The 243,793-nt window shown below is 23.8% G+C and overlaps 34 protein-coding genes and 1 long non-coding RNA gene across 39 annotated transcripts; 15 read left to right on the top strand and 20 right to left on the bottom strand.

Moving 5' to 3' along the window:
• Positions 1 to 361: 361 nt before the first annotated feature.
• Positions 362 to 6,515, bottom strand: LOC128966366 (uncharacterized). The gene is made up of 11 exons (XM_054313215.1): positions 6,289 to 6,515; positions 6,137 to 6,207; positions 5,964 to 6,068; positions 5,201 to 5,884; positions 3,919 to 3,988; positions 3,771 to 3,841; positions 3,597 to 3,701; positions 3,384 to 3,501; positions 1,241 to 1,311; positions 1,061 to 1,165; positions 362 to 1,006 (listed from the first exon to the last, which is right to left on the bottom strand). The coding sequence occupies exons 1-11, from the start codon at positions 6,347 to 6,349 to the stop codon at positions 362 to 364; spliced, it is 2,106 nt and encodes a 701-aa protein (XP_054169190.1). The 5' UTR covers positions 6,350 to 6,515.
• Positions 6,516 to 7,209: 694 nt separating this feature from the next.
• On the bottom strand, positions 7,210 to 7,925 carry LOC128952258 (uncharacterized). The gene has a single exon (XM_054297616.1). The coding sequence runs from the start codon at positions 7,778 to 7,780 to the stop codon at positions 7,421 to 7,423; it is 360 nt and encodes a 119-aa protein (XP_054153591.1). The 5' UTR covers positions 7,781 to 7,925; the 3' UTR covers positions 7,210 to 7,420.
• A 1,634-nt stretch (positions 7,926 to 9,559) lies between these two features.
• Positions 9,560 to 11,433, top strand: LOC128952236 (zinc finger protein 567-like). Of its 3 annotated transcripts, none has more exons than XM_054297593.1 (6): positions 9,560 to 10,191; positions 10,267 to 10,473; positions 10,535 to 10,780; positions 10,885 to 11,028; positions 11,114 to 11,225; positions 11,303 to 11,433. In XM_054297593.1, the coding sequence occupies exons 1-6, from the start codon at positions 9,651 to 9,653 to the stop codon at positions 11,421 to 11,423; spliced, it is 1,371 nt and encodes a 456-aa protein (XP_054153568.1). In that variant the 5' UTR covers positions 9,560 to 9,650; the 3' UTR covers positions 11,424 to 11,433. The 3 variants fall into 3 exon arrangements, with proteins under 3 accessions (XP_054153568.1, XP_054153567.1, XP_054153569.1); XM_054297592.1 differs by having other exon boundaries at positions 10,864 to 11,028; XM_054297594.1 differs by having other exon boundaries at positions 10,864 to 11,063; positions 11,303 to 11,343.
• A 627-nt stretch (positions 11,434 to 12,060) lies between these two features.
• Positions 12,061 to 13,723, bottom strand: LOC128966365 (thyroid hormone receptor beta-A-like). Its single transcript, XM_054313213.1, has 8 exons — positions 13,669 to 13,723; positions 13,541 to 13,611; positions 13,365 to 13,469; positions 13,108 to 13,297; positions 12,674 to 13,065; positions 12,463 to 12,603; positions 12,343 to 12,404; positions 12,061 to 12,277 (listed from the first exon to the last, which is right to left on the bottom strand). Exons 1-8 carry the CDS (start codon positions 13,721 to 13,723, stop codon positions 12,061 to 12,063), a joined length of 1,233 nt encoding a protein of 410 aa, XP_054169188.1.
• A 3,671-nt stretch (positions 13,724 to 17,394) lies between these two features.
• On the bottom strand, positions 17,395 to 20,251 carry LOC128952170 (nuclear hormone receptor HR96-like). Its single transcript, XM_054297516.1, has 8 exons — positions 20,163 to 20,251; positions 19,545 to 19,780; positions 19,416 to 19,486; positions 18,804 to 18,908; positions 18,067 to 18,723; positions 17,856 to 17,990; positions 17,674 to 17,735; positions 17,395 to 17,610 (listed from the first exon to the last, which is right to left on the bottom strand). Exons 2-8 carry the CDS (start codon positions 19,597 to 19,599, stop codon positions 17,415 to 17,417), a joined length of 1,281 nt encoding a protein of 426 aa, XP_054153491.1. The 5' UTR covers positions 19,600 to 19,780; positions 20,163 to 20,251; the 3' UTR covers positions 17,395 to 17,414.
• A 749-nt stretch (positions 20,252 to 21,000) lies between these two features.
• LOC128966364 (nuclear hormone receptor HR96-like) lies at positions 21,001 to 22,902 on the bottom strand. Its single transcript, XM_054313212.1, has 7 exons — positions 22,826 to 22,902; positions 22,495 to 22,565; positions 22,322 to 22,426; positions 21,667 to 22,266; positions 21,459 to 21,590; positions 21,285 to 21,346; positions 21,001 to 21,205 (listed from the first exon to the last, which is right to left on the bottom strand). Exons 1-7 carry the CDS (start codon positions 22,896 to 22,898, stop codon positions 21,001 to 21,003), a joined length of 1,248 nt encoding a protein of 415 aa, XP_054169187.1. The 5' UTR covers positions 22,899 to 22,902.
• A 701-nt stretch (positions 22,903 to 23,603) lies between these two features.
• Positions 23,604 to 25,250, bottom strand: LOC128966363 (nuclear hormone receptor HR96-like). Its single transcript, XM_054313211.1, has 7 exons — positions 25,214 to 25,250; positions 25,078 to 25,148; positions 24,898 to 25,002; positions 24,232 to 24,837; positions 24,029 to 24,160; positions 23,882 to 23,943; positions 23,604 to 23,805 (listed from the first exon to the last, which is right to left on the bottom strand). The coding sequence occupies exons 3-7, from the start codon at positions 24,910 to 24,912 to the stop codon at positions 23,604 to 23,606; spliced, it is 1,017 nt and encodes a 338-aa protein (XP_054169186.1). The 5' UTR covers positions 24,913 to 25,002; positions 25,078 to 25,148; positions 25,214 to 25,250.
• Positions 25,251 to 25,681: 431 nt separating this feature from the next.
• Positions 25,682 to 27,099, bottom strand: LOC128966362 (nuclear hormone receptor HR96-like). Its single transcript, XM_054313210.1, has 5 exons — positions 26,664 to 27,099; positions 26,445 to 26,576; positions 26,320 to 26,381; positions 25,956 to 26,142; positions 25,682 to 25,690 (listed from the first exon to the last, which is right to left on the bottom strand). The coding sequence occupies exons 1-5, from the start codon at positions 27,000 to 27,002 to the stop codon at positions 25,682 to 25,684; spliced, it is 729 nt and encodes a 242-aa protein (XP_054169185.1). The 5' UTR covers positions 27,003 to 27,099.
• A 96-nt stretch (positions 27,100 to 27,195) lies between these two features.
• On the bottom strand, positions 27,196 to 31,190 carry LOC128952579 (bile acid receptor-like). The gene is made up of 9 exons (XM_054297995.1): positions 31,052 to 31,190; positions 30,903 to 30,973; positions 30,727 to 30,831; positions 29,915 to 30,502; positions 29,720 to 29,851; positions 29,579 to 29,640; positions 27,555 to 27,625; positions 27,360 to 27,467; positions 27,196 to 27,263 (listed from the first exon to the last, which is right to left on the bottom strand). The coding sequence occupies exons 1-7, from the start codon at positions 31,095 to 31,097 to the stop codon at positions 27,589 to 27,591; spliced, it is 1,041 nt and encodes a 346-aa protein (XP_054153970.1). The 5' UTR covers positions 31,098 to 31,190; the 3' UTR covers positions 27,196 to 27,263; positions 27,360 to 27,467; positions 27,555 to 27,588.
• Positions 31,191 to 37,057: 5,867 nt separating this feature from the next.
• On the bottom strand, positions 37,058 to 38,725 carry LOC128966361 (sodium/hydrogen exchanger 9B2-like). The gene has a single exon (XM_054313209.1). It carries the CDS (start codon positions 38,483 to 38,485, stop codon positions 37,058 to 37,060), a length of 1,428 nt encoding a protein of 475 aa, XP_054169184.1. The 5' UTR covers positions 38,486 to 38,725.
• LOC128966360 (ankyrin repeat domain-containing protein 16-like) lies at positions 38,673 to 39,692 on the top strand. The gene has a single exon (XM_054313208.1). The coding sequence runs from the start codon at positions 38,673 to 38,675 to the stop codon at positions 39,690 to 39,692; it is 1,020 nt and encodes a 339-aa protein (XP_054169183.1).
• Positions 39,693 to 42,286: 2,594 nt separating this feature from the next.
• On the top strand, positions 42,287 to 44,229 carry LOC128952578 (nuclear hormone receptor HR96-like). Its single transcript, XM_054297994.1, has 7 exons — positions 42,287 to 42,366; positions 42,527 to 42,597; positions 42,667 to 42,771; positions 42,837 to 43,511; positions 43,582 to 43,710; positions 43,782 to 43,843; positions 43,917 to 44,229. Exons 1-7 carry the CDS (start codon positions 42,309 to 42,311, stop codon positions 44,140 to 44,142), a joined length of 1,326 nt encoding a protein of 441 aa, XP_054153969.1. The 5' UTR covers positions 42,287 to 42,308; the 3' UTR covers positions 44,143 to 44,229.
• Positions 44,230 to 45,702: 1,473 nt separating this feature from the next.
• Positions 45,703 to 47,536, top strand: LOC128966359 (vitamin D3 receptor-like). The gene is made up of 6 exons (XM_054313207.1): positions 45,703 to 45,715; positions 45,824 to 45,894; positions 46,228 to 46,866; positions 46,947 to 47,084; positions 47,153 to 47,214; positions 47,296 to 47,536. Exons 1-6 carry the CDS (start codon positions 45,703 to 45,705, stop codon positions 47,534 to 47,536), a joined length of 1,164 nt encoding a protein of 387 aa, XP_054169182.1.
• Positions 47,537 to 48,425: 889 nt separating this feature from the next.
• LOC128966358 (nuclear hormone receptor HR96-like) lies at positions 48,426 to 50,246 on the top strand. Its single transcript, XM_054313205.1, has 7 exons — positions 48,426 to 48,498; positions 48,549 to 48,619; positions 48,772 to 48,876; positions 48,962 to 49,444; positions 49,596 to 49,727; positions 49,797 to 49,858; positions 50,042 to 50,246. Exons 1-7 carry the CDS (start codon positions 48,444 to 48,446, stop codon positions 50,244 to 50,246), a joined length of 1,113 nt encoding a protein of 370 aa, XP_054169180.1. The 5' UTR covers positions 48,426 to 48,443.
• Positions 50,247 to 50,547: 301 nt separating this feature from the next.
• Positions 50,548 to 51,507, top strand: LOC128952580 (39S ribosomal protein L9, mitochondrial-like). 2 transcript variants are annotated; one of them, XM_054297997.1, is made up of 2 exons: positions 50,568 to 50,586; positions 50,675 to 51,507. In XM_054297997.1, the coding sequence occupies exon 2, from the start codon at positions 50,723 to 50,725 to the stop codon at positions 51,494 to 51,496; it is 774 nt and encodes a 257-aa protein (XP_054153972.1). In that variant the 5' UTR covers positions 50,568 to 50,586; positions 50,675 to 50,722; the 3' UTR covers positions 51,497 to 51,507. The 2 variants fall into 2 exon arrangements, with proteins under 2 accessions (XP_054153971.1, XP_054153972.1); XM_054297996.1 differs by having other exon boundaries at positions 50,548 to 51,507.
• A 2,104-nt stretch (positions 51,508 to 53,611) lies between these two features.
• LOC128966357 (alpha/beta hydrolase domain-containing protein 17C-like) lies at positions 53,612 to 54,573 on the bottom strand. Its single transcript, XM_054313204.1, has one exon. The coding sequence runs from the start codon at positions 54,518 to 54,520 to the stop codon at positions 53,612 to 53,614; it is 909 nt and encodes a 302-aa protein (XP_054169179.1). The 5' UTR covers positions 54,521 to 54,573.
• An 86-nt stretch (positions 54,574 to 54,659) lies between these two features.
• Positions 54,660 to 55,743, top strand: LOC128966356 (uncharacterized). Its single transcript, XM_054313203.1, has 2 exons — positions 54,660 to 55,400; positions 55,466 to 55,743. Exons 1-2 carry the CDS (start codon positions 54,740 to 54,742, stop codon positions 55,741 to 55,743), a joined length of 939 nt encoding a protein of 312 aa, XP_054169178.1. The 5' UTR covers positions 54,660 to 54,739.
• Positions 55,744 to 56,786: 1,043 nt separating this feature from the next.
• On the bottom strand, positions 56,787 to 59,157 carry LOC128966354 (vitamin D3 receptor-like). Its single transcript, XM_054313202.1, has 8 exons — positions 58,969 to 59,157; positions 58,624 to 58,694; positions 58,418 to 58,522; positions 58,269 to 58,360; positions 57,563 to 58,217; positions 57,335 to 57,466; positions 57,178 to 57,239; positions 56,787 to 57,083 (listed from the first exon to the last, which is right to left on the bottom strand). The coding sequence occupies exons 1-8, from the start codon at positions 59,021 to 59,023 to the stop codon at positions 56,834 to 56,836; spliced, it is 1,422 nt and encodes a 473-aa protein (XP_054169177.1). The 5' UTR covers positions 59,024 to 59,157; the 3' UTR covers positions 56,787 to 56,833.
• An 865-nt stretch (positions 59,158 to 60,022) lies between these two features.
• On the bottom strand, positions 60,023 to 60,689 carry LOC128952582 (uncharacterized). The gene is made up of 3 exons (XR_008484443.1): positions 60,606 to 60,689; positions 60,460 to 60,521; positions 60,023 to 60,193 (listed from the first exon to the last, which is right to left on the bottom strand). It is a non-coding gene; the product is annotated as an uncharacterized LOC128952582 (long non-coding RNA).
• Positions 60,690 to 63,574: 2,885 nt separating this feature from the next.
• LOC128952581 (uncharacterized) lies at positions 63,575 to 64,652 on the top strand. 2 transcript variants are annotated; one of them, XR_008484442.1, is made up of 2 exons: positions 63,575 to 64,439; positions 64,536 to 64,652. XR_008484442.1 is itself a non-coding variant. In XM_054297998.1 (2 exons), the coding sequence occupies exons 1-2, from the start codon at positions 64,006 to 64,008 to the stop codon at positions 64,597 to 64,599; spliced, it is 498 nt and encodes a 165-aa protein (XP_054153973.1). In that variant the 5' UTR covers positions 63,978 to 64,005; the 3' UTR covers positions 64,600 to 64,652. The 2 variants fall into 2 exon arrangements, 1 of the variants encoding a protein (XP_054153973.1); XM_054297998.1 differs by having other exon boundaries at positions 63,978 to 64,439.
• Positions 64,653 to 68,346: 3,694 nt separating this feature from the next.
• Positions 68,347 to 69,279, top strand: LOC128966353 (nuclear hormone receptor HR96-like). The gene is made up of 4 exons (XM_054313201.1): positions 68,347 to 68,389; positions 68,463 to 68,533; positions 68,589 to 68,693; positions 68,884 to 69,279. The coding sequence occupies exons 1-4, from the start codon at positions 68,347 to 68,349 to the stop codon at positions 69,277 to 69,279; spliced, it is 615 nt and encodes a 204-aa protein (XP_054169176.1).
• A 3,652-nt stretch (positions 69,280 to 72,931) lies between these two features.
• Positions 72,932 to 74,304, bottom strand: LOC128966352 (nuclear hormone receptor HR96-like). Its single transcript, XM_054313200.1, has 5 exons — positions 74,296 to 74,304; positions 73,554 to 74,207; positions 73,342 to 73,476; positions 73,216 to 73,277; positions 72,932 to 73,151 (listed from the first exon to the last, which is right to left on the bottom strand). Exons 1-5 carry the CDS (start codon positions 74,302 to 74,304, stop codon positions 72,932 to 72,934), a joined length of 1,080 nt encoding a protein of 359 aa, XP_054169175.1.
• A 4,284-nt stretch (positions 74,305 to 78,588) lies between these two features.
• LOC128966351 (uncharacterized) lies at positions 78,589 to 85,361 on the bottom strand. Its single transcript, XM_054313199.1, has 7 exons — positions 85,266 to 85,361; positions 85,003 to 85,193; positions 84,531 to 84,933; positions 84,320 to 84,454; positions 84,188 to 84,249; positions 83,919 to 84,117; positions 78,589 to 78,966 (listed from the first exon to the last, which is right to left on the bottom strand). The coding sequence occupies exons 1-7, from the start codon at positions 85,272 to 85,274 to the stop codon at positions 78,589 to 78,591; spliced, it is 1,377 nt and encodes a 458-aa protein (XP_054169174.1). The 5' UTR covers positions 85,275 to 85,361.
• Positions 85,362 to 86,958: 1,597 nt separating this feature from the next.
• LOC128966350 (nuclear hormone receptor HR96-like) lies at positions 86,959 to 88,987 on the bottom strand. Its single transcript, XM_054313198.1, has 7 exons — positions 88,906 to 88,987; positions 88,778 to 88,848; positions 88,608 to 88,712; positions 87,940 to 88,536; positions 87,359 to 87,490; positions 87,233 to 87,294; positions 86,959 to 87,172 (listed from the first exon to the last, which is right to left on the bottom strand). Exons 1-7 carry the CDS (start codon positions 88,961 to 88,963, stop codon positions 86,959 to 86,961), a joined length of 1,239 nt encoding a protein of 412 aa, XP_054169173.1. The 5' UTR covers positions 88,964 to 88,987.
• Positions 88,988 to 89,822: 835 nt separating this feature from the next.
• Positions 89,823 to 91,646, bottom strand: LOC128966349 (ecdysone receptor-like). Its single transcript, XM_054313197.1, has 8 exons — positions 91,588 to 91,646; positions 91,458 to 91,518; positions 91,296 to 91,366; positions 91,119 to 91,226; positions 90,453 to 91,037; positions 90,255 to 90,386; positions 90,122 to 90,183; positions 89,823 to 90,054 (listed from the first exon to the last, which is right to left on the bottom strand). The coding sequence occupies exons 1-8, from the start codon at positions 91,588 to 91,590 to the stop codon at positions 89,823 to 89,825; spliced, it is 1,254 nt and encodes a 417-aa protein (XP_054169172.1). The 5' UTR covers positions 91,591 to 91,646.
• Positions 91,647 to 93,391: 1,745 nt separating this feature from the next.
• On the top strand, positions 93,392 to 95,072 carry LOC128966348 (vitamin D3 receptor-like). Its single transcript, XM_054313196.1, has 7 exons — positions 93,392 to 93,443; positions 93,505 to 93,575; positions 93,698 to 93,805; positions 93,869 to 93,994; positions 94,121 to 94,687; positions 94,824 to 94,980; positions 95,050 to 95,072. The coding sequence occupies exons 1-7, from the start codon at positions 93,392 to 93,394 to the stop codon at positions 95,070 to 95,072; spliced, it is 1,104 nt and encodes a 367-aa protein (XP_054169171.1).
• A 474-nt stretch (positions 95,073 to 95,546) lies between these two features.
• On the bottom strand, positions 95,547 to 96,176 carry LOC128952507 (mite group 2 allergen-like Ixo r 2). Its single transcript, XM_054297913.1, has 4 exons — positions 96,086 to 96,176; positions 95,924 to 96,028; positions 95,701 to 95,864; positions 95,547 to 95,638 (listed from the first exon to the last, which is right to left on the bottom strand). The coding sequence occupies exons 1-4, from the start codon at positions 96,174 to 96,176 to the stop codon at positions 95,552 to 95,554; spliced, it is 447 nt and encodes a 148-aa protein (XP_054153888.1). The 3' UTR covers positions 95,547 to 95,551.
• Positions 96,177 to 97,797: 1,621 nt separating this feature from the next.
• On the bottom strand, positions 97,798 to 101,922 carry LOC128966347 (nuclear hormone receptor HR96-like). The gene is made up of 8 exons (XM_054313194.1): positions 101,871 to 101,922; positions 101,725 to 101,795; positions 101,546 to 101,650; positions 100,727 to 101,422; positions 100,539 to 100,670; positions 100,412 to 100,473; positions 100,145 to 100,342; positions 97,798 to 97,918 (listed from the first exon to the last, which is right to left on the bottom strand). The coding sequence occupies exons 1-8, from the start codon at positions 101,920 to 101,922 to the stop codon at positions 97,798 to 97,800; spliced, it is 1,437 nt and encodes a 478-aa protein (XP_054169169.1).
• A 4,640-nt stretch (positions 101,923 to 106,562) lies between these two features.
• On the top strand, positions 106,563 to 108,615 carry LOC128966346 (nuclear hormone receptor HR96-like). The gene is made up of 8 exons (XM_054313193.1): positions 106,563 to 106,660; positions 106,744 to 106,814; positions 107,108 to 107,212; positions 107,305 to 107,558; positions 107,604 to 107,844; positions 107,932 to 108,063; positions 108,136 to 108,197; positions 108,396 to 108,615. Exons 1-8 carry the CDS (start codon positions 106,606 to 106,608, stop codon positions 108,613 to 108,615), a joined length of 1,140 nt encoding a protein of 379 aa, XP_054169168.1. The 5' UTR covers positions 106,563 to 106,605.
• Positions 108,616 to 109,776: 1,161 nt separating this feature from the next.
• LOC128966345 (nuclear hormone receptor HR96-like) lies at positions 109,777 to 111,577 on the top strand. The gene is made up of 5 exons (XM_054313192.1): positions 109,777 to 109,828; positions 110,482 to 110,978; positions 111,044 to 111,175; positions 111,230 to 111,291; positions 111,364 to 111,577. The coding sequence occupies exons 1-5, from the start codon at positions 109,777 to 109,779 to the stop codon at positions 111,575 to 111,577; spliced, it is 957 nt and encodes a 318-aa protein (XP_054169167.1).
• Positions 111,578 to 116,912: 5,335 nt separating this feature from the next.
• Positions 116,913 to 126,210, top strand: LOC128952781 (E3 ubiquitin-protein ligase HECTD1-like). The gene is made up of 17 exons (XM_054298224.1): positions 116,913 to 117,326; positions 117,390 to 118,177; positions 118,253 to 120,781; positions 120,844 to 121,044; positions 121,115 to 121,378; positions 121,545 to 121,811; positions 121,875 to 122,129; positions 122,184 to 122,543; positions 122,610 to 122,687; positions 122,774 to 123,300; positions 123,370 to 123,660; positions 123,748 to 124,720; positions 124,779 to 124,972; positions 125,041 to 125,368; positions 125,433 to 125,583; positions 125,641 to 125,796; positions 125,864 to 126,210. Exons 1-17 carry the CDS (start codon positions 117,184 to 117,186, stop codon positions 125,988 to 125,990), a joined length of 7,632 nt encoding a protein of 2,543 aa, XP_054154199.1. The 5' UTR covers positions 116,913 to 117,183; the 3' UTR covers positions 125,991 to 126,210.
• Positions 126,211 to 127,208: 998 nt separating this feature from the next.
• On the bottom strand, positions 127,209 to 147,072 carry LOC128966343 (uncharacterized). The gene is made up of 19 exons (XM_054313191.1): positions 146,414 to 147,072; positions 145,100 to 145,209; positions 142,325 to 142,540; positions 141,427 to 141,652; positions 140,422 to 140,792; positions 138,994 to 139,236; positions 137,859 to 138,376; positions 137,199 to 137,340; positions 136,601 to 137,140; positions 135,015 to 135,266; positions 133,520 to 133,645; positions 130,629 to 130,829; positions 129,871 to 130,435; positions 129,556 to 129,763; positions 128,973 to 129,499; positions 128,586 to 128,910; positions 127,797 to 128,488; positions 127,617 to 127,724; positions 127,209 to 127,285 (listed from the first exon to the last, which is right to left on the bottom strand). The coding sequence occupies exons 1-19, from the start codon at positions 147,070 to 147,072 to the stop codon at positions 127,234 to 127,236; spliced, it is 6,081 nt and encodes a 2,026-aa protein (XP_054169166.1). The 3' UTR covers positions 127,209 to 127,233.
• Positions 147,073 to 152,465: 5,393 nt separating this feature from the next.
• Positions 152,466 to 154,465, top strand: LOC128951986 (rac GTPase-activating protein 1-like). The gene is made up of 4 exons (XM_054297304.1): positions 152,466 to 152,782; positions 152,836 to 153,849; positions 153,938 to 154,237; positions 154,307 to 154,465. Exons 1-4 carry the CDS (start codon positions 152,671 to 152,673, stop codon positions 154,429 to 154,431), a joined length of 1,551 nt encoding a protein of 516 aa, XP_054153279.1. The 5' UTR covers positions 152,466 to 152,670; the 3' UTR covers positions 154,432 to 154,465.
• A 366-nt stretch (positions 154,466 to 154,831) lies between these two features.
• Positions 154,832 to 156,836, bottom strand: LOC128951898 (protein Lilipod-like). Its single transcript, XM_054297196.1, has 2 exons — positions 156,455 to 156,836; positions 154,832 to 156,392 (listed from the first exon to the last, which is right to left on the bottom strand). Exons 1-2 carry the CDS (start codon positions 156,614 to 156,616, stop codon positions 154,869 to 154,871), a joined length of 1,686 nt encoding a protein of 561 aa, XP_054153171.1. The 5' UTR covers positions 156,617 to 156,836; the 3' UTR covers positions 154,832 to 154,868.
• A 34,264-nt stretch (positions 156,837 to 191,100) lies between these two features.
• LOC128966237 (transcription factor Sox-11-B-like) lies at positions 191,101 to 192,804 on the top strand. The gene has a single exon (XM_054313082.1). The coding sequence runs from the start codon at positions 191,425 to 191,427 to the stop codon at positions 192,655 to 192,657; it is 1,233 nt and encodes a 410-aa protein (XP_054169057.1). The 5' UTR covers positions 191,101 to 191,424; the 3' UTR covers positions 192,658 to 192,804.
• The last annotated feature ends 50,989 nt before the right edge of the window (positions 192,805 to 243,793 follow it).

The raw sequence follows: 243,793 nt of genomic DNA, 5'->3' as shown, positions 1-243,793 counted from the left end.
AAGTKGTTTCAGACTTTAAAGTCTCGTTTATACAGTATTTTATAATACATTACAGAATTGAAATATCTGTAAAAGTTTAATGTATCTAATTTTGTATTTAATTATTTAAATTTAGTTTTTTAATATTCATTAAATAAAAATAACTATTATACCAGCATAATTATAGTAGTATCTTGTTGCCATTGTAATGAAAATTTGTCATATATTTGATTAAAGAGTCCACAATAATCAATAGATTGCAATTGCATTACATTTTGATTTAAAACTATCGTATTGTCACTATTCTGTATAAATAAATAAATTTTTATTTAAACTTTTATATATAAATATTTTATGATAATAATATAGTATTACAATTCACTTATTTTTCAATATTATTACATACCATATATAAGCGAATTTGTTGATTAACTCTATCATAATTTTTAAGAGATAATAGAAACGATATGTTATGACATCCATATAATGCAAGTTTTGACTGATCATCAAAATGCAAATTTTGTAAACTGTTTAATGATTTAATAAAACAATAGATATGTGTCATAAATGACTCCATATAAACTGCAGCCTTTTGTATCATTTGTAATTTATTATCAAATTTAATAAACTGTCCCTCCTCATTTATCTTATATGTTATTAATTGTGAGGCTTTCAATAATTCTGATATACGAAACATTTCTAATTTATTCCAGTCTTCGGCACAACAAATAGGTCTACAAATGGAAATCTCTTTTATTTGTTTCAATCGATATCTTAATTCTTCAAATGTCACATATATTTCAATTTCCATAATTTGTTTCTTCAGTTCAATTTCATTGATGTTGTTTGTGGTGTCAGTTATTTGTGTTAWTAAATCACTTTCATTCTTAGATATATCAGAAATATTAGACAAACAATTATCTGATGACAAATCCGATTGTTTGTCCATTAAATGTAAGCGTTTTTGTCGATTTAATTCAATTAATTTTTGTCTCTTTTGATTTGCTTCAGTACTCCGTATTAATTCCTATATTATAATAATTGTTAAATATTTAAATATTAAAAATATTATTTCTATTACTTTAATCATTCCCATTGTATAACATTTTTTTAGTCGACATAATTTACAAGAAGTTCTTGTATTGAAATTAATTTTGCATTTGCCATCTGATGGACAAATCAATTGCTGTGATATTAATTTTTACAATTAGTTTACTTTATGTATACATCCTTTTTATTAATATATAATAAATTTGTTTACCTCTTGTTTTGGTGCATATCGTCTAAAAAATGCTTTACACGATTCACAACTAATTACATTAAAATTTTTACCTATTTTAAAATTAAAATTAAATATACAATAAATTTAAGATTTATCATTTTTAAAAACTTACGTTTGGCTATATCACCACAAATTACACACTTATCGTTAATTGTATTCATTATTATATAATAAAATTACTAAAATATTATTTTGAAGATACAATATATAAATTGAATTTGTAAGTTTATTATATACTGTTAATACATTGATTTATTTAATTTTTTATTTAAACTAAGCAAATAATTTTCTATATAATAATAAATTTTGTATAAAATATGTTCTATAAAAATTTTAGTTAATAAATAAATATTTATAAAAGTTTTAATTATTGTTTATAATATATTATCAAAATATATAAATATTACATAATGTAAATAAAAATAAGTAAAACAAAACACTATACTTTAAAGTACTTTAGTATAAATTAAGTAAACGTTAATTCAATGCAGGTGTCCATAGAAATAATGATAATTAATGTTAAAGTGAGTTCACTGACGTCATAGATTTAGTTAACAGTCTTATTATTATTATTATAGTCAATATAACGTCAATATTAATATATTAATTTATTTACTATATATCATATTTTATTTTAGCTAATTAAATATAATTTATAACTGCTTTAAATTTTAATTTTTTAGAGCAGTTTATCTTCATATTTAAATAATAATGTGTTTTCCATGTATTCCACTATAAGTTTATAATATAACAAATGCTAAAAAAATATATTGGACGCTGAATATAATGTATAAATTCAAGGTTTATAATATTTTAAATTAARCCTTGAACATTATAATTGATAATTTTATATTTGATTAGTTTGTAAACCGTTGAGGCCATTTTATTTATGGATAATTTGTTATAAAAAATTAAATAATAATATAAAACATAATATATATATATATATATAGAATATAATTATTTAAAATTTATAAAATTACTGAATATTATATAATTCTTTAACAAGAGGTCCCATAAAATGTTTATATATTAAGTATTCTTTGATTCCGTCAGTCATATGGATGTCTGCAATGATTTGATGAGTATTTATTGCATTCATAAGTCTTTGAAGATTTCTTTGAGATTCAAATTCTGATTTATATTTCATTTGCAAATATCGTTGTAATAAAAATATATAAATTTGTTGTTGAAATCTAATTATAAAATATTAATGTATTATAATTATATTAACCTAAATTTCTATGATTTTTTACTTAATATTATGTTTATGTATAAGATTGGGTTGATTTGGGTTAAACATTATTATAGTTGATAACTAAAAATAAAGTAAAATTAAAAATTAATTTTTTATACTTTTTTAATGATTGAAATGTATACCAAATCGATAACATTTTGATCATTTTCACAATMCGATTGTAATAAATTTAAATATTTTTTAGACATTGATATCAGATCATGAGTTTTCAATTGAAATACATTTATATCAATGCTAAGAGTTGTATTGTTATTCTAAAATAAGATAAAATATAAATAAAATTATTATTTATATATAATTATTTAAAATTAATATTATAATACAAATTTACAAAATAAAATTGAATTCTTTGTGATTGTTCATCAAAATGCATGAAATATCTAAAAAGCCACAAATGAATACAAGCCTTCTTCATGAGTGTCATCTGATCTTCAAAACAAATATTTGTAAAACTTTTTAAACGTTTAGAAAACTTAATAAATGATTTAATTTGATTTTCCATTATTGGATACTTAATAAAAGCAAACATATGATCCCTATCATTGACTTCTATAATATTATTACTTAATTCATGTCTCAAATGCTGAGTTGCCATTAAAAGTTCACAGATATATGACTTTTCAAATTGATTTAGACCCTTATAATCTGTTATCATCACAGGTATTGTTGTTTTATTGCATAAAACATCAATTTGTTTATCATTTAAATTTTCAATTTGYTTAATTTGATTTTGCAATTTACTAATACTCAGATTATTACTATCTTTAAACAACTCAAAAGAAATATTAGTTTTATATTTTGTTTCAATTGAATTATTCTTTGTTTCTGTTGTTTTAACAGAATATTCTGTTTTATTTTGCATACAAATGTCGACCGAATCTATGTATGTATTGTTTATTTGTTGTCGTTTTTGACGTTTATTTCTATTATTTTCAATTAATTGTTTTCGCTTTTCATTTTCTTCATCACTTTTAATAAACTCCTAAAACAAATAATAATTTGTTATTAATATAATAAAAAATATATAGAATATATATAGCAATATATATAAATTTATATTATTTTAAAATTACTTACTTTTCTCATACCAACTGTAAAACACTTGTTAAGTCTACACATTTTACACGACTTTCGCGTTTCAATATTTATTATACATTTTCCATTTGATAGACATTTTAATGTCTAATAATAGACAATATTATATAATTATTATTTATTTGTTTAAAAAATTATGTCTATTTAATTGATTACTTGTTCAATGAGAGCATTACGTCTAAAAAATGCTTTACACGGTTCACAAACAATCACTGAAAAGTTGCGGCCTTTATATAAACAAATAAATTCAATTAAATAATAATAATTAAGAGTTAAAATTATATAATTTTTATTAAATTCTCACCAACTGAATAATCTCCACAAACTTTACATAATTTACTGACATTTTTAACACTCATTATAATAAAAACTAATTTTTTAATAAATTTGAATTACTAATAATTTCGGATAAATATTAAAATATTTATTATTTTTATTTATGATATGAATTGTTGTGTAATTTATGTGTATAGATGTAATGGTTTGAAGTAATTATAGCTTTTAAATATAAGGACAAATCATTTTTGTTATCATTAAATAAATAACATTGAAATATAAAGATAATGTCCTTCAAATCCTATACCAATATTCAATATTTAAAATTATTGAATTTCATCAAAATTTTACTTTACAATTAGTTTTATTCATTTTTATAATAATTATTGATAAATTTACTTTTATGTGTTATTAAATTATTTCCTCAAAAGTTCATTTGAGTTCGTGTATATACTGTATACACTAAACTAAACAAATTAAATAATTAAAAATATCAGTTTAAAAATATCATATATGATATGATATTAATATAATTGATTTGTCTAACATTAGATGTACAGTACTTACTGTTCAATCAAAAATATAAAATAAACTTTAGATTAGCATAAATAATGTAAATAATTTTATTTTATTAAAAGTTATTTACGGTATCTTAAGTAAAATTTAAATAAATAGTATTAATATTATAAATTTTATTTTAATATTATGTATTATTAATTATGAGTAAAATAAATTTATGATATTATAAAAATACAAATGTCTAAAAAAACTAAATAAAAATATTGTAATAATAATAAACTTTGTGATTAAATCTCGAAAATTTCCCGATAAAGAGGTGCCATATATTGAATATAAGGCATAAACTCTTTGACTCCTTCCTGACGATGCAATTCACTCAAAATCACCATTTCTTGGATTAAATGCATATATTTAGACATTTCTGTCTGTGATTCCAAATCAGAGTGACATTTGTGTTGAAGATATCGCTGTAATAAATATATATATAGTTGTTGTTGTAATCTAAATATTTAAATCAATTTTTAATATTAATTATAAAAAATATCTGTTTGTGTACTCACTTAACCAAATGGTTATGTTTAAGATGAGGTCGTTTTGGATTAAATAAAATAATTGCCGACATCTGAAATATAGTATTCATATAATATGAAAACAAAATAATTTAATATTATTAATAAAATTCATACCAAATCATAGATAATTTTATCTTTTTTCATTTCAGGTTTAAAAAGTTTAAAAAGAAAATTTTCATATAATAGTTTAAAATTGACATTTCCAATGTAATTGAAAACATCCAGGTCTATTTCTAAATGATTATCTTTGTCGTAATAATAAAACATTTTTTTGTGTTGGCTGTCATAGAAAGTCATAAATCTTAAGAGAAATACTTCAAACAATGCCATCTTCATGAGTGCCAATTGATCTTCTTCGCAAAAATCCTTAAAAGCATTTAATTTCTTAGAAAACGTGACAACACTCGACATATTCTTAGCCATGGATGGCGTCCCGATTGCCATCAGTTGTTGTTTATTAGTAATATTTATTTTATTGTAACCGATAACAAATCCAAAGACATTGGAGGCATCAAACAATTCCGTCATATGATTGCTCTCTAACTGATTGAAACCATTATAATCTAAAAGTGTTTTAAAAATGGGAACTATAGCTCCATATTTGGATGACTTCTCAATAGACTTTGTAAAACACAAGTCGGCGTCAATTGATTTGTTTAAATAATCTTTAGTTTCATCAGAAAGTAAATAGCTTTCAATTTTGTCAATTTCCATATTAATGTCTTCATCATTGAGTCCCAATTGTTCAGTAATTGATTTCAAAATATCAGTATTATTGTCTTTATTATTATACAATATAATATCATCGATGTCATCAATTTTAACTAAATTTTGTGTTTTTTGCTTATTTTCTAAAATCAATTGTTTTCTCGATATAATCTCTTCTCGAGTCTGGACTAACTCCTGTTACAGAAAAGTAAACATAATTTTCTTTAAATATATTAATTTATAAAATTAAATTCAAAATAATAGAAAAAATTACTTTTTTCATTCCCATAGCAAAACATTTGTTTAAACGACAAAATTTACAGTTATGTCTTGTCTTATAACTGATCACACAATTTGTCATTGATTTGCATTCAAATGTCTATTAAACAAAAAGTTATTTTAAACAAAAACAAAAAATATTTAATAACTAAATAGTGTATTAAATACCCGATTATTACTGATTGTTCGCCTGAAGAATGCCCGACACGAGTCACAAGTGATTGCATTGAAATTATAGCCTAAAATCAAATCAAAATTATTTTTTATAACATTTTTATTTTAATCAAAATAATTAATAATAATTTAAGTTTTAAACAAACCTCGAGATCGATCCCCACATATAACACAAATTTTGTCAAATTTTCTACCGCTTTCACTCATTTTATTATAAGTACCGGTATATTAACAAAATAACTGAATATATCCTATATATGATATAAACAAAACATTAACAAAAATTTGTTTAAATTTAATAAACATTAAATAATTAATGTATAAATATATATGATAAATAAAGTGCAATAATATTGAGTGTAATCCTCCATTTGACACTCAATTGGCTTATTATCAAAAAACATATAATTATAATGTTGTGATGAAATTATTTATTATTATTACTTTATTTTAATAGTTGTTTAACTAGTTTTTCACATTTCTGTCATTTATGTTTGAAATTTATGTCTATAAAAATGTTAAATAAAAGATTATAACACAATAATTCTTGAAAATATATAATTATTTGATAAATAATTTTAAGAAAATATAAATCTCATAAAAATTATGATTTATTATTAAATTTTAATATATAATTTTAATAAKTATTATTAATTACATATATTATTGTATTATACAGCAGTAGACTTAATAGACAAAAATGATAAATTTTAACACTATGACTTTCTAATTGATCATGTATAGTTTATGTTTTATTCCTCTATTTAAATAAGTTAAGTTTAGTCAATTATAAATAATTTTCAACTATTTTAAAAAATAAATAAATTTAAATATATACTATTTTAAAATTATTATTAGGGGTCGTATACTAATAAATAATAGTACGAGTTGACTGACATTAAAGACGCTGTTATTCTTTATAAACGATGTCCACAATCGGTGCCACCGTTTTGGGCACTCGGCTATCGACACAATGATGTCTCATCACATCCACAATACTTTCAACGAATTCATCTCTTTATAACTCAATTAAAATAATTATAATATAATTATTAACACAATTTACATACTTTTCATTTATATTTCTTTATTCAATAGTTTGTTAATTAAATTAAAATTTAGAAAAAAGTTTTACAAAAGTATTCATTTATAACAATAGTATATATTCTATGGATTTAAACATTTATTGTGAAAAAAGTAGAAAAATTACAAATGATTTTCAATAAGTATTGAGAAAATATTAAACAAAACGATAGCAAAGACTAGATTAGTGGTCAATCACTTGTCATCACTGTCTTTGTCTTTGTCATCATCACTGTCTTCATCACATTTATATGGTTCCACTTTTTTGTTGCCGACTTCCTTCCAGTTCATCGACAGTGACGTACCATTACTTTCAACCATACTCTTCATCATTGCCCGTCGGGTGTCATCGTCTGAATTGCGGTAAAGTTGACGGAACAGTGCATTCGGGTCCTGATCTTCCACTTTGTCCTCTTCTTCATCTAACTCTTTGGCCAATTTGTCCCAATAATCGGCACTTTTGGGTACTTTTTTCTTCACTTGTGTTGTTGTTTTAGTTTGTTGTTTATTGTCGTCATCGGTGGTCATCACATCTTTGTCTGTATTTGTGTCCATTGTTTTTGTTGTGTAATCAATGAGTAAATCAATTATCAAATACTTTCAAATCGATTGTTATTTAAGACAACACTTTAAAGTCAAACATAATTTGATAATAATTATAATGTTATAAATAAATTGGATATTATTGTTGTTCATAGCATTACAGGGAATATCAAATTCAAATGAACTTTAATTAGAAATTATATTATAATTAAATCTAATTTTACAATACATTGTGTATTATTGATAGCACTTTAGTAATTATATTTCAATTATAAGCTATGAGTAAACCATTGCATCCCAACTAAGTCATCAATTTTTTTTAATAATCACTTTTCATAGTTTTAAAACAACTTATATTAAATTATATTTGTATATAAATTTACATAAAAATTGTTTCTATACTAAAATATAATATATGGTAATATATAAACTTCACAAACTGTTCAAAAGTTTAGTTTTATTTACTATTAATAATATTGTATAAAATATAAGAAAAATAAAGTTAATGACACAAACATACAAATATAATTGACTACTTTAATGATTAAATTTTAGTTTTACTTAATATTACATTTAAAGTATTATTTAATGTATAGATTTATGTTATGTCCAGTAATTAACAATTAATAAATACATAGAAGATTGAAGACTAACGCCATCGAAGAAATTGTTAGGTTTTTGCCCACACTTTGAAAATTTGGATTAGTTTTAGTCAAACTTTGATAACAGTTTTTGTTAGACTTTAGATCAATGAATCACTTGAAATGTCTTAAGATTGCCACTAAACCCAAGTTTAACAATAATATATTTATTGATTTAATCAAAGACTGGTCACAATTGTCTAAAATTAATGTCTCATTTTGTGAGTACCTGACAATCAAATCGATGTCGTATCTGATTTTGGCCCAAAAATATCCGAATCACTTATTTCGCTGTAAATTCAATGAAATATAATACTAAAACTAAATTTTAAAATTTTTTCTATCAATCACTAAATAAGTTTACAAAACAATTTGTTTTTTATTTATAAAGATATCTCTTTTAAAACAATATTTTCTAACTTCTTTATACTATTCAATATATTATGCATTTTATAATTTTTATTAATTGTTTTTATTATATAATATTATTAATAATAATTAATAAAATCAATAATTTTGATAATTATTATCGATAGAGTACAGTTAAGTTACATATTGTAAACTAATTTTTGTGTCAATTAATTAGTCATGTGATGTTAAATAATTTTTATAAATTTTAAACTTCCCGACCGTCACAATATATATAATTTAATTATTGATAATTTTAAGATTATGTTTGCGGAGCAGATCCACACTTTCCTAAAAACATCTATTGATAATTATAATGTCACCAAAAAAATATGATGACAATTGATCCCAGGGACCGGTGTTTTTCTGAGGGGTYAAAGTTTGATATTTTTTGTATACCTACTATTATAATGAAAATTTATTTTATTTAATAACTATAAAATTATTGGTCCGATTGATCTAAAATTTAATATATATATATATATATATATACAGTAGATGTAAAATTATATTATATATTAAAATATATGAATTAAAATATTAATTTCCAAAATTTGCTAAAGAAAAGTTTCTCATAAATGTCAATCATTTATGTAATAAAAGTAATTAGATTTTAATTTTTTATATAATATAATAATTGTTTTATTGTCTGAATTGAGTCAATTGATTGTAAATATTATAAAATAAATATAATTTTTAAACAAAATGTTGAGACAACCCCTCATTCAGTTTAGACTTATTTGTTTTGATGTTTACATTGAATATGAGTTTAGATTTGTTTTGACTTTTAATAACATTTAGCATTGAATTTGATTACAAGAGACATACAAGACATGGATGTAATGGATGTGACCATCGATGCCAACGATATCTTTGAACAAATTGTTAACCAAAATAAATGTTTACAAAACCAAATCAAATTGTGTAAACAATTGAATGAATTTTTAGTAAATTGTGTTAAATGTTGTCTTATTTGTCAACAAAATCAAGACATCAATCAAAGGTTAGATCAATACGAGAGTCAAATGAAGTTATTGAAGACTAATGAGTCGGATCTAATGAGTGATGTCAATGATCTCTATGGAAATAATGTTGATATTAAAAATTGTGATTATAATGATTGTAATAATAATAATTATGTAAAGAAAAGTCACAAAAGACACAAATTGAAGGAAAAGTCATTAAAGAGACCAAAGAAGAAGTCCGTGAAAATGATTACCAAAAGTAAATCCAGTGATCTATCGGACGAAGAAAGTGATGACAATAAGGATATCGCAAATGATCCACAAATAGATGATAATAATAATGATTATGACTTTATGAGAGACCAATTATTTAATGATTCAAATAAATTGCAACGAAAAGTGATGAGAGGTTTGTCACTGATATACAATTAACTGGTRTTTTCATTATTTGTTACTTTTACTGATATTATTAATATTTTTGCAGATAAATTGCGAACAATAGACAATCAATATAAATGTGATTCATGTAATTATTTTCATCACGATTTCTATGTAATTGAGGGCCACATGAATGAGATTCACCTAAAGATTAAGCCATACAAGTGTCACATTTGCCATAAAAAGTTTTCAAGAATGGCTTATCTTTCTCATCACAGAACAAATTATCATCATTTGGTATCTCAAAGATCATGTAATATATTGATTGCCATTTAATATACAAATCAATAATTATTATAAATATTATTTATTAGTGCATTCATTTAAGTGTCAATATTGTGGTTTAACTAAGAAACGAAAGTTTGAATTAAGAAAACACATTGAAACGGATCACTTGAAGATCAGACAGATTTGTCATATTTGTGAGAAAACATTTAAAAATAAATATGCATTGAATGCACACTTGAAGTTACAACATATCAGTTCTCAAGACTTGGTTTACTATCCATGCGATTGGAAGGACTGTCTGTTTAAAAGTAAAACTAAAGCAAACTTAAAAAGTGAGTGTTTTTGTCTAATTTGTTATTCATTAATAAATTTAATAATATTTACCGTAATTTATATTTAATTTATTAATAATAAGGACATCAAATGATGCATTTAGATATTAGACAATTTGAGTGTCAATGGCCCGGTTGTGATCATAAAAGCAGAGATAAATCAAATCTATCCGATCATATGAGAACACACGGCGATCAACGAGACTATCGGTGCGAATGGCCGGGCTGTGAGTTTGCCTGCAAAACAAGTATAATAATAGCATTTTTTTATCGTTTATATACCGTAAGTCATAAATTATTTATTACTATTAAATTTAAATTGAATTATTATAGGACAAAGCTTTTGGGGCCATAAAGTATCGGCTCATTTGGAGAAACCATTTAATCATAGTTGTCATTGGCCTGAATGTAGCAAAAAATTTAGCACAAAAAACCGTTTAAATCGGTAATTATATTATATTTTTGTTATTTAATTCAATTAATTTAATCATTTTGTAATCATTTTAAAAAATTAAATGACAGACATTTAGCTACACATACGAGTCAGCCCAACATTCCGTGTCCATTGTGTAGTAAATTATTTCGTGCAAAGAGATATTTAACGGCTCATTTAAATAATTGTCATAATGGATATAGACTATAATTTTTAATTTAAATTTATTTATTTATCAAAAAATTATTAAAAATATATTATAATTGATCCCGATAAATATATATTACCTTAAATACATTTATTGATATCGTATTTAAATTGCTTATTTATACTGTAGTATAACGCAATAAAATAATATACCAATAATTGTTTATATTTTATATGTATGTTATAAATAAATAATAAAATTATTTTTAGTTGTTATAATAGATGTGTTAAACATTTTATAGATTAGTTGCACTTTTGTAGAATTGTCTTATTGTTCCGTCTTGTATGTGATATATACTTTAAATAACAGATACCTTAAATTAATTACTAAATAATTTACTAAACATATAATAAATATATACATATAGTGTACTACAGTATACTTAAGTAACAACTAAGCAATTTTAATTTATTATTTTATAATATGGTATTTGAAAACAACATTTAAGAATAAGAGAACAATTTATGTTTTGAAAAATTTTAATTAATTAAAATGAATTTATACAATATCGATTTTATTAATACAGTAGTTTCATAGCATCTAAAATGTTTGACTTAAAACAAGTTAATTAGTTGACTGATTCACACACAGTATTAGTAATTTAGATAAAAATAGTTTCAATTGAAAATATTTTACAATTTATTTCAAATTATAGATCTCTTTAGTCATCGGTCTTATGTAGTCTTCATATAAACTATAATCTTCTATAAATAATTTTACCTGAATTTCACCCAATGATTGTAATTCAGATACAATATTCATTAATAGTGAAAATTGTTTGTTTGAATTGTCGTTTGATTTATTTATAATTTGTAAATATCGTTGTAATAAATATATATAAAGTTGTTGTTCGAGTCTAATAATATAAAAATAATATAAATTGAATCTTTCATCTATTTGTATGCAATTGTTTATACGTACTTAACATTCAATTTATGACACAAGTTTGGACGGTTAGGATTAAACAAGACTATCGCTGATAACTAAAATAACATATAAATTAACAAAATTAACTAATTATATCTATTGATATAATATTACCAAATTGATGACAATTGTATCCAATTTGAACATGGCAACTTTATTATATTTGTTAGCAAATAATTTAAACAAAGTGGCATAATTTGATTTTGGTATATGAAATACTGTGTCCACATCAATGTTTAGCGTATGATTTTTGTCCTAAATTTATAATAGAAATTGATAATGGTAAATTTTGTACATTTTATAATAATAATTTATCCAAACTTACAAAATAATAGCCAACTCTACCATTATTACTGTCAAAATATCGCAAATATCTGATAATAAACAATTCAACGCAAGCCCTCTTGACTAATACTAACTGATCTTCACTACAAATATGTTTGAATCTTTGCAATTGTTTAGAAAACTTTACGATTTCTATCATTTTGTTTTCATAAATATCATTACAAGTAGTCATTAGTAGATATCTTGAGTTCATATCAATCAAGAATTTGCCGGAATTGCAAACAATTACTTCTGTTGCCTTCATTAGCTCTGATATATGTATGTCTTCTAATTGATTGAAATTAATTGAGTACTGTATCGGTCTTTGCAGACAAATTGATGACATATTTTGTGATTTTAGTGAAGTCGTCGACTCATTATAATACACATTATCTATAATTTCTATATCATTATAACTTGTATTTGATATTAAACTGTTGGACGAACTTATATTATCTATTATATTATTATCAAATAAATCCGATTGAAAGTCATTATCTGTTATTTTAGTATCTGTGCTAAAAATTGACAAAATATTTGATATTTCATTGTTTTTAATTTTTTGTTGATTTTGTTTAACCAATTGTTTTCTACTTTCTTTTTCTTCATGAGTTTGAAGTAATTCCTGATATAAACATAAAAATGCAATAAAATAATTAGTATTTAACAAAATATGACTAATAATGAAATACTTGTTTCATTCCCATTGCCAGACATTTGTTAAAACGGCATAATTTGCAAATAATTCTAGTTTTTAAAGTTATTTCACATTTTCCATTACATTTGCATTTATAGCTCTAATATTAAATATAAAAATAAATTTATTTAATTTTAATTATTGTTATTTCATGTATAATATAAATATTACCTGATTTTTAATTACCGATCGTCTAAAGAAAGTGCGACACGACTCACAAGATATGACATTAAAATTTTTACCTTTTGTTTAACAAATTAATTAATTAATTATTAACACAAAATTAATTTAATAAATACCTCGAGATTTATCACCACAAACAACACAAACTTTGTCAACAAATTTAGTTTTCATTTTGAAGTAAATTAAATTTTAAATATTATATCCACTCCTTATTATATCTTAAGTTGAATCTTGAGTTTATCATAAATCAATGATAAGATAATTTATGTTTATATTGTATGCCATAATGTATTATACATTTTAATACAGTATGTGAATAAATACAGTACATTATGTAGCATAATATTAATATAATAATATATTGTATGACATTGAAAATTTGGTAAATTGAGTTTTTTAATATAAATTCATTGTCAATAATTGAAAAATATTTACTCGTAATTAAGTGTAAGTGAGTTCGTGTCCCTCAAACGGTATCATTTATGTGCTTTTCATCAACTTTTAGATTTTTCAAATATGACAATATTTTTATTTTATAAAAGAAATAAATAAAAATAATTATTTGATACAAATTATTTACAGGTAAATAAAATAATATATATTTTTATGTATACTCTTCGTATAATTAATTTTTTAAAATACTAAATATTAAAATTTTTTATCCAATTATTTCCTTAAAAAGTGGTCCAAAATATGTCAGGTATTCCTCGATTCCGTTTTGTATTTCAATTTGACTTATAATTTGTAAATCAGTGAATGTATTCATAAGGTTTGACATTTTAGGCAACCACTGACTGCCATATGAACTCATTAAATACCTTTCCATTAAATAGATATACATTTTCCGGTGAAATCTGTTTACAATAAATAAGATTTTTATAGAAAAGAATTTAAGAAATAAATGATAAAAATTACAAAATTGTATCCTTATGTATGAGTTGTGGTCTCATTGGATCAAACAATATTATAGCTGTCATCTATTATACAGTATTTCAATTTTATAAAGATATATAAAATATTAATAAATATATCATAAATTATTAATACAATACCAAATCGAGAAGGATTTGATCGAAACCCCATTCGGGTATAAATTTATTGAAATACTTTTTATAAACCCCATGAAGATTACGTTTTTCTTGTTTTAATATATCCAATGGTATTAGAAATGAATTACAATTGTCGTCCTAAATAATAAACATAAAATTATATTTAATATAATTATTTTTATATAAAAAACATACAATAATTTGATTCCATATTTCATTTTGGTAATCGTATAATGAATTACCCCTGGTCACTAAAATTTCCATATAACCAAACTTGACCATGGCTATTTTATCATTCATACAAATATCAGTAGATATTGTCATATCATTTGTATATTTAATGATTTCTAAAATATCTAATTCTAAACGATTTCCCCATAACTGGTAATAATCGCAAACATTATTGACTATAACTATGGGTTGTGTCGCCGGATATCTAAACACTTGTGACGACCGATACAAGTCTTCCAGACATTTATATTCAATATCATTGATCTCTTTATAAGTATTTATTGATTTCATTGGATTAATGACATCCAAAAAATATCCAAACAATAGTTTGTCTTCAAAATTCACAGTTTTATCGTTTTTAACGCAACGCATCTTTTGTGATAGAAATAAGCTAAATGTCGACACATTATTATAACTTTTTTATTGTTATCAAAAATTTGTAAAAATGAATTTTCATTATATTTAATACTATCGATGCTTTCTTTATCACTAATCAAACTTTTGTTTAAATTATCCGATGAATAAAATACCAATTTATTATATCTATAAAGTTATAATAAATATATTTTAAAATGTATTTATAAGTACACTACAGTGTTATAGATTTATTTTTAACGAATTACTAAAATTATGTGTTTCGTAAAATCATTTTTTGAAAATCTTGTTGTGTCTTATTGTTAATTAATTAAAACTACTTTTAATACATAATAATATTTAATAAAAAAAAACTTTAAATCATAATAATGTAATAAGACTTTCCAAAAACATTATTATAACATATTATGCCATAATATATGTTTAAAAACAATTTATAATCAATAAAAACGTGAACAAAGAATAAAATTTTAAATAAAATAGATTTAAAACATAAATAACTAAATAATCTGTAATAACCTTTTGGTATGAATTTTATTCCCATTTTTTCGTTCAGCTTTTGTTGGCTCTTCATTTTGAATGAACTCCTATTGAAATGAATTATACAAATAGTAAAAATCAAATTATTTAAAATTTATAAAAATCTATTTAAAAATATTAATACTATTTTCATTCCCATCGCAAAACACTTTGTTAGTCGACATTTTCGGCAAAAGGATCGCGTGTTTTGATTGATGTCACACTTGTTATCGAAAAAACAAATATATTTCTAAAATAAATATTAATAAACTTTTTTTCTGAATATAATAAATGTATAATAATTTAAAATACCGTATAATTAGATGAATGTCTTCGGAAAAATACTTTACACGATTCACAAGTTATTGTACCGAAATTGCGACCTAAATATTATATAACTCATAAAAAATATATTAATGTTTTAAAAATAATTTCAATTATCATATGCCTACTCACCCACTGCTTTATCATAACATATATTACACATTTGCCTTAATTTATTTTTATTCATATTTTGTTGTTAAATATGTTATTTAATAAATTGCATTCATTTCTATTTAGTTTAATAATTTTGCAATTATTTAAAGTACAATACTTTTATGATTATAAAAAACTGTGATAATTTATAAAAACATAAATTGATTAAATTAAATTTATAGATTTGTGAACATATTTATTAACGTTATAATAAATTAAATTTATTAATAAATTGTATGATATATATGCATGTTAAATGCATGTCAATAAATATCCTGTTCAATTAATAATAAATCTATAATTTTTAATTATTATACTGTATAGAGTATAATGTTCAATTTAAATGGTATCATATGTCAATTTTATATCACATAAATAAATTGATTATAAAATTAAAATAATCAATTATAAAAAGCATTGGTATTATATTATATTATACAGGTATATTTCTCTATTTATGATCACAAAAAATGTTATAAATCAAATGTACTGAAATCAATGTTATGGTTCGTTATAAACGTATTGTAAAATATATTTAAATATAAATACTTTAGATTAAAAACAAGCACTTTTATACATTAATACTTAAATGTAATTTAATTTATGATAACTAAACAATGATCTAATAAGAAACAGTTGTCTCAAGTATTTTGAATTATATGATATCATTTTTATTATATTTTACTAAATTTTGTAATTATATAAAAAAACATTTAATATGAAAATGTTTAACACTTAGAGATGGGCAAATAGAAAGTTTCTAGAAACTTTTTCAGGAATAAATTTCTATAGAAATTTAACTTTATTGTTATACTATGGAATCCCCAAATCTATAGCTATTGGATACCTATATAAATAATTATAATTATTTAATAATAATCAGTTTTATAAAAAATTTTATTCATCAATTTATTATATCATAGTTTAATATAATTAAATAAATAAATTTTTACTTTAATTCATAATTAAAATACTAATAATAATATTTAATTATTACTTGTAATAACAATGATAAAGATAACAAATATCGAGAGAACAAAATTAACCATGGGGATACCATAAATAGAAACTTTCTAGAAATTTCTCTATTATTTTATAAATTTCTTTTTTTTGCCAACACTATTAACACTTGGCTAATGCTTTTGTAAATATTTGTAAAATATACAAAATAATTATAAAATATTAATTAATAGTTTCATTCAATAAAATGTTTATCCAATAATTTCCCTAAAAAGTGGTCCAAAATATGTTAAGTATTCCTCGATTCCATTTTGTATTTCAATTTGACTGACAATTTTTAAATCAGTTAATGTATTCATAAAGTTTGCCATTTTTGTGATCCACTGATTGCCATAAGTGGCCATCAAATAGCGCTCCATTAGATAAATATATAGTTTCTGCTGAAATCTATTTACATTAAAATAAATATTACAACAAATGACTAATTAAGAGACAAAGATTTATAATTACATAATTGTATCCTTATGTATGAGATGTGGTCTCTTTGGACTAAATAATACAATTGCTGTCATCTGTTACATAATTAAAATACAAAATACAAGTGAATATATATTTATTGTAATATAAGTTAAAAATTAACATAATTTGGTGTCAAATATATATATATATATAAATTAATCAAAAAATAATACCAAATCGAGAAGCATTTGATCAAAACCCCATTCGGGTAGAAATTTTTTGAAATATTGTTTATAAACGCCATGAAGATTGCGTTTTTCTCGTTTTAGTAGATCCAGTGGTATTAAAAATGAATTACAATTGTCGTCCTAAACAATAAAAATAAATTTTTACTTAATGTCACTATTTTTATATAAAAAATACAAATTATAATATAAAACATACAATAATTTGATTCCATATTTCATTTTTGTAATCATATAATGAATTGCCCCTGGTCACTATAATCTCCATTGATCCATATTTAATTAATGATATTTTATCATTTAAACAAATATCACTGAAAATAGTCATATTTTTAGTGTATTTAATGATATCTTGAGTGTCGAGTTCAAGACGATTACCCCATAACTTGTAATACTCGCAAATATTATTCACTTTAATGATGGGTTGTGTCGCCGGATATCTAAACACTTGTGACGCCCGATGCAAATCGTCGAGACGTTTGCATTCAATATCATTGAGCTCTCCATAAGTATTGATTGGATTTAATGGACTGATTATATCAATTCTGTGACCTAATAATAGTTTGTGTCCCAAATCCAATGGTTTATCGCATTTAATACTATGAATTTTTTGTGATATATTTACAAATGCGTTATATGTAGACAACTGATTCATAACTTTTTGATTGCAATCAAATATCTTTGAAAAAGAGTCGTCACTATCACAACCACTACTACCAGTGCTTTCATCTTCACTAACGACACTACAGTTTGATTCATCCGATGAATTAGTTATTAGTTTTTTGTTTTTTAGTCTTCGATTTCTTTCAATAAGAAGTCGACGCGATTTCTTTTGCTCTTCATTTTGAATGAACTCCTGTTTTATTGTTTTTTTATATAAAATATATAATTAATATTTAAAAATGAAATGTTAGACATAATACTAAAATATTTTACAATTTTCATTCCCAATGAAAAACATTTAGTTAGTCGACATTTTCGGCAAAATGATCGCGTATTTTGATTAATGTCACACTTGTTGTCAAAAAGACAAATATAGTTCTAAAATATAATATAAATTTATTTAAAATCTAACAAAATATTTATTATATTTAGGGTTAGATCAGATTCCCTCCCTCGTCTTATTTTCCATAAGTTCCTTATATTCCCTGTTCCCTGGGAATTCCCTGGGAAGACATTTCCTTGTGGTACCACCTATCGTACCATAACTCACATTACATAATGTTTAATTAAAAACACGTTTGTATAGTAAATGACTACAAAATGTATTTAATATTTTTACTAAATGTTTAATAATATTTGAATCATATTTAGATTGTTATTACTAACATACTGGTCCCAATTGAAACACATAGTCATTGAGATTAGGTACTTTATAATGTATGACAAATTATATTTTCCCTTTCTAACGATCAAGGAAGGGAATATAATATATTTTCCATATTTTCCGGGAAAATTGGAGGGATTTTATTTGGGAACTTCCCTCCCTGGGAATCTCAATCTAACCCTAATTATATTATACTATTAATTAAAGGTATTTTAATATACCTTATAATTAAGTGAATGTCTTCGGAAAAATACTTTACACGATTCACAAGTAATTGAACCAAAATTTCGACCTAAAAAATATTCAAACAATTAGTTTAATTCAATCAGTTATCGTAACAGTTGTCTCACCGACTGCTTTATCTCCACATATATTGCAAGTCGTCTTTAGTTTAGATTTAACCATATTTTAAGTTAGTTTCAAATTACACACAATTTGTCAATTAATAAATTAATAAAATTCATGTAATTCTTAAATATTAGTTAATTACTTAATTATATTATACAAAATACAAATACAAGTCATACACTCGTTGTCAAACAAAAACTCCTTTCCAACCATTCCTCAAAATTGTAGATTCATATGACTATATTAACAAATTTCAATTAAATTAAATAGATATCTATTTTATATTCTTTAAAAATAATAAAAATGAGCATGCTTAAACATTAAATGGGGTGTAGTTATTATATATTAAAGTGTGATTAAATATTATAATAATTGTTTTACTGGTAAACTGCAATTAACTGTGTAATTGTATGATATGAACTATAGTATGTCACGTAGTTATTAATTTTTATCTCAATGTAATATCAAATATAAACTATTTTTTTATAAAAATAAAAAACAGTATTATTGTTTATTTATAAATATAAAAATATATATAGTATTTRTATACTGTATAAATAGTACTGTAATATTAAAATTCTTATAATCAAAAAATTTTAATTATAGTTTAAATAACTTACCGCCAAAATTTTAATTAAATACAATATTTAAAAATTAAAATTTAATTTTAGATAATTGTTGTCAAATGATGTCAACCATATTGTGATAAAATTTTGAATACTTTGACAATATTATCAGTTATTTTAATATACTGTACTCTGTCTAATAGAGAGTGCTCTTAACAAACTAAATATCAGATAAACTACTGAATAAACTATGAAATTTCATTATTTATAGTTTATAACTTATACATCTAAATAAATTTCGATATTCAAATTTTTWAAAAATTAAAAGGACACAAAATAAAAATTATTTATAAAAATTTAAAAACTTTTACCCTAAATATTTAAAATAAACGTTTGTATAAATCTCATTTCTAATTAACTTAATATGTACTTCTTTTTATTATCACAATATATTTTTTAATTCACATTATTTGTTATAAATTATTGATAAAATAAATATTATATTAATTTTAAAAATATATTATGTATATAAGTTTATATTTTAGTAACTAACAATATTCTTCTACATTATATTATTTGTATTTAAATTTATTAATAAATACTTATTAGCATTTTAAAAAAGTAATTTAATGCTTTAAAGTTTTTTAATTTTAAAGTACTGTATTATTTATAGGATTAAAGGATTTTTGGTGATAATGATAAATGSATTTATTAGTATTATTATTTACAATGACATTTGACAATTATAGATTATTTTTAAAAAATTTTATGACTTTAGACTATCTTATGATATATTTAATAAATAAATTATTGCTAAAGAAATAGATATAATTATTTTATAAATCTTTATAAAATGAATATATAATTCATTATAAATGTTACTTTTATTGCATTACTTTCCAAGAATTTCTCTAAAAATTGGTCCAAAGTATTGAAGATATCCTTCGACACCATTTTCTATCTCTATTTGACTGACAATACGTAAGTCAATCAATGCATTCATAAAAGCGGCCATTTTTGGTCTCCATTGATGATCCACTCGGTATCGGCTCATTAAATACCTTTCCAATAGATATATATACATATATTGTTGTCTCCTATAGTATTATTGATTATATTTAATATATTACAAATTAACAATCAATTAATAAATAATTGTATTTTTTAATCCCTCACTCAATGATATCCCTATTTATGAGATGTGGTCTCTTGGGATTGAAGAGCACTATTGCTGTTAACTTTTAATTAAGTAAATTATAATAATTAAAAATGATTATAAATATTATTAAGTAATATTGATTTGCATTGATATATATATATTTAAAATAGCTATTAATTAACTAAAATTACCAAATCTAATATAATAAGATCTTGGTCCCATTCAGGAATGATCTTGTTCAAATAACATTTATAAAAATAATAAATGTCTCTCTTTTCCGGTTTCAACATTTCCATTGGAAATACAAATGAATAGTTATCGTCCTAAATGTTAAATCAAATAATTAATTACTATTAATATAAAATAGTAGCAAAATATAGACAATATGTATATACAAACCATAACTATATTCCAATGTTCGGCTTTTTTATCGTAAAAGAAGTTATATCTGAGAACAATGATTTCCATCGCACCGTATTTGATGAGTGCTATCTCATCATTGGTACAAACATTCAAATGTTTTCCTATATTTTTTGTAAATGAAACGATATCTTTAGTATCCATTTCTATACGATTTCCCCAAAGTGTATAAAACTGTAGCATATTTTTGACTTTGAAATAAGTTTGAGATTTTGGATATCGAAAAATATTAGACGACGAACACAGTTCTGCCAAACGCTTACATTCTGTATCATTCAATTCATTGCAAGTATTGATTGGTCTAATGATTGGTATCAATGAAGTATTTGGTGGACTAAATGGTGCTAAAGAGTGGTTGACATACAAGTATTTGTAACACTTGTCGACACCGATCACCGATTCTGTCACTTGTTTGTTGTGTTCAAATATTTTCAAATAAAAATCATTTTGAAAAATACTGTCATCGCTTGTAATACTATTTATCGAAATATTTGAATTTGTTGTTAGATTTTTAATCAATCGATTGCGTTCAGTGTTTAGTCTTCTCAATGCATTTTGTCTATCATTATGTATTAATTCCTAAAATATTTTAATAAAATTAAAAGATAATAATTTAACAAATGATTTTTAATACTTTTTTCATTCCCATAGCAAAACATTTAGATAATCTGCATTTTTTGCAACATTTTCTTAGGTTTACATCAATTTTACAAATGCCATCGTATTTACAGAAAAATTTCTATAATTATAATTTATGTAAAAATATTTGAAAAATATTATAAAAAATAATTATTGAAATTAAAATACTTTTTCTTTATGTGAATGTCTCCTAAAAAATGCTTTACATGACTCACAAGTTATGGCACCAAAATTTCTTCCTTTATTTATTAATATTAATAAATATATTTTAAATTTTAAAATTAATATAAAATAATTACATAAAAATCTATTATATAAATAAATTTTAATTAGAATTGGAATAAATATCAAAAGTTAGTATTAATTATAAAAGAAAGTAACCAAAAATAATTTATATAATTTATAACTTTTAATTTATAAATTAATAAAATTTATATATTTATAAATTTATATAATAAAATAAATATTACTTATTTGATTGAAACATATAATACCATACCTACGCCAATATCACCACATATTTGACAAAATTTACCGACACATGACTCTCGCATTTTATTATTATTTTGCATTAAAATTAACTTTTAATTAACTTTATTATAGTTTAAATATTTTTCATAATTAATATAATTTGATGTAATTTGTATTTATTAAACAAATTAATAATGATATTTGAGATAAATAATATGTAACAAAATGTCTTTAATGTTTATAAGCATTTAAATGGAAACCTTGTTTTATCTAAACCAACCATTGGTTTGGGAATTATCTGAAAATTGTTAGTATATTACAAATAACAATACAGTTATCTCTTTTTAAATAATAACGTGTAAATAGAAATCATGTAAAAATACAGAATACAGTACAGTATATGACATAATTTAATGTCTTAAATGTCATTAATAAAAACTAAAATATTTTTGTAAACATTTTTAAAACTATAGAATTAGAAAACAATGTTTTATTATAACATACAAAGGTATACTTTATTTTTAAAAATATATAAAACAATAACTATATTTTTTATTATTCAAAGTAAGTAAATGTATTTATTTCAATTACACTTTTTAAAAAAATCATTGTTAAAAATTTATTACGATGAAATAATGGTACTTATTAAAATTACATAGTAAAATATTTTTATTATTGTTTAGTTTAAATATAGAATAAATTGTTAATTATTWTAATATTTGTTAATAGCTTGAAATATAAAAACAAAATAATTATAATTTTAGAAATATGCACAAAAACTATAGAATAACTATTAAATAATTATATTAAGAGAGACTCTCTCTAAAAATTGGTCCAAAATATTTAAGATATCCTTCGATACCATTTTGTATTTCAATTTGACTGACAATTTTCAGGTCAATCAAAGCATTCATAAGATTTGTCATTTTGGATCTCCACTGCCACTCCCAATGATATTTTGTTTGTAAATAACGTTGCATTAAATAGATATACCACTCACGTTGATCACTAAATTTGATTTTACAATATGATTACTAATCATATTTGTTTTATTATTTTAATTTTTATTACAATAATATCTTACTTTATAATATTTTTATCAACGATATAAAATCGTTTAGGATTGAGTAATACTATTGCTGTTAGCTATTAGACAGTTATAGAATGCATACAATATATTACATTTAAAAATTAAAAGCAAATTATATATATATATTTTTAAAAAAGTTACCAGGTCTAATATTGTATTATCTTGATTCCATTCGGGCATAATTTTGTTTAAATATTGTTTATACATACCATAGAGATTACGCTTTTCATCTTTTAATAGATCCATTGGCAATACAAATGAATAATTATTATCCTTTTTAATTAGAAAATACAAATAATAATCATTTTGTAGATTTGTTTTAATAAATATAATTTAATAAATACCATATAAACAGTCCACTTTTTAAAATTATGATCAAAAAAGAAATTAGCTCTCAATACAATAATTTCCATACAACCAAATTTGACCAGGGCTATCTCATCATTATGACAAATATCTATAGTTTTTGTAATATCTTTAGTAAACGATACAATATCTCTCATATCATACTCTATACGATTGCCCCACAAACGATAAAACTCAGTGATGTTTCCAACTGTYTTATAGTGTTGTGTTTTCGGGTATCGAAATACCGAACCCGATAAACATAAATCTTYTAAATGTTTGTTTTCGACATCATTTAAGTRGTGATAGTTGTTGATGGGTCGCACAGGTGTTGCAGATAATAGTTGTTTTATATTGTATTTAGAAAAGTATTGGTCATTATTATTRTCGCTATCATTGATTGTATCAATAATTATTTTGTTGACTTTCAATAGATTTTCAAGTACTTTATTATTGTTGTTGAAAATATTTAAAATGCAAACTGTATTTAATTTATTAAAGTTTGTCTCAAATTCACTATTGATTTCTAACTGTTGTTTATTTTTTTTGTTTTCTTCAATTCTCTGTTTTCTTAACTCTTTTTGAATCTCATTTTGTATAAATTCCTGAATTATTTAATAATATTTTAATTAGTTATAAATTAAAATATATAGTATTTTTATTACTTTTTTCATTCCCATTGATATACATTTATTTAGTCGACATTTTTTACATCTCTTTCTAGATTTAATATCAATGTTGCATTTATTGTAATTATTACATATAAAACTCTATAATAATAATAATTTATATATATATATTAAATATTTATAAATTTGGTTGAATATATAAACAGTATGTTATACCTTATTTTTTAATGAATTTCGCCTAAAAAATGCTTTACATGATTCACAAGTAATGGCACCAAAATTTCGTCCTATAGATTACACAATCAAATTGTAATTTTATTATTATAATCATTTAATAACATATTTTGCTCACCAACTCCTTTATCCCCACATATCTCGCAGTTTTTGTTCAACTTTTTAGATTTCATATTATTGTAATATACAGTAATTTACTGTATTATATGAAACTTTTGTCATTTACAGTATATGTTTATTTTATTAATCAAATTATTAATAATATATTTACATTAATATATGATAATAATATTAAACTGATAAAATTAAAACAGTTTTAAAATTTAATAAAATTAGTGGTTTAAAGACAGTTTTTAACGATAAATAATATTATAAATTAATGTATCAACAAATTGTTGTTATAGTTATAATCATTTTTTTATATTACAGTATGTTATCATGTGATCAATTGAATAATATCTTATATTTTGTTTTTGTTTAATCACTATAAATTAAATGGTTATTATTTTTAAAATTATTTATAGGTAATTGTTTATCTTTTATTAGTTTTATAATATTAATTTATAGTATTAATTTAGTAATAAATTTAATAATACTAAAAATTATAGMAAATTATGTTGATTTTGAATATGAAATAAAAAAATTATTGAAAAGTAATAATAAAAATATAATGAATGCCAACTATATTGATAAACCTATAAAATAAATTAGTATACAATCTGTAAATATTAATTGAAAACATTTAATATTTAACACATAATATTGATAACGATACTCAAGTTTTATCTAAAATTAATATTATTTAATGAGTGAAATTAGTTTTATTAAACTATTGAAACATTTGAAGTAATATTAAATACAATTTCCTTAAGAATTGGTCCAAAATATTGGAGATAATTTTCGGCACCGTTTGTCTTCTCGATTTCACTTATTATATGCAAATCTATTAATGAATTCATTAGTTTTGATAGCTTTTCATGTGATTGYGATCGACACTTATATAGCAAATATCGTTGCAATAAATAAATGTAAAATTGTTGTTCATTTCTATAAATAATTAAAATCATATATTATATAGTTATTTATATATTTTAAATAATTATAAATGGAAWATATGATGAAATACTTTTTAYCAATAAGTAGTAGTAGATATATTTGTATTTTTTATAGTTTTATTAATATTTAAATAGATTTATATATATATATATTGATATATACTCTTACCCGACTTTATTTTTATTGATAAGATGCGGACGATTTGGATTAAATAATACAATAGCTGTCATCTAAAATAAAATATTACTTAAAAAAGTTTTTAAATTACATGCAACAAAAATGACAAAACTGACCAGGTTCATTATGATATTATCTCTATTACATTCAGGAATCAGTTTATCAAAATAATTCTTGTAATACAAATATAAGTTACGCTTTTCCGACTTTAATAAACTCATCGGAAATATAAACGAATAGTTGTTATCCTAATTAAAAATAATAATACAAATAACCCCTGTTTATAGATACTCTACTATATATTATGTTAATATAAAAATGTATAATAAAAATACCATATATGCAGTAAAGGTATCATTTTGACGATCATAATAAAAGTTAGCAAAAAGTACGATAAGTTCCATACATCCATATTTAACTAAAGCTATTTCATCGTCCAAATGAAGGTTTGAATATTGTGTCATATCTTTTGTATATTTGACGATATCCTGAGTGTTAAACTCTAGCCATTGACCCCATAATCGGTAAAACTCCCGAATGTCTCCAATTTTAAGAAAGTTTCGGGTCTTTGGATAACGAAATATATTTGTAAAGACCGATATATCCGACAGTCGTTTACACTCTATTTCTGTCAATTCTTTAGGTGTAGTAATGGGTCTCTCAGGAGAAGACATTAATAATTTAAATAAATGTCTTTTAGTGTCATCTTTATTATCATTTGTTGGTTTTATTGGTATAAACTGATTGAATGTCAATATATTTTTATAGACATTCATGTTTTGTTCAAAAATATGTGAATAATCACATTTGTTATTTTTATCTGAATTCTTGTATTTATTATTTTTGTGATGTTTTCTAATCTCAATCTTATTTATTATGTTTGAATCAATCTTTTGTTTTTTCATTGCTTTTTGCTTAGCATTTAATATGAATTCCTAAATATAAGAGAATTACATTATAACTATATTACTAAATAAAATATGTGTTACAATTAAGAGTCAATTGTATTATATATTTTATAAATAACATACAGTTTTCATTCCCATTGAAAAACATTTGTTTAGACGACATTTTTTACATAATTTCCTGGAGTATACGTTTATTTGACAACTGTTACCATAAATGCAAATCGAATTTTGCTTTAAATAATAATATAATTTTTAAAAAATAAATTTATACAAATAAAATCTATTATGATTTATAAAAACATGAAATATTAGATTTACTTTTTTGTTGGATGAGTTACGCCGAAAAAATGCTTTACACGAACCACAGGTTAGGACACCAAAATTGCGGCCTATAATCAGTTAAAAAATTTGAAACATTTTTTACAAAAATGATAATTTAAAATAATGGCACTATATTTGCAATAAATACATAATAAATATTATATAATATATTATCACAATTTGTTTACCAATTCCATAATCACCGCATATTTCACAAATCTTTTTCATGATTTTCATAAATTTTAGTGAATTGTAAATTATGAATAAAAATATATATAATATATGGYAATAGTTAACAATTTTTGATTTTGTAATACTATGTTAAGTAAATAAATAAAATGAGAGAAATTTTACATTTAGTACATTTGTCTGTATTAGACTATACTGTAATATACTGTATTAATACAATACAATCAGTTTGTTTCCGAGCAATTTAATTCAATCATGTGATTGATATGATAAGCACGTGAAGTACATTACATATAATGTTATAATTAGTGTTTTTAATTGAACTTATTTTTCCCGGAATTTTAGACAATTTATAGCAAAACTTGACCTGAAATCTCGAAAATTAAATTTTCAAAAAATTGTTTTTAAAAATGCAATTATAGTCTAAATCTCATCCAATATTTCCCTTTTCCAAAATTTTTGGAGTTTTTTTCATTTTATTTCATTACAGAACCTCTCCCTAGAATCGAAAACAACACTTAAAGCTGATTATAATGTATAGTATAGTATAAATTCAATTGAATTTTATATTTTCAATAATTTTTATTAGTTAAATGCTTAAATAAGGTATTAAGTAAATGTTACAAATATTTTTAACAATTTTAGTAATTATATTTTTCTAATATATGTAAGACATGTGGGAAAATTTAAATCTAAACAATAAATAGTTATGTTTTAGTTAAAAAACATTTTTTCAAAATATCTATTTTGTTTATAAGATATCCATTATATTTCCACCACATGTCCACTATATAGACAACTGCATTTAATTAATGTTTTATATTTTATTCTCTATCAATGCCTATTTGACTTTTAAAAAACAAACTTTTAAAGTCATAAAACTAATATTTTCCGGGTAGAGATTTATACCAAATTTGATTTCAGAGTACTATAACTATAAACAAATAATAATTAATGGGTACAAACTTTGTACTACCAAACCCTAATAAGTTACAGACCTCCAAACTTGTCCCCAATTTTGCATCAATACTTAGTCCCCCAATGGAGTACTAATGACAACAATGAATCTGACCTCTGATTGGTAACTATCGGAGCCATAAACCTCAACAGTATAAAAGCAACTGTTAATGAGATCCCTATATGGGATACAGGATTTATTTTAAGAGATCCACTCATTTATATATTGTTTTATACATTCAATAATTATTTAACTATTACTATATATTAATCAATGTATTTAATTCAATTGTTATAATAATTTAATAAATCACAATCATGTTAATCTAATAACTTGTGTCTCAATTCATTCACCACCATAACACTACCATCAACATCATCATCGACATCAACTAAGACTAGTGGATCAACTACACGACTGCAAATCAAAATATTACAATATTATATAATAATAATAACTATAGAACTGCTAATCTTATATATATATAATATAATAATGATTTTATTATAATTAAAATAAATGTTTGTAATTTTTTCTAAAAAATGACATTTACTAATTTTAAATTACTGTTTATACTGTATATAAATTTATATTTCAATCATTATTATAAACAATTTCTTTAAAAATTGGTCCAAAATATTTATAATATAATTCAAATCCATTTCTAATTTCGATTTCTCTAATAATTTGTAAATCATTTAATGTATTCATTAGTTTTGACAGTTTTGTTTGGACATCACATTGATTACGATATCTTAATAATAGATATCTTTGTAATAAATATAAATATAACTGTTGTTCAAATCTGTAAAAAATAATTTTTTTTCTAAATTACTATTACTAATAATAATTTTTAATTTTATAATTGACTTACTTTATAGTTTCTTTGTGTTTAAGATTAGGTCGATAGGGATTAAATAATGCAATTACTGTTAGCTAAGCAATAAAAAAATCAAATAATTAAGTCAATCAAAATACTATAATTATAAAAACAGTTCAAAATATTATATAATACCAAATCTAAAACAATAAAATCTTTTTGCAGTTCAGGAATAATGTTATCGAAATAACTTTTGTAAACTCCATACATATTTCGTGGTTCGTTCATTAATATATCCAATTTAATGCAAATAGTTTTATTACTTCCCTATAGTTAATAAAAAGTTTAATATTTTGATAAATAATTGAACAAAATAATTAAAATACTAACTAAAGTTGCTTTCCAACAATTAGTAGACTTATTAAACATCATTGAGTATCTGAGTAGCAATGCCTCCAAAAATCCAAACTTAATTAATGTCATTTTATCGTCATTACAAATAGCGTTAAATGCATTCAAGGAATTACAAAATTTTGAAAATCTTTTAATATCTATATCCAAATATATCGCTTCCTCATAGAGTTGAATAATATTTTTGATCTCAATTATGTTACATGTATTTAATATCATATATTTAAATATTTGTGAGGCATTAAACAATTGAGACAAACAGTTAGATTCATAGACATTAAAGCTGTTAAAGTCGTTAATGACTGGAAATACGGGATTTAAAGAAGACTGTAAAACTTGTTGCCATATATTATACATATCATCGATATTATTATTGTTGACCACATACTCAATGTCATCGATTTGATCCAATATATTGTCATTACATGTATTAGTGTTAGTCATATGTTTTATCACAACACCATTTTCATCATTGATTTCATTTGTAAACCGTTTGCGACAATTTCGACGTTTTCTCTTTTGATTCATATATATAATTGCCTTTTGTTTGCTGTCTTTTATTAATTCCTAATAATAATAATAATAATAGTTTGTATAATAATAGTAACTATAATTTATTAAAATTTTTATAAATTTAATTTACTTTAGAAATTTACATGAAAAAACAACATTTTTATAAAATAGTCTATTTTATTAGTAATATACAAATTATATAAATAAAAACATAAAAACATAAATTATTTTAAATTATTTAAAAAATATTTTTTTTTAATAAAATGTTTAATACTTACAGATTTCATGCCTTTTTCAATACATTTGCTTAAACGACATCTTTTGCACGAATTTCTTGTGATGACATTAATAATGCATTTGTCATTTCTTTTACATTTATATGTCTATCAAAACATAAAATTAAGTATTTTTTAAATTTAGTAATTAAATAAAATTAATATAATTAAAAATTTACTTTATTTTTTAAAACATTTCTCCTGAAAAATACTTTACATGACTCGCATGTAATGACACTAAAATTTCGACCTAAAATCAATATTTAGTTTTTATTAATTAATTAATTAATTTAAATACTTAATGTTATTCATTTAGATAATTACATACCAACTCCATTGTCATTACATATTTCACATACTAATGATGAACGCATTGTTAATAGTTTTTGAGTTATATTTGATTAATTCTAATACAATATTATTGTTGGTTTAAATCAATATATTGTATAAATAAATTTATTGATAATATTTATTAATAATATCACATGATTTCTATTAAATGTACTTAACTTAGTTCAAAATAATATGTGATAATTATATACAATAATTTATTTTCATACTATACATTATTATAAAATTATAAACTTAACATTGGACAAGGTTATAAAAAATATAATTTATTTTAAAGGAAATTAATAATTTAAAATAATATATATGATGCACATTTAAATAAAAAGTTTAATTAATTGATAGTTATTTTAATTTTATAATGTTATAAATAATTTACTAAATCTGACTTACTTTACGCTATTACTTATATACATATATTAATACGATATAAGTTGATAAATATTCCTAATGTTAATAATACAAACTTTATATATAAATTTATATAATATTTAGAAAATTTCTTAACATTTACTACAATATATTTTGTAATTTTATGACATAAAATATTTTTAAAGATCAATAATTTAATCGTATCACAAACTACAGTATAGATAATATTAATATATTTATTACAAATTATACTGATACTGTTATTTTTATATAATATTATCATTAATTAGTTTGCAGTTTATAATTAAATATTATATAATATGATAAGTTTCGTAATCGAGTAAACATTTAAATAAAAACATTTTAAAAATATTATTATTGTTTATTTATAATTATGTTTGTTATTTAATAATAATTATATGTATATTATATTTTACTTAATTTTAAAAACTAGATTTTAAGCACATATTTTACGTGTAGACATAATTTCCATAATCAAAGGTCCAAAATATTGAATATATTTTTCTAAACAGTTAAGCATTTCATGATCGCTAAGATTTTGTAGATCTGTCACTAATTTCATTATTTTTGCCACTTTTTCGTATGAATTCTGTCGATACTTAAGTAATAAATATCTTTGCAATAAATATATGTATATTTGTTGTTCAGTTCTATTATTTATATTAAAAACAAATATTTTATTAAAATTTTTGTATTTTATTTGTATATATTTGTTTGAATTACTTGACAACATCAGGATGTAAAAGATTTGAAGCATTTGGATTAAGTAACGATATTACTGTCATCTGAAATAATTTATAAAAAATTAGTGTTGTGTTTATATTACTATGTAATTAAAAAACAACCAAATCAAATATGACATTATCAGGCAATAGTTCAGCAAAATCGTGTATAAATTGCATATATCTTCTATAAATATCACGTTTTTCATATCTTAATAAACTCATATTAAATCCAATCGTATTTTCAGAATCCTATTTTATTTAATGAAAATTATTAATTAAAATTAATAAATAATTAATTATTGATATTTATAAAATATATACTAAAATATTGGCAAAAAAACTATAGTTAGTTATAATGACTTACGACAGGAATGTTCCAAAAATTATTTTGAAAATCATATAAAACTATATATCGGATTACAATAGTATTATTCCATCCATTTTTTATGAGTTCAATTTGGTCGTTAAGACACAAATTTTTAAATGAATTCAAACTCTTGGAGGCGTCGATCAAATAACTGATATCCTTTTCCATCTGTTTGAATGTCATCCGATACATCTCACAGGTGTCCAGTATTTTATATATATTGTTTGTTTTATTAAATTTAAATTTATTAATAGCTCCAAACAGTTCTGATAATCGATTCATTTCTAGGTCACTAAAATTGCTGTAATCTATTATTTGTCTAAACAATGGTATTATTGGTATATATTTGTAAATAATATTATTTGATTTAATAAAATCGGGTTTTTTTTCTTTATTGTAAATTTCAAGTTCGAGTAATTGATTTATAATTTTTTCATCATTAGATTGAATTGAATTTTCTAAAATGATATCAATCTCTTGAGTATCAGTTCTGTTCTCATGAGATAAATGTTTGGTAATATCTATAACATTGTCATCCTTTTTCGACAATTGTTTTTTATTATGAGTTTGTATTAATTCACATTTCATGCCTTTTGCCAAACATTTGTCTAAACGACACTTTTTGCACTTATTTCTTGTTTTAAGATTAATATAACACGTGTTATTGAAGCGACAATGAAAATACGTGCTCTATATATATGATAATTAACAAACAATTGATCAAACGATAGTTTATTTTATAAAATTGTAATTATGTTTACTTTAATATTCAGTGCATTCCTTCTAAAAAACACTTTACATGAATGACAAGTAATGGCACCAAAATTTCGACCTAAAAATAGATTAATTTAATGTTTTATTAGTAAATTAGTTTATAAATAAATAAAATAAAATAATCTGTTTATTACCCACTGCTGTATCCAAACAAATATCACATAATTGTTGTTTATTCTTGTAATTCATTTTACATTAATATAGCTATATATTAATATAATTAATATTATACACGGAATTTCACTTAAAATTTAATGTAATTTTAATACATAATATTATTAATAATAATATTATTAAAGTCAATATAATTATAAATACTGTATATTATAAATAAAAATATTTTATTAAATAATAATGATAATTAACTATGTTGTTAATTGATAAGATAAAACATTATAATTAAAAGTAATTGAATGCCATTTTGTTAAAAATTACACAATAGTTAGTATTGCAAGATTGCAGAAAATTCTTTAATAAAATATATTAAATAAATAAATATTTATAAAATGAAATGTTTAAAAATTATTATCACTAATGTATTTGACCATGATAATGTTCGTATTAAGCAACATAATAAATATTATAATATTATAAACCGTTTGATATTTATACAGTTAGTATATAACATACAGTACTCTTGATATATTTGTTTTGATAAAATTTGACATAATTTCCTTATATAGTTCCAAATGTTTAATAAATAAAATAAAAAATATAGTTTACTAATCATAGATTATACAATAGAGATACAGTATTTAATCATTAATGCTTAATATCAAAGAAACGGTGATTAGTAATGCAGATAACTTAGTCATCTCTATCTCATTGATTAACTGTAAGTCTAATATTGTGTTCATTAATGGCGACAATCTTTACTATGATTGTGATCTGTATTTTGATAATAAGTATCTATGAAACAAATAAATGTTCATTTGTTGCATAACAATAAAAATATTAAAACTAATGCAATATATTTATTAGTTTATATAATAGTAATAAAATGTAATTAAATGGAAATATCTTAATATCAGACTCTTGACTCATGATTTTTTTGAATATCTAGTAAACCATATTTAGAATATAAAAATGACAAATGGCAAAGTTATAGACAATTTTATACTGAATATATTTATAATTGAACATTTTTTATTTAATTTTATGATTGACCAGATAATTGCACCTTTTTTAAGGTAATCATTAAAATTTTTATAACAATTTTCATTCCCATTGAAAAACATTCGACACTTTCGACATATATCTATAATACAGTTACTATTTGTTTAACATTTGTATATATTGTCATTAAATATAAAATTTGGGTTTTAGTCAGATATCTGTAGCTTATTGGTTGCAAAAGTATGAGAATTGTGATATTATTATTATAATATGAAAATAATATTTAATAAATAACATAAATGAAATTTAATTAACACAAAATAATAATTAAAATAATTAATATTATTTCAATCAATCAATACCTTATTATTTAATACGTTTCGTTTAAAAAATATTTTACACGACTTGCAAGTTATAGCACCATAATTTTGACCTGGCTAATTCATAGTTTGTATAATATCTCATTTAAATGCGATTAAACATTATTTTTTAAATGATATACACTGTATATAATATATATACTATATACCATTTGTTTGCTCTCCACAAATATCACAATTTAAATCTATTTTTTTGTGACATTTATAATAACAGAACTCAAATTAATAATTTATTATTTGTAATAATTAATAAACAAAATTAAATAATTATTTGTAAAATAATAAGTTATAATAATATTAAAATCACATTTTGTTTGTTATAGATTAATTCTGTTTGGTGTGTTTGTTTGGTATTAAATAATAATAAAGTATATCTCAACTAATTAATAAATTATATTACAATTAATTGCATAATAGGTAGCATAATATTGTTTATCAAATATTTACATTAATTATATTTTAATTTGTACTTTAATTTGTATATTATATAATCTGATAACAACTTGTCATAGCAATTTTAAATCATTAATGAAATTAATTAAAAAATTATTGTAGTTATTAATGCAATAAATTATACAATAAAATATACAATAAAATATAATGTAAAAATTATAACATTTCTTTCTTATGAATTTAATTATAGTATAAATCTTTAATACAAAAGTATAAAAATAATTTCTATAATATTGATATTTTATATTAAATATATCAATAATAAAAATGAGGAATTATTATTATTGTATAAAAATTTTAATAGAGATTTATCACTAAATAATAAACAGATCTAATATTTAGTTATGAAATCTTTTTTAATACAACCGATTGTTTGGATTTAGAAATAGATCTCTTAATTCCGGTCTCTTTAAGTGATACCGACTTCAATGGTCTGTCTTTTACTGATATCGACAAAGTCTTTGACTTCAATTTAGATGAATCTTTCGTTGATTTCATATTATTTTGATTGTCAGTTACCATCAATTCGTCGCTTTCTTCGTTTTCTTTAACTGTCTTCACTTTGCTCTTTGTTTTTATATTTTTTTCTGTATTTATTTGTTTGACATTATTATTGTTATTCTGTTTTATTCCATATTTAGATATATTTCCCGATTTTTTCGCGGCGACTGTGTCTTCGGCAAACTCTTCGCCAAATGAACTGTCAGACATTGACATACTTTTTCTAATATTGAAATAAAAGCAAACAATTGCCACAACTATGATCACTAATATCAATACCAAAATAATCCAAAAGATTAGCCAAAAGTATGATTTTGGCGGACAATTCACACGAAAAAAATTGATCACTGTTTGGTTGGTTGTGTTATTGACGACATACTGTTTATCTCCATATGTCGACAGTTGATATCCGCTACCATTTATAGTAAAGTTATTATAATAATAATTATTATCTATTGATATCGAGACGGTTGCCAATGGATTATCAAAGTTGTCAATTGAGTTGATGTCAACTTCTGTGACATTGATTTGTTGTACATCTGATGAAGGAGTAGTGCTAATAGACTGTTCACTTAAGTCACATTTGAATTGACTGAATTGGTGTCGTTTGAAGACAAAATCATAACCGGATTTGTATTGACCGATCCATGAGTTGGACTCATTGCCGTCATTTCGACAAAATGTTATCTCACTATTATTACTGGAGATCCGATCAAAAATAGGTTTTTGACAAAACAATTCAACTTTAAGACCGATAATCGGGTTTATGGTCACCGCCACTAACATCACCAGAAGTTCATATATCCATTGTTTCATTGATAATAACTATTCAAACAAGTGTTTAGATACTATTTTGTGGTTAGATTTCATAAAAGATAACCGATATTTAAATTGTTATGCAATAGTATGTGCAAGTGATCGGTGTTTTTACTTTAAGTCATTGATTACATTGTTGTTCCTCACGATCTAACTTAACCTAAACACTGATTCAAACTAAAACTATATACAAATAAGTGTATAACAAGACAACAATATAAGAGTAATAAATACCAATTGATTTACTAATTTAATATATACTAACCTTAATTAATAATTAAATACTTTTTAAATAGATTTTTAATATTAAATCAAAATGATGTATTTTATATGATATAACTTAATATTATTATTATTCAATTTTTAAATATTTGATACACAGTATAAATAATCTATATGTTAATAATATATAGATTTAAATATTAACATCAAATATATTACATTTACTTAAAATTTATGAATTAATTTTTATTAGTCTGTGTTTTCTCAGATTTTTGTGACTTATTTGTGGTCAGCAATAGAGGACCAGTCAGTGATATGAGTAGAGAAGATAGTGGAGCCGTCACTATAATGGCCAATACGGCCAAATCGAGTACTTTTTCAGCATATTTTCGGTCATTAATATAGTTGTCATCGCTGTTAATGAAGTCCAGAGCCATAGGTCCGAGTGATGCTTGAACTGTGGCTTTTGATAACCACGTGAAAGATATAAACAATTTCTCTTTGAAATTAAGATTTGCACCAAAAATGATTGCAATTACTGTGACTGATCTGACAAATAGAGCAATTATAAGACATATTAATCCATAAAATGTATTGTTAAAGTTGATGTTAGATATCTTGATTGACGTACCAATCAATGCAAATAATAATGTCCTAAATATAGACCAAATAATATCCATTTGTTTTACGAGAGTTTCATTGATCTGAGAATCTCTCCAATTGATGGCCGCTGTAAATGCAATGACAACACAAGCCAATGGACCCGCACTTGAAATGTCTAATGATTTGGACACAAACTTTGAAGTTATGGCGGACATCAATAATAATACAAATCTTTGAATCTTAGCAATCAGTTGCCATGTATTGGATGGTATGAACCAAAGTATTAAACCAAATAATATTCCCGAAAATAAACCGATAATTATTTCCAGAGGTGTTGTCAACAAAATCAAAACTAATGGCATTTCGCTGTTAAATATGATTCGTAAGGACATCATTACACCAGAAATGGTCACAATATTATCGACACAACTGGAGGCCATCAACATTGAAGAGATACTTTTGCTTTCACCGAAACCTTTGTTTTTAAGCGGCAAAACATTGGACACAATGATCGCCGGAGATGAGGCCGATAAAAGAAATCCTAAAAGTAATGACCACTTGAAGGGTAAATCAAGAAGAAAACATGAAATGATTGATACAATTATGGTTTCGACAATACAGGGAATCAGTGATAATCGTAAGCAAACATCATATAGTTTGAAGATATTGTTTGGACTCAATTCAAGTCCAACTCTTAATAAAATGACGACCAGAGATATATCCCGCAAAATAGTCGCCAATTGTTTGTTTAAATTAAGAGTAAAAATGTTGGCCAATAGACATCCCGTAACCAAAATGCCGACGACGGGTGGCAAACAAAATAGTATCATCAGTTCGGACGCAATGTGACAACAGATGTAAACCACTAACAGATGAAACAGATGGCCATCGGGTGGACAGGCATTCGGCCCTTCAATACTCCAAAGTGTAGCCCAAATGAACGCAACAATTAATGCCTGAGACAACAGTTGTGTTATATTATCACTACTGAAGAACTGATTGACATTTTCTTTGGTAAAGTTCTTCAGAAAACTGTGTGAAACACTTGACATCTCTTTTGACATTTCACTCAAAATACTGTTTAATTCATTTGAATTGTCGCGCAATTTATCACATGTTTGTCACGTGTTTTGTGTCCAATAATAAAGTAAATAAACAGTGATTTAAAACAAAACTTTTGATAAAAGTTTTTAAGACATTCAATGCTTACCATTGTATGAGATCACCGATTGATTCACTAAGAGATCAATCATGAAATTGGTGTCTAAAACAGTGAAAACTCATTTACTTAAAGTCATAATTTCCGACAATTTGTCTGAATTCAAATCATTGTCGCAGTCGTTGTCATCACTTAATAATATCATAAGTGATAAGTCAGGCGACAATAGTCTTCATTTGTGTTCAATATTTAACTCAATTAATATTATGGGTTATCTTTTATGTGATGATTGTGTCCATCAAATAGATGTCAATCTCAAGAATAGAGAAGAAAAAAGTGCACTTCATTTGAGCTCACAATACAAACACCTGAAGTGTGTTGAGATGTTACTGAAGAACAGACAGACAATCGTTGATGTACTCAATAGATCCGATTGGACACCAATGATGTTGGCCTTAACTAAAGTCAATAACTTAGATGTGGTTAAGTTGTTGGTTGCAAACGGTTCTAATGTTAATCTTGAAAACAAAGACGGCTGGACCTGCTTTCATATCGCCGTTAGAAGCGGTGATTTACCACAAATACAATACCTATTATCCTGTGATAGCAGTGTTTGGCGAACCCGAAGCAAAACCAAGAGAACACCACTGCATACGGCTGTTCTCAATGGATACCATTCTTTGGTTGAATTTTTGTTAGACAACTGTAACTTTGATGGCGACGAAAGTGATTCTTGTGGTTTCACACCTTTTATGGAAGCACTCAGATGTGATAATTTAGATATTTGTCGACATTTGCAACAAAAACGAAATATCAATCCTTTCTTAACAGACATTTTAGGTAGAAATGGTCTACACTTGAGTTGTGAATGTAATGCCTTGAATGCAATCAGATATTTAATTACTGAATTGAATTTTGATGTCAATTGTGTTACAATTAATACAAATTTAACTCCACTTCATATGGCTGTCAAAGAGGGACACATTGAGACTATTGAACTCCTCAAAGAGTTTGGCGCTGATCTTCAAATCAAAGACAACAAACAGAGAAAACCTTTGGATTTAGCAATTGATCTTAAAAGAGATAATTGTCTTAAATTATTACAGTTATAAATAATATTTATGTTTTGCTGATAATATAATCAATTATTTATAGTTTTGTTATTGTTTATTAGTAGAACTGATGGACTTTAAGAATTAGATCTTTTATCATATGATACATGGATTGGGTTTAGTTTTCAAACAGTAATAGACAGTAGTTTTGGTTTTCTTACTAAATGTTGATCTTATACTATAATTAGTGAAATTAATAAAATAGTGATTTCTATTGTATTATAAGTCGTTGAATATTAAGTTTAATTTGTTTAAAATTTTCAATCACTTATATTCTTAAAGTGTAAATTATATACAATCTTACTGTACATTAAAACTCGTATACTTTTAAAATAGCAAAACGAGAATTGTTATGACTATCACTCAATCTTAACTTATATATAAATTATATAAATATAATAAAATTTGTTTAACAAATAAAATTATTAAATAACATATTATTGATATATAACATGTCATTTAAAATTCATAACTTATATAATATTAAGTAATTTCGGTTATTTTAGGTTCAGGTCTTAATAATTTGGTTTCGGATCGATTCGGTTCCTAAAAAATCGCTTCATTTGCGGTCTCTATTTTCATACATTACTTTTAAATAGTTATTTATTACTATATTAATGCAGTATTAAAATAAATCAAACATCAATAGAGTAGATTAATTCCAGTATATATTTATTTATCAATTAAAAAATCATGGATTCAATAAAATGTTAAAATTAACTAATTTAGGTCTAGAATTATATTATATGCTTTTAGTTTTATGAATTGTAATATAAATTATAAAAATTATAAATGCCACTTATGTATAATTATTTATTAGTATAAATATATTATAAATATTAATAAAAAGAAGTAAATTTTAAGTTTATAGTCTATTTATTATCACTATTACGGTAATTGTATTAATTTAATACTACTTAAAAATGAATACATTTATACTTAATAATATTACTATTTTTATAGAATACAATATTATATTTAATTAGTCAAATAAATATCAAGATTCTTATATTTGGTTAGTTATTAACGTTTCAATAAAATAGCCATATTTATATTAGTTTTATGATTTTTATTTATTTTAATGAATATTAAATTTTCAAAATGACATTTAATAAAATAATTATACCAAAAAAATACAAGTGAATTACCTTGGTATTGTTATTTGATTATCTGTTTTAATAACGTGAGTGAAGGTTATAAAGTTCTACAAATTAAATGATAATTAGAAACTTAATTATAGAGATATATAATATGAATTGTATATAATATTAGACAATTAATATACTAATACAGAATTTGAATATAATAAACAAATTGTATTAAGTATTTTATTTAAGTATAAAGTGATTAGTTTATAAAAAAAATGTAGATCATACTAAAATAAATATACATTATTATAACACTTAAATATATTGTATTTTAATTAAAATATTACAACAGATTTTAGAGATTATTAACTTTTTAAATATTTGTTTTGATTTTTTCTTTAATTAGTTTGCATATATACAGTATTTCTATGCGCTATAATACTGTACATAAAAATGTTGTATTTATGTTGTCTATTGTATAACAACATAAGTAAACTCCTATAAATACATATCCAGTAGTATATTCTAGAATAACCTTGGTTATAAATATTTTATATATTAACGTGTAGTACACATTGTATAACATAAGAGCTATTAAAAAATACTATAGTAGCGAATGACAACATACAATACAGTATATAATTAACATTATATATGTTAACTCATAAAATCAAATACAAGTTGTATTAAATTTATTATAACAAACCAGTATTAATATAGAGTCCCATTAGACTCTTATACTAGGAATTCACGTCAAACTAGTTTTTATATAACCTTTGGCTACGATTTTGCTCAGTTAGCTTCAGGTAATCACACTGTAGTACAGTATTAGCCATATTATTACTAAACAAACCATACAATTCAGTTTCATCTAAAAATATAGTAATTGCATCAGTATATTGAAAGTGTATGTATTTATAATTGACTTGTAATGTACAACATGTAAATCAATAATTGTGCCCATGTCATTTTATTACTAATATTAATCAATATTATTGTTGTTAAGATATTTGTTTGTCTTCACAAATAGTATAAATAATAATATGCATATTTTTAATTAATTTTTCATTAATAATATCAACTAGTAAAATTTGTTATTTGTTATAAAACTGTACTGTACTATACAATACTGTACTGGGATATATTACTTTTTAGTGAAAGTAATGTACATATGTATATAAAATATGATATACCAAAATATATAAACTATTATTAAGTAAATATTATATTATCATATTTTTAATATTATTTGGCAACACATCCTTGAAATAATTGAAAAGTGATTTTTATTGAATTTAAATTTAATAATAATTTGTTGTTTTCTAAATATCTTGTTTTCATTGAAGATATTCTTTGATAATTAACATTAACGTGTAGTTTAATGACAATTTAATGAACAATAATTTGTTAAAAATTATATATTATTTATACAATTGTTGTATCAATAATTTCACATTAATAATGCACATTTAATTTGACTTTTTGTGTAGTATTTTTTAATTGAAATAATTTAATAATAATTATTAAAATGACAGACAAAGAGTCAACGGGTAAAATATGTGGCGTTTGTGGCGATAAAGCTATAGGTATTAATGAATAATTATTAAATTAATATTATTGATAAAATTGAATTTAAATTGATTTAACAAAATATTCACTAAATGTCAATAACCGTATATAAATTAAGACAATTTTATTTCATTAAACATAAAATTTTTAATAATGGATTAAATTTTCATTTTATAGCCAAAAATTTTGGTGCCGTTTCCTGTGAATCGTGTAAAGCTTTTTTCAGACGCAATGCACACAAACTAAATGTGAGGAAATAAAATTAAATACATTTTAATATAAATATTTAAATAAATAACTAATTTTCGCAAAAATAGGTATATAAATGTTATTTTGATGAGAAATGTAAGTTAGATAGCGTTACCCGAAAATTTTGTCGTCGCTGTCGACTTAAAAAGTGTTTTGACATCGGTATGAAACAGGTATGTCATACTATGACTGACAAAATGTTAGATATATTTATAACATTTTTTAAAATGATTATTAGGAGTGGATATTGAATGATGAAGAAAAGCAAATCCGCCGCAAGAAAATTGAAGACAAACGCAAAAAACGCAAAAATTCAGTACAAAGTTCTTCGTCGGACTCAAAGAATAGTGACTCGAATGCATCAAATTCTCCGCCGGATTTGTTGGCAAATCTTGAGATGAATACTACACTTGATTTGTATGACAATCAGGATATTAGTGACGATGAGATTATTACAAACATTGTAGACATTGAGAGTTATATTTTCAACGGAGAGAAAGTTGAAGACGACGACAACGACGATGACATCTCTCCCGATGTCTACCAAAAGGCAGTGGAATTAGAGTTTGCAGTCCTTCCTATTGCGCGGACAGTCGGGGATAATAGTGGACAGTTCAACGAATTGGAGTACAATAGGCTTACTGAGCTGTTTAGTGCATTAAATATTATGCAAATAAAGATACCAGAAAATGGTGTACCTTTGAGTAATATGGAGGAAATGTGTCAATTAATGGCTGTTAAAGTGGATACAGAAATCCGTAATTTGGTGACAGTATCTAAAGGTTTGAGTGCTTTCAACAATATGTGTGAAAACGATCAAATCTCACTCCTTAAGTATGGATCACTTGAGATATTCTGTATGCGATCAGTACTTACTTATGATTACAGTAACGACTCGTGGACTTTGGTTATGGTTTGTATTATTGTTATTATTTCATTAATTTTTATAATAATTATATACAAAATATATTTTTAATCGATAGGAGGATAATCAGTCAATTATATTAAATTTTCGTACTCTACCTGAAGCCGAAAGTGTATTTATCTCACATAAAAACTATTTGAGAAAATTAGGCAAAGAATGGGATTCGGATCCATATATTCTTGATTTGGTATATTTATCAATATTTAAAAAATATATTTATTATAATTATAATATTTTAACAATTTTATTATTTTTTAGTTAACCGCTATAGTATTGTTTAATCCAGACCGACCTAATCTCATACATAAGGATATGGTTAAGTAAGTAGAGTTTATATATTTAATTAATTTAATGTTTACAATAATTAAATGCTTTTAATTATAATGATTTTAGATTACAACAACAGTTATACATGTATTTACTTCAGCGATACCTCCTATTAAAGACTAAATCAGAGTGTCATTCAAAGGAAAAGTTTTTGCGTCTATTGAATACATTACACGATTTGAGTCAATTTATTAAAGTAAAAAACTCTACCTGTGCTCATAGTGCTAAAAGTGGAAGTACTGGACCACCATTTGGACCATTGCTTCGGGAGATATTAGATATTCAAGAATAGTTTGCTTTTTAATAACACTTTAATAATGAAATCGCAATATATTTATTTACACAAAATTTCATTATAAATTGCAAATTATATTATTATTATTATATTTATATAAATTTTATTTTAGAAACACTTTAAATCATTTCATTATTACCATATAATAACAAAAATATTTTTAAAAATAAATTTACCTCATAATTCAATTATTATATTCATTAATTAATTAAAATATTCACAATTATAATATCATATACTTATATTTTAAAATTATGTAAAATTTATTTGTTCAAATAAACTGTACACCAATATTTAACGATTATCTTATTTACTTTTAGTGTAATTATTTAGGCTTTTAAGTGAGTTATTATTAATATTATTTGTTTTCCAAGAATTATATTTATTTTAATTATGCAATGAGAAAATATAAATGTTATATTGAAAAAATATTTTTAATCGGAGTTATAATAATTATATTTTTAGATAATCATTACCAGTAATACATAATTAATTATTTTTGAACCTTTAATGAATAATTTTTTAGAATCGTAATGATTAATACTTATTTGATAAAATAAAATTAAAACACTAAATTACAAATGATTGCTATAAAAATTAAAACCATCTGTATATTACGGAAATATTTTATATCTACCGGTAATGTAAAGTTTTTAAATTTTATTTATAATATTATACCTGAGATGACAATCATATTAATTATAAAAATACTATATTTTACATTAGATTTTATGACAATTTCCCGCAATTGGTAATCATTTAGATAATTCACATAACGTTTTTTTTGTTGATTTATTATCATGTTATTCATAACTTATAAAATGATATATTAAATATATTTGTAATAGAGATTTATGTATTATAGAAATTGTCAAATACTTGTAATATATTGTATAATGTAAAACAGCAATTTTATTTTTATGTCTAATATACTGTACATTGTACTACTGTATAATACATTTTCTATTTATTATTTATTAGCACAAGTGTTTAAACTTATCAATGACAAAATATTAAAATAAAAATTACTTATAAATTTGTTTTTATGAAAACAATGAGACATTAGATAATAAGATTATTTTTATTATTAAAAATATACCTGTATTTGTGCCCAAAGTATATACAATACAATATACAATAATTACAAATATATAGTATATTTTCGTTAATATTTAAGCTTTCATTTATAGACAAAATGAATGCTAGATATTTAAAAAATAAAATAAATTATTTTTATTGATATTAGTTATAAATTTATTATTCAATAAGATAAGTTTTTTAGTAATTTAAATAATTATTTAGAGAAAAAGTAAAATTGTATAAATGTTAAAGATTTCTATAAAATAAAATAATGATTTGGGATAAACATATCTTATCAATAAATAAAAATACTTAATGATTAAAGCACTCAATACAAAAATTAGTTATATATTATATTTTATTTAGCTCTCAATTAATTTTGTTGACTATATAATGTGTGTTTAATAAGTTAATAATTAAAAATAGAAAAATGTCAACAATTTGTGAAATATTACCAAAATATATATATTGCGAAATATGTGGCGACAAAGTAGTTGGTAATAATTATTTAATTATAAATTTAATGATTATGAAAAATAGATTTTTAATCCAATTGTCCCAATTGTCCCAATTGTCCCAATTGTCCCAATTGTCCTAGGTCGAAATTTTGGTGCCTTTACTTGTGAATCGTGTAAAGTATTTTTCAGGAGAAATGCCTTCAATAAAAAAGTATATCATTTAAAAGACAATTTTAATTATTTATATAAATACTATAGATATTCAATATAAACTAAATATTTATAATCTAATATGTAATGACTTTATATGAAAATTTTGTATTATTAACTAATTTTAATTTAATTTTAGAGTAATTACAATTAATTTCTTAATATATTTTTTTAGAAATATATTTGTCTAACAAGTGGTAAATGCAAAGTAGATATCAAAACGCGAAATGAGTGCAAAAAATGTCGATTAAGGAAATGTTTTGTTGTTGGGATGCAAACTGTAAGACTAATTAATAATTTATTAAATATATTTAATATTAAATTTTTTTAAAAGGATTTAATAAAAAGTAAAGCAATTAAAGAGAAAATTGTTAAAAATAGTTATAAAGTATTGAGAAATGTTGTTAATCGTAGTCCTGAATCCGATAACTCCATTGACACAAATAATTCAATAGAAATAACATCAAGTATTTACCAAAATATTCAACAAATTATTTCTCCAAAATTCTATAGTAATAGTAATAAATATAATTTTTTGGAAACACTTAAACAAATTGAATCGACTATTGATTGCTATAATAAAAGGAAAGTATTTCGAAACAGAGTCCAGAAGGCAATTGAGTTGACTTTTAGTCCCATATTTCCAGAGTTAACTGATTTCAGTCGATTCAATGATTTGGAAACCAATCGTTTGAGTGATTTGTTTAAGGCGTCCAGTATTTTCAAGTGCACTGAATTTATAACCAAAAATGTTAGACTTTTAGACAGTTTGATTGATTTACACTTTGAATTTTCACGTAAATTAAACAGAGGGGTTCACAAGTTAATCATTTTTATTAAAATGTTTAACTCATTTACCAATATTTGCTCAGAGGATCAGTTGGCACTCGTCAAGTATAGTTGTCTTGAAATTATTATATTGAGATATTGTATTTACTTTAACACTGAAACTGAATACTGGACAGGTTATGTGGTTTGTATTCAAATTATTATTATTATCAAAATTTTAAGTTTTTTATTTACTCATTAGTTTTATTAACTATTTTAATGTAGAATTGCGAAAATCCTTCTGTCATATCATTTAGTTTGGATTTAATGCGACCACAAAAGTGCAGTATTTATATGATTTATAAAAGTTTTTACCATAAAATTGCTAATGAATGGGACAGAGATTACATATTATTGGATTTAGTAAGATGTGGTTTTTTATTGTTATACAAAAAATGATAATTTTTTTACTAATAATAATAATTTATTAGTTGACAGCAATTATTTTATTTAACCCGAACCGTCCGTATTTAAATCATCGTGAGGTTGTTCGGTCAGTTAGTTTTGATAATTGTATATTTGATTAATAAATATTAAATATTAATTTAATCCAATATATATATATATATAATAGAGCGGAACAACAAATGTATATTTATTTATTGCAACGATATTTGCTATTGAAATGTGGCTCCAAATATGAGACCGAAATCAAAATGACTAAACTTATGGATTCATTAATTGATTTACAAATACTCAGTGAAATTGAACGCTTAAATGCCAGTGAACTATACGGACAGCACTTGGAGCCCGTACTCAATGAAATACTATTTGATCACACTTTTGATATCACTGAACAACGGTTTTTATATTAATAATTAGTGTTATTATCTAATCATAATATATTTTAACAGTTAATTTTTAAGTCATAAGACTTTATTATTCAATTATTAATTATATTAACTATTATATCTTGCAATTAAGTAATAAATATACTTAACATGTAATACTTGAAATAATTTTACGAAATAATATATTTAATAATTAATTTGTTTATTTTTTTATTCAAAAACTATTTGTATAATTTATATTTTTAATAAATAATTAAATAATTTCAATAAATATTCTTATAAATATTTAATAACATACAGTATTAGTTAATAATTTTCAATTTAAATAAATTTTATTTTATTTTATTAAGTAATATTAAAAAAACAATTAAGTAATTTAAAAGAATATGACATTATTTATTTATAAACTTTTCAATAATACTTTTTAATAATTATAATTTATTGTTATTAATGATAATTTTTATCTATAATATAATTTCTAAACTCATCATAAACTATAAATTCGATAAATATTTAAAGTACATTCAATTTATAAAATTTTATTTATTTTTAAAATGATTTACCCGTAAGCCAATTATCTTTCTTAATACATTAATACATTAATTAATATTAGTTCATATTTTTATAGATTAAATAATATACTTATATAAATTATAAAATCCAAAATTGTTAGCATTCACATTAGATTCAACAATTAGGGAGCAATTTATCATAAAAATAAATAATTAACAATCAACAATTTTATAAATATTTATTCAATAATATTTATAAATCAGTTTTTATACAGTAAATATACAGTATTTTATCAGATAAATTTTTATTACCATTTCAATTATATAATTTTACTATTGTTTATTAGAATATATTTTATCAAATATCAGTGAATAGGAGTATAATTTATAAGTTGAAAATGATTTCATTATTTCACATAATGTCTCCGAAAAGACATCATTTATTATGCAATATTTGTGGAGACAAATCAATTGGTAAGAAATAAATAAAAAAATTAAATAATTTGTTTAAAGTTAATATTTAGGTCGAAGTTTTGGTGCCATTACTTGTGAGTCGTGTAAAGTATTCTTTAGAAGAAATGTCCTTAAATTTAAGGTATTTTTTATTAAAATTATAATTTAGTAATAACTTTTGCGTTTTTTATTTTTTAAAATATTATATTATTATTATTTATTTTAAATTATTTATTAATTAATTAATTTATTTATTATTAAATATTATATTTAAAAAATTTTAAATTTCAACAGGAATTTGAGTGCATTCATGGAGACTATTGTAATATTACTGTCAAATCGCGTAGAAAATGTAAAAAATGCCGATTTTATAAATGCATTCAAATGGGAATGAAAACTGTTTGTTACAAATTTAATTTTACTAATATTTTTTGAAAGATATTTAATTAATATTATAATATATATAAATTAATTTTTTATTTAGCAATTAGTACAATCAAAAAGTTCAGAAAATAATACAATTGATGATTATGAAAGTGTTTTATCAAATGAATCATTAGTTAATTATGATTTTAACCAAAGTTATGACAATAATAAAGTAATTTCAAGACATGAGTTCATGTTTGATCCGGTCTTCAAACAACTGACTGATTATCAGACATTCAATGAATTAGAGTCAATACGTTTAAGTGAATTACAAAATGCTTTGCAAGTCTTTACATATATGTCTCTCTATACACATAATAACATAGAAGTGACAAATATCTATAAATTATATGAATATTTTTGCCGCAAACTTGAAAAAGATACGCAAAATGTCGTATCTTTTGCTAACAATTTAGAGTCATTCAATAAAAACTGTTTTAACGATCGGTTGGCTTTAATTAAGTTTGGATTCCTTGAAATACTGATTCTTCGTTATGCTATACGATATAACACTGAAACAAATGTCTGGACAGGAAATTTGGTTTGTAATGTATTTTTTAAATATATTTTTTTATTTTTTTTAATTTCTAAATCTATAATAATTTATAGTTTCTAAACATATACTTCAGTATATAAATTCAATTGAAAATCATAAAAAACTACAATAAAAAATGAGTACTTATTTATTATAGGATAACGACGACTCATTTGTTCACAGTTTAGAAGTTTTGAAATATGAAGAGCGAAATATGTATAACATTTATAAAGATTATTATCACAAACTAATACCAGAATCACAATGCGATTCTCTGATTATGGATTTGGTTATTATTAATATAATTTATATATTATTTTTTAAATCTGTATTTTTAAAAATGTTTTATGTATTATAGTTATCAGCAATATTGTTATTAAATCCAAAACGTCCATATTTAATTCACCGAGATGTTATTAAGTAAGTGAAACTAAAATTTTCAATGTTTTAAATTAATATATTTATTGAATTATAAATATAGTATGATTATTGATTTCATAAATTTTAAATAATCTAAAAAATATAACGTAAATTATTTTAATAACTGTTAATACGTTACCTGTATATCAATACTTTATACATACTTTTCGTTTAATTGTTTAGATCAGAGCAACAATTATATATATATCTATTGCAACGCTATCTACTAAATAGGTATCCATCGGAAAGTGAATCCCAAATCAAACTCCAGAATTTGATGAATACATTGATAGACATTCAGGTGTTGAATGAGATAGAGAAGAGAAATGGTATCGAAAGATATCTTCAATATTTTGGTCCCATTTCTAAGGAAATGCTATTTAATTAACTAATTAAACCCAATATTATATTTTATTAAACACTATTTTGAACTTATTATTAATTATTATTAATGCTTAATTTAAAATTAATTATTGCTTATTAATTATTAATATTATATTTATTTATAAAATATTAAAAGTATATAAAAAGTATTAAATTAAAGTAATAATTATTATTTAAATTATAATTTTTATTGTAAAAAGACAATAATCCTAAAGTACAGTATTTTAAACGTTATTTATATTGAATTTTATAATATTTATTTAAATTTATTAATAATACTGTAATACATGTGTTTATACAGTAATAGAGTTAAACAGTGAATAAAACCAATGTTTTGATATATTGTATGAAAATATTATTAATTGATTTGATTATTGTTTTTTAAAATATTGTTTATTAACTATCGATTGCAACAAAATGCTAATCAAACAGATATTGTCATCACTTCGACCATTGAATACATGTCTAAACTATAGTCAGATGCGATCAGTAATGATATTGAAGCGAAAAGTACGACCACTTTATGGCCAGCGATTGAAGAACCCATACATAGTGGGGCCCCTCTTCAATGATATACTACATTATAAAGAGCCCCGAGAGGTGACTGACATGATATATGATGAGGTGGAGGACACAGATGACCAATCATTAGGCAAAATGAAAGTGATTCTTATGGATCACATCGAAGAACTGGGAGTTGCCGGCGATGTGGTTGAAGTGGACGCCTCTTACGCCAGGTTTCACTTACTGTCCGCAAGAAAAGCCGTATATTATTGCGATTATAATCTTAACAAATATAAGGATTTGATTGAATCGGGAGCTGAAGGAAGAGTTGGCCCGTCTTCAGCATTCGTGTTAACCACTGTTCGCCAATTGGCCAAAGAGTGTATATTAGTTGAAATGAATGATAAACACGAATGGCTGATCCAGAAGAGACACATTAGGATTGCGTTTAGGAAAACTGGTTATACTGTGCCCGAAGAGGCCATACAATTACCAGAAATACCTATCACTGGTCCGGACATAGAAGGAAAAGAGGGCAAAGATTTTGCGGTTCATATAGTAATCAATAATCAGGAAACAGTTGCCGTCAGATGTATGGTTCATCATTTGGGTCAAGAATTGGCCATCAATTGGATGCGAGCGCCGAGGTTTGTCTTATTGCCTGAACAACAGTCACAACTGTTGGCACAAATGCCTGTCCTTCCGATGCTTGAAGAAGACAAACAATTAGAAGAAGAATACATCTCTTAAATATTTATCACTTTTTGTTTAATAAAATATAAAATTTCATTATCTTTTGACTTTTATTAATATAAATATAGTTTTATTGAAATACAGTAAATTTGTTTTACATTAAAGAGTTATTTTATGATAGTATTGCTAATTATAGCTATAATTATAATTATTTGCTATATTATACATATTTTTATGCCATTTTTATTTTAGTTTACAATTTCTAACAATAATTACTTATATTATTTAAATGACAAAAATATATAATAAATAATACATTAATTTAGAATAAGTTTAGATTCTTGTGTTTTAATCAAATGTTCTGACATTAAATCAAATGCAATCAATTGTTTGTGTATTTCATATTAATTATGGTTTAAATCATATAATGACATCATTTTATTATTTATTATATCATAATTAAATTTAATGCCTTTATAAACAATTTCAACAATTAATTACTACATTAGTAGTAGTAGTAGTAGTAAAATGTAATTTATATTAAGTTAAACTAAAATCATTAAATAGTCAGTTAAACATATATTTTTATGCATTAGTATTGGACGAAAAATCATTTTAAATAATTTATTTGTAAATATATAGGTAATATACAAATAAATAAGTATACATAAAAGTTAATTTTATAATTTCCCATTAAGTTTTGAAAAGTTGATATAATTGTTAGTAATTCTAACCATTATTTTAATCAAATTTGAATTTTAATACATTTCGACAACTGTTAGTATTTAAAAATTTTAAAAATTCACATCATTCATTTTGTTTATTTATAAACACAATTAATTGATATTATTATTACATTTAATAAAATAAATAAATTTTGTTTACATTGTATGTTGTTTTTATAACAATCGTATCAATAATTTATAATTAATGGCAATTACTTGTAATACTTATTTGACAATTAAAATGAATTATTTTATATACAGTACAGTACTGTAGGTTCAATAGGTGGTAGTATAAGGAAATAGATTCCCTGGGAATTCCCAGAGAGTAAGGATAATAGGAATCTTTTGGAAGAAGAATTTAGTCGAACCCTAATTATAGTTATAGTATAGAAATTTTATTTAATAAACTCTGAAAAGAGATTATAAAAACATTTTAATCGTTTAGAATGCAATCGTTTACTCATAACTTATAATTCAAATACAATACACAGTGTATTACACACACACTGTATGCTAATCTGTGCTAAAATACTATCAATTGATTACAATATTTAATATTTTTATTAATAATTAAAGTTTATTTGTATTTTATTTCACATTTACTGTAATACTATTAACAACAATAATGTGTTATTTATTAAACAATATTAATATAGATTTACAGTACTGTATAACAATTGGGTATAATTTATATGAGTTTACGTTATTTATGGTTAATAAGTAAGTATTGATGTAATCATTGATTCAATAAGTGTTTCACAGTTTTAACGTTAAGATTGTAATCGAATTGCGTTTGATTTGAAAGTATTTGATAATTGATTTACTCATTGATTACACAACAAAAACAATGGACACAAATACAGACAAAGATGTGATGACCACCGATGACGACAATAAACAACAAACTAAAACAACAACACAAGTGAAGAAAAAAGTACCCAAAAGTGCCGATTATTGGGACAAATTGGCCAAAGAGTTAGATGAAGAAGAGGACAAAGTGGAAGATCAGGACCCGAATGCACTGTTCCGTCAACTTTACCGCAATTCAGACGATGACACCCGACGGGCAATGATGAAGAGTATGGTTGAAAGTAATGGTACGTCACTGTCGATGAACTGGAAGGAAGTCGGCAACAAAAAAGTGGAACCATATAAATGTGATGAAGACAGTGATGATGACAAAGACAAAGACAGTGATGACAAGTGATTGACCACTAATCTAGTCTTTGCTATCGTTTTGTTTAATATTTTCTCAATACTTATTGAAAATCATTTGTAATTTTTCTACTTTTTTCACAATAAATGTTTAAATCCATAGAATATATACTATTGTTATAAATGAATACTTTTGTAAAACTTTTTTCTAAATTTTAATTTAATTAACAAACTATTGAATAAAGAAATATAAATGAAAAGTATGTAAATTGTGATAATAATTATATTATAATTATTTTAATTGAGTTATAAAGAGATGAATTCGTTGAAAGTATTGTGGATGTGATGAGACATCATTGTGTCGATAGCCGAGTGCCCAAAACGGTGGCACCGATTGTGGACATCGTTTATAAAGAATAACAGCGTCTTTAATGTCAGTCAATTCATCATTAGTTCCATGGATTACAAGTACTTTGCATTTAATTTTATTAGCTTTTAAAAGATTGGGAAACGGATCGATAGTCCAAAACTGTTTGATCCATTTGGGACACAATGTTCGTAAACCAGACATTATGGACGACTCGAGGATTACGCCATAAAACACTAGCCGTGTGGACAAATCAATGGTCGGCACAGTGCCCACGGATGTGCCGTAGAGGACAATATTTTTTGGTGAAATTTTATAAAGATATATAAGCGCAGACAGGGCTGAGTCAATATCTGCGTACAAATTGTTTTCCGATGGCTTACCATCGCTCAGACCATAACCAGAGTAATCATAAGCCATAATATTACAGTTAAGTTGTCGACTGATAAGCCAAACATGACAACAGATAAATCCCAAATCACAAGCATTGCTATGACTGTAAAGTATAGTCTTGTTTGTTGTCGTTGGACTTCTCAAGAATATGCAAGAGATCCGATTACCTCTTCGACTGTCAACCATCAGGACATCAAACCGATACAATTGTTTTAAAAAAATACTTAAGTTTTTATTCAATATTTCTTGTGAATAAACAATTGCTTCTTCATTAAGCTCTAGAACTGACTTATTGTACTTCTTGTCGTAAACAAAGTCATATAATTTGGGTTTTGGCGGATAAAATGCTAAATTGGATACTAATCGAGGAATTACATGAATTGGTGGACAACACGACTGTTTAAATATAGTCATTAAATCTGGTATATCGTTGTAATCCATTCAACTCTTCATTAACTTTTTTTTGTCGTTTAATGTCAAACAATACTTCACGCGATACTAATTCTTCCGAAATACTAATTGAATTTAAAACCAATCGCGAGATTTACTTTTATTTATATATTTTTTTCCTTTAATTCTTTTCGTTGAAAAGCCTTTGAAAGTCTTCTAATTGATTCGTTTACTTTGTTTCAGCAATTTATTGATAAGTCGTTGAAAGTTATGACTACTTATACAACTTCAACAGATTTCAACACAAATACCACTGAAGTAGTGGTGGAAAATGAATCCAAAGATTTTGGACAAGAATTCTTATCGCAATCAGTTGCCGTCAATTCAATTGTCAATAATTTGACGCAATCTTTACCATCAAAGACTGGTTATTGCTGTGTTGAGCAACCAATTGCAACCATTGGACAGCCATTTATCACTTGTGATGGTGTTTTAACAATGGTTTTGAATAAAGACATTCGAGTGGACATCAATGCCAGTCATGCCATTTGTGTGACGACCCCGAACTCCAAAGTTGCGGTCAGTTATTCGGGACAAAACATTGGTGTTATCCATCCATTTGGTCGCGTATATCAAGAACTGATTCCTTTTAATAGTTGTCACATTGAGAGTGGCATACATTTGGCTAAAATAGGGAGCAGAGGAGTGACATTTACATCATTATATCGGTCGCTCATCTATTTGGTAGATACTTCTGGATGCAAGACAACAACCGAACGGTTCCGTAAATTAAACTATGACTTTACAAATGAAATCTTTAATATGAATGGACTCAATGGTGATTATGCCCGACATAAAGCTTTCTCAGACCTACTTCGTGGCGGTTATGAAATGTCAAAGGATGGGTCCGACCAGTTCTGGTTTTTAGCCGGTATTTAATTGTATAGTTGTTTTAAAATATGTATTGATTTTTAGTAATTTGTTATATTTCTTAAGGCCTTCGTATTCGTCAAAATTCAATATCTGGAGACCTAATGCTTACAAAATCTTACGGCAAGACTGTCATCCATATTAGTCCAGAAATGAATTCAATTAAAGTCAGTGCACCGAACCTGCGAATCGCGGCCACACCTAAAAGTGAGGCATACCTTCAAATAATCAAACCTCACTCTCGGGACGAACAACGTGTTAGTGCTGGTTATGACTACTTTCGGGTCAAATACGGCTCACAAAAAGCAGGTTTTGATGGCAGAGACCAATTGGTTCTCATCTGAATTTAATTTAATATTAATTTATTTTTGTTTTATTTTTACATATTTTTTAGTTATATTGAATTTGCATATAATTTATTGTAATATTTAAACTTAGATTTTCTTTCATTTATTTACATTATAGTATTATTTAAAGTTAAGTAAAGTTAAAGTTTTTTACAATTTAACATTACCTGTACAATATTATTTGTTTTATGTTAATACCAGTAAATAATTAATGTTTATTTAATGTTTTTATTTAGTTAATGTTATGGTACTTATTTTTTAGTTTATAAATATCTGATAATTGATACTGTTATTTGAATAACTTGTAATTTTTGAAATTTAAATAAATGAATTTAATATACAATTAAGTAAATCAAGAAAAATTATTATAATAATTGTTTTCAATTGAAAAATTACTTCATTTATATATCATTATAATATATTATATAAATTATTTTTTAATACTGTAATTTTAGTAAATAACTAATTAGCCAATATTCTGCTATATGAAAGTTATAATATAAATTCAAATGTATGGTATAATAAAACAATTTTATTTAATATTTATATATTATAGTAATTAAGAGAAATTTAACAAATAATAATCAAGTGAAGTACATAATCACTAGTTGTGCCATTAAATTGAAATAATTTCGTTTCGAAATAACGTTTTACTTTACACAATGAAAATAACAATATAATAAATATTGTCTTTAATAATACATAAATTTTCATTACTGTTTAATTAATTTACTAAATATTTATAAAAGAAAACTAGAATTTAATTACATTATATAATTTTCTTAGATATTATTAATTACCATAAGTTTTAATTGTTATTTACATTTAATCAATTTGAAATATTTATAGATTGACAATACATAAGTAATAAAAAAAATGTTTTACCGGTAATCTATTTTTAAATTTCAAATAGTTTAATCTAACCTTATAAATAAATTATCTTATTTAATGAGTAAGAGGTAATCCAAAATAATTAATTTTACATTAATTCAATTGAGCATTAATTACGATTATACTAACATAAGATTGAAAGTTTAGTGACATTTATATAATAAATAAGTGAAATATTGATTGAAAGTAATGTTTTTTATGATAAACGACGCAAATGTTTAATATTAATACCGCATAAGCTATTCAAGTCAAACACCTCCCGCGCCAGTGGGCCGTAATGACAGGGGTTATCACTGCACGATATCTCCATTTGTCTCTCTCCGAGATTATAAATGTCATCAATTGTTTTCATAAGTCGACAAAACTTGTAATCGGCGACGTCTTTGGAGTCATATTTCAATTGTAAATAACGATATAATAAATACATATATGTGTATTGTTCAAGTCTATAGTAGTTTAAAATATATTAATATCATTTTAATAATAAATAATTATATACTTAATGATAAATTTAATAAAATAAAATGCAAGTAGTATTACTTGACATATTCCGGATGCATCAAATTTTTACGGTTAGGATTGAAAAATATGATTACTGTCAGCTAATTATTTTTTAAAATTTTTTTTAAATAAAATAATTATTAGTTATTGTAAACATAATTTTAAGAAATAATATTTAGTTTAATTAAATAATTACCAAATCCAACAAAATAATGTCCGATTCACACTCGCAAAAGATTTTATTGAAATACATTTTATAAATATTATAAATATCTCGACGAATAAGTTTCAATTTATCCATCGCTACGATCACTGATTGCTCTCTATTCTAAACATTTGTTAAAAAATTTTAAACAATAATATTTATTTAAATAATATTATTATTAGTATTTTATAATTAAAACAATATTAAACATATAATTACCAAAACTATATTCCAAGTTTCTTCTGAATGTTTATAACAATCAATAATTCTTAAACAGATTATATCAACGCATCCATACTTTACGAGAGCTATCCTATCGTTGACACAGATATCGTGAAATGAACTTAAATTCATTGAAAAGTCGATAACATTTTGGATGTATTGTTCCCAGAATTGATCAATAATTGAATTCAATTGTTTATTAGTTGTTATTAGAGTCGATATTCTGGGACATGGCTTAGCAAACAGATTAGATATATAGCACAGTTCGTATAGTCGGTTCCCCTCATGAATTGTCAATACATTACTTGGAGATCTATCAATTGCTTTCATAGGAAGTGCACCACAATTATAATATTGTCGTAATTTTTCGATATTATTTTTATCGATTACATTAAACTTTTCATTTGAGATATTCATTTGTTCCAACATTTTGATTGCAATATTGTTTTGAATATTTTGAATCTTTACTGAATCGTGATATTCATCATACATATCACTACTGGACTCATCACTAGTTTTAATGCTGTTAGTGTCGACATCAGATGGTGATGCCATGTCATTGAATCCATCCATTATATGATACGAGTCATTACTGGAGCACTCATTAGTTAAGTGATTGATTTCATTTGACTTGATTTCAATATTTGATTTTCTATTATCATTAATATTGTATTTAATATTAGTTTTATCATCTTTACTATAATTTCCTTTCAATTGATAAATTTGTTTCTTTTTTCTGTTTTCTTCAACCAATTTATTTCTGTGTTTTCTTTGATCTTCATTTAGGATATTATTCTAATAATAAAACTCTTTATTAACTTAAATTATAATTTCAAATATACAAAATCATACTTTTTTCATACCAACCGCCAGACATTTAATTAAACGACATTTTCTACACGATTTTCTTGTCTTCAAATTGATCTCACAGTTGCCATTAGTTTTGCATTTGAAAACCTAATCAATAGATTTTAATTGATTATATATATATAATAAAGAAATAAATATAATTTATATATGTATTCAATATATATATAAATTAGTGAAAAATTAATGACTTTATTTTTGATGGCATTTCGTCTGAAGAATGGTTTGCATGATTTACAGGCCAGGGCTCCAAAATGTTTGCCTAAATTAGTATTTATGTCATTATTTATTAGATTATTATTCAAAAGAAAAATATATTAATATATAGTATTTTATTTTTTAAAAAATCAATAATCTATAAAAAATATTGTACTGTATTATATTAATTTAATATAATACAGTACATAGTGTTAAAATTTGTTGTTAAAATCGATTTATAAAAAAAATAATATTTGAATAAAATATATCTACTAATATCATATAATAATGTATGAAATTTTGTTAATATAAGTTATATGATACAACTTTTGACTTACCAATAGCCCGGTCGCCACATACAGCGCACAGTTTGCTTTCATTTTCGCCACCCATGCCTACTACCTATCCTCACAAAATTAATTGTTCATTGCATTTACACTATAGTTGTTTCTAGTGTATTATTAAACTGGATAATTTGAAAATTAATAATAATTAACATTTTATAATAATGCTAAAATTATATACTTTGTAACACTTTTAACCATTTTCTATTGGATAACCAATGAAAAATAATTTAAACAAATAATACAATGATAGACAATTAAAAATTTATATATTTATACTGTATTTAAAATTGTACAATATTTATAAAGAAGTAAACATGAATTTACTATCATATATAAAAATTTTATAATAAATTGCTTATTTAGTTGTGCATTCAATGATCAGTTTGTTATCAATGATAAAATAATGAGTCGTCAATATGTTTGCAATACATATACCGTACAGCATATGATAGTACAGTAATAATATGTATGTATGTGTGGTATTAGTGTTGACTTGTTTTTTTGAAGGACTTTTGTCTAATTACTTATAAAGTCAAACTCAGTATTGTGTTGTACATCACCTATACATTCACTACACATACCATTTAAATATACATTCAATTTAATTATAAATACAGCAATATTTTTAATAAACACTGTTACCTATGGATGTCATGGATGATTGGATCGATAATTTATAAATTTTTTTTAATAAAGTTTTATTACTGTTATTAGCATACATTTTATTTTATATATAGTGTATTTAGTATATACTATTTAGCGATCAAATCGCGCAATTGTCGCTATAAAAACTATTAAATCTCAATTAACTTATTAATGATTAAAATAACTAAACTAAAACTTCATTCATTTCAATTCATGTTAAATACTCTATTTTAAAACCTATTTATTTGCACAATTATTTTTTTATTACAAATAATTGGATGCATATATTATTTAATAAAAATATTTAAAATAGACAAAGTTTTAATTATATAACACTATTTATTGAAAATTAATTTTTGGTGTATTTTCGATATCGAAAATTTCCTTAACAAATGATCCGTAATAATTTGGATTAACATTAACGTTGTATTGAAGTTGTTTTTGTCCCAATTTATTAATGTCTCTCAGTGTCAATAAAAGTCGGCAAAACTTATCGTTGGCTTCACATTCAGATCCATATTTTATTTGAAGATAACGTTTAAGCAAATATAGGTATATGTTTTGCTGATATCTAAATTTATATATAAATTATTAAATAAAGGGATGACATATCATATTCATATTAGCCATTAGAGAGAGAGATTCAGTGTAAGGGTTTGATTGTAACGTTTAGCACTAAATATTATAGCATATACTGTATTTCAATCACATGTTTGGTGTGTATTGCTATAATATTTAGTGCTAAACGTAACAATCAAACACTTACAATGAATCTCTCTCTCTCTCTCTCTCTCTCTCTCTCTCTCTTGACTTTTGAATATATTATAATTTACTAACTTTATAACATCTCTATGTATTAATTGTTGTCGTTTTGGATTAAATAATGTTATTGCAGTCAACTATAAAAATAAAGTATTGTATTTAATGGAGTGAAAATAAAATAAAACATTAATAATTGTTATTATTATTAAAATAATAATTACCAAATCAAGAATAATGCGATCGGAATCCCATTCAATGCATACATTTTTATAATATATTTTGTATACAGTGTACAGAAATGTTTGCATATATTTAAGTTTTTCAAATTTAATCTTAAATGCTATTTGAGAGTTCTGTAACAAATCGGTATAAAAATTATTCAATTAAAATAATCAAAATAAATAATATAAATAAAAATAATAGCATATAGTATACCACATGGACACTCCAGTATTGATAGATTTGATTGAAAATACTAACTGATCGCAAACATATAATATCGACACATCCATACTTAATGAGTGCAATCCTATCGTTAGGACACATATCTTCAAATGAGCCTAAATTTTTGGTCATTGTTATCAAATCACGTATATTTTTGTCCCACAATTGTGCACTAAATATATCCATTTCATCAATGCTTTCAATCCGATGAGTATATCTTTTTGCCGGATATTTGTCTATAAATTTTGTTGCATTTATTAACTCCGATAATCGAGAGGACTCTAAGTCTGCAAAAATTGTATTCAATGGTCTGACTATTGATATTATAACAGATTGTTGATTACAAATAATGTCATTATTTATTTTATCTAATTTAAATAATTCTTGTTTATTATTTTGATTATTATATATATCTAACAAATTTGAATTATCTATTATATTTTGATCAACATTTTCATTAATGAATAAACTATTGCATTCATTATTACTATTTTTATAATCAAACGCTTTATCAAAATCGATAAATTTTTCAGTATTTGCTTTGAGATCAGCAAAAATCACATTATTATTATTATTGCAATAATTTATAAAATTATTATATTTTTCTTTCTTTTTATTTTCAATTAACAATTTTCTGACTATTTTTTTCTCTTCTGTCAAAATTGATTCCTAGTTTATGAAATTTTTTAATAATTTTAAATTAAAACTATTATTATTAATATACAAAATATTCTGATTTTGCAAACCTTTTTCATACCGACAGCAAAACATTTATTTAATCGACAATTTCGACATCTTTTACGAGTCTCTCGACTTATTTCACATTTATTATTATTTTTGCACTGAAACTCCTTTGAGTTAATTAAAAATAATAGATTTTTAAATATATATTTTTGTCTTTATATATCAGGGTTGCGATCTCGGGGTAGGGGTAAGGCCTGCTTACCTCCCCCAGAGACCAAGAATTTTGAGATTTTACCCTCACACTTTTTCGGAAATTTGAAAAATTGTCAGGTAGAACTATAAGAAACTGATACCTCAATTTTTTTATTAAAATTTATTAATATAATAATAATTAATATTTAACTTACTATTTTTATTTATTTAAGTTAAATTTAAATTAATTTATAAATTTAAGAAAATAATGGAATTTATTGGGAATATATTCCCATTTTACTGGGAATATCCTCCCATTTACATGTGAATTTTCTCATAACCATGTTGATTTTCAAATTTTGAAAAAATTATAGTTTAAAAATGCAATAAAACTCGACACCTAACCCATTACCCTCCCCTCTAGTCCAAAAAAAATCTTGAGCAACCCTGATATATACTGTATATGTGTGTATTATATCACATAATTTAATAAATATTACATAATTTTTGAGTCCATTCCTGCGGAAGAATGGTTTGCATGACTTACAGACCATCGCACCGAAGTGTCGACCTTTTGATAGTTAAATACATATTCTATAGTAATATCAGTTATTTTTTAATTATTTATTAAATAACTAACCGATCGCTTGATCGCCACAAACAGCGCACGACTTCATAGTAGTTATTGAATACTTAATAAAATATTAAAAACTTATAACACATGAAATAATTATAAATATGTTATATATATTGTATTTAATTATTACATTTGTTTTTTGTTAAAATTTTTATTTAAAACGTTATATTTATGTTAGAAATAAAATATACATTAAGCACATGTGATGATTAAGTCAATGATAAAGACATTAAATATGAAAATTATTATAATATTGTTGTGTATCAAAGGTTATATTGTTCCTACCATTTGTTGGCCGCACACTCACTGTCGAGGAAGTCATTGGTTCTCAACTAAACATAGCATTACATTTGTGACAACAGGAAAGGATTCATATCCTCGAGTCATAACAATATATATATATGTATTAAAGTATTGCCTAAATATGTATTTTGAGAATCAAATTATGTAAAATCTTTGTGGTTTTTATTAAATACTAAGAAACTATCATAAATTTTTGACTATTTAATCTGTATTTATGAGTATAAAAACTAATGGTTTATTTTATATACAGTATAAGATAAGATTATTTAATATTATGTAATACAATGTTTCAATTTGATTAAAAATTATTTATTTTTAGATATTTTTATATTTTAGAAAAATTTAGATTTTAAAGTTTGATTAACTTCTGAAATTTTTAAAAAGCAATATTTAAATACAATTTTAATATAAAAAAGAAGTTAAAGTAACAACAATTTTTTGACTAATTATTCAGATTAAGTTATAGCATTAAAATCAGGGTTAAGCAAGGGGTGTGGGTGGGGTGGGTGGGGGTGTTAACCAAAAACAATATCGAATTTCAATCCCTCGGATATTTGATTTTTTATTAAATTTTTTAGATTAAAATATGAAAATATGGTACTTTGACTCACTTTAATTATAACTAATAAATATTACTGTATTGATAATTATTGATAAAAATTTGTTATCTAATTTATTTCTATAAATTTCAAAAAATTATATGATATAATGTATAAGTTATATACTTTAGTTATACTTTATAGTAAATATTCAAATTATTATTATTTATTTTAGTTATTTAAGATTATCTTTGAATAATTGATTTAAAATATGATAAATATTTGAGATTTAAATGAAAACAATAATTAATTTGCATTTAAATCTAATTTTGTTAATAATTTTGTTAAATAATATAATAAATGTCGTAATTTGTGAACAAATAGTGTTATAGTGTTATAGTGTTTGCATTATTGACGCAATCATTGACTGAATCAGTGTTTGTGTTGATCTCAAGTCATGTCAATCATCGCCGAAACGGACGACTCATTGAGTGTAGTGTTAAGTGAAGAGCACTTATTGTCCACATTTGAGCCATTCTTGAGATCGTTGGACACATCGGTTGAGTCGGTGATCGCCGCACAACAATCACTGGCCGACCAATTGATTCAATTACAACAACTCATACAACATATTGAACGCAATCCAGATGTGAGTCAAGTCATTGAAGACAAGACAACTCGTATCAAGACTTTGAAGCGAAGACTAACTCTTATCCATAGCATTGTCCAGAATTCACAGCAACGCATCCGAAGACTTATCAAACAATTACCTAATAATTAAAACATTCCGTTATCTTAACAATTGATCCATTTGTGGTGATAATGAGTGCCACTAAACGCAAATCAGACTCAAATGTGATGATTGAAACTGACGAAGACGTGTATTATTTGATCGCTAAAGAGTGTATGGATTCACTTATCGATTCAATTGAAGGCCAATTCAATAACAATACCATTACTGATGTTAATTGTGAAACCACTTCAATCGATGCTAACAATGATGAAGAACTTTGTAGCGAAATTTGGGACGACTTAGACTTTGATACCAATTGTCTTAATAATTATCAAATGATATCAAACCACTCATTGCCATCTAATGTTAATAAGATGTGTTGCACTTCATTTGATGCCAATTATCAATTTAAACAACAATATGAGTTACTCTCAGACCAATTGACGACCAAAGCAACAGCTAAGCCGCCTATAGACGCGACACGAGTGGCCACTCAATTGCTATTGGATTTGGACGCTATTAAGTATGGTTTTTACATTTCATATTATTTAATGACAATAACATAATAATAATAAAAACTTATTTTTTATAAATTTGTAAATCTTTTACTATATAAAAGTGATGCCATTATTGGATTAAAACACCGATTGAGTGGACCCGTTGTCAATAAATTCAAACATTAAGTTTTGTTTTTCATTTGTTTTTTGTTAAATTGTTTATTCAAGTTATTTATTCATTTGTAAAGTAATTTTATTATTAAATACAATTTAAATTCAAATACTACTACTGTTTTGATAATTTATAATAATTCTGTATTAAAATAAAATAAAATTACAACTAATTATTATTATAAATGATGTTATTTAATTATGCCAAATAAATTAATCATATATTTCGTTTACTAAATTGAATTGAGTATATATGTAATATTAGCTTAAATTGCATAAACAGTAAACTTGTAAATCTATCTTAAAAGTTTTTTATATATAAAATTAAAAAAAAATTGATTTCCTTTTATTTATAGTAACATCTGTTTAATTGTAAATATAAACTATAGTTTCATTGATTGATCAAGGTAATGTACAATAATAATAATAATTATACATATACATAATGCTAGACAATTGATATATATTGCACTTAATTTTAAATATTTTTATAATCTAATATTTGTTTAAAAACATATTTAACCATGTTCACTAATCATCTTAACAGTTAATCGCCCATAATATATATTTTGTATATATATTGAATTTTAAAGAATTTTAATATAAAATTATTTTAAATATATAAGTAATCAATAAAACAATATATTTTTATAATAATTAATAATAGTTTATGAGCACTTAATAATTTTGTTGTATGTGAAAATATGCTTAAAAATGAATAGTTAATAAAATATATTTTATTTGAATATTAAATTAGATCAAAAAGATATTTTTATTTTCATTATTTTATTTGTGTTACAGATATAACTTATGGATAATAAAAAATGAGTGAAAAAATATGTTGTGTTTGTGGTGATCGAGCAGTTGGTGAGTAATAATTGACTGAATATAATATTTTTAATTAATTATCACAAAATATTTATAAGAATATATAAAATATAAAGTTAATTACATTACTTAACATTTATTATTTATTTATAAATATAATTATTGTTAAATTTAGGGTTTAATTTTAGTGCACTTACTTGTGAGTCCTGTCGATCTTTCTTTAGACGCAATGCTCACAGAGTTCAGGTACTGTATGTTGTTATATAAATATAATATATTTATTTAAATATATATATAGTATTTTAGTATTTAAGTTAAGTATATATATATCAGGGTTAAACAGGATTTTGGATCTTAGGGGGGATACAGGGTGGGTAAAATGAAAAATCTTTGAGGTATAGGGTGGGCTGTACATTTTTATTGCATTTTAAACGACAATTTTATCAAAATTTCAAAATCCAGTGTTTCAAGAAAAAATTGCCAAAATTATCGAAAATACCCATGTAAATTTTAATAGGAGGAAATTCCGAGTAAAATATGAAAATATTTCCAAATAATTCCTTAAATTTTCAAAATATTTTATTGAATCAATAAAACCTTAATTTTAATTAAATTTATAAAAATAAAAAATAATCATGTTAAAATAATTAATAATAATTAATTAATAATAAAATTTATATAAATTATATTTCAAGCAATTTCGTTGTTATTTCGGTAATAAATGCGATGTTAATTGTGTTTCGCGAAAATTTTGTAAAAAATGCAGAATTGATAAATGTTTTGCAGTTGGGATGAGAAAAGTCTGTATTTTTATTTAATTAATAAACCCAACTATCAGTATATATATATATTCGTTAAATTATATATTAGGAATCAATATCAGTGGGAAATAAACGTAAAAAAATTGAAGAGAGTATCGACTCGACAACCAATGATCTATCAAATGATAAAATTATTGATGTATTTAATGTTAAAACATCTACCAATTCATTACCGAACTGTACTGACCAAAGGTCAGTTGGTATACCGAGTCTAATACGAAATCTGATATTTGAGTTGAATGAGTTAGAATTTAACAGATTTAAACAATTGTTTGGTTCAACAAATATATTGAGAGAACCGGTAGTTACAGCTAATTCAGAGATTACAACATTGATGACCGCATTGGATGTATTGAAAACGAGATGTGACTTAAAGTGTCGGCGTATTGTTAAAATGTCCGCAAATATCAGTGAATTTACAGAATTGTGTGTAAACGACAAAATAGCACTTTTAAAGCCCGCCTGTCCTGAGATTATATGCTTAATATCAGTTATTAACTATAACTTTGAGGGTCAGTACTGGAACTGCTATCTTGTAAGTAATGTTTATTATAATTTACAAATATATCAGATGACCAATTTGTTAATAATAATAATAAAACTTATTTTTTCCTAATAACTAGGATGACCACAATGCAATTATTTTGCCAATTAGTATATTTAAGTTAGTTAAGGGAAACCTGTATGATGCGCACCGGGCTTTTCTGAAATCTCTGTGTGAGGCCTACCAATTGGATGTCAATATTCTTGATTTGGTATATGTTTTATATCTTTATTGTAAACTATTATTTCTATCTATTGTTTTAATATATATATATATATATATACTCATTATATTAGTTAACAGCTATAATACTCTTCAATCCAAACCAACCAAATTTGAAACATAGAGATATTGTTAGGTATAAAATGAGTTTGAATTAAATAAAATAATTATATTTTCAATAAAAAAATAATTTCTGTATTTAATAGATTTCAAGAGAAAACATACATTTATTTACTTTTACGTTACTTAGAAATCAAACACAACTCCAAATCAATAGCCGAAAGTCGATTCTTGAAACTAATGAATATTATACAGGAGTTGTATGCAGTAAACCGTATTCACGTCAATAAGTTTGTTGAGGCAGAACCTAAAGATGCCGGTCCTCTCATTGAAGAAATATATGATCTTAAACCTGGCTATAATTTGGACAATCATTTATCACTATTAAACAATAATGTTGACTAAATGGCAATAATTTTATTAATTATATATATTTGTGAATTTTATGTTATAAACTATACTGTATATGTTTGTTCTAATATTGTACAATAATAATACTTTATATAGAGAATGTTGAAATTATGTATAATTTTTATAAAAAATGAAAAATTGGCGCTTTTATTGACAAAAATTTCGAGGGGGTTTATTTTTTTATTTGTGGCCCACTTTATTTTCAATTTTCGAAAAATATCTGGAAGTAAAATAGAAAAATATTAGTCCCAAGAGGGGGTAAAATGTTATTATATTGTACTCTTTATCCCATTGCTTAGCCCTTTTTAATTTAAAGTACCGGTAATATTATTTTTATAATAAATAAGGAGTAGAATATTAATAAAATTAAATTTTAAATAAAATTATTACCGATAAAGTTTTTATAAATTTTCTTTTGAATTTTCTTATTAATAACTGTCATTACAAACAATTATCTTTTTAAATATTTTATGAAAAGATGCTTATCAAGGCTGTAAAATAATTATACTGTATTATTATTATTAACTCAAATAAACATTGTGTTAGATTTAAAAAAAAATCATTTGATGTTTTGTTATAAAATATATTATATTTGTATATTTTATTTAATATATTGATAGATACTATATATTAAATAAACTGTTATAAAAATAGGTTTTTTCTATATATATGAACTGTATTTACTCTTAAAAAAAGTTATTTTATTGTAAATTTATTAATGTGATATAAATTAATTTGATAATTTTGTTATTGTAATCAGAAATTATCAATACATCTGTTATTGAAATTAATGATAAAATTTAAACATTTGGATTTATGGTGCAACGCATTAGTGAATAAGTTATAATAAAATTATTTTATTAAACAATATTGAAAATGAATGATAAAAAATGTTGTGTTTGTGGTGATCGAGCCGTCGGTAATACTGTTGTTATATTAGTTTAGTTTATTATTTTAAGGAAATATAAAATAATTATTTTATAATATTTTAGGAAATAATTTTAATGCACTCACGTGTGAATCGTGTCGTTCATTCTTCAGAAGAAATGCATTTAGAGTTGAGGTATAAAATCATTGAATCATTTAAATCATTTGATATTAATTTTTATAAACATAAGGAGTTTCACTGTTTTTTCGACAATAACTGTTCAATCAATTGGTTGACCCGAAAATTCTGCAAAACATGTCGTTTAAAAAAATGCTTTGCTGTCGGTATGAAAAAGGTATAACATTTATATTATTAATAAAGTATATGATTATATGATTATCATAATTATTATTTATATATTTATTAAAAATAACAATAAAAATCTTAATTTTTTTAAGGAATTGATTTTTGTTGAAAAGAAAAGTAAAAAAAGAAAGCGTTTAAATAAAAGTCAATTAAGTGTCGATTTGGACAACAATTGTCAGAATATTGTTGACACAACTGTATCTAATGAACGCCAGAAAGTATCAGATATACCGACACTTATTAGAGAACTTATATTTAGTTTCAATGAATTAGAAATGAATCGTTTCAGAGAGTTATTTAGTTCTGCGGTTATGTTAAGGGATCCGGTATTGAAAACAATATCCGAGACCAACACATATATGGATTCGTTTACAGTCCTACAGAAAAGGGCTGCTCTTAAGTGTAACCGAATTATCAAAATGTCTACAAATATATCGGAGTTTACAAACCTGTGTGAAGAAGACAAGATTGCTTTGTTGAAGACGGGCTGTCCTGAAGTCATATGTTTGCTAACTGTTGTTAATTTTGACTTCAATGACAATTATTGGACGGTTCCAGTGGTTAATATAAACTAACATATAATACATAATTATAATAATCAAAATAATTCAATTATCTAAAAAATATTTTAATTAGGACGACTACAGTTCAACAAGGATACCATTAAGTGTACTAAAGTATGGAAAGGGAGGACTATATGAGGAACACCTAAAATTCATGAACTCAGTAAAAGAAGAATATAATTGTGATCTTAATTTAATTGATTTGGTATTTTGATTAAATAAGTATTTATAAATTAGTTTTTGTAATAATTTTATATTTGAACAGATGATTGCAATATTATTGTTTAATCCAAATGTAGAAAATTTGAAACACAAAAATTTAGTTAAGTTAGTACTAAATTAAATTATTTCATTTTAATGTTAAATAATATTTTATAATTTATAGACTCCAACAGCAAACTTATATGTTTTTACTTCAGCGATATTTAGAGCTAAAACACAACTCCAAGTGTGAGTCTGAAACCCGATTCGTGAGACTTATGAATAATATACAGCACTTGTATGCCGTAAATCGTATTCATTTGGCGAACTATAGCGGAGCTGAGCCTAAAATTAAAGGAGGAATAGTAGAAGAAATTTACGATTAAAAGTTTAAAATTAATGAATTAAATTACAGTATTTTATAACTAATACTGAAATTTTAAACATTTTAAACATATTTATGAAAAATATAATGTTTTTGTTAATATTAAATATTATTTTAAAAATTATATACAGTATATGTACTACTATTATATATATAACAGTAAATAGAATTTTGTTATAAGTTTTGCTTTAATATACAGTATTTTGGAAACTTTTAAAATTTTAGATATTTTGTTAATTATTGATATATTATTATACATAGGAATCTCCAATTCTATCTGTAGGTATTTGAGGGTTAGTATCTCAAAAATGGTATTACTAAATGTCATCAAATTAAACTAAAATATAGGCTCATAAAAAATTATTAAATTATTATTAATATTATAGTTTTAAAATTATATAAAAATATGTAAAAACTTAGAATATAAAAACAATTGTGTCCATCAGTTTAACAGTTAAGTGGACTCAATTGGTCAGCTATTGATCCAACTTGTGTTTAACTCATAGACACATAAGTTAGTGATTGTAATGCATTGTATTTAATGTAAAATATAATTTATTGTAACTTTTTTTTACATATTTTTTATAATTTCAAAACTATTAATCATAATTTTATGAAAATTTTATAGTAAATTTTTGGGGAGTTTACACTATATAATAAATAAATTTGATGACGTAAGAAGTAATAAAATTTTTGATATATTAACCTTCAAACACTACTTATAGTATTGAAAATTATTGTATATAACATATTGTTATTATAAGTATTTATTCTAAAAAAGCGCCAAGCAAGTTAATTATATTATTGGTTGTATTATACAATTAAATAAATACAAGTAAATTTAATTGATTAATTTGAAGGACAAATATAATAATAAAATAATAAATTTTGATAATCAAATGTATACTAATAAATTATTATTTGTTTGGCTTTAAAATAACAAATTAAAAAGTCCAATTTAGTAAATCAATCATTAAAGTAAATCAATTTAAAAATAAATTATACTGTTTTTGTACAAATATAATAAATAAAAGTATTTTTCAATAGAGGAACTACTTCTCATTATTTCAATTTAAATGAATTATGAAAACATTACTAAATTTTGTGAAATTTGTGGCGATTACTCATTTGGTATGTTATAAATAAAATTATTATTAAAATATTATTATTAATTTTTACTTATTATTATAATTAAAAATAGGTCGAAATTTTACAGTATTTACATGTGACTCGTGTAAAGCATTTTTTAGACGATATGCTGATTGCACCAAGGTAATTTTAATAAAATTAGAACATTATTTATTTATTAAAACAGTATTTAAATATTTTCTAATTTATAGTTTAATGATAAATCATTGTCTTGTCTTTCTGATGGCAAATGTGTAATAACTAAATTAACACGAAATACATGTAAAAAGTGTAGATTAACTAAATGTTTTAATATTGGTATGAAAAAGGTGTGAAAATTATACATTAGATTTTAATATATTGCTATTAAAGTTGTTTATTAATATTAATTTTGTTTTTAAAAATAGGAGCTAATTAAAAGTGATGGAGAAAATCAATGTAGACGTAAATTAATCAAAGAAAATAAACGCAAAGAAAAGTTATTAATAGAAAGTGTTTTTAATGAAAATGTTTGGAAAATAAATGAATCAATAAATCATAAAACCCAAACCAATTTAGTTAACAATATAAGCAAAAATAATGTTTTAGATGAGATACTCGATAAAGCTATTAAAAATGATAATCAATTTATTGCCGAAATTATTAATATTGATAAAATTTTCAAAAATGATGCAAACAAATCCTATTTAAATTTGAAAAACATTTGTAAATTTATTTCTAATAACGTAATTCCTATAAATAGAAATATTTGTGATTATGAAATACTTAAACAATTAGAAATCAATAGGATATCGGAGTTGTTTAAAGCATCGCATGTTTTTAATCATAATTATGGCACAAATGTTATTAAAACAAATGATAAACGAGAACTAATTTATTGGACATCTCGAAGAAGTGAAGAAGAATTTAAAGAAATTATTAATTTCATGAAACAAATCGACAATTTCTGCTATTTGTGTGATAACGATAAGTTAACATTAATAGCTGATGGCTGTATTGAAATTAATCTGATCCGGTATTGGTGTTGCTATTATGATGCCATTTATGATAACTTTAAATTATTTATCGTATGTATAATAAGTAATCTGTAATTTTGTCGATTACATCAAAAATGTGTTTGAAATTATAGGATAACGAAAATACATTGATAATTGATTTCAAAATTATGGATTATAAAAAAATTAATTACAATCAAATGGTTAGAGAATATTTGAAAACGTTTTTGCCAGCAATAGACAATGACACTGTTATTTTATATATAGTATGGCTTATTTTACTGGATTTTTATTGTTTTTAATAATTATAAGTGTTTTTATATGACTTAACTGTTTTAATCTTTAGCTTAAAGCTATATTGATATTTGAACCAAATCGACAAAATCTTAAACATAAAGATAATGTTAGGTATAATTTAATAATTTAGTTTATTTTCTGATAGAACCATGAATTTTAATTTTTATTAATATTTTAATTAATTGATAGACTCGAACAACAACTATATATCTATTTATTACAACGATATCTACTATTGAAATATCGGTCACAATATGAATGCGAGACAAGACTTCAGATACTAATGAATGGTTTGACTGAACTGCGAGTGTTGTCTCAGTTGCAGAAAACCTATGGAATGGAAGAATATAAAGATTTTTACCATTCGGTCGGTCCTCTCGTTAAAGAAATATATGGTAATAGTTATGCAATTAAATAATGTAATGTTTCATATCATTTCATATTTAAAAATTTAATCAATATTTAACTTCAATAACATCCATTATACAGATTTAATAAAGTTTTTATATTTAAATATTATTATTATGTATTATAATTAGTTTAATAAATTAACTACAGTATTATTTAATTTCTTTAAAATATAAATTATTATTTTTTAATAGTTATATTATATAGTATCTCCTAAATTATAACTATTAAATTTGCAATTAAAATAAAACTAGACATCAATACTGTATATTTCGTGAAGTATTTCTCCACAATCGGTCACTTCTTGATATGTGTGTTCATTGACGCACTGAATATGACTTAAATATAAATGATGTAAAGGTTTAAATGTATTGATTAGTCGCATGAATTTAGCGCCCGATTCGGTATCAGATCGATACCGAAGCAATAAATAGCGTCGAAGTAAATACAAGTAAATATAGTGATGAAACCTAACCATTGAATCAAATTTATATAATTTATAATCTTTTTAAAGTATAATAAATTAATTTATACTTAATTATTTTGCGATGTCGTAACATTGGACGCTTTGGATTAAATAACAAAATTGCTGTCAACTATGTATAGAAAGAGAAAAAAATTATTAATTTTATGAAATAATTTTGAAATATTAATAATTACTAAATCAAGTATAACTTTATCGGAATCCCATTCTATAATAAACTTTTGATAGAAACTAACGGCCGCTTTATATAAATATAATTTTTCCTTTTGAATAGCTTTGAAGTTTACAATAACTGATTGATTTGGATTTTCCTATGTTATAAATAAAGATATTAATATTAGAGTATAAATTATTAATTAATTAAAAAATACAATCATATATAACATACTGCCGGTACAATCATTTGTTGATTTTCATTATTATAGCCAAATATAGCTCTCAGACAAGCGATTTCAATACAACCATACTTTATGAGCACAATCTGGTCGTCCAAATCGATTGTATTGAATAATGACAAACACTTAGACATTGGAATCAATTTATTTAATATTTGTTGCAAAAATAGGCCAAAAGCACAGATACTCTCATTATAGGATTGTGTCTCATATATGACGGATCCATAATTATCATTAAGTGGTTTAATGGCACTTATTAGCTCAGTTAGTCTATTGCCTTCCATTTCATTAAAATTATTATTATAATCAGTGATGGGTCTATCAATATAATTGACCATGTTACATTTTCCATAATACTTTCCAAATAATTTACACAATTGGTGTTCACAAATGTCATTTATATCATTATAGAAACATATCTCTAAATCTCTAATTTGTTTCTCAATATCATTACTGTTGATTGTATTGTTACACAAAATATTATCCATGAGTTGATCCATTGTTGGCTCATTCATAGCATTTAATTGTATCGATTCATTTGAATTACTAATTGATTGTTGATTATTATCATAAAAATGTATACATTGTTTGTTTTTTKCAATTTTCATTCGCCGTATTTCAAGTTGCTTATCATTTAATATCAATTCCTATCAATTTATTTAATTGTGAGTTATTTTTATAGATTTAATGTTAATTAAATGAATAATTAATTGACTAAACAGACCCTTTTCATACCAACGACATAACATTTTTCAAGTCTGCACTTTTGACAAMATTTTCTCGTAATTTCAGTTATTTGACATTTGCCATTAAATAAACACTTAAATTGCTTTAAAAATTAATTATATACTTGAGATCAAAATTATTAGTTAACTATAAAATTTTTAAACCTTATTTCCTGATCCATATCTTCTAAAAAACGCTTTACACGAAACACATGTTAATACATTAAAATTATATCCTAAATATAAATATATAAATAAATATTATATTTAAAATATTTTAATAATTTAAGTATAAAAATTTTGACATACCGTGAGCTCGATCACTACAAACTACACAGATATTAGTTGACATTTTTAAATAATTTAATTTTGATTTATCATTATTTTTACTTAATTATTACTTAAAATTTATAATATATTTATATAATTAACTTAATGTTTGACATTTTCAGTTGTGTAATGGAGAGTACTTGACTGCACCCGTAGATCAACCAATAGACCAATGGGTAAGCGCTCCGTTACTATGGCTAGGTGTAGCTCACAAATATATTTGCTGACCACTCGACACAAACAAAATGTTAATAAAACTAAAATAACTCTTATATGTAACTCAAATAAAACACATATTTGAGGACAAGAGTTCACAATAAACACATAATAATAATAACTTTTACACCCATATTAGGGTAACAGTCAACTGACCACTGAGTCATCCATTTGACATACCAGTGCTAAACGGTATATAAAAAAAATTTATAACTAATATAATTATATAACCTTTCATATAACTATAACAAAAAAAACTGCAAATAAAATCTTCGGTAATGTTGGATCAACTGCCGTGAATCCATTTCCCCATTACACGAAACCACAGTTCACTTCCCCTCCACCACAGGGAGGTCGCCCACGACCTCTTGTCGCGAACTGTATCACCAAAAACATCACATTAGCAATAACTATATTGGCTTTAAAAATACCAATACATTGCACTAATGGATTCACTTATAAATATCCCAATACTGTATATAAAAACACTTAATTGCGAAAAATTTTAAGCAATTAAACTAATTATAAACTTTAAATTTTATAAACAAATAATAGAAAACAACGGCACAAAACACAAAAAAAAATAATTTTCACTTTTTTTCACCGGCGGTGGTTCACTGCCGATGATCTGTTCGTCACATCATCGTATCTGTCAATACTGTCGGTTGTTGCGGTTGTTGTCCTGACTTAGGAAACGAGATGATTGGTTGCGGCGTTGATTGATTGTAAGCAACCATCGGGTAATTCGGTAACTGTCTATTCATTTGTTGGTTACAATCTTTCGCGAAATGTCCAACAGCTTCACAATTTTAACATCTGTTCCACAAATCCTTCTGACTCTTCAGAAGAGGACAATTCGTCTTCAGATGATTACCACTACAGTTGTAACACTTAATGTCTTGTTTAGTGAACTTCATATGATCTACTGATGGAAATTGATTTCTGTTGTCACCTTTATGCTTAAATTGGCCGTAACTTTGAGTTGTATTTGGTCGCCAATTTATTGTCTTTTCACGTCTCTGTAATGCACTAATGCATTCCTCGACGGTATTCATGTTTTCGATAGCTAATACAAAGCTAATATCATTCATATTTTTCTTGATTATGCCAACCATTGACCCTTGAGATACATTACCAACAATTTTGCCCAAACTTTGAACTCTTTGCGCAAAACTTGATGGTCTTTCATCTGGTCGTCGATAAGCGTCTGTCAACGCTGTGATATCATTAGCTTCTCCTAAATCGTATCTCTTTCGGAAAGCTCTTTCAAAACTATCCCAATTGTTGATCCAAATATTGCCGTAAACATTGGCGTGAAACCAGTCAAAAGCTGATCCTTTAAAACATTCGGCAACACCTCTGAGCTTTGACTCTTCATCCAATCCACGACTATCTGTAATGTGTTATAATGTGCTAACCATTGTTGTGCTACCACATCATCTCCAGAAAACTTCGTAATATTCTTCATATCTAACTTAGTTTTCTTCAACGACTCGAAGACATTTGTATTTCTGTCGATTACTTCTGCAAATATGTTTGAATCTGATCTTGAATTCGACAACAGATCTGATGAATAATTGTTTGTCTGTCCTATATGTCTGTCACCAACTGTATGACGATTAGCACTACCGGATTCAAGGTTTGACATTTTGGCCTTCATTGATGTAACTTCATCGAAAATTGTCACCATTATATCCTTCAATGCTTTAACATGTGGATCAACTACCAGATCGTCATCAATCGTCCCCACACTAGGTGTCTGAGATCTGACTGAATCCTTATTAGGATTTAATCGTAGCTTAAGTTTCAAGTCTTCAATCTCTTTCAGTTTATCACTTCTCTCTTGAAGTAGCTGTTGTTGAAGTGATGTCTTTTGCTGTACTAATAACGTATTTTGTTGATCAAAAGAGGTCTTCAGTTTATCTGTGTTTTCCTCTAAATCCTTCAAATCACGAATTGCTGATTCTCTGTCTTTTAAGGCTTCAGTTAACTCTAACTGTTGTTTAGCTAGTTTTTCGGTCAATTCCTTTATTTTTTCGTCCATATTAAGAGATAGCTGATCTTTGATCTCTTTAATTGGTGTAAAAGTTATCTGATCCTTGTCTATGTGTTTGTTTAGATCAGGTGTAGAAACTGTAGCTTTAATAGTATTACGGTTTTTGTATCTTAATTCTCGGTCTGTGAATAATCTTTTAATACTTTCATTCTCTCTACTCATTGAACTTAATCAATGACTTGTTTTAAGGATAAAAATATTGTTTGAACTTTTCTACCACTTTGTAACAGCAGTGGGAACTTAGCAGGGGGTCGAAACGCAACCTCCACTAGTTATGTAACTGCAGTGGGGCTAAACACAGGGGGACCGAAACGCAACCTCCACCAGTTAATGTAACGGAGAGTGGATTTGACTGCACCCGTAGATCAACCAATAGACCAATGGGTAAGCGCTCCGTTACTATAGCTAGGTGTAGCTCACAAATATATTTGCTGGACACGATTAACACGGGGGTGATAAACAATACAACGGGGGGGGGTTATAAACACACGGGGGGTAAACAGTACAAACTAATAGTCAAATAACAAATACGTGTTCGTATTCACAACAATCCGAACGGAACCGGAAGCTACTGTTCGAACGGCAATAACTGTAACAAACGTCGAACAGAATCGAACCACAATTACCGTCAGAATATCGATATCACAAAATAACATAAACTCTAAGCCAATACTCGGCTTATAGACATATACTGTAGAGACTGAAAACTGACCTGATTTTTCAGGTCAGGTCAGGTCAGGTAAAAGTTAGGGCTAAGGTCAGGTCAGGTACGGGTCCGAACACCAAAATTTTTTGGTCAGGTCAGGTCAGGTCCGAAAATTTTTTATTCACTATTTAAATGACAATTATTACAAAATATCAAAATCAAACACAAAATTTATTAAATTATTATTTATGAAATATTTGTATAAATAAAACATAAAATATTACAAAATATCATATTTTGATCTAATAAATAATGGCATATTAACTTTATTAGTATCTAAGTTAGATCTACTATCAGTTATCGTTAATCCCGAGTAATTAATTTAATTTAAACAAATTTGTTGTGTGTATAGTATGAATAAAATTGTTTTCTGATAAAATTATTTTCGGACCTACATAGTCAGGTCAGGTCAGGTCAGGTAAATTTGTACCCTATGTTAGGTCAGGTCCGAGTCCGAGATTTTAGGTATCAGATCAGGTACGGGTCAGGTACGGGTCAGGTACGGGTCCGAAACTTTTCGCTCTCTAATATACTGTGTATACCAACAAAATATGTATAACTTATATAACTTTAAATACAAAACTTTATTAATATTTATTAATTAAACTTATAAATGAATTATAATTGAGATCATTAACTATATTATTAATTAACTAAACAGATAATTAAATCATTAAATCAATTTAAACAAAACATATAATAATTAAATGCCCTAAGAGTGGGACTTAAAAATTACACCCAAAACATGTGTTGTTTTTGAAGGCCGACTATAGATACGACTTTCCTCTCTCGAGTACAACACTAGACTGAACATAAAGTAAAACAAAAACTAAACACTAAAACAAATACAAAAATATAACATATTAAGGTTAACATATAATTCTCAATATTGAATATTAAAGTACAAAATAGTTTTAAACTTATAATCGAAAGTCAGTATTATAATAAATTGAATAAATAATTAAACTATTAAATGATTGAAATGTTTTAACATTTCATTCCCCTATATTTGACTTTTGTCGCCCCTGACAAAACCGGCGATCAATGACCTCTCGGGTGAATACCGCGGCCTCTGGCCACACCCTGAGTGCGGGTCTGATCCCGAAAAAAAACACGACAAACACATCAGCGGGTGGTTCGGTCCACAAGAACGGAAGTCCCAACTCTTGATCCTCGAGTTGACGGGAAAACTCTTCCTGAAGGGTGCGACCAAAACGACCACTTAGTTGATCCCAAATCTGATCGACTAACCGCTGGTTCCACTCCTGATTAACATTGTTTTCGGCCATTCTATCAAACACTTCGGGTATAAATTTGCTGACCACTCGACACAAACAAAATGTTAATAAAACTAAAATAACTCTTATATGTAACTCAAATAAAACACATATTTGAGGACAAGAGTTCACAATAAACACATAATAATAATAACTTTTACACCCATATTAGGGTAACAGTCAACTGACCACTGAGTCATCCATTTGACATACCAGTGCTAAACGGTATATAAAAAAAATTTATAACTAATATAATTATATAACCTTTCATATAACTATAATTGAGATCATTAATTATATTATTAATTAACTAAACAGATAATTAAATCATTAAATCAATTTAAACAAAACATATAATAATTAAATGCCCTAAGAGTGGGACTTAAAAATTACACCCAAAACGTGTTGTTTTTGAAGGCCGACTATAGATACGACTTTCCTCTCTCGAGTACAACACTAGACTGAACATAAAGTAAAACAAAAACTAAACACTAAAACAAATACAAAAATATAACATATTAAGGTTAACATATAATTCTCAATATTGAATATTAAAGTACAAAATAGTTTTAAACTTATAATCGAAAGTCAATATTATAATAAATTGAATAAATAATTAAACTATTAAATGATTGAAATGTTTTAACATTTCAGTTGTGATCATAGGCCGAGAGCATTTGAGAAAATCCAATCATAGAGTTGAAATTTTTATTTAAAAAATAAATATTGTTATGGTAACTTATCTTATTAACTTATCTCATAATGATAAAAATGCCACTTAAAAAATCTAACATGTAACATGTAAAAAATATACTAAATGTTTTTAAAAAATTGTGTTAAAAAAGTGCAACGTGGAACTATTAAATATAATAAAATTTAATTATATTAATAAGAATTTAAAAATAGTTTAAATAATAATGGACTTTAAAAATAAAAAAAATTACAAAAATAAGGTAATATATAATTTATATCTTTGTATAAAAATAAATAATTGTATTTAAAAAATAAAACCTATTAGATTAATTGTAAATATTTATTTTTTATATTTTTCATTCATTTATTAAATTATAGAAAAAATATGTTATTATTTCATCAATCTTTGTAATTGCGATTTTGGTTAATGTTAATTATACTACTTCTGGACAAAATACTGACAATGAAAATAATGAAAAATTTTGTAAAATTTTGATTAATGAAATAAATAGTAATACTGCCGATACAGGTATTTAAAATATAAGATATATAAAATAATAAAAATTATAATACAGTGTAATAGCATTGATTTGGATGAATGGGATAATGATTTCGATTACGAGATAAACAATTCGATGACTGAATTCGATAAATATATTGCTAGAATTATTTTAATAGTTTATATAAAAAATGTTATTAGCGGTAAAAAAAATAATTTTTAGTAATATTTAAATTTATTTCCCGTAAATCATTAATTTTTATACTTGTCTATTAAACAGATGTAACACAAAAAATATAATTTTAGATTTAATGTAAACTTTAACATTATGTAGTTTGTCATATATATCGAATTCAATATATCAGTCAACGAATTGTTTATCTCGTAATCGATTTCATCAAAATCAATACTATTAATTTAAAATATACAATGAATTTTATATTTAAATAGCAAAATATAAAAATATAAAAAGATACAACTACAGATCATAAAGATAATTATGTTTATTTTGAACCAAGTAACCTTTTTTAATATTTTATTATTAAATATTAAAAGCAATTTAATAAGGTTTTTTAGCATTTAAGTATTTTTTCCTTATTAAAATTACCTTTCTATTAATATTTTATTTAAATTCTAGACAATATATTAATATTATAATTATTAATTTTTATAATTTTTATAATTTTTATAATTTTTATAATTTTTATAATTTTTATAATTTTTATAATTTTTATAATTTTTATAATTTTTATAATTTTTATAATTTTTATAATTTTTATAATTTTTATAATTTTTATAATTTTTATAATTTTTATAATTTTTATAATTTTTATAATTATAATTATTATAATTATTATAATTATTATAATTATTATAATAATTATTATAATTATTATAATAATTATTATAATTATAAATATCATAAATATTGTTTATATATTTTTTTGTTTATTATTTAGCACTTTGTATACTAAATGTTAGTATTTTGAATAAAATTTTATTTTAAAGTTAGATCTCAACAATATTTTTTTTCAAAATAAAATGTCATAATCTGACTCTAACACATTTAGAACTAATATGAGCCGATGAGTCTCAAATGCTCTCGGCCTATGGTTGTGATATAACTTTTATAAGTTATAATAAAGTAAATCAAAAACTTTACTGTATAATAGATATATTAAAAATTAATAATATATATCTTGAGGCCTCAGATTTCTAAATATTTCTATAAATTAATCCTTTAAGTAAACAAAGATAAGGTCAGCAAAATAAATTCAAGCGATTAAAGTATAACATGTGATGATATTGTATACATGAAATGAAAAAATGCATACAAAATATGTATAAATAAAAGCACATTTTTGATATAAATAAATTGTTATTATAATTATTTATATTAATTTAGTTATATGTTTATAAATATATTAAAAGTTATTGTTAATAAAGTGAATTAAAATCATTATACAATAGTATTTATAACAAACAGTTATTATTTGAATAAATTAGTGTTAAAATTATTGACAACAGTGACTGTTGTAAAAATACTTTTGGATAACAACAACAACAACACCATTGAAAACAACAACAACACCATTGAAAACAACAACAACACCATTGGAAACAACAACAACACCATTGAAAACAACAACAACACCATTGGAAACAACAACAACACCATTGAAAACAACAACAACACCATTGGAAACAACAACAACACCATTGAAAACAACAACAACACAATTGGAAACAACAACAACACAATTGGAAACAACAACAACAACACCATTGAAAACAACAACAACAACAACACGATTGGAAACAACATTTAATTAAAAAGTATGGATAAATCAAATGATAATAAATTGATGGCAATTATTAATAAATATGTTGATGAAAACATCAACTTTTCGATAACTAATCGAAAATTAAAATGTGACAAATGTTGTTATTATTTTGATAATATCACTCATTTAACCGCAAAACAAACAATTGATAGACACATAAAAAGTGCTAARCATTCAAATACTGAAGAGAACGTAAAAAAAGAAAATCAACAGAAAATTTGAATAAAATACTCAGTGAAAACAACGATAAAACGCCAACTAATTCAACATTATTTTTGTTTCGACTAACATTTGCATTCATGGCCGCAGATATACCACTGGAAAAGCTAAATTGTAAGGAATTACGAGATTTTTTGTTTGAATACACTAAATATAATATTCCCAGTCCGAATGCAATGAGATATAATTATGCTGAAAATGTCTATAAAAAAATTTTTAGTACAATTAAAGCAACTATTATAGACAATAAAGTATCTGTATATTTTGATGAAACTATTGATCGATATAATAGATCTATTATGAATGTTCTGGTTAGTGTTATTAACGGTAATTACAATAAACCTATTTTAATTTCAATGCAATATATTAATGACAAAACATCAGTTGGCGTAATAAATGGTCTCAAATCTGCTCTTAACAAAATATGGCCAAATACAGATGTATTTGAGAATGTGTATTTATGCGTTACTGATCAAGGTAGTGCTATGATAAAAGCAATAAAAAATAATAAAGCTATGCTTCCAAATGCTAAGCATGTCACATGTTTGGCACATGCTTTGAGCAGAATTTGCGAAAAAGTTAGAGAAAATCATTTATTAGTTGATACATTTGTATCTAAAATGAATAAGTATTTTAAAAATTCGCCCAAAAGAATTGAATTATTCAAGTCTAAATGTAACCTCAATTTACCACCAAAAAGTGTTATTACTCGTTGGAATAGTTGGATTAATACTTGTGTTTATTATAATAAAAACTTTGACGTAATTTGTGATTTTATTCAATCATTAGAATTGATTAAGAAATCAAATAAAATAATTAAAGAATTGCAAGAATTTATTATTAATCCTGAATTGAGAATTCAATTACAAAGTGTTTCGTCATTTGAACACATTTGTCATAACATTACTTATTTAGAAAAACAAGAATTGACAATTAAACAACAAATTGACGTTATTAATGGATTGGAGTCAAGATTATCAGATGATTATTTAAAAAAACTTCAAACTTCTCTTAAGAATAATCCTAATATTAATTTTTTTAGAGAAAATATATTAAATAATGAATATAAATTTGTTTCTTTAACTAATGTAGATTGTGAGCGGTCTTTTTCTATATTAAAAAATATTCATAGAAATAACCGTACATTTCTTGATAACAATTTAGAAATGTTTTTACTTGTAAATTATAACAGTTTTTTATTTTAATAAATTTTTTTTAAATCCGACATAATTTATTTGCTATACTTATTTTTAAAAATATTAGAAATTTGTTTTAGAAATCTGAGGCCCCAATATATATCATATATACTTTGTATACATTTGTAATAACTACTGTATATATCATTAAAAATAATTATAAAAGATAATTCATAAAATTAAATATTAATTTCTACATTAATAATATTATAATTTATAACATTGTTTCAACAATTTAAATTACAACATATAAATAGTTTGTAATTTAAAATAGCATAAAAGTGATTAAACAATTAATATTTACAGACAATGGTATAATTTAAACATTTGATAATGAAATTGTGTAACTGTCCTTGGTTATTGTAGTCAAGACAACATAATATTGTTTGAAATTTAATGTCAGTTTATACGATAGAAAATATAAGAAAACAAATTCTACAATAATTTATTATTATCTTATAAAATGTAATTTTTTGATAATTTTTTTATTTTATTTTTAAATTATGTACATTATTAATATAATACTGTAAATGCATTTAAACATATTTATAATTCAACAAAATTGCAAAAATTATTTAATAATCAAATATTAAATACTTCATTAAGAAGTTGACCGCAATCGACCACTTCTTCACATTTGTGTTCATTAACGCAACGAATATAACTAAAAAACAAATGATGCAAATCTTTGAATGTATTCATTAGTTTCAAAAATTTTGAGTCACATTCACTATCCGATCGATATCTCAGAAGAAGATATCTTTTCAACAAATATATGTAAATTTGTTGATTAAATCTAAAATTTCAAAATTGTAAAAAAATATATAAATTTCATAATATTAGAAATACATTACAAATTGACTCACTTTATTGTATTCCTGTGCTGTAATTTTGGACGATTTGGGTTAAATAATAGAATAGCTGTTACCTAAAAATACATTTAATTATCTAATAATAAATTTGTATGTTTTTGTTTGCAAATTAATGATATATTTTACCAAATCAAGTATAAGTTCATCTGAATCCCATATCCTCACAATTTTTTCATAAAATTTAATAAATGCTTTATATAAATATTGTTTATTATCATTAATTGTGTCGATCTTTACTATAACTGATTCATCAGGATTTTCCTATTATAAATTTGATATAAATTTGATATAATATAAATGATATATATCATAAAACAAAAAAAAACAAGTGTCTTACATCGGGCAAAACAATTTGTTTGGTATCATCATTGTAGCCAATTATAGACCGCAAACATGAAATTTCAATTGATCCATATTTAATCAATGCAATTTGATCGTTCAAATTAATTGAATTAAACAATTGCAAGCATTTAGAAATTACTCCCAATTTGATGATTACTTGCTCCAAGTGCTCGGAATAAGCGCATAGACTTTCCCGATATGTGTTTGTTTGCGATACTATCGGTCCAAAAGGTTTCTTAAAAGTTTTCATAGCATTCAAAAGTTCAGTTATCCGATTGCCTTCCAGTTCATTGAAATTATTATTATAATCAGTTAGAGGTCTATCAATACACACTTTAATTGTACATTTGCCGTAATACTGTCCATATATATGACAGAGTTGATGCCCATCAATATCACTGTTATCATCATTATTATCACATATAGAGTCATCTATTTCTGTATTATCATTTGAAAAATTTTCTAACATTTTTAATATAAAGTCATCCATGTTATCCCTGTCCAGTTTGATCACCTCTTGCTCTGGTAAGTCATTATAAGACAAATCATTATAATTATTATTTACAGGAATAACATCTTCAGTATTGCTATTATTGCTAAGTTTTTCCAATCGTTTAATTTTTCTTAATTTCTTTTCCTTTTCAGTTAAAATTAATTCCTTATAAATAAATAAATAATTTTTTAATTATTATTTTTATATATAGATATTTATAAAGTATTGAATACATACAGATCTCATGCCTACTTCAAAGCACTTATCGAGTCTACATTTTTGGCAAAACTTTCTCGTAATTACAGTGACTTCACAATTGCCACCAAAATTACATTCAAAATTTATCTAAGATTAGACATTAAATATAAAATGACAGCATTTTTATAAATAATTTTTTAACAAACCTCTGATTTTAATGCATTTCTTCTAAAAAATGCTTTACAAGAAACACATGATATGACATTAAAATTAAAGCCTATTTTATAGACAAACATATAATTTATATTTTAAAACATCTCAAAAATTAGATCTAAAACTCTATTGTATTTTACCAATTGCTCGGTCACCACAAATTCGACACAATTTACCGGTATTTGACATTTTAATAACTAATACTTTCACTTTAAATATATATATATATATTTATAATAGTAATGTAATTTTTAACTTAAAAACACAATTTGTAAATAAATGACAATTTGTTATATTTATTTGCCATTACTATTACTATTTTATTGAGTACTATTATAGCGATTGCGTGTTATTAATATTAAGTGACCTTGATTAAGTTATATGCTATAATATAATTACAATTATTGTAATTTATAAAACTCCTTTACTTCCTACCCATTGCTTAACACTAATTAAAGTATTATTATTATTAAATTGACAAATATTTTGTTGAGAATTAAGTAACAATTCCTAAACTGTATTACCGGTAATTAGATTTAAAGTTTTTAAACTGTAAAATAAATTATTTGTATTAAATAATTATTAATATTAATAGCATCAATGCTTTCCCAAAGTTTTTAGTATTGTAAAATGTACATGGAACATTTTTATATAAACAATGCAGTTAGTAAAACTTTATTATTATTAGAAATATCCATGTATTTGGCAACCCTACTTATTTATTTTGTTTTAAAAATCAATTTTTAAATTTGAATCATTTATTAAAAAATAATGGTAAAAGTGCAAAAAACTGATACAAATACTAAATATTCTAAAATACAAATATTAAAATCAATATACAGTTATTTTAATTTTGTTGATTTATAAATATGTTGACACAGTTTTTTGGTGAAATAGTTGTGCATAATTTTTTTTATATCTATATGTTCTATAATTGACTTACCTAGTTACTTACTTAGTTTATTTTATTATATTTTTAATTTTATATATTGCAGTAATATTGATCTGCTTTGAAATAAATTTGTAAAAATGTTAAAACCCTGAATACTTTTTAAATTATGGGCATATTTATGAAATTTTATTAAAAGTCTATATTTTAATAATGCGTTAACATATAATTTATTAATTTTAATTTTAATTATCATAAGTGTGAAACTTACTAAAGTAATATACAAATTGTATAAATTTTGAATTAAGTGCTATAAAAATATGAATGTTTTGTTTAATAAATAAATTTGAAATTTTTTTTACTAATACTCTTTTTATGGATTATAACGTTAAATCTGGCAATCATTGAATAACCAAATTCATAATTTAAGATTATGAGATATTGATTAATACTATAGTATCTAATAGTTAAATATTTTCTATGGTTATTAGTTTATCCAATACTAAAAACATTTAGGAATCGGGATATTAATAATAAATTTTCATAAATATCATAATAATCTAAATACTGGTATTTATTTACATAAATTATAATCTCAGTTAAAAATTATATTTTATAAGTTATTTAATATTAAGCAATTGTGTGGTCATATATTTCACTTAAAAGTGGTCCTAATATACAGGAAGGCGTTTGAATGCCATTTTGTCTCATAATACGACTGATCCGATTAATAATTGGCAGCAATTTAAACAAATTCATTAATTTTTTGTTTGCCTCACTCGGCGACCGATATTTCAATTGAAAATAACGTTGAAGTAAATAAATATATTTATTTTGTTGTAATCTAAATTTAATTAAAACTACATTTAATTAATATAACACTTTAAATTTTTTAATGACTTACTTAACAAAATGTTTATGCACTATATTTGGACGGTTTGGATTAAATAATAGAATTGCAGATAACTATTGACAAATTAAAAATAATATTAAAAATCAAAAATTTATTTAAACATTTAAAAAATAATACCAAATCCAATGTCACAGAATCGCTATTTATTTCAGGAATAATAATATTGAAAAATGTTTTATAGGCTTCATATGGAGTATTTACCAAATCTTTTATGTACTCTAGTGGTAATAATACAGATTGTGTCTCATCCTAAATAATTAAATTTAATTATGTTTTTATTAATACAGTGTCATAGCATTGATTTCGATGAATGAGATAATGATTTCGATTTAAGTGACAATGAATTCGATTACGAGATAAACAATTCGATGACTGATATATTGAATTCGACAGTAAAGTACGGTAAATGTCTTAATAAAGAAATTATTGTTAATTAAAAWTTTTTTAATATATGTTTTCATTAACTTTTGTACCGCTAATAACATATTTTTTATGTAAAAAAACTATTAATATAATACAATAAATATATTTATCGAATTCAATATATCAGTCATCGAATTGTTTATCTCGTAATCGAATCCATTGTCACTTAAATCGAAATCATTATCTCATTCATCGAAATCAATGCTATGACTCTATAATATAACATAATATATATATATAATATATTTGTAAATTATGAAATGTTAATATCATACAATATTAATAGTCCAATATTGATGTTCATAATTAAAAGTTTCTAGTGATCTAACACTAAGTATTTCAATAGCTCCATATTTGACCAAGCTGATTTTATCGGTCTCACATAATTGATTAAATGTTTGCAAATTATTTGTTAAACAAAAAAACGTTTGGACTCCTTGGGTATAAACATTAGTGATATACTCGGTATACATATTGATATCATTTATTACATAAACAACATTAGAATTGATTGTAAATCGTATAAAATTTGCCGCAAATAGCAGTTCATTGAGTTGTTTGCCTTCAATCTCATTCAAATTATTACTATAATCAGTGAGCGGTCGCAGCACAGGTAGACTAAAGACGTTCAATGTTTGACATATCAATGATTTTATATCAATATTTTCATTGACTAATGAGTTATCACTACTTTGAGAATCAGATTCTTTGTCATTACTGTAATCATTGGTCTTATCTGACTCTTCAGTGGATGTGTTGTCAGTCAAACAATCATCACTTTCATCGTTCAAATTGAAACTTAATTTGGATTTTAGTTTTTCATTAGTTTTATTTTTTTGCAATTTCTTTTGGTGTTCGGCTAATATTAAATCCTTAAATAAAATAACAATAATAAATACTAAACTATTTTTATAACTAATATAAAGTAAGGTATAATAAATACCGTTTTCATTCCCAAAGTAAAACATTTATTTAATCGACATTTAGGACAAAACTTTCGCGTCAATACATTAACGTTACAGTTATTACTAAAATTACATTTTAATTTCTATTTATAAAATATAAGTAATATAAATAAATAATAAACATATTTTGAAATTTATTAATACAAACATCTATTCGATGAGCATTTCTCCTAAAAAATGCTTTACACGAAACACAAGTTATGGCACCAAAATTATAATCTAATTTTAAAAACAAATTTAAATTAAATGTAATAATTATATTATTTACAAACTTACTAGATGCTTTATCTCCACAAACAACACACCATTTGTTAAATTTTCTATTATCCGGCATATTTGTCTAATTATAGCATTACATTTAATTTATACTTTTATTGATATAATGACTGATTTATTCAAAATCAATATATTTTCCAACATATTTGTATTATTATTCTTAGAATTTTTATATAAATATAAATAATAATAATAATATAATTATTTGCACATTAACACTAATTAATTAATACATTAATATAAATAATATTAAAAATGGAAATTGAACAATATAATTTATTGTATTATACAAGTAATATTGATTAGTTATTATATTTATAATATTTACATGATATTCAATATTTTTAAATCAAGTAAATATTGAATTAGAGTTTGCGTAAAACAATTAAAGTAACAATATATCTATAATGATATATTAAATTTAGTGTTGATTTTGATGTGTTTTATATTTTAGTTAATACACTGTTAGTGCAAACAAGTTCTCGTTACCTTCAAAAGTATTCATTCATATCTATTAATACTATAGTAATTTACAAAAGTTAAAATGCAATGTTTAGTAACTAATAACTACAGTATATTATTTTAAATTTAATAAACTAGTAGACCTTCATGTTTATTTACTATGTTTAATATTATTATAAGTATATTTTGATGAACAATTTTTAAAATCTTTATTCAAAACACAGTTTATAGTTATTAAAAAAATTTTGTTTGAATAAAATGTCTATAATTTAAAAAACAATATTAACAATTTTTGTACTTACATTAATAAAAACATTATTTCTCATAGATCATTATAATAATAAAAAATCAATACAAATTTAAATACTATTATAATTGTTATAATTATTCTTTATTTTTTAAAAATTTTATTATAAATTTAGTAATTTATTTATTTGCATATTAACTATAAATGTTTAATAGTTGTAAGCGTTGTCTTTAATTCTTATGTTTTTAATTTCAGTGAGAAGTTCTCCGCAATCTTTATGTTTGTCTTCCAATGAATTTTTAACAAACATTTTCTCCAAAGTTGTTAAAAATTTTAAACACTTTAAAAGTTTATCAAATTTCTCTTTTGCCATACATTCCGATTGAAATTTTAATTGTAAATATCGTAATAATAAATGCATGTAAACATATTGTTGTAATCTAGACAATAGTAAATAATATCATTAATTTTTAATCAATTATTATCTTAAGTAAAATAGTTGCTTACTTGACATATGATTTATTTTCTAATTTTGGTCGATTTGGATTAAATAATATTATTATCATCAACTAAATTAGATAAAATATCTAAATAATTATAAATAATATATTTATTATAAATTTATAAATAATAATTATACCAAAGTTTGTACAATATAATCATTGTCGCATTCAATGTACATATTATGATAAAAATTAGTATTGGCCTCAAATAAATATGGTTTAATATCTTTAAATATATTAAAGTTTACTTTTGTTTTCCATAGACTTTCCTGAAATATTAAAATAACTATTTAAAAATACATAACCATAATATACTTTATATTAAATTAACATACTATACAAACGTTAATTGATTGTTGTTTTAAGTCATATTCAGGTAAAGCAAACAATATTGCCATTTGTATTGTGCCATATGTTATGAGTTTCATTTGATCGGTTAGATTTGTTTTAGTAAATGAACTCAAATTTTTAATCATTTCTATAATTTTTCTCACTTCTTGATCCGTAGCGATATTGAATAAATTGATTACATCCACAAAATCGTTGGCCTCACCGCATACCTGAGCTGTCGGACGTTTGATTAAGTCTCGAGCGCTAATTAGTTCAGACATATATTTGCCTTCATTTTCATTAAAATTATTCAAATAATCAGTTATGGGTCGGACTATAGGCATAACCTCTAATTCAAATCTATTTTCGTAATCATATGAAATATCTTTTAAAAATCTATTTATTATAAAGTAATTATCAGTTTTTGCGATTTGTTTGTTTGGCAACTCTTGATTATCATTATTGGCCACAAAATGTTTGTCTAAAATGTCAACATCTAGTGAACTATTCTGTAATTTATTCATATCTTGTAAACCATTTTTAAACCTTTTAACTCTCATTTTTCTTCTTTCTTCTGAAAGTATCTTATCCTAAAAATTTGATGCAATTATTTAAATAATTATATTTTTATAATTAATTAATTAAACTAATTATTAGAAAAATTTAAGTACTTTTTTCATTCCGACGTCAAAACACTTTTTCAGACGACACGCGCGACAAAATTTGCGCGTAAAGGGTGTTATCACACACGGGGTGACTCTGAAAGGACAGTAATATATCTGACAAAAAAACAATTATTCAATTAATTTGTTTTAATTAAAAAAATTTATATAAAACAGAATATATACCACATTTAGTAATGCATTTCTTCGAAAAAATGCTTTACACGAATCACAAGTAAAAGCGTCAAAATTTTTGCCTATTTTTAAAAAAATAAATAAAATATAATATTTGTTGATTTGAATAAACTATAATATCGATATAATTAGTTGTTATAATAAACAATTTACCGTTTGCTTTATCACCACAGATAACACATTTTAATTTATTGACACTGTTTTCGTTTTCTGACTAAATATAAGTTAATGAAAATATATTGTAATTAGAAAATGTCAAAAAAAATAAAAACAAATTATTTACCATTTTTGAGAAATGTTGTAATTGAGTTATTAATAAAATTTGTATTATTTACACCGATTAATTTATAATATTTATATAATTTATTATTATAAAATATTGAATTTAATGGAGTAGAAATAAAATCAATATTATGATATGTTGCTAATATACCGGTACAGTACAGTACTGTTTAATATTAAAACGATGCTTAGTATATCAACTAAAATAAATATACCTGTATATAAATTTATATATATATTAAATATAAGTTATTATGTTATTGAAATAATATATATTTAAACGAAATTAAATTCAAATGTAATTTATTATTAAATATTCTTAATATTATTATATTTTGATTTGAAGTCAAGTTTGCATTCAAACACATAATTTCTTTGTTTTTTATATTAAGCCAAACCTATTGGGAGGTGTAATAAAAGCACTCATAGTCTTAGTTATACATTCATATGATTCATACATTATATGTGTTTCATAGTATTCATACTATTAGTACATTTGTATTGCAGAAAAGTTCCTTACAGTGTATTAATATTAATATATTAATTATTAATTTTTAGTTTAATTGCTAACAAATAAATAATTATTTATTAAGTCTTACATTATTTTTTTAAATATTAAAAATAAAAATTAACAGTAAATTAAAAAAAAAATTAAAAGTATAAGAGCATGCCATTTCAATTGTACAGTAATTAAATATAAGTGACATTATGATAAAAATCAATAATATATTCAATATATTTGACAATAATTTGTGTGTTTATTGAAAACAATGTTTTTTCACATAATTTTCGTAAATTCTTCTATAATTTCACCACAATTTTGTTATTATTCTTCAAAAACTTTTTACTAAACTTTTACTCAAAAATTGTTTTATCACTAAAATCAACATAATTTATATACTTTGTCTACTTATTGTATCGAAATTATTAGATTTAATTCAAGCAAATAAACACAAAATGATTATAATATTTTTAAATTAAAGACACAACTTTACAAAATTAATAATAATATAGTAAAAAAAATTAAATTGATTAAAGTCGATACAATATTTTTTAATTGTAATTATTAATACTGTATTTAAAATATTTAACTAAAAATCATTTAATGTATTTCTTAAATACATTACTTTTATAGTTATTTATATTTTAGTTTAAATAAATTATTGCAATATTTTCAACAATATATTGACAAAAGTCATATAAAGTATTTATTTGGTTTAGCAGATAACTTATCATTAATAAAAATATAATAAAATATAGTATTTACAAAACTATAAAATTCATTGACAATATATTGTGAAAATAATTATAATTTTCAAAAAAAAACTTTACCTAATTTTTTTCTATTGAAATAAATGCTAATATAATAGTAAATTTATTACAACAATAACTTAAAATAAAATAGTTTTTACCTGACTTTTATATTAAGAAAAAATAAATAAATTTTTATTTATAAATATTTTCTAAATGTTATTCAGATTAATTAACTATTATTTTAGGTCCGATTGTTTGACAAAATCTTCAAACAAAATAAAATAATGTATAATTATATTATAACTTTTTAGGCGTCATTAAAAATTTCTTAATAATCTCTACAATATTGTATACCTATGGTAACGATATGTCACGTCATTAGACTGTAATTATTTCAACATTATTACATTTGATAACATAAAAAATCAAAAATATAATTATTATGTTATTTATAAAAAAATAATAATAACTTATTACTAATAAATTTATTAATGTCTACTTATTATATACAGTATAATAACAATCCATTACATGATCTACAGTAAGTAAAGATGACTGATTATAATTCATTAATTTGTCAAATATGTGGCGATAAATCCAATGGTTAGTATAAATATTGTATGAATATTAACAAAATTACATTTAATATAAAAATACAAATTAGGTTATCATTTTGGAGCCATTAGTTGTGATTCTTGTAAATCATTTTTTAAACGCAACTTTTCTAAATATAAGGTATTTATATTTATTATGTAATATTAATACTTTATATGTAAAATTAGGAACATGTATGCATACAGTAGTACCAGTATAATAAAAACTTATTATTAACTTATTATTATTATTAAAAACTTTAGGATAAATACAAGTGTTATTTGGGTGGTAAATGTGTGGTTGAAATCAAAACCCGAACCAATTGTAAGAAATGTCGTTTAGATAAGTGTTTGGCCGCCGGTATGTCAACGGTATGTGTTTTATGTTATACTTTAATAAAAACAATTAATATTTATTTTATTTCTATAAATTAGATTCACTTCAATAGTGATGAGCAAAACAAACTCCGAAGAACTTTATTAAAATCACGTCAAAAGTCTAAACGATTGCCACAAGACTTGACAAATGATAAAACTTTAGACTTCAATGAATCCAAATTAGTTGACTTTGAAAATCAATTATATAATAGTTTAATGGACTCGAAAATTGATGACAACTTATTATTAATAGAGTCAACTAAACAACAATTGAATCAAATAAATGTTAATAATATGTCTAATAACCAGATATTCACACCAAACATATCACAACAATTATCAAAAGATTGTCTACAAGTTATTAATGTCTCAAATGATGTCATTGATTATGATTTTATAGATTCAATGACTGATTTTTCAACCAATTCATTATCACTTTCATCTACTGATGATATCACACAAAATCATACAATTGACGAACAAATGGATTCAATTGATATTTCAGATCAAAACAATAACGAAGGAATAATAATGTCAATTATGAGACCTATTACTGAATGTGTCCAACAATTTACAGAATTAGAGTCCAATAAATTAACTGAACTTTTGGATGCCATGAAATTAAATCAACGACAGATATCTACTATTGAAAAGGGATGTATTATTGATAATTTACAACAAGCTTTGCTTATAGTATTGGAAAGACATAACGATAATATCAATCATACCGTCCAAATGTCTAAATATTTGTCAGCTTTTAATACACTTTGTCTGAGCGATCAAATTGTTTTATTAAAGTACTCGTCCATTGAAATTGAAGTTCTCAGAAATATATTGTGTTTTAACTTTGAAAAAGAGTATTGGATTTTCAATAAAGTTAGTATTCATTAATACATTAAGTTATTATAATAGTTATACAATGTATATATATGTTAATTTATATACGATATTTACTATATACACGCATAAGTTAATATAACATACAAATAATTATATAATTAAATATGACCAGGGTGATATTCCCTATTGCATAACACTTAATGCATTTCAAAGAACCGACAGTAATCCTGAAATACCTGTAAACGTACGGCCCATCAATGATCACAAGGTTTTCCTACAAAACATGGGTCTCGACTGGGATTGTGATCCACTAATTATTGATTTGGTAGGTATTTCTAAATTTACAAATAATTATATTAATTATTTAATTAATCTAACTATTTCTATATTAACTATAGTTGACAGCAATTATACTGTTTGATCCAAACCGACCTAAACTAAAATTTAGACAAGTGGTGAAGTGAGTTTTAAAAAAAAATTATATAATCAAATTTTTAATAAATGAAATTTTTATTAGATTTCATCAAAACACTTACATTCATCTATTATCCAAATATTTACAAATCAAGTATCGGTCAGAGTTTTTGTCGCAAATAAAACTGTCGCGACTTTTAAATCATTTAAAACAATTGTATAATATTAATGAAAAAGTTGAAGCCTTTTATAAAAGCAAATATAAGGTTCAATATTTTCCTCCACTTATTTGTGAAGTACTTGATAGAGATTAATACTGTATTTATTTTACAAATTTACTTAAATAACTCATATATATATATTTATTTAATTACAAATCATCATTTAAACATATACGGTCATTTATTTTAAATTTTCATTAAATTATAAATAAATTTATAAATTTTAATTATATTTTATTGTGATATATTGTGATATATTATGTAATTATTGAATAACAATATTAATATCGGCACAAAACACTTGAGTAGCGCCCGAATCACAGATCAATTTCCAACGGGTCAGTCGTTCGCCCTTTTCATAGATAATAAATTAATTATCTGATCGTTTATTTTTAACAATAAATGACAACTTACTGCTGGAAGTGCTGAATCAACAGTAGTTTTGTAGTTCAATGTATTGTCTTCATTGGTTTTTAATGGACAGTTCAAAAAGCCAGGACAGGCCGCTTCTTCACTTATTGGATACCAATCACCTAATTGTGCCTTCATTTCAAGCCTACAGAAGTCAGCATTGGTTTCTATAAAAAATAAAAGTTAATTATTAATTGAAATTTAACTAAATTTATTAAATGTATACGTGTTGTGAAATCTGCCCGAACCGAGACCTGAGTGCTTCGTTTGAAAGCACAGGGCTCTGAACTACACGGTATTACTTCTATTGATTTGACATTATTTGCATTATCTGTTTTTTATAAAAATTAAATTATCATTTATTTATTATATATTGAAAATTTATTACCACAAGGTTTGTAGGATTTGTCGGTTAATTGGAGACAATATATTTGTGATATAATTGCAACCAATAGAATCAATAATTTCAATATAATCATTACTTTATAATTAACTATACAAAATTAAACAATTATTAGCAATTATGTATATTAGCATACACACAATTAAATTGAGTTAAATTGTTGTTAAAAAGTATTTTATATATTATATTTGTACTGTATTACTATATTAAAAATATCTGGCAAAATTTATAGTAAATTAGGATAAAAAAATTTATTGCTTTTATATCAGGTATTATATTTTTATTGTTATTATATAAATGCATTATTTTAATTATCGGTATTTTATGATTATTTGTTATTTGATAACTAATTTGAAGTTTTTGTTATTAATATCCTTAACAAATAATATTGAAAGATTTTATAATAAGTATTAATTTTATTAATTCAAAAATAATTAATTTAAAATAATTAATTTACATAAATATTATATAAATTTTTAAAATAGTTAAAAGTATTAATTTAAATACACATATAAAATATTATTCACTGTTACTAAATATAATAATAGAAATTGAAAAAATAGAATAATCTATAATAAAAATCTATTCATTTTTTAATATTCTGTGGTAATAAACATTTGATAAAATTATTTTATAATTGTTTTTTTTTGCTTTTAGTTTTTACTACTTTAATTCAATTTTATCTACAATATATAGCATATTTAAAACTATTTCATAGTATAATTGAAAATTTATATTCTATTTATTTTATAATATTTTAAAGTATAATACAACGAATTCACTAAATCAATCAAAATAACACAATTTTAATATTATATAAAAATTTAAAATCACTAAAATTACATCATTAAATAAATGATTGACATTTATCAGGAATGTCCAATCTCTACTACACGTGTAATATATTGGTAATACATATTATATTTATATAATAATTATACTAATTAAAAAATCTATTTATAAAAACTAAATATCATATATTTAAGTTATAAAATACTGTATTATAATATATGATACAAAAAATAATAAAAATTATAAAATGCATTACATATTGAATAGTTTCAAATTTAGAAATTTAAAAAATACTGTAATAAAAAAATAATATGTTAAAGAATATACTGTAAAGTACTATAACTATTAAGGTATAAAAAGATTTAAATCTAATTTTATTACAAAATAAGTTCACTCTATTAATTTAATAATTTTCATTTATTACATTAATTATTAATACATTAATTACTTATTAATAAAATGATAAATAATTTTTATGTTTGTTGTCATTAATGTTTTTGTGGTTCTGTATTCGTGGGTTTTTTATGTAAATATGATTTACGGCATACAAGAGCTGTATATTAATAAGTTTACGAATCGGTTTTCAGACTCACATTTGAAGTAACGTTTGAGCTCTAAATAGCTCTAAATAGCCATAAATAGCCATAAATTAAATAAATTGTTGTGTGTAGTATTGTTTAGTTCCAGAGGAATGTCTACTCAGACAATAAATGCCTAAATAGACCGGTCGGTACTTAGCGTGGGTCGGTATGAGACCTGTACTTCCCGTCTAATCGATACTAAACACTAGTAGATATGAGTCGTTATGAGGTACTAAGACACTAACTGCCTGTTTGACTGTTGGTACTGTATTTATACTGTACAGTCAAACAGGTAGTAGTTTTGAAAGGAAAGGCATTGATTGGTTAGTTTGAATGTATAGACGGTTTGATATGATAGTTGGTAATTGACCGGTCATTGTGGTGCCAGTGAATGGTAACAATGACTGGTATTTCCAGGAATATGTAGATAAGGAACTGTAAGTGACTAAAAATAGAGTATAAATGTACTAAAAATAGATATAGTAGTTCAATACAATGCAAATAAAATGATAAAATTAATGGTAAAAATATAGTCATATTTTAATCCTCAACAAAATAAATGTATATAAGTTATAAGTTTGCTGTTGATATCTACAGTATATAAAATATGATTAAATAATATTTATAAATAATATGTAACAATAATTTTATTACTGGACACTATACTTAGTGTATAATAATATCTTAATATCTGACTCGCGACTCGATTTTTTTTAATATCTTGTAAACCATATTTTAAATATAAAAATAGTAAAACTATAGACAATTTTATATTTAATAATTATATATTAAATATTTATAATATTTTCTTGTAAATATACAGGTTTAATTAAAAATATACATGGTCAATCTAATCGTGTTATTATTATACTGATGTTAAATGTAATTTTTTATAATTTAATATAATGTACAATTCACTAAAATTGTATATAATTTACAATATATTGTAATCTACAAAAGTATACAAAACTATTGATTTTATCAATTTATAAAACATTTGAAAATTAACATAACTTTATTAACATAACTCTATTAACATAACTGTAAATGTTATGACAAAACCTAAAAACGTAAATAAAAAGTTAATATCAATAGAAAACACATTAAATGCCGTATATTTGCTGTTTTTGTACAAAGTATTGAGATTTTGTATTAAATTGTTTCTAATAGATATTTCATGGGTTGTCATCATTGTATAAGATTTGTTAATTGATTTCAAAAAATCAATAACTGATGGCCTATTAGTTTGAAAGTAGTTTATTGTTAATATATACATAAAATTTATAATTAAAATTAATAAATATTCGCTTAGTCCAATATAGATATCACTATTGACGTATATTTCATTTTGTTTTTTATTTATGATAATATGTGTTAATCTGAGACAAGTGGTTGAAAATAGTTCACAAAACCATAGGAAAGGAAAGACACCAAAAATCTTATTAACAGTTTCTTTAAATTCACAGATTTTCAGCAATTTTTTATGCAATTCATCATAATTTGATTTGTTTTGTAAAGCAAATTGTAATAATTGTTTTTCAATTAGATAAATGCTAAATGAAATATAAATTAATAGTAAAGGTATGGCAAAAATCCAACCAAATATTGTCAAAATCCAAACATTTTCGGTAATATAACGCTTTAAACTAATGTTGAAAATTACAAATGAAATTATTGTATTAATAAACAAATGCATTGAAACAAATAAACACCAAATAAATGTAATAATTTTCAGACATTTATTTGCAATTTTTAAATCACTTTCTTTTAATTGTTGTGTAATATGAGTAATAATATTTATAATTTTAATTTGTCTAATTTCGAAATATATTAGACTTAATATTATAATTATAAGTTTTATTATAACTGATATTGCAAATAAAAACAGTTTTAAATTATCTATTTTTATTAAAATTTGAACACACCATTGACTTTCATATATTAAAAATGCATAAAATATCAATTTAAATAAATACTGAAAACATTTTTTAGGATAAAAATTATCTTTATTATTGATTGGAAATAAATCATAACCTTTGGTAAGAAATACATAATAAAAAGGATACATAATTGAAGTCATATTTAAAAATAAAATTTTACACCCAATCTACATATTAACACCTTTAATAAAATTACTAAATTTGTAATATTTAAGTATAAGTTGTTATTCTGATGCAATTCAAGATATTGATTGTGTTATAGTTAAAGCAAATAAATTTTCTTAATTGAAAATGTATTGATTTTAAATCACTTAAGTTAACTTTGGTTATAATTTTTTAATATAGTGTAATAAATAAAATCTAAATAGTTTACTTATTAAATTATACTTATTTTTTTCTAACAAATTTTTATTAAATAATGTAAACAATGTTATTTTTGACTAAATTGCTAATATAATAAAACACTTTTACATAACATACTAATTTAATACAAATAAAGTTAAGTTAAAATTTTATTTTATTCGTTTGTTTGTATTTTTATGTTAATTTTATAATGAAATATATTAACAAATAAATTGTGTTTACTATAGACTATAATGATAATACAAAAATATTACTTTATGAAAATCAATATTATTGTTCAAACTAAATAAAGTTGAAGAAATATAAAATAATATTCATGTAATCATAATTGGTAATTACAATTATTTGTTATTGACTTTAAGCCATACATTTCACTTAATAGTGGGCTAATGTCAAGGGTGGGCACCTCCTCGAGTAGGTATCTCAGGTGTGTGTGATGTGTTCGGTGAGCATATATCACACCATTCATTAATCGTATAAATTTAGTTTTTGCCATACATTCAGATCCGCCATATTTTACTTGAAGATACCGTTGTAGTAAATACATGTAAATCAATTGATGAAGTCTTTAAAAAATTATTATTATTTAAATTTTTCACTAGTTATATAAATAATGATATTACTGCTATTATTACCTAATTGCTTCTCTATGTTTAAGATCAGGCAGTGTTGGTTCAAACAATGCAATTGCCGAAAGCTTATCCATCAAAAATAATAAAATAATTATTTAAAATTAAAAAATTGGATTGAAATAAAAATTACCAATTCAAGTATAATTTCATCATTATCATACTCTTTAGACAATTCATGCAAAAATCGTTGTAATGGAAAATATAAATCATTTTTTGATTGTTTCAGTATCTTTAAGTCCATTAGTGCTGAATTGTTAGTGTCCTGAGATTATATTAATTAATATAAGTACTAAACTAATCAATAGTTTTTATATTTACCACAGGTATACTCCAGTGATCATTGTTACCATCATAACAGGCCACGGCATGCATGACCACTACTTTAACAGTGCCATATTTGAACAAGGTGATTTTATCACTTTCACACATACCTTTAAAAGCATTTAATTTTTTATAGACTTTTACAACATTTCTAAACTCTTCATCACATTTTTGCACCAAAATTAGTGCCGCATTTGTAAAGTCTGACACAACAGCAGTAGGGCTGGCCTGAGGTTTTCGTAACTCATTTGTAATATCAATTAATTCACTAAATCTAAAGCTTTCCGTTTCATTGAATGAGTTTGTATTAAACGGTCGAGCGATGGGAATGACAGCCATTTCTAATTCAAGAGTCTTCCGATACACTTCCTGTGAGATGTCATTCAAATCATTAATACTGTCATTTGAAAGACTGCTTTCAATTTCTCTAATCTGTGAATTGATTTTCTCATCACTTAAACTATGTTTGTCTAACAAATCAAATATGAAATCTATTTCAGTCGATTCAGATGATAATAATCCATCACTTATAATATCATTTGATAATTTCATTGTTGACGATGTATTAGATATCGATTTGGTCATTGATTCAATAATTTTATCATTTTTGTTATCACTATTAACAAGTTTTTGTTTATTTTTCAAAATTTTTTGTTTCCTCAACTCTTTTTCATTTTCATTTAATATCCATTCCTAACTCATAAATAAATTTAAAATAATTAATTATTATTAAATATAATTATTATTAAATATAATTATAATTAAATATAATTATAATTAATTATTATTATAATTAATTACAAATATTTTAAATACTTTTTTCATTCCGATTGCAAAACACTTTCTAAGTCTACATTTGCGACAAACAGTTCTCATCTCAACATTGATCTCACATTTCTCTCCATAATAACACTTCATTTTCTGTGTAAACATTTAATTAATATATTATTTATTTTGATTGTAATTATAATAATAATGATAATAAAGTTAATTACATCAATATTAGAGGCATTTCTTCTGAAAAACGCTTTACACGACTCACAAGAAATGGCACAAAAATTTTTGCCTATTATTTAACAAATATAGAGTCAAATATTATTTTATGTTTTAATTAATTAAATAGTTTTTTAAAAGTTTATACCCAAAGCTTTGTCACCGCAAACTCTACATAATTTAGGTGTTTCATCGCACATATTATTATTATTATTATTATTATTTTATCAAATGTATTAAAATTGTAAAATAATATATTATTTCAGTTAATTTGCCATTTAATAAACATATGATAACTATATATAAATTTATAATTATAAACAAATTATTTAATATAATAAACTATTTGTAATAAAAGTGGAATATTTATTTATATTTAGAAACACAAACTTATTAAATAATATTTTATTTATATTTAAGAAATAATAATAATAATAATAATAATAATACTAGTCGTCATCAAAATATATAACAACCAATAAATTCAATTCATATAATTTTGAGGAAAGATTTAAATCCAACCAAAACCTGACTTTTTTAGTTCATTTGATTGTAAATTCATTTATTGGTATTTCAAGGCTAACAACAACAACGACGATGTGGTTTAATAATAGTTTATATAATATATGTATAATTAGTTACATTTGATTAGATAAATGACTAACATTTATGAGGGACGTTCAATAGCTATCATATTATTAGTTAGAGTGTAATACTAATGAAAAAATAATTGCATTAAATTTGAAGTAATGTTCGGATTTTTAAAAAACAATTACATATTTAACTAGTTTAACAATAAGATAATTTATTGTTACCATTAAACGCGGAAATTACAAATTTTATTTTGAATATAACAATTTATATTTAACTAAATTATAAAATACTGTATCGTAATATATGATAAAACAATTAATAAAAATTATAAAATGAATAACATATTGAATAGTATAAGAAATTAAAAATTTAAGAAATACAGTAATTAACAAAACTTAACAATTTTCAAAAAGAGATATTTTTCTACATCTTAAAAGCAAATTGTTTGGTAAACTTATTGAGTGATTGATACAAAAATCTTTAAAATCTTTTTTGATATTTTCATTAAATATACATCGAAATGATTGATTTGGTTTTTTTCGGGCCACTCTCAGACACGACAATATCGATTTGATTGTCAGGCACTCACAAAACGAGACATTAATTTTAGACAATTGTGGGCAGTCTTTGATTAGATTACTAAATGTTTTGTCGTTGAGCTCAGGTTGAGTGGCAATCTTAAGACATGACAAATGTTTCAGTGATCTAATATTTAACAGAAACTTTAGGTTCATATCGTTGTCGAAGTTGACTAAAACTAATCCAAGTTTGCAAAGTGTTGGCAAAAATCTGACAATTGCTTCGATGGTATTAGTCTTCACTCTTGTGGACTCTAAATGAAATGATATCAGTTTTTTGCAACCCTTTAGATGACTTATCTCTTCAAATCCAACAATATTACAACCGTCATAATTATCAATAAAAAGTTTCAAATTTTCTAAATTTTTCAATTGTGAAATCCATTTAAAATAATTATTGATTTCATTTTGATTCAAACTACAGAAGATACTGACAGTAATTGATTGAAGTGATTGAAAATTATTTGCGATAAGATTCATATGAGTGTATGAAAACAAATCAAATATTTTAAGTTTTGTTAAATGTTGAGGTTTTTTATCGGCCAATAGTTGTATTGCAGTTTCATTGAATAGTATACCACTTGTATTAATAAACTCTATTTTAGGGTTTATATACTGAAAAGCTGTTCCACTATATGTTTCCACTTCTTGTTCATAATAACTGTCAGACAAAAATGTCTTCAATATAAATGTATTGAGTTTTTGTAAGTTTGCAAACAAGATATCGATGGCATCTTCAGTCATCAGCAAATGAAATGAATCCAATTGAAAGACTTGTAAATCGGGAAACTTTCGGCACATAAGACTAATTTCGCCGTCAGTGACAACCATTTGATTGTGACAGTGACTGTTAATTATTGACAATTGTCTTAAATTACTGTTACAGTTGACGGACACCGTTTCAATAATATAATCGGACGTATGTTTTCCAACCAAACATATATAAAGAGCTTTGAGTCCAATAAATTTTTTCATAATATTGCCGATCATATTATGAAATTTTGTACTAAAAATTGATTCATTAACTAAAATATTCAAACTTATGACACAACATTTGCGTGACATATGATTTAATGCATACGGTTTGCAATTATAATAACTTTTGATACGATATGGACACTCATAATCTTCAATCAGTAGAGTAGACTTTATAGCAAATACAGAGTCGACGATTTCATACCAATGCCGGCAAACTAATTGAGCCCTTAATTGTGATCTGAAGTCCAACTTATCTAATATAACGCTCAATACTTCATTTGGTAAGTCATTGATTGTCACACTTTGATTGTCCATATTTTTAGTCGATTCTACTTTGCATAGTCTCAACAAACTTTTAGAAGATAAATATGATATTAATTTAATTGAAAACATTAACATTAACACTAACATTGCTTATATTCAGTCAGTGAAGTAATGATATAAAGTATTAAAATATTATTAGTCGTATTGATTGATGTATCAATAGTTTATTTACCATTTATTAACTAATTTATATTTCAAAAAATATTAATTCTCAACTTATAATAAAATATATCTAAGTTTACTAAAAAACATTTAGAGATATAAGTTCTAATTTTTGGACAATTCCTTAACATTGAGATACTTTAAAAATTAATATACATATAAGTCCAGGGTTAAGCAAGGTTTTGGATTTTAGGGGGGGGTAGACCGGGGTGAAATTTACAAAATTCTCGAAAAATCTTGGCGGGGTATTGGGTTGGGTAAGATTTTTATTGCATTTTTAAACGGCAATTTTTTCAAAAATCCAAAATCAAGGGGGGAGGGTCAAGAGAAAATTCCCTAATATTCCCTTAAATTCCCGAATATTCCCATGTAAATTCGATAAAGCTCCCATAAGTTCCCGTATAAATTCCCAGGAAAATAGGTAAAATTTCCAAAAATATAAAAAAACTTAAAAATTAACAAAAACTTAAATTTTAACAAAAAATAAAATAATGTATTTAAGATTTAAAAATAGTTGATAAAAGCATTAATGATGCACTATGAGTTATTTTAATAATTTTCAACTTAAAATAATTTTTTAAATAATACTTAATGTTTATAGTTTTTAGTTATATTTTTATTTTTTAAATGTTATTTTTTTACAAATACTGACAGAATTCTAATTATTTAACTCAATGTTCGTTAAAGTTTTAGTTATATTAATTATAAAATGATAAATAATTGCTATGTTTGTTGTCATTGATGTCTTTGTGGTTCCGTATTCATGGGTTTTTTTTATCAATAATTTTATTTATGTCAATACTATTTACGGCATACAAGTGCTGTATATTATTAATAATTCTTACGAATCGGGTTTCAGACTCACACTTGAAGTTATGTTTGAGCTCTAAATAGCCATAAGTTAAATATAAGTTTGCTATTGATATCTATACAAAATAAGATTAAATAATATTTATAAATAATTTGTAGCAATAATTTTATTACTGGACACTATACTTATGTATTGATTGCTTGATTATCTTCAACTATTACAGTAGATATTTATTAATAAATTATTTAATAAAAATTATTAATACTATTATGTAATAGTTATTACATAATAGTATAATTTGCCAGTTATAATTTTAAAAGTTTTACATCAGATCTTTAATATAGTAATTATTATTATATTACTCATTATGTGCAAAATGAGACTAATGAGTCTCTAAGCCTCCCGACACATATTTTAGGACATCCAGTATTATAATTGTGGCATTTGATAGATAATTATTGTAAAAAAATTATACCATTGTCTTTCTTTATTTCGTAAACTTTTTATAAATTGAAAATTATTAATAATATATATATATATAATGACTGTCATCCAAATTAGTGATCCAATATATCTAAAATAAAGTTAGTTATTGTTAGTAAAAACATGATCATAAAGCAGAAAATTTTCATAAAAGTCAATTTATTTATTTTCGTACAACTCGTTGAATGCAATCATATTTTGTGAATACTTTTATGATATTATTTTTCAATATTTAATATATATTTTCTTAATTACTTTGTAAGACAGCAACTGGAAATGGCAAATAAAAAGTTAGGATATTTGAGTGTTTTTGTTACTTAATAATCAGTATTACTTTTAGATATAAATAATAATTTTTATTATAATAATCTTATTTTTTAATAATAGACATCAACACACATACAGTATTTTGAAACAGATTTCATGATTTATATTTCAATTATTCTGTATATATAAATAAACAAAAATATACTTTATATTTTAATAAGATTTGATACCAATGAACCTGTATGTACAGTAGTGTTAATCAAATTATATTTTGCAATCTGTAAATTATAGTATCATTAAACTTATATTAAACTTATAATAATTGTTTTTAATTGAATTCATCATATCTGTACATTTATATTTTTAAATTACTAAAATGACTTTAGTATATAATTTAGTTGTAATTAAAAGATACAAAAATAATGTATTTCTTAATATTTTAACAATATTTTATTTGTGTTTACAATATATAGAGAATTTATAATGTATACTATAATTATCACTTAACATACTTTATACATTTAAGTACCAAGGTCACATTATTTTCTGTATTTGTTATATGTTCACATTTTGCAGACATTTATTAGAATATACTCTAAAAATGTATATCATATAAAAACATTTTTAAATTATAAATAAAAATGAATTTTTGTTTACTATAGTGAAAGTTGAAAATTATTAAATTAATGGATAAATTATTAATTAACAAACAATGTGTGGTTTGTGGTGACCAGGCTTGCGGTAAATATATAAATCTATATTATTCTATAATATAATTTTTGAAATCAGATCTTATATTGATTTATATTATATATATAATTAAGGCCTAAATTACACGGTGTGGACATGTATTTCTTGTAAATCATTTTACCGACGAAATCATTTGAAACTATCGGTATATTATTTACTTTAGTATTAATATATTAGTATATTATTTTGAGATTTTTAAATTTAAGTAGATTTAAGTATGTTTTTATGTTTGTATAAATAGCTAAAAATGTATAGTCAAAAGTATTTTTATAGAATAGTCAATAAAATCATAGAATAGTTAAATAATAATTTAAATTTAATGTTAACTACTCTGTAGTTAGTTTGCAAAATTAGTACTCAAACCAATTTATGATATTTTTTTGCAAATTCAATTATCTTAGATAATAGATATTAATGAAATTTTGTTATAAAAATTAGACATTTACTTGTAATTATGGTAACAAATGTATTGTCGATATACTGACCCGAAAATATTGTAAGAAATGTCGACTTTCAAAGTGTCTGACAGTTGGTATGAGAACTGTAAGCATTATATTGAATGTTATTACTGTATATTTTATTATAATTATAATTAATATAATTATATTATTATTTTTTATTTAAATTTTTTGTAGATATATGACCGAAAAGAAATGTTCATATTATTAAAGAATGAATTAAAGAAATTGGATAATAATAGTCATATTGTCGACAAATATTGTGAAAATAATAACATAACAACTAACGAAACAATGAATTTTGATAATCAAAATTTGAAACATGATTTTAGTTATCAAAATAATTTTCAGAAAATAACAAATAATTCACTTATAACTCCATTTATAAAACCCATTTCTATCTTTAATAATAATAATTTAAATGAGATTGAGTGCCACAAATTAATTGAATTACTAAACGCATCAAATATTTTTAGAAATTATAAGCAAAAAAAATCAGTGAAAGTAAACCAAATCAAATCCATACCACAAGCTATGGCTAATAATTTTGAAGAATTAATGAAAAAATTAATTAAAATGTTCAAACAATTGGCATATTTTAAGGAGATGTCTAAACAGGATCAGTACTCTCTGGTAAAGTATGGCTCTATGGAAATGTGTGTCATTAGACAGATCATAGCATATGATATGAATTCCCAATACGTTAACTTAACTTCTGTAAGCAATTTTTATATACTTTAAATACATTACAATACATAAAATTAAATTTTTACTTTAATTATAAAATATGTATACAAAAATTAGGAAACAGGAATTACTAGTCATATAAAATTTGATTTATTAAATGAATTGTTTCCACAAATATCACAAGTTTATGGTCAGTATCTCATAGCATTCAACAGTAATTGGGATTCTGATCCAATAATTATGGATTTGGTAATAATTGTTTAATTGCATAATTTAATTATTTTTAAATAAAACATAATCATCTATTAATATATATAATAGATAACTACAATTGCTTTATTTAATCCAAACCGATCCGAAGTCAAACATCGAGATGTGGTGAAGTAATTAATTTTTAATGATATAATACAGTATAATACTCTATTACCGTATATTGACCCTGTATAAATTTTAAAAAGTAATTTATAATTATATTTAAGGTAATAGTTTATTTTCTAAAATCAATCATTATATGGTAATACGGTATACTAACTATTTTTGTAATACATTTTAAATACACTTTACTTATTATTATCTTTCAGATTACTAAATCAAATATATACACACCTATTATACCGATATTTATTAGTAAAGTGTGGATCTAAAAGTGAAGCCGAAAGTAAAGTCGCAAATTTAATGAATAGTTTTCAACAATTGAGACTTATATGTAAATTGCTCCTGGATGAATTTATGACTATTCCAAACAAGTTCAATTATGGACCACTTTTAAAATCTATATTTTTTGATAATCATATTCAATAGGTTATAATTTAAATAAATATATCTATATTATAATTAATGTTATTAATTTTTTAATTTAATATAATAGTATAGTATAAAAACTTATAAAAAATATTTATAAAATTAATATACACTAATAATAATTTTACAATTTTATATAAACCAAATATATTTTATTGAACATACATTACATTATATTTATAGTAAATTCAGTTTCATGTACACTATATTATTATTATTAAATTAGTAAAAATTTAAATAAGTATTAAAGTATACATTATATATTTATTGTTTTAAATTAACCAATATTTTATTAAATACTGTATTACAATATATAAATAGAATTTTAGTAAAAATGAAAATTATAATAAGTTATAAATTATAATAAATTATATATAAAGTACAAACAAATTAATATCATAATTTTAAATTATTTTAAATAATAAATTATCAATTAGTTTATTTGTAGGTGAATCAATTAAACAAAATAAAATTACCGGTATGCAAACTTATTATTTCAAACTTTAATATAAAGTTTTTTGTTGATATATCTGATGAAGATTTAAATTATTATTTTATTATAAATAATGCATATATCTTTAATATCTTTAATAATAAGTAATTTTGTTGTATATAAAATATACAATATGTAATTAATAATTAGATATCAATAATTCAATCAATTATGTGTGTGTGTGTTTTAAATTATATGTTAATATTAAGCATCATTCAATAGTATTAAATAATCAATATTAAGATATAATAGTTTAGATAAATTAATATTTATTATATAATAGTTTTCTAATTGTTGTTTTATTTTATTTAAATTTCAGTAATATATTAAATTAGTATAATTATAAAATAATATATTTTTACAGTAAAATAAAATATTATAATAATTATAATAATAATACATTATTTACAATTAAATAAGTTATTAATAATTCATTAATAAAAGTACTTATTTTTATTGATTTATTCTATTTTTCATTATCTAATATTAGATTGATTTTAGCCATAAGTATTTAAATTACCTTGGTAACCAGCAAGTATATTTTAATAAAGTACATTAATGTCATATGATATCTATATAGTGATTGAAACATTGAATTTTTGAATCACAAAAATAATATTTTTGTAGTTATAAGATTTAAATATTTATTTATTTAAATTAATAAAAATATGTCATCAAAACTCTTAGATAAATGTGTTGTTTGTGGTGACAAAGCGTGCGGTAAGTTTAATATTTATTGAAATTAATATTTTGTATATAATATATTAATATAAATTTATATAGTATTTAATTTACTTTTTATCTAATAATGAAATTTTGTAATTTTTTCTATTATTATAATTTATTTTTATATTATTATAAATCTTTATTATTAATTAAATCATTATATAGGAAACAATTATGCTGTTATGACATGTGTGTCATGTAAAACATTTTTTCGGAGATATGCCCTTAAAAATAATGTAATTCAAATTTATTACAATAATAATTTTTAAAAAATAATTTTACTCATTTTAATAACTAATGAGTTTTAACTTTTATGTTTCAATTAGACATTTAAATGTTATTTCAACGACAGCTGCAAAATAGATGTTATTAATAGACGTTTTTGTCAAAGATGTCGTTTAAACAAATGTTTTATGGTTGGCATGAAAAAGGTTTTTATTTATTAAATAATAACATTTATCAATAAAATAATTTACATTTAATATAATAAAAAAATTAGGATTTGATTCATTCAGACGAAGAAAAAAATCTTCGAAAATTAATTAATCAAAACAAGAAAAAAACTTTAATAAAACAAAAACAAATTTGTATTATTAATAACTATTCAAATGATAAAAAATCACTGAATTTATTTCAAATAACTCAAGAACTGATTGAGAAATCTAACGATGAGTTTGACATTCAATTTGAAACAAATATTATTGACAGATATTTATCTTATTCGCCAATCGGTGATCATAACAGTTTAAAAGAGCAAATTTTACAATATTATCAAAAATTTGACAATAATTGTTATGAATGCGTACCCATTGCCAAACCTTTTACTGATTATAGCTATCAGTTTACCGAAGCTGAGAGCAAAAAACTGACTGAATTGTTGAATGCATCACTGTTTATGAAAAATCATTTCACTGGTGGTACTATAATTGAAGCCAAAACTATTGGCGATTTTTATGTCCATTGGGTACCAAAAGTAGAGTCCGATTTGAAAAATCTGGTTTCAATGTCTAAATGTTTGACTGGTTTTGAAAATCTCTGCGATAACGATCGCATCTGTTTAATGAAATACGGCTCGTCTGAGATCAGTCACCTAAGAATGATTGAGTTTTTCAATTTCGTTGACAACTATTGGACTATACTTAACGTAATATATAATAAAGTTTATAAATTATTTGTTTTTTTAATTAATAACTATTAATTGATTTACAGAATAATAATTATTCTATTGTTGTAAAACTCGATACATTAAACAGTTTTAGACAATTTCCTATTGATTGGAAAAACGACTATTTTTTAAAATCAGTGTCCGATTGGGACCCGGATCCTATTATATTAGATTTGGTAATTATAACAATAATATACAATTAAATAAAATGAAAATTGATTTTATTTTAGTTAACAGCTATTATGTTGTTTAATCCAAATCGATCTAATCTTATGTATAGTCATGTTATAAAGTAAGACATAATTTTATAAATTGATAGCTTTTTTACTAAAGTTTATATTATTAATCAAATTACCATTTTTAGGCTTCAACAACGTGTTTATCTATATTTACTTCAACGATATCTTCTTATGAAATATCGGTGCAAAGATTTATCTAAATCTCGATTTATAAATCTAATGCAAATGTTAAGTAAATTGACTTTAATGTGCAAATTATTACGAGTTTGTCTTCGCAAAGATAAACCTAAATTACCGGATAAGCGATCTCTTTATCAAGAAATTTATGATTTAAAATAAAAAAAAATGAATTAACTATTTTTTAAATTTAAGCACTTAAATATGTGGATCTTTAAAATAACTTTATAATAATTTAAGTAATTATAATCTTCAGTTTTAAGTAATAATTTATACTTTAAAACATTGCTAATGCAAATAATTTTTATTAATAAAATATTTTTTGYTATATTGCATAAATCTTTATGATACATGTATATATAATGTATGTCTCATTTTGGCTCAATATAATTGCAGAAAATATTAACTAAATATGTATAGTTTTAAATTAAATTAGTAAAAAATAAATATATTAATAAAATAGAATCAAAATTTATTATTAAATGAATAAATATATTAAGATATAATTATTAAGATATGTATTTTATTTTTATGCATCTAAATTTTTGTTAATAAAAATATTGACATCTATTAACATGTATTATATGATATAAATAAATAATTAAAGTGTAAGTAAACTACTGTACACTTTTAAGAACAATGTTACTGTACATAAATTTACATTATTGTTTAGTTTTTATACAGTACTTTACAGTAATATTCATGTTATTAATTTACAATAATAAATAAATAGTCTCTTAATTATTATATTTATCATTAAATAATAAATTATAAAACTCGATGTATTAAATATGTTTTTCTCTAAGTTAACGGTACATTGCTTAGTACCGGTACATTGAACTGATATTATAAATACAGTAAATAATAAATAATAACTACATTTATAAATAATAGCAATACTCTACTAATTTATATAATTTTTTTATTTAACTATACACTGTGTATACTGTAGTAGCTTATCTACTGTAAATTTACACACTATTTTAATATCATACATGTATTACTATTAATAATATGATATTAGATTCTACAATATTGTACAGTATGTACAGTTAGTATACTGTAGTGTAGTATAAAGTCATATGATTTACTGTAAATAATTTCAAAGCTTGTAGTCATTGTAACAGTTGATACCAATTATATAATTTTTTTTACTATAAATGATAGATAATACTTATGGTTTCGGGTTAAGAATTAAAAACAAAAATCTAATCTGATATAAAGTTAAGTCAATTAATTTTGGTGTCTCTAAATATAGTATTTTCAATTAGTAACTATTTTTTAGACAATTTGCAATAAAAATGTCAAGAGATTATTGCCAATCAAAAGGTTAGATGTATAACAAATAACATAAGAAAAATCATTAATATTGTGGTCAACAATATCAGTAATTTTCATATACAGTATAAGTTGGTTTTTATTAAAATATAATACCAAACAATTAACAAAATACAGTATTATATTCATTGATATTGATATCTTAGTTGATATTTAAGTTGACTTCTATTTTGAACGTAAAGTATATAATCATAAGAATATCAATTTAAGACTCAAGACTTGACTAAATTCTTTAATCACTAAAAATATATTTTCATTTTGTCATAAATCGATAGAAACAAATTGTGATAATTTTTCATTATATTTAAAATCGATATAAAATAAATTAATATAAATTTAAGTTTTCAAAATAATTCTTACAGAATGTAAACTAATTTATAGAAAAGACATTTTGATTTCGGTTTGTTTCCTGTTTTTATATTTTGTAATAATAAATAACTTTAACTTCAACTCTAGTGTATTAGTAAAATATAAAAATGTTAAATAATATGTTTTATCTATACTGAATAATATGCTAAAATACAATTAAATATCTATATAAATTGATAAGGTTATACGATAATAAATTTTATGCTGTTCATTTATATACAAGTATTATTATAATTGTGTAAAAACATTTCATATTTATTTTTAAAAAAGCAAACAATGTTTAAGTTATAAGTTATAACGATAAATATAATAATCAATATTTATAATTTTAAATTCAAATAATGTCAACGAAAGTCATATTTAAAGTTTGCCTTATATGTGGCGATAAAGCAAATGGTAATCAAACAGTTATTTATAGATAATAATCAAATAAACAAAATTATTGAATGATTTATAAAATCAATTACAGGTTTTCATTTTGATGCCATTACTTGTGAATCGTGTAAATCATTTTTTAGAAGAACTGCACTCAAAGTTAAGGTATAAAACATAAAATTATAATTTTGTAATAATAAATAAAAATATATATAAATATATAAAGCATATTAACATTCAATATATTTGTATTAACTATAATAAGACTTTAAGATGTTATTTGGGATCCAAATGTACTATTGATGTAATGAACAGAACTTTCTGTAAGAAGTGTCGACTCGACAAGTGTTTTGAGGTCGGAATGAAAGTCGTTAGTATTCATGTCATATAATCAATGTTTTTAAATAACATAACATAACATAACATACAGAATATTCTGCATTTAATTTCATTAGAAATATATACATTCAAGAGAACAGAAAAAATCTAACAAACAAATTGATGAAACAGTTAATAACGACATCAATAATAGCGTAAATGTTTTCATTAATTCAATTGTCGACTTCAATACTGATTCATCACAAAAATGTTTAAACTCAAGCACTGACTTACCGGTAATCTATAAGTCGGAATCAAATGTATTATCAGATTTACTTGAAAATAGTGAATATAAAAATAATAAAATTTATAAAATCAATAAAATTGGGATCAACTCATCGATTGACGTTTGGCATTCAGATAATACTTTAAATACAAATAACAAATCAAAAAAGTCATTAATAACTAGTACTGACATGACATTGATGTCACTTCCCGTAATGATTACCGATTATAGCTCTGTCTTCAATGAAGTGGAGGACAATCGTCTACAAGAATTACAAAATGCAATCCAATGTCTAAGATATCCAAACATTGAAAGACAAAATCTAATGAACAAAATTTCCGATGCAAACCATAAATTTGAGTTAAACTGTGAAAATGAAATCAAAAAACTAATACAAATGTCTAAATGTTTGAACACATTTGTGACAATGTGTGCAAATGATCAGTTTATTTTGATCAAATATGCCACACTTGAAATTGCTATTATGAGGACTATTGCCTATTATGACTTCCACTCCCAGTATTGTAGAATTATATCAGTTTAGTATTGATTAAAATACTGTTCACATTTTTATTGTACTGTATTTTAAATTGCAAATTTTATATAAACTATATGATATATTATATTAAATTTTTTTTCATAGGAAGACAATGTGTCAAATATGATTTATTTGGATATATTTAATGGTCATAAAAGAAATACTTATAATTATCGCAAAAATATTTTTGAAAATATGTGTCGAGAATGGGATTCCGATCATATTATCATTGATTTGGTAATTAATTTTCTAACAAATAAATTGAATAATAAATATTTTTGTTTCTTAAATTAATAACATAATAGTTAACTGCTATTATATTATTCAATTCTGATCGACCAAATCTATTGCACGGGGATATAGTCAAGTAAGTGATATTGATTTAGTAAACATAGTTAGAAAACAGCCATAAAATTTTATTATCCCATTTTATTTCACACTTATTTCCAATTCCTATCCTAACAATTATATTATCCGTTTTTATTACTAATATTTTATTCATAGATTTCAACAACACATATACATGTATTTATTGCAACGATATCTACTATTGAAATATCAATCAGACATTTCTTCAAAAAACAAATTTCATAGACTTCTTAGTACTTTAAAAGATTTGAATGCTCTCAACGATAAAATAGTCATCAATTGTATGGAAGACTATAATAGACTATCGATTATGAATCAAATTTGAGAGACAGTAATGTATAATAATAATAATAATGTGCTAATAATTTTTGTTGTTAAATATGTTAAATTATAACATAAAACATTATATCAAATAAAAAGTAAAAACTTTATTAAACATTAAGATATTTTACATTACATATTAAATCAATTTTTAAATATCGTATAATTCAAGGCAAACATTAATGTGAAGTCCTATAGAGGGCGACATATGTTTGTATTGAAAAATACTGCAGAGTTTACAATAAATTACAGTTTAGTCAAACAGTATTGCGTTTTCAATATATGGTTAAAATTATTGCTATAGTCTATAGCCTATAGACTATAGTATTTCATAAGTTATGTATTATAGTATAGTATATGAATAAACAATAGAAATATTATTATTTACTTTTATAAAACCAATTGATTTGTTTTAAAAAAACAAATTTTTACGGTATGTTATGAATACATATATAAATAGCTAAGAGATGTGAGAAATCATTGAACGACTAATTATGTGTTGCATTGCATTCAATGACAAACAATACATAAATTTTGTGAAAATATTTGATACTTTGGTATAATATGACTCGTAATCTATATATAAAATTGACATTACATTTGGTATTATAATATACATGTATTTTATGTGATGTTAAATATAATACATATGATTGTGTCATCTGATGAGCCAATAGTGTCTGACTTTTCTACAGTATGTCTATTGAGTAGTGCTTTCATACATACAATCAGTCTATGCGTTGTTGTTGTTGTCATGAGATGTCTGTCTCAACAATAACACTATTATTACGATATTATTATTATTACTATTAATAATAATAATAATACTATTAGTGTTMAACTCTTTTGTTTAATCATAACAGACACTCATTGAACTGTAATTTAATAATAATGTGATTTAATTAATAATTTTATTGTAATTACGATTAATTTATTAATACCACTAATAATAATATAAATTGAATTTGTGTTTGTAATGCAAATCTGATGACTATTATTGACATTAAATATCATAAAAGTTAACACAAACTGCACAACCAATGACTCGATTATAATAATTATTAATTAGTGTATTAGTAATAGTAATGAAATTATAGTTTTTTAATATTATTTAATTAATTGTTGTTTTAAAGTAATTTCTATACAAATGAAAAACAACTAATGGTTTGTTTGTCAAAGTAATAGTAATTTTACGCTTATTTTGTTTTCATATGTTATGCTTTCAACAAATTGATTCAATTATAATGTTTTCCTAATTGTAATTAATATTATTATTATAATTATTATTTTTGTTATTATTATTATTTTTATCAAAATTGAATAGAGTTTAATATATATATATTATATATACATATATTTTTAAATAATTATAATTTAACAAAAAATATTTGTGTCAGTTTAAAAATATACGCAAAATTGAAATTATTTTTTTGGGATATATTTTTTTGTTAACCAATGAATAACTTAATTGAATATTAAATGATAAGTCAGTCAAACGTATTAAAAAATAAAATAAAAATAGATTTTTATTTTATAAATAAATGAAAAAATAGTTTTTAAGAAAATAAAAATTTTATTAATGAAATGTTTAATAACATCATATCTTATGATTCATAAGTAAAATAATTAACAAATCATTTTCATTAAAAGTTAATTAAAATTAATTGTTTTTATCATCTAATTTGTGGCCAAATAAACTTATTATTATCAACTCTAATGTTGAGATCAACTAAATGGTGATAATAAAGTATTTATCAATTGGTTGTGTTTGTGTTGGTTACCTAATTGACTGTTAAAACATAGTTTTGTTAACATTGTTTTAAATATTGGTTTTTGTGACCAATTTATTGGTTAATGATGTCAGAAGTAGATCCCGAAACACTTCTTGAGTGGCTGTCTATGGGCAGCGGTGATGAACGAGACATGCAGTTGATAGCACTGGAACAGCTGTGTATGTTGTTGTTGATGTCGGATAATGTCGACCGATGTTTTGAAAGGTATGTCCACTTAGAGATACTTTATGACTGTAATACTATATTAGTAATAATATTTGTGTCCAGTTGTCCTCCGCGCACATTTTTGCCGGCCTTATGTCGCATATTTCTGGACGAATGCGCTCCCGATAATGTCTTGGAGGTGACGGCTCGAGCCATCACTTATTATTTGGATGTATCGGCTGAATGCACCCGACGTATTGTGGCCGTTGACGGCACTATTAAAGCGATGTGCAATCGATTAGTTGTGGCCGACGTGAACTCCCGGACCAGCAAAGATCTGGCCGAACAATGTATCAAAGTTTTAGAGCTGATCTGTAGCCGTGAAGCAGGAGCTGTGTTTGAGGCCAGTGGCCTGAATTGTGTCCTCACATTTATTCGTGACAACGGTTCTCATGTACACAAAGATACACTTCATTCAGCAATGACAGTCGTGTCCCGACTGTGCGGCAAAATGGAGCCAAACGACCAGTCATTAAATACTTGTGTCGAATCGTTGTCTCAACTTCTCAAACATGAGGACAATCATGTGGCCGATGGAGCGCTCAAATGTTTTGCATCTCTTGCCGATCGATTTACCCGCCGTGGTATAGATCCGGCACCATTGGCTGCTTATGGACTTACAGATAATCTATTAATACGTTTACAAAGTATTGCTAATCCTGTATCTCATTTGCCAACGAGTTTGTCAATAACATCCCCAGCAATAGCTACGTCAACATCTGATACTAAAACTCCTACTTCTGTCTCAATTGTTATAAGTCTTCTCTCAACTTTATGTCGCGGTTCACCACAAATAACATATAATCTTTTAAGATCTCCATTGAGTGAAGCCATTAAATCTTCATTACAAGGTTTGCATAAGTTTTTTATTTAAATGAGTGCATTATATTCAATTGAAAACTAATTTTGTAATAATTTGGTTTTAGGTGACGAACGATGTATTTTGGATACAATGCGTTTGGTTGATCTGCTCGTTGTATTGCTTTTTGAAGGCCGAAGAGCATTACCAAAATCAGTGGCCACTTCTTCATTAAACACGTCTCGTTTACCATCATTTCGACGTTTAGATCGTCTCGACTCAGCCGGTGAACGAACACATAGACAGCTAATTGATTGTATTCGCTCTAAAGATACGGATGCACTGATTGATGCCATTGACTCGGGTGGAGTTGAAGTTAATTTTATGGATGATGTGGGACAGACACTATTGAATTGGGCGTCAGCTTTTGGCACTCAAGAAATGGTTGAGTTTTTATGCGACAGAGGCGCTGATGTAAATCGCGGACAACGAAGTTCATCACTTCATTACGCGGCCTGTTTTGGTCGACCTAATGTCGTTAAAGTACTTTTAAGACACGGAGCTAATCCTGATCTGAGAGATGAGGACGGAAAGACACCATTAGATAAAGCAAGGGAACGGACTGATGAGGGACATAGAGAAGTGGCTTCAATATTACAAACTCCGGGTGAATGGATGACATCAAACACTGTGTCAAGAAGTGAACCCAAGTCTAGTCCTAATGATGTAAAACAAGACGAAGTTGAAGACCCAACTCCTGGAATGTATGGCGACAATGAAATGTCACCGATATATCTACGAAGTTTGTTACCAGTATTTTGCAGTACTTTTCAAAATACTATGATTCGTACGGTTCGCAAGTCATCACTGAATTTGATCCGCAAAATGACTCATTATATACCAACTGATCAAATGGATTCGATAAATGAATCTGTTCCTAATCTACCGATTCAATTGGTCGAAGTCACTGCTAATGTATTGGACAATGAAGAAGACGATGACTGCTATTTTATTGTATTGCAAATGATTACAGATCTCATGACTAAAGGGCCGCAAATATTTTTGGATCACTTCGCCAGACTTGGAGTTATGAATAAAGTTCAAGCACTGGCCGGACAATCAGCACAGACATCCAATGAGGACGAGTATATTGATAAAAAAGATGGCGATGAAGACGATGCGTGCAATGAGGACGCGCGAGAATTGGTGGCCGGACGACCTTATCATTGGCGAGATTGGAATTGTGTTCGAGGACGAGATTGTCTGTATTTGTGGTCAGATTCTGCTGCACTTGAATTATCGAATGGTTCTAATGGTTGGTTTCGCTTTATTCTTGATGGAAAACTGGCTACAATGTACTCTTCGGGATCACCTGAAGGAGGAACTGATTCTAACGAAAATAGAGGAGAATTTCTCGAAAAGTTACAGAGAGCCAGAACTCAAGTTAAACCAGGAATGATGTCTCAAAGTTTTTTAAGTAGTTCCGGACCAACACGTCTGACAATTGGTAATTGGACTCTTCAGTGTCGACGTGACGGCGAAATAACAATCAGCAATTCAGACGGTGCCCAACAAACAACAAATCTCAGAGAAGATTTAGCCGGTTTTATATTTGAATCAAATCGCGGTACAAAACATTCATTCACAGCCGAGACCTCATTGGGTTCTGAATTTTCTGCGGGTTGGTTGGGTCGTAGAGGCAAACGATTGCGCTCTAAACTCGAAGCACTGAAAGCCAAAGTGCGAACCCAAGCAAAAGAAATTCATGAAACATATTTCAAGACCGCACAGTCCACTCCTCGATCAACTGTAGCCAAGTTAGGCAATATTGTGGCACAAATTGAAAGGATTGCCGATAAACTATATTCACGTAAACATAGTAACGATTGGAAAACCAATTTACAGTCGGCGCTCAAAGAATTGTCACTTTTATTGAAAGATGAAAAATGTGTTTCTGCTTATGAAATACATTCATCCGGTTTAGTTCAGGCACTGCTCAAACTGTTGGCCAAAACGCCGAATCAATTTTCGTGGACTAATAGCTCATCAGACAGAATATCTAGAGATAGAACAGATATTTTCAAGAATATTATCGGAAACGAAATCATTGCAACAGCTCTTATTAAAAAACTGGTCTCAGTTTTAGAATCTATAGAAAAATTACCTGTTTATCTGTATGACTCTCCTGGTTCTGGATATGGTCTGCAAATTCTCACCCGAAGATTACGATTTCGATTAGAGAAAGCTTCCGGAGAGACCACATTAATTGACCGCTCGGGTCGTTGTCTTAAAACTGAGCCGTTGACAACAGTATCACAATTGGAAAAATATTTGATTAAAATGGTTGCTAAACAATGGTATGACTTTGATAGGTCTTCCTTTGCTTTCGTCAAAAAGTTGAAACAATATAACACAAGAATTCGTTTCACTCACGAGAGAGACTTTGATACAAATGGTGTGATCTATTGGATTGGTACTAATGGCGGCACTGTTAGCGAATGGGTTAATCCCGCACACGTAGGACTTGTTGTGGTGACTTCATCTGAAGGCAAAAATCTGCCGTACGGTCGACTCGAAGATATTCTTAATCGTGACTCGTCTGCACTCAATTGTCACACTAATGATGACAAGAAAGCTTGGTTTGCAGTCGATTTGGGTATTATTTTGTTAATATTTAAAATTATTGTAAATCATGAATACTATTGAATTATTGATTAGGTTTGTGGTTAATTCCATCGGCGTATACTTTAAGACACGCTCGAGGCTATGGACGATCAGCTCTTAGAAATTGGTTGTTCCAAACTTCCAAAGATGGTGTCAATTGGATAACACTATACACTCATATCGATGATTGTTCTCTTAACGAACCCGGATCTACAGCTACTTGGAATCTAACGGTACCTTCTGATGAAAAACAAGGTTTGATTTATTAATTTTATAATTGAAAATATGATTAATTATATTAAAGATTTATTATTCAAATGAGTAGGTTATCGATACATTCGGGTACAACAAACCGGAAAGAATGCGTCGTCACAAACACATTATCTGTCACTCTCTGGCTTTGAGATATACGGAACAGTTGTTGGTGTTTGTGATGACTTAGGAAAGGCTGCCAAAGAAGCTGAAGCTAATCTTAGACGTCAGCGTCGTATAGTTAGGCAACAGCTCAGGCATATGGTTCCCAATGCTAAAGTTACGAGAGGTCCTGATTGGAAATGGCGAGATCAGGATGGAGCACCCACTAGTGAAGGTATGTTTTTTATATAAGACACTACCGCTAATACTTTAGATATGATAATATCTGTATAATAAAAAAGGGATAAATATATAAATGTAAATCTATTTATTGTAATACATAAACATATATTTTTATAACCAAATTATATAATTATATTAATAATGTTGTATTATAAAAGGTGTGATAACGAGTGAATTACATAACGGTTGGATAGACATACAATGGGATCACGGGGGCAGTAATTCATATAGAATGGGTGCTGAAGGCAAATATGACTTACGACTCGCTGATGGATATAATCCCGACTCAATTTTGGTCAAATCAAGTACAACTACAACATCGACAACCTCTCAACTTTCAACTTTAACTTCTGTGGCCATAACTAACACAACTGATTCAATAGCAGCCAAAGGTTCAGTGTCTACACTTAATTCAATGTTTCCGGGTATGTCGTGTGTTATTTTAGTTTAATTGCTATATTTTTGTTTATAATTTAAATTGTTTTTAGGCCGCAAGTCTAGTTCAACTTCAAGTCTTTTAGAGCCGTCATCATCAAGCAGTCGTATAACAGTGGCCTGTACTGAACAGGCCTCATCGGCCGACTCATTAATCGCTCGTAAATCCATGATTGCGGGCAGTCTTACCCGATCTGCTGGAGACTCATCACTTTGTGATCCAAAGAGTAATGAAAATGTTGTTTCAATAGGACTGTCGCCCACTCAAGAAGAGACAGAGGAGTCATTGGCAGAAAGTGATAGACCAGGTATGGGACGGGTTTAATAAATTTTGTTATTAACTTTTGTAATTACAATAACAGACACACCCACACCTACACATACTGATGATAGTCAAAGGCGTAGCTCATCCAGCTCTACCATCAAAACTGGTGATCACTCTATTCGCTCCAATAATAACACCAATAATATGTCAGTTTCAGTGCCAAATCTGACTCTTAATACTATTAATGTTAATGATTCAACTGTTGGACTATTGGACGCATTTGCATCGGCAGCGGCCGCACGGCGTCGCACTCAATTGAATACAAATTCAAACAATAACTCAAACAATGCCGCAAATAACGCAAATGCCGGCAATTCATTGCTTTCTCGTGGATCTAATAACGTTTGTAGTTTAGTTCGTATGGCACTCAGCTCTAACTTTCCCGGAAATCTTCCAGGTTTTGAATATTTAATTTTATAATTATTTTTAATTGTTTATTAATGTGCTATTAATTATTATATAGAAATATTAGCCGATTTATTGGAGGAAATGTCCATTAATTCGGATTCACCTAATAGTGCTGCCAATAATCTCTTACAAGGTTTGTAATTATTGACAAAAAACATATATTAACGATATTCACTATTTAAATATACCTTAATTATTACCTTAATATTGAATCTATAGGAGCTCTAAGCGCAGCTCAAAGTTACCCAAGTCTTTCCACTGCAACTTCAAACACCACATTAACATCCAGTCAATCAACTGCTAACTCAATGAGCGCCTCCACCACTACAGGTGCTAACAATTTGGTTAACTCATCGCAAGCGCACCATTCATTGAATCACAATCAGGGTCTCACAATGTCACTTACTTCGACCACATCATCTGAATCTGAACCAGATTTTCTTGAGAACTGTCACTCAACAACTTTGTTAGCAGATCTTGAAGATGAAGAGGAATTGCCTGAACCAGAGGATGAAAATGAAGACGATGGTAATGAAGACGATGATGACTATGAATCAGAAATGTTAGACGAAGAGTGTTATGATATGAGAGTAGGAAAGAGAAAGAATTGGGACGACGAGTATGTTTTAAAACGACAATTTAATGATCTCATACCTGCATTTGATCCAAGACCYGGAAGAACTAATGTCAACCAAACTACTGATTTGGAGATATCGTTACCCACATCTCAAGAGACAATTTTTAAAGTAATTAAATTAATTTGATATCAAATAAAATTATGGTTTAATTAATTACAAATTACCGTAATTTTTTAGACTGAGAAAGTGTCTCAACAGCCGCGACTATTTTTGACACTTCGTGGACCTAATCTATCAAATGCTGGCGAACTTGAGATGGATTTATTGAACCCCGAGTGGACACTATTTTCATCTGTTCAACATCTCATTCAACATTCTGATTGCAGTACAAAACAGGAAAAAACACGACGTGTTTGGGAACCGACTTATGTTATCATATATAGAGAATCCAAACCTAATGATGATATTAGTACTGCTTTTTCCACACAAATGTCTCAATTAAGAACTGTTTCGTCTTCTAATTCAAAAGTATGTTATATTATTCATTAATAATATGAATATTATGAATAACGGTAATTGTTTTGACGGTAATTATTAACTTTATATTTATTTTAGGAAACTTTAATGACAACACCTCTTTATAAGAGGCGTAGAGTATTGTCGACATCAGTTGATGTGTCAAATGGTGCCACAGTTGATGAAGTGCTACAACTGATGAGGATATTGTATTCAATGTTAAATGAATTAAAATCAGAACCAATGTCTTTATCTCAATTGTCACTAAATGAATCACAGATTTTGGTGAATATCGAAGAATTTATTAGCAAAAAGATTACAAATAAACTTCAACAACAAATTCATGATCCGTTGGTATTGGTATCCAATTGTACACCTGATTGGTGCCAATACTTGACAAACATATGTCCAATGCTTTTCCCATTTGAAGTCAGACAGACATACTTTTTATCGACAGCATTTGGTACTTCCAGATCTATTGTATGGCTTCAAAATCAAAGAGATAGCACTTTAGATAGAGTGAGAGGACCATCTCCGAGACGCGATGATCCACACGATTTCCGTGTCGGTCGACTTAAACATGAAAGGGTTAAAGTTCCCCGAGGGGATCGTCTACTTGATTGGGGAGTCCATGTTATGAACATTCACGCAGACAGAAAAGCCATATTAGAAGTGGAGTTTGTCGATGAAGAAGGCACTGGATTGGGACCAACTTTAGAATTTTATGCACTAATTGCAGCTGAACTTCAAAGACGTGATCTCGGCATTTGGTTATGCGATGATGAACTTATGACTGCTGTCAATGAGACACCAGTAGATAAGGGAGAGGGTATCAAACCTGTTGGATATTATATAAGTTTAAGTTATGGTTTATTTGCGGCTCCACTTCCAAACAATTCAAAACAAATGGACAATGCAGTCAAGTTGTTCCACTTTTTGGGCATTTTTATTGCCAAAGCACTTCAAGATAATCGTTTAGTAGATCTACCACTTTCTCAGCCTTTTCTTAAACTGATATCACGTGCCGGCGCTTCTATGAAATTGAACTCTAATAATACTTATCTTATAACTGGTATTTATTTTATTGCATGTAATTATTTTTATAAATATTATTAAATTTCAATTTGAAGGCAATACTGTTGAAGAAGATGATACTATAAGCTCATCAATTAGTCCCATATGTGATGACGATCTGCTTTTACTTGAAAGAGAAGAAATGGGAAGAGAAGCCAAACTTAAACGTGAAAAACATGAAATCAAGTCTAAGTCCTGGATCTATGGTATACTCGATATGAAAGATCTGAATCTCGTGAATCCAATTCAAGTAAATTAAAACATTAGTTGAGTTTATTTCTATATTTTTATGATAATTTTGTTTTTTATGTTAAAAAGGCTCGCTTTTTACAACAATTGAGTGAATTGGTTCAACAAAAACAACGCATACTATCAGATACAAGTCTGACGTGGGAAGACCGCAACAATCAGATCCGAAATCTTTGCATTCCTTTATCTCAAGCACAGCCACCCGTAAGACTCGAAGATYTGGGCCTTACATTCCAATATTATCCTCCATCGAGAGTATTTGGTTACTCAGCTGTTGATTTAAAACCAAATGGAGAACTCGAAGACGTGACTATTGACAATGTGGAGGAATATGTTGAGCTAATGATGGACTTTATACTTCATACGGGAATTAAGAAACAAATGGATGCTTTTCGAGGTTTGTTTATTTTATATTATAAATAAATAAAAAATTTAGCAATTAATCAATGATTTTATAACAGATGGTGTTAACCGAGTCTTTCCCATTGAGCGCTTGAGTTTATTTTCACCGGAAGAGATCAGACTTATGCTTTGCGGTGAACAGACACCTAATTGGACGCGAGAAGACATTATTAAATTTACTGAACCTAAACTCGGATATACAAGAGAGAGGTTTGCAATAAATTACTAAATTGTAACCATTTTATTGAATTTTATTTTTAATTTTAGTCCCGGTTTTCTGAGATTTGTGAACGTTTTAGTCGATATGAAAGGCGATGAAAGGAAATCATTCTTGCAGTTTGCCACCGGATGCTCATCACTACCACCGGGAGGGTTGGCTAATCTTCACCCCAGATTGACTATTGTCCGAAAAGTTGATGCCAGGCATGTCTTAATAGTTATATAAATTAAAAATAGATATTAAATAATTTATTGGTTTTGTGTTTTATAGTGAATATTCCTACCCATCAGTCAACACTTGTGCCCATTACCTAAAATTACCGGAATATCCAAATGAAGAGATAATGCGGGAAAAGCTTTTGACCGCAACTAAAGAGAAAGGCTTTCATCTTAACTAAAGTCACCACAACTCAAGTCTCGACATAAAATCAATTCATTTTTTGCGGTTTTAAAATTATATTATTAGTCTATATTTTAATCAATTAAATATTACAATATTCTAAATACTACAGTATATTAGTCTAAAACAAATATTATGGAATATATTATATATATTACTGTTTTTTCTCATTTTGTCTTTAAATTGAGACAAAACAGTATTAAGTTGAGTGTGATATTGAATTCAAATATTATATTTAAGTTCTTAAAACAAATTTATGATTTATGATTTCATTTATAATTTTGTGATCAAATTTGTTTTTTTCAAATTAAATTTATTTTAATCGATGGATTCAATTGGAAAGTGCCTTCAATTGATTAAAATAAAAAAGTCAATTATTGAATATATAAAAGCTTATGATAAGAGAGTATTTGTAATTTAAATGAGATCTTTGTTATTATAATTTTTATTTTTAAATTTTATGTTATATTCATTTATGTTTTTGTGATAAACTTTATTTTGATTACAATTTATTACAGTAGATAAATGTTGTTATTATTGTAGTTTTAAGGATACTTTGGCAATAGTAAAAATATTATTATTATTATGACTAACATTGTTGTTTTATCATAATTATCAAATATAAAATAAATAAAAACTCTTAGTCGACTTAATAACATTAAAATTATAAACTATTTTTCATTACTATACATATATATATATATAAGTTTTAAAATTGTATATTTATTCTATAATAAAATACATATAATAGTTAAATGTGTTATTATATTATTTAATGAAAAAGTAAACTGTTTATGGTTAAGCAACTATTATATAATAACATTGTAAGTAATACTGCTATTTAAACACAATTTTAATTTTTTAAAATTAATTTATTGTTACAATTACAAACTTGCATTGTATTAATATATATTTTTATAACAATGCTAAATATTAAATGTTTAAATAGAAGTTTAAACAACAATTAATTTATATTGTAGTGGGTTTTTGTTAAATTGTGATATATTAATGAGCATTTTAATAGTCAAATTAAGTAATAAAATATAAATTATAAATTGGAATAATTGAAATTTTTATTAGTAAGTTTGTTGAATATTTAAATTTTACTTAAAAATAAGCTTAAATTACATTTTCAATAATGAGATTCAATATATTAAAAGACAATATATTTATAGTAATTTTTAAAATTTAAAAAAGTTGTGTTAAATGCTGTGCCAAATGTGAAATATCTTTTAATAATATCACTGAAAACTTCTCTCTAAAAGTTTTTGTTTCTCTAAGAACTTGTCATAACTGTTGAATTAAATAAAAATTACAATTAATAAAAAACTGAATAATGATCAGTATATCCATAAAATAGATAAATTTCATTTTTCTAGCTTTAATTCCAATTTAATTTAATTTAGATTCAAATGATAATACAGTATACTATAAGTTAGTATAGATATATCATTTTAATATAAAAATTAAATAATTAATTAATAGATTACTTTTGACGAATTTGTTAGACTTTCTTATTAACTATTAATAGATATTTGAACTGTCATTTTATTTATGTAAAAAATGGTAATTTTAAATCCTGTTTTATGGATCTACTGATTATCGTAAAACATTTTGGACAGACATGTAGTCGTCCTCTTGCATAGCCTTCTGCTTATGTATTGTCCGTTTGCAGCGTTTCCTCGACTCTAATGAACTGCTGACTGGTTTTGACAGATGAGTCGTCTCAAGACTTATTGAAGAAATTGTTGAAAAGTTAAGACAATTGATATAAAATTAATGGCAATTATATGTTAATTAATACCTATTAATTGATTTATTGGATTTATCTAAAGCGCTGTCAGATATGGAAGCGATGGTATGTTTTTGAGATCTTAATGATAAATACTGATTATCAGTATTAGTATTGAATGTATTGATATCACAGACTGACAATCTATCGCAAAGACTTTGTGATGAGTTATTCTTTCGAGACTTTAGTCCTGAAATGACTGTATTGTCGTCTTCATTGGTCGATAAAAATGATTCCGTGGATGAAGAATGAGATGATGTTTGAAACCATTGTCTACCACTAGATCTGGTCGACAGACAGTTATCACTGACGGCATAACTTCCAACTGAAAGACTACTTTGCAGTCGTTGTTTTGATTTCGATTTAAGACGTTTTTTGTGCAATTTTTTCACTTTAGTTGTCAAATATGTTGTCCTTTTAATTGATTTTTTATTTTTGTTTTTGTTTTCTTCGTATTCAGACGAAGATGTACTGTTGGGTGATATGATGACCGCCGGCCACGAAGGGTTGCGTCTAATTTTTGGTGTTCTCAATGTATCAGTCTTTCTCATACTATCCATATTAAACTCTTCTAATGAATGGGTCGGTGATAGGATCAACTTCTTCTGTCGTTTTGTGTCTCGGTTATCATTAAATCCTGAAAATAACGAGACGGGTCTCGACTGCATCTCTATTGATATATATTTTTTATTTTCTTTTGATTCCTTAGTTATAAAATAATAAAAGAGTTCATTAAAAATATTAATACAATTATTACAATATATTGTATATTCATTAAAATAATTTTAAAACTTAACAAACTTTTGCTATGAATTCAATTCCGCAGTCAATTCCCTCATCATCTAGTATTTGGTTATATATGTCGAGTCGTTCATCAGATTCTGCGGGAGATATCTTGATTTGTGGACAAATGACATCCGGTTTATTACTTGTCGGTGACTTTGTTTTGTTTTTAGATTCCTTTACAGGAAATGTAAAGACAGGTATCGACAGAAAGTTGCCATAACTCGGCTGAAAGTCTGAATTATGCTTAAAGTCGAGTTGTGGTACATCTGGTATTACTATTGTAGTCAACTCTGCATTGACACCTCCTATCTCTTCTGGGAAAGGACTCGAAGAATTACATCTATAGAAACATTTGTTATCAAATTTTGTTAATTAATTAAACAATATTTTTTCATTAAATACCTGGAAATGCCTGGACTCGAAAAAGAGGAATAACCCGAAGTGCTTAAATTAGACTCCGATATAGTCCTATCACTGGCGGCATTGATTACCATTGGATTCAAATAATTGATTGTTTTTTTGCATGGATTGGGTGTAGTATTAGTATCTCCGGCGACTTCTGTATTAATTTGAATTCTGGGAATCATTTCCAACGAAAACTTTCTGCCTTTAGTCGACTCAATTGTTTTCTTAATCATTGGCGAACAACAAGACTGTGAGCTCGGACTGGGAGATCGTTTACCATCAGTCATGGCTTTGGGTGACGGTTCAGATAACCGACGCACAGTCTGTACCGGAACCATGAGTTCACACATACCATTGCTATCATATGAAGACCTATTAATTAGTGAAGGATGAGGACTACAATTGACATCACTATCATAGTAGTGCTCTATTGATGCGTTGGTTACAGTGATGGCCGGCGGGAAAAATCGGTTTGGAGTACTGGCACCACTACTGGTTGATGAAGTAGTCGATCCTAACTTATCCTATATTTAATAAATTAATTAATTAATGTTTTATATAAATTAAAATATTTTAATACATGTCTCATCATATATCCTGATGATGACGGCTGAGGACTTTCTCTATCATACAAATGATGTGACAATTGAGACGACTGTTGAATACTTTGTATATCATTGAGAAGTATTTCCGTTTCGCTCTCCTGTTTCATAACCGGAGAGTTATGTAAAAAACTGAGACTATCTGAAGATGAATCATCCGGTAGTGTATTATTTCTTGATGTAACTCTTTATAAATAACATATAAATAAAAACAATAATTTTTAGATTTATAGATATTAAAGACATATACAGTATATAAACACATTTATTTATTGTCTACTTTTCACTCATACCTGGAGTACTGATCTTCTTGTGATGCTTCAGATATGGCACTGAATTGTCGCATCAAATTAACAGGTGATCTTCTGCCGGGCGATGAGGTCGGACTTTTGGCTGAACTAATGAAACTCGACTCACCGTCGGAAAGGGAGACATCGGACTGACTCTGGTCTATGTTTTGTTGCATTAATCGATGTAATCTAAGATGTCTATTGTTTTGAATGAACTCATCGAGACTTAACCGACGATTTTTTGCAGAATTTGATGTACTGACGAGTGATTGGAGTATACGAGTGGTATTGAGTTCATGTTTTTCTTCAGACACGTCATCTTTTGCCGACGACGCGTGTCTTATGAAACTCGGTATTGGATTATAAATACCACTTTCGGCGTCACTTAACTGATCACAAGCACCGGCTTCGGGATCGGAAAAGTGATTCATATTAGAGTGACGTCTCTTATATTTCTTAAAACGTGTCATTAATGTTGATCTCGACCGATGAATTGGACTTAAATTAATTGGACTTACGTTGACATTAACTCCAACATTGGATTGAAGACTATATCGAGGAATACTAACTAATTGTTTACAATAATAAAAGCATTCGTTAATATTTATTAATATTTTCTATTATATACTAAAATTTGTATCTGTATTATAAAATATGGCTAAAATATATATATTATTATAAATTAATGAAATAATGTTTATTCAATCATATTTGAAACAATTTATAAATTATATAATAATACAAAAGACTTGAAGACTTACAGTTGGATTTGCTTTTTTCAATCTCTTCAGCAAAAAATGCTTCAATTCTTTCGGCAAACTTTTTCTTAATGCAGTAAACAATGGAAAGCAATGCCAGGACTGTCCCGACACACATCAGACCCAACCAGAAGGGCTCTTCCATCATCTTTTTGCTCAATGGTTTGTATTGTATTTTAAATGCAAATCTATCGCAATAAGTGCCTAAAACAGACAAAAATATTAATTCCCATTTAATTATATATACTATACTATATATTATACAGATTATAATATAAAAATGTATAATATAGTAAATTATGTAAATATTAGATTAATTTAACAAATACTTTATTTAATAAATTTTGAAATACATAAAGAAAATATGAATTTTTAAACATTTTTCAGAAAGTCTAATAAAATAGATTAAATGAAACACTGGTATCATATCATTCAAATTTTTTAAAAAGACGAGACTAGACTAACATTATAAAAATCTCATGAATTATTTATTTCAAACATAAGTATATTGTATTAACTCGTTAAACATTAAAAGTCAAAAATATATATTTTAAGTTGTGTTATGTGTTATTTGTTTTTATTAATAATTTCATATCTTAAATAATTTAAACATTAAGTTTGATGTCTCACAGGTAAACATTAAAGTATTTGGTATCTATAGGACTAAACCTTTATTATATAATATTTACAATGAGATTAAATCGAAATACATTTCAAATTATCTAATTCACAATTTCTTCAAATATTATATAATAGATTTACAGATTATTTTATTTATTAATATTCCAAAATACACATAAAATAAAATAATATTATTTTTTATAATTATAAGCTGTAAAAATAAAAATTCAATATAGATATAATTAAATGTTTTACAATTTAAACAAAAAATAATATATAATTGAAGTCTAAACTACAAAATAATTAAATTATTTAATTTGCTGTAACGTAAAAATTAATTAAAAATAGTTAATAAAATAGTTTTTAATTAAATTAAAAAAATAACATCGTTATAATATAATTTATTGTAGCATATCTTGTAAATAATTATTTATTTATGTAATACAATATAAGATTCTTAGTTTTATAATATGAATACAATATATTTTCTTTGTTAGAAAACATAAATAATAAAATACATTTGTTATTAATAATAATATGTTTGTTCATTTGGCAATTGTTAGAGTAAATTAATTTATTGGACCATTGAATCCATAACTAACAATGAATTAGATGTTTAGTTATATAACAGATATGAGTAAAATAATTTTTGTTGAAAATTTTTTAGAAATTTTCAAAATACAGTTCTAATTATTAATTTAAAGATTATAATTTTACATATAATCTAGTTTTAACTAAATAAAATATTAACCTATTTATTATTGAATTTAATTTTTAAAAAGTAGTTTAATAATTTTATTAAAAATAATATTTAATAAATTTATAACTGAAATTTCATAACAGTGACCAATTGGAAATACCATTTTATAAAAATAATAATATATAAATCTCTTGAGAGAAATTTTATACGAAACTTTCTCATATTTTCTCATCACATATCAAAATGAAAGCCTGTCTAACGTTTTATGTGAGTTACAAATCAAATGAAAATTTATTTCAAATACAAACAGTTGTATTTATCACACAATTCTAGTCTTATTTATATTATTCATAACATATTTTTATGTAAGATATTTTATATATTAATGTTATTTTATGGTTAACCATTTATATGATAATGACTTATATTATATAATATTATACATAAAAAAAGTTGTATTAACTTTCAAGAATTATATTCAAAAATATATACAGAATATTAAATAATTTACAAAAAATAATTGGATTCTTAACATCAAAATCTTTATAAATTACATTCTTCTCTAATCAACTAAATTCAGTGTTTTTTCTTGAGTCTCTCTCTCTCTCTCTCTCTCTCTCTCTTTCTTTCTTTCTTTCTCTCTCTCCTAATGATTACACATTTTCTTTCATAGTAATAAATACACATAAGTTATTACACAAAATAGAAATGTTAAATAAATAATTATAGAAATACTAAATTATTAATTTTATAGATAATTAGAATTTCAAGTAATGAATAAATTTTAATTAAACTAATTATATCAAACAATAATTATTAAAATTATGATAAAAGTTGTATTAAATGATTTAACAACAAACATATTATTACATTTATATCTCTAATTAAGAAATACATTTTCGGCTAATAATATGTAAATTTGTTAATAAACTACAATAAATAAAATGTGTGTAAAGTATAAATACTTTATATTTGAAAATACTTTATATTTAGAAAGATTTCTCTAAAACTTAGCAATGATTTAATTAACGAATAGATTTAAATACAATATTTTTGCCAAAAATAGCAAATATTAACTTTCTATAAGTTTATTACATTTCAAATAACTGCCGACTATTTTATGGGTCAATCAATTGTCTCAAATCCCTATATAATGTATAGCATTTACCATACCTTTTATGCCTTGATATGCCTGTGCTTACGACTACAACAATTAAAATAAATTGTATTAAAAATTATTTATAATTAAAAAATTTCTAATTAAATAAAATGATTCTTTTTAAATTATAATAAGTTTTAATTGATTTGTGAGCTTAAAAAAAGTAAATGCTGTAAAACTTTTGGCAAATGTTTTACATATATTTTGTACACTTATAAAATCATTGATAAAAAACCAATCAAATTAAGCATAAAGTTTGCTTATTAATGTTAATTTGTTTTTTTTTATGTATTACACAAATGAATGTTAGCTAATAATCATGAAATATAGCTAAAAAAATAAAAAATAGTTTAATCAAATATTACGATAAAATAAGATAAATTAAAGGAATGGGATCTCATAATACATACATACCTTCATACCATGGATAGCATTTGCATTGTGTTTGTCCATTAATTAGAGAACAGGATCCTCGGTCTCCACACGGATTACTTTTACTACAAACACTGATTGTATTCTCACAATGACTTCCTATATAACCTATTATATAATAACACACAAAAACATTAGCAATATTAACAATTTTCTTGTATATTATATATAATTAATGTAATAACAGTTAATAAACAATATAATATATTGAATATACAATTTAGTATTTATAATCATTTACAGTATTTACTATTAATTATATAATTAATATTAATTAAAATCTATAAATACTATAAATATTTTATTTTATTCAAATAAATGTACCATAAAATTGATATAAAATTTATTTTAAACTCACTATTATTACAATCTAATTAAATAGTAATCATCTAACTTATGATAGTTATGTCCTGACAACTACAAAACTACAAAATAAATACATTATAATCAAAATAAGTAAATTATACTACAATATAATTATCATATAAAGGATAAAAAATACTTTAATTTTATTATTATTAAATTAGTTTTTCTATTTGTAATCTAATTTTTAAGTATATCTATAGCTAATTTGTATATCTAATTCGTTTATTATTAGAATTTATGTGATTTTGTAAATAATTAAATATTACAAAATAACACAATATATATTATATTTTCATCGTATATTTCAATATATATTTTGGTATATACTTACTATATATAAAAATTATATAAAATTTATCAATCAATACAGTATTTCAATGCATTAAAAAATATAAAAATATAATAATTATTATATATACTGTATTTATTATATTATACTGCAAATATTAATATATGAATTCTAATATAAAAACTTATTTATTGTAATACAAATATCTAACGATATTTATTTGGCTTATTTTGTATGTAATGCAAATAATTTAAAAATTGTTTGGCATTTATTTTCTACAGATATGTGGTTTAAATTTTTGGGCTTTAATATAATTGTCACATAAATTTTACTATTGTTCAGTCATACAATATGTTTAATAAACATGAAAATATAAGTCATTTACTATAAAATTTTGATATAAAAATGGTGTGTTTACGTGTGTAGATATATTATATCATTGTAAATGTATGTGTGGGTTTAAGTCACATTATATTTTATATTAAATGATATTATTAAAAAAAACTATTTTGTTATTTGATATAACATTTGAAATAGTTTAGTTTATTGGATAAAATATTTTATATATCAAATATTTAAAAATTTTGAGCAATTATTTTTTATATTATCTTTTATAGTATTATAGCACTGTATATAAATTTACAATATGGCATACCAATCATTGTTAACATTGCATTTTAGACAAATATTTAGTAGTGACATAAAATGTTAATCATATACAACAAAAATTTTTAAAAATGTTTTGTATTTTTCTAAAAATATGTTATAATGTTTTGACTGTTTTGATGGTCTGAATTAAACGGTATAAATGAAATGACATACCAGAGTCACAATGACATACATAACCATCTGAAGAGTCTTTATTAAGTTCACAGATTCCGTGATTACCACATGGCTTGCGATCGCATGGAGTCAAGTGACAGAATATTCCGGTCCATAAGTCACTGCATTTACAATAGCTTTCATTGCGTTCATTGACAATACAGTAACCGTTATTAATACATGGCTTATATTCACAAGTATTTAGTGGTAGCTTTTGAGTCAAATGTATTGATTGATTAAAAAATAATAGATCTGGAAAATAATTATTTAATAAAAAAATATTAAATTAAACTAAATAGTAAAATGCTAATAATATTAAATATTTGTTTTGTTTTTTAAAAGTTTAAAGTTTACAATAGGTAAATAGTTAACATCGTTTAATTTTATTATTTAAACAATAAAACTATTAAACATATAATAAAATCATATTATGTGAAATCGTAACCAAATAGCAAATTATTTTTAGTCAAATATTTTGTTGTTTAAAATTTAAACATTTAATTTAAAAGACTTCTAAACTCCTTATTTTATTGTTTGTCTCAACAGCAGAAAAAATATTATTAAGATATACTGTAATAAACATATATCAATAAAGATGTGTGTGTGTGTGTGTGTGTGTGTGTGTGTGTGTGTGTGTGTGTGTGTGTGTGTGTGTGTGTGTGTGTGTGTGTGTGTGTGTGTGTGTGTGTAATAAATGTTATAAAAGGAGAAAATATTATGATATCATAGCATTTCTATGTTTCCTATTCTTTAATTTTGTGGCTTTTTTCGCTGTTATATATATTATACTAAAATTTTATTAAATTCAACAAAAATAGTACTATTTTTAATAAACGTAATAATAAACTGTATTATATGCAGTAATAAAGGCTAAATTCTCATAAGATTTAGACATAAAATATATAATTTCAAAGTTAAATTATTATAATAAAATATTAAATAGTTTATAAGTTGAATAAATGAAATTGATATATACTGTAAACTACTGTATCTATAGCTACTGTATGTTAACATTTGGAAAGTGTGTTAAATGAAAGTAAAAAGGAGTGAAACAAATAGTGAGAAATTTATAAAATAATAGAGAAATTTTTATAATGTTTCTAAAAGAAATTTCTATCTATGGGATCCCCATGGTTAATTTTGTTATCTAAATATTTGTTATCTTGTAATACATTGTTTTTACAAGCAATTAAATATTATTAGTAGTATTTTAATTATTAATTAAAGTAAAAAATTAATTTATTTAATTATATTAAAATGTATAATATATAATAAAATTAATAAAATTTTACAAAACTAATTATTATAAAATAATTATAATTATAATAATTTTTTATATAGGTATCCCATTTTGTATAATGATGTATTACATAATATAATATATAGAATGTTATCTAACGTTATATATTACATATGTATTATGTCTCATTAATATAGTATGATATTACTGTACAATAGCTATAAATATGGGGATCCCATAGTATAACTTTAAAGTTAAATACAAATTTATTCCTGAGAAATTTTATAGAAACTTTCTTATGGAAATTTATTAGAAACTTTCTATTTGCCCATCTCTAGAAACAAACCTTTTTTGATTTTATAGTAAAACATGAAAGAGTTTCGCTGTATTTTGTTTGCGGGTCTAATATGTAAAACATTAAACTTTGATTTAATGACTTTGGTTTCAGTCGAGCGCAACGTTGAGAATGTCTTAAACGGTTCACTCGATTCACTACAAACCGACCAAATCGTTGGGTTGGCTGGTGTTAGACGTATGTCACCAAACGGATCGATTACATGAAGTATGAGCTGATCTGTGGTTAACTCGCAGTGGACGCCGTCATTGATCTTCATATATGTAAGTCGAGGCAGACGTAGCTCTATTTGATGGCTGATCTCAGTTTTAAGATACATGTAATAGTCATTTGGACACTCGTGAGGATAGTTAAAATTTGTCACTTTTCCCAACTGATTCAATGGCAACCAAATCAATGACAAAACCTTTGTTTTTCTGTCCACAAAACTATAACTAAATCTAAATCCTCTCTTTGATTGCAATGAATTGAGTGAAGAAGAAGTTGTATAATGTATTTTAAGACTATTATCGTATGATATAAATTGTTGGCCTATTATTGAATAAATATTTTTTTAAAAAGTCTTGAAAAATCAACACAAACTTAATACCTATGAGAATATTCCTGGCATTGAGTGAACCACACAATTGTATAGTCTTTGTTTGTCCCAAATTTATACTCAAATTAATGTCATATTTGCAAAATTCTTCGCCCAAATCAGTCAAATCAAAGTCAACTACAGTTAGTAAAACCTATAGAAATAGAAACATTAAAAAATATATTTAAAAATTTTAAAAAATATTTTGTTTAATACTTTTAATAACATTCTGAATAATATTTTATGATTTCCAGAAAATGAACACTAATTTGACGATTAAAATAGTTTTTATGTAAAGTTAAAGTTACAACTTATGAATTGTGATTCACTAAATTTCACTAAATTTCATTTAATGCTAATTATTGAATAAATATCTAATTAATGTTTAACTTTCAATGAATAAAAATATTATATGAATAATGCATTAATGTATAGTATTTATTATATTCACAAATTTCTCAGTAATTGTTTTTTGAATATAAATATTTTATTGCGTGAAATATTGCCTAATAAAAAAATCAGTAAACAGCAAAAATAATCAAACTACAGTACATTTGTACATTAATATTATCATATGATTTATAATATTGTCAAACATTATTAAATTATAGTAAAAGTATTAAAATAAAATTAAAAATTTTATTAAAAATTTTGTGTTTTAATGAAACTTACTTTTTTGTTGCTTTTAGCAATAATATTTACGGTACAATTGAGTTGAGGTATATTTAATATTGGATAACCAGGACTATCAATATAGTAATCGGTTTGTTGTTTAACATCCTTTTCATGGATAACAGTCTCATTGATATCACACCAATTGAGAGCAAATGCTTTCCAATGAAGTTTGAATCCGTGTCCGCGATTGGAAAAGTCTGACTTAAAAGTTATGGAAATGCTATTTGACATCGAAATGAATGTCTCATTGAATAACTCATTGCGATCTGTGATTTGGCCACAAATTTGTCTCCACTTTTGATTGGAGTCACCTATTGTTAAATAATCGTAAAGACAATCCTTTTGCCACTCGATGTCAATGGTGTCAAACCATACTATTATAGCAGCATTTGTTAAGTTTAGCAATACATTTGTCGTATAAAACATATCATTGAAATAATAATTGGGATAATTTGATGAATATAGTGTACCCTCCAGTGAATTATATTCAGTCGTGTTTTCGGTTATTTTTAATTCTGAAAGTTTAACAAATACTAACAGTTAATTAGTTAATTATTAAAATATTTAAATTTAAATACCAAAAGTAAACTATTTAAATAAATTGTCTACTCTATAATTAATAATATTGTCTAATAATATGAAACTTTATATTGCTAAAATAATCTTAATAATTTTATTACATTAAAAAGAATAATAATATTTATATAATATACTGAACTGAAGCTTACTATAGTTGAAATAATTTATAAATTATTATTATAGTTTTTATTGTCTGTTAAATAATATTTTATTCATTAATCATTATATTAATAGTAAAAATATCAATTCTCCTTATATGTAAAATTACTATACTTTAATATTAAATAATCATTCACATTAATCTATATTAATGGTGATATCTTTATTATATACACAAAAACATTTTTATTAAACATAATAAACATAAAAAAAATAAATATTTAACTATTGAAAATTTAAATAAAATTATGGAAAAAATAGTGCTAACAAGTATAGTACATATCTATAATGAATAGTGCAAATTGTTAATATTACTTTTAATATTATTTTTAATATTACTTTTAATAATATTTTTAAAATATATTTTTCTATAATTTGCATTCAAATGTCATACCAAATGCATGTTTGACGCACACATAACCGGCCGCACTGTTACAACCAATGCTCTTATAATGCAATTTATTGGTGCCGTACTTGTCTATGACAACAGCAACACAAGTATTGGACTCATTGTCCACTTCGTTAATGTTGTGACCAACCCATGAGTCTACTTCTTCACGAATAATATTGTCATTATTTAACCAAAAGGTACGGTTGGCTCGCAATAAATCTGCACCTCTTTCTGTATATGAATTGTCTTTTCAATTAAAAATATCGTATTAATAATATATCATTTTACTTATCAATTGAATAAATTTTAAATTAATTATTATATTCAAATAAATTCGATGTAATATATGGAGGTTCTACAAAAATTGAGTGGGGGTTAAAACATATTAAGAGGGGCGCAAAATGGGTGTAAAATTGTTTATTTATTTATTTTGATTGTAAATATAAATATAGATATAAATTATTAGTTGCATTTACCCAGTCTTGTGAAGCAAATCTAAATAATAATAGTAATAAATTAACTTTTAATAAATCCATTTAACACTACACCAAAAATATATAGTACTTCGTATGAATTTACTCTTAAACACTAAACGCTATTGAAATGAGAATATTAATTGAAATATTTTTTTAATTTTCAAAAACAATGTCCTTTTCATTAGTCTAATTAAAATGTAAATAAATGGATTAAATTAATATCAAATTAATATTACATTCACAACATTTTAATATATTATGTATAAACAAATACTGTAACAAAAAAATAGTGTTAAGTGTTAAATAATATAATTTATCATAAAAATAAAATTAGCCTATATCAAAATTCTAATTTATTAAACCAATTTATCATACATTTGTTATCTAGTATTTTATGTGTCTAACTATAGCACAAATTATATATAAAAAATAATAGATTACTTAATAAAAATATTTGGTACAATTCAATTTTGTAAACAGTATTAACAATTATGTTAGTAACACAATATATATATATATAGTATATTCTGTATAATAAAATATATTAAATTAAAGTTTATTATTAAATTTTAAACAAAAACTCATTTTTAGAAAACTACAGTATGTTTTGTAACACTAAATTTTATTATAAAATGTTAATACAATAACACTTTTATGTTTATATAGAGAGCATTCATCAATTAAGTAAAACAATTTTTAAAATTGAATTATCTTTGAACTAACTATATAACTATAAAAATAAGTATTTATTAAAATTTATTAAAACTCTTAACGTACATAATATTTAAAATAATATATTGTTATTTATATATTAAAATTAATGTAAATTTGTTAAACTTAGACCAAAAATTTTAGTAAATGTAATTTAATTAAATTAATTAATTATTTTTATAAATAACTATAACTTAAATAAAAATTCAAAAGATTGTAAAATTGTAGTAAATCTATGACTTACTTATTAAAAGATTTATAAGAGATTTATCATCAGTAATACTATTGATGTTTATAAGCTGTGACTTAATGTCGTGACAAATACGATGAGCGGTTGGCCACGAAACAGATGGATATGAAGTTATGAGATAACATTTGCCATTTGAATGTCGAAACAGTTGATTATCACATAAAGTTGTCTCTAATTCATGTCTTTTATCAATGAGTCTGAGCTCAGCCCGAAATCCTCGCTGAGTATGTGAGCCGTCGGTAAACATATGAATCGTCAGATTACTATCACTTAACACACGAAGTAATTTGATTTTTTCAGTCCAATCCCCGCAATACTTATGTACAGTCATAGAGTCTTCAATTGTTATGTAGTCATATAAACAACTATTTATTAAACAATTAAAAGTTTATTTATTTAAATATTTATTATCATATAAGATATGTAAATATAATCATAAAATTTTTAATATAATAAAAATAAAATAATTTAATGTGTTTTTATAATAGAATTATATTAGTTGTAAACTAACTACATTTAATTGATTAATTATACTATTATACACTAGTATAAATTATATTGTATTATATCATACAAATGTATTTGTATTTTAAAATATAGTATGTTTAAAAAAAATTATATAACATTAAATGTTCAATTAATTTAAAAATTTAGTGCTATTTTAGTGTAAATAATATTTACTAAATATCACTCGTTTAAGCAAAACATTATACATTGTACTACAGTATATATTATAGTACTGTAAATATAAATATAACACCGGTATAATATCAAATATATTATACTGTATTAATGTAAATATTTGTCAATAATATTTTTATTTTATACCGTTTATGGATTTACTGAATAATGTTTTTCCATATAAATTTTATAGATTAGTAAATGAAAATAATTTATTATAACTTTTAACATTTAGACTTTTGAAAAACATTTGCTAATATATTAAACAACATTGAAATGTAAAAATAGGCAAAATATATATTAATAATAAATGCATACCTTTTTCCTCCGTCTTCTATTAGGAAATCAGTAAACAGTACTTCAATGGCACTGTTAGTCATTGCTGACACTCTAACAGTACAATTGAGATTATTTGGATACAGAAAGGGATAGTTAGGTGAGCTTATGACTTCCCACGGGTAGTACGATGTCAACACTATGTCCTTATTGCATAACGGCTCACGTATTGATTCAGTTAAACTTAATTTATCTAATTTATCATCATCTATGGTACAAATAGCATAGTATATGTAAATAAAGAAAAATGTAATTGAATTATAAATTATTCAAAAATTCATTTATATATAAAGTAATACAAATAACTTTCAAATGAAAATTATTTAATCTATTTTAATATAATTTATATAAATATCTCATAAACTAAACATAATTATATTTGTTTTTTGCTTTACAGTAATCAAATAATCAATTAATTTACAAAATTCTGTAAAATTTTAGTCAGAAATTGTACTAAAAAAGTAAACACAAAACTAAAACAATATAATTTTCTACACAATAACTACACTAAACAACATAACTATAATTTATTGATTATCATAATACCGTATGTCTTAACTATTATTATTTATATGTTTTTCAAAACAATTTAATCATTAGATTAATATTAATGATTTGTTTGCTAAAAATGATTTGACCATTTATTTTATATGATTGATATGTACAGTATATTATTGAATAAACAAATAATGTACTCTACTATACATATAATTATTGTAATTTCTTAAATATTATATTTTAATTAAATAAATTGCAATTAAGTTTATTGTTCAAAAAATAATTTAAAATAATTTACTTTTGTAAGTTAAATTATGTACAAAAATTAATTTTAAATAATTAATAGCAATATATATATAGTGATAGTTATGTCTTATAATACCTTTTAGTTTAGGTATTTGACAGATGAAAGGATTGCGAACATCACATGATATGTCATTCCAATAGAAAGAGTGTGTGTTTTGCATCCCTTTATTTGTTCGCATAAAGAATTGATTCCGTATTTCAATACAATTTTGTTGAGAAAATCCGTCATCACTGGGTTGTGCACCGTATGTCTCCCGACCTGTACTGTCCACTGGCCAACCGGGAAACCAATCTATCAATTTTGTAATAAATAGTCTCAAATTTAACATTTATTAATCATCTATTTAAACGTTTTTTTTAAAGCAAATTATAGATAAATATTTTATCTGATAATTCAATATATTATTCATAATAAATAGATAACAATAATTATATTAATTAATTAATTTAGTTAAAAATGTTTAGCAAATTTATTTCATGAACCTTGAATTAATACGTGAACAACAGTTTAATGACAACACRCCCTTTATTGATAGCTTTATATTTTACTTAAATTATTATAAAAATATATAGTTATTCATCACTTTTTTATATGAATTAAACGACACTTGAATTTTATATTTATTTATAAAAACATTAAAAATATCTGATAAAATGTAGTTTTATTATTTATTTCTAAATAGTATAGTATTGTCCATCATTATTGTTAACAAAATAATGCGTTATAAACATAAATTATAAATTAAATAATTTTCTGATAAATTTAATTTCTCAAAATATAATTTTTCTAAATTATTGTTTAATTTCTCATTAAAATATTGATTATGATTATTAATAATTATAATAAATATTATTAAAGTATATATTAATTATCAAATAAATAATAAAAATAAAAGTGTTATTACCATATTAGTTAGTTTTAATACAAAATAAAGAGTAAAATTTAATTAACAAAAATTATATTTAATTATTTAATTTATTATTAAATTATACAGTAATTATGCTAAACAATAATAAAAGACATACAGTAGTTTATTAATATCTTTAATTTATATATTTTATATACATGATAATTTTACAGCTAATTTTTAAATCTTATTTTAGTTGAGTTTTACACAGTATGTATTGGATCAGTAATTTATAATTTACAATAGCTATAGATATGGTGATCCCATAGTATACTAATAAACTAAAATTTTATAGTTTATTATTGAGAAATTTCTATTTGCACATTTCTAATGATAATATAATAAAATAGTTAATAATATTAATTATATTTGTATCACACATTATGTAACTGAGAGTTGTCCTCTCGACCCATAGATTGTATAAAATATTTTGTAGAAATAGTCACAAAATATCTTACAAATTAAAACTATTTTAATTAAATATTAATTACATAATTGTTTAGCATATTATTTTTACTAATCATTAATATCTATAATATAATAAATATGTTTTTGTATATATTAATTTTATTAAACATGTAGTTTTAATTATAAAAAATTTGTTATTTTAAAAAACTGCATTTTAATCTTTAGATATTAAACAAATAACTAATTTAAATAAATTTATGATAATTATACTTTTTTATGAAAAATTTAAATGAAATTATCTAAATTATTGAGCTTTTGTTTATTACTACTTAATACGTAACTAATTAATTCTTCTATTTTGTGATATTTTATATTTATATGAAATTTATAATTAAAAAAAATCTGAAATAAACATTTTCTGATATTTTAAAGAATCATTTATAAAATTATTTATATTAAAAAATCATTTTAATTTTAATATATAAATTTATATATACTACTGTATATAGAGTACAAAATGTTTATATGTTTGCATAATGTTTTAAAATAAGTATCACCAATTTCAAAAAATTTTATTAAATATATACAATATGAAACATATCTCATAAATAACATTAGTATTCATTTTATGTATTTACATAAAAACTTATAAATTTCAAATGTTTTGTAAATATATAATAAATTTCCAAATAATGTAAATTAACAAAATAAAATTTAATTAAATTAAAATATCTTTATACGTTTATTGCATAATTAAAATAAATATATAACTGCATAATTAGAATATAACATTTATTTTAATAAATTTTTAATTATTTTTAAAAATATATTATATTTCTAGCATTTTAATTCTTTTTACAAACATATGATAACAAAAATAAGTTAACGATATTTAATTAATATGTAAATATTGTGCCAATTTGTGTGTTTTTTATTATGTTTTAATAAACTTTTTAAAACAACATCTACTAATTAATCTATTATTTTATTAATAATATAAAAATATTGAATAACTATTTTATTACATAAAAATTTATAAATTTTTATAGTTAATTTAAATTTTACATTTAAAGAATATCTTAGACTTTTTTAGATAATTTAAATTAAAAAATATATTTAGAAAATTTGTCAATTTGTCAAAATTTGTAACAACAACCAAAAAATGTAAATTACATAAAGTTTATACATAATTAATTAATTTGTGAAAATAAAATATATATGATAAATAATAATTTAAATATATTGAAATAATTTAATAGTAATAATCTAAAGATATCTTTTATTTATATATAATATTTTATTCTTACGAAATCATAATTATAATTTTAAAACATAAGAAAAAATTATTAAACGTTGATATTGTTAATTAAATGGTATATTTTACCTATCATATAGTAAAAGTATCCTAAAATTGTTAAATAATTTTTAAAATTAACAGCTTTGTTTTAATAAAAACATAATGTTAAAGTTATTATTAAAATATGTAAGATTTTTGTATATAATTATTATATAAATAGATTTTTTAAATAACTTACTTGTATATTGAAAATCATTTCCGTCAACCCATTGATAGTTATTTTCAAACAACGTATCGGTGCCTCCGATCCAAAATGCATAATCACTTTCAATGTTTAAGTTTGATGTGCTGTAATGTAAAAGCAATAATAATAATAATTTTTATATATAATATTTAAAAAAACACATAAGAAAAGTATTTAGATTTAAATGCTCCAAAAAATTCATAAATTTACTAATACTATATAAAAATTATTTTTCAAATGCATTGAATAATATATAATAAAAATTACATTTCAAAATAATTTATGGATTTTATACATATTTTGTAGTCTATAAAAACTCACGCAATGATCACAACTTTGAATTAAAACTCAATTCAAGCATTTATTTGCATTAAGACATATGATTAGTCAAAAACTTTGTTTCAAACTGTTATAAAGCATATGACTATTAAAAATTCAAAAATGTTAAAAATATTAGAAAATTAAATAATAATCTTCTGGAATATTAAAATATATTTTTTATTTTAATCTATTTTATTAAATATTAATCAATAATTTTTAACATTTAAAAACATTTTATATTAAAATTAATGAACTATTATTAAAACATTAAAAATTGTTTTTTAATTAAAAAATTTTATAATTATTAATTATATTAACAAAGACTATTGTTCGCTAATTATGTTATATAATAATTAAACATTTTAAGCAATGTAAATAAAAACATAAAATCTATTAATTTAATTAAAATTAATTTTATTTTATATGCCTTGTATTTATATATTAAAATATTGTAACATAAGATTAAATAAGTTGTGAGCTTTTGTCTGATATATTTTATGGATATATCTCATGAGTATTGTCTGCTTTCTTATATATCAAAAGAGTTTACCTATTTTTGCTGTTAATTAGATTTCAAGCCAATGGTGTGCATAAAATCAATTATATTTAAAACACTAGTTTATTATAAAATGTGAATAAATGCATGTAATAAATATTATGACAAAAAATTTTATTTGATAAATAATTTTAACTATTATTATAATAAATTGCAAAAAATGATAATTTAGTAAATATGATGACAATGTATGACATCCACCCATTGCCAGGTCTTCATATAAGTGATGGTATCCATAGAGATCACTCTCCAACACAAAGATAAACATAAATTTTATTAAACTTAACGTTAATCTAATATTAAATACAAGGCCTGCAATTCATGTCTAAATAAATTAAAGTCTAATCGCTAGATATTATGTTAGCAATTGATGCATTTGATATATAAAAATGTGTTTTTAAAACATAATTAATAAAATATTAAATAATTACCTGTTATTGTTAAAGTTTTGATGGATTTGCTGATCAATAAGATAGTCATCTAAAAGTTTTTGTAATTGATTTGATGTAATCGATACAAGACTGCCATTCAGATCAAGTTGTTTGCATACTTCCTGTGCTTCAAACCATGTCTTCTTATTGTAAAATACTTTATAGCAATAGTCACTTGTGTTTAGCCATCYCATTGATGTTTGGCACCAGATTTTAGGGCTTTCCAATTGTCTTTCATATGTTAGACAAAAGCCCAGTGAAGTGTTGTTAAGCAATGACCAGTCAGTGATGTGTTGATTATAATTATAGGCATAAATCTTGACAATAACTGATGTGTTGGCAGATGTAATAATTGGAGGAATAGTTAAGAGATCAGTTTGACTCCAATTTCCACACAAATTATAGATCACTTGTTTGTCAACCAATAGTTCAATGAAGTGTTGTTTACAAGATTTTGCTCCTATTTTTGGCAAATACTCTGATGTTATTAGTTTTGTCACATTCATTGTAATCACACCGTTATTGTTATTATTATCACTTTGTGTCACAATTTGCACAAAACACATATCACTTGTTTTTGAATAACTCGATAAATAATAATTTGTTGAACAATACTGTTGTCGGCTATTGTTTGCTATAAGAGTTACATTTTGACACATCCTTACAAACTCTATCTTTAATATATAGCCATATATATTGACAACACTAAAAATAAAAGCAATTATTATGCTGTTAATAATATGTTTAATAATTTTATAAATTTTGTTGAATATATATACAGATATACAGTATATTTATATTTATTGAAATTAAAGTAATTTTTTRTGTATAATATATACAGTATATTTCACATAAAAATTACTTTAGTTTCAATAAATATAAATATACTGTACATGCTGTATATATAAATTATATATATATATACCTGTATATACTATTTATTATACTATTACAGTGTATATATAAATTTGGATAAAAAATAAAAACAAGGTTTTAAGACATTTGCATATTTCTCACACTATAATAGGTTAAATAATATACACTGAAATGCTTAAAAATTATATTAAATTTTTTTATAAAATAAAATACATATAATAATACTATTATTTATACACCTTACTTTGCATTAATTTTAACATAATTTATATTTATATTCATTTTGGCTATAATGATATTTTTTTGTTAATGAAGAAACTTCACAGAAAGTTTCAAAAATATAATTTTTACACTAAATGATGAAATTGACTTATATTTTATTTACACTTATAAACAAACTTTTATAAAGTGTTTTACAATTTGCATAATTTGTTGTTAATCGTTATCAATCACTATGTTTACGATCTTTCATAAAACATGTCACATAGTATTGAAATTTTTTACATTTTAATATTAAACAAAAACAATATTACTATAATTTTGATTTTATAAATAAGTATTTTAATTTAAATGTTTAATTGCATCATATATTGAAATATTGATACATTTATTGAAAATATATTATTAACATTTTATTTTTATGCCAATCAATGAGTGACTGAGAGATTACTTTTACTCTATAATAGTTTATAAAAATATAATCGAAAAAGAGTTTATTTTTATTAAAGTTTTCAAATTGTAAAATAAAAACTAAATCCCAGAAAATATGTTATAACAAAAATTGAAAAATGATTTAGTTTTTACAATTTATAAATATTATTTCTAACGTTAAAAACTTATATTTAACACTAGAATTTTATTTGACTACAAATTTCAAATATACCAAAATATATTGTATTATATATTCATATCAACTGTATATTAATATCATGAAGTTATATGCATTAATAATGTAGAGTATTTATAATCACATCAAGCAAAAGTGTGACCAACATTACATATTTGTAGTAATATTACTATTAGTATTAGTAATAGTATTATTAGTAGAGAATATTATTATATGGAAATGTAATGAAATGATAATATGAATAATATTCGTTAATACAGTAATAATTAATAATAAGGAAATCAAATGAAATGCAAAATATGTTAAATAACTCAAACGATAGAGTAAAATATTATACCATATAAATTATCTAAGCTATAATCAATTGTTTATATTTTATTATTGTATATAATAAGTATTGTTTAGTATAATGTTTTCCGAAATCAATAATTTGATAAATTATATATTAAATTAGAGTTGAAATATAGTGACACATCATTTTATGTCAGTCAATAAAAACGATAGTAATAATAAAAAATAATAATAATGCTAAATACAGATATATTATTGTTATAATATAGATAATAAAAAATATTATAATATAAAAAATGTCAATATAGTAAAAATTCTGTTTGATTCTCATGAAAAATAATTATTACATTAATATTAATGTGTTATTTATTATATTTTACTATTAAATGTGAAAAATAAATATAAAAGTTATAATGTAAAAACTATTAAATATTTTCATTATTTAAATCAATGACATTTATTGGTCTAATTGTTAGAATAATTACTATTAAAATTAATGTATTATATTTATATGAATTGCACTAATAAGCAAATATACAGTAGTAATATTTAAACAAACAATATTTTTAAGATATGTATATTTATCACATTATGTATATATGAATGTTTTATTTAAAATATCTTCAACTCAATTTATTATCGTTAATATTTTTTAAAATTAATATTTTAAAAATTATAATATTATAGTATATCATAAAATAACATTAAAAATATATAATAAACTATAGTTGTATCGTAAATATTGAAAGTATTATGATTGTGAATATATAACGTTAAACGAATTGACCAAAAATATTGAAATATCATTGAATGTATTAATGCAAATACCGTTAAAAAGTCAAACACGAGTGTCACTCACAGATATTCAAAAATATAAGATTTATTTTTTTATTCAAATATACAGTACTATACAATACATAATCTGAGACACAAATGAAAMATTGATTTCAAAGCGCCTCAATTGACTGAATTTGATTTTGGAAATATCTTTAATTATATTAAAGATTAAATATTGATAAAATTGCTTTATAGATATAAAATATTTGTTAACAAAATATATTATTTGGTCTGTTTAAAATAAAAAATTATAATTGTAAAAATTAATATATTTTTTCAATTTCTATGAACAAAATTGCGTAAAATTAATGACAAAATTTTATGTATAATAATAAACATGTGTCAAAGATATTTACAATTTTGTATAACTAGTTTATAATAAATGCTTATGTTATGAATAGTAAAAACACATATATTTATACAAACAACTAAACGATTGTTTAATACAATATAATAAATGATAGAAAGATAAATAATAATACAAGAAATCTAATAGATTTTTATATACCTTTTTTCTATGTATTATCTCTTTATCTATATATTTACTGCATTTTTTAGTTTTTTTCTTTTTAATATAATGTGTATAACAAAAACACTATGAAAAATATTTATTACTATAAACATGAATAATCAATATATCATTGAGTTTATAGATAACAACAAACAGAGTTAAATGAATAATGAAAACTCAAGTTATAAATCCCAGATTACAAACTATCTCTCAGTTTGTCTGTCTATCTGTCTGTCCCTCTATTTCCTCTATTTTCTTGTATTGGATGTATTAAACATAAACAAACAAAAAGAAACACTCAATATTAATTTAATAGATAAATCATTGAATTAAGCTTATGATAATAAAATCTGTTTTTTTTGTTCACATAATATACATGAATAGAAATTTTTTATTTGCTAATTTAGTAATGTGTAAATTGTGTTACTATGTAAGTATTATATTTACATTTAGTTTGTTAACAATATAATAGCAATAAAAAACTATACCTGAAACGATTATCAATGAGAAACTCAATATTTAATGAATTGTTTATTGAAAATATTTGCTTTTGATAATCAATTAAAGTGACATCACTTGTTAACTGTGGACACAGTTTCAACATATGACTGCCATTGGATGACAACACAGGACTGAATGACAAATAGTTGTTGCAATGGTCTAAATAATCATCACTTTCTTGAGGTATAATCAAATCGACAATTGTTACTAAAATACGATTATTCACTGGAGCTATGATATTGTAATTACAAAATATACTGTTATTTGTAACAAAGTTGACAACGATATCGCTTTCATGGTATGTCTCGTTACATATATTGTTGACTAACACTTGTGCGGTATATATCCGATCAATCATTAACATCACAACACAAACTTCAAACAAAATAGCACTCATTTTGTATAAATTAAATATTTTTATTATTATATCACAAATTGTTTTTATTATAATAACTATAAACATTGCATAATTAAATTATATAATGATAATAATAAATTCATTTCATAAAAATATAAAATATATTTTTTTAACAAAAATAAATTTTTATAAAGATGAATATTATGTTATATTATTTAAAGATAAGTTAATATATATTTTTAAAATTGTAAATTTAACAATTATTATTAGAATAATATTATTGTAAAAATAATGGCTCAATAAAATTTAAGTTTATAATAAAGAAAGTTATTATAAATTTTTTGAATTAACATTTTTTAAAAGTAACTGTGTTTTAAAATACTTTAAAAAAAAGTTTGCATAAAACTATTGATAACAAATAACATAATATTTTAAGATACATTTAACTTTTATATGCACCTTATAAATGTTTGCACATTTACATAATAATAATAATAATAATAAACATTTTATTTTGAAAACTATCACTTTAAAAGACACTTCACCTCAAATGCACAGCAATTGTTGGAAAAATTAAGGCATGATTTAAGTCAAGTGAAACAATGTGTTATACATTGTTATATATAAACTCTCATAGAAATCATAGTATTGATGATATGGTTTGCAAGAAAAGTGCAGTTTTTATACATTTATACAATACATTTGGATTTTTGATACAAACTAAACAATATTACGGAGCAAAACACTGTTTTACTTGATATGACTCAAACATATAGTATATCCAAACTCTCATAAACTCACTGTTTCTGACTCTCGCTCTGAAAGCACGAGTCGTTTATTTTAGAGATAATGTTATTTTGAAATATAAGGTAAACTGTTAAGAGAAGTGAAGTGAAGTGAAGTGTATGCGCCTAACGGTAACATACATTCCTACCATTCATTCCCACAGTTTTGTACACTAAATATTGATCAATAGTTTACTTTTATACATATTTTACAAATTAATGTATTTTATCAAATATTGTACTATTATAGCACACAATACCTATTGTAAACATGTTTGTATGATATCAAATTATTATTTTTTATAAACTTTTATTATCTATTTTAACTATATTATAATTATATAATTGATTTTCTAAATTGACAATTAAAATTATTAATTAAAATTATTAGATAAAAATATTAAATAAAATTATTAGATAAAAATATTAAATAATTATAGATAAATTTTGTATACAAATAGTAGTCAATATTACATAATATACACCTACTGTATTTAATTGTTAAATTCTTAAAAAAAAATTAATTTTAAATTCAGAATTTAATATTAAACAAATAATTTTTCTAAATTTAAATTTAAATTGAATTCATTATAATGCATGAATATATAATAATTGATAAATTCAATATTAACACATTTCTAATCATATTAAAATTTATCTACTTTACTAAAAATATATTATTAATTAAATTGATTCAAAAGTATATAAAATAATAAATACATATTCACTTCGACGAAAACGCTATATAAACTATATATTAAACTTTTACTAAATTGATTCAAAAATATAGCTAACTTGAATAATTCAGATATTTTAATATTACAAATTGTAATTTACAATACTACTTATAAATTATAAGTTATAATTGAAAGGCGACTATTAAAAATACTATATAATGTTAAAGTATCTGTAAACTTATTTATTAACTTATTAAGTATATTTTTGAATAAATTTAGTTAAAGTTTAATACATAACAATAGATTAAATAGTGTTTTTATCGTAGTGTTTCAGTAAAATATTAACTATTTGTTGATTATCTTTCTAAACTTTGATACATTTTTACTTTACTATTTTCTAATGAGAGCTTTATTTCTATCAGTTTTTAAACATTTTAAATTTTAATATAATTTACTGAAAATTTTTAAGCTATCATACATTATCTACTCATGTATTCACTGTTAATAATACTTTTTATTATATTATTTTTAATTGTATAGTAATAAAAAATTATAATTTGCTTAAATTGAAGAAATGGCAAACAAAGAGTCGACTGGTATGTGTTATCCAATGTCTGTTACGGCATCTTATGATGACTTGATTCGTGGCATAAATGCCGTCATCGATACAAAAGATACAGAGAATGGTATGTCTTGAGAGACCATAAATTTACATTAAAATTATCTTTTTTTTTATTAGTCATTCGAGAATTACTCGAAAAGTGGAATTCATGTCAATTCGAAAATCTTCGGCTTAAAGAAAAATTGTCTGAATTTCAGAAGAATAATAAGGCTTTGGAGTCAAAGATAGACTCTTTGCGTAAATCGTTAGCAAACAAAATAATTGCAGATAATTCTGAAAAAAATAAAAATGTTAAACTTTTAGACACAATTACTGAAGAAATATCAGGTCAAACATCTGAAATGTCATCTGAAACGACATCGACTTCTTCATCAAACAAGTCATCGCCAGTCAAACGAAATCGTAGTTTTAGTGATCCGACACCGAAACCGAATAATGACACCAAAAGTGAAGAAAAAGATAAACAAAAACGAATGACAACTTTCGCGTCACTAAAATCAGTAAAAGTCAAAGTATTTAACATAATTCAGTCGACACCAAAACTGCGCTCTTCTGGCAATTTATTATCGGAACCGATATCTCAAAACCAACGAATTGGTGTTTTGCTTCAACAGGTTTATGAAGACCGCAAACATAAGTTTGTAACAAAAACAGCAATATTTTACAAGAAATGTGGTGTTTGTAATAAAAAGATAGACCTGTTATCCAAATGTTATGCGTGCGATATGTGTTTCGGTTTATGTCATGGAGAATGCAAAGACAAACTACCGGTGCCGTGCATACCATTCAAGAAACACAAAAATTCAGTCGGAGATCGGTTTGGTCTTATGATTGAAGATTTTGCTCCAGAATGTCCACAATTTAGACCCAGAGTGCCGGCAATTATAGTACATATCTGTAGAGAAGTAGAGAAGCGCGGATTGACTGTCGAAGGTATCTATCGAAGAAATGCTTCCAATGAAGACAATGTATTAGAATTGAAAAAAAGATTAGTAAAACCTAAAGAAGGAGCCGTTTCATTAGATCAATACAATATACATGTATTGACTAATGTATTGAAAAGATTTTTAATGGAAATGTCTGAACCATTGATAACACATGTATTGTGGAGAGATTTTTCACGAGTGTGTGGTATGATTCAACTTTTTTTTCAGTATTAACTAATAAATTGATTTGTAATTATCTAATTGTAAATTATATCTATTTGTTAATTGAATAGATCCGGACAATTCAAATGAATTTTGTGATTTGATTATATCGATTATGGATGAAATGCCGGTCTCTAACTGTGATAGTCTTGCTTTTCTTATGATTCATTTGAAAAAAATAATAAAACATTCGGATGTAAATAATATGACTGAAAAGGATATAATAAAATTGTTTAGTCCATCAATAGTCGGATATTCATCGGATAACCCAAATGTTAGAGAGGAGTTCGAGAGTCAGAAACGAATAATGACGGCATTACTTAATGTTGATGACTATATTTACCACCAGTTCCTCATCGAAGTTGAAAAATGTATTGTATTAAATAATTTTGATAGTATTGAATAGTATAAATTAATTATATTATTAAACAATTGTATAGCTTATAAATTGGAAATGGAGTCACCGACCAGCATCCGACGTCAAACAGGCCGAAGACGTACAAATATAAGTATAACTACCGGTCCATTGCCTAAAAATGCCAACTCATTATATCCAATGTTTTAATTTTATTTATTTTTTATTTGTTTTAATCTTTTGCCAATGTTTTTGCAATTAATAATATCTTTTATAGTTAATTTTTAATAATGCTTTTATGTAAATGAAAAAAATGTTTTCACAATGATCTTTAAATACATAATAAATCTTTAAGAAAAATTTAATAAAACAATTACAAAAAAATAGTTTAACTATTTTGTTCAAATTAAAGTAAACCCAATATTTAAGGTATGCATTCAAATATAAAATAAATGATTTAATAACTTAAATAACTTTAAAATATTTATGGATATTAATATATTAATATCAATCTTTTTATAGTTAATATAATTATCACAGGTATATATAAATATATTTATTTTATTTATTAAAACCTAAAAAACTAAAATATGCAAATATATTACAAATAAAAATATATTTTGATAATTAAATTAAATAATAAATGATTATTCAGTTTTGTTGTGATAAATGTTACGCATATTAGATGAAGACATACTGTTCACTATCAATGATGTGCTGATAGATGTCTTTCCGGACAATGTATTGAACTGTTCCCTCATATAAGCGGAAAATTCTTTGAAACGCTTGAGAAGTTCACGGCTAACGGCAGTCACTATTTTGGTAGTCAAACAAAGAGCTGCTGTTGTGGCGAATACACAGTTCTGAAAGAGTACGATATAAAAGTTGCCCAACCATTCAACGCGTCCAAAGTTACCCAATAAATCAAAATTAGTTATACCGACACTTCGGGCTAACAATGGTAAGGCTGAGCTTAACACTAACACTACGGCACAGTTGCCAATCACTTGCGTAAATAGTGTGTCATTTAGTTTGGGTCTCAATCCGCCAATAACTGGTATGCGGTATAAACCGACTACCGATGCACACCATAAATATAATATAAGAACAATCTCAACACCTGCACCAATGGCACCTATTTTGGAAAGAGAGGCTATGCCTAAAACAAATGGGTGTTGTGTTGTTGAGAGCGGTAATGTTTTTATGCCGACCAACAATTCAAGAGTATTTTGAACGACATTTAGTGCGGCCACTGCTGTCAGACACATGAGTGCCAACATTGCTAAAGGATAGCCTAAATTTCTTCGCAACCAACCGACTCTCAACTTCTTCTCTAATTCTTTACGAAATGATTCCAATTGTGATAAATTCAGTTGCATATCGTTCAATGTCTTCAATTGATTTATTTGATTACCATTATTGTGATCATAAGCATTGTTTCTATAGCTAACTCCGTTGGGATAATATTCTCCGTTTGTATTGTTAAATACAGTCAACGATGGCATTGACTTTGATTTTGAGGGTGATTTGGGTTTCAGTTCTGATGATTTGTGACTTTCAATTTTGCGTCTTAAACACAATTCTTCAAGTTTTGTTTCTTCATATTCTTCTTGAGTATTTCGCAAAACATGTGGTTTAGTTATGACTTCTCCTAACACAGTAAATAGGTTAACGATTCCCAAAGGTGTGCAAACCAATAGCAATACGACACCGAAGAATGAGATACATGAGTACAGAAATGGCAAGTAATGCCATAAAGTAAACAATTGACTGATACCCATGTCTTCATAACCCATGAGAGCGCACATCAAATAAGTCATTCCCAACACAAGCACTGATAACAGCACTAACAGTATAAATGTTTCATAAACTCTGGCCATAATTCCCTTTCGCGAACCACTAAAGCCTTCACTTTCAGTGAAGAAATAGGCAAATGGCAACAGAATGAAGAGTGATATGTTTGAAAACACGAAGACATAAGACCAGAGACTGTGGATCAACGAGTCGTTGAGCCATTGAATGTAATAGCTGTCCGGATAAAGAATTATCACTTCATTGGTCACTATAGAGAATGGCAACAGAAGTGCTGTTCCGATAGAGACGGCCATAGAGATGGTGCACATCCAGAGGGATATACGATATACCAGTCCATCCTCTTCGTCAATAAATAGCTTTTATATAAATAATAAGTTATAAAAAAATAAGAAACAAAATGAGATCAAAGTTGACTAACCTCTTCACGACGTCGTCGATACTTTGCAATGATAGCGTATGAAGAAGTATAGAGTATAAGGAAGAGTATGAAGACTATGAGGTGCTCTCGGATTACATTATGAAAGGCCTGTTCCCTCGGATCCACTTCAAACACCTCTTCGTCCTCTTTGACGATATACATGTCGCCAGTGATTATCACAACACACTTATAGTCATTACATCAAAACATGTGTCACTAAATTGAGTGACAATTGAATTTGGATTCAATTCAATTCAATTGTTGTTATCAATCGATGGTATCATTTGGTGGTCAATCACCACAACATATAAACAAATGGATGTATTGTTTATAATATTGTTGTTTACGTTCAATAAAAACATAACAAAAACACTGAATTCGAGTCAATAAACAGTCAATCACTGTATGACACGTATTGTACACACATTTACAGTACAGCTGTCAACACAAATGTCACGTAATTTATGTACAAAACCAATGATATGGTCGACAATGTGTTGGCTTTTTGAATGAATCGATGATATCATCACTTGATTTGTTGGACAAACATTGGATCAGTTGATCACAACAACAACAATACTGTCACCAATTGCGGTAAGTTATCCATTACTTGGATGTAATGTCACATAAATTAACTATCAATTGCTGCCAATTATCTGACGGATCAACTGATCTCATGTGATAATCGGTGGCCAAAACATACTATTTGTGTTATGAATGTCTGTATATCACTAATACCTTTGATCTTTGTCTTAATTTGTGTGTCTTTACCACTCGGAACTCGATGTCTACCATRACAAACAAAAACAGAAACCTGATAGCAGTTAAACACTTAATCCTTAAGACAATGATAAGTGACATCCAATTAGCCATCTTTGCCAATGTGTTAGGCGTCGCACTCTTCCTTCTGGTGGTTCTCTATCACTACGTGTCTGTTAATAGTGGCAAATGATGACCAAAAAAACAGACAAATGACGACATTTACCACCACTACTGTCGCCAAAGATTGTCATCAAAATTGCAGACATTGTTTAGTTTTTAAAAAATAGTATTTATTTCATTTAATGATATTATATTTGGTTTAAATATTTGGTTTCATAATAAAGACAATTAACATGTGATAACACATTTCAAATGTTTATCTATTTTTATTATAATCACTTAATTGACAAAATTTTATTTTATTTWATGATAATACTATTAACTTTAATGATCTTCAGTTAGATTTATAATTATCAATTCAGTATATTTGTGGTAAAAATTAATAAATTTTATTATCAAAAGGTTTTTAGGTTTCAAAAATGTTTTTTTTACAATTCATTGCTTTTGTTAATAAAGGTTTTTAAGTGATATGATTAGTGATATTATTATTTTTTAATATATGTAACGATCTTTGAATAGTTTATTAACTACTGATGTKGTGTTAATTGATTTTAAGCTTTTAAATGGGTACACACTTTAGTTTTATATAAACAGTATAAATATAATATACACATTTTGATTTGTATATTAAATGTTTTATAAATTATAATTACCKATATACTGTATATATATATGAATTTTCTATCAGTCAATAAATTATATAAAGTATATTTTTGTTAATTTTTAAAATGTATATATAATTTGTCCATAAAATAGATGATTACTTAGATTTATAATTTTATCTAATAGTATAAATATTTAAGAGTTAAATTAAGTTGTTTTTGTTGCCATATATTGATAGGTTATAATTATATAGTATTACTTAATTTACTTGAAGTGTAGAACTTTTATCGCAAATTTAAAATGTATTTACTATTTGATATTTATTCAGTATTTTTTATAGTTGACTGTTGTATAAATTGTTGACAATCTATTGAATACTCTTAAATTGCAGTGCAATATAAGATACATTATATGGTCGGACCTGATATAAATCAGTTGTGTTGAGAGCGCCTGTAGTCCTCAATTGCCTTATGTTTCCAGGAATTTATCAGTTTGTGTATCACTAGTTGAGAATTACTGTCCAAATAATTGAATTGCTTTTTACAGTAAAAATTATTTTCTCACTCATCGCTAATAATTACTTTTAGACATTTCGGCTGTAATTCACGTTTTTGCTGAGTTTTATCCGATAATTAATATATATATATATATATATTGCTTTAAGTTTTCTAAAGTAGTAAAAAAATAATAGTTTAACACAAAAATGATATAATTTATACTTATCTGATTTATATTTTATTTATTTTATATATTTTTATTTATTAAAAATACTAATTAATAAATTGATTGATTGTTTAGATAATTTTTTGGTAGACTTTAAAAATCGAAATTTCCATTAAATAGATTTATAGCACTGATATTTGATTTTGATTGAACTGTGATATGACATATAAAAACATATATTTCATTGATTTTTAAAACAGTTTAGTAAATAAATATTTTTGTTGAGAAAAATATGGCCAAAACATATCATTTAGCTGAAGATATTGTTTATAATGTTTGCCTAAATAATTGGGTTTTTGTGTATGAAATAAATTGATTTGTGAATAATTCAAAGCACACACACATCTATAAAATGTCTGTTTGTGTCTGCAGTGGATTTATACCGTAAATACAAAAATATGATTTATTGCTAATGAAATAAATATATATTTGTCAGACATAGTAGTATATATTGAGTATCCTTGAAAATAAAGATGAAAATGATTTTTGCTTATGATTTTCTCTTAAAGCTTTCGCTTATCTCCGGGGTGTCCAACAAAATCTCTTATCAATTTCTCTATCTTTTAAAGCATATAATAAAATATATAAATAAAAGTTTATATATTATATGTATTCCTGTTAAACAAAATTGTAATATTTAAAAATCAATGAATTAAAAATAAAAACCAATTATTGTAGTTATTTTAAGTTAAGCTTAACAATCATCCAAACTATTTGATAGATTGAAAACATGAATACATTATATATTAACAATAAATATATAACTTATTTTTAAGTATAAATACATTATCACAATGTAATTAAGTATTTCGATAATATAGTTAAATGCAATTTATTGAGGAGTTGTATAGCATTTGTAAAGAAATAGAGAAAAAAAGGTTTGTTAGACATTAGAGGCCCAGTGTTTGTGTTTAAAGAATAGTATCCAACAGGTGTTGCCCGAGAACTACAATAATGTATGTACTCATGTGCTGACCCCACCATTTGCCTCAATTCAAGTGTATGTTCCCTAAGCCAATGTATTACCTGACCGGTCCCTTACAAGAATATTTTGCCACAATTACTGATTTACCGATTGATTGCTTTTTTTGTGTTGATTTTTCTCTGCACTTTAGTAATGTGTACACAAGTATATACAGTATATTCAGTATATTCAGTATATCTGCATTGGCTTTACTATTGTATTTAGTCCTTAAACTWTTATAATGACTTTTAGAAATTTTTTTATATTTGTAATTAACGTTATTCACAACCCATACTATGGCTTCAAGTTTATAGCATTTTGTTGCCTCACTTTCCTAAAAGTCAATAATTTAGTGAACGCTATGAGGGATTGTTTGTACCATTTTTTTCGAAACATAATAGAGATTTAAAATTTATTACTACTAAAAAACACACATTTCGTTTACTTTTACATTAAAAATGGCACCAAAAATAAACTATTATTGACTTATATAGGACTGACCACCAAATGAGTGATCATACTGTTAGAACTTTACACACAAAAATTGTTTTTGTATAATATTTCACAAAAGTATGAAACATAGTTTGCTAACCAATTCACTAATAATGACACCAATAATTGTATTATAATTATTATAATAACGATAGGATGTGTAAGTAATGATGGCTTAAAATTGTAATAAATGACTGACTGGTCCTCACATCGATTGTTTGCAATCATCTCTTTTGCCACTTTTGAAACCCTCTTAGCTATAGTTAATGGTATTCTTTAGATAAGAGAGGGAGAGAAGGACTCAAATGCAAACTTATTGTTAGTTTTGTTATTTATATGATTCATACCATTAATTATTGACTATTGACTTGATATACAAGTTTCAAATTTTAAGCACAACTCATAATTTTTATGTAATTTTTCGTTTGCTTATATCCTGTCTTTAATAATGTACTATATTTTAATATAATGTTATTTGATTTGACTTTTTATATTTTTCATTTAAATACCTGTTTTCATACAGAAATTTTTTAGTTAACTTTTTTTATAAATTGAAAGTAAAAGTAAAATATAATTTTTTAAATAGATATCTTATCTTAAAATACTCATCTTTTATATTTGATGCCTTATATGTGATTCAATTTTATTTATTACAAACTAATTCAATTTGAATGTATCACTTTTTAAATGTCATGAAATGATTAGCTTTTAACGAAATTATAAATAAATTAAAATTAAAGTTCAATATATTTGATGTCAAATTATATAGTTTTAATGATTCAATGAGACCCAGACCTACATTTATATAGTATTACTTGAGGGCATTTACTAAAATCAGGACATATCATATTGATAAGGTCTATTCAAATGTATCATCAATTTAATGGCAATGTTTCAGTGCTAATGTGTACATAAAGTTATAATTGTCACCGATTAGGACAACTCACGAAATGATAGTTAGAAATAAGCGAAAGCATTGCATCCATGATATGAATTGATATGATTTGTAGTGCTTTCCAACCAAATACCCAACTAATCACTTGTCCCGAAGCTATTACTGGTTATTATATTAGTTTTGTTGCCAAAAGAATAACCGATCAAAAAGCAAATCCAAAATTGCATATTCAATAGATATACCACGGGATAGGGATCTCTAATACTGTACAGTCAATAGGCATACACATCATGCAGTCCAGTCCATGGGCACAGTATAACAATTGTATGGTTTAGTCGACCCAACAGTCCTTGATTTGACAACAGATGTACACAATGTGTGTGTCCCTAATGAATGTGTGATTGTATTGCATTTGGAAACATAACTTACAATTTGATTGATTTGCAAAATCCTACTCAAATACCTCACCCAACCATACATTTTAAGTATTATATGTGAATATAAATATTCAAAGTTTTCCCGGTTTTAATCAAATATTTATTTTAAGTAAAAAAAATAATAATTATATTATTAACATATAATTCTAATTATTAAAGTACTTTTTATGTTTAGTAAATATAAAATTTAGTGAAAACTATAATTTTCTGGTTTCTATAATTCATAATTAAAATTGCCAATAAAATTATTGTACGTAACATATTTTAAAATTATTAATTAATCATCTATTAAAGTATTGCTACACTAAAGTAATGTTTTTCAATTTATTCAATTATTTATAAATAAACTCAAATTTTGGTAAATTCTGTATAAACAAAGTTTTTTTTTTGAATATCAGAGAATTAGTTATTTATTATAATACGTGTACTCTTGACATAAATTTTGTCACTAAATATAAATAATTATAATCTCTTTTTACACTTTGTTTATACAATTAAAGTAGTCTTAATATTATTATTAAATATTTTATATTAAATTATAATAATGAATAATTACTTAACTGTTTATAAGTTAAAAGACGTTAAATTTTAAAGACAGCAATCTATTTTGCTTTATGTAAATTATGTAAATACAGTATTATATAGTATATACACTGTTTATTTTTTAAAATAAAATCCTTTATTTGAAGAAATTTTATATTATAAATTATAATATATTTTAACCAAACATATAATAAATAATACTTATATAAGTAGACACCACAACAAGTACACATCACATGATAAACATATATTTTTTATTTTAAGTAGATGTTGTGGTTTCTACTTATTCTATATTAATATTATATATGTCTATTATTTTATGGTTATACATTTTACATATTAAAATGTATATAAAAATCATTTATACTGAAATGATGAACTTTTTGATTTTATTTGATATACTTAGAGATGGGCAAATAGAAAGTTTCTAGAAAGTTTCTAGGGAATAAATTTCTATAGAAATTTAACTTTATTGTTATACTATGGGATCCCCATATCTATAGCTATTGTAATACTATAAATATATTAATGAGACATAATACTATATATATATTTAATATTATACTAAATGTAAATGTAAAAATATATAATGTAAATATAGTAATGTATAATACTATTATACAAATGGGATACCTATATAAATAATTATAATTATTTAATAATAAATCAGTTTTGTAAAATTTTATTCATTATTTTATTATATCATAGTTAAATATAATTAAATTAATTAATTTTTTATTTTAATTAATAATTAAAATACTGATAGTAATATTTAATTATTACTTGTAAAGTTAACAAATAAGGAGAGAACAAAATTAACATGGGGATCCCATAAATTTATTTTAGAAACTTTCTAGAAATTTCTCTATTTTATAAATTTCTATTTTATGCCAACACTAGATATACTTGATCTAACTAGAAAACTAACAGATATTATAAAAATGTTTTGATTTCATAAGCGTAATCAATATTAAAATAGGAATTTTATATAATATATTATTTCTATGAATTTTAGATACGAGTAATAAAAATTTAGTTTAATATTAATAATTGGAGAAATTAATAATAAAATTGTAATTGAGATTAGTTTCAAGTAATTCTTATTAAGGATTAAATTTGTATAAAAATTATAATTTATAAATTACATCGAAAATAAATATAACCATTGCATATTTACTGTACTATGTTTTTATTATTTAAGGTATACCATTAAATATTTGAATCTATTAGGAATATTTTTAATATTAAAATTATTTATATAAGTTAATTTTATAAAATTAAAACAATAGGAAATCAATAGTTTTATTATTAWGTTGAATATATTTCTAGATATTAATCTGTAATATATATGATATTTGTTTAAAAATATTGCTTTTTAGAAGTTATTTACTTAAAAAAATATTTTGAAATTTTTATATAACATTCATTTAAYTACAATAAGAATTTTATTTATCAAATATCATCGTTTGTTTTCTTTATTGTTATGAAATTTTTCATTAAGTTTCAGAAATATTAATTTCTTAATTCGACAGCTTTTATAAAAATAATTAATTATTATTTATTGTTTAATTATTTTGTCACATAATGTGTATAATGAAAATTAGATTTTAATTATTGCAACACATTTATTGTCAAAATTAKATATTTTGTGAATTCTAATGCATTATTGATTATACATTTTTATTAATAAAATGTTTACAGTTTAAATAAAACTACTTTTAAAAAAATAATCTATAAACGTAATTATAAATAACTAAAAATAGTATATAAACTATAAATTATTGGCATTATATAAATTGTATTTCTATTTATATATATATATACAATGTATTAAAGTTTACATTCAGTAATCTATAAATTATTAATTAATTTGTTATCTAGTTAAATATAAATTAGTAATTATTTTTTAATTTTATTGTATATTGTATTTAATTTTTTAAGAATAAAAATAACTTTTATGTTAATATAATTTATTAATTTTGTTTTATTTTGTTTTATTTTATTTTATTTTATTTTATTTTTATAATATATTTAATGAAAAAATATGATGATTATAAAAAATTAATTTTGTTAGTTACAAAAATATTATAATTAACAATTAATAAAAATGTCATTATTCTAAGATTTATAATACTATCTTTTAGTTTATTTCTTAAATAATATTTATAATTAAAATTTATATTTGTATATTAGATAAACTTATTTTTTACATTGATTTACATATTCTTTATATAATACAATTACATTTAAAAATCAATTTTTAAAATAAAATAAAATGTTAAATAAATTCAATATTCAATGTATATATTGATATATTAAAACTATTTATTTAATAAATTGATTGGTGTTTTATATTTAAATTAAGTTTATTTATTACTATACTTTTATAATAAATCTTAACAGTCATTCAAAAAACATTTATGAAATTATTTTTAAATTAAAAAAAATCATTTATTACTTTATTTACAAATTATATGAGATTTTCATTTTYAGTCATAAATTATAGTTTTTAATGTTTTTGATACTGTGTTTTAATTTAATTGACTTTTTTTTGTTATTAACATAAATATATAACTTATTTTGTTTTTTGTTGATGTACTGTATAATAGATATGTAATTAAAAATATCCTTTAATTTATAACTTCATTGTATTTTATCTTTATATTTAACTCTTATTTTGCAAAATATTTAACATTTGATGCAATTAAGTTGGTTACTATATTTATTATATTAAATATGTTAGTTTTGTTGTTGTTGTAAAATATATAATAATAATAGTGAATATACTATATTTATTAATATTGTTGTATTTAATTAATGATATTTAGCTTTTTAAAGAAAATTTTCACATTTTTAGATATAATAGACATAACAACCAAGTTTTCATTTATAAGTTAAAATTTAGTTTATATTGATTATTTTATAATTAATCCAGTATTAATTTATTTAAATATTTATTGAAGATAATTGAAAATCATAAATTACAAATTATATATATATATATATATCTGTAAATTTATTTTGCAATTTTGTACATGAGGTAATAATTAATTAAACTAAACACCCCCTATGGTTAGTGAGTATGGTAACCCTCTATGGTAACCCATGGACATACAAGCATCTAGTATAAGATTTTTATTTAATAATACAAGTTTGTAAGTCATGCTTATATACCCCACTTCAAGGGCGTGGGAATTATACTTTACTTCAAAATTATATATTTATTTAATGAAAATTTACTTCTTTTAATATATATATATGAAAACAAAATCTTTAAAAATTGTATATCGAGTCTAATTGAGACTCTTGTGTGCCATTTATTAACTATTGAAATATTTTCAAAAGATATGAGTCGTCATCTTTTCGTTGATTGTATTTAATTCAAATGTATATTTCATTAATTACTCGTAAATTGTGTTTATAAAAATTACTAAAATATATACAGATTTTATCAAACAAGTAGTTTATGTGAGAGACCCGGCTCTACAAATGACATTTTATTTCACTTAATGAAAATTTTTCTCGTTTTCTCAAAACAAATTAAATTTTATTTTATTGCATGAAAATTATAAAATTATTGGTTCTCTAAACTTCAATCTCTCTCTCTCTCTCTCTCTCTCTCTCTCTCTTTCTTTCTTTCTTTCTTTCTCTCTCTCTCTCTCTCTCTCTCTCTCTCTCTCTCTCTCTCTCTCATACTCTGTATGTGTGTATGTTAGTGATTTAAAAAAAATCATAAAACATAATTATATAATTTATACTGTAAAATAAACAAAAAATATTTTTTAATATACATTTTTACATTTTACCAATGTATCGATCTATAGTATACAGTAAATAAATTATAGTTTATTAAATTTATTATTTTTTCAAATATTGAAGTTTGTAACAATTATGTGCTTAGATTTTAATGTTGTTATTTGCAGTTTAAAAAATATTTTCAATTTTAACAAAAATAAATTTACAATAGTTTTGGCTATTTTTTGGTTTACTATTTTTAGTAACAGTAGGACAGCATTACAAAAGCTCTTAATTTGTTTAGTGAACACATTATACACACAACATATCTATCGGTAAAATGTGTTTTCGTTTGCATTTCGGATCTCTTTTACTAAAGAGATGTTTGATAAGAGACAAGTATTGAGTGTTTGGTATTTCACTCCATAGGAAAACTCAATAATAGACTTAAGACTTATAATATTTGTAACACAAAAATATTTTGTTCACAACATTTTCCAGCAATTTTTGGTTTTAAGAGAGTGTGAATTAATTTTTACATTGAGAGAGAGAGAGAGAGAGAGAGAGAGAGAGAGAGAGAGAGAGAGAGAGAGAGAGAGATACTCAGTATTTCTCATCTAAACTATTAGACTAATGGTTTGAGTCCTACTTTTCTGGTAAAGCTATTTCTCCTTGAACTAAAATATCAAACCAAACCTAATAGACCTAAATGTGTGATACCATACCATCCCATCTCTCTATTTACAAATATACTACCAGTGCCGCCGATCCCCATACAAAATACAGACACTAATTTATGATTTATACTCCAACACAATTAACTATGTATTAGATTATTATTTATTATATTAATTACAAGTTATTGTATGAAATAAATTGCTAATTATTTCGTTTTCAAAATCCTTGTTTAGAAAACATTTTTCAGTTAATAATAAAATTTTTCATGTATTGTATTATATTTTTAAGTATTATTTTCTATATAATATATGACCGATTTTAAGATAGACTTTGCTTTATAAAAATATTTGTTATATAATGATTATATTGTCTATGTGTTATCACTAATATTGTATAATAATATTGTATATTGGTTTTGTTAGGTTTTTAGGTAAAGCATTATATAATTTGTTTTTTTCGCTAAATACTCTACAGAAAAATTGATTTATATATATTAACAATGATTTTAAGTGTTTTCTCACTRTGTGTTAGTTTTTCATGTAATTGTGTGGCACTGGGATATCCATATAATGTAGTTTAGAGCCAAAAAGGATTCAGCACCATTTGAAGCGCACTTCCTTTTTCTCAGACACACCTATTTTACAGTAAAAGCTGAAAAAAGTTTCATCAATTTTTGCCATTTTTTCTCTTTTCAYTGACTGTACCAATTGATCCACGAGTTGCCACTCCAATGCTGACTAACATTAAACTTAATGTCTCTAAGGAGTTGTCCGACACTAAAATCAATGAAAGTTTTTTACTTAGATTTTGATAAAAAAAAATATTTTATATTACAATTTTCTAAGAATTGATTAATATATTTATTGGAAATACTTTGATACGTTTACTTTCTCATCGAAATATTATAATTTATAATTTTTTTTATTATTGTCTTCATTAAGCTATTCATTGATTTTATATTTCATTTTTTTATATATCAATACATTATGTCATTTCACAAAAATTGAATAAATCCTTTGATCTCTTATGAGTTAACTCTCACTCCTTATCCTGTTTTATGTCATATATATTGTTATGCAATCCAATAACGATATTTATAAATCATTATATCTTTCCGGTTCTCAAAACATACTAACAAATGTAAAATTTGACACAACTTTCTTTAGTTATTTTTTTGTCCCATTTTTCCTTATTGTTATCATTGCTTAAGTACAGTATAGTATTTGGTATCAATTGACTCCAGCAAACTAATAATACTATACTTTCTAAACATTAAAATTTTTAAATTATGTGATTTTCTTAATATATATATAATTCAATTGTTTTGATAAAATGTTTTAAACACCAAATTTTTAAAATTAACTCATTAGTAATTATATTTATAAAAAATTTAATTACAATTTCATGATTTAAGTTATCATCAAAGACTACTGATTATATTAGAGCTTACTTTTCACAAACATTTATTTTTTATAATATTTGAAGATATCATTTATAATAATTTCTGTAATTAAACATTTAAATTATTTATGAATAGCTTCTTACATAATAAATAAGTTGTCATATCTATAATACCAATTTAATATAATTTTTTATACATAATGTTTAAAACATAAAAAGACTACTTTGACATATATGATAAATATCATAATATTCACTACATTGTAAATGTTTAAACATTATTTATATTTGTTATTAATTTTAAATGCAGTACAGATTGAAATGAAAGTTAGAAAATATATTTTTAATAAATTATGTCTAGTTTTGTTGCAAACATGACATGGATTCCGACATTAGTATTGTTTTATTATTTAATAAATCAAATCATTAACTGGTTGTCAATACAATTAAGTAAAAAAATCCTAAAATAAAAGTAGCAATTATTAACTATTTGATTAAATATTGTTATTTAAGAGAAAACATATTAAACCAATAATATATTAGTCAGTTTTGTCACACTTTTAACTTGTGTTTAGTCCCAAACCAGACATTTGATCAAATGGTCAGTGACTCTGATATATGACTTAATTAAGTTAGACTTACCATAAAAATATAAACTCAAAACAAGTAATATTTTAAAATAACTTTTTTAAAGCTTTTATATGAAATTTGAGAGTTTAGTACTGTATTTACTAATTGTATATATGTGTGAAAAATATGTGACTTTCTATCCATTAATTTAGAAATATATTCAAATATTGTATGTTTTCATAGATAGTAATATGCAGTATTGCTAACTAAATTAATGAACAGAAAGTCACATATTTTTTCAATTAGTAAATACAGTCCTCTCGTATTACATGCAAATGTGTGGTTAAAGTAAAAAAGTCATTTTAAATATCACTTCAAGCGATTCACTTGTCCTCAAGTTTCGGGATAAACATACTGTTTRGTGGTAATTATAATTTAGTTAAGTCATAGATAAGATAAATATAATATATATCATAGTCAGGGATTACTCTCTGACCTCAGGTCTCATAATATTGAATCAAATTGATATAACATTAGAAATATAGATTTAATTGTCACCCACTTGTTGGTTAAAATTACTAATCGGTTGACCAAAAGATAGTTTTGTAACAAAAACACAAACAAACAAAATGTGATAAAAACTTATTTTAATATTAATTAACAATTATAATACAGTATATTTAGAAGAATCAATTAGAGGGATGTAATGAAACATATTTAAGAAACCGAACCGTTTTTATTCGTAAAGTTTTTCAAATTTGTCTTAAGTTTGATAATGTTATCATTTTAAGTTTTTTGTCTCAAATTTTATATACAATTACCATCTAAACTATAACTAGGTTTAAAAGTTATTAATATTTATAGTATTAATATTATTATAAATTATGATCTAATAATAATAATATAGTCATATAAAGTTTATTAAAAATTAATTCAAATATAAAAACTCCAAAAGAAATTGATTTTAGTTTCAATTTACGAATCAATTTGGTTTTCAATCTGAAAGAATAGCCGCTATTAATGCATTCATTTGATGTTTTTGTAAATCTTAAGTCAAATTTTTCTTCATTTTGATGAGAAAAACCTATTATAATATAAGCGAAATATTTAATCGAAAGGAAATTACGTAAAGTGATTGCAAACGGAAGGGCTCGAGGGATAAGACATATTTGAGGCAAACAAATGGTTTTTTCTCTAACTTTTTTACGGTGGGAATCACTGAAAGAAAAAACAAACTTAAACACGGTTTACGTCACCTTCACTACCATTGAAGGTGATATTGACAAATAATATATTTAATATACTATATATATATAAATATTAAACATTTTATATATATATAAATTATAATCATATAGTATATATGTTTATATAAATTATATAATTTACTAATGTATAACATTGACTATATATATATATGATCTTCTTTTTAATACTCAATTCTTAGACTTTCTTTTCTCTCTTTAGTTATTATTATCGATTTCCTGCGTTAATGGCTTGAGATAAAAACGCTAAACTTTTTTAGCATTGAATTAATGCAAAACAGGGCGCAAAACAATTGCTTTGATAGCAAATATTGAATTGAAGTATAATTGTAATGTATGTTAAGTTTATGTTATCAATTTGCAGGCACTGACTGAGTCAGTCATTTAATGTAATTATTCATTCTTTCAAATTAATTGCACACATCATATACTATATTTAATTTATATGCACTAAAATATTAATAGTGTATATAGTATTATATAATTTACAGTATATGATATGCTGGGTATTTACCAAAATAACATTTATCTATACATATATCACTATAGTTAGATATATAGTACTGTATGTACAGTATATGTCTATATATCAGATAATACATACCTAGCATAACATATAATATATACATTTTGAGATTACACTCCAACAAAAAAAATCATTTCCTTTTTTGTGCTCATTTTGCATCTCAAAAGACCAGTCATTTCTCATATATATTTATACATTGGCAGTAAGTGTTAGTTAGACTGGTATACTCCCTGTGCTCTAAGGCAAACACGATTGTGCTTTTAGGACTTTTACCCCCATTTTATTATTTTTTAGTTTGACTTTCTCACTAATATCAATGTCATAATTCAACAATGTATCGGTCATTTGTAATACTTTTTCATATTTTAATATACAGTATGTTGAATACTATAAGTTTATCACATGTTATTTAAATCTATAAAATATGACAATTAATATAAATATAAAAATAAATAATTGTATTATATCATACATAATTAATTTGCTATAATTAATTATATGTTTAAATAATGTAATTTTAATAATATAAAAGTTGTAGTAAATTATTAACATTTGAGATAACAAAATTAGTTTCAAGTTTATTGTAACGATAGATACAGAAAAATATTTTATAAATTCAAAACAAATTAGACTTATACTCATTAGATTAATATCGAAAAAATAAAATTTTAAAACAACGTTTAAAATCTAAATTTTAAACAGTTTCCCACAATAAGTATATTTTTTATTTTATCAAACATAAAAAAATTGTTTGTAAATTAAGACTTAATTAAAAACAATATATTTGGAGATAAATTTTTAAATTATTGTATAAACTTTTATAATTCATTGCCATATTATTCAGAGACGAATCTAATTATAAACAGTTTGTATGATATAATATGTTTTAAAGATTTTGATAAATGAATTTCATTAATATTATTTATTTTAAAAATGTTTATTATAATTTACAATTCTGTTTATTTTATTTCAAATTAGAATATATAATATTTTCATTATATTTTTCAAAAAATATTTACTTTTAAAGAATAATAATTATAAATAATATATACATATCATAAAAATAAAATTGAAGTCTAAAATGTTGGATAAAACTAAAGACAAAATAATAATATAACTGCAGGACATAGACTGATTGAGTGACTATTATTAAGTATATGAGTAAATGAGTGATTAGTAAATGAGAGAAAGAAAGAAAGAAAGAAAGAGAGAGAGAGAGAGTCTGTCGATTTGCATAATAATGAAAAACCATTAATAATTGACTTTCATATCCTAACCTCAGAGCAGATATGAATATCTAAAAAGATAAGTAATATTTATAACTTAAGATATTTTATAATTAAATAATATTATATACAGTTTTATAAGTTTGACTTAATTACTTCATTATTATATTCATAAAATAATAAAAATATTAAAACACAAACATATGAGGATTATATATCATAAGATGAAAAAACAAAATTTTTGATTAATAAAAATTTAACTAACTCATAGAGTTTATTGATAGCATTTACTTAATATTATATTAATATACAAGTAATAGGCGATTTTTAATTTGTTGATTGATTCAATAATTACTAATTTTGATGTATATATACTGTATATATTTACCGAGCAATTTGAAGGCACACCAGACTATATACCAGTTAACATAACAAACCTATGATTTGCAAGTAATTATCTAACATTTTACCCGCAATTTACCTGCTGTTCACTAATTTATTACCACATACTTCATACTAACTTTATATTGAAATTGTTAACTATTGTTAAAAATTTTGTTGTAAGTGTGGATTTTATTTTTATATTATATTATCATGGATTCTTTAATCTGCTTTCTTTTTTTAAATACAATATACTATATATTGCTTATTAATTATATTACTTTTTTGTAATGTAATTAATAGTAATCGTATTTATATAAAACATATTTTAAGGTGTTGTCTGAAATTGAAATTTATTTTTTCAAAAAAATACATCAATGAGCAAAATGCAAAATGGCAAAAATATTTTAGCGGGTATTCACTGGATTTGCTAAATAAATAGATATATGATTTTGAGCCAAAAATCGGGTGAATGTGATGCTCAAGGATTATATAAATTTAAATGTGATCACTGATCATATGAGACTAAGTATTGCATTTGCATATGAAACACAATGTGACACAACAACAGACGATTTTTTATGAAAAAAATGTTTTTAATGATATTTAACGATATATTGATGAGTGAAATAACTAAATGTTGACGAGTTGTGCACCAAATTTGTCGATTGCATGCTTTACGCTCATTGCCGCTGTTTTTACTCTTTTCTATTATTATTATTATTTTGTTGTTTTTGCGAAAATTTAGTTTTCAAACATACACTTTCATCTCACGAAACAATTTTGAAGTTTAGGAGTAAAAACTACTAATTAAAGGCACACTAAATAATAAGGTCTGCATTTGGAGAAGTYATCCAAATGAAACAGTTATAAAGTATATATTATATGATTGACGGTATAACTAATGGATGTTTGCTGTTCAGTATATGGTTTCATTATCAGTCAATTTTGCATAATATTACAGTATATGTAATATTATTTACAATATATTAGGCTGAAGTCATACAAGAATTGTATGATAAATTGTATATTTAATTTTTATAATTTTTTCAATATATATATATAATCTGTTTATTGCATTAAGGTTCTGGTCATTCATAATTAGTACTGAAAGCAATATATTTGAGACTTAAAATATATTTACTTAATTCTGTTATAAAGTTTATCATTTGAAATGTTTGTTAATATAAAAATAGAATCCATTACTTAAAGTTATGCACAAAACATATGAGAGGGGACTCCAATCATATCACACATACAGGCGTTTAGTGTTTAATCTCTTATATTAATATTATTTTCAACATTTTCTGTGTCTATTTCCGGCAAAAATTGGTCATAAAATATATACTATGGTTTGATTGCATACGTGAGCGTCAACTGTAATGTGAGATATATATATAACATTATTTAATGCATGTATTTATTACCATTATCTCGATCTCAATGTCTATAACATAACAAAAAAATCATATATTATTCCAAATAAATCGCTTATCAGAAAATTTGATTTTTTTGCGAGGGATTAAAAGTAATATATCATTTCATATATATATATATATATATATTTATGTCGACCATATGGTGGAAAATAACAAAAATAATCTTAAATTAATACTTATATACTGTTTTTCTACCTCTCTCTCTCTCTCTCTCTCTCTCTCTCTCTCTCTCTCTCTCTCTCTCTCTCTCACCTAATGTTTTGAGTAATAACTAAAATTAAAAAAATGATTATTAGTTTGTTTTTTGTTGTTTAAGTGCAACTAATTTCTCTCATATGGCAAACATTGAATCACAGAAGATGTTTGATATATTTATATAATATTGTGCTTTACTCTCAGTTATTGTATTATTTAATTGAGTTGCTTTTATTACTATTATTAATGTATTATAACTTCTGCTATTATTATTATTATTATTATTATTATTATTTAAGTGTATATTTATAAGTTATATTAGGTGTTCCTCTAATATGTTGACCTAAATTGTAGGTCAAAATGAAATGCCGAGAATTGTTTTTATAATTGATAACAACAAATAAAAGTCTATACAAAAATACATTAAATATAATATATTATWAACAATAAGAAAAATATTTTAGACAAAATCATTAATGCAAAGCATAAATATATTTATAGTTTGATTTTATTAAAAAAATGCTGAATCTCTGTATACATGTATTGAGCCATTTGTTTGTCGGGTTTCAACACAAGCCCTATTCAAGTGTGAGTCTGTTGTAGTGTTTGTAGGTCTTCCTGGAATATCTACCACCTGTCCTGTCCTCCCCTCCCCTCCCGTACCCATCAGCAGTGCGTGTCGTAATCGAGTGCATGTGTTGGTCTCTACGACCCATTGTATATGTGTTTGCATTCATTCATATAGTTTTCCTAATATTATATACCAAATCATAGTCTGGCATTCAATACTAACTTTTACAGCATTTACATCTATTGAGTCCAAAAATTTTATAAATTATAAGGAAATTCGTATTTTGTAAACTACTTCTGTTACCAAATATATCTATTAATATATTATTGCTTTTAAAGTTGATAACATATTATAAAGTATTTATTATTACTAGATTTCATTGTTTTGTTATTTAAATATAAATTAATATACACTATATCTATTAAATACCATTAAATTTTAATTGAATTAACATTTTGGCATATCATAAATACTGTATTTCTATTTTCTACTGTATACTATATCAAAAAAATAAGTTATTTGATTTATATTTTGTTAATTATTAAGTATAATAATTATTAAGTAATATAATAATTGTTTGATTTCAAAATATTTAGCGTATAATTAAATAACATATAAACTTATACATTATAAGGTAATTTTTTAATAAATATTTTGTCGTTTACTTTACGTGTTATTGAATGGAAAGAAAAATATGAAAATTATTTTAAAAATAAAATTAAAAGACATATTTCTATCTATTTTTGTATTTTGATAGTTAAATAAAGTTTTTTCAACTTTTTGATCATTTGTTAAATGAATGCTTTTATTATTTGTTCTTAAATTTTGAAATCGATATTATTTGTTGAGGAAAAATAAAAATATAATATTACTCTCACTTTTCAATTTTGACTCACAATATCGATTGATTTATTTTATTTATAATATTATTTTAATGAAATAAATATATCAAAATAAATTTATTTATATGTATTTTTATAAGTTTATTGCCCATGTCTATTATATTGATTTAGTTAAGATATAAACAACATTTGATATAATTATTAATTTTAAGAAATTTAAATTATATTTTAATATATAATTACAATTTTTGTAAAAAACATTGCTGATATTTTAAAAATAAATGTTTACTATTATAAATAATATATTTTACAACTGCTTATTGATTATGTATATTACAGTATTTTCTAGTAGATTATTGAATATACTGTAATATATTTATTATAATAAAATAGATATACAGTACAGTACAGTACAATAAAATAATTGTTAAACTTATTCTCTTTTATAAAATAAAAATAAATGCATTGAATATATTAATCATAATTATCTAAACAATATAATTTATAACATTAATAATAGTTATAAAATAAATGATTAATTTGTTTGTTATGTATTTCAAGTATTTTTTGGACATTTATATATTTTGTATTATTAAAAGACTGTGATTACTGGTCCTTAAATTTATGATTTGTTTATTCAGTATATTTTTAAACAATTGCTATGTGTATAAACTTTATCTGTTGAACATTTTGCATAATAACTTAAATATTAAATAATCTTAATATTAATCTGTTTGAAAATTGTTTGCTTGAATTAAAAAGTAGATACTGTTTGCATAAAAAACTGATAGTCAGTGGTGTGTCTATTGATTATAAATGTAATGCATAGTAAACACCAACACTAGTATGTATTGTCAGCTGTCCTTAGTTTGTAAACACACCTGCAATTGACGTCAAAAATATTATATTTGCCAACAAATATGTGATGATATGATGCCCTTCTCTCACCTCTCTATCACTAATTTATTTTGCTATTCATTTGCACCATAAATATGATTAATCATCAAATTTTTTATTTTAATTAATATTTTTGTCATAATTCACAGTATCTCTCTTTCTTTCTTTTTCTCCATTATTAGTACAAATCATCTATCATTTGCATTATTTATGCAATTATTAATATACAGTATATTATTTTTGTTTCTAATTTAAGATAAATTTAGATAAATTTTATGCAAATTTTCAATTAGAGTTGAATAATGATGATTGAAATATAATTTCAAAACTTTAATATAAAATTTGTTATTTGTGTTTATTTTGATTTTTCTAATATTAATAATAATAACCTTAAACTTTGAAATACACCGATATATATATATATATATATAATTATTTTCACACAAATCATGTGARAATATAATTCAGAGGATATTTACTATCTCTAAATATTTTTTAGTTTTATTTTTTTCAATTTTGTTGATGACTTCGGGCAATGTTTTTACTTTAGAATTTTACAGACACTACATGTGATTGCAATAAATATCTAAAAATTATTTTAAAACTAATTTTATATATAATAATATTATGTGTTTTATTATAGTTATATATCAGATATATACTGTATGTGYTGTATTTTGTGTCTTATTTTTCACAACACAATTGTTTTGTTGTTCAGTAGTATTTGCCACTGAACTTATTGGTGCGGAACTCCAGTACCACTAATACATATAAGTGCTCAATAATGTAATTTTGACACACTATTCAACTACATGTTTACGATTACATATTATGAAATCCAATCTACCGGTGCTGACGAAAAAAATGAAATACTGTCCACCAAATTCCATATAACAAAAATTATAAAATACAACAACAAAATAATATAATTACAATAGCAATAAGTAGATAAAATTTATTACTTATATAATTCATAGACGATTTATTTTATATTATGGTATTAAAAACTCTGTCTCCCTCTCTATTTTCTCCCTTTCCTTTTCCTCAGTTATATATTCAACATTAGCATCGATAGCTTACTACCAAATGTCAATAACTATAAAAGTTTATTTTTCAATCCATTATAACACATCAACAATTTTTCAATGAATCCCTTTAACGATATTTAAATCTCCTGTTGTTTTGGTTYTGCAAACACCTCCAGTACTGTATTGGCAATTGAGAGTACATTTAAAAGCTTTGGTTTCGGTCCCTATTTTTGAGTGCTGCCCAACAGTACTGTCCTGTAGACGACCTTCTAGTGTTAGACTCCATACCAAATGCTGAAATCGATTCCCAGTGAGAGTATATGACTGAACATACCATTTATATTCAAACAACTGTTCAAATGTATAACTAGTAATATTCACAACTTTTCTCCAAACGAATACATCTCAACTGTATATACAATATAAAGGTAGAGTACAGGTAATTGTGCTTTCAATCTAACTTATATAGTGTTCACAAATTGTGAATACATATGAAGAGAAAATACTTATTTACCAAATGTTTTAGCCGTCCGGTTGTGGAAACGGTACCAATAATATGGTTGACATTGACAACCATAATATGCTCATGTATTCTATTCTTATATTTCCACTGTTGTGTGTRTGTRTGTRTGTGTGTGATGTGTGTGTGTGTGTGTGATGTGTGTGTGTGTGTGTGTGTGTGTGTGTGTGTGTGTGTGTGTGTGTGTGTGTGTGTGTGTGTGTGTGTGTGTGTGTGTGTGTGTGTGTGTGTGTGTGTGTGTGTGAGTGTGTGTGTGTGTGTGTGTGTGTGTGTGTGTATGTATGTGTGTGTGTGTGTGTGTGTGTATCCCTGCCCTTCAACTTTATACAGACACTTAAAGAGCGATTTCTTTAAACATAAATTCTGATCCTTTTTAGATTCTTTGGCTTTCATTTTTGAGACTATTTTTGTGATAATAATAGTTTTCCTCTACTGAACTCAAAATCACTAGTAGTTTTGTTAATATTTTTAGATTCAACTGCAATAACATYTCTCTCTCTCTCTCTCTCTCTCTCTCTCTCTCTCTCTCTCTCTCTCTCTCTYTCTTTCTTTCTTTCTTTCTATTCATACAATAGTTTGAAATTTTTTTATTTATTAATATCTTTGTACTCAACAAGAAATATTATATATATATATATATATATATCAGTTTATCTATATATCCATAAAACTGAATAATTTTTACATATTTCTCACAAAAATTATTTTATAATACATTATTTAAGTGAAAATTTTAAAATAAATTAATTAAAAAATAGCAATTAATTTTTAAAAGATGAATAATTAATACATTGMATAATCAATATTTTATACAGTATATCAGATATCTATTAATAATACATGAATTTATTATATGAAAATTTTTGTCGAATTTAGTGAAAATTGAAAAATTTTAAGGAAATTGTTGTTTGATCTTGACTTTACATAAACTAATTATCTTATTTCACAAATCCACACACATATATGTGTACTGTATTATAAATTGTTAAGATTTTACTGTATTTATTTTTATATTWAATGTTAGTGACGAGTAAATGGATAAATGTCTTATTTGTTTGACTTTCAACCAGTTTATGATTAGATGATTAGTTATTTTAAATAGAAATTTACAATATTATATATACAGTATATTATATATTCACAGTATTCTGWTATATCTAATATTCAACATATAATCCGAGAGACACATCATATAACATAAGAGACGCCAATAACACAGTTGAATGTTCTCTTCATTTATGTGAATAAAAAATAGATTCTTAATATATATATATATATAGTTGAAAGCACTGACATATTATGTGAACGAAATATCAGATTCACTACAGTATAACATAATTTTTCTCTACGAATGCTATCGTTTTGTTATTAACTTAAAATTAAAAAAATTTAGAAATGAATTTATTAAAAATTTTGATTTATTAATATATTCATATTTAATTAATTATTTTTAAATATCTTATTATATTATTAATTATATTATATTTTTAATAGTTAATTACTTTATTTGAGTCAACTGAAATTATGAATTATARTTAAATCTTTAAATACTGTTTGTTAAGTTTAAAATATTACAATTTATACATTAAATCTTTATTATAAAATATAGTAATGTTAGAGATGAGCAAATAGAAATTTTTAATAAATTTCCCTGAGAACATTTCTAGTATATTTCTCAAGAATAATTTTCTATGGAAATATTACTTTACTGTATTATTATACTATGGGAGCTCCATATCTATAACTATTGTAATACTATTAAATATATTAATAAAACAATACATATACTGTATACATACAAATGGGATCCCTATATATTGTATAAAATTGTAGTATTGTAAAATTTTAGTAATCATTATATTTTTAGTTTTATAATAATATTTAACTATTAGTTGTAATCAAAATGTATTATTACAATATAAATGATATCGAGATAACAATATTAATATGGAGATCCCATAGACAGAATTTTTTTATAGAAATTTTCTAGAAATTTCTCTATTTTGCTAACACTAATTAATGTTTTTAAGAGATATAAAAGATTGATAGAAAATAAATAGCATTATCACATTAAGCAATTTCTCAATGATATTTTTATCCATTTGTTATACGGTATAACTTATACCATACAAATAGACATTAGATAAACATTACTTTTAATTGAATGCAAATAAATTTAATGAGAATTACAACTCATTGGTTGAAAAGGGAACACAAATGTAATACAGATTTGTTTCACTCGGATCTCTCAAATGCTTAACTAATATATAGTTTATTGTATTTATATATTTATGGAATGTTATGCCAAACGTTGACTGCATCTCTCTCTCTCTCTCTCTCTCTCTCTCTCTCTCTCTCTCTCTAATTATTGCAAACCGTATTCTGTATTAAATTCAATTCATAATTCTCTATACAGTCTCTCTCTCTCTCTCTCTCTTTCTCTCTTTATCTCTCTCTTTCTTTCTCTCTCTCTCTCTCTCTCCTGTAATACGAGTGAAAACACATTTTTGTGAGACTTATATAACTATTTCTCTCCGAGAGTTTCAATTTAATGGCAACACTAACCGACACCGGCTTGATTTGGGCACTGGTATATGATTGTATGGGGTGGGTCTAAGTAAAGTTGTCACTAAAAAATAATATATTCGCTCTAATTGAAAATTTATCTATTTTTTAATTAATTTATTTTTTAATACTAATTTTTCCAATTAAACAAATTAATAAACTTGTTTTAAAAACAAACAAATTTTAAGTGTTTATCATTTTATAATTACATTGATTTAACTAATTCACTACATTATATGCCAACCCCTGGTTTAGCTGCTGTGAACATACAATACGTACAGACAGAAGCCCTAAGCAAACAAAACGCATTAAGAGTGCCGTCAATCCTGAGTTTTACAGACCAAAGCAACGGCTTTACAATTGGGAGTACCGTATAGTATAGTATAGTATATAATAGTATAGTCTCTCTATTTTCACTATTTGTGATATCAAGCGATGCATATCTATATCCCATTCTAACAGTTCTCAAGCAATATAGTCAACGGATCACGAGTTAGTGTGACTCACACACCAACMTCTCTCTCCAATATATGTTTGTATATACTGTATGTATATAATATATATAGTATATGTGTTTCTCCATTAAACCATACCGTACTGTCAACGGCCGATAGCACGTGTCTGTCGGATCCCATTTGGTTGTCATAGAGACAGTGCACTCCACATCTTCATCCTCTTATTAGTACTTCATCTTTCATTTCATTGCTTCCAATGCTCTCTCTCTCTYTCTCTCTCTCTCTCTCTCTCTCTCTTTCTCTGTCTTTTTCCAATCCATACATTTATTTGTAAATCAGATTTCATGACAAGTAATTGATATAAAACTAACTAATCAGTCAATAACTAATGCAATTCATTATATACTGTATTCCTAATCACACAGTAGATTATATTACTTTTGTAAACTTTTATATTATTTTTTGAGTAACAAATAATTGATTATATATTGAAATTATAATATCCCGCATACTTATAATTGTAATAATTATTATGAATGCATAGTATTTTACATTAAAATATTTTTTTATTTGTTACAATATTATTAAATTCAATGAAATATTGTTTTTATATATTTACAAAATATAATAAAATGTATTTTCGATGTTTTTCGAAATGATTTCAATGTGTGAGATCTCAATGATATACTAAATAAAAACAGCTATTTTTATGACATTCAAACAATGTGTATAATAAAATGAAATATTTTGTTTATTGTTATTTTATACTCTAACTATTTTATATACTGTGCTAAGCATATGATTTAACATTAGGTTATCTATTTCGAGGATTTCAATATAATGCGATTTCTACGCACAAAAAATAATTACTTTGTTTGTATTATTAAATAGTTGTCAAATTTGGACTAAAATATATATACTGTATATATATCATACCAAAAGAGATCACAAGACTGCATACGATATATATACTGTAATATATACTCTATTAAACAGTATATCAGAGATAATTTACAACAACATTTAACAACAAAATAATAATATTAACTATTTTTATAAAATATTTGTTACTTTAATATAAATTTTTTAAATGTTTATTAAAAAATTACAGAATATAAAGKTCTCTCTTTTTGTCTATTTTTGTTGTTGTTATGATTATTTGTACATTTTATTGTACAGAATATATAAATTGAAGTTAATTTCCAAGAAATGATCTAAAAGTTTACTTCATTGGAATTAATGTTATCAATGAGACAATGATTGCTCTGAATTATTGATATCGTATAATATACTACACTCTAGATATATATATATAAYATATTTATCAAACATCACAACAAAGTGTCTATTTTTCCGAACAATTTGTTTTATTTAATTTAATTTTTTATATTGAATTAATATTTTATAGTCATAGTATGATAAACAAATTTTATGATTTACTGATTTATACATTTCATTATATAATACTRGGATTATAAAGATATATGTTATTTTATATTTATATTCAAAACAAATTCAGTATACAAATAAAATTAATCTAAATATTAACCAAATAAGTTAATTAAAGTATTTATTTTTAAAATCTGATCAAAAATTTCATCAATTATAATTAACTTTGATTTAATATTTAAAAATATAGTACTTAGTTATAATACTTTAAAACATATTTTTATAAAATGTATTTTCAAAGAAACAAAACTTAGTCATCCATTGCTTTACATAATTAAGTAATTACGAGAAAACCTGTGTTATTGTTGATATCATATAAATGACTTTGATTTTTTACAGTTATTAATGTAATAATTTGTTTGTTTAATATTAATATATATAAGTTATAATATTATAAGTTGATTAAACCTATGTTTATTAGGTGCAAAGGCTATAAAAATTATTGATGTATTTTAGTTTATACTAAAAAATGCATTTAAAATTAAGAATACATTATGCATACAAAAAATTTTATGCAATAATTTTGCTAAATAATCAAAATAGAAATATATTTTTTAATTCTCATAAAAACTGCTGCTTTCTTGTAAATTGAGATTTTTGTATACTTTATAAATATATGGTGTAAAAGATATGTAGTGCTAATAAACATTATCTAAAAGATAATATCTTAAAATATCATAATTTTTACGTTTTATTATATTAATAATAATAATTTTTATGTCACATGTTTTTAACATTATATCAATATTTATATTAGACTTTGTTAATCTATATATATATATTTTTAATGCCACTTATATTTTAATTACCTTGGTTTTGATGTCTCAAATATGTTTTAACATTTTCATATTTAATATAGTAATAAATTTTTAAATTATTTCTAAATATATTTTGCATTAATATTAGTATAAATTAAGTAAATAATTTRAAATATAAAAATTGAATTATATCTAAAATTATTGCCAATTAATAGCTTTCCGTTTGCGTTCTATGTATTTGTTTCTTTCATTTACTCATATCTAATGTTATTATACATTGCAATCAGTAATGTATTTCCGAAATAGATATCAAAATTGTTTGTCTTTTTGTTGGTTTGAGTCAATGCGCGCCTAAAATATGGCGAAGAAATGTAGATTTTATGTCAACTCATGGCTATTGCACTATTAATGGGGTTTTTACACCTTTTGGTTATACATATTATTAATAATAAATTATATATATTATGGATATTATGGCATAAAAAACATTCATTGAAAGTCCAAAAAAGGATTAACATATTCACCCAAACCTTTRCCAATAGTATTATTACAACATTTAGTGAAAGTCCTGGTCTCTCTCTCTCTCTCTCTCTCTCTCTCTCTCTCTCTCTCTCTCTCTCTCTCTCTCTCTCTCTCTCTCTCTCTCTCTCTCTCTAAGCTATAAAATACATATATTTTCACTTTCGGTTCCCTTTTGTATTGTATTTTTTTGTAAATAAAATATATTAGACATACGTTTGTATTATATATCATATTAGTCTTTCTCTGTGTTATGTTTTTGAACATACATTCAATATAACGGTCTTCTAATCAGTTTTGAGCAGATGTTGGGATCAATTTTAGGCACAAATACCGACCGATGCATCAAATATTTTTTTAAACACTACACTACAGGCTATATTGTAATACATACATACATATATACATACAGTACATACATATATATATATATATAKAGAGAGAGAGAGAGAGAGAGAGAGAGTCATACTATACACATACATGTGAAGCACTCCCTAACGATTGAGATAAAGTTTACACTTCGATTAAGAATTGCCGATTTAACTGACATATTATTAAAAAAGTTTTACAAAAAATAGAGAGAGAAAAAATTTATATGTCTTTTGGTTTTTGAATATATAAACGCTTGAGGAAATAGCACGTGTAGGGCACGTGTAATGGCCTGCGCGTCAATTTCTATGCCTGTGTCCCAACCAAATCTGTGGCGCACTCACTAACTTCTCTCTCTCTCTCTCTCTCCATTAAATCTGCATCACCTGCCTTTCGATTGGTGCATAACCTCAATGTTTGACTTAATACCCGATCCCATGTAGTCTCTCTCTCTCTCTCTCTCTCTCTCTCTCTCTCTCTCTCTCTCTTTCTATCATAACTTAGTTTGTATTCAATTTCATACATTTTTTATCTCACGTTTTAAAGGTCTTACTTTTTGCTCTTTCTTTAGGCAATCAATCTAATAGCATGTGTGCCAAGAAAACCTCCTTTAGATACCTTTCCCTCTAAACTTTTTCTAAATACAATCACATAGTGGATATGTATGTAAAATTTCTGTCACATAAAGATCAATAAAAAAATGTTGACACCAATTGACAATTGCTAAGAAACATACAAAATAACTGTCTATTGAAGGCTCAGAATTACATGTCATTTGGTCGACCATTTGGTCGATTGGATGAGTTATTTGTGAGTTTTGTTTTCACATACAAATAACAGGAACTCTGAAATATTATACACACACTGTATGTCTACAAACTTGTGTGAGTTGTATGTCTTGAAAATCTTCTTCAAACATACATATTGTCCATCAAATCAGTCATTTTAGTCGTCAACAACCATAGCTATAGACTATAGTATCACTAATGTATTATTTCCAGTCAGTAATGACTGTCTTTGAAGTCAAGCATCACTTTTCTAATTATTTGCATCTCTCTCTCTCTCTCTCTCTCTCTCTCTCACACACACACACATATATATATATATATATATATATATATATATATATATATATATATATATATATATATATATATATATATAATTTTCTAAACATTTACAGTAATACTCTCATAAATTTATACTTTTACACACACTTTAGGCGTTAGTTACAATCATATCCTTAAACTGTATTTAATAAATTACTGATAACTGTTTTATACACACAATAGCTTAAAATCCTGACTAAACAATATTGATATACTATATGCCAAACAATAAATTGATTTATTGATCGTAATATTACTATTATATTTTAGTCATTATTTATTAGTTTAAGTCGATGTGTCCACACATTTCACAATTAAGTCTTTAGACAATTTATTTTCATAGACTTAATCACATAGTAATCAATGCAGTGATAAACTGTAAGACTTAATACTCAACAGTATTTTTATTTTTCAGATCTCATCCCATATCTAAGTTTATATATATTATACTCTATATACAAGGATACTATAAGTTTATATATAATTTTTATTACAAACTAATTTAATATTATTATTAACATGTATTAAATATACTGTATATCATTTTTTCAATATTTGAACTTTTTTAGCAAAATTTGATTCACATTAATATAAAGTACTAGTATTTGTGTGAGTATTAAATATAAMAAACTAAGATAAGTCATAATTGTTAGAGTAATTCATATTTTTGTATTATTTGATGGATTTTTAGATTTTGTCTCTTTTTAGACCAATTGATAGTTCACTTGATGGAGAAAACATTTGAAGATTAGATACCGGTATATATATATATATATATATATATATATATATATATATATATAAATACCAGTGCCATATATATAATTCTATGGCACTAAGTCTTATTATATATTGGAATAAAACCTCACTCACTCACTCACTCACTCACTCACTCACTCACTCACTCACTCACTCACTCACTCACTCACTCACTCACTCACTCACTCACTCACTCACTCTTGTATTCAAAACTCTATTGTATTTCAAAAATTGTATTGAAAACTGAGTTTTAGTATTCACCAAAACTCAGTGGCACTTGGGTTGTGTCGTTGTCACAGTTGTCTACCAGTGCTTTAGTGATGTTTCTTTGGCCTCCCTTTCCCTMTTTTATTCATTGATGGTAATACCCCTCTAGCATTATATATTTATGGTTTTTTCTCAATTTTTCCCACACCTTAAAGCTTAATATTATTGTATAGTTGTAATAATTGTAATAATTGTACTGTACCTGTATATACATTTGTATAACTACTGTAAATACATTCATATAAATGTTCTAATGTTATGAAAATTTTATAATTAATACAATTATTATTACAAAAATATTTATAAAGTATAATATCATTTTTTTTGTGTTGTCAATTGTTTCCTATTTCAAATTTCTGAGTGAATTATATATATATATATTGTTTGCTTTTTTACTGATTTTAATTTATGTAAATACTGTATATACTCTTTAAAATAATATTATAAAATTTATTTAAGTTAAACTAAMCTTATTTTCAAACTTAAATTATAGTAAAATATTGAAAATTGCTAGAGTTAAAATACAAATATAAAAATAATAATTTACAAATACAATTGGATAGTTAAATAATGAAATTAATTTAGTATATTTAATAAATTTCAATATAAAAGTTTCTTTAAATCACTTGTAAACTCTCAGCTCTAATAGTCAATTATCAAAAACAATATATATATATATATATATATATATATCAAAAACATATTGATTTAATGACAGTTTTTTGCTATAGAGTAGTGTTTGTATCTAATCGATAGGTCAGTGTCTCTTCTAACCTCATAGTCATAGCACATACTCAACCATATCATAGACTATACACTCTATGCTTAACACTATTTAAATAATGAATTCAGAAAATTAGCGAAAATAACAAAAATATAACAAATGAGAGTTAGAGCTGAATATACATATGTGAGTATATGTATATATTTGATATATTTGATCATATATTATGAGTTAATGGCACCTAAAAAATGATTCAATTCAATGATATTCAACTTAATAAATAACATATATTTCTTTGCTTTTAAATATGTGTTGCAATTTATATGTTTGAAAAGTAWGGTATGTGTTGTTTCAATGTGTAWATAGTAATACAGCTCTAATGTAATGTTATTAAGAGTTTTTTGATACCAATGGCAGTGCATTGCACTGAATTGTGTATACTTTTACATCAATCGATTATATTATATAATATAATACAAGTACTGTAAATACAGTTTGTTATAATATATAATAACAGTAGACATATATTATATATATATATTAATATATTTAAGAGTTTACTGTATTATATCTTATATATTGTACTGAAATAATGATACAATCAAACCACTGACAATATACTGTACATCTTCTCATCTCTTATACAATCTATTAACCATTTTATCATATATATCAATGTCTTTCTAATATATCCATAAATTTATTAAATATATATAATTTTCACTAATATAAGATATATTTATAGCTATAATACAGTTTTAGTTTAGTATATACTTYGTATAAATTATTTATAAACAAATAAAATGTTTAAAATAAAGATATTATATATACAGTATTATTGTTAGTTATTAATTTAATACATGCAATATTATTTGTCTCAATAAGTTTTTTGATTTGCAATATATATATATATATATATAAAATATAAATTTTATTATAAAAAATCTATTGTAATATATATTATATATATATTGTATTTGAATTTATTAGTGATTATATTAACAGAAAGTTACATAAAATTATTAACAGACTAAACCACTTAATAATTATTAGTTAATATCAAAACTTTAATTATAAAACTATTGATTGATGTGTATATATTTGCTATTTTTAATAATATGTATATTTGATTATACAAACAGTCTGTAKTCTCAAGGCTCCATATGTCAGAACTGGTAGTCATTGAATTTATATATATATTGGGTGTTAAAGACATTGCTAATTATTATGCAATATTTAGCTTTTAATTAATTTTTTATTAAGCCAGAAAAAAATAAAAATAAACAAGTTTATTTTTTCTTTTATTACATGTAATAATCACACAAGTTGTACTGTATATGAGCTAAATTTATTATTGCTAATTTATATTTTTGCAAACTGGACATTTGGTTAAACAATGATAAAAAATGATTAGGATAATCCGGGATAAAAAATATTTATCATTTAATATAAAACTTTTACACTTATTTTACTGATAATTTGTAGTAATTTATAATATAATAATATAGTTTTTATAATAATTTATTAGAAATAAGTGGAAAATATTATTTATTTTATATATAGTCTTTGTTTTAATTGTGTTAATATTTTAATCAGGTTTAAAAACTATAACCTTATAAATTTGCGATTTATTTTGGTAAAGTAAAAATTAATTCGGGTCAATCCGGAACAGTTGGCAATGCTAGTAACAGTATGATTATTATTATGGCATGATATGCATAATATTATGAGTTTGTACTAATGTTTCAAATGAACTGTAGTTTCATATTCAGAATATTTTAAGCCGTATTTAATATTCAATTTTCTAATCATTTGAGTTACTTTTTCTTGAAATAAACCCAAAAATATGTTCAGTTTATACATCTCATCAAACATAAGATTATTTAAGAAACTTGTTTTTCACTGATGATGTGATTTAATGTTATCTCTTTTAAAAATATATTTGTCATTAAGTTATTGCTCTGAAATAAGTTTTGCATTGCATCTCTCTCTCTCTCGCTCTCTCTCTCTCTCTCTCTCTCTCTCTCTCTCTCTCTCTCTTGCAATGAAATAATTTATAAATATTATTATTATACAATATTTTACATTAGTTATTATATAAGATACTTGTTTTTAAGAGTAAATCTTATATAATTTCCAAAATACAAAGATGAAAATCATCATAATCTTGATTAAAAAAATATTAACCAACTTTTAATTGATTTATATTTATAGTTATTTATATAACATTAAATATGTTTGTAAATACAGATTAAATAATATAAACTTAACTAAGACTTACGTAATTTATCCAAAGAAATATTAATACATTTGTATTTTTTGACTTTAATTTAACTGAAATAAAATTGTCATTTGATTAAATTTTAGTTATAAGATTTTTTTATATAAATTTTATATTATTTATTTAACATAAGTTTATAAAAATTATATTTTCATGTACAAAAAATCTAATGAAATAAATATTTATATTTTTAATCATGAAATGTAATTGAATGCAACTTTTATATGGTTTTAATTTCCTTATGAAATTTTTGTTTTATGTTTTTATTTGATTATTTATTATATATTTATGTTATTTTCTTATTATTATTAATTTTTCTTGTTTTATTACAAATATATATCTAATATAAGTATAGTACTTAACTCCGGTGATTACTTATATTTTTTATTTTTATGCTATTTTACGACTAATTTTTACTATTATGTAATGTAAAAATAAGACATTATGATATATTTTTTATCACAATTATAATGAATTCAATAAATAATGTATATATATATATATATATACAACGATACTGTATTTGTATTTATAGTATATATTCATTGTAAATGTTATCAGAAAAATGGGTTCAAATTCTGCTTATATTCTATGATATTATTTTCAAAATAAACTTTTAAGTCTTTAAATAAATTGTGTACAAAATATATATTAATATCTTTCATAATTCGTGAAGATATAGACATACATAAGTGGCGTATCCTCTAATATACAGTAATATCATATATATTGTAATATTCTGTGATATTGCTAGCACTGGTAGCTAGTGGATCCTTACATATAGACAGATCCTATTTTTATATTAATAGATAAATTATCAAAATTAAGTGTTTAATTTGAAAAATTATAATAAATATCATAATTAGTGATAAAACTAATTAATTAACTGAAAATCAATGATTCCTTCCGTATAGTTATGACTAATATAGATATAAATATATTTTCAGTCTATAAGTAAATGATTGAAACTTAGGATTAGTTGTATTGATATGAATTGTAGTGACCTTTTGGTAGTCATATGGTTATGGATATGGAAATAGCAATCCATAGGTTTCAATAGTATGGTTGTGTGTTTGTTTGTATGTATGTATGTGTTTGTATGTATGTGTTTGTATGTATGTGTTTGTATGTATGTGTTTGTATGTATGTGTTTGTATGTATGTGTTTGTATGTATGTGTGTGTCCGTCACTGATTCACTCATTGAACGCACAATCATATGCAGCGCAGCACACAATTGTAGGGAACGGCGCGAAAACTGCCAGTCCTTGAAATTTTAATGACCGCAATGTCTGATCGGGGGATCGGGGCGTTGACATTGAATTGTAGCCTATTTTCGCTTCTCTATCCCTATTGGTTGTCCCTATCAACACACACACAGCACTGGCATTGCAAGAGTACTCTGTGTTCCCCTATCGGCGCCTAAACATAGACTTTCCCATTGACTCAAATAGTGGTACAMAACTGATCCCCGTTTGTATTGCTCTGAGTTAAAGACGAAAGCATAGGGAGAAACACTTTGACTGCTTCTCCGTTCAACATATTAAGTGCTGTGCTCTGTCTCTCTCGTAAAGTGGACTCAACTGATCCATCAGATCCTTCCAGCGGTTACTCTGGCATTGCAGACATCAGTGAGCTTTTGGACACACCGTTGCCTAAGAGTAGTGTCTCATCCGTGACCAGAGAACTGGTACTAAAAACCAACCAATACTACCAAATACTATCATTACTACCAATACTACTACCAGTTCTCGACAAACTTTTTTCATAACAACTGTAATAACTATTATAATAATTGACTCACTTTTTCWCTCTCTCTCTCTCTCTCTCTCTCTCTCTCTCTCTCTCTCTCTCTCACAACAACACACACACACTCTCTGTGTATATAAATATCAGTGTTTATAGTGAAACACACTGTCAGTCAAGAGACGACTACAGTACTGAAAACATCTTTTAATTTAACAAAGTTTTTAGTAATAATAATATTTATTAATTATTTTTATATTATATTGTGAATCCAAATAACAGATAAATTTTATATTCAATATTAATATTAATAATAATAATAATATTATTCGTAAATAACTTTTTGAAAAACAAATTTTTATTGATAATAGGATTCAAGTTTTGATAAATTGATAAAAACTGAGTGATTTGACTGTGAATTTGATTTAAATATAACTTCATTTCAATATAAACAACATTTTTAAAAATAATTTATTTTACTTATAAAAGTGTATAATTGTAATAAATATATTATAAAAGTTTAAATTAATTTATTGATATTTTTCAAATATAATATCGTAGTTATTAATTGAAAGCCAAAAGCTTTTTTCGTATATAATTTGTATAATAAAAAGCGACTGTTTATTAAAATAAAAAGTTGATTGAATGCAATAATAAAAACTAGTTATAAGTAAGAGTCATATTATAAATCAATTGCTGGATAATATTATCATTAAAATTATATAATACTAATAATAATAAAAGTAAAAGTAATTTTATATATTAAATTATATAAGATATACACATATCTCATATGATATTTGTTGTGCAAAAAATTCAACTAATAATAAGTGAAAGTATTTGCTTAACAAACAGTAAAAACAGTGCTTTTTATCAAATGTTATAAAACAAGTGATGTTTTATTGATTTGAAAGTTGACTTCAATTGCTATATAGTATTGATTTGTGGCCCAAAACGTGGAAACAAAACAGTAATTAATTTACATATGATTTGATACCAAATCTATCAGTGATTCAAATAACAGTATTAAAAGACATCTTATGTGTCGTCAACCGATTTGAAGACCAATGAAATAACTGTCACCGCAATTGATTCCACTTAAAGATCATTTAAAGACTTAAATAATCAATTGAAAAGATAAACACATATAGAGATACAATGGATGTAAAGCCAGTGCTGAGTTCGGGCGGTAAGTGTCTGCCTTTTGGTTCACTATCGGTGGACACGAATTCGCGGACACCATATACTGATGCGACCCAATGCAAGAAAGTGACAAATCATATAAAGAGACCAATGAATGCTTTTATGGTGTGGTCTCAGATTGAGAGAAGAAAGATCTGCGAACAACAGCCAGATATGCACAACGCGGAGATCAGTAAAAGATTAGGAAAGAGATGGAAAACATTGGCTGACGATGAAAGACATCCCTTCATTGAAGAGGCCGAACGACTCCGTGTCCTACATATGCAACAATACCCGGACTATAAATATAGACCACGAAAGAAGGTGAAGACAGCGCCCAACGTAACACCATCGGCCACAACACCGCAGTTGTCTCCCGGAATGGGCTCTTCACCGGCCAAATCTGTAGCCAACAACAGGCATAAAGTGTCTTCAGGTATGTCTTCAGTCGTTAAGAGCTCTGCGCACAGTTCGCGTCTGGCGATCGGCGGCCACTCAACAACGTCATCGCCGGCGCTGTCTTTCGCTCTCAACTCAAACAGTCGATTGAAATTCAAGCTAACGATCGATAAAAAATTAAAAGATAGTATCAGACAAAGCAAAGCGGTTCCGATGGCCGTAAGTCAGTTGACCCCTCCGGCCAAAGTGCCCTCAAGTCCGGGCGCATCGGATTCTCCCGGCTCTCCCGAAAGTGCCAATCTGTCCTTTTATGATGACATTTGCTTAGATAAGTCCAGTGCCGATACCGATGAGTTCATGACTGACGACACCACTGGCGTCATGACTCCAATGACACCGACTACGACTCCTTTCCCGACCACAACGACAATCACTGGCTCGCCATTCACTGGTACTGCCATTAATGACCTTACGATCGGTGCGCTCACCGGAAACGCTATTCATATTCCGTCCAATACTGGATCGCTGTTAACTCCAACCACATCCAAGGCCTCGTCACTCACATCTAACTCTTCATCCGTCAGTCTCTCAGATTTAGACGACTTGAGTGATGTCCTCCAGTTTGAATCAAACTGGGCTCAAGAGTTGGCAAGTTTTAACTTGACGCCTATATCAGTATTGGACAACATGGACACGGCCTCATCGAGTTCGGGATCACACTTCGAGTTTCCCGATTATGCTCCCGAAGTGACCGATATATTGGGTGAGGACTGGGGTGACACCAGTCTCGCCAATTTGATTAACTCATAGACTTACAACATATTATTAATGGTCTCTAAACATAATTAATGGTTTTTATGAGAGACCGGTTCCGCCACCAACTGCTCACAAGTGACTCATTGAAATTGGACTCTGGATTAGCCATCGATTTCATTAATCAGTAAATTAAACAAAACTCATGGATTAAGAGTTTTAAAATTAGATTATTAGGTCTTTTCATATCAAATTGAAAATTATAACTAAATTAATGCTAAAATAATACTATACTTGACATTAAACCTAATAATAATAAACAGAAACATTTTAAATATATACGTTAATTATAATTATAAATATAAATAAACAACAAAACACATTTATATATATATATATATATATATTTATATATATAAAGGCAAGCATTTTTAAACAAAAATAGTATTATAAGCGAAAAACTAAAAATTTTAAATAAATATTAATTTTTTAGCTTTGAATTTATAAAATATTTATATTTTCAAAAGATAGGAGTGATAAATATTATTATTAATTATTATTTAAAAGGACAGAGAAATATAGAAGTTGTTATTCGTGTGAAATATCTATATATAAATTCATATAATTTTTAAGAAATTGAAAAAATCATTAAAGAAAAATTTTATGAATAATATGTAATATAAAGTAACAAATTTATAGCACAAAATAATATAAAAATTCTATCAACAAAAATGCATTTAAACCCTCAATATATAGTATGCAAAACATTAGAAAAATCAATGTTTTCACTAATGTGAAAAATATACCGATAAAAAATAAAATATATTAATAATTTTCATTAAAATTTTTGCCTCAAAATATATATATATATATATATATAATATAATTTTTATTATTAACAAATATTTTATGTTTTGTTGAATATAATGGGTATTTATTTATTCATTTATATGTATATAATTAAAAATATAAAACAACTTGAAAGCAAAAATATCCAATAAAAAGCACACAAAATCAGATTACAATTTCAGTGATAACAATACTTGAGAAATATAAATATAACATTATTTAATCAATCATACAATGATTTTAATTATTGAACTGAATTATATTATTAATTGTAAATATGATTTTTGGCGCTGAGATTACCTGATTTGTGGTCTAAATTTCAAACGACTTCAAATCGCGTATTTTTATCACCATTTTTTGTTTTTATTATATTTAATTTTTATTTTTGTGCCTATTATTAATATTATTATTAAATATTATATCATTTATAAAGTATATAATAATTACAGTTATAAAATATTTTCTCATTTATATATATATATATATTATTATTATTATTTGGTTTTCATTTATAATTTTTTATTTTTATTAAAGTTGCAAATATTTTTTAAATAAATAAAGTAATTCCGAAAAATTATTGGCTAATGTTACCAAAAATTTGTAAAAGTTTATAAGAAAAAATTGAAATATCATTTCATTATTTATATTAATATTTAAATATATATTTATTGGTGTATTGAAACAAATACACAAAAATATCTTAGTTTTTATACGTATAATATAAATACAGAAATGTATATTACGTAAAAACGTTATAAATTTATTTCATATATAATAATAACTATTATTATTATTACTTATATTAATATTATTAAAGTGTCATTAATTTTATGCACACATTTATTACTTTTTAAATATGGTTTCGGTGTATATGTTTGTATATAAATATTTGATAAAATTTAATAAATAAAAATATCTATAGATTTAGTCGAACAGTTACCTCATGTTTTATCAGTTTTTTAAGACACTTTGATAATATATTGTTATCCCGTCTTTTTTATCATACAATTCAATTCATAGCATTTTATATTAAATATTTAATATTTTTGTGGTCATTCTTGTCATCTCATATGTCATGTCATGTCATGTCATACATATAAATGTCTCATTAATTGTATCATAATTTATCCAATGCTTATGATTAACTTCTAAATATAAACATCAGGGCATCTAAACTAATCCAAGATTTATATATAAAAAGAGCGTTTAAGATAAAAGCCAATAATAGCAACAAAAAACAACATTAATTAATAAATTTTAATGACTTAAAAACAATTTTTTATATATATATAAATTGCTCTCTAATTTATATCATTTATTATTATTTTATAGGTTATATACGTTAATTTTAATGACAATTATTATATCATTTAATCATTTTTGAAAAATTGATGTACGTTAATAATTTGTATAAAAATATTGTAAATTGTTTTTTCAATTTTGTTTATTTTGTGTCATTTGTTTATAAAAATTGTAATCAATAAAAATGACATTTTAAAATATCTTATAAGATCAAAGAGTTAAACAAACGAAAAAAATATGTTTAATTGAAATTTTAGTTGTATTTATGTTATTTTTCGATAATATTTATATTTATAATTTTGTTGCCAATATAACAATCATAATTTCAATGTTTGATTATTGTAGTTGAGATCTTAAACTACAACACAAATAAAACTAAAGGTCTTCATATATATATATATATATATATATATGTACTTATCTTATCGCTTATATATTATATCTGTCAGTTTTATTATTACTATATTTCTGTATTAATAATTATTAATTTTATTATTATTATTACGTAATTCTAAAATGTGATATTTTTTCAAAATTTATGTAATAATAATAACAAAATATAATAATATTAATTTTAAGTTATATAATATATATTCACGATAAGTAAGCAATCAAAACATTACTATAAATTGTCAAACAAAATATATATATTGCATTTACCATTTTATATTAAATCTTTTTAACATAAACAGACAAAGACAATAAAATTTAATTAATAATAATACTAAATAATAATAATAATAATAATAATAATAAAATAATAATAATAATACTAAATAATAATAATAAATAATAATAACTAGTAAAGTTTTAATTTGTAAACTCATAAAAACTTATGTTATATAAAACATATGATTGCTAAAAATTGTTGTCAATTGTCGAGACAATTATATTAATGTGGATAAGAGTTTTGCATGTCTTCTCACTCTTATAAGTCTAATATATATATATAAATTATATATTAGATTATATTATACATAACAACAATAAAAAACAAATTTTTTTTGGCATTTATGAGGTAATACTGTATGCAATCAATAATGAATGATTTACATGTGAAAACAATTTTATTTTTATGATATTACGTTTACAATTAGATAATACGAATATAGTTTATTTGAAAACATAAAAATTCAGTAATAATTAAATTGACACAAATTATATCAATTGTTTATAAATTATTGGTTTCAATTGAGCTAAAAGCTAATGTCATAAAAATATGTTTATTTATGTGTAATTTTTTATTTGTTTTTTAATATTATTTTTTTAATTAAATATATTATATAGTATACATGTATATGAAATATTTTTTTTATATTAATTGATTGAAAAAATGAGAAGGCTCAATTGATTGTAAAATCTATTAAATGTTATAAAATGTCATAAAAATAAATTAAAATTATAAAAATTATGTTATATCTTGTTATTATTTTTAGTTATAAATCTCAATAACAAAAATTATGTATAAGTATTAATGTTTGAAATCATGTAATTATAATTATTAACTTAAAGGAAAAGTTATGCACTTTCTCTTTAATTATTATAAATATTATTTTTTAAAATTTATTATTATTATTACTATTATTATTTGGTTATTATGTAAGCTTTTGATTAATTATATATTCATTATTGTATTTGTTTTATGTTTTAATTTTTATGTTTAATAAGAATATTTTATATAAAGCATTTGGTTTATTATTTATTTTTATCATCTCATATTTTTACGTTTTATTTTTTACAAATTTTATAAATATATTTAACATTACATTTAAAAATTAACAAATAATATTTTAATTTAAATATACTGTAAATAACTTGAAGGATTTTTAATACTAACTATTAAATATATATTTATAATTAATATTATATGAGACGTGAACTTGACTTTCACTTGAACTTCAATGCAAATGATGGTATATTGAGATTATATTATAAATTTTAATTTATAATTAGTTCAGTTAATTATATGAGGATAATCTTATTTTGCTTAATGTATTTCTCTGACAAATAATTTTTAAGATTTTTATATAAAGCTTATTTTATAATATAAACTGAATAATTATAAGTAAATAAAATGAGCTTGATAACATTGAATGGATGCATCAAGTTATAATTTATAATAAATTATTAAAAGTATAGATTAAACTGGAAATGTTATGATTTATAAAAAGATGATTTTTTAAAAATATAAATAGTATGCTATTTTCAKACAATTAGTACTTAATTTTTGTTTGTGTTTTGTTATGTTATGGTATGTCTACAATCATAGCAATCATTTACTTATAGTGTAATCACTATTATTTGTCTCATTATTATTCTTAAACTTCAATTTATTGTTCATTTATTCTTCATTTAAAATTCAATTCACTGCTAATGATTGGTCCTCTCATGCCTTCTTTATATATATATATATATATATATATATAAATTTATATATATGTTGATGAAAACATGTCATACTTTTAATGGCTAACTTTAACAATATTTTTGCTTATAATTTATATACAATACAATACTCAAATAGCTATAAATTATGTATACACAACACTTATGTCTAAACAATCATTTTATCATTTTTTTGGTTTACAAACGTCAAGTTTTTCGCACTGTAAATACAGTTCATCAAGAAGTGAGAGATAATATGTTTGTCTATTTTTTGCAAAAATCATTTTTTAAACTTTGAAAGTCTTTTAATGAGTGTTTTTATATTAATTAAAATGTACTATAAATTATATAATTTTTAAAATATATTTCTATATTCATAACATAAATGCATTCAAGTAAAATAAAAGTAATTATTATATGTTAATAATTTTAAAAAATTAATTTTATTATTATTAAGTTTTTGATGAATTGTTTTTTTTCAATATATTTACTCAAATAAGAACTGAAAATAACATTCAATTATAATCTTTCACTTCATGACCGATAATAAGTACTTTTGATATGAAATTGTGTTTATAATTTTCATCGCATATATATTGTATGACTTTAGTGAATGTTTGAATATGTCTGTAGGTGTTTGCATATACAGTGATAGCACAGGTATACGAGTGCTGTATTCAAGTATACGATATGAAGGAGAATCACTTAGAGATATTGTAGATGAAAATAATAAGATAGTATAGCATTTTTGGTAAATTCAGCAATATCAATTTTATTGTATTGTATGCATGCATCCAATAGGCTATCTATGTATTGAATGTTATGGTATGGTATGGTATGGTATGGCTGTGCGCTGTAATGACTTGGATGTCCTTAACAAAGGATATGATTGAGGGTCTCGTTTAATACAGTTCGTGACGACAGTAAAGTGATTACAGGTTTGGCTCTACACTCATGAAGGCTAACAGTGCTCAACACTAAAACGCCACCAAAAGGGCACCAACCCATTCAAGGACATACCAGTGCCACTGCCAATACATCCAACACACACACACACACACTCACTCACTCACTCAAACAACTCATCCAATTCTTGGTGAGACTCAACCCAACAGAACAACTCTCAAGACTTGAATTTTATTTTTCATTATAATTAAAACTTTAGTCTTAAAAAACACAAACGTTTTATTATAATGACTTTGCGTATGGTTTGTATGGTTTGTATAGCGCTATATATACTATATTACATTACTTATATATTATATATAATATAATGTTTAAAAACAATCTCAATATCATTGCATTTGATTTAGTGATAAGTTTTTTATTTTTGATTTTAATTCGCGATTTTCTCTTTGCTTTTCTTCACTCTTCACTTCACATCTCGTCTCAAATGTTTTGCCATAAATTGGTTTTCCATTTAAAAACATGTTTTCTCTCGCTTTTAAGTCACACATAAATATTGCATTTAGAGTGCGAGCACTGGGAGGCCATTCAATTTAGTTTGACAACCAAATACACTATATTATAGTCCAATACATACTTTATATAATCCTTTGGCTACAAAACCATAGCACATGTGCCATAGTATTTCATTTAATGGCTAAATATTAATTGCATACTATATATAACTAAATAATTATATCATTACTTAAGGCAAAGACATACCGTCATACAGATGTTCATAGACTATAGTTTGCATGAATTGAGATATTCATTGATTTTATTTGAACCTACTTTTAATATTCAACTATTTTTAGTWTATGATATACATTATTTTATGGCATTGTGGACACTGATAAATTTTGATATTTTACATTTATTTATCTAGATAATTTATGTTTGTTTTATTAGTAATAAAAATTTCCTTATATTGCTTTCAAAATAAAAAATGAATTAATAAAACTTATTTAAACTTTTTTATATTAATTGAAATTTCGGTAATTTTTAGATAATCTATAAATAAAAGAATATGAATAATTTTAGTTTATGTTAATTATTTTATTTTATTGCAGTTACTACTTTTATTTAAAAAATAAAATTATATTTTGTTGTTATCAATATTTAAATATAGCTAAGTTTTGTTTTTTTWAATTTTCAAATATAACTTAATATTTTCAAAACTCATTCATCAAATAAACAGTTGACTGACATTGGCTTTACTTGTGATGTATGCCTAACTCTATACAGCAATAGACTCRAAATATATGCAAAAACTAATGTATATTCAGAATATGTATAATAAAACTCTAAATAATTTTATTTTCAGTAGACTAACACTAAATAGTAGTCGACATAATAAAACACATGCCGTGGAGATCCAGTCGACCAGTTATATACTGAACCAACAACTCTGCTGAACTACATGTGCTTTCACTCAGATATTTTGATGCCTTTCCCTATAATTTTTCTCACAATGCAATATAATCAAAGAATACCCATTGAATTTCATGTCATATAATTTTGTGTTATTCTCTTTAGATATAAAACTAATAATAAAATAAAATATAAAAATGATTTGAAATTTCTGTGGCCTTTATATCTCGGGAACAACGCTTTCGTCCTCCAATGTGACCTCCAGTTTAAATTCTCTCTCTCTCTCTCTCTCTCTCTCTCTCTCTCTCTCTCGAGTTGAATGTTGTTTAAACAAATATATAAGTATTTTTTGTGAGTCTATTATCTTCACAGTCATGTTTATCGCCTTATCATTTGCAAAATCTCTATTTAAAACATACGGTGCTTTCCTACCTCTCCTCATATTCTTTATGTGTGTTTCACGTATGAAAATCCAACACTTATATACAGTGTATATTTAGCACTCAATTTTGATGACCATTTTCTAATAAAACCAATTGCTTTACTCTATAGTCATTTGAAGATCATTTCTAGATATATCTGATATTGAAAATAGCATTCAATGTGTTTTTCAAAAATAAGGGCTTATATTAGTTATARAGCTTATAATTCAAAAATAATTGTATATTAAATTTTGCCGACATTTAAGAAAGAAATATGTATTATTTTTATAAATATTAATTTATTCGGTATATATGTTTACTAATTATATATCATATAATATATATATGATATGTATAAATTTAATTTACTGCTTGAACTATACATTGCTATATACATGCTRTACATGTATTTTATTTTCTCTTAAAATCAAATAATGGTTTGTCAGAAGAGATATACATCAGGTTTGCAATAATAACTACATTTCTCTGAGACCTTGACTCCTAAATATTGTACTCTCAAAAGCCTTACAGACCTATGTTTGTCTATTTTCTAGTTCTCTCACTCTCTCAAAAAAATTAGACAATATATATATACAGTATATATATAWWATATATATATAAAACAAGAGAGAGAGAGAGAGAGAGAGAGAGAGAGAGAGCGAGAGACTAATAATCTTTTTATACAAATTATAGAGTGTTAAATTAGTATATAATTTACTAAATTTTCATTGGAAAATTAACTATATTTTCATAAATATAATTTTAACATAACAAATTTTTAGCAATATCACCATATTTTATATACAGCTTAATGTTAATACTCATCCAACAGAACATGCGTGGGTTGAGAGAGAGAGAGAGAGAGAGAGAGAGAGAGAGAGAGAGAGAGAGAGAGAGAAGAAACATTTCCAGAAAAAAATCAAGTAAAGTAAGAATACATTGCTTGTTAAAACTCTCTCTCTCTCTCTCTCTCTYTCTYTCTTTCTCTCTCTCTCTCTCTCTCTCTYTCTCTCTCTCTCTCTCTCTCTCTCTCTTTCTTTCTCTCTCTCTCTCTCTCTCTAAAAATAATACGACGATAGAGAGCTATTTTAGTTAGATCCCCACCTTTAGTAATCAGTGAAATTTTTTTAAACATTAGATGTAAAGGTATTTTCAATTTTTAAAATTAATATACACCTGAAGGACAACAAGTCTTTGAGTATTATATATATATATATATATATATATATGTTTTGAGGAGATTATATGTCAGCCGTTAAATATTACTAAAAATATTATATGGGGTAACCAAGGATAATGGGTAAATAAGTTATCCATTATAACTGCACAATTATTACTATCAGAATTTTATTATTTTTAAAATAAAAATATCATTAACTAAGAGAATTAATTTTAGGRACATTTTTAATATTTTAATAAACATTTATAGCATTTTTTGAAAATATAATTATACAAACAAATACTGTAATTATAAATTTACAAATTTATACTAAAGTAGTATACTTTCAAAACATATGACATTACTTATACATATGTGTTGATTGACTTAAACTGAATCAAATTTGTTAGTCTCTCACATCTYCAGAACTCTCTTTTGTTTTTTATAACAACAGTCAAACCCCCAAATAATGCAGGATTTCTATACATTTATTTATTTATTAAACTACTAAACTTTAATACCGTAAACTATTAATATTACAATTGTAATCTGTGACCATATTGTCTATAAATATTTTTAATTTATATACAATTAATTATGAGAGATACTATTACTGTGAAGGAGGGGTGGGGTAGAAATCTATACACCGAATATTTTAATAATATTGAAAGAGAATTTACTTTAGTAATTTAGTAATAACTTAGTTAGAAACACAACTAAATTAAGATTTGCGTGTTTTATATTTATTGAACAAATATTTAAAAATGAGATTTCTTAGTAATGATAACAATTATAATTGTGATTGTTGTCTAAAGTCATATATTACTGACTGAAAGACATACTGTATCTATTGAAGCAATTGAAGCATTACTTCTAATGAGGGAATAGATGGGAATAAGTAGATTGATCACCGCATCCAACATTACATATAAATATACAATTGGTCTCTCAATTAATAATTTTCATTCAAATTACTTTCCAATTACATTGACTGCTGTGAGAGTCTGTATGTTTGAGAGAGAGAGAGARAGAGAAAAAAAATATGTAATGTTATCTACAATTTACTTGACTATCTCTAACTATTATTCTTATTTTAAAATTTTATACAATATTTTATACACTTATTTGTGTTCAGTTAATAATTGATGGTTTGTGTGTTACAAAGTCATCAGCCATTGAATGCTAATTTTGAAACTTATTTCTTTTCTATTAGTTTGAAAGTTAGAAATACGTTTTAACAATATATATATATATATATATATATATAATCATTTATACTCAATATTGTTTATATATAAACACAAACATCTTTGCTTTTAAATATGTTTATTATACAAAATATATTTGTGTATAAATTTACTGCAGATTATTATTTGCAAATAATAATAACATAAACTTTTTAGTTAATAATAATAAATGAGTTGTATTTCTATATCCTAAAGCATTGAATTGCATTTTGAATTTTTGGACCAAAAATGCAATAATTGTGTTATAATTTTTAAAATCAACTCAACTGAATGCTATAATTATAATAATAAATTTGATATTTTTAGTTGAATTTGCATTTACATCAATCACATGTTTATTTCTTTGCCATTCATTCAAATTGAAAAACATATCGTTATTAAACAAATTATTGAAATATTTTGTTATAAAAATTAAAATATGAGCTTAAATTTTAGGTTTCCCTTTCGTTTTACTACTAGCATATAAAATTAAAATTTAATAATATTAAAATTCAATTTATTATTTATATTTATATTTTATGTATATATTTTTGCTTTTGAGTTATCAAAAAATAATTTTAAAGTGAGTTCAAAGATTCATGAGTCTTAGTAAATATTATTTATTATTAAAAATTATTTAAAATATTTATTTTGTATTTTATACTAATAATTATTTTAGTAATATTGCATTGTTATTGCATTGCAGTATTATATCATACAGATATTATTAAAAATTCAGTTTTTAATTTTATATTAGCTGTTGATACATTATATCATCTACCGTTAGATAATCGGTATAAAATTATTTATTAAAGTTTGATATAAAGATATATATCACATAGATATTAAGTATATATTTATTATATGATATAATTTGTATCATATTATATTTATACAATATATTTACAAATATAATATATTAAAGTAAATAGTTTTTAAATTAAATACAGAATTATAAGAATGAAACATAAATTTCACAGAATTTTATGAAACAATTGAATGTGAATTCAAAAGTGAAGCATAAATTTCTCGGAAAATGATTTATATTAATGCTAAACATTTATTTAATGCAATTATACATATATTATATAATTATATATATTAAATTAAGTAATATTAATTAATATTAATATGKATTTTACGCTACCCCGATAAGTCGCCCACATAAAAAGGGGGGAGGGGGTACAATACAATGTAATTTGAATATTTATGTATTTAATATCTATATATAAAATGGACAATTTTTGTGATTTTTAAATAAGCATGTACAAGTTTTTAAAAATAAATGGACACCACTTACATTAGGACATTATTTATATTTATAATTTGAGTAAAATATAAATTATATTTGTATAATTTTATAGTTTTATGTATATTTTAGTTAAAGCAATCAAATTTAATATATTCTTGAAATTATTCCGTGATTTTATTAATTTATATAAATTTAAATGAATTATTAATTTTGAATCAATGAATTTGATGTATCAATGCATTTTCTAACGTTATATGAATGCAATTCATCATTAATTGTTGTGTAAATCATCATTACTTATTGTATTTAATTTAAAATAGATCATTGCTCTTATATATTGCATTAATAATTTTGTTTTGCAATTATGTAAATTTATTATACTGTAAATATCGTATTTTAGTAGTGTAGTAGTATTAGTACATATATACTATGTATATATAGTGTATATAAATATCATGTACTGTATATACATTACATGATGAGTGTTATGTCATTGATTGTGTATTAGTATACATAAAAATATACATACATTATATAATTGTACATGTACTTGTTTAATTTTGTTATTTTATTTCTATCTATTATGCTTAATTTAATTTATTTTTATTATAACATACACACATATATCTTTATTTATCATTATATGTTGTAATAAATTAAATTAAATGAAAAATACCCTTTCATTACCTAAAGGATAATAATAGTTATTTCACTGACATTAAAAAATACTATTATTTAATATACAATTGATTATATTATGTAAAAAATAATAAATTATTTTTGATATAAAAACTTGAATATAATTTTGTCTAACTTTTAATTTGACATTTTGTTTGCACTTGTTATGATCATTATTTACACACACATTAATTAATGTTATTGTTTTGGTTCATATTGTAGTTCATTTACTTATTGTTATTATTTCTAATACTTTATTATATCAAGCATTTGTCATGTAATTTAAATGTGAAAAACCTTTTAACTATATTATAATACTATATCCTTATATTAATAGTTGTAATAATAAATGGTGATAATAAACCATAGTTTGTGTGTGTGTGTGTGTGTGTGTGTGTGTAACTATTGGTACTTAACTTTTACAACCAGTATATTACTCTATTTTAATAATATAATTTAAATATATATTTATTATTTTAGTATTTTATGCCAACAATTTCATACATATAAAACAAATCTTGTAAGTAGTATGACATCATATATCATATAATGAGAGTTCAACGATAATAATTGCATAAAAGTTAATCGAATTTTTTTTTATAATTAATTAAAATCCAAATTATCAATATAAATGATGTAATGTAATAATGATTTAATGTAATTTTTAAAGGATAAAAATATAGTAAAAGTATATTTTAAGTGCTCATGTATTTGTATATACAGACTGGTTATAGAAAAAAGCAATGTATATCTTATAATTCAAAAGGTTGTTGGGCTAGAGGTTAGGGCTATTCATTGGCAAACAAATATAATATTATAATATATAAGTATATAAATGAAATAAAATAATAATTTCAATGTATATCTCCATAAAATAGAATTATCGTTGAATTGAAGGCTGGAGTGAGGGCTTAAAAATCAGGTTTGTCTGTACCTGTGCTTCACATACGTGTACATCCAATATATAACTATTTTCGAGATGATTGTGTGCTCCAAACTTAGTGTTACTGTACTCTCTCAAGGATTTCTACTATATATAAGTATATGACTACATGTATATAGAAGTACCACTTTTTATATTATTTTTTATAAAATGTGATTTAATTGTATAGTAGAGAGGGGAGAGTGAGAACACTTTTTAGCTTAGTTATGCACAATTGCTAATAGACTTAATACTGAATACCTACCCCTCCATCAGGACTGTGATCTCTGTTTTGAAGAAATTAATTTTACAATATTTTATTAACTAATATATTTATTTTTTTAATTATTACTTGTTTTGTGTTATTAAGCTAATATTAAGCAATACATCACAACAAAAATTACATTTTTATATTTAAAATATAAGTTATAATATGATAGATAGATTCATAAATATATACACATACTGTATATAAATTTATATCTATTAGTAATAAACTTATATTTAAAAAATAAACTTGGTGTTTTCCCGCCTAAAATAAAAATGACACAATACACAAGTAATTTAATTACAGTATTATATAAAAATGGTTTTTTTCAGATTGTCATCACCACACCCACCCAATGGGTCGATCAAGTCATGCATAGTCTAACCAAACACTTGGCTAACCTTCCAAAGTGTTTGTTATGCTATTTCTCGATAAATCCGAAGCCAAAGCACTAATTCAATGTCTAATTCATTAAAACGAGAGATAAAATCTAATTTGTATTCTCTGACGAATTTCTCTCTTATTTTTTTATATAAAGAATCCTTTACTCTCTCCATAATTGCCATCAAATTTATTAGTAGTTTTTATTTTTTAATAACAATAAAAAAATTGTTTAATAAGAAGATACTATAATAGCATTTAAYTTAATATATTTAATAATATTTGATATTTTTTAGTAATTTTTAGTAATTGTTAGTAGGTCTGTCTCAAGGGTTTAAATGAATATATTTTAAAACATCACAAGTGATGCCATATTTTCTCTAAACTAAAAACAGTTACACAAACACTATGAAATCATTTTAGTCAATAATATTTCTCTCTCTCTCTCTCTCTCTCTCTCTCTCTCTCTCTCTCTCTCTCTCTCTCTCTATTATGCTTTATATAATTTAGCGTCCGATAACCCAAACAAAATGCTAAACGTTTAATTTATATAAAAATAAAATACAATTTTGAATAACGAGTATATGAGTTGTGCGCAGTCAGTCATCACTGTATTTGCTCCTGAATTTTGACGATATATTTGCTATTTTAATCATCTTTGCCGGTGCTGTTGCCTACACAGCATTCATATAAGCGATGCTCTGTTTGGAGTAATAGTGCTATGAATGCCATTCCCATCTCAATCCCAATTCCATTGTCAATGCCATTGCCATCACTATAAGCGCATGTATCTCTCTCTCTCTCTCTCTCTCTCTCTCTCTCTCTCTCTCTCTCTCTCTCTCTCTCTCTCTCTCTATTCACTCACTTACTCATATACAATATATATTTGATACCAATTTTGAGTGTGTATGTGTCTCACTCTCTTAGTTATTGTTAAAACATATAATTTGTATTATTTGAATCTTTTATGATATTCCAAAAAATGTACAATTTTTCATTAAAATGTTTTTTTTGCGTAGGACTGACTTTTAAATAATTTATGCCAATCATAGATACAGTACATTATTGCACATATATGTAAAAGATTAAGATACTGTATTTATAATATTGTGGTACAATATACCCATGTCTTCATACTATTTCAATGTTATTTCAATTACTCGATATTATTTAAAGGACTCAGATATTGCCAACTCATTATATGACATAATTATATAGCATTATATTATTAATACTAACATTTATAATGTATACTATCAGACAATGCTATTATAATATATAATTTACAGCAAAACCAGAGATAAAGATAATAAAAATTAATTTTCAAAAACACGAATACAGATAACAACCAGAATTTCAAAAGATATGTCAATTCTTTAAATACATTTTACTCTATTATATACTGTACTATGCATTACATTAACACATTTACTCTACTTTAGTTATACAATTGTATATATACAGTATATACACAATATATATACTATAGTATATTATGCRTTATATTTAATCAGAATAAAACAAATATACTGCCAATTAAAAGGATATTCACATAAAACTATGAACCCATTTCTTATAATTATTATTGATAACTACTATAGTGAATGTAATCATAACAATATATAACATACAGTATGTATTCATAATGTAATGTAAAGTATGCATTATTTTGTTTTTTATTTATATATTATTATTTTTAAAGTTTTGAATATTACTAAACAAAATTGTATTTACAGTATTTGTTATACAGTATAGTGATGCGTGTAGTTATATAGAGAAATATTTTGTATATATATATATTATGGTTTTTTTAATATCTCTATAAATAATTGAGCTAGATCAATAAAAATTTTATGAGAAAGATGGAATCCTGAATAATTTAGTATAGTTAGTTTTTATAGATTTAAGCTTATAATATCTCTAAAACTATAATAAATATCTAAATTCTGATAATGTGAATTTAAACTAGGTGAAAATTCATTAGACACGTGTTTCAGTAATTTTTTAAAAAATTAATAAATTTTAAACAAAAAGCAAAAAAATGTAAAATTTGTAATATTTTGATATTTTCTAGAAAAAAAGTGTCAAGGTATTTTGATATGAAATTAATCTATTATTATTTGTTATTTTATTAGGAATAATTATTCTATTTACAATTTTTAATTATCTTGCTTAGTTTTTGAGATATTAAAGATAAACCTTTTTACCATTATATAAATTTAGTAACAAATATAATTATAAAATTATATATATAATGGTATGTTTTAATATCTTAAAAACTAAGTTTAAAAATTGTAAATAGAATATCATTCCTAATAAAATAAACATATCAAAATACCTGTATTTATCAAAATATTACAAATTTTACATTTTTTTGCTTTTTGTTTAAAATATTAATTTTTAAAAAAATTACTGAAATTATACAGAATTTAGATATATTATAGTTTTAGATATGGCACCTACCGGTGCTTAGCTACATAAGCTTAAATTTATAAAACTTAACTATACTAAGTTATATAGAGAAATATGTTCATAAAATTTTTATTGATCTAGTAATATATATATATTATGTATTTTTAATAGTTAAATTATTTCAATGTTAAATATACTGTATTTATATAGTATATAAAATATTTGACAGATATGCTTGACATCTAAGTATTGATTGTCAAAAATATACTATCATATAATCATATTGATCTGTAATGAATCACTTATATATTTTAAAAAGTTAATTTCTACATTTTCAACCATAAAAATCATTTTAAACAAAAACAAAATTTTAGATATTAATATTAAATTAACATTTATTATCAATTTTAAGATTATATTTTAATATATTATAGTCTATCTATAATAAAAAAAATATATGTTTAAGATAAAATCATTTATTAAAATCAACGTTTACTACTATCATAAAATGTTAGATTATTTTTCAAATATGTTGCAGTAAAAAAATATAGCAAAAAATATATTTATAGAAATAAGATATATTTATAATTTAAATTATTTAGTCTTTCTTGATGTTTAAGATTAAAAATATATTATTAAAATGATTTTATTTTTAAATTTTCAATAATTGTAATTTAAATCCCATATACACTTTTGCAGAAAAATTTATTATTAAGTTTATATTTATTAAATTCATAAATGTTCAAAATTATAGTGATTAAAGCGACATAAAGTACTATATSTCTAAAATATTATTTGCTATTAACCTTGACTTTATTATAAGAAAAATAGTGACAATTTGTGATAAAGATTAGAAAAATGTTAACAATCAGGTATTGTTAACTATATTTATATCAATTCTCAATAGTTGTATAAATGCATTCATAGGCATACATGTGACCAAATATATGGTTATGTGTGTGAAAGTACATTCACAGCTATAACTAATGACAACCATATAAGATATATACAAAAGTTTGCATTTGAGAGCCATATATTCTATACAATAATATATGATATAAAGCAATACTCATTCAATGACCAATTGATCTGTCGGTGTATTATTTAAGCCGTAGGGACAGTCAGTCAGGACAGTCATGCAGGTAAAGCGTCCTTGGCCTGACTCAAGCCATACTAATGCCAAGTAGAATACAATCCCATTCCCAATAGGTAGTTCCTCACAACTCAACTTTACAGTGCTATTGTATGAGCCATTAGTTTTACTTTTATGCCATTCAATACCTCTTTTTAGAAGTTATTCTCAATTTTTACATTACTTTTCAAAATCCTATTCATGAGTTAACCAAAAACTCTAAGCACTGTCCACTAAAATATACGGCTCAGTGCTATGTATTGCACTAAACACTGTTCAGTATTTTTCAGTAAGTTATATACAGTTTTTAGTTGTTTGTAACTCACAAATGAAATCAAGATAATCAGTCTTTGCAGTTGAATTGATAGCTGATATGTCGACACAAATATTTGGTTCCCCAAAAAACACATTATACTGACATAAGACCTAATACAATATAACTGGGCATTCAATGACTCAAACCTAAAATAGCAAACCAATAACCAAAATACTGTAATTGTGATATTTTTGCTGAAATTACTAAAAACTAAATATATAGCAAATGTTGTCCATTTAATTATATGAAGGGATGTCTGTATTTTAGGCGCTGTTAGACCAATGTTTGTAAATTGTCTATACTATACTCGTAAACATTATGCTAATACTGTATATATCATATAAATTATATAAATAAGTAACTCATGAACTACTAATTAAAACAGTATTTTCCATTAAAATAAATTTTATAATTTCAGGGTTTTATCGTTTGGTATATTAATACAATATWMTATAATGCTTATCTATATTTGTTTGACAATATTTTATGGATACTGTAAATATCAATTTGAAGACAATATCAAAAGGAAATACATAGTCATACAAAAACACTTATGGATACTATCAGTAAAAATCGACAGTAAATCTTAAGTAAACATTTTTAAATGAAAATTTACAATAATATTATGAGACAAATATGTGAATATTATTGAAAATAAAAAGAAATGTGTTTAAAGAGAGAATTATTTAGCAATATTTTCAAAATTGTTTTTCTCTTTTAAATAGTTATTTTTGGAGTGGAGATCAAGTTTAGGGTATAAATAATAAAAATGTAATTTTTATTTAAAGAAAAAATTGTATATTTATATAATATTAGCACCGGTATGTATGGGTTTGTCTTGTTTAAAAAAATGTTTGTGATTAAGTACAACAATAAAGGGTCAAAAATGTGAAAGACTTAAATGATATGACTTTGAAGGACATTGAAATCGATAATTACATTCAAAAAATACAAATAATAGACAAGAAAACAATTTGAGATATTTTTGTCATTCAATTGTTAGCCACTTTTCAAACTCATATATAAACAGTGATTGCTGTGTTTGTGTCGATGTTTTTGGCCTACAATTTGACTGATGTTTATTCACAAACACACACTTGAATTGACTGTCCCTTTATTAGTCTCCCCGTTTGGTTAGAGCACTGGTAGAGTATTACAAGTTGTTTACAACTACCATAACTTTGATATGCTATAAGAACCGGTGATATTAACATATTATAATTTATAATCTAAATCATAAATGCATCAATTTTTCATTATTCTATATAACTTATAGTTTGTATGTTTTTTGTAATAAAGGTTATAATATGCAGTTAAGTATGCGATAAATGAGTGTAACATTTAAGAAATATATGCAAAACCACACCCGAGAGAGAAACTATGAGAGAAATAGTTATTTACAGACAACATATCGCTTGTATTTTGTTGTTTGACTCGAGTTTTACTTTATAAGTGCCACCGACAGACCAATAACAACAACAAACCAACATTTTTCTCTTATTTCCCAAATTGAAAACAAGGGGTTTATAGTATACATATGCAGACAACTGTTGTTTTGCTCAGTCACTAACTCACCCACTTTGGTCCTGCCCTCCATATGTATGTTTGTTTGATCTTTTAAACATTTTTTTAACAGAACTTTTCAATATATTTGGTTGACTAACATTGGGGTTTCAAATATTAAAATAGTTTTGAAAAGAGAAAAGTTTTCATTTATGTTTCAGTTGTGCCCCTAATATACATCCAAATAACGTACTTTTGTTTCTCACACCAAAATGACTTCGAAAATTAAAACTCACGCCAAACACATCACACACACTGAGTGAGTGAGTGAGTGAGTGAGTGAGTGAGTGAGTGAGAGAGAGAGAGTGAGTGAGTGAGTGAGTGAGTGAGTGAGTGTGTGAGAGAGAGAGAGTGAGTGAGTGAGTGAGTGAGTGAGTGAGTGAGTGAGTGAGTGAGTGAGTGAGTGAGTGAGTGAGTGAGTGAGTGAGAGAGAGAGAGAGAGATACTTTAAATCTAAAGCACAAGAGTTTCTTTCATGYTTCTAAAGGCAATGAAAATTACTTATGAAATATATAATTAGTGCCACAAATAATATAATAGTCTATTGAAAGAGTACCGGACCTCTAATTAGACGAGTGGTTATAAGTTATAACTTATAAGTCATAACCGGACTAAACTGAACCAACAACTAATCGATAGGAAAACTACATTAAAAATAATATTTATTTTTAATGAATAATTGTAGACCACTTGTCGACTCTATATTTACAATATTTTATTATATATTATGATATACTGTATATAAATGATGTAAAAATAATTAGACGTTTTTCTACTTTCATTTTCACATATATTATAAAAATATTCAATCAAAACAGATTATCATTGGTTGAAATAGTATTTATTTTTAATTTTGAATTTCAAATATTAAATACCAATAGTTATTAAGTTTTTCACTTGTTTTGTGATGTCTTTTGAAAACATTTTGACTGTAATTTCAATTTTTGATAGCTTTTCATAAATATACAGTACTATTAAAGACATACAATTCATTTTATTTTAAAACGCTTTTATTTTGATTCAAAGCTATAAATCAAATGCCATTACATTAGAAACTTTTGAAACGATAAGAATTATTATACATTGATAGAGAAAGTCGACAACAATTGAATGTATAGCCAACTGAGCCATCAGTTTTTTAGACACCTATTTTCCCTCTAATATTAGAGTATTTGTGTTTTATTTTGAAAACTATTTTATACTTCAATATATCTAATATCTAAGACATCTAATCAAATGAATCGCTGAACTGAAGCTTTCGAACAGTATATGACTATCATTACAGATACCTGTTATGTAATGCCTCTCTTTTCCACACACATACATACATACACATACATACACATACATACACATACATACACATACATACACATACATACACATACATACACATACATACACATACATACACATACATACACATACATACACATACATACACATACATACATACACATACACATACACATACACATACACATACACATACACATACACATACACATACACATACACATACACATACACATACACATACACATACACATACACATACACATACACATACACATACACATACACATACACATACACATACACATACACATACACATACACATACACATACACATACACATACACATACACATACACTAGACTGGGTTACTGGGATTGAGGGCACAACATGTTGGAGGCTGAGTGCCAACCGAAACACCAAAGCCTGTTGCCGGTGATGGCGGCGCCCATTATATTACATAAGATTCACTTTTTACTAATTCATTATAGCTTAGGGCTATATTATATATTACTGAATGTCTATCTATTTGCTTATACGTGTATTTTAAGAGGTCCTCTATTTATCCTTAAGTCATAACTTGGGTACTAAATCTAACTCTCTATGATTTCCTTTAAAATATTATATAACCTCTATATAGTCATGTATTTTCAACTAATTTAGAACAAACTAACATAATTTTAATACTAATAAAACAAATATATTTGAATAAATTTGAACTATAGTCTAAAATTACTAAATATGTTTTATGATTTGTTTTCACAGTTAACTTATAAAATTATATTATCAATATTTGTAATAAATTAATAATTTTTTGTTTAAATTTCAGAAAATTTTTTAAATATAATTGATTTTTTTCTGTTTTCTATCGTCTAAATAATATATGCTTTAATTACAATTTAAACGTTTGAGGCAATACAATATGTATATGTGATTACATTTTGACGCTATTATCATAAAAGTATTAAGAAATAACTTAAAATTTTTAGATCTTTAAGCATATTCTTCATCATTTCATTTGAAGGTTTATCTCATAATAAAGTGGTTTATAATTATAACCTAAGTATAATATGTATAATATCTAAAACTATAGTATAATATATAAAAAATAACTATATTTGTGTTTTATATTTTAATAATAAAGCAACTCATTTAAGTGCATCTACATCTACTCAAATAAATAAATACAAAACCATGTATTATTATTATCATTATTATGCTTGAAAAAATCTTGCAATATATAAAGTAATACAACTTCAATAACACTTTATAATTTTATTTATAATATATGTAAAATACTTTTTAATTCATATGATATTGTATTTTACGAAATCAAATGCTTATATTATTTTAGAAAACATTGTTCAGTAAATATACAATATTGTGATTTTTATTTCATAATTCAAAAAACATTTTTTTAAAACTTGAGACTAATTTTCTCATCACTTTTATTTTAAATACTATATAATTTCATTTATTATTATTATTAGTTGTATTTTATGTGTTGTTTGTTATGTTTTTAAATACTTTATATTTTGTAAAAAATACAGTATATGCCTTTCAATTTACATTATTATACTGTTGTATTTTATGTAGACATAATTATATTATAAGTACAAAAATCAAATTCAGTCAACTAATGCAAAAGGGAAAAGGTTTGGTTTTATTAAGCAATGGTATATAAGTTTGATAGAAACTGTTTGAATTAAAGCTAAATTAATTATAGTTTATATAGAATCATATTATTAACACATATTATAATTATGATTAACACTATCAACTATTGTTTTAAATTCATATTTTTAAATACAATTTATTTTTATTTTTTCATATAAAAGTTTTATTTTAAGTTTTTATAAACTATTTTAGACTTAAACTAAACAACAAACACAAGAATTGGGTTTAAGTTATCTTTAAGTCTATATTCAGTTCCGGATATCACTTACAAACAGTGAGGTTACACACAAACCGACTCTCTCTCTCTCTCTCTCTCTCTCTCTCTCTCTCTCTCTCTCTCTCTCTCTATTTGTCCATCTCTAGATATTACATACCTTTATATAAATTTGATTAAAATATATAAGTAAACATATGCTTTATATTTAGTAGTAAATATAATATATAAAAACATAAAGATARCCAAAAAAATTATTAATGACTTGATTGCATACATTGCCATACAATCTCTTTATTAACTCATAGCAAATATTACAAAATGAAAACGGATTTTGTTTTGAGCTAAAAATTCTTTAAATTTCGTTATATAGCTTATGATTATATATAGCATTTTCACTCTCAATATTACAAATATAATATTATACTACAATTTTATTTATTGTTATTAAACTGTTAAAACATTAAAATAACAGCGACTTTATGTGTGAGATGAGAGAGATTAGAGGGGAGAGAGAGGGAGAGATGGCATGTGAGGGACAGACAGACATAACACTACACTATTACTATACTAACACATATAATATTAGTTTTTTTTATATATACGTATATATAGATTATTCATTCAATATATGCACTTATTATTAAATTCATTAATTTGCTTTTAGTTTTGGTTCTCAAACTATACATTGAGGGAAAGTTTTTTCATAAATCAAATAATGAATTTCTATTAAATTTTGTTTAAGTCAAGCGATAAAATGAGAAGTTTCTCTTTTTTTCTTATATCAATATACAGTCAGTGCATACAATATATTTAATACTCTCTCTCTCTCTCTCTYTCTCTCTCTCTCACTTACTCACTCACTCACTCACTCACTCACTCACTCACTCACTCACTCACTCACTCACTCACTCACTCACTCACTCACTCACTCACTCACTCACTCACTCACTCACTCACTCACTCACTCACTCACTCACTCATTCATTCATTCATTCACTCATTTTTAAATTAAAGCTTATTATTAATACAGCAAATATTTTGTCTGAGTTAGCTTCGAGCAAATCTTAACGTTTGATCTTTAATTTTAGATATATTTTTGCTCCAAAGTCCCGATCTCTCTCTCTCTCTCTCTCTCTCTCTCTCTCTCTCTCTCTCTCTCTCACTCACACACACACACTTGCAATAAATTATAAATCCATATAATTAATCCTAAATATCCTCATCGGGGGTATCCACGACTCAAGTAAACAAATATTTAATTACACAATATCTTTGTAAAACAGCAAAAATCTTATCAAAAGCCGTCAAATGTGAAACATGTCAAACATAAGGTATAATAAATACGCATATATTTGATAATATGTGACAACAATATGTTTATTTAAAACACATATCATTGACATATATATATGAATTTAGCAACAAATATTTGGCCCAATCTTCATCGATATATAACATTAGTGTTATGCATATGTGTGTTATGACTGCAACCTTGGCTGTAATGGTAATTCATGTTAATGCACTTGATATACATTTTATTTTGATAGTGATTAATATCAACAAATTATAAATACCCTCATCATTAGTCTGTTTGAGAAATGGCATCAAAATATGTTTTTATTTTATTTTAAATTTTTCAAAAATACCAAATATTAATGAGAGAAAACAAACATTTAATTTATATATAATTCAATGTCAGTTCAAATTCAAAACAACATGTGTTTGCATTAAAATTTTTGTACAAATTTTTTCTATTTTATGAATATATTTATTAAAAAAAATTTTAAGCATAATATTATTATTATTATWATTATCTGACAACAGCATTTTTTTTATTAAAATTACATATTTTGCTTAAAAAGTAAATCAATATAAAAATTTAATTATAACATTCAAATAAACTTTAATTAAAAAATTTTGAATCAATTTAAATTTACTTTTATTATAAAATTTCATTAATAAACATAATTTAATTAAGTATTATAATTTTAATTATTTTAATTATTATAAACTTGTAGGTGAAATTGCTTTTATTTTATTTAGAACATAGAAACACAATATAAAATTTTCAATTATTTTCTAATAACACTTTTGTTTTGTTTTATTTTTTAGTAATTAAAACTACTAAAGTAACTAATAAAAGTCATAAAAATTAATTTAAACTACTGTACATTGTGTTTGTCTTTTATTTATATTGATATAATATTTATACAAATAAACAATAAAATATTGTCTTATTTTGAAAATAACATTTAAAAAACTAATTTTATTGATAGTAATAAAAATAAATAAATTATAAAAAAATTAATATATAAGTTTATATTTGTGATCTTTAATATGCTAATAGAGTTTTTAACTTATAAATTCCTATTTTTTATAAATTATATTAGTTTATTCACAGATACTAAAAATAAATTATATCAAAACAAATTTTTGAACTACTATTATAACTTATTTTCGCTTTTTTTACTATCAAAATAAAATACTCGATTTTCCTACCGAACCAACTGTTAAGGGAAAGGGAGTATAAGATATAAGATTACATATAATCAGATTTATTATTAAAGATTAAATTCTACTGTAAATTAACTATAGTATACTGTATACTATTTATATGTATTTTTACTTTGGTTTGTTTTTAACAGCAGTTTTTATTTTACAAAACATTTTAAAAGATATATATATATAGTTTATATGCCTGTCATTATATATTTTACTTTTACTTCTCAAAAGAGTTTTTAATTTAATAAACGGGTATATTTTAAATCTTAAATATATTACATAAAGCAGATATACAGTATAACCATTGATAACCATTGATAACCATTGATAACCATTGATAACCATTACCAAGAGTTGTATCAATTTTACAAACTTCACTCAAATACTTTTTTTTGCATTAATGGAATTGAATAAATTGTAAATAATTATATCAAGAATTAATATTTAAAAACTATTTGATTAGATTATTTGTAGCACATAATATTTATATACAGTATATTCTGTATATAGAGTACAAGTTTTACATACTATAGTTGATATATATATTTATATATATATATGACCAGACCAGACCAGGCCAGGCCAGGCCAGGCCATGGTTATCTTGGTGTCAATATACGGGTGCAACACCTCTGCTAAAGAGTCAGCTCATGTCTTATTCAGCATTAAAAGCATAGACATCTCAAACCACACCATACAGACATCAAAACAGTATATATATATGCTATCACAGTATGAGTGCAATAAAAATCCTGAGCTCTAAAACTATTATCTATGGCTATAAAACAAAAAAAATCGATGCAATAGGAGTGTTGACCTCAACTTTGTGCACAAATATCACAAATAATATAAAATTGAATGAATGCTTAAAATTGTTTAACATTAAACATTAAATCCAATTTCATTATTTAAGAAAACTATGGCAAACAATCCCATAACAATATGCAATATATTGTGTCTAAATTTTTCCTAATCTTATTTGTATTTAAGATTTGTTTAGTTTGTATAGTCTGGCCTTTTTGAGGGCTAAACAAATGGTAATATTTATTTGACACAGAGATCGGTTTGGGTTTACTTTTAACAAATAAAATATACTAAATAATAGTTATGTTTTATAACTTTGTGTATATGTTTGGTGTGTGACTGACTGGCTCTGAGATTATAATTCATTATACAATACATTTGATTTAAGTTTAATGTTTAATAAATTGTATTTTTGTTAAAATCGCTGCATTTGTTGTTTAAAATTATTATATATCTAATATATGAAAATGTATTATAAAAGTTATATCTATTTCTATAAGTTATGACAAAACATTTTTGCTAAAAAATTTCATTGCAACCATCAAAACACTTGAGGCATAGGAGTTGAAGAAATATCTACTAATTTGTCTTTGAAATTATAATTATACATATATTTTGACGAAAATCTAATGTTAGGTTAGGGATCACACGTTATGTTTATGCATACAGTTTGCAATTATTATATACCAGACCTATGATATACAGACACAACATATTCACAACTATTACAGTATAATGTTTGGTCGCAATAATAAAAATACCATAATTTTCAACATTGCTTTTGGTCGGTATCGTTGGTCCCTTCCATCACCTCTCACTCCCTGTGCTAAACAGCTGCTGTTTTTCTATAGTCTCTCTCTCTCTCTCTCTCTCTCTCTCTCTCTCTCTCTCTCTCTTTCACACACACAGAATGAATGGGCGCTTCTAAACAAGTATTAAAGTGGAACATAGCGTGATTGGCATTGCTTTTTACCATTACAATAGTCTGTGTATGTGTATGTGTATGTGTATGTGTATGTGTATGTGTATGTGTATGTGTATGTGTATGTGTATGTGTATGTGTATGTGTATGTGTATGTGTATGTGTATGTGTATGTGTATGTGTATGTGTATGTGTATGTGTATGTGTATGTGTATGTGTATGTGTATGTGTATGTGTATGTGTATGTGTATGTGTATGTGTATGTGTATGTGTATGTGTATGTGTATGTGTATGTGTATGTGTATGTGTATGTGTATGTGTATGTGTATGTGTATGTGTATGTGTATGTGTATGTGTATGTGTATGTGTATGTGTATGTGTATGTGTATGTGTATGTGTATGTGTATGTGTATGTGTATGTGTATGTGTATGTGTGTGTATGTGTATGTGTATGTGTTTTGTAATATTTATCTATAGTTAATAACAGTCTACTTGGAAACAAAACTATAGATATATTATTGAATACGAAATTCAATGGATTTCATTATACGTGAATTACTTTACAACAACTTTAAAATGTTTAAAAAATAAAATAAATGAGTTTTTTATAAAAGTATTTTTATAAAAGTATTTTTATAAAAGTATTTTTATAAAAACAAATTTATCAATTAATTTGTTTACTAACTTGTAAGTGTATTTTTATATTTATAACAATTTTAATTTGTTATATGATATTACTGTGAAATACAGTATCTATAGTAATTAGGGTTCAGGCAAWTTCCCTCTCTAGTCCCAAGTTCCTTATGTTCTCTGCTCCCTGGGAAGGGAGGGAAATTAAAATATCTTATCTATATTCCTGTAAAATTGGAATGATTTTATTAGGCAACTTCCCTCCCTGTGATAGTTGCCCGAACTCTAATAGTAATATACACAATATTGCAAATAGTGGTATAGATGGTGTATGTTTTCGGGATAGTATTCGGTAATTGTAAAATTAACTATTAATAGATAGTAGTATAGACATAAAATAGTTGACAAAAAATGACAGTTATAATAATATTGAGTTTAATATTATCTACAATAATGTGCTTGGTCATTTTTAAGTTAAATGTATGGTTTATCAGATACTTAATATAAACTAATGGGTCGATTACCTGTATAATCGAATACTCTCCCAAATGCATACATCATATATACCAGTATTTGAAATACTGAATATACATCTAATATCAATATCATATAATTTCTACACTATTTTAGTTTAATAGTTTCTAAATTTATTTATAATTATTAATTAATATAACATAATTTAATAAGATAAGCATAAACTAAATCAATTTAATATAAAAATATTTTTTAGTTAACTTTATCAAACTTGATATAATAAACAACACAAAATTGATTTTAAATATTAATTTTAGATTTTTTGTAATAATAATTTCATGTTATAGTAAATAAATTGTATGTTTGGATTACAAGAAACAAAATATTATTTTATACTGTATTATAATTAAGTATTTGTTATAAGTTTTTATTAATAAATTACATAATCATTAATCAATACATAATCTATTGATAAATAATCTAAAGTGAAAAATATTTGTTGAGTTTTCACTATAACATTCACTTTTCATTGCTTTAGTATTTTGATTTATAGAGTTGTGAGAAATGGACTTAACATTCACATCAATCTAACCCGTAATTGAACTCAATTTGAAGCCTCAATTAAATTATCCCTTTTTATATTATATTTTTAACATCATATGAAAATTACTAGTTATTACACGTTCATTGAGAGAGCGAGAGAGAGATTATCGTAATTTAAGACAATATATTTACTATAAAATAACTTAACTCAAACATCACCATAATTTGTATTAATGGCAAAATAATATATATATATATATATATTAAGTCATAAATTAAATATTAAATTTTGATTATGAGCCAACCCTCAATAATGATAAAGATTATTACATGGATAAATAAATAATATATTTTATATGTTTATATATGTATAATTTTGTAGATAATTTGTTGCCATAAATCTAATTGAGAATTAATTAAACATAATTGTTAAATATAGTGCATAAATCTTATGAATAATGTTAACGTTTTTTACTCAACTAATATATAAATTTATAATATAAGATAACAATAATTATTTATGACTTTAATTGTTGTATTTTGTTGTATAGTAGGGTTAACATCACTATATGTGTGGTTCAATGCATTAGATTACATCAAAAATATTACAGTTGTAATATCTTTTTTAAAACAAGTTATTTACAAATTGATAATATATATTTTAAAACCTAATTATTATTACATTTTATAATTAATATTCAGTTTTAATACGTTATCTTTACTGCAATCAATGTTTTCATTAAATTTAACTTACTATATTTGTAGACTACTTGAAAATATTTAAAATATAATGTGTAAAAATTAAAATAATTTTTTATCATTTTTAAAAATGTTTTAAATGATAGTATAATTATATTGTCATCAAAGCAACAATTATATTATTATTAAAAATTAATTAGAAGTGTTTATAATATATAGTATGTATGCTTTAACGTAATATTTGAATATAATATTTTATACATTTCTACAATCAATATTATATTATTTAAAACAGTTTTGTGGAATTTTTTATTTTTATAATGTTTTTTATTACTACTATTTTAAGTATTACACTAATTTGTTTTGTATTTTAATTAAAACTAATAAAAATTCTATAAAATATTTTTTAAACAATACATATGCCTTTTATATATCATACATATTATTGTCTATTATGCAAATATTATTTTTATTTAAATTTTATACTATAATATTTTAATACATACTGTAGAGTAAATATATATTAAGTGATTTATTTTAAAAACAAAAGTATGTAYTACAGTATATATAGTATATATAATACATTATATTTACAGTACAAGTCAATAGTTGTGACAATAAAGTATAGATAGATATTTTTTAATTCAAATGTTTTTATTTTGAATTCTCTTAAAACATAATAACAAAATAGTTTGTCTTAAAATATGAATTTATAGACCAAATCTTTATAAAAAAGATAAAATGAAAATAAAATTTAGTTTTATTAATCAAGATATGCGGTTTAATATGAGGGTTACTAATAATTTTTTAAATGACATATTTAGACAAAAATGATTATACTCTATAATTCAGCAAAATTAATATTTTTTACTTATTAATAAATTAAAATTAATATTTATTAAAATGTTAAATTATTTTTTAGGTTTTATTATTTATACGGTTAACTTATTTGTAATTAAATTATTAGTTAATGAATTTTTTATATTTCTAAAATAATTTAATAAAATATAGTTATTTAGTAGTTATAATTCTCAATATATATAGTATATAGTTTTTATATTTAAATAATTATATTATCTATTAAATCTTTAAAAAAAATTAGTTTTGAATTCAATAATAATAAAAGTTATTGAATTTTGTCCATTGATTTAACCAGTTGATAATGCTAGTTCTTGTTCATAAGATTCTGTTAATATGTTAATAAAATGTAAATATTAAGTAAAAATACAATAAATTTTATTTTTTGTTATTTAAATTTTAAACATTTATATTATTTATAAATTAAACTAATCCTTATATTTTATTTAATAATACAATTAATTTTTTGCAGAAAATCTTTTTGCTTTAAAAATTCTTTAATATATTTTAAAAATAGTATTAGATTTTTTTATTTGTCTAACGCTATCTATTAAATTTCTTTRGCTTTAAAATAAAATTAATTCTAATTAAATAAGAAATTTAAATTATAATAACTAAACTATGCTCATCACAAACTCATTGAAGTTTTGATGGGAGAGAGAGAAAATAGACAGACAGACAGACAGACAGAAAGAGAGAGGGAGAGAGAGAGAGAGATTGAAATATTTGTTGCACGCAATCATCTATTGCTTATCAATTTATTTAATTTTGTAAATATCATTATTTATTTTTATGCCTTTCAATGTATATATTTTATGAGTTCTTGATCTTCAAAATTTTTAATATAAAATAATATATAGTACTGTATATATTATTTATTTTCTATATATATATATATATATATTTGATATATTATTATGACTTTCATATTCCAATGTCTTATCGTACATTCAGTTATTATTATTGCCATTATATGTGATGTGAAAGCAATGGCATAATCATATCAAAACTAATACCCAAACATTTATATCTTATTAATTAAAAAAATATTTTTATAAACTATTTTGTCGTCTTTCAGATTTTAAGAAACGATTTCTTTTATATCAATATATAAAAAACATTTCATTCAGGATCTGTTTCCCAATTACCTACTGCTCCGTGAATTTCATTTATTTTTGTGATATTTTTAATTTAAAATTACATAACCAATGAAACATACATGTATATTAGTTTACAGTACTAATTTTTAATTTATGTTTTTATTTTATATATCGTTAATCCTTTATTATATTATAGAAATGATGTTTTGAATTTTTATACATTATTAATTTTATGATTAGTGCCCAAAATATTATTATAWTTTTTTTGGAAAATTTACTCACAAAACATGACTTATATTAGATTAAATCCTTGTCGAAAATGTCTAGACTTTGTTTGATACAACATTTTTTCATATTAAATATATATATTAGATATTTTACTTTTATTAGTTAATAGAATATGTCATGTGATATAAAACTTGTCAGTACTGTATACCTAAGATTAGTGCATAGTTTATATACTAAAATTATTAGATATTTATTGTTATAAAATATAATAATTTTTACAATAATTTTAGTAATATTTCATATTTTTTTCAAACCTAACAACCAATCTTATTATGCAATAAATTATTAGAAATGCTATTTATTATTATCAATAATATTATTTTTTTATATTTGAAAATTTATAATTTATAATAACTTCTAGTTATATAGTTACCAATTTTGAAGCCAAACTTATATACTTTTAAATTATATAACATTTAATAAATTAACAAATTTTATATTAAGACGAGAAGTAATGGTAAAATTAAAAATGTAACTAAATATTATTTAACTATAATTATATAATAAAAATTGATAACAAAATTTTTTATCATATTAAATTTAATTAACAATACAAATTTATTTTAAAAACGTTTTCCAAAAGTTTTAAATTAATAATTAAACTAAATTTATATTTTTGATTATAACGTAACTTTCAATAAAAATGCAAAAAAACTTAGATTAAAATATTTCATTAAATAATAATATATTATTATATTTGACCAAAATCTGATACCATAAGATAATTAGTTAACTCAACTTCTTTTATTTATTTATATTGTGATCTAATGTATAAATTTTATTAATTATATAAATTTTAAATTATTAACATAAAATTATTAATGAATATTATTAATTATTTTTTATATGCATCAATTTAAATAATAGTACAATATTTTAGTAATTGAAGGGAAAATATAATTATAAAACAGTGTAACGACACTACCTTTCAGTTTGCATGACTTTACGAAAGGCATTGTCTATAAATTATTGAATGGATTTGCATTTAAAATACCGGTATATAATAATTTATACACTAATGATAATATTATTTTATCCAAATATAAAATATTTAATTGAATAATAAATTGACTAAAACTAAAATTTAAAAACTATTATTTTATTAACACCTCTTAAAATTTGTTAATAAAAATTAATAATCTTTAAAATTTTATTGTGTATAGATTATTATAATCCTACATGTGCACTAAATTTGCATAATTTTACTTAACTAACTAATCAAATAATAAAATGTATAAAATTATTTTAAATTTTACTATAGTTAATAAAGTGCAATTGAACATATAATAGTATAATATATAAACAAATATACTATTATTAAAACAAACAAAAAAGTCTTAAATATAAATTATTAAATATATATTATCATGACTTATATACTCTAAAGTTTAGAGTCTAAACAATATATATAATACATGAAATATTTACTTATTATTAAATATTATAATATTATTAAATTATTTAAATCAATTAAATTACTTAAAAATGTTAATGTTAAATGATTTAATTTTTAAATATTATAATCTTTAATAATTTAATAAATATTTCACGTAATTATATATTGTTTATAGTATATAAGTTATAATAATATTATTATAAACAATTTTTTTATATTTWCTATTTTTGTGACCAATTCGCTTAACTTTTTGGTCATAATCTTTAATATTAATGCATTGATAATAATATTTCATTTTCATCAGTTTGTTCCGCGGGTTAGAAATAGTAAAAATTGACAAAACTTACTAATAACTTACCTATTATTGGGATATGTAATAATTTATATATTATACTACTAGAATCAGGGTTAAGTAAGGAGGGGGTAGGGGGGTAAGGCCAAAATACCCCCCTAAGATCGAGATTTTGGGATTTTACCCCCMAGACTTTTTGACCAAATGGGAAAAATTGTCGCTTAAAAACGAGGAGAAATGACCCCCCCTAAAATTTCGGCCCTAAAAATAATTAGTATTCAGTCAGTATTTATATAAAAATAACATTAAAAAATAAAATTATATATCTATAAACTATGAACATTAAGTATTATTTAAAAAATTAATTATGTTAAAAGTTAAAAATTATTAAAATACTAAAAATAACTCATAGTGTATCATTAATGCTTTTATCAACTATTTTTAAATCTTAAATACATTATTTTATTTTTTGTTAAAATTTAAGTTTTTATTAATTTTTAAAATTTTTTGTTAAAATTTAAGTTTTTGTTAATTTTTAAGTTTTTGTTTATATTTTTGGAAATTTTACCTATTTTCCCGGAAACTTATACGGGAAYTTATGGGAATTTTATTGAATTTACATGGGAATATTCGGGAACTTAAGGAATTTTTAGGGAATTTTCTCTTGACTCCCCCCTTGATTTTGGATTTTTGAAAAAATTGCCGTTTAAAAATGCAATAAAATTCTTACCCCACCCAATACCCCCCAAGATTTTTCGAGAATTTTGTAAATTTTACCCTGGTCTACCCCCCCCCCTAAAATCCAAAACCTTGCTTAACCCTGTACTAGAATATATGGGTATAATTATAAATTATAAAAATAATAAACCCATTGATAACATTTAAATAATTTAACGGAAATTTATTATATATTGGTATTTCTGTATTATATAATCATTTAATATTATATATTAATCAAATCAATATTTTTTCTTATTTATTGACATAATTTTCAATTAAAACGATAATCAAGAAATATTTTTCACATTGAAATAAAAAATAACACTTGAAAAATTAGAGGGAATCACACTTTTATTTTTCTATTAATAATAATATTATTAATTTATATCATAATTAAAATACTGTATTATATTAACATAAAAACATTTCTATCAAGTTAAATTTAATAAATTAGTTAATATATATACAGTATATATAACATATTTTTACTATAATAATTATAAAATTAAATGAATTTATTTTTGTTAAATAAGTTTTTAAAACACTTATATAAAAAATATTATCTAATACTTTCTTATTGATGAAGTTTTACAAAAATTATTTTAAAATTAGATTTTTTTTTAGAAATATTTTATATTTTTATTTATTTAGATCCAAACATTTTGAAACTAATAGCTATTTATCATATAAAGCGATTTTCAATTTATTTTTAACATACAAATCCTTTTCCAATGAATACAAATATAAGTTTCAAATCTTTTAATGAGAATTTAAGCACTCGTTTATCAAGTGATAGAAAGTGAGATTCAAGTCATATAACCCTTTACTTTAAGGGCTTTTACTAAATCATGATTTGCCGGTAAATAAATAATAAAAAAAATTCTGTCACTTATGACAATAGGTAGTCATATTAAACTATTCATTGCTTTATACCTTTTTATTTATGTTTTATACTTTTTTTGTGTGTTTGTATTAAAAGCCGACAGTAAATAATGGAGTATTTTATTATTTTTATGAATTAACATTATATCAGTATTGTCTGCAAAACCGACAAACAACTATTATTTATTGCATTTGAATTAATATAAAAACAAAAACGATTGTATAATATGTTTAATTATGTTAATTTCACAATTATTATATATATATATATATATATATATATATATCCAGTTTTATTGTTCATAAGCTATAATCTAAAATTCAGGTTCATCTGCTTAATTATATTAATTTTTAAAATATAATTATTGTTGTACTAAATATATATTTTTTAAATATAACTAATTTTTATCTAAATAAACGTTTAAACAAATTAAATTTATATATATACTTATAATTACTGTTATTATAATATTTATTTTAAGTTAAATTAAATAATTTGTTTAATAATTCAAAGTTGCAAATTAAAGGAAATACAAATTATGTATGTTTTAATACTTACAATCAGTCGATCCAATCGTTTTATTCAAATTATTTTATATAAATTTTTAAAAATAATTTTTTTATCCAAAATTTCATTAAACCGATGGATTAACTTAACTGCACTCTGTTTTCCTGTAATGTTTATAATATTAATTTAAATATTTAATTTAATTTATCAATTTTTTTATTCTTTCATTTCTCTTTAACTATTAAATTAATTATTTAACTAAATTTTCATCATATTTGTATAATTAATCAATATAGTTGTCTAAAAATTTAACATTTGTATAAATAAAAGTAATTAAAAATAAAATATTTTTACTGTGTATATCATACCAATAATTTATATAAAATTTATACAGTGAGTGAGTGAGTGAGAAAGAAAGAGAGAGAGAGAGAGAGAGAGAGAAATTGCGTGACTTAACTAACTTATAATAAAATTAGGTTTTATTGCATATTATTATTAAATTCTTTTTTGTCGTTAAAAATTATATTTAAATTCAATTTTTATCTCATTTTAAAACTTTAAAAATACATTATTTTAAATCCACTGTATTTTCCACAAACGTTAAGAACTACTCTTAAAATACTAAAAAAAAAATATTTTAAAAAGTGTGGATTTGGTCGTCACTTATGATAAGTCAAACTCAAATATGATCTGTTTGTATGGCATATGTGAACCACCGATGCATTTAACGGATGACTGGGATTTAGCTAGTGTTGGCAAAAAAGAGAAATTTATAAAATAATAGAGAAATTTTTAGAAAGTTTCTAAAAGAAATTTCTATCTATGGGATCCCCATTTTAATTTTGTTATCTCGATATTGCTATCATATAACAATACATTACCGTAAATATTATTATTATTATTTTAATTATTAATTACTACAGTATGATATATATAATAAAATGATGAATACAATTTTACAAAATTAATTAATTAAATGTTTAAATAATTAAATTAATCACATTTGTATAGTACTGTACTATACTGTATAGTATAATATTATATCTATAATATTACAATAACTATAAATATGGGGATCCCATAGTATAACAGTAATGTTAAATTTCTATAGAAATTTATTCCTGAGAAATTTTCTAGAAACTTTCTCATGGAAATTTATTAAAAACTTTCTATTTGCCCATCTCTAGATTTAGCTCAAAAAAGTTTCAATAAATAGCAAACATATACTATACATAAAATAACACAGTTTTTATCTACAACTTTAAGCATATTATATTCACAAAATAAGAGATAGTTTTTTCACTTTAAAATTATAATATACAGTATTTGTTGTCTTTTAATAGTAACTTCAGTGGTAATGACTGTCAGGGATCTATTAAATGGTTCTCCTGAGAGATGAGAAGAGGAGGCGGTATTCAGCAATGATTTTAGTTTTTATTTTTATTTAAATTTATATTTTAATGTAACTCTGAATGTAATAAACATTTACAATGTTTGAATAATTTTATATATTGCCTTTATAAAAAAATAACTTTTAAACAAATAAATTTTAATGTTTTCAATCATAGTTTTATCGATAAATTTTATGAATTGATAAATTTGTATAATAAAGTATGAAAGTTAAATATTGACGAAACATAAACAGTTTACATTATTAATCAGTTATTAATAAACAAAACAAAAATAATTTAAAATTAAAAGAGCTTTTAAAAGTATTTTTTTAAATTATATGAAGCGTTAAAGTATTATCACATATATTTAATTATCTTTATTTTTGTAATAATTAATTAATTATTGTATTAGTCTAATACACAAACACAATATTTCACATTTGTTCTAATTTTTTTTTAGTTTTATAAACAAATTTGAAAATAATTACATTAAAATATGTTATTTTGATGTTTTTTGTGTACAATATAGTTAAATTGTTTATTAAAAATAGTGTATTTGTAAAAATAGGATCTTTGATAATAAATTATTATTAATGGCAGATATGAGATGAGATTCTTAAGTGATAATTAAGGTCAAGAGACACCTGAGTTATTATTTATGTGTTTGTGTGTTATTTATTATTTGTGATAACTTTTATAAGTTTCTAATATAATTACACACACATATGTATAAACCTTAATGTGAATTTATAGGTATTCATATAATTCACACAAATATAGCTCATATGATATCTAGAACTCAGGTTTTGAATATAAGTGCCATAAATATAAGTTAATTTGTTTTCGGTTTAAATTATAAATATATACCAAAACTAGTCCTACGAATGCCGCCTCAAAGCTAACTCTCCCCTAAAATACACTATTTCTAGTGAATCAGATTTTGTCTATCAGTATTAATATGAACTGGACATTACAAATACATGAGAGTTTGTCAAACAATATGAATGTAAATATGATACTTAAAATATATTTGTCTAAATTAGATTAAGATTAATTTAAAACTCATATTTTTAGTTATTGTATTTTTAGGTTTATATTATACCTCATACGGTATAATACAATATTTCGTTAAAGAGAAGAACCGGAAAGGCTGTTGTTGTTATACAGTATAAGTTTAGGGCATTTAATGTCTTACATCCAGTGCTCTCACAAATACTCATAGATTGTTGCGATGGGGACTTCGGGAGGGGTCGAGAGCCCAGAAGGAAACGTACCATTGCTTGTATGCTCACCACTGAAGGACATTCTTATAGTTCTTAAGCCAAAAGAAAACTTAAATTCATTCATAAGAAAGACATATACAGTACAGTAATATTGAGGTGTTTTGCCAGTGATCATAGCCCTGTGACTGATGTTTGTTCCCATTCATGACTTCCGCTAGTATTTCAGTCCCTTTAAACTATCAAAGATTTATATTATATATGTGTTTATACATTTTGGATACGAAAAAGAGGAGAGAAAAGTACTCCTCAGGGAATCCCTTTTGCAATATAAGTCTACAGTTATGGAGGGGTTCTCCATAACCACTGGTCGTTCAATGGGTACAGACTGTGTAGAGCACATACACACAACACATTCACAATACAAATCATACAAAACTAATAAGCAATGCGACAAAATATATTATATATATATCGATACATCTCATCATTGCATCCAATATTTTAATGTCTACTTTGTGTGAAAAGCAATTGTCACAGCAGTAGTGTATCACAGAAAACACTCAATTGTAAGGCTTCCCCACATCCATGAGTTATAGATATTTTATACAATATTGTAATGTCTATCCTATTGCTACAAATACAGTGCGTCTATAATGCAAACACCAGACACTTTTTCAAAATTTTATTATATTTTTTTATAAATTAAGTTTTTTATACACTGACTAAAAAAGCAATAGGAAAATTGTTAGCAATTTATGTAAACTTTAAATTATTATATTGTTATTTATATGATGCTAAACATTATATTTTTTAAAGTTTTATTGAAGTTAATACTAATACAGTACATCTTAAGCAACAAAAAAATTAAGCAAAAGTTTATGGGTCACACCCAATGTTTATGACTAGTTTTCCATCATTTACACATATAGTGATCTTTAGTTTATTATTATTATTAATAAAAACTATTACTCTTGAAATAATTTCTAAGCGCCGTCTGAATGGCTGCTATTTGGCCGGTCATAGCTTCACACATGACTGCTATCAGTGCAGCCCATCAAACATGATATCACAGACCATCACTTGCCATCAATTTTAAGACAACACATACACACATTCAAAAATACATCATTTGCTTATAATGTTTATCTCTCTCCCTCTCTTTCTCTCTTCTCTCTCTCTCTCTCTCTCTCTCTTTGAAATGTCCCGAAAATACATTTAGCCCAGCATTTTAAACTATATTTTTTCAATAATAATAATCTCTCTCTCTCTCTCTCTCTCTCTCTCTCTCTCTTCCTCTCTCTCTCTCTTTATTTTTTCAGACAAACATATTCCCAATTTCCCGACATCTCATCTTAAAACTACCACTACATCCCATTCCCGTCACTTAATAACAGGCTATTAGACTGATTTTGTGTTAATTTTTTACAACACATGATCGACATCAGAGTTGTTTGTAAAAACTTATTACTTCTAAGTTTATTAAATACTTGTATATTAAAGTCTTTAATTTAAAGATAACAATTTTAATTAGATATTAATATATCTAATTATAACATTTGGTTTTATTTTTAAACAAAAACTGTTTCTTATTTATTATAAATAATTATTATTAAAACTACTAAAAAAATTGATGATCGTTTTATTAAATAATCAATTGATATAATTACTATATACAGTAATAAATATATTAATAGAAATTATTTGTTTACCGTATTATTTGATTAAATACTACTTTTATACAAACAATTCGTGCAATATTAAGATAGCAATTGTTTCCTATTTTATAATTAATTAATATCACTCAATAAATTAATAATTGTATGGATTTTTTAACATTATGCAAAACATAACTTTTTAAAATTACATTACAATGTTTAAATACTGTATAATGTAATTTACATGTAGTGAATAAATTTTGTGCTTTAAATTTAATTTTGCTTTTTGATTGAAAAGTTTTAATAACGAAATTATTAAATAGGATTTTGTTGCAAACATTTTTAATAATTTTTCTTTTCAAAATACTTTTTTCTCCGTCTATTTTATCCTCTATTTTGAAATGTTGTTTAAGCTTTTCACTACTATTTCCCAAGCATTGCAAACACACACACACACACACACACACACACACACACACACACACACACACACACACACACACACACACACACACACACACACACACTCACTCACTCACTCACTCACTCACACACACACTAGTTTGAGTGTATAACTGCTGATGATTTGCCTGCTGTCGATGTTTTATTAAAGAGAGGCCAGGCTTTTGAAAACAACACAACCGTCTATTTCGTCTATTTTTTTTAAATATATTCAAATATATATTATTAGACATCAATTCAATTTACTTGTCATTCATTTACTCGCAACAAATATATTATTTTAGATATTAAATAAATAAATTGACGTCTAATTTATTCAATTAAAAATAATTAAATTGAAATAATATTAATATTAGTTATAGTTATAGTTAGATTAGTGAAAAATTATTGACAGAAAAAATTATTTTTATATTTTATATAATTTCTTCATTTGATTATTATTAATATTTTGTATCTATTATGTTGTTTTCATTTCAATAATATAAATAATTCTCAATTAAATATATTAACAATTTCAGACATTTTTAACTTAAAAAAATATTTTATAATACATAAATTCAATTTAAAAATATATTGTATATTGAATTTAATCAATTAAATTTGTGTCAATCTTTAATAATAGGGATTAAAGTTATAGGCTATAGCTTATAGCTAAAAACATAGTTTTTACAGACAAATAGTCTTCATTGGAGGACAGGACCCATTCAGCTTAAATCTCTCTCTCTCTCTCTCTCTCTTTCTTTCTTCTCGATATTTCTTATATTAAGCTTACTGTAATGTACTGAACTGTACTGTACTGTACTTTACTGTACTGTATATACATAACAAAAGACAGAATGCAATGTTGAATATATTAAACTTAATTTAATTTAAGTCACATTTTTATCATTTTTTATCAATTTGTATAACTGAGTATCATTTAATGAATTAAATATCTATATAATACTAATCAATAATAAACACTTGTATAATATTAAATATATATTAACTCGGGTTAAACTGATTTATACTTTCAAAGCGAACCAAATTTTACTAAAATACTAACTTATTTACATTATTTTATATTAGTTTATATATTTTATTTTTTAATGTTATTAAAAAAAACTTTCCATATTTTATAACACTATGAAATACAGTATAGTATACACAAAATGGTAAAATAGTTTTAGACATAAAATAATATAAAAGCTATTGAGAAACGTTGAAAATGATTGGTTTGAGAGATGAGGTTATGGAGATTGTATGTAAAGAGTACATACAAATAGGATAACCATCAATGAGTCCATCATCCATGTGTTCATCTGTGATATCTGACTACTACTGTGTGTAACAACCACTACCACCACTACCACCACTACTACAATACTATATAATAAAAACTAGTGTAAAGCAAATTCAATACTTTGCAGACAATTTCTAATCATTGATTTTGAATGACTCTCGACTCACGTCGCGAGTCCTAAAAGCAAATAACTTATGCATAACTGAGTCAATGAATGGCACTGTTTTCTGGCAGCTGTTCCTCTAAATTCCCAGTAAATGTCATTTTTACTCTTTTATAGCAATTCTTAGCATAACTTTTCTCATTTTAATTATATATCACACGAGTAGTACAGAGGAGATGTTGTTATGTTGTAGTACTCTATATATTATATATAATAGCAATATATATATATATATATATATATATATATAGTATATAGCGATCCAATCCATTGATTCCATTGAACGCTATATTAAATTTAATCCCTTGTCTGATATCTCAGGACTGGTGTTCCCTATTATAAGAAATGTTATGTTTTTATTACAACTCATTTATCGAGTGATCGGAGAAACAAAACTACAAAACAACAGCTCTCCGTATATTTTTTACAATAACATTGATATTATAGTAAGGAAAATGTGATATAAGTGTCGCTAATGCTATCATTAATGTATAATACTTTTAGATATTGAAAGCAATAAAATTTATAATTTATAAGACTAAGGTCTATAGTTATATTATTAGTTTAGTTTGATTTAAATAGTAAACACTATATCGAAATCTGTTTAAAAATAACAAAAATAGTAAAAGAATAGTAAACTATTAAAATATAAGTTATAAATTTAATTTAGATTTGATAGAAATTTTTYTTTGTATCTAATATTTAATATATTGTAAATTGTTTAAGAGTTGATTAGTATATCGATTGAAAATTGTTACGGATTTTGACATATAGTTTATAAGTATTGACACAAGTCTTATATGTTCATAGAGTGGGGTTGAATCGGGGAATCAGTAGATATGCAGTTAGAGTGAGAAACACGAGAAAATGCATTAGTAATATGGGAACTGTAATGTCCAGTGTTTAATGATATATGACAATAGTGTCTATTTTGTTTGATCTAAACTATACAATACAATAATATCGTATTCACATATATTGAGCACAAAATTAAAGCCAACTTTGTGTTCATGTTATTGTCATATCATAAGAGAGTATGTATGAGAAAAACGTTATATTAAATAACCAGATCAGTTGTACGAGTAGTCATCGATTTGAATTTTCATTAGCCAACTGTCCCTAAATATCGGTTTCATATCTGCTTTTATATATGAAATGTTTAGGTTATGTTTTGTCTAAATGAGTGCCTTATTTATTATGCTATTTTACAAAAACCCAAAGATATGGATATGTTATCGGCAAATGACTGAACAAAATTTATTATTTTCGAGACCCAAAATTATATCATATGCGGTATAGTACTGTATATACTGTATATTTTTAGAGTTTACTTTCCACACGCTTTTCCGTATATATGTTATTCTGTATATATATATATATATATAATAAATTATATACTGTATATATAAATGAATAGTATTTAGGAATTGTTAGATCATAATAACAACACACGAAATGCAAAAACAATTTTGTGGTGCATTACATGTCTGTCTGTCTGTTTGATCTGTTTTTAACAAATCTATCACTACTAGCGATGATAACAAAACACAACAGTTATTTTAGTTCAGTTTTTTTAATAAAAAAGTCACATATAATCATCTTTTTTCTAAAACATATTTCTCAACCAATTTTGATATATAMATGAATTATATTAAAAATAAAAGTATATTTTATGTTGTTTTTATTCAGTTAAAAATAAAAAATCATGTGAAAGCTATAATATAAATGCATTTCATTTACAAAACGACATATTTTTTACATGAAAATAGATTTAAATAACAAGTTGTGTGAATCAGCTCTCACTCAACCAGTTATTAACGATTAGTTTGAGACAGTAATCGCTTAATTTATTTGATAATTTAGCAGCCATTGCAATGATTTACACTAAAACATATCCACCAAATCATCGTCAAAAATGAGTCACTTGCATACTAAACATATGACTATTTTTATTTTTTAAAAATAAATATTGATATTTTTGTTTTTATATAATTATTAACAAAAAAATCTATTGTCTTATTTAGCTTATATTTATAATAATTTAGAATTTAGATTATACATGAAATGCATACATAAAATAATCAGATACTAATTGTTAGCAATAATAATGTTATGTTAGAGTTGTTGCAAGCAATTTATTATAAACAATATCACATTATATTATACTGTATATATATATTACTATATTGTTAATACTGAAATTTTGGTAAAAATAATTGGTTTTAAAAATGTTTATATTTTATGTTATCTTAAATAGTGTGAAAGCTTTATTATTATTATTATATTTGTTTAAATAAGTTGATGAATTGGTTTGGATATGGGATCAAGATTTCAATGTTGGTCAACAACAGTCATATTGTTTAGCATTGAATTTAATGCAGTGAGAAAACACAAACTAAAATATGTTGTGGGAATAGGAGAGAGAGAGAGAGAGAGAGAGAGAGAGAGAGAGAGAGAGAGAGAGAGAGAGAGAGAGAGAGTTGTTTTTAGATAGACTGTCACTAAAGTATGACTTAAAAGTGAAGAAAAAATATTTAGGGACAGAATTAGAGAAATATTTCTTATATTTCAACAAAATATACTGTAATGTAATGTATACACAAAGTTGTTGTGCAAATGTCATGAATGTATATATACGGTGTCTGACTTGTATTGAAAAAAGGTTTTGCAGTAAATTATAAATAAAGGTTTGTATAGTATTTGCTATTACCCGACACTCTATACACAGTATGCCTTACATTAACACCACTGGAGGACCAAAAAACAGCTGCAAACTCGTTAATGTCGACATATCATGGGGTGGACAGACAGTACTGATTGCACTTMTAGACTATAAGTTATAGTTCATACAAATATCTTATATACCATATAATTCATAATTTTTATTATAATTGCAAAAAAATACACTAAAGTAAACTCTTAAAGTGGGCATATGTTTAAACAAATACTTGTATTAAGTTTTCTTAATTATTTTGTTATCTAAAAGTTTACAAGGATTTTAACAAATTATTTATTAGATAATGATTTTCGAAATTCTAACAAAAAAAATATTTCAACTTTTTATATATTAATTAATTTTCATATTATGCTACCTAGTTTTGAAAAAATAAAAAATATTTCAAAATCCTAAACTACTGTATATAAATTTTATAACATAAGTTTGATTACCTAAATAACAATAACATCTCATTGTCTTAGGCTTACAAATAAAATATCAAATACATTGTAAAAGTTTTTATATTACTGACTCACATGAGTGATATGTTAATTATTATTTTAGTCACTACAAACAAATTTAATGCAATTGTTTAAAATTACAACACTATTTTTCAATATCASTCAAAAAAACTACAATATTATTTTTTAAGTTATATATTTATATATAAAGCTTCAAAATCTAGCCTTTATTTCAATGTCATAGTCTGTATACATTTTTGTACTGATTATTATACTAAATCATTTTGTAATTTACTTGTCTGACTCATATTATAATCAAAAATTAAGTACAATACTATAATACTCTATACTTTTATCACAATTTACTAATATTTAATGTAAAAATATCGTAAAATACAATATATTTTTTTTAAAGATATGTTATTTATAATACTATTAAATGCTTCTTAAACAATAAAAATTCATTCAGTTTTTATAATTATACTTAATTTAGTTAAAGCAGATATTTATTCAATTCAAATGGCATAACAAATGTAATTATTTAATAAAATTAAATAAAGACTTTAGTTAAGGTAAAAACATTTTATTTACAACTCTTTCATATATTAATTAAATGCATCGACATTTCAAAAAAATATATAATTATGTTTTTTATTATTGTTTTTATCTATTTTGCTTTGAGTTTTTTTTWAAATATGTACACACATTAAAAATATATTGTAATATATAATTTATAGCACAGTTTGCTATCAACCACTGGAACTGGATTTAGAAGCAAAAATTGGTTGCATTTACATAACATTGAGTATTTGAGGGGCAGGTGTTTGGATATTAGCGCCGAAATGAAGGAATTGACAGTCAGTGAGACCATCTGTTTTTATACACACATACATACTATTACATACCGTTTATATATTTCATCATAAACTATGTATAACTATGGTCTGCTAAATGTGATATTTTTGCATTTCTACTGTATATACAGTCTATATATATATATATATATATATATATATATATATATATATATATATATATATATATATATATATATATATATACTGAATATATATATATATATATACTGAATATATAAATTAGTTTCAAAAATTTCTATTGAATGTCAATATATTTAATTTTTAACATATAATACATAATATGTTATAACAAATATATTATATTGATATAAAAAATATAGTGAATCTTTTTTAGTAGCAAACGTGTGGCCATAGTATGCCATTCCCTCACATTTGCGAAGGTCAATCATGAGGCATATGCAATGCTATTATTATTATTATTATTATTATTATTAAAGGTAAAAACTCGGATCCAAGGATACCTGGGCTGTCAAATAACACTGCATTCAACTAAATATTTTGCTTATAGCACACAAAACACATATACTTTGTAGACATGGATGGTAGGGCATGGAGGAGATGTTATAAAACAAGCGTATCGTATAAACAAAAAAAAATTATATTCATTATATTGTTCAAAGATATGCCAAAATATGCTATGTTTTTATATTTAGTAATTATTAAAATATCGGGGGTTAAGGGATTTGCACACATTTTGACATTCATATAGCGTATATACACTGTATTATATTATACAGTATAGAAATATTAGTTATTCACTAATTGTTTGACTATTTTTTATGATAATGTTCCTCCCGGTGCTATTGGTGTCCGGATGCTAATATTTAGTTGTCATAAGATTTGCTACTATTTATTTTTTTATATAAGTTTTTTATTATCTATTATTTTGATTCGCTTTAGTGGTCATCAAAACTTTTTAATAGTTTTAACTATTTTAACATTATTTTAAAGCATTATTTACTTTCACTTTTTAACTATTTAAAAGTGATGTGCTTTTATGTTATCTATACGATCCCTCAATGTCTCAACAATTGGTCTCTATTTTTTTGCCTGAAAATCGTTAAAAGTATTGAACTAAATGTTTTCTTAGAGAAAGTCGACACTAGTTTTATAGTTTTTGAGAAATTCTTCTTTTATTTATTTTACAATTATAAACACTAACAGAGAGAAAGAAAGAAAGAAAGAAAGAGAGAGAGAGAGAGAGAGAGAGAGAGAGAGATAAAGAAAAAAGATTTTTATTTTAAATTAGTTTTTTATTATTATTATCAATAATTAAAATAAAAAATAAAGCTTTTAAAGAAACATAGTATAGCTTTTATATTTATATAAAATTTATCAAACACTTTACATCATAAGATGTGACTATAAAAATAAAGAAATATAAATTTATAAACTTCACTTATTTGGTAATATTTTTACTTATCACCATAAAGTGTAAAATTATTGTTTTTAATTAGTTTTTCATATAAAAATGCAATAATTTTGAATAATATTGATATAATTCATTTACGTAACATTGAAATAATTTTTTCTGATCATTAATCTGACATAAAATTTTACATAATTTACTCAATTAATTTAGAGACAGTCTGGACATTATGGCCACTCTACTTGAAGCATCACAATTGAGAAAATTGTTATTAAAAAAATAAAATTAGAGCCAATCCTATAAAAAATGTTGACTGTTGTCGACATAGATTTATGTCGTGTTATTAACTTTTTTATTATATATAAGTTTATAATTATATTCAGCCTTCAGTAGACTAAATATTGTTTGAGGTGTTGTAAACATAGAATATTATAGCATAATATTTACTAAGATTACAGGAATAGACATTTTTGCACAGATATTATAGAATATATTTATCAAGTATTGCTTTAAACATATCTTTTTGGTTGATAATTAATGTTTTAAAAATTAATGGATTATATATAAAGATTAAATTAATGAATTTAATTATTTATTATTTTTTGAATCCGGCATTAATGCCATTCACATAGTTGTTATGCCTTAAAATATCATATAATTTTCATCTCATTTCACATCATATTTTTTTGTGATGAGTCTCTGATAAGAGAGAGATGGTCTCAACTGAATGGTTGGCCCCGAAAGGCAAAGGGAAATGCAATGATGACATGTATTGCATGTATGGTATAAAATAATTTGACAACAAATCTGTTACACAAAAATTATTTGAGAAATATCTTTAAGCTATGGATATATACTTTATATGTAGTCAATCTGGTCGTTGTGGTTGTGATACGAAATATATTATAAAACTATTTTCTACTAAACATATCTTATTTATAACTAAACACTAACTTTAAATCTATCGTTAATACGACCGGATGTCAGACTTCCTGCAATCGGATGAATATTCTCTCTCACCGAACATACAATTGATTACTTCACTAATTCTTATACAACAAAATCACACACACACTCATTCACTCACTCACTCACTCACTCACTCACTCACTCACTCACTCACTCACTCACTCACACACACACACACACACACATAAACACACACACACACACACACACACATACACACACACACACACACACACACACACACACACACACACACACACACATATACATACACACACACACATACATACATACACACACACACACACACACATACATACATACATACATACATACATACATACATACATACATACATACATACATACATACATACATACATACATACATACATACATACATACATACATACATACATACATACATACATACATACATATATAGTGAGAATTAAGCCCAGAATGAGTAGTATATACAGTACCTACTGATGTCATGACATGTTTGTCTGCTGTGTTCTGTGATGTGAAACGAGTTTGTTTTGTATCAAAATAACTAAATTACTAACTTATATATACTGAGTATAATTATATTGAAAAAATTATAATGCATTAAAATTATAGAAAACTGGGCACAAGATCTGACTTTCCTCTATTTATAGACTAATTTAGTGGCACTTAAATAGCCACCACCACCACCAACACCACCACATCAGCATCACTACTACCTTATGGTCTGCCGACTCTTTATCATCCCTTTTGGCACAACTACTTGATCTGGTCTTATAAATGCTAGCTTTACTGATAACATAATAGGTTTTCTCTATCTTAATAAGTCATTTAGTTTTATGTGTTTGTATGCGAAGCAGTTTTGACCAAACACTTGATTTTTAAGATATTATGACATTTTATATTTCAATTTGAGGACAAACTATATTGGATGGGCTTCTCATTCAATGCTTAATGGGTGGTAACAGTTCTGAACCCGAGCCTCATATATGAGTGCATCGATCCCAACGATTCTAGGAGTAGACTATCACTTGTTGTTAACGATTAGATTCTCGAGAAATATCGCTAATAAATAATGTGTTGGCCCTCACATCCCGGCGCTCAACATATGACGAGTTTAGTTGATTTGTTTGCTTCAAAAGTATTTAAAGTCAATTGTTTTCAGTGACTTTCATAAATACTTATTAACTTTAAATTTATTAATATGTGATTACTATGTTATCATTGCTTTCTCTTGAATCTTAAAAAAAAATKTTTATTAGTATCTTAACAAACGTGTTGATAATATTCAAGATATTGTTATCAATCTATTGAATATAAATTCATAAAATTTTTATATTATAAATAACACATACTGTATATCAATATTAAACTATTATTATACTTATATAATATATACTTATATAAAAAGTTTTAATGCAATATATTTTTCTTATTTAAAAAGTTCGAAAATTTTTAAAAATGAATATTTCATTATAAGAAAGTCACGCAATCGATAATTACTACAATAATATTATATTGAAACCCTCTCTCTCTCTCTATATATATATATATATATATATATAATWTATATATATATATCTTTCTATCTTTTATTTTCCTCACTCACTAATTTATTATATTAAATAGATTTTAAAAATTGTTTTAAATTAATAAATGTTATGTAATTTAATCATTTAGTTGTTTTCAAATTTATTTAATTCTAATAATAAACTAATATTTATTTATTTTTCATTAGCACTGGCAGTAGTGTTGGCAAAAAAGAGAAATTTTTAAAATAATAAAGAAATTTCTAGAAAATTTCTAAAAGAAATTTCTATCCATGGGATCCCCATGTTTTTCTCGATATTTGTAATCTTTTAACAATAAATTGTCTTTACAAATAATAATTAAATTTTAGTATTTTAATTATTAATTAAAGTAAAAATTAATGTATTTAATTACATTAAATTCTTATATATAGAATAAAATGATTATTAAAATATTAAAAAACTAATTATTAAAATATTAAAAAACTAATTATTATTAAATAATTATAATTATTTTATATATAGGTATCCCATTTTGTATAGTAGTGCATTACATTATATACTATAATGTTATATGAATAGTATTATGTAAAATTTATAAGTTATATATATATTAATATATTATGTAAAGTTTATAATTATTAATATATTGTATTATTGTATATTATATTGTATTGTATATTAATATATAGTATTAAAATAGCTATAGATATGGGGATCCCATAGTATAACAATAAACTTACTCCTTAGAAATTTTCTAAAAACTTTSTCACGGAAATTTATTAGAAACTTTCTATTTGCTCATCTCTAACTGGCGGTCAGTTTAGATATCTGTGATAACAGTGTTAACCATTATTGAGGTTTGAGTGCAAAAAAATTCACAAAAATTGTTTTTAATATATAAATTAATTGAATATCTTTTACCCTCTAATCCTATTCTCACTAATGGTAAGCTCGTCTCTCTTTCTGACAAATATCTAATTTGACTGCAAGTGCTGATGAAAAAAGTAATATTTCGTTATTACCGTTAACTATGTTTAACCAACAAATAACTGCTTAAATAACTTAAAATTTATTAATAATTATACAAAACTATAATTTAATTTATATTATTATTTATAGTATATTATTAATAAAAAAATATCTGCAATGTTAAAAATTATCTAAAATATAATTATTTATAATAATACTGTACTTTAAATAAAAATAATTAACTCTGAAATAGATCTTGCATTATAAATATTTGTGTCTATTATATTTTAAATGGTTTCTTGTATTTGAATTTAATAAAAAAAAATTTTATATTTAATAACCACTTTTAGATTTTTTACTCTCATTTTCATTAGTTTTTTTTWWTTATTTTTAACATATTATCTCATTCTCAAAACATCATCTTTTTTTAAAAATTTAATTTTATGACATCCTGTTTAACGATTTTGCAAAATATTTGAAAATTTAACATAACTTATATGTTTTATTAATATGTAAAATAAAATAATGTCAAACAAATACAATRTGATGTTTATTAGTTTTTGTTGTGGATATTTTTAATTTTAATGTTAATTAATATTCATTTAATATATATTTTATTATATAAATTGCTTAATTAATAAATAGTTATAATTAAAATTTAATGTTATTAAAGTTATAATCTTTTATATACTTTATTAAGTCATATAAAAATAATTCTCAGATAGTTTTAAATTGTTTTCAAATAGTTGTTTTTATTTTTCTTATATTTAGATAGCAGATTAAAATAAACTATATTTCAAATTTAAATTATATATATATATATATATATATATATACCGGTATATATATATGTAGAATATTCTTTATGAAAATGATAATATTTAAATCTATTTTTTATTATAATTTGTGYATAAAATTTATTACATAAAATTTATAGGGAATATCCCTCATCATTTACCCCCTGGAAATTTTATTTTTCTTAAATTTTTCCTTCTGTTTATTGACCTAAAAATTCAAAGACCTTGGATATGGTTTGAATCTTAAAGTAATTAATAATATATTGATTTTGACATTACATTACATAAATACTTGGACAGCAAAGCACTCTTTAATAGCTAATTCATATGTTTTAGTTAACATTGAAAATTAATATAAAATATATTTTGTTATATTTAACCCAAAAAATAATAGTATTTTAAGTTAACTATAAATATATTTTTTCATCGTTTTCAGATCTCTCATACCTTTTCACGTGTTTAAAAATTTTTTGATTATAAAAAAATGTCTGATAATTGTCTAGTCGTATAAATCTCTTTTTAAAAACCACAAAAATTCAATATAAATTTTGTATATATTATACTGTATAAACATTAGTCTTTATAATGCATTGAGTTTTATAATATTTATATACATGTATTTTTAAGGATAACCTACTGTTTAAAAATTGAATGGCCAGACATAACATAAATTTTTTGTCCATTTTTTATTTTTGTTCGTGTCTTGTATTATACATTAAATCAGAGTTACAATCCTTTGGGCAATAAATGTATGAATGAAAGTAATTTTATGGTCATATCATACTAACACTATATGATAACACTTTATAATTATATATTTATGTTAAAATTGATAGGCATGCTAAATAAATACAATATGTTAAATATATACTATATATAATCAAATGTGAAATTTTAAAATAATACTGTATTAAGTTAACTAAAGCAATA

Source organism: Oppia nitens, unplaced genomic scaffold (genome assembly GCF_028296485.1).
Source record: "Oppia nitens isolate AA-2021 unplaced genomic scaffold, nextdenovo-longstitch-racon4-pilon3 scaffold1_pilon_pilon_pilon, whole genome shotgun sequence".
Classification (NCBI taxonomy): Eukaryota; Metazoa; Arthropoda; class Arachnida; order Sarcoptiformes; family Oppiidae; genus Oppia; species Oppia nitens.
Note: the sequence above shows the minus strand (reverse complement) of the source record. Positions and strands in the feature narration are given on the sequence as shown.

Bases quoted from the DNA above. Each gene is read 5' to 3' on its own strand.
- LOC128952258 (XM_054297616.1), bottom strand. From the start codon at position 7,780: ATGGACACAAATACAGACAAAGATGTGATGACCACCGATGACGACAAT.
- LOC128952236 (XM_054297592.1), top strand. From the start codon at position 9,651: ATGGATGTAATGGATGTGACCATCGATGCCAACGATATCTTTGAACAA. The intron at 10,192-10,266 runs GTTTGTCACTGA...ATATTTTTGCAG, and splicing joins GCAACGAAAAGTGATGAGAG to ATAAATTGCGAACAATAGAC. The intron at 11,226-11,302 runs GTAATTATATTA...ATTAAATGACAG, and splicing joins ACAAAAAACCGTTTAAATCG to ACATTTAGCTACACATACGA.
- LOC128966365 (XM_054313213.1), bottom strand. From the start codon at position 13,723: ATGAAAACTAAATTTGTTGACAAAGTTTGTGTTGTTTGTGGTGATAAA. The intron at 13,470-13,540 runs GTAATATTTATA...ATTTAATATTAG, and splicing joins GATCGGTAATTAAAAATCAG to AGCTATAAATGCAAATGTAA. The intron at 12,604-12,673 runs GTAAGTTTGGAT...TTATAAATTTAG, and splicing joins GTAGAGTTGGCTATTATTTT to GACAAAAATCATACGCTAAA.
- LOC128952170 (XM_054297516.1), bottom strand. From the start codon at position 19,599: ATGGTTAAATCTAAACTAAAGACGACTTGCAATATATGTGGAGATAAA. The intron at 18,724-18,803 runs GTAAAATATTTT...ACAATAAAACAG, and splicing joins TTTCATTGGGAATGAAAATT to GAGTTCATTCAAAATGAAGA. The intron at 17,611-17,673 runs GTAATTATAAAT...TAATGTAAATAG, and splicing joins ATACATAAGGATACAATTAT to ATTTCAGCAGAAACTATATA.
- LOC128966364 (XM_054313212.1), bottom strand. From the start codon at position 22,898: ATGCAAAATAATAATAAAATGCGAGAGTCATGTGTCGGTAAATTTTGT. The intron at 21,591-21,666 runs GTTTGTATATAC...TTTAACATTTAG, and splicing joins AACATTGGAATATAGTTATG to GACGATAACTATTCATTTGT. The intron at 21,347-21,458 runs GTAATTTTAGTT...CTTAATTAAAAG, and splicing joins ATCTTATTATATTAGATTTG to TTAACAGCAATAGTGCTCTT.
- LOC128952579 (XM_054297995.1), bottom strand. From the start codon at position 31,097: ATGCGTTCATCATTAGTATGTGAAATATGTAATGACAATGGAGTTG. The intron at 30,832-30,902 runs GTAAATTTTTAA...ATGTTTTGATAG, and splicing joins GAAATGTTTTAAAAAATAAA to ACATATAAATGTAAAAGAAA. The intron at 29,852-29,914 runs GTTAGTATTTTA...TATTAACTATAG, and splicing joins ATTGTTGGAAAGCAACTTTA to GGAAGTAATAAAACTATTTG.
- LOC128966361 (XM_054313209.1), bottom strand. From the start codon at position 38,485: ATGTCAAAAGAGATGTCAAGTGTTTCACACAGTTTTCTGAAGAACTTT.
- LOC128966360 (XM_054313208.1), top strand. From the start codon at position 38,673: ATGAAATTGGTGTCTAAAACAGTGAAAACTCATTTACTTAAAGTCATA.
- LOC128952578 (XM_054297994.1), top strand. From the start codon at position 42,309: ATGACAGACAAAGAGTCAACGGGTAAAATATGTGGCGTTTGTGGCGAT. The intron at 43,512-43,581 runs GTTTGTATTATT...TTTAATCGATAG, and splicing joins ACTCGTGGACTTTGGTTATG to GAGGATAATCAGTCAATTAT. The intron at 43,711-43,781 runs GTATATTTATCA...ATTATTTTTTAG, and splicing joins ATCCATATATTCTTGATTTG to TTAACCGCTATAGTATTGTT.
- LOC128966359 (XM_054313207.1), top strand. The intron at 47,085-47,152 runs GTAAGATGTGGT...ATAATTTATTAG, and splicing joins ATTACATATTATTGGATTTA to TTGACAGCAATTATTTTATT. The intron at 47,215-47,295 runs GTCAGTTAGTTT...TATATATAATAG, and splicing joins AATCATCGTGAGGTTGTTCG to AGCGGAACAACAAATGTATA.
- LOC128966358 (XM_054313205.1), top strand. From the start codon at position 48,444: ATGTCTCCGAAAAGACATCATTTATTATGCAATATTTGTGGAGACAAA. The intron at 48,499-48,548 runs GTAAGAAATAAA...GTTAATATTTAG, and splicing joins TTGTGGAGACAAATCAATTG to GTCGAAGTTTTGGTGCCATT. The intron at 48,877-48,961 runs GTTTGTTACAAA...TTTTTTATTTAG, and splicing joins TTCAAATGGGAATGAAAACT to CAATTAGTACAATCAAAAAG.
- LOC128952580 (XM_054297996.1), top strand. From the start codon at position 50,660: ATGCTAATCAAACAGATATTGTCATCACTTCGACCATTGAATACATGT.
- LOC128966357 (XM_054313204.1), bottom strand. From the start codon at position 54,520: ATGGATTACAACGATATACCAGATTTAATGACTATATTTAAACAGTCG.
- LOC128966356 (XM_054313203.1), top strand. From the start codon at position 54,740: ATGACTACTTATACAACTTCAACAGATTTCAACACAAATACCACTGAA. The intron at 55,401-55,465 runs GTATTTAATTGT...ATATTTCTTAAG, and splicing joins CCAGTTCTGGTTTTTAGCCG to GCCTTCGTATTCGTCAAAAT.
- LOC128966354 (XM_054313202.1), bottom strand. From the start codon at position 59,023: ATGGGTGGCGAAAATGAAAGCAAACTGTGCGCTGTATGTGGCGACCGG. The intron at 58,523-58,623 runs GTCATTAATTTT...TCTATTGATTAG, and splicing joins GAAATGCCATCAAAAATAAA to GTTTTCAAATGCAAAACTAA. The intron at 58,218-58,268 runs TTATAGTAAAGA...TAATGATAATAG, and splicing joins ATTTATCAATTGAAAGGAAA to AAAATCAAATATTGAAATCA.
- LOC128952581 (XM_054297998.1), top strand. From the start codon at position 64,006: ATGAGTGCCACTAAACGCAAATCAGACTCAAATGTGATGATTGAAACT. The intron at 64,440-64,535 runs GTATGGTTTTTA...ACTATATAAAAG, and splicing joins TTGGATTTGGACGCTATTAA to TGATGCCATTATTGGATTAA.
- LOC128966353 (XM_054313201.1), top strand. From the start codon at position 68,347: ATGAATGATAAAAAATGTTGTGTTTGTGGTGATCGAGCCGTCG. The intron at 68,534-68,588 runs GTATAAAATCAT...TATAAACATAAG, and splicing joins GAAATGCATTTAGAGTTGAG to GAGTTTCACTGTTTTTTCGA. The intron at 68,694-68,883 runs GTATAACATTTA...AACAATTGTCAG, and splicing joins TTGCTGTCGGTATGAAAAAG to AATATTGTTGACACAACTGT.
- LOC128966351 (XM_054313199.1), bottom strand. The intron at 84,250-84,319 runs GTAAAATATATC...ATGTATTTTTAG, and splicing joins ATGAACTTATACTTGATTTG to GTAACAGCTATTCTATTATT. The intron at 78,967-83,918 runs GTATTTAATATT...GTTTTATTTGAG, and splicing joins GCGGTCAACTTCTTAATGAA to TTACATATAAGAGTTATTTT.
- LOC128966350 (XM_054313198.1), bottom strand. From the start codon at position 88,963: ATGCCGGATAATAGAAAATTTAACAAATGGTGTGTTGTTTGTGGAGAT. The intron at 88,849-88,905 runs GTAAGTTTGTAA...TTTTAAAATTAG, and splicing joins TTGTGGAGATAAAGCATCTA to ATTATAATTTTGGTGCCATA. The intron at 88,713-88,777 runs GTTTGTATTAAT...TTTTATAAATAG, and splicing joins GAAATGCTCATCGAATAGAT to AAATTAAAATGTAATTTTAG.
- LOC128966349 (XM_054313197.1), bottom strand. The intron at 91,367-91,457 runs GTAAATTGTTTA...TTTTAAAAATAG, and splicing joins CTGTGGTGATAAAGCAAACG to GCAAAAATTTTGACGCTTTT. The intron at 90,184-90,254 runs GTATAATTATTA...TATCTAATTTAG, and splicing joins ATTATATTGTACAAACTTTG to TTGATGATAATAATATTATT.
- LOC128966348 (XM_054313196.1), top strand. From the start codon at position 93,392: ATGACTGATTATAATTCATTAATTTGTCAAATATGTGGCGATAAATCC. The intron at 93,444-93,504 runs GTTAGTATAAAT...AATACAAATTAG, and splicing joins ATGTGGCGATAAATCCAATG to GTTATCATTTTGGAGCCATT. The intron at 93,806-93,868 runs GTATGTGTTTTA...TCTATAAATTAG, and splicing joins TGGCCGCCGGTATGTCAACG to ATTCACTTCAATAGTGATGA.
- LOC128952507 (XM_054297913.1), bottom strand. From the start codon at position 96,176: ATGATTATATTGAAATTATTGATTCTATTGGTTGCAATTATATCACAA. The intron at 95,865-95,923 runs GTATACATTTAA...TATTTTTTATAG, and splicing joins TCGGGCAGATTTCACAACAC to AAACCAATGCTGACTTCTGT. The intron at 95,639-95,700 runs GTAAGTTGTCAT...ATCTATGAAAAG, and splicing joins TTGATTCAGCACTTCCAGCA to GGCGAACGACTGACCCGTTG.
- LOC128966347 (XM_054313194.1), bottom strand. From the start codon at position 101,922: ATGTGCGATGAAACACCTAAATTATGTAGAGTTTGCGGTGACAAAGCT. The intron at 101,423-101,545 runs GTATTTAAAATA...TTTATGAGTTAG, and splicing joins TTGCAATCGGAATGAAAAAA to GAATGGATATTAAATGAAAA. The intron at 100,671-100,726 runs GTAAATATAAAA...ATATAATCTCAG, and splicing joins ATCACTGGAGTATACCTGTG to GACACTAACAATTCAGCACT.
- LOC128966346 (XM_054313193.1), top strand. From the start codon at position 106,606: ATGGATAAATTATTAATTAACAAACAATGTGTGGTTTGTGGTGACCAG. The intron at 107,213-107,304 runs GTAAGCATTATA...AATTTTTTGTAG, and splicing joins TGACAGTTGGTATGAGAACT to ATATATGACCGAAAAGAAAT. The intron at 107,559-107,603 runs GTGCCACAAATT...AAATATTTTTAG, and splicing joins AATAATTTAAATGAGATTGA to AAATTATAAGCAAAAAAAAT.
- LOC128966345 (XM_054313192.1), top strand. From the start codon at position 109,777: ATGTCATCAAAACTCTTAGATAAATGTGTTGTTTGTGGTGACAAAGCG. The intron at 109,829-110,481 runs GTAAGTTTAATA...AAATAACTCAAG, and splicing joins TTGTGGTGACAAAGCGTGCG to AACTGATTGAGAAATCTAAC. The intron at 111,176-111,229 runs GTAATTATAACA...ATTTTATTTTAG, and splicing joins ATCCTATTATATTAGATTTG to TTAACAGCTATTATGTTGTT.
- LOC128951986 (XM_054297304.1), top strand. From the start codon at position 152,671: ATGGCAAACAAAGAGTCGACTGGTATGTGTTATCCAATGTCTGTTACG. The intron at 153,850-153,937 runs GTATGATTCAAC...TTAATTGAATAG, and splicing joins AGATTTTTCACGAGTGTGTG to ATCCGGACAATTCAAATGAA. The intron at 154,238-154,306 runs GTATTGTATTAA...ACAATTGTATAG, and splicing joins CCTCATCGAAGTTGAAAAAT to CTTATAAATTGGAAATGGAG.
- LOC128951898 (XM_054297196.1), bottom strand. From the start codon at position 156,616: ATGTATATCGTCAAAGAGGACGAAGAGGTGTTTGAAGTGGATCCGAGG. The intron at 156,393-156,454 runs GTTAGTCAACTT...TTTATATAAAAG, and splicing joins ATCGACGACGTCGTGAAGAG to CTATTTATTGACGAAGAGGA.
- LOC128966237 (XM_054313082.1), top strand. From the start codon at position 191,425: ATGGATGTAAAGCCAGTGCTGAGTTCGGGCGGTAAGTGTCTGCCTTTT.